Below are 288,358 nucleotides of genomic sequence, written 5' to 3' on the forward strand. Positions count from 1 at the left end.
CTCTTTTGGGCTGGTTGATAGTATCTTTTGCATAGTCTATAAAGGTAATGGTAAAGGTTCCCCTCACATATGCGTGCTAGTCGTTCCTGACTCTAGGGGGCAGTGCTCATCTCAGTCTCAAAGCCGAAGAGCCAGCGCTGTCTGAAGACGTCTCCGTGGTCATTTGGCTGGCATGACTAAACACTGAAGGCGCAAGGAACGTTGTTACCTTCCCACCAAAAGTGGTTCCTATTTTTCTACTTGCATTTTTTAATATGCTTTCGAACTGCTAAGTTGGCAGAAGCTGGGACAAGCAACGGGAGCTCACTTCGTTATGTGGCGCTAGGGATTCGAACCCCCAAACTGCCGACCTTTCTGATCGACTTAGCCGCTGAGCCACTGAGTCCCTTCCTGCATGGTCTATAGATGTTCTTAATGTCTATGTGTCTATTGATGGCTGAATTGAATTGTACATAGTATACCATATTCACCCCAGGCCTCTGCTAAGGCATTGGTCAACTCCAGTGCTTACCCTTAAATCAGGAGAAAAGTTTTCGGTAGAAGTGGAGATAGAATCGGAGGAAATGACCGAAGCTGATTTGGTATGTGCTGAATGATCCGAATGAGACGTAGAAGCACTAGAGGAAAAAGGATGAGAAAAAGAAGAAAAATATAGAAACAACCTTTTGATTTTGTAGACCAAAAAAACCCACCCTTTATCAGCTTATCTTACAGACTCAGCTTTCACCTTCAAGCTTTCAGCTTTCAGAACAGGGAGAAATTATCCTTGAAATGACATCCATTGGATAGCAATAGCAGTAACATTTAGGCTTATATTCTGCACATCAGAGGTAGTATTCAGCCGGTTCGGACAGGTTCAGGTGAACTGGTAGCTCCCACGATCAGCTGGCCCCACCCATTTGCCCCTATTCTATCCTGTCCTTTATTTCCTGCTTTCTAACTCATCTCAATCACCCAGCACAGCCGATTCCCCTCCAGCTGTTTTACTTGAGGAGTTGCTGACTTGAAACGTAAGCAGCTGAGCTTCTAAATGCTCCATTTTCAGCGCTGCATGCGCATGCAATACACACGTACAAGTTAAATGCATGCTTCACCGAACCGGTTGTTAAAACTGGCAGCAGCCCACCACAGCTGCACCTAGAGATTTACAGCACTTTCTGGACAGTTTACAATGTAGAAGCATTATTTGCATATCTCAAAGGTGCTTTTTCAAGAGGCAACTGGATTTTCCATTCTTTTCCTTTGAAGATGTTTCGCTTCTCATCCAAGAAGAGAAACATCTTCAAAGAACCCCCAGAAAGTCCAGTTGCATCTTAAAAAAGCACCCATGACCTGGATAATGGAGTCTCCATAGACCAGGGGTGTCCAAACATGGGAACTTTAAGACTTGTGGACTTCAACTCCCAGAATTCCCCAGCCAGCTATGCTGGCTGGGGAATTCTGGGAGTTGAAGTCCACAAGTCTTAAAGTTCCCAAGTTTGAACACCCCTGCCATAGACATTTAGCTATGCACTTTGGGATGAACACCTTTCAAATGGTGTAGGGGTAGGAATGGATTTCCAGAAAAATTGCAGAGTTACAGGAAACATTTGCAGCTCAGTTTGAGATGCGGACAACACAGACTCACCCCCGTCAGCCTGCATCTGTGCTCAACAGTGAAAGGATACAGGGTGGAAAACACCCTGCAGAAAGCAGAGCTCCAACTTCTCAATGAAAAATCAGAGCTGAAGAAGCTTCTTGGATGAGAAGCAAAACGTCTTCAAAGAAAAACCAAGAAAATCCAGTTGCCTCTTGAAAAAAGCACCTTTGGGGAAACCACGAGCTGGAGGACTGAGAATCTCCATAGACATTATTTGCATGTTTCCCCCAATAATCTGCAACAATGGATGCAATTATGATACTCACTGGACAAAAAACCTCAACTGAACTATCCTATTCAAGCACATTAAATTAATTAGTCTCTCATAAGGACAGCCCAACCTGTAGTGAACGTCTTGTAGCAGTATCAGAATGAATTAGTTGATGGTCTTTGAGGTCCTGTCTAGATCTATCTAGATCAGGGGTGTCAAACTCAATTTCATTGAGGGCCACATCAGGGTTGACCTTGGGATGCTGGGGGGTGGGTGGAGCCAGGGTGGGCATGGCCAGCTCGATGTCACTCATGTAGGGGGGCACGTGTGATGGCCAAGTGCTAAGACAGGACTTCCATCAGACCCTCCCTCCCTCTCATTACAATCTTCTTCCTTCTTCCCTCCCTCCTTCTCTTCATTTTCCTTCCCTCTTCATTCTCTTTCCTTATTTTTCCTTCCTTGCTCTCTTCCCATCTGTCCTTCGTTTTCTTTCTTCTTTCCCTTCCTCCTTTCCCGTCCTTTCTTGCATGCTCAAATTTCTCCTTTGTTTTGTTTTTAGTTTGTTTTGCTAGCCCTCTGCCAGTGAAAACAGAGCCCGGGAGGGCCACGCACTCCCCCCCCCCCTGCCCCGTTTTCGGCTGCAACAGCCTCTTGCAGCCCTTTGACAGGGAAAATGGAGGTCACCCTGAGCTCCGTTTTTGCTGGCAGAGGGCTGCAGGAGGCTGTTGTGGACGGAAACGGGGCCCAGGGGCAGTGCGTGGCGCTCCCAACCTCCGTTTTCGCTAGCAGAGGCACCACGGGATGGTCCTTTGCTGTTTCCGGGGTAGCCCTACAGGCCATATCTAAGCACTCTCTGGGCTGGATCTGGCCCACGGGCCTTGAGTTTGACACCCATGATCTAAATCAGTGGTTCTCAAACTTCCCAATGCCCCGACCCTTTAATATAGTTCCTCATGTTGTGGTGACCCCCAACCATAAAATTGGTGTCTCGGTTCCTAAGACCATCGAAAATATGTGTTTTCCAATGGTGTTAGGCAATCCCTGTGAAAGGGCCTTTCAACCCCCCCAAAGGGGTCCCGACCCACAGGTTGAGAATCGCTGATATAGATCATATCTTTCCTTATGAGACGAGAAAGTGAATCTTCAGATATTGCTAAACTACAGTTAGTAATTTCCCTCCTTATTCCTACCATGGGAGTGCTGCCAAAGTCATATACTAAGTGTGAAAAACAATCATAAGTCATTTTTTTTAGTGCCATTAAATGGTCAGTAAATGAATAGTTGTACCATACGAGAACTACCTGTATTTGCCATCGAGTGAGCTTTTTCTAAAAACAGCCATATTTTTTTAAAAAAAGAAAAGTGGAAACCTTTTATGGCCTTTTTGCTGAAGTAAGAGAAAAAATGAATTGGTTTTCTTTTTCTTTCTTTTGACTAGTCTTTTATTATACAAAAATTCAAATGAAAAATTTCATTTTATGCTGGCCATTGTCGTATAATAAGGTAAAGGTTCCCCTCAACTCTAGGGGGCAGTGCTCATCTCTGTTTCAAAGCTGAAGAGCCAGCGCTGTCTGAAGACGTCTCCGTGGTCATGTGGCCGGCACAACTAAACACCAAAGGTACACGGAATGCTGTTACCTTCCCACCAAAGGTGGTTCCTATTTTTCTACTTGCATTTTTACATGCTTTCAAACTGCTAAGGTTGGCAGAAGCTGGAGACAAGTAAAGGGAGCTCACTTCATTACGTGGCGCTAGGGATTCGAACTGTCGAACTGCCGACCTTTCTGATCAACAAGCTCAGTGTCTTAGCCACTGAGCCACTGCATCCCTTTAGATATTGGACAAATCCAATCCATTTCAGAGCAGATTTCTCTTTTTACCAGTTTTACTTCTAGATTTTTAATTAGCAACGGGAGGGGGGGGGATCACCTTCTGCTATAAAGACAGCAGATTGCTTTGTAAATATACAAGGTGGCTTTTAAAAAAAATGTTGATCCACAAAAATGTTTCGCATCCTCTGCAGTGCTAGTCATTCTCCAGAATTTCCTGGATAACCATGTGATATGCTGTGATTTACATTAATCTAGCCCAGACACACTTACATGGGGATTGTTTTTATTTGATTACCCCACTAGAACAATCTTTTCCAAACTAACTTCCAAAGTAATGGGAGCTCACTCCGTTACGCGGCGCTAGGGATTCGAACCAGCGAACTGCCAACCTTTCTGATCGACAAGCTCAGCCTCTTAGCCACTGAGCCACCGCGTCCCTTCTGTCGTACAATAGTCTACAGTATTCCAAGCATTGCTCATACAGGATTGGCTGCTCTTGTTGTTTTTAATATTCGTGGCTGGGAAGAAGCGCCCAAGTTAAGAGTCAGTCTGCTTAGTAAACAAAGCTCTGATTGTTGCCCTCCCATTACAGAAAACTAACCAGTCATTGAAATTCAACACATGTTTCCTATGGAATAACCTTTGGTTGCTGTTGAATCATGCTATTCATGAGTCAAAACGGCTTAAACCCAGCTCCTTGGTACTAGCTGTAGAATTATCTTCCCCTTAAAAAGCCTCCTTTGCTTACAACACTGGGGGCGGGGGGGGAGACACTTTACTAACAAAATCTGGTTAGAACTTTAACTTGAAGAAGTATACACACATAATGGAAGTTTAATTAGATTTAAGCAAGAAATGCTTTCCCTGCATATTATAACCCATGCAGCAAAAGAAAGGGTAAGGTTTCTAAACTTTGTGTACATAAACACTATAAATCAGTTGCATTACAATGAAGGGGGGAAGTCAGAAACCAGATACTTATCTATTCTATTTTTAGTAGTTATTTCCCCCCCCCCCCTCTATTTTAACTTGTTTTTCCTCTTTTCTTCTTCTTTTCTTTAGCATTTATAAATAGTAACGCAAGAGGTATTTTGGCTTTGCGTTCCAAGTTTTATATGCCTTTTAGGCCGTAACAATGCACTTATCTAGTGTGATCGATCTTTGATTAATATTATATTGAGCATTAATTTTTGTCTTTTCAAAAAGACAAAGGAAGCACGTTTCTTCTAGACTGTATGGAATTGACAATATGCTTGAATTTATAGGTGGGAGCATAAGACTAAACTCCTTAAGTGGATCTGGTACTTTCCTCCCCTCCTTTTAAAACGAAAACAGGGATGCTCAGGGGCTAAGATGCTGAGCTTGTCGATCAGAAAGGTCGGCAGTTCGGCAGTTCGAATCCCTAGCGCCACATAACGAAGTGAGCTTCTGTTACTTGTCCCAGATTCTGCCAACCTAGCAGCTCGAAAGCATGTAAAAATGGAAGTAGAAAAATAGGAACCGCCTTTGGTGGGAAGGTAACAGCATTCCGTGTACCTTTGGCATTGAGTCATGCCAGCCACATGACCACGGAGATGTCTTCGGACAGTGCTGACTCTTCGGCTTTGAAACGGAGATGAGCACCGCCCCCTAGAGCCAGGAATGACTAGCACATATGCGCAAGGGGAACCTTTACCTTTAAAGTGAGAAGGCAGAGATTTTGGCAGGGCAAAGAAGAGAAAAGATATTTAATCTTTTTTGTTGCTAACTGAATGTGTAAAATTGCCTACTTACTTGACCTGAATTTTTAGGATATCTCCTCCCCACTGTCTCTTCATTGTGGTTATTATTATTTTTTTACTTTTGGCTGGTTTTATATCATGAAAAATCACTTAGTGGTTTTTTTTCCCAATTTTTCTGAAGACATTTCCAATTATTAGTTCTTAGTTCTACCACCTGGGGAGCAGCGATCATACAGATTTTTAAAGTGGTGGTCTAAGCTTTTAAAGGTAAATGACTTAATTTCTGGTGACCTGAATGCCTGCCTCTCTTTGGGGAAGGAATAAGAAGAGATTGAAGGAGACAGCTTTTCAGTTGGCATTCTCTTAAGGGTAGCATTGGTCCCTCACTTTCTTTGTTAAAACCTCAACTTTTTAACCAGATGCTCAGAGTTGGTTTTTCAATGGTGCAAAGTTGCGTTTCTATATTGCAATGATTAGTTTCGCCTAATCTGCCTATGGGTTTCTTTGGATTATTAGCTGCCTTGATCAGCCTGTTTGAATTGAAAAAGCAGGCGCTCAAACAGATATATAATAAAGACGTCTTCCATTGTTTCTTCCTTAATGTATTTTCTATGCTAAGCAAGATGACAGACAAGACAGTCAGACAAGACAGACAGACAAATAATATACATATATAGATAATAAATACATAGAAATAGATAGATATATAGATAATATAACATACATAGATAATAGATAAATAATAGAGATAGATAGATAGATAGATAGATAGATAGATAGATAGATTAATGGATAGACAGACAGTCAGACAGACAGACAAGACCGGATAAATAATAGATACAGAATAGACAGAGGATAGATAGAAAGATAGATAGATAATATACATACATAGATAATAGATAAATAATAGAAATAATAGATAAATACATACATACATACGTAGGTAGGTAGGTAGGTAGGTAAATAGATAATATACATACATAGAAAATAGATAAATAATAGAAATAATAAATAAATAGATAATATACATACATAGAAAATAGATAAATAATAGAAATAATAAATAGATAAAATACATACATAGATAATAGATAAATAATAGAAATAATAAATAGATAAATAGATAAAATACATACATAGAAAATAGATAAATAATAGAAATAATAGATAGATAGATAGATAGATAGATAGATAGATAGATAGATAGATAGATAGGTAGGTAGGTAGGTAGGTAGGTAGGTAGGTAGGTAGGTAGGTAGGTAGGTAGGTAGGTAGGTAAATAGATAATATACATACATAGATAATGGATAAATAATATAAATAATAGATAGATAGATAGATAGATAGATAGATAGGTAGGTAGGTAGGTAGGTAGGTAGGTAGGTAGGTAGGTAGATAATATGCATACATAGATAATAGATAAATAATAGAAATAATAGATAGACAGGCAGGCAGACAGACATATGCAGATATAGGATGTAGGTCTAGCCATAGATACAGAGAGTCCTTGATTTAGACTTACAGTTCCATCCCCTGGAAGCTCCCTTTCAGTCTGCAAAAGAGCCTCGGAGTGTCGGATCCGGCCTCTAGAGGGTCCAGTTTGGCCTGCAATGGACCAGGAGAGGCCCGTGGAGGGCTGAATGGCGCGTACAAGCCTGGAGAGGAGCCTGCTTTAGTGACCTGGCACGGCAGGTTGGGAGGGGAAAGCAATTCGGGCCAGCATGAGGCAATTCAGCCGACTTAGCTACCATCTTGCTTAACAACAGAAATTCTGGTCCCAGATTGTGGGCATTCATTTGAGAATTACCTGTAAAGCAGATGCATTCACACATCCTATTGCTTTTGGTTCAACCCCAACCGTTTGATGATAAGAATGTTTGGTGAATCGTGAGAAAACAGAAAATAAATTTAGCAACCAAAGTCAAGGACCTTTTACCAACATACTCCCCTGTAGATGTGTTGGGGAAAAGCTCCCACAATACCCAGCAACGCATCTGGAGGACACAGGTTTTGGAAAGCATGCTAATCTTTCAACCTCTTTTATAACGGTGAAGCTACAGTCTATGGCAGGGGTGTCCAAACTTGGGAACTTTAAGACTTGTGGACTTCAACTCCCAGAATTCCCCAGCCAGCATGGCTGGCTGGGGAATTCTGGGAGTTGAAGTCTACAAGTCTTAAAGTTCCCAAGTTTGGACACCCCTGGTCTATGGAGATGCTCGACCACCCAGGTCACAGTTGTCCCAAAGGTGCTTTTTCCAAAAAGGCAACGGGACTTTGTGTTTTTTGTTTTTCCCTTGAAGAGGTTTCGCTTCTCATCCAAGAAGCGAAACTGAAGAACTGAAGAAGCTTCTTGGAGGAGAAGCGAAAAGTCTTCAAGGAAAAAACCAAAGTCCAGTTGCCTTTCGGAAAAAGCACCTTTGGGACAGTGAAGCTGCAGGTTAAGTTCAATCAAAGCCAAATCCCTTTCATTGGATTTTATACCTTCCTTGGCCAATGGGTTACAGTTAACATTAATGGCAAGTTGGTGCAAGTTGTTCAGAAATAAATAACCTTGCAGATCAACAGAGTTGGGACCTTATAGGTCATCTAGTCCAACCCCCTGCTCAAGCAGGAGACCCTACACCATTTCTGACAAATGGCAGTCCAAGCAGTGATGAAGCTCCCACAAATTCCGAAAGCAACTTCTGTTCCATTGGTTGATTGTTCTCATTGTCAGAAAATGTATCCGTATTTCCAGGTTAAATCTCTCCTTTTTTTTTTTTTTTTGAAAAAAGTTTTATTGGTTTTTTTAAAACATTTATAGGGAAAAGGGTAAATGGAATGGTTACAGATTTTGGCAGTAGCAAGTGTGACAGAGGCCCCCTCCCTCCAATCTCATAGGTTACATCCATATATCAAGCATTAGTCCATAGTCATAAAAGATCAGCATATTAATTCTAGAAAAAAAAAATTTTTTTTCAGTCAGCTTATATTGTTATAATATATAATCTAGATATAATTTCATTATTACTTTTGGTTTGTTTATAACATTGTGGCTTTCTTATTCATTTTTGTGGTCTGAGCTTTCTTGGTATTGCCCCTTCTCCCCCTGCTGGCAGAGCTCCGGCCCCTCCCGTGTCCTGTGTGACCATTGTGGTATCTTCTGTTTTTTCTAGGTTCGCTTTGTTTTTTTCCATAAAGGCCTGTGCCTCTATGGGTGTGTTAATTCTAATTCTTTTCTCCTCCCAGAATATCAGCATACCTTCAGGTATCAACCATCTAAACCACACCCCCTTCTGGTATAATTTATTCGCCAATTGCGAATAATTTTTCCTTTTCTCCCTAATTTTTTTGGGAATCTGTTTTAGAATGGTTATCTCCTTATCATGGTATGTGAGTGTTTGCCCCCTTTGCACACCCAGAATTTCATCTCTTGTGCTTTTCCTAAGGAATCTAATATGAACCTCCCTGGGCACATTGTGTGTTCTGGCATATACTGAGTTCACTCTATAAGCCAGATCTATCTCCCATTCCATCTGTTGTTTATCTTTGTGTATGTATTCAGCTAAAATATTAGTCATTATGTCCCTTATATTTTCCCCATCTGTTTCTATTACATTTTGGAATCTAAGATAGAAGGACATTCTCTCAAAATCTGTTTTCATTTGTTGGGTATCAAGTTCTTTGTTTCCCCTCTGCAAGGCCTCAACCCCCCCTCTCGCCTCCGCCACCCCACCCTCCACAACGTCCAGTCTCTGTGAGTTCTTATAGATTTGCACTTGATTTTCTTTGATTTCATCTTTCATTTCCCTTAGCTGTTTCTTAATTTCCTCTTGGCCCTGTAAAATTTGTTGGAGCATTTGTTGAAAGTCTATCTCTGTAGTCTTGGGTTGCATCAGTTCTGTTATCTTTGACTGTGTGGCTGGGCTAGATGTTGCAGATGTTGGAGCAGAAGTAGCAAAACCAGGTTTTCCCGGAGGTGGTCTTTTTGGAGACATGGTTTGGAAAGCAAAGGAATCAATCACTGTAGAGACTGGGCAGCTGGAGAAGAAGAGTAGGCAGACGAGTCCAGGAGACAGAGAATCCAGACAGATGGGAATTTCTTTAGTAAATCTAGCAATAGGTGAAAGTTTTTTTTCTCCAAAGGGTTCAAGGAATCACAATCCACAAGAGATTCCTCTGGGTGGCTCGGAGACAAAGACCGGAAGCCTGAATTTTGAAGGTGGAGTCAAATTTCACAGTTCACAAAGACAACGGAAGTGTGCCATCTTGCCCTGCCAGTTTTGGGCTCAGAGGCATAGCAAACTTTTGAAAGTTCAGAAAATTCTCAGTTCACCCATAAGTTCTGGATCTAAGTCCAAGGAAAGTCACTTTTATAGGGGTGAGGCATCATTAGTTGGCTCTCCCCCTCCCTCCTTCCCCTGGGGGCGAGAGCAAAATCTTTTCAAGCCGCTTGTCCAAGGGGGGGGGAAAATCCCCCTCCCTCTAGCCGCACCTCCAGCAAAAGTCCGAAAGAAACTTTGTTTAAAAAAGGGCTGAAAAGTCCATTAATTCAAAAGAGAGGGAATGGAGAAGGGAAGCCTCTCACCACACCGCCGCTGCTTCATTCAGAAGTATATTCTCCGATCGGCATGGGGCGAGACGCGCGCACACGGGCGCCCTCCGATACTGCTCCCCGGTGCCTAGAACGAAGCGGAGAAGCCCCCGCCAGCCGCCGCCGACGCCAGGACCCTCCGCGAGCCGTTCCCTCGGCAGGACGCCTCTCCGGGGCGTCCTGTGCCCCCCCAGAAGCGGGGGAAGCCCACCGGGAGAGCGGGAGCAGGCAAAGGCTTGCCTGTCGCCGTAGCCGCCGGAACCGGAAGCCAGGTTAAATCTCTCCTTGATCAGTTTCCATCCATTATTCCTTGTCTGGCCTTCAGGTGCTTTGGAAAATAGCTTGACCCCCCTCCTCTCTGTGGCAGTCCCTCAGATATTGTAACACAGTTATCATGTCTCCCCTGGTCCTTCTCTTCACTAGACTAGCCATGTCCAGTTCCTGTAACTGTTCTTCATATGTTTTAGCCTCCAGTCTCCTAATCATCCTGGTTGCTCTTCTCTGCCCTTTTTCTAGAGTCTCAGCATCTTTTTTGGAGTGTGGTGACCAAAACCGGATGCAGTACTCTAGGTGTGGTCTTACTAGGGCTTTATATTTGGTTGCTCCCATGTAAGTGTGCAAAGCATGCCTCCCCCCCAATCCTTCCGGAATAATGCTGCTTAAACTCACTAGGACAGCGATGGTGAACCTTTTTTGGCTCGCGTGCCACAAGTGGGGGGAGCGCAGGGGGGTCGTGTGCGGGCATCCATAATGCAATGTGCGACCCCCCCCAGTGCGCATGCACGCACTACAGGTGCGACACCCCCCCCCCCCCAATTTTTACCTGCTTTTTTCACCCTCCCCAGGCTCCAGAGGCTTCCGGTTTGGGTTGTTTTAAGCATTCCGAAGGCTTCAGGGAAGCCTCCGGACGGTCCCTGAAGCCTTCGGAGCGCTCAAAACGACCCTCCGAGCAAACCGGAAGTCAGTTCCGGTTTGCTCGGAGGGTCGTTTTGAGCGCTCCGAAGGCTTTAGGGAAGCCTCCAGACGATCCCTGAAGCCTCCGGAGGGGCCTCCGGGGGGGAGTGGGGGAGGCTCTTTTCACCCTCCCTAGGCTCCTATAAAGCCTCTGGAGCCTGGGGAGGGCGAAAAATGGCTTTTAAAAAGGGTGAACTCAGCATGCGCGCTGGCCAGCTGACAGGGCAGCGCCTCGCGTGTCCTGACAAATGGCTCCGCGTGCCACATAGGTTCGCCATCACTGCACTAGGATGAAAACATCCAGAAGATCCGGCTGCAGGAAATCCTAATCCTGAGATTGGCCCTGGTTCTCAAACTGGAATACAGGTAGTCCGTTCAGCAGTTCACTTAATGACCAATCGAAGTTACAATGGCACTGAAAAAAAAGGACATACGCCCAGTTTTAGAGCCGAGAGGCTGCATTGGTTAGAGTACAGCACTGCTGGCTACTTCAGCTAACTGCTGGCTGCAATTCAGCAGTTCAAATCTCACCAGGCTCAAGGTTGACTCAGCCTTCTATCCTTCCGAGGTGGATAAAACGAGGACCCAGATTGTTGGGGGCAATAGGCTGACTCTGTAAACCGCTTAGAGAGGGCTGTAAAAGCACAAGGAAGCGGTATATAAGTCTAAGTGCTATTGCTATTTTTCACACTTATGATCACTGCAGCATCTCCATTGTCAGGGATACAATACAGTACAATAGCAGAGTTGGAAGGGACCTTGGAGGTCTTCTAGTCCAACCCCCTCCTAGGCAGGAAACCCTATACTATTTCAGACAAATGGGTATCCAACCTCTTCTTAGAAACTTCCAGTGTTGGAGCATTCACGACTTCTGGAGGCAAGTTGTTCCACTGATTAATTGTTCTCACTGTCAGGAAATGTCTCCTTAGTTCTAGGTTGCTTCTCTCCTGGATTAGTTTCCATCCATTGCTTCTTGTTCTGCCCTCAGGTGCCTTGGAGAATAGTTTGACTCCCTCTTCTTTGTGGCAACCCCTGAGATATTGGAACACTGCTATCATGTCTCCCTTAGTCCTTCTTTCTATTAAACTTGACATACCCAGTTCCTGCAACCGTTCTTTATATGTTTTAGCCTCCAGTCCCCTAATCATCTTTGTTGCTCTTCTCTGTACTCTTTCTAGAGTCTCCACATCTTTTCTACATCGTGGCGACCAAAACTGAATGCGGTATTTCAAGTGTGGCCTTACCAAGGCCTTATAAAGTGGTATTAACCCTTCACGTGATCTTGATTCTATCCCTCTGTTTATGCAGCCTACAACTGTGTTGGCTTTTTTGGCAGCTGCTGCACACGGCTGGAGTATTGACAACTGGTTTATATTTATGAATGCCCCGTGTGTGGTGGTGGTGGTGGTGGTGTTGTCATGTTGATCCCCTTTTGTGACCTTTGGACAAGCAAAGTCGACGGGGAAGCCAGATTCCCTTAACCAACCCGTGTTACTCATTTTAACCACTGAAGCCGTTCACTTAACCCAGGGGTGTCCAAACTTGAGAACTTTAAGACCTGTGGACTTCAACTCCCAGAATTCCCCAGCTAGCCGGCTGGGGAATTCTGGGAGTTGAAGTCCACAGGTCTTAAAGTTCTCAAGTTTGGACACCCCTGACTTAACCCACAGGGCAGGAAAAGTGGGAAAACGCACTTAACCCATTTCTCACACAGCCACCTAAATGCTGGGCTCCGTTCTTCTATTTATTTATTTTATTTACTTGCTTTGTCAAGCGCGTGGAAGATAATAGATATAAGTATATACTGTACAAGATTATGAATACATGAAATGGATACGAATAAATGGGGTTGTTAGGACAGGGGAAGTAGGCACGCTTATGCGCTTATGCACGCCCCTCACAGATCTTTTAGGAATGGGATGAGGTCCACAGTATTAGGCTAAAGTTGTGGGGGTTTGGGGAAGAAACGACTGAGTCATAAATCGAGGACTACCTGTACAAGCAAGATTGCAGCCCGGAACAAGGCAGTTGCAAAAAAAAAGGCAATCAAACCAGGGGTGAAATTCAGCAGGTTCTGACCGGTTCTGGAAAACCGATAGCGGAAATTTTGAGTAGTTTGGAGAACTGGCAAATACCACCGCAGGCTGGCCCAGAGTGGGGAGGGAATGGAGATTATCCTTCCCCCAGGAGTGGGGCAGAGGTGGGTTGCTCCCGGTTTGGCCCAGATCGGGCGAACTGGTAGTAGTGGCGGCGGGAGGCTCTGCCCACCGACCCAGACACTTCTGCGCATGCGCAAAAGCATCACACCCGCACGAGTGAGCCAGTAGTAAAAAATTGGAAACCCACCACTGGAGTGAGGAGGGAAAGGGGATTTTGCAGTATCCTTCCCCTGCCACACCTACCAAGCCACACCCACAGAACCGGTAATACAAATTTTTGAATTTCACCACTGGTTCATAGGGTGTGTGTGTGTGTGTGTGTGTGTGTGTGTGTTTCATGTTGATCCCGTTTTGTGACCTTCGGACAAGCAAAGTCAAAGGGGGAGGGTGGGGGAAGCCAGATTCCCTAAACAAACCCGTCTTACTCATTTTAACCCCTGCAGCCATTCGCTTAACCACTACGGTAGGAAACGTGGCAAAACGCATTTCACCCATTTCTCGCTCAGCGACCTAAATGCTGGGCTCCGCTGTGGTCCTAAGTTGAGGACCAGCAAGATTGCAGCCCAGAAGAAGAGAGGCCAGTTGCAAACAGAACGGGAATGAAAGCATCGCCCAACCTTTCCAGTTTCCCCATCAGTTGCTGGGAGAACATCCAGCCTTCCAGGGCCTCCAATAAAACACGGATTAGACCCCAGCCCTCAGCCTTTTCTCTCCTTCCCCAACATCAAACCACGAATCTTGGTCTAGCACAGTCCCTGCTTCTCTCCATCCGCGACGCCCATCCCGCCTCCTCCGCTCTTTGCCCCGGCAGAGATGCGGTACCTGGAGAGGGAATCCGAGCTGGGCTGGCGGGTAGCCGGCGGCGCCGGCTTGGAGGAGGCGAGGCTCTCGCAGCTGGAGCACTTCTCCATCTCGGGCGGCTTCGGAGCAGCGGGGCCGGCGCAGGGCTCCCACCGGGCGGCCAGAGGAAGCAAGCAAGGGCGCCCGGCTGTCACAGCGTCGGGGAGCCGACAGGGGCCGAGGAAGCTGCCATCTTTCGCCCACAGTGCAGCGCGCAGGGACGGGAGGCAGCGACGCGCCCGGCGGTCCCTCCTCCTCCTCCTCCTCCTCCAAGCCTTCGGGAGGCGGCTGCCCGCCGACGCACCTCCACCACCAGAGCGCCGGGAGAAGGCCAAGCGCCGGAGGCTGCGGCGGGATGCTCGTCGGGAGCGCGCCGCCTGGAGGGCTTGGGAACGCGAGCCCGCGCCCGCCCGCCTCTCCGCTTCTTCTCGCTCTTAAGGAGCTGCCGGGCTGCGCGCGACACGCGGCGGACGGCGGGGGACGGGGACGGGCGAGGGGCTGGGAATGGGTCGGTCGTGTTGGATTTCCTTCGCCCTGTCCTAGCATCAACCGATCAATATTGATAGAGATAGAGATTGAGAGCGATGATAGGTAGGAGTAGGTAGAATATACACTAACTATCATCTATCAATCACTATCTCTACCTTGCCTGCCTGCCTGCCTGCCCGCCCGCCCGCCCATCTATCTATCTATCTATCTATCTATCTATCTATCTATCTATCTATCTATCTATCTATCTATCTATCTATCTATCTATCTATCATCTATCTGTTATCTATCTATCTATCATCTATCTATCTATCTATCATCTATCTATCTACCTACCTACCTACCTACCTACCTACCTACCTACCTACCTACCTATCTTCTATCTCTATCTCTCTGTGTCATCTGTATCTATATCTACCATCTCTCTCTCTTTCTCGTCTGTATCTCTGTGTCTGTGTGTCTGTCTATCTCTGTCTATCTATCTCTACATCTATCTGAAAAAGAAAATGATAAATTTTAATTACTGTATTTTTTGGAGTATAAGACGCACCTTTTTCCCTCAAAAAAAGAGGCTGAAAATCTGGGTGCGTCTTATACACTGAATACAGCAATTTTTTGCCTCCAGAAACCCCGCCCCCTTCACCTAAATTGCTGTGCATAGCCTTTAGGAGGCTTTCACAGTGCTCTTGGCGGCTGGGGAGGGCAGAAATGAGCGAAAATAGGCAGTCTTTTGCTCAGTTTTGCCCCCCCCCAGCCCCCAGGAGCACTCTATAAGCCTCCTAAAGGCTATGCATGCCATTCTTTTGAAAAAACAGGCCCGTTTTTGCAAAAACGGGCTGTTTTTTGCTCATTTTTGGGCCCTCCCACCTCCCAGGAGCACTCTCTAAGCTTCCTAAAGGCTATTCATGCCCTTTTGGGGGGTGGGGAGAGGGCCCGTTTTCACGAAAAACAGGTTGTTTTGGGGAGGTCTGCATAGTGCAAAAGCTTTTTTAAAAAATTTGTTTCTTCAAAATCTTGGTGCGTCTTATACTCCGAAAAATACAGTATATATAAAATTGGCAAAATCTTATATGAATGCACAGAATCTTCTCCAGATTTGTTTTTTTAAAGCAGACAAGGCTTAGACTAGATTATAAAATGTTTGCACCTGCTGAGAATATTTGGGGAAAAGGATAACTCTCTCCCAGCCCTGCCCCCCCCCCCCCCATTGCCAAAACTGCTATGGAATGATATTACTAAGGAATTTCAAAAAGTGTAGTGTACAACACTGGTCCTTTTTGGGTCTGTGGACAGTGGTGGTCGCAGCAGTGGGGGGAAGACGCTGGTTGCACCTAATAGTAAAACCTAATTTTACTCATGCACAAATAAACCTTCATGTGCTTGCCAGCCACTTGTGTGGCCCGGTTTTCAGCAGGCCAAGGACCGGTAGCAGGCTGTGAGTTGGGGACCCCTGCCAAACAAAACTGATAGGAATCAAGCTTGTAAGCAAAATGGTGGAAATAGGAAAAAGAGCTGTGAAAGAAAGAAGCAATAATCTGTAGGATATTAAATCTCTCCCTTTTCCTAGAAAAATGAAATGTCCTGGGAAATATTGAAAAGGCAGAATATTATATTTCCCTGGATCAGAAATGGAGAAACATGTTTTTATGCAGGAAGCAGACTCACTCTTAATAGCCCCCACCTTTGTCAATGGGACATTAAAAAAGCCTGGGCCAGTCTACTCTACATAACAAAGATCTCCCCCCTTCAGCTCCAGGGTGATGTGATTAAGGCATGATAGTATTAGCCCTTTACCCATCTCATGAACGTGCGCAACGCATGCGTCCTTACCTCTTGCGACGCCTCCGTGAGCCTCCGCGACCCACCAGCTGCTCGGCGGAGTGTCGCATATGCACCGTGTGTTCTGCGCATGTGCGCATAAGCGCGGAAGAGTTCAAATACAGGTAAGGAGCTCGGGCCCTCCGGAGCAACGTACCGGAATAGCACCCGGTGCTCCGGGCAGGCACTGGTACGTCCGTACCGGGGCATACCACCTGCAACTCACCACTGATGTGATTCCCCCTTTTCTGTTCAGGAACTCAAGCCATGTGATCCTGTTCACAATTAAACCCTTTTTCCAAGCAGCCATCATTTTTTCCAATGTCTTTTTCCCCACTTGGAGCTGAACCCAGATGGACATTTTTTCCAACAAATCTTTACATAAATTACAGTAGCACAATTGTATTGCTTTTCGCTTTCTCCTTGCTAAGTTTGGAAAATGTCTGTATAAGAATGGGAACCCGCAGAGTTGTAACCACACTCTTGCAGCCGAAACAATTTCAATTGTTAAATTATGAATTGCAGAGCCATTTTTCCGAGATGGGTTTCGTTAGAGATCAAATCAATAAATCAATAAATTATTCACACATTGCCACAATATTCTAATAATGAAGGTTGATAGCTCCTTAAGGACAAAACACTTGTTCTGGGATATTTTTCTTCTTCATGCAACTGATAAAGTGCATTTTACTAATCAAGTAGAAGATGGTTAAATTGTGATGCAAAAAAAAGAAAAAGAAAATAATTGATGCTGTTTAGCCAGAACTGATTAACATGGCTATGCCTTGGAAAGCTGTTATCTAACTCAAGATAATTTTGAGAATGCTGTTTATGTGACCAATCAGAGAGAGTTGCCTGTTTCCTGGTATTAATCCTCTGCAGTGGTGGGTCCCTATTGGTTCGGACTGGTTTGGCTGAACCAGTAGTGGCTTGGCGGCCTGGGTCACTGGAACCGACAGTGACCCAGGCCTGCCACGGCCCCGAACTGGTACTCCGGGCGGCGCCACAGACACCGCCATCTTGTTTTTTGCTTCTGCGCATGTGCAGAGCAATTTTTATTGCACTGTGCATGCACGTAAGCAGCGGCTGTCACTGCGTTAATTGTTTGCTAGCCGAACTGAAAGACTTATTGCGCAGGTCATAGGCCCTTATCAGCAATGATGTACTGCGCCTGCTCATCACACATTCCAGAGACTTCTTCCCTTTTGATCTTTGTTCGTCTGCCAAGAAGGTGGACGATAATTTGCTCTTACCAAAATGTAACAATTAGATAGATTTGTTTTCATTTTATTTTCATATTAAAAGTTTGTTTTAATTAGAACTTGTTATTGGATCTTACTTTCGTTTTTTGAAGATATGTTGTTTGGAAAGCCGTCGGTCTAAGACCTCATTATCTCAGGGTGAAATTTCCCCTGATAGCGGCTATGAGTGTGGAACAGGAAAAAGAGGATCTTAGAGGACAAGAAATTCTAAATTGATCCTAGCTTGAAAATGCTGGGGGTTGTTTTTGAATCCCCCCCCCAAGTTTATTTTTTTGAAAAGCAATACCCTCCCCCCCAAAAAAACCCATTAAAACATGTACCATTATGAACAAAACTAGAAAAGTAATATTTCATTTATTTACAGAACCTGTTAGGCCTAGTGGTTAAGGCACTAGGCTAGAAAGTGGGAGGCCATGAGTTCAAGACCCAATTTACTCATGAAACCAGCTAGGACCAGTCACTCCCCCTGAAACTGTTGGAAGAAATGCCCTTCTGGGTTCAGTTCCAAGTGGGGAAAAAGACACTGGAACCATGGAGGCTGCTTGGAAAGATGGTTTTTAATGGTGGACATGGTTTGAGGTCCTGAGGAAAAAGGGGATCACATGCTTCCAGATGTTGGGTGAGGAAAAAAGGGCTGAGATGCTGAAAGTTCCTGGTTTTATGCCCTGTCTGGCCTTTGATCTTGATCTTGTATTCTGATTGGTTGTCAGATTCCCACGGGGCCATGCAGGAGCAGCTCTGTAGGATGTGCTTTGACTCCAAGTTTGGTTGAGCATTGCTTCTTCCCAGGAGCCCTGTGGTCAGATGGGTGGAAGGCGAATCCTACTTTTGTTATGTAGAATAGACTGGCACAAGCCCCCAATGGCCCATTGACAAAGGTGGGGGCAGCTGAGTTTCTGCCTCTCTTGAGTTTCTACTTCTCTTTTTATGGGAAATATTCTGCCTTTTTAATATTTCATTCTTCTAGGAGAGGGGTGGATGCTAACTTCGTACAAAACCAACCCACCTCACACGATTGTTGTTGTGGGGGAGGGGGGAGAAGGAGGAGGAAGGTGCGTCGTATATATTTGTTGACTTGAGTATTTATAAAACTAATAAAAACAGGATACAAATGAATAAATAAATAAAATCTGCTCTGGGATAATTCCCTAACGTGGGCTATTTGGAATTGGAGAACATAAAAGGAAGAGGGAGCATACTGGAAGAAATTGTGGAATCCAGGCCTCCTTCACAGCCTACAACAGGGGTGTCCAAACTTGGGAACTTTAAGACTTGTGGACTTCAACTCCCAGAATTCCCCAGCCAGCATGGCTGGCTGGGGAATTCTGGGAATTGAAGTCCACAAGTCTTAAAGTTCCCAAGTTTGGACAGCCCTGGCCTACAATTAGGGGCAAACAATGTGACTTTTGGAGACAACATAGATCATCCCACCGTCTCTGGAATCATTGGGAAGGAACCAAACATTATATAGATATAATACAAACCTTCCTGCTGTGTATTCAGAGGCAACACAATATCCATTTCCTCATGAGTGAGTTGCTGCCGGCATTAAAGCCATTTCGGCACGCAAAACATGTGCGTGCACGCATGCTTCACTCATTTAGATGCACATTTGCATCTAAAAAGATTTGTGCATGTGCAAAACGCTAGAAAAGGGGAAAAAACAACATTTCTGCAGTGAAAATTGTTCTGCGCGTACGCAGAACTGAAAATCAAGATGGCGCCACTGGTGGAGAACTGGTTTGAGGGCATGGCAGGCCTGGGTCGCTGCCAGTTCTAGCGATCCAGGCCGCCAAGTTACAACCGGTTCAGCCGAATCAGTCTGAATCCCGTAGCAACCCACCTCTGGATTTCCTCCTGTAGCTGCTCATCTTTCTTCATCAGAAATATTTTATGGAGTATTTTAATGAAAGGTCAGAATCAAGGTGCCCTGACTGTTGGCCCTCAATCTGTTTCTGTTTTCTGGTTCTGTTAGATTGGGTAATGGATAGGCAAACACAGGCTTAACGGTAACAACAGCTCTTTATTAAGTGCAACAAGTGAGAACAATCCAGCGAAGGTTGAGTCTGACAGCAGCCCTTTTATAGGGAGCTGTCAGACCCTTTGACCAATAGGATTAAACCTCTGTTCCCGCTGGAACAGAGGACCTTGGTGGAAACCACTGTAGTTAGAGCAAGTATCTAACAGGTTCCTTCCATTTCTCCTTTCCCAAATATTTTTTGGGAAAGAAATCTTTCATGTCAGAATAATGGACCTTGATCAAAGGTGGTATTCAGCCGGTTTTGGACCGGTTCGCCCCAACTGGTAGTGGACATTACGGGTGAGCCAGCCAACCCATCCCGACTCTATGCCATCCCATTTACGCATGTTTTCAAGCAGCGCGCATGCATGCAAGCTGTATGTGCGATCAAAGCGCAGGCACGGAAGGACCGAGAGCATGTATGGATGTGCGCACTCACATTTGCAAAACGGTAGGGAAAGTAAGTGAATACCACCCCTGGCCTTGATCCACTGTGCAATAGCTATGATTGTTCTCTTTCTTATCCTCACAAGGAAAAAAAAATACTATGTAAGTGGATCTATTCTAGGGATGTGGAAATAGCCAGATTTAGAGGGATATAGATTTCACATCAAAGTCAAAGAGAATATGCTAAAGCCAGAATTTATGCAGTGCTGAAGTAAGGCATCAAGCCAGAAACTGAGAGAACATGAGTTTTAGTCTGGTCTTGGGTACAAAGCCAGCTGAGTGACCTTGGACCAGGGGTGAAATCCAGCAGGTTCTGACAGGTTCTGGAGAACCAGTAGCAGAAATTTTGAGTAGTTCGGAGAACTGGCAAATGCCACCTCTGGCTGGCCCCAGAGTGGGGTGGGAGTGGAGATTTTGCAGAATCCTTCTTCTGGAGTGGGGTGGGAATGGAGATTTTGCAGTATCCTTCCCCTGTCACACCCACCACACCACGCCCACAGAACTGGTAGTAAAAATTTTTGAATTTCACCACTGCCTTGTCTATTCACTGTCTCTCAACTGTAGGAAAGAGGCAATGGCAAACCACTTCTAAAAATATTGCCAAGAAAAATGCAGGGACTTGTCTAGGCTATCTCCAAGAATCGAACACAATTGTACAGAAGAAAAAAAATGTATCCATGCATCCAAATTAGAATACAAATGTTTTCTAAAATTTTTAGACTCCCAACAAAAGGGTTGGCCTATATCGATTATAAATCAAATCAGCAATCTTCTCCTTATTGGCCAGATTAATCAATAGGAAGCTGTCTTAGATTTCAGATTGCGTGTTCATCTCAACAAGAATTGTGCACTCCAGCCTTCTCCCTGTTTGGTATCAAGACATTTTGCTGCCAGGGATAGAAAATTCAGTCGTGTCAAAGTCAGGGTGGACAAATTATTCTAAACAAAGTAGTACCTCCTTTTAGACAAGCTTAGCTAACTCCCTCGTAAAGATGTGGGCTTCTTGGCAAAAATATAGAAACGATTTTCCCTTGCTTTTTTCTGGGATAATTTTTCAGTTTCTTGATATTATTTACAGTCCTGTGGTTGCTTAGCAGTTTTCTATCCAAGTGCTGACCAACTTTAGCTGCCAAGTCTATATAAGTGCTATTCCTGCTATGTAGACTAAAGTTTGGAGTACTGTAAATACAAATTCTATCTTTTCTGATTCCTGGCAGTAAAATATAGTAACGTAGATCATTATCGTCACCACGGTGGCTCAGTGGTGAGAGTGCAGTACTGCAGGCTATTTCTGCTGACTGACTGCAATTTGGCAGTTCGAATCTCACCAGGCTCAAGGTTGACTCAGCCTTCCATCCTTCCGAGATGGGTAAAGTGAGGACCCAGATTGTTGGGGCCAATATGAGGACTCTGTAAACTGCTTAGAGAGGGCTGTAAAAGCACTGTGAAGCGGCATGTAAGTCTAAGTACTATTGCTATTGCGGTTGACGTCATCATCTGTAATGAATAACTGGCTGTTCTGACCAGTTCTAGAGAACCGGTAGTGGAAATTTTGAGTAGTTCGGAGAACCAGTAAACACCACCTCTGGCTGGCCCCGCCCCCATCTATTCTCTGCCTCCCAAGTCCCAGCTGATCGAGAGGAAATGGGGATTTTGCAGTAACCTTCCCCTGGAGTGGGGAGGGAATGGAAATTTGACAGTATCCTTCCCCTGGTGTAGGGAGGGAATGGAGATTTTACAGTATCCTTCCCCTGCCATGCCCACCAAGTGACACCCACAAAAGTGGTAGTAAAAATTTTTGAATCCCACCACTGGTGCAAAGCATGTTTGGAACGATGACTTTTTTAGATTTAAGAGAGCTGATGTTTCTTCTAAAAAGCTGTCTTCAACCTGGAGATGGAATTCAGCAGCCAACATCCTTAGTTAACATGACGTAATGAATTATATGAAATCAGATTTGAGATTTTAGGACAAAGCCATGCATTTAGGGTCCTCAATTCTTTTATTTAAACTTCTCTTCCTGTCTCCTCTTATTTAAACTTCTGCATATACTGTATCTCAGGATGGAAAAATTTAATCGTATCATACAATTCCCCTCGCCCCATACATTGTATATTCAAATACGAAAGGAATTTTTTAAAAAATCTCCTTTGCAGTATAAAATACAAAGTTTGGACAATACATTTTTATTCCACATGTGTATAAATATAACCCAAAGAATATGATTTTAGTATTCCTACCAAAATATTACATTTTTTGTACAAAAGTTTACAAAAACTTTTCTCCATATTTACAGCCCAATATTGAAAAGAACTCCTGATCCAATAATTGAAAAGATAAGCATAGTACGTTTAACTGTAATGGTAAAAAGAAGATACATGGTGATAACAAGATGCAGGGTTGTTGTTTTTTTCTTGTTTTAAAATCAAAATATTCCCAGCTTTTTTTTCAGCGTTGGGTCACAAAGGTGCAACCTAGAGTTAACTGTTCAAAGGCATGGGATTTTAAAATAAACAGAGGTTGTACCACGATAGGTCTCTTTTACAAATTTGGTTTATGGAACTGCAGATTGGGAATTGTAAGATTTTATAAATCCAATAATGGGTGGAAACTAATCAACGAGAGAAGCAATTTAGAACTAAGGAGAAATTTCCTGACAGAACAATTAATCAGTGGAACAGCTTGCCTCCAGAAGTTATAAATGCTTCAATACTGGAAGTTTTTAAGAAGAGACTGGATAACCATTTGTCTGAAATGGTATAGGGTGTCCTGCCTAAGCAGGGGGTTGGACTAGAAGACCTCCAAGGTCCCTTCCAACTCTGTTATTCCATAGTCGACTTCTATATTCTAATGACCAGAAACAGCATCTGAAATCCTTAGATGACCAAACTCATCAGAACTGCAAGCTGCTCATTATTTCAGTTTTCCCACAGGGGTATCCTTCAGATGTATTAGGACTGAAATTTGCAAAATTGTCATTGTAAATATGTTGGCTAGAAAGTGTTGTAGACTCAAATCCACCTGGAGAGTATAAGATCAGGATGCTTGTAGATTCCCAACAGTATCCGGAGTGAATTATCAATGTAGAGAATCCAAGATTACAAGTAAAGCATTCCAGAATGTATCATCCCTGCTTGCCTTTGTCAGGGGAAGAGCTTAGATCTCACTTAATATTGAGCTGTTTATAAATGAAAAGTAATAGCTATTTTAAAACAAAAACAAACCTTGAATTTGAACAACGAACTGCTTAAATAGCTACCTTAAAAGCGGTGATTGGCTGATTGTAGTGTCTGCTCAAATAATTAACCACGTTTGATGGATCTACCATTAGATATCCTTTGAGCCTATGTAGGTAATTTTTGCAGGGGTCCCTGCCTCACGGATCCTCATCCTTATTCATAATATGTTACTGATGCGTAAAATAAAACTGGATTGTTTTTACCTTGTTTTGAATGCTATAATAAGCACAGGGCTTATTTCTGGGGGAGGGCTTATTTTAGCGCATGCGCTCAAAAGCCTGATTGGGCTTCTTATCCAGGGAGGTCTTATTTTCAGAGAAACAGGGTAGCAGATGTGAAAGCTATCGAGAGGAGAAGGAAGCTTATGAAATTGTAACAGGCTGGACAAGCTGGTTATTTCTATTCAAAACAGATCCTGAATCGAAAGTTTCTACTTCTCTTGAGTTTGGTAGTTCCATATTGCGTAGATTCTCCCATAAGGACGGATATTAGGGAGAAAGTGGGTAGGAAGCCACTTATGGGGCGAACTATCTGTATACTGCCTTGTTTATTCCACCGAATTCTGTAGGTTTATTTCCAGGAAAATGGGCAGAAAGCTGCTGTTTTAAGAAATATTAGGAACTCTAGAGATTTAGGAAGCTGCCATGTGCGCCAAGGACTTTCAGATTGTGGGATCACTCCTTTTCATCCCACACTAAATGCCGTGTTTCCCTGAAAATAAGACAGGGTCTTATTTTCTTTAGACCCCAGAAATAAGCACTTGGCCTTATTTTTGGGGAGGTCTTATTATTTTTGAGGTGCAGGAGGCGGCGAGCGTGGTCACCTCATGCCTGCTGCTGTGTTGCAATATTTTGGGGGAGGGCTTGTTTTAAGCACATGCACTCAAAAGCCCGATAAGACTTATTATCCACGGAGGGCTTATTTTCAGGGAAACAGGGTAGAACCTGGGATGCTTGATAGGCGTAGATGGGTTCTATCAATAAACTTATATTTCTTGGCACACGGATTCCCTCTACAAAGTGTTAACCTGCATCCATAATTTTGATGTACACCGGATGTCCTGACTGACAGTTCTCACAATGCAGTGTTTCATTGCCACTGAATGAAAGCGATAGGGATTCTAATCAAGACTACTAGAATCTTCAAGGATAGAGAAGACTTTTGATAAGATGAGTTGGGTGTTGTTGTTGTTCACTGTTTATTTTTCCCAGCCAGGTTTCTATTTGTACACACATAACACACGGATACACATGAGAAATCATTAGTGGATGTCAGCGGTATATTTTCGATGCAGTGCATATTCCTGGGTCGCTCCTTTGTGTAATAGATGCAAATATTAGCTTACATATTTAGGATTTTGTTTAGATGATGAGCAGCCATTTCTCCGACTTCCCTTCTCAATCAGAACCACTGTATTTGTAAGCTACAGATCCAGACTTACCATTTTTAGCATACTTGATAATGGGACAAGCTATGTGTAAGCATGGTTGCATTAATATATTTTTTAAGGTTGGACCCAGCAACCCACTGTTTTGCTTCCCCTCCCCTCCCTCCCCTAAATTTTGTCTTCTACAAACTGAAGACTGATATCCTGACTTTTCGGTCTTAAAACTAACACTGGGAGTTCAGCACTGTTAGCTGCCTCAGGAATGGCCTCCTAATATCTCATCAAGGTTGATGTCTTTCATCCAATCATCATTATTAGGCTCTGTTTTCAACAAAGAATCAATGAAGTCCGGGTCGCTGTTGAGCGCGGGCCCAATGTTATCCGCTTGCTGGTTCAGGAAATCAAACGCCAGGTCACTGGAATGACTTGTCCCTTGAAAAGCCCTGGTGGACATTTGGGTAGCACTCGATGAGAACTGGTTGGATGACAAAGGGTGGGGTTGTGTCATCCCCACTCTGGGTGGATTTAAGTGGGCCACGACCTCCGCCTGCAACTGAGTAGGCATTGCACTCTGGGGTTTGGGTGGCCCACCCACTTGTCCATTTAGACTTGGGTTCATTTGGCTCGTGGGGGTTCTCATCTGGAGGGCACCCAGCTGGTTAGGTGGCACCATGGCCCGTGGGGGGAACTGCTGAAGGGCAGTCGTGCGCTGTAGCGGCTGGTTGCTATAGGAGCTTCCAGAGGAGAATGGGGACCCCGAAGCCCTCTGTGCTTCCTGTTGCTTCGATCCTGCTTCTGAAGAAACCCAGTTCTGAGCTGCAGCGTTTGAACTGACCATCACATTTGAAGGTCTTTGTGCCGAAGTCCCCTGGTTCAAGCTGAGCTTCCCTTGCTGGGAGTTAACTCCCAAGCCATTGTCAAAGGGTGTCATGTTGTTGCCTTGCCCAGGTGGTGCTGGCCGAGATGCTGCGGGATTGTTTGGACCGGTAACAATTGGGTTTAGATTTCTATGCTGTGCAACATGGTTTACTCCTGACGGGGCCACATTATAAGTGTTTGCTTGACTGCATGGAATGCTCCCGTAGCAGCTGACATGGTGGCCTGCTGGGAGAGAAGGCATTCTGGTGCCATGAGTCGTGGACAAGAGATTGGATTGCTGCGGCAAAATGTTAGGAGTGGAAATGGGACTGGAGAAACATAGGTTGGAGTTGATGCTCACAGCTGGTGATCCACCTAGGAGAAGAACAAAGATATCAAAATCCATCATCCATCAGCAGGCCTAAACAAGACTCTGAAACCAAAGTACCCAATAGGATCAGTTACAGGGGTGGGATTCTACCGGTTCAGCCCGGTTCGGGGGAACGGTAGCTCTGAAGATCAGCTGAGAGCAAACCCATTCGTTCTGATCTTCAGGTGGGCCCGCCCACCCCTGGGCTATACCAGTGGTGGGTTCCGGATCCCGGTGCAACCAGTACCATGCAACGGGGCCGGGTGTCCACCACATGAACATGTGCAGCAAGTGCGCACATGCGTACTTACTGCCCGCGATGCTTCCATGATGCTCCAGCTGCTCGGCAGAGCGTCGCACAGGCGCCGTACGCTCCGTGCGCAGAAGCCCTGAACAGCTCAAATATAGGTAAGGAACGCGAGCGAGTGGGCGGGCCCTCTGGAGCACCGTACTGGAACGGTACCTGATGATCCCATTCTACCTACTGGATTTTACAGTAAGCCAATCTGCATAAAGCTGGCTTCTGGCTTGATTGTCATAGAGCAACTTATTTATGATATGACTGTGACTTTTAGTCATTAACAAGTTCTCATTTATGGGATTAGGTATCTGGTGTTCTGACTGAGGCTTCCCAAGAGCATGAAATAAACTCCTTGTCCCGGAAAGGTAAAAACACGGTAAAAACCTTTTACCGTGTTTCCCCCAAAATACGACAGGGTCTTATTTTCTTTTTACTTACAAAATATGTCCTTGGGCTTATTATAGGGGAGGACTTATTGTTTTGGGGTTGCCGGGCAGCTGCTCCCGTGCGAACGGGCTCCCAAAGAGCTGGGCACAGCCTCAGGGGCGAAGCAGCCATGAGATGACCAAGCTCACGAACAACCGCCCGGCAACCCCCCTTTCCAGCCGGGCACAGCGCCATTCACTAATCTAGGGGGTATCACTAAGGCGCCAAGCCTGCGCAACCCCCTTCTCCCGCCGGGCAGAGCTCCATGCACTGACCTAGCGGGTATCCCTAATGTGCCAAGCCGTGGGAGCTGGGGAGCGGGTAGAGCACCATGTGGCTTGGCGCCTTAGTGATACCCCCTAGGTCAGTGAATGGTGCTCTGCCCGGGTGGAGAGGGGGTTTGCCGGGCAGTTGCTTGTGAGCTTGGTCACCTCATGGCTGCTTCACCCTTGAGGCTGTGCCCGGCTCTTCGGGAGCCAGTTCGCAAGGGAGCAGCCGCCCAGCAACTCCCCCATCCAGCCAGGCAGAACGCCACTCCCCAACCTAGTGGTACCCCGAAGGCGGCAAGCAATGTGAGCGCCTTTCTCCCCCCAGCTCCTGCGGCTTGGCGCCTTCAGGATACCGCTATATCGGTGAGTGGTGCTTTGCCTGGCCGGAGGGGGGGGCGTCCAGGGGGTTTATTTTCGGGGGTGGGCTTATATTTTTGCCCACGCAAAAAATGTGGCAAGGCTTTAATTTCAGGACAGATCGTATTTTCGGGGAAACACGGTATTAATTTCCTGTGAATTCTGCTCATTCACAGCCAGCAAAATCTTTCAAGGGAGGATTTTCAGTCACAGACCTTATCTGGCTTGGAGAGCTGAGAGGTTCATATCTGCAAAAGTTGGCAAGGAGTCTCAGAGAGTCAGGAACCAATTAAGCAGACCAATTGTCTCCTGCAAATTCTACTCCCCTTTCGCACCTTTTATTTCCTCTGGAAGGGGCCATTCATTATCCACCTTACTCCCAAGTCGACCCCTGTTCTTAAAACTGTTCCCTTTGTGTGGCAACTCTGTGCATGCACACATTGGGAACAGGCTCCCAGCAGATCGTCTGCCTCACTGATGTCTGACTCTGAAGGCAGCTGATAACTGGCAGACGGCTCTGGCCCCTCTCTGCCTCCGACACAGAGCCCTCATCAGAGCCTTCCCCAGACTCCAGGACTGGCCCATGTTCCTCCCTCATCTCCTCACTATCCGAATCTGCTGCCAGGGCCACAACATCTGAAGAGTTGGGATTTATGGCTGTCCTTGACTTATGCCCACCACTGAGCTCCGAATTTCTGTTGCTAAGTGAGACAGTTGTTAAGTGAGTTGTATGTTTATGACTTTTGCAGAAAAGTGACACAGCCTCCCTCTTTTGAACTGCTAAGTCCTCCTCCTTTCCTGCTAGAGCCAGTTTGGTCCAGTGGTTAAAGGCACAATGCTATTAAACGGTACTCCAGATGTTTTGGGATTGCACCCAAGGCGCCCTTCGTTATTGGTACTATCTGTCCTTTCTTTGGCCAGTCATTCTACAGGTAGTCTTTGGCTGATGACCACATTTGAGCCCAACCTTTCTGTGGCTAAGCGAGACAGTTGTTAAATGGATTTGGCCCCATTTTACAAGCTTTCTTTCCAGAGTCGTTAGGTGAGTCACTGCAGTTGTTAAGTTAACAGCACAGTTGTTAAGTGAATCTGGCTTCCCCGTTGACTTTGCTTGTCAGAAGGTCACAAAAGGAGGGTCACATGACCCCAGGACGCTGCAACCAACATAACTGCATGTGAATTGCCAAGTGCCTGAATTTTGATAAAGTGACCTACAATGGATGATGACTGAGGATGACTGAGAATCTCTACAGACTTTTAGCTATACAGTTTGGGATGAACTCCCTTTGAATGCTATGGGAGTAGGAATGGATTTCCAGAGAAAAAATGGCCAATTACAGGAACCAGAAGCATCACTCAGGTGACTCTGAGGACAGAGAAAAAACCTCCAAGGGCTTCAAGGACCCTCTAAAAGGATGCAAATGACCAGCTGTTTGCAAAGAATATAAATCCTTCCATTCCCCACCATCCTGTCAGAGCTGAAGAAGCTTCTTGGATAAGAAGAGAACAAGAAAGTCCAGTTGATATCCAATATATAATGCTTCACATAATTACTGCTGCCAGAATTCTCATTTGCCCAAAGCTGGAGAAAAAAGAAAACCATTCCCTCAAATGCAGAAATCATAAAAAAAGGTGCTAGAATACTAGGAAATGGGCAAATGATGAATCTAAGAGATAGAGAGGAAACAGAATACTATAAGATATGGAACAGTTGGTATAACTAGCTCGAAAAGAGATGTAAAAGCAATGCATAAGGAACACATAATAAACACAATGAAAAGAGATGGCATATACTTAGAAAGCAATAGAGATAGAAATGTTGTATATAGATGTATATATTGTAAAAATGGGAAAGTATGAAACAAAGAAGAATATGTGTAAGATAATAGAATGGAAAATGGAAAACCCAAAATGAGAAAAAAATACCAACAATAGAAAGCTGTAAAAGTGTAATTGTGATTTTAATGTTTGGAAAATGTCAAATAAAAAAACACTTAAAAAAAGAAAGAAAGTCCAGGTGCCTCCTGAAAAAGCACCTTTGGGACAATGTGAAAGAAACTATGGGGTTACTTATCGCCTGGATTACACATGTCATTAGCAATTAAGTCGTGGAACCGGTGCTGAATTTGTACACCAAAGATCATTGAAATGAAGCAGATGTTCAGGACACATAACATTTATCTGTTGCAACAAAAAGACTCAGACTCAGGCAACTGAGGCATTTTCTACATTAGCCAAGATGAAACATGTTGATTCAGACACAGATGGCCAACATACTATATTCTTTTGTAACAGCCGAAATTGCTTCAGAGGGTGCAGTGGTTGGGGACAATGGTTCTCTCTCTTAGTCCCAAGACAAAGTTTCCTTTTTTCTCTGAATTGCTCACTATTTTTAGCTTCTTCATTCTCTCTCCCGCTCCCCACTTTCTTTTTGTGCTGGTCTAATTTATACCAGATGGACAGAAATTTCATTCCAATTAGTGTTCAATGGAGAATATAACCAGACTTCAGATACCAAAAAAACCTGAGTGGTACTGCCAATTTCTGAATAATGGCCAGGGTTGTGTCAATTTCTGATTGATGGCCAGGGTTGTGCCAGTTTCTGATTAATGGCCAGGGTTATGTCAATTTATGATTAATGGCCAGGGTTGTGTCAATTTCTGATTAATGGCTAGGGTTGTGTCAATTTCTGATTGATGGCCAGGTTGTGTCAATTTCTGATTAATGGCCAGGGTTATGTCAATTTCTGATTAACGGCCAGGATTGTGTCAGCTTCTGATTAATGGCCATTTATGTCACTTTCTGATTAATGGCCAGTTATGTCAATTTCTGATTACTGGCCAAGGTTGTGTCAATTTCTGATTAACAGCTAGGGTTGTGTCAATTTCTGATTAACGGCCAGGATTGTGTCAATTTCTGATTAATGGCCAGGGTTATGTCAATTTCTGATTAATGGCTAGGGTTGTGTCAGTTTCTGATTAATGGCCAGGGTTGTGTCAATTTCTGATTAACAGCTAGGGTTGTGTCAATTTCTGATTAACGGCCAGGATTGTGTCAATTTCTGATTAATGGCCAGGGTTATGTCAATTTCTGATTAACGGCCAGGATTGTGTCAGTTTCTGATTAATGGCCATTTATGTCACTTTCTGATTAATGGTCAGAGTTATGTCAATTTCTGATTAATGGCCAGGGTTGTGTCAATTTCTGATTAACAGCTAGGGTTGTGTCAATTTCTGATTAACGGCCAGGATTATGTCAATTTCTGATTAATGGCCAGGGTTATGTCAATTTCTGATTAATGGCTAGGGTTGTGTCAGTTTCTGATTAATGGCCAGGGTTGTGTCAATTTCTGATTAACAGCTAGGGTTGTGTCAATTTCTGATTAACGGCCAGGATTGTGTCAATTTCTGATTAATGGCCAGAGTTATGTCAATTTCTGATTAACGGCCAGGATTGTGTCAGTTTCTGATTAATGGCCATTTATGTCACTTTCTGATTAATGGTCAGAGTTATGTCAATTTCTGATTAATGGCCAGGGTTGTGTCAATTTCTGATTAACAGCTAGGGTTGTGTCAATTTCTGATTAACGGCCAGGATTATGTCAATTTCTGATTAATGGCCAGTGTTATGTTAATTTCTGATTAATGGCTAGGGTTGTGTCAGTTTCTGATTAACGGCCAGGGTTGTGTCAATTTCTGATTAACGGCCAGGGTTGTGTCAATTTCTGATTAACGGCCAGGGTTGTGTCAATTTTTGATTAATGGCCAGAACTGACAGTCCATCATGAAGAGAGAGGTGTCTGCTCTCTGAAAGTCAATTTTGACCAGTTAGGTAATTCTCTTTCATGAAGAGAATGCAGCCATCCTTTCTTTTGGATCTTTGGCCTGCCACACTTTCTGTTATTCTACTATGCTTTTTCTATTGTGGGAAAATGGGAGGGGGGATAGTAGGTGTGAGATGCGATGTAGCCATAACAAAATTCTTTCTAGAAAGCTATGGTCATCCTTTGTCTTTGCACCTCTGCACCTGACCGGAATTTGATGGGTGGAACTGTCAGCGTGGCAGTGGAAGATTGGACCATGTGATGGACTGGTGGATATGGGGGCAAGATCTTGAACTTTCAACTAGGTGGGGGAAACCAGGAAGCTTTCAGATTCGGGTTTTCCCAGATGGGCCAACATGGCTCTCTTAATAAATTGGAACTTTGAACAGTACTTTGCTTGGACTCTGATTTAATTTTGGATGCTATTTGGAACCCTGACACAAAGTCTATCTATCTGTTTCAGGTGTCCTTTCTTCTAGGTGGGTAGACACAAATGAATTTGAGTTTATCAAGATGCTTCTGATTCATTTATGCTTGCATCAAGGCTTATGCCTAAAATGCAGTGCCTGAAAATAGAACATGAGACAGTCAGGCTCTGTTAGCCAAATCAGCCTTCTTTAACCTATACAGAGACTTAAGAAACATGAGACTCACTTTAGATCTTCCCCAAGTAAAATTTGAATGTTTGAAAGTTGAGGATCCATGAAGAATGTTTGAATCATCAGACAACTCATCACATGTTAGAACTGCTCTTCATTTTTTTTGGAAGCCCTTGATTTATCCAGCCACCAGGCAAATTCCAACAGAGTTAGATAGGCATCTTTAGATATCCTCTGATTAAACAGATAGTAGATGTGGTGGGCTCAAAATCGTGAATTGACTTTTAAGCTGTTGGCGCAACTGCACCAATGCCGTACAACGATCACGGATACCGCAACAGTGGAGGGGAAAGGTCAGTGGAGGGCTCCCGAAAATCAATGTCGCTTCTGTGAAGGAAACTGAATGCTGGTTTGTTTGGGGTAGGGAAAAGGCCTCGGGGAAAGGAGTAAGGGACAAGGAGACTTTTGTGTGTCGAATGGATGAAAGCAAAGGAAAATTTAGGAGGAAGGAAGTTTGAGAGACCAGGGGGACGAGAAAATAGAAAGAAAACAGGAGAAACTCTCACATCAAACTTGAAGAGAAAGAAGAGCTAAAGCGCTGCTCAGGAGGAGAATGTCCCACACGCAAATGAGTCAAATCTTTGTCTGAAGGTGGCTTGTTTGCTTTTATGTGGCATGCTTACCGGAATATTGGTGCGTTTGCTGCACGTTGACCTGTCCCCTTCTTTGGTCTTTATAATCTGGTGGTGGTCTTGTAAGGTGTCTATTCAGCTGATCTTGAGGGGTTGCTTTCTCCTGCAGGAGGAAGAAAAAAGAAAAGCATTGTCTATTTATTTATTATTCTGAAGATTTGAACGGAATCACCTGACATCAAATGCATAGATTCAAAGATGCGTTCTCAAAGGATAATCCTACTCGATTGATGCCACAGAGGAGAAGCAGGTGGGGAGCTGTGGGATATTTGTCAGAACAAACCTCTCCAGCTTGATGTTCCTCAGAGAGGTGGGAATTAATTTTGGAAATTAAATTCCCAACAGTGGAGGACAACAGGCTAGGGAAGCTGGTAGAAATAACTGTAATTTCAGATTTTGAAATATAGGGACATCATAGATCCAATGAAATGTCTGTCTATTGTTTGAGATGAGAACCAATATTAGAGAGAGAAGAGCAACAAAGATGATTAGGGGACTGGAGAATAAAACATATGAAGAACGGTTGCAGGAACTGGGTATGTTTAGCTTAAGAGAAAGAAGGACTAGGGGAGACATGATAGCGTGTTCCAATATCTCACGGATTGCCACAAAGAAGAGGGAGTCAAACTATTCTCCAAAGCACCTGAGGGTAAAACAAGAAGCAATGGGTGGAAACTAATCAAGGAGAGAAGCAACTTAGAACTGAGGAGAAATTTCCTGACAGAACAATTAATCAGTGGAACAGCTTGCCTCCAGAAGTTGTGAATGCCCCAACATTGGAAGTCTTTAAGAAGATGTTGGATAGCCATTTGTCTGAAACGGTATGGGGTTTCCTGCCTAGGCAGGGGGTTGGACTAGAAGACCTCCAAGGTCCCTTCCAACTCTACTATTGTATTGCATTAAGAGGAACTGTTGCTGGGACATATCTGGTATCTAGGGAGATTCTCAGTCATCCAGGTCATGGTTGCCTCAAAGGTGCTTTTTCAAGAGGCAACTGGTTTTACTTTGAAGCTGTTTCACTTCTCATCCAAGGAGCTTCTTCAGCTCTGACTCGATGTGAGGAATGGAAGGATTTATAGTCCTTGCAGGCAGCTGGTCAGAATGCAAATAGGTCTTATTTCCTGGAGGAAATAACACATATCCTGAAAATAAGCCCTAGCTTGATTTTCTCCCATGCGCCTAATATAAGCCCCATCCCCGATATAAGCCCCAGTTGAGAACCTTCCCATTCATCCCAGTGTCTGGTTGTACGAGGTGGGGTGAGGCACATGCATAAAAATCAAGCTAGGGAGAGTGAACTCCCCCATGTGCCCTACACCCGCTTACCATAGGACCCCCACAGCCAGGCCTCCCGCTCCCCGACATCTGTCGCGACATCTTTTTGCGGCAGGACACCATATTATGCCACACCACGCCGGTGCCGCCACTCGTGGTGCATCACACTGGCGCTGCTACTTGCACGGTGCACGATGCTTGTGCGGGCAGGCGGTTGAGCCAAACGAGCTACTGTACTGGTATGCTCTTAGCTGCTCCCGGCCCGTTCCAGGCCGTACCCGCAGCAACGCACTGACTGGTATATAGAATTAAAATAGAAAACTGGGATATTTACTGCTTCTGTTCGTATTTGGTGCTGCTGCTGCTGCTGAAGGAGGAACTGTTGTTTCAGCTGCTGGTTCAGCAATGCTTGTGGTGATGAGTTGATGTAGTTAGTTCCAGTGTTTGCATTTGGGCACGAGGAAGATCCTGGGTTGGTGCCTTCACTTTGATTCAAGACGGTATGTTGATTCTGGTGGGGGGGGAGGGGGGGAAGGAAAGATGGGATGAGTCAAAAGAGATACAAAGGTGCAGACAAGCAAGAATGGAAAAGGGAGAATCACCTTCCCTATCTTCTTGGAAGGTGATGAAAACAAAAATCCTTCTGTTATAAGCTGTGGTGACTACGGGGAGAACTTGACCAAAGCATAGTTTGAAAAATAAAATTGTGGCTATCCTTGCATGTGAAATGAAAATCTTGAAGCTCAAAGAAATAGCAATAGCACTTAAACTTATATACTGCTTTAGAGCCCTCTCTAAGTGGTTTGCAGAGTCACCATATTGCCCCTGACAAAGGGGGTCCTCATGTTACCGACCTCGGAGGGATGAAAAGGTTGAGTCAACTTGAGATGGTCAGGATCGAACTGCTGGCAGTCGACTGAATTGTCCTGGGAACTATGAGGAACTATACTATCATAGTAGCTAGTAGTATGATCACGGAATACCAACTACATCTGCAGATATAATTATGCAGTTATATTTTATTCCTTTATCCTACTGTTTTGGGATGGGAGGGACATACTATTTTTCTATCGGTTAACCTCATTTTCACTTGATAGAACTGAGGTGGCGCAGTGGTTAGAGTGCAGTATTTCAGGCTTCTTCAGCTAACAGCTAGCTGCAGTTCAGCAGTTCAAATCTCACCAGGCTCAAGGTTGACTCAGCCTTCTATCCTTCCGAGGTCGGTAAAATGAGGACCCAGATTGTTGGGGGGAATTAGGCTGACTCTAAACCACTTAGACTAGAGAGAGCGTAAAAGCACTATGAAGCGGTATATAAGTCTAAGTGTTATTGCGATAGCTCTCATTATAGGTCAACATATTTTGTCTCTCCACAAACATTTACCACATTTTTATATGGTGGTGGAACAAGCAAAACAGTAGATATGATCTTGGATATGAAGGCAACTCAGTCTAACGGCCAATGCCATCAGAGGGTAGATATCTTATTTGATCTCAGGACATATTTTCTCCCACATGCAGGTTTGTTGATCACACATTTTGTTATAGTAAATACTGCTTTGAAAAGCTCAAGTTGAAGAAAAAAACGCTAATCAGTCAGTCGGTCGGCCGGCTTGTCAATAAATCATTTAATCTAATTCATCCCTGAAATAAATTATGCACATGAAAATTTGGGTAACCCGCCACAGTAAGGAATGGGAAAAAAACCTTTGCACAAATTGCAATGGGTGGCCCATCTCTTATTTACAGAGGTAAAAAAAGAAGGTTAAGGGAGCCAATGCATCTCTGATATACAATGTCTTCTTCAAATTTTGTTTTATATCGAGTACTAGCGTCGTCCGGGTATTTATTTATATGGGTAAAATGTCCAGATCAAATGTAATTTCTAATGTTGGATTTTCCCCCTTACCGGAGGGAGTCCCCATGTGGAGTACTGTGAAGCCGTTACCATGGCAACCCCACTGCGCTGTACGGTAGAAGCCCTTTTAACGGCAGTACAGTAGAAGCCATTTTAAGGCACAACAGGCTGTATTGTAACAGAACACACACCCTATCGTGTTAGGCGTGTCTTACCCCCACAATATTTGTTTCCAGAGAGTAAGTCATCTGTGTATCAAGTCTGGTTGAAATTGCTCGAGGAGTTTGGTTCTATTTCTTTGCATAATAAAAGTTGGAACAAAGGATCAGAAATTGTAAGCACATATGGCTCTCTCTGTGTGAAATCAGAATGGTTGGCTTTTTTCTTTTTTACACACCATTGTGGCCAAGAAACAAAACCAGGGACTGAATGATGTATTTAACCTGATGTAATCTGGTTAAGGACTAGGAATGTCCATGTTCCCATCACATTCTAGGCAACTGCCAAAACCAGAGCTTCAGATTAAACTAGCTGCTCACCCAGGAAGTTATAATTTAGTTCCTGCTCATTGCTCTTTCTGAATTCCAGTCACTCATGATTTATTTTATGTGTGGGTAAGCATTATTGCTCAGTTCTTCTGTCAAAAGGCTCATTAGGGCAGCTTATGAGAATGTAAAACAAAGCAATATAATCTGGGAGCAAATCACCAATAAAACGGTGCAGCGGAGGGCTTAAAACCTTTTCACAAAGAGCAATTGAAGAAGGTAAGGTAAAGTCTCCTCTGAATCTCAAAAGTGCTCGTTTTCCCCCCAAAAGGCAACAAGACTTTCGTGGTGTTTTTCTTTGAAGACTTTCACTTTCAAAGAAAACACTAAGAAAGTCTAGTTGCCTTTTGAAAAAAAGCACCTTTAAGACAACTGTGACGAGTCAGAATCTCCCCAAACCAGAGGTCGTATTCAGCAGCTTTTGATCAGTTCTGGAGAACTGGTAGCGGAAATTTTGAGTAGTTTAGAGAAGTGGCGAATACCACCTCTGGCTGGCCCCGCCCCCATCTATTCTCTGCCTCCCGTGTCCCAGCTGATTGCGAGGGAATAGGGATGTTACAGTATCCTTCTCCTGGAGAGGGAAGGGAATGGGGATTTTATAGTATCCTTCTCCTGGAGAGAGGAGGGAATGGGGACTTTGCAGTATCCTTCCCCTGGAGTGGGGTGGGAATGGAGATTTTACAGTATCCTTCCCCTGGAGAGAGGAGGGAATGGGGATTTTACAGTATGCTTCCCCTGGAGAGGGGAGGGAATGGAGATTTTACAGTATCCTTCTCCTGCCACGCCCACAAAGCAATGCCATGCCCACCAAGCCACACCCACAGAACCAGTAGTAAAAATTTTTGAATCCCACCACTGTCATAGACATCTCCTCTGAGTCAAACCTGACCTTTGACAACTACATGGACATAACCATAGGTGGTATTCAGCCAGCTCAGACCAGTTCGGGTGAACCAGTAGCTCTGATGATTAGCTGGCCCCGTCCACCCGCCCCTGCCCTATCCTGTCCTTTATTTCTTGCTTTCTAGCTCATCTCAATTGTGTGGCACATCTGATTTCCCGCCCCCACCCCTTGCTGTTCTACTTATCATTGCTGACTTCGAAGGTAAGCAGCTGAGTTTCTAAATGATCCATTTTCAGCGCTGCCTGTAAGCGCTTTAGGTGCGTGTAACCGGTTGTTAAACCAGCAGCATCGCACCACGGGACTTAACCATAGTTTTCTTGGCAACAATACACAAATGGCTTGACACTGCCACCTTCTGGGATTCCCCCCCCCCCAATTTTCAGTCTAGTGTACTGTGCTGGGACTTCCTAGTTGGATTTCTAATCAAATACTAACTACTTATAATCCTGTTTAGCTTTTTTAACAGCCAAACTCAAAACAATCTTCATTGTTTGCTTAAACCAGGGGTGTCAAACTGGCGGCCTACAGGCCGGATGTGTCACATGTAGGCTTCGCCCACCCCATCTCCGTGAAGGGAGAAAACGTTGTGATACGTCATGTGATGGCAATATGGCGGGTTTGACACCCATGGCTTAAACAATGTCAAAATATGGACTAGGTGGACATTCACACCACTACAGTTAAGAAAGTCTGTATTTATTATTTATCTCATCTGAAGACAGAGCACGTAAAGTGAAAGGAAGATACCATAAAGTGAAAGGAAGATACCATAAAGTGAAAGGAAGATACCATCCTAACCCTAACCCAGGGGTGTCCAAACTTGGGAACTTTAAGACTTGTGGACTTCAACTCCCAGAATTCCCCAGCCAGCCATGCTGGGAGTTGAAGTCCACAAGTCTTAAAGTTCCCAAGTTTGGACATCCCTGCCCTAACCCATCAATCCATCTTCCCAAGTGACATTAATGCCACTTTTGGTCTATAGCAGATCGACAAGACAACCTAATTCTAACCCTAACCCTCATTGTGAAGTGATCCTTAGAAGGCAGCATTATGTCATGTTCACAATCCTGTCTGTTCAGGCAGATATCATGGCCGACTAATAGTTAAAGCAGTGATGGCTAACCTTTTCCCCACTGCATGCCAAAAGCAGGGGGAATGCAGGAGGGGGGCTCATGCGTGGGCATGCCCACACCCATAATACTATGCGTGCGCCCCCTCAACATGCAAGCGCATGTGATACACTCCCCGCACATGTGCATACGTGCCCTCCGTCTGCTTTTGGCACACGATGGACCTGTTTTTTGCCTAGAAAGCCTCTGGAGCTTTCAGGGAAGCTCTGGAAGGCTTAGGAGGGCAAAAAACAACTCTACAGGCAAACCGGAAGTCACTTTCCTGAAATTCTGGTCTGTTTTCCTGAACTTCCAGTTTGCGCATTGGGTTGTTTTTCGCCCTCCAGAGTCTTCAGGGAAGTCTCCGGAGGGCGAAAAACGGCTGAAAATGAAGGCCGACGTCAGCTGGCCAGCGCACGCATGCGCGTTGGAGCTGACAGGGCAACGGCTCGCATGCCCTAACAAAGGGCTCCATGTGCCACCTGTGGCACGCATGCCATAGGTTCGCCATCACGGAACTACAGTATAGTAGTCAGCTCTCAGATTGGTAAAATTTTGGAACGTGATTAAACAACCAGATGATTAATATTATTTGTAAACACGGCCAGCTTATTGCTTTTCCTTAAGTCACGAAAGTCAATTATGAACAAGTTAAAAAGCATTAGAACCAACGCAGATTCTTGAAAAAAAATTATATTTCTTATATTGTTCCATTAAGAAAATTGCTCATTTATTCCTATTTGGCAATCCATAAAACCACAAGTCTTCTCATCCCGTGGCTGCTGAGTTTGCTCAGTCAGAAACATCTGATGAGGAATGTGATGAAATACTTTTGAAAATCTACACATCCAGTGTGAATAGGAGCACCTCCATCTGCACATTTTTGACATTCCTCAAAACTCTACAAGGCTGGGGAGGCAGGATTTGCCTTTGTGGAATTCATGCTGATTTTCCTTCAGTGAAACCTGTTATTCTTGTTAGTTGCGAAGTCGTGTCCGACCCATCGCAACCCCATGGACAACGTTCCTCCAGGCCTTCCAGTCCTCTACCATCCCCCAGAGTCCATTTATGCTCAGGCCAACTTTTTTAGTGATTCCATCCAGCCACCTCATTCTCTGTCATCCCTTTCTTCTTTTGTCCTCCATCTTTCACAGCATTAGGCTCTTCTCCAGTAAGTCCTTCCTTCTCATTAGGTGGCCAAACTATTTGAGTTTCCTCTTCAGGATCAGGCCTTCTAAAGAGCAGTCAGGGTTGATCTCCTCTAGGACTGACCAGTTTGATTGCCTTGCAGTCCAAGGGACTCGCAGGAGTCTTCTCCAGCACCGTAGTTGAAAGGTCTCAATTCTTTGGCGCTCAGCCTTTCTTATTGTCCAAATTTCACAGCCATCCATTGCAACTGGGAAAACCAGAGCCTGGACTATACATACTTTTGTTGACAAGGTGATGCCTCTGCTTTTTAGAATGCTGTCTAGTTTTGCCCTAGCTTTCCTCCCCAGGAGCAAACATCTTTTAATTTCTTGGCTCTAGCCCCTATCTGCGGTGATCTTGGAGCCCAGGAAAATAAAATTTGTCACTATCTCCATTTCTTCCTCATCTATTTGCCAGGAATTGAGAGCACTGGGTTTTAGTTTTCTTAATGTTGAGTTTTAAGCCAACTTTTGCACTCTCCTTCTTTATCCACATCAAGATGCTCTTTATACTACAAAGATTATATTGTAATATTGTAATATTTATATAATTATATTATTTATAATATAAAGGTTCTGTTCCTTTTTATGCCTTTAAAATAAACGTTCCCCACATTTCTGCCAATTTCCCTGGAACAGACATTATGCTTAGTGGCCTATAATTTCCCTGATTTCTCTTTTTAAAATATTGGCTGTCTTTGAGGGGGGTGGGGACAGGTTAAAAAGCTTGACCAGAAGGCCACATTTCACATTTCTGTGTTTTAACAACCCTCGGTGGATGTCTTTGGGACTCAGTAGTGATTTGTTACCATCTAGTCTTTCAAGATGTCCTACATCTTCTCTTGTTACCCCAATTTGCTTTAGTTCAGATTTCTTCCCTCAGCTCAGCTGTCTTGTATCTTCTGTAATAAAGACAGATGGCCAGAATTCATGCCACTTTTTCCAGGTCTCCTTATCTTCATTCAAGATTCCTTTCCTACATTATCAAACAAACCAGCACTTTCCCAGGTTAGCTTTCTGTTTCAAATATCTTTAAAGAAGTTGTAAGCTGTTGTGGCCTGCCAGTGGTTAGGAAGGAACATGGGCCAGTCCTGGGCGCCGAGGAAAGCTGAGATGAGGGCTCTGCATCGGAGGCAGAGAGGGAGCTAGACAGCAGTGAGGCCGAGGAACAACTGGAGCCTGTTCCCAGTGTGCCCATGTGCAGAGCTGCCAGAAGACAAGAACAACTAAGAAAGCAGGGTCAACTTGGGAGTAAAGTCACACCTTGGAGGTGATTGGTCCTTCCCATAGGAAACAAAAGAGGAGTGAATGGGGAGTGGGCTTTTGCAGGAAACAATTTGTTCCTTCGGTTGTTTTAAGAGTGGAAAGTTCTGTTTGTGACTATAAGAGACTCTGTGCCACGTTTTGCCTTGCCCTGTGTTTGGAAACTAATTATTTGGCAGCTCTCCAAGCGAGATAAGGTTCGTGTTGATCAATATTCCTCTGAGAGACGGTTTGCTAAGCCTTGCTGACTGTGAACGAAAGGAATTCACAGTCGTGTAAATAAAAGGGCTTTTGCCAGGACCCAGACTCTGCTTCTTGCTTTTTAAGGAAGCCTGGGTCAGAACATAAGCGTTCCAGTTTTGGGATTACATAGATGGGAAAAGATTACATGGATAGCCCCATGATGGCCCTTAGCTACGTATCAACAAAGGAGGTGTCTAACTCCTTAACCCAAAGATTTTCAATAGTTCTATGGGTCAGTAAGAAGCCCTTTTTCTCCTATGTTTCCTTGTAACCACATTGCAGAGAGAAACAGATTCTGTCTTGGGCCACCAATTAGCTCCTGTGGTCTGGTAGCAACTTCAACTTACCAACAATCAAGGTTTTTTTTTTCCCTAACACGAACAAAGGCCAACAGTGATTTGTGTCTAATTTGTTTCTTCATGTGCTCGATGTTGTCTCCTGCTGAGGCAGTCTGGAGTATTTCCTGTCTGGGCTATGAGTGATCATGGGTGATGGAGACAGGGCAGTCTTCTTAAATATGTCCCTATGATGTCTCCAAGCACAGATGTTGGAATCCTTATAGGCCAGTGTTTCTCAGCCTCAAGTGAATTTTAGATCGCTGGCTGGGGAATTCTGGGAATTGAAGTTCACACATCTTGAAGTTGCCAAGGTGGAGAAACACTGCTCTTCTGTTGGATGGCGACGGGTGTGAAATATTTTATAGGGATCGATGGCAAGAGGAGAATACGAGAGCCGTGGCTTTTGAGAGTGTGTAGGTGTGAAGGCCCATGCGTCTGCGTGCAACTGACAAACCTCTTTGTCATTCTTGCTGTGCATACATTCTTCCAGGGAGCCCCCCCCCCAAATGTACTTTATTATTATTTTTCATTCTTTCTTGAGCTGTCAGAAAATTATCTCCTTCCACCTTGCAGCAAATAAATAATGAAAAAAAAGACTGATTTCATACAGGTTGCTGATTGTGCTCCCTGGAAAGATTTGGAAATATTATCCCCCTTTCTGCCTCCCCCTTTCACTCACTCAAACCACAGCTATGCATGTTAGAGCTGCTTCATTCTTTTCATACTTAGGGTCTGACAGTAAGATCCTATCCTCATATTGCCTTGGAGGAGTCAACCTCAATTTATTCCCCTTTCCCAGCTGGGGAACCATTTGTATGGGGAGAAGGTTGTTCAAAACAACAACGCTTGGAACATTTGAACTGTTTCTTTAGCCTTTGCGTCAAGCGCCTCCTTCCCCCTCTTTGTGTTAAAAAATGTATTGTTTATCTTGGTTTCTTGCAAAGATTTCACCAGGCTTGACATTTTAGAATAGAATAGAATAACAGAGTTGGAAGGGACCTGGGAGGTCTTCTAGTCCAACCCTCTCCTTAGGCAGGAAACCCTATGTTAGATCCGGGCAACGAGAGACAGACTCCAGACGATAGTGACAACAACAGCTCTTTATTTAGTAGTAGTGATCCAGCTTGCTATGGGGTTGAGTAGCTCCCCTTTTATAGGGATCTGGTAAACCTCCCGTCCAATCAGAACAACCCCTTGTTCCCGCCCTAGTGGCGGACCTGAGTGGAGACTTACAGCCGTTTATGCTAATATCTAACACCCTACACCACTTCAGTCAAATGGTTGTCCAATCTCTTCTTAAAGACTTCCAGTGTTGGAGCATTCACAAGTTCTGGAGGCAAGTTGTTCCACTGATTAATTGTTTTAACTGTCAGGAAATTTCTCCTCAGTTCTCTCCTTGATTAGTTTCTACCCATTGCTTCTTCTCCAGCCCTCAGGTGCCTTGGAGAATAGCTTGACTCCCTCTTCTTTGTGGCAACCCCTGAGATATTGGAACAATGCTATCATGTCTCCCCTTGACCTTCTTTCCCTTAAGCTAAACATACCCAGTTCCTGCAATCGTTCTTCCTATATTTTAGTCTCCAGTCCCCTATCTTTGTTGCTCTTCTCTGCACTCTTTCTAGAGTCTCCACATCTTTTCTACATCGTGGCAACGGTTGCAGGAACTAGGTATATCCACTGGCTAAGATGCTGAGGTTTTCGATCAGAAAGGTCGGCAGTTCGGCAATTCGAATCCCTAGTGCCGCGTAATGGAGTGAGCTCCCATTACTTGTCCCAGCTTCTGCCAACCTAGCAGTTCAAAAGCCCGTAAAAATGCAAGTAAAAAAATAGGGACCACTTTTGTTGGGAAGGTAACAGCGTTCCGTGCACCTTTGGCATTTACATGACCACGGAGATGTCTTCGGACAGCGCTGGCTCTTCAGCTTTGAAACGGAGATGAGCACCGCTCCCTACAGTCAGGAATGACTAGCATATATGTGCGAGGGGAACCTTAGTAGTATATAACAGGTGTTGGTATTTTGTAGGTGGCCTATGTACTCCCTTCTTTGCATCCTAATTTCAGGTGGACTAAGGCTGAAGTCCACAGTGTGAAAAACAGAAATAATGATGACGTTGCCTACAGAAGTTGGGTAATGAAGCATCTACAAGAAGACAATCAAGCTCAGAGAACACCAAGGACTACACAACCTTCCTATTTTCTGCTGGAATGATCCACACAAAATCCAGCAATCAAGGATGGGAAGGCCAAGAAGGAGAGAGATGACCATCAGGTCTTCCTCTGTGGTCATCCTCTGAACTGAACACTGACTTGGCCTGCTACCAGCCCAACTGGAATGGGACCAGCATGGAAGATAAACAGTAGAACTGCCCTTTTGCGGAAACAGAAGCAAACAAACCATCTAGTGTTTTTTTGTGTATGTGCAATGAACAAATAGAATCTCTGGAGTGACTAGCACACTGTCCTGCTTCTCCCTTCTCTTTGGAAAAAGTGGCCTCTCAAAATATACGAGGCATAAAAGAACCAAATATGAAAGCATATTTAGAAACAAACATTACATTTATACATCAATGAGCCAAAAAAAAAGATAGGCAATTAAGAATGTACATGCAATTAAGAATGTAAATGGCCTAGGTTTGACATAGGATCATTTTCATGGAGATGCTACAAAGGTCAATAAGACCAATCCAGCTATCTGCAACTAGAAAAAAGTGAACGTAAAATCACTCCCTTGTACATAAGATTTGCATGACACTCCTACAACTGATCTGAGCCAGCAGTGTGCAGCAGCTGCCAAAAAAGCCAACACAGTTCTAGGCTGCATCAACAGAGGGATAGAATCAAGATCACCTGAAGTGTTAATCCCACTTTATAATGCCTTGGTAAGGCCACACTTGGAGTACGGCATTCAGTTTTGGTCACCACGATGTAGAAAAGATGTGGAGACTCTAGAAAAGTGCAGAGAAGAGCAACAAAGATGATGAGGGGACTGGAGGCTAAAACATATCAAGAACGGTTGCAGGAACTGGGTATGTCTAGTTTAATGGAAAGGAAGGACTGGGGGTGACTTGATGGCAGTGTTCTGATATCTCAGGGGTTGCCACAAAGAGAGGGGATCAACCTATTCTCCAAAACACCTGAGGGTAGGACAAGAAGCAATGAATGGAAACAAATCAAGGAGAGAAACAACCTAGAACTGAGGAGAAATTTCCTGACAGTTAGAACAATTAATCAGTGGAACAACTTCCCTCCAGAAGTTGTGAATTCTCAAACACTGGAAGTTTCTAAGAAGAGGTTGGATACCCATTTGTCTGAAGTGGTGTAGGGTTTCCTGCCTAAGGAGAGGGTTGGACTAGAAGACCTCCAAGGTCCCTTCCAACTCTGTTCTTCTATTCTATTTTTCTTGGATCTCTGGCCCTGGGATTCCATCCTACCATTTCTGACGAGCAACTAAACACATTTTCTTCTGACCCAACTGTCCCAAAACTTACATTTAAAACGTCTTCAGTTTGGTGATTTGATTTAGTTGAGTTGAGTTGAGTTTAGTTCATGTGGCTGACGTGCTTTCCCATTGGTAGGAATTCTAGATCATCCTTGTGTCTGGCTCCATAACACTCCCTTTCTCTTTTCAGCTACAATGATGTCATAGCATCATGGAGTCCTTGCCTGGCCTTTGGGAATTTCCCCAATTACTCCAGCAGTTTTGGAGACTATCCCTTTGTTGTGAGTCAGTGTGGTGTGGGAAGGAAGGGAGGAGACAGGAAACTGTCAGAAGGCTGATAGCTATTCTATCCCTAGTCTGATGGAGGGAGCACAGGTTCGTTCTAGCCACTTCTGTGACAGTTGCAGTTAGCACAATTGCAAACCATTGCTCAAAGAGCTCTGAGAGAAGATGTTGGCCACATTGGAAGTCCCTTGTCTTAAAAATCTAGATCTTGTCCAAAGCTGCCAAGCATCTGAATTTAGATCATTGACACCAGGGATGCTGCAATGGTTATGTGTAAAAAAACAGTCATAAGCAGAGAAGGTATTCAGCCGGTTTAGATCGGTTCAGGCGAACCGGTAGTGGTGACCTGCGGGTGGCTGAGGAATTCTGGGAGTTGAAGTCCACAAGTCTTAAAGTTCCCAAGGTTGGAGACCCCTGGTCTAGCAGACGCTGGGTGGATAAGCTGGGCAGGCCCACCTGCAATTTCCGCTACCGGTTAACTGGCTGAATACCACCTCTGGTTTATTAAACAAATCCAGAATAAGGTTTTTTTAAGAACCTGAAACTGGCAAAAAAATGTCACACCTGACTGGGATGCTGCAACCGGTTGTAAATGTGAGCCAGTTGCTAAGCACCCAAAATGAGATCCGTGACTCTGGGTGGGCTGGACCAACATTTTACCACAGGTGGAAATGTTTTACAGGACTTTTCTGAAGCTGCCCTAATTTCTAGTCCTAATTGAGGACTACAAGTACTCTAATGGATCTTGAACAAAGCAGGGATTTCTGCTCGATCAGTGTTTCTCATCCTTTGCAACTTTAAGAAATCCGGATTTCAACTTCTAGAATTCCAGAATTCTGGGAGTTGAAGTCCGGATTTCATAAAGTTGCCAATATTGAGAAACTGTGCATTAGACTAGATGATCTGTCTGGCTCCTTCCAACTTCCCTGATTCTATGACATCAGAACAAGAGAAAGGACCTTGGAGGTCCTTTAGTCCAACCCCCTGCTCAAGCAGGAGACCCATCTTGGAAGATTCCAACCCAGTTAATACGACTTTACTCCGTAAATTGCTTGGAGATAAGCTGGTGATTATCAGAAGTCATTATGCATTTGTCATGAAAAAAAAACTTGCCTGAGTAATCTTATCCCACTTTCTGATGAAACTCCTGAAAAGATTGTGGGAATGTTGTAGGTATTAGACAAAGCATCTGAGAAAAACGTCATGACACGCTGATTAGCAACCCAGCTAGGCAGCCGATGAAGAGTACGACAGTGAAGCGGATACAGAGCTGGCTTGCAAACCTTACTCAAAGAGCGCTCCTAAGTGGCTTCTCCTCAAACAGGGAAAATATATATATCCAGAAGTAAGTTATTACACCAAGACGATGTTAGTGTGAATCAGTGTTTCTCAACCTTGGCAGATTTCAGAGGTGTGGACTTCAACTCCCAGAATTCCCAAGCCATGCCAATGGATAGCAATGGACAGCATGCTGGCTGGAGAATTCTGGGAGTTGAAGTCCACATCTCTTCAAAGTCACCAAGATTGAAAAATAGTGGCGTAAGTTATTAGAGCCATGGTGGCGTGGTGGTTAGAATGAAGTATTGCAGGCTAATTCTGCCGACCGCCAGGAGTTCGATCCTGACCGGCTCAAGGTTGCCTCAGCCTTCCATCCTTCCAAGGTGGGTAAAATGAGGACCCAGATTGTTGGGGGCAATATGTAAACCACTTGTTGTAAAACGCTATTAGGTGGTATGTAAGTGCTATTGCTAAGGAAACCAGTCTAGTCCTTTAGCTTTCTTCCAGACTAGGGACTGAGTTGACTGGGAACATACACTATATTGCCAAATGTATTCGCTCACCCATCCAAATAATCAGAATCAGGTGTTCCAATCACTTCCACGGCCACAGGTGTATAAAACCAAGTACCTAGGCATGCAGACTGTGTTTACAAACATTTGGGAAAGAATGGGTCGCTCTCAGGAGATCAGTGAATTCCAGCGTGGAGTGTGATAGAATGCTACCTGTGCAACAAATCCAGTCGTGACATTTCCTCGCTCCTAAATATTCCACAGTCAACTGTCAGCTGTATTATAAGAACGTGGAAGTGTTTGGGAACAACAGCAATTCAGCCACGAAATGGTAGGCCACGTAAACTCATCCAACATCAGTGTGTGACCTCACACATGCGCTTCTGGAAGAATGGCCAAAGATTCCCATCAACACACTCCTGAACCTTGTGGACACCCTTCCCAGAAGAGTTGAAGCTGTTATAGCTGCAAAGGGTGGACTGATGTCATATTGAACTCTATGGATTAGGAATGGGATGTCACTTACAGTAAGTTCATATGTGAGTAAAGGCAGGTGAGCGAATACTTTTGGCAATATAGTGTATATGAGAAGAGCCAGACTCATCTTCCCTCAGAATTAGGGTTTGTGGTTATCAATCCACTTTCCTGTCATCCTTGAGTGGAAAGGATTTTGCTAAAAATTGTGCTATCCCCATAATCTACCGTAGCTTCTGGTATCATTGCAATGAAGTTGGGCAGCGTTGCCTTCCCATGAATTGCTCTTCTTAACCCAAGGCAGTGCAGAATTGGGGTTCATGACTTCATTGTTATTACAGCTAATCCTCAAATTACAACTGCAATTGAGCCCAAAATTCCTGCTGCTAAGCGAGACAGTTGTTAAGCGAGTTTTGCCTCCTTTTACGACCTTTCTTGCTGCAATTCGCGATTCGCTGCAGTTGTTAAGTTAGTAGCACGGTTGTTACGTGAATCTTGACTTTGAGTGTCAGGTCACAAAAGGGGATCGCATGACCCCGGGACACTGCAACCGTCATAAATATGAGTCAGTTGCTAAGTGTCTGAATTATAGTCATGTGACCATGGGGATGCTGCAATAGCCGTAAGTGTGGAAAATGATCATACGTAACTTTTTCAATGGTGGTGTAACTTCGTATAGTTATTAAGCAAAGCGTTGTAAGTTGAGGACTACCTGTATTTACCAAATGCTTCTATCTGAGACACTTCTCAAACTCTTAAGGTTCACTTGATGAATGTATTTTTATGATGATTATGATCAGGATTCATCACTTATATCTTTTATGTACCCTGAGAGCATATGCACCAAAGACAAACTCCTTGTGTGTCCAATCACACTTGGCCAATAAAGAATTCAATTCTATTCTATTCTATTCTATTCTATTCTATTCTATTCTATTCTATTCCATACTTCTTATTCTATTCTATTTCATTCCATTCTACTCCAGTCCTCTCTTACAGTTAACTGAACAAAATAGTTTCTTAGGAAGGACTGCGAAAAGAATAATATTCCTGCCAGAGAAATCAACAATCAATATCCCTATTTTAAATACCCTCCATATCCCCCAAATCTTCCTCATTTATTGGAAGAGCTGGACCGAGATAGCCTTAGGACTCTTGCATTCTCAGATCAATCTTTCTTTTCTTTCTCCTGAAACCAATTTCCTGTGTGAATTATTTATGGGCAGGTAAAGATCTCTTCCCTTTCATGCACCCATTTCAACTAGGTTGTGCATGTGTGCAATGTGCTTGTCTTATCTTACAGTTTATCCAGACCACACCCAGACCATTTACGCATAACCCCAAATAGCATGATTCCTGGCTGACTGATCTATTGATTTCCTAGCAATTTGACGTTCTGGAGTACCGTAAATATATCCGAAGTGTTTTAACGGCTTGTTGGCTGCTCTCCTGGCCAGCAGAAGTAGTAGTAGTAGTAGTAGTAGTAGTAGTAGTAGTAGTAGTAGTAGTAGTAATAATAATAATAATAATAATAATAATAATAATAATAATAATAATAATAATAATAATAATAATAATAATGAAAAAAGAAGAAGGTAGGACTCTTCAAAGAAGAAAGTAGGACTCCGAAGTGTTTTAAACGCTTGTTGGCCACTCTCCTGGCCGGCAGAAGTAGTAGTAGTAGTAGTAGTAGTAGTAGTAGTAGTAGTAGTAGTGATGATGATGATGATGATGATGATGATGAAAAACAAGAAGGTAGGACTCCGAAGTGTTTTAACGGCTTGTTGGCTACTCTCCCAGCCAGCAGAAGTAGTAGTAGTAGTAGTAGTAGTAGTAGTAGTAGTAGTAGTAGTAGTAGTAATAATAATAATAATAATAATAATAATAATAATAATAATAATAATGAAAAAACAAGAAGGTAGGACTCTTCAAAGAAGAAAGTAGGACTCCGAAGTGTTTTAACGGCTTGTTGGCTACTCTCCCGGCCGGCAGAAGTAGTAGTAGTAGTAGTAAAATAATAATAATAATAATAATAATAATAATAATAATAATAATAATAATAATAATAATAATAATAATAATAAAAAAACAAGAAGGTAGGACTCTTCAAATAAGAAGGTAGGTAGGACTCTTTCCTGCTATCTGGTGCAGTTCCTACAGTTATATTATTGTCCTTGAACCAGTAGTGGCTTAGCACTGAGAACCAACCCAGGCACCTATCATCACTAATGATGAGGAGAAACCAACAAAATTCCACTTTGGATCGGTCATCGCCCGGGTCAACAAGGACCACGTCAGATTCTATGGCTCCTGGACATCTGCCGAAAAAGGGGCTACATGGCGTAGTTGTTACTGCCAGGGATCCAGGGTGTGCAACTGCAAAGCGACTGGAACCAAAGCGCAAAACTTGGACAACCGAAGAAAATCGACAAATCCTCAAATATTACTATTACCATCTGGCCTGGATGAACTGCATGGATACTGGCTAAAACACCTGACAAGCCTCCACCATCACATGGCCACTCAATTTGATCAAATGCTTCAAAATGCAACACACGAAGAATGGTTAACAGCTGGCCGAACATACTTGATAATGAAAGATCCAGAAAAAGGCACAGAACCAAGCAACTGTCGCCCAATTACTTGTCTTCCAACAACGTTCAAACTTTTTACAAGAATACTGGCACATTCAAAATGTGATGACAACTTGACATGGACATGGCTTAAGATGGGAACTATCAAGAAAGAAATGGAAGGTTTAGTACTGGCTGCTCAAGAACAAGCACTACAAACTAAGGCCATGAAAGCGAAGATACAAACATCCACTGACAACCCAAATTGCCGACTTTGCAATAACAAAGTCGAAACTGTTTCACATTTAATATGTGAATGCAGCAAAATTGCACAAACTGATTACAAAGCTAGACAGGACCGAGTTGCTAAATTGATCCATTGATCATTATGTAAAAATATGATTTACCTGTATCCAGAAAGTCATGGGAACATAAAGTGGAAAAAGTTATCGAAAATGAGAAGGTGAAGATCTTGTGGGACTTTCGAATACAAACAGATCGTCATTTGGAGCACAACACACCAGATATCATGGTTGTAGAAGGCCGAAGTGTACAGTTTATTGATATCGCTGTTCCTGGAGATGCCAGAGTTGAAGAAAAAGAACTAGAAAAAATAATGAAATATTGCGACCTGGCCATCGAAACTACATGGCTATGGATAAAGCATGTAACAGTGATACCCAGCTCAAAACATCCATAGCAGTTGGTTTTCCAGCCTCTGCTTGAAGATGTCCTATGAAGAGGAGTCATTCACTCTTTCGGTAAGTGATTCAACCTGGGGACACTACAGCCGTCATAACTATAATGACTTTTAACATCCAGCAGGTGGCGCCTGCCACAAACCTCTGGTGATATGCTGCTTTTTTTGTGATCTAAAAGCAATTAAGACATTTCTTGGTATAATTGTTCCATGTTAATTTTTTCCTGCCTCACTTAATCTTTAAGGGGAAAAAAAGAAACAATTTTCATCTTTTGTCTCTCACATTCTCCCCCCTCCCTTCTCTTTGTAGTTGCATGCAAATAAATAATGCACCGGTTGCCACTTGCTTCTGTACGAAACATTTGGTTTTCCCTTCAAATGTTTATCAAAGGCATGAGGTATGGAAGACCAATCAGAGCTTATAAATAACTCAGAAACTGGCTACAACATTCAGATCCCAGCCCTCTGCATTTCCTTTTTTTTAAAAAAAATAGTTTATGATATAAAATGCAAAAATAAAGAAAAATATTAGGAAAATATGGGAGAAGGGACATGAAAAGAGAAAAAAGAAAAGACGTAGAATTCTGACTCCCTTTGGTGCAGTAGAATAAAAGAATAGCATCAAACCTCAACTTTTTACTTTTACATAGTAGTATAAACTAGCCATTTCTATAAGACCAAACCTATCTAATCGGTAAACCCCCGAATCAATGTTTCATTTCCCCCCCACCTCAAGTACAAAGTCCAGAAGTGGTTTCCAAGTAGAAACAAAAGTAATTGCGTGGTTTTTCCTTTGATCAAAGCAGTCAATTTAACCGTCTCTGCTAACTCCAACAACTTTCGCAGCCCTTCATCCATTGTGGGAAAAAATCCCTTGCATTTCCCATTTGAAGGTGCAGCTAGTGGCTGAGGGAAAACAGGTTTATAGTTCTTTCTAACTTGTCCTTCCAGGAATCCCAAAGCAGCAGGAGGGCCTCTTCCAACCACATAGGAGGAAATGTAGGTTCCTTCTAAGTGTTCCTAGAAGAGAACTAAAACAACTCATCTGAAAATCAGGACTTTAGATCTCTCTGTAGATTCTCCTTGAAAATGGCAGAACTTGGTGGAGAAAGCTTTAAAGTAAAGGTAAAGGTTCCCCTCACACATATGTGCTAGTCGTTCCCGACTCTAGGGTGCGGTGCTCATCTCCGTTTCAAAGCCGAAGAGCCAGCGCTGTCCGAAGACGTCTCCGTGGCCATGTGGCTGGCATGACTCAATGGCGAAGGTGTATGGAACGCTGCTACCTTCCCACCAAAGGTGGTCCCTATTTTTCTACTTGCATTTTTTACGTCCTTTCGAACTGCTGGTTGGCAGAAGCTGGGACAAGTAACGGGAGCTCACTCCATTACGCGGCACTCGGGATTTGAACCACCGAACTTTCTGATCAACAAGCTCAGCGTCTTAACCCCTGAACCACCGCGTCCCTGGAGAAAATAGAAAGATCTATTTTCTTTCTTTCTTTCTTTCTTTCTTTCTTTCTTTCTTTCTTTCTTTCTTTCTTTCTTTCTTTCTTTCTTCCTTCCTTCCTTCCTTCCTTCCTTCTTTCTTTCTCTCCCTTTCCTTTCCTTTCAGTGATATTAGGAGATCCAGTCTATTTTCTTCCTCTCTAAAGGAGGTTTGATGGAATGGCTTGTAATATCGAATGAAACATTTGTTCCAGTTTTGTTAAGCTTTCCAGCCAATCCTGAAGGCCAAATTCTTTCATGTGGACACAAAGGAAAAGAGTAGAAGGGTGTTTTGGGTGGGGGGGCGGGGCAGAGGGAGAGGCAAAGACACATAAAAACCACTCAATCAAACCCTGCAGAGAATTTCCATAAAAGTCCTTTCCTTTTTGAGATCCAGATACTAAGAACCTTCTTCTAAGCCTGCATTGCTTTTGGGAAGGCAGCTTCAAATGACCTCAACTTGGAAGTCACTCCAGACTGAATTTACTACCTACTTGAAAAACATTTATTTTTCCTTCAAGACGTTCATCACAACTCTTTCTTTTAACATTTTTACAGTAAAAAAACAACCTAGGTTAGGTTAGAGTTATCCAATATCACGGGTGTGTGAGGATTTGAACCCAATTCTCCACCCAATTCTCAGCTATTCTTTCTCTATTTTCCTTTCATCAAAGAATTGTCCTGTAACCAAGGTCACAGGTATCCAATAAATAAAGCTCTGTATACCACAAACTGGCCTCTTTGGATTGTTGTACTAATCTGCTTAGGTTGGGTCCAAGACAGTGAGGAAATGTGTACAACTGTAGTAGGGAAGTCAGGGAAGTGAGATCCGTTTTAGTGTGTCATCCATACACAAATAATTTATATCAGCACAGGATAAGAGAAAGAGGTTATATCTCGGTGTAAGCAGCATGTGTGTAAAATCTGAATTAGGAAAAAAAAATATTCGCAAAGATTTCAATGCCAATAGTTGGTTCAGAAGTCGGATCAACTTATTATTCAACCCACATCCTTGTAGGTGGTCTATGATAATATTGAAGGACCACAAGAGAACAGCTGTTAGTCTTTAATGGGAGGGCCAACACTTTACTCCCCCCCCTTTTTTTAAATGGTGTAAATCTCAGGAAGTTACCAAAACTGGAATGATTGAACAAATTTTAGGACATCTTGGCTCTCCTCAGTCAAATTTTAAAAACATTTAAAAATGACGTACCCTTGATTTTGGAGTTTTGCAAAGAGTAATTGGCCAGTTGCATAAAAGTTTTCAATGACAAGACAGTGATCCACATAAAATGAAAGCCAAGAACTGCTGTTTAGTTGGCTGTTTAGTGTGATATTAGATGATACGATTATTTTAGGGTCGGTAAAGAGATAAAGTAGGGCAACTTAACTATTTCCCAATGCATGTTCAATTGTGTATACATTTGGAACATCTGCAGATCTCCCTGTTGCAAAATGCTCCTTGCAGAAGCACAAAATATATTGGTTTTTCCAGCCTGTGGCAAATCTGTTATGCTAGTATCCATCTTGCTTCAGTCACTCAGAACACAAAAGCTACTACTTAATCCCTTTTCTTTATGTGAGATAAGTGTGGCTGTGATAAATGGAATCCTTTTTTTTTTGTCCCTGGAGGATTAAATCCTCCCTTTTAAAGGTATTTGTGTTTTGTGTATTTCTAATAATCTTTTTTTTTTTAAATCAGGACAGCTTGGGAATCAAAACAGCCTCTTAAAAGCCTCCTACCCATATCCCTTTAAGACGATTTGAAATAAATGTCGTCTCACAAACAATGAAGAAAAATCCCCTAGAATTGTTTAAAAAAAAAACAGCAAGCCAACCCAATTTTATACCGTAGATAAGATGAGTATTTCATTAGCTTTTGTAAAAAATTTTTTTTAAAGAAACTATTATTACACACACAGAAAAATCCTTGGTGATTTGTTTCTGGTGGAGGAAGGAAATGGACAGAGTTAAAAGGAAATGGTTCACTTCTGTTGAACAGAAGAGATGATTCACACAACCTGTTTTTGGTTGTTGTTTTTTTGACAAATAGTGGTTGAAAGTAGATTCCCCTTCTAAAAAAATCTGAGAGGAAAGTGTTCTTCTAGAACAGTGGTTCTCAACCTGTGGGTCGGGACCCCTTTGGGGGCCGAACAACTCTTTCACAGGGGTCACCTAAGACCATCGGAAAACACATATTTTCGATGGTCTTAGGAACCGAGACACCAATTTTATGGTTGGGGGTCACCCCAACATGAGGAACTGTATTGAAGGGTCGCGGCATTGGGAAGGTTGAGAACCACTGGTCTAGAAGGACTGTCACATGGTAAGATTGTAAGTTTTGGTCTTCTCATCATAGAAATACAGCGTTTGAGTGGATGGTTGAAACCACTATATCCAATCCCTTGTTCAATGCGGGTATTCAGATGAAAGTGATCATGACATGAGGCTTAAATGCATCCATTTTGGGCTGGCAAATCACCGCGTCTTTAGGGAAGAGGTTCCACTGCTTAACAGAATGATTGTGGTAAAAGAAAGCAAAAGTAGTACCAATAGTAATAAGTGCAAAGCAATCAGGGCACTACTTCACCACCAATGGCATTGATAAATTCATCATCAGTCAATTGCATTAAATTTAATTTAAAAATTAAATTAAATTAAATTAAGGGGATGTGGTGGCTCAGTGGTTGAGACGCTGAGCTTGACTATCAGAAAGGTCAGCAGTTTGGCGGTACGAATCTAACAGAGTGAGTTCTCGTGACTTGTCCCAGCTTCTGCCAACCGAGGAGTTCGAAAGCATGTAAAAAAATGCAAGTAGAAAAATAGGAACCACCTCGGGTGGGAAGGGAACAGCGTTCCGTGCACCTTTGGCATTTCGTCATGTCAGCCACATGACCACGGAGACGTCTTCGGACAGCGCTGGCTCTTCGACTTTGAAATGGAGATGAGCATCGCCCCCTAGGGTTGGGAATGACTAGCACATATATGCAAGGGGAACCTTTACCTTTATAATTGTAAAAGGCAGCTTTATTCAGAATGGCTTACATTCCATGATGATACTTCTAACACCAACAAACAATGACACTTCTGGTCTATCCCAGGTCTTTGGGAAGGACTCGATGGGTGGATAAAAATGCCAAATCAAGTCTAAACATTTGGCTGACTGTTGCAACAAACCATTATAATAGGCATGGCAGTGCAAAGCTGGAACGTTAGACCGCTTCTCCAAAAATCCAAGCAAAGTCAAGCTTTACATGGGAAGATTCCACTTCCAGTTTCCAAGTTTCAGCTTTTAGTATAAAAGATGTGAGTTTCTTAGCCATCTGTCCCAAAGGGGCTTTTTCAAACTGCAACTGGACTTCCTTTGTTTTTCCTTGAAGATGTTTCGCTTCTCATCCAAAGAAGCTTCTTCGGTTCAGTCGGAACAACCATGGGATAAACTACGACCTGGACGACTGAGAATCTCCAGAGACATTCTCAGCCATCTGCTCTCAAGATGTGTTCAGACTGCAATATCCAGATTTCCTTTTCTAGGTCTGGCAGGCTTCATGCTATAGAAATCAAGGACAATTCCGAGGAAGGTTCTCTTCCGATTGTAATTTCTAAAATCTGAGAGCTTTGGCAAATCATGCAGATTTTCTGCACGTTTGAACAAGCAGCCTTGCTCTGAAAAGCATTTTCAGAAAGTGCAACTGATTCTCTCGACGTCTTGATTCTTTCAGTCTCTTCCCCCCCCCCCCGGGGGGGGGGGGGAAATCCATCTTTCAATGACGTTTCAGCACTGCTACCCACGACTCTCCTGTCTTGGGACAGCTGTCTGGTGCCAGTTACTCCAACCTTCACCAAGGTGATTTAGGGGGGGAAAGGGGGGAGGGGGAGAGAGAGACAGAATACCTGGCCAGAAATTGGAGGCAGGATCAGGGGTGAAATTCAGCAGGTTCTGAGAGGTTCTGGAGAACCGGTAGCAGAGATTTGAGTAGTTTGCAGAACCGGCAAATACTACCTCTGGCTGGCCCCAGAGTGGGATGGGAATGGAGATTTTGCAATATCCTTCGCCCATGAGTGAGGAGGGAATGGGGCTTTTGCAGTATCCTTCCCTGCCACACCCACCAAGCCACGCCCACAGAACCAGTAATTAAAAAAAAAACTGAATTTCACCACTGGGCACGATGTCTGCAAGGAAAGAATGAGAGACAATGGCTCTCTAACCCTTCTCAAACATTTTGAGAAGTGACTAAATGTGGTGACACTTGAAATGCTTTCTGCCATCGGGAGGGTAGGGTTTTGAGACTATGTGGTAAAGATTGCGAAATAGCTTGCTATTGATTTATTAGTTTGATAAACATGTAAAGATAGCAGCTTCAAGTATGAACATGGACATGACAAAGGAAAATAAATACAAGTAAATGGGGACAGTAGGACAGGGACGGTAGGCACGCTGATGCGCTTATGCAGGCCCCGTTTACGGACCCCTTAGGAATGGGGTGAGGTCTACGGTAGGCAGTTTAAGGTTAAAGCTGTGGGGGTTTGAAGATATAACAATAGAGTCGTGTAGAGCATTCCAGGCATTGACCACTCTGTTGCTGAAGTCGTATTTTCTGCAATTGAGTTTGGAGCGGTTTATCTTTTGTATCAATTGTTTGCCCGTGTATTATTGAGATTGAAGCTGAAGTAGTCGTTGACAGGTAGGACGTTGTAGCAGACAGTTTTGTGTACTATGCTTAGGTTGGACCGCTGGCGGAGCAGATCCAGATTATCCAAGCCCAAAATTTCGAGCCTGGTGGCATAAGGGATTCTATTGGGAGGAGTGGAGTACCCTTCTCGTGAAATACCTCTGGACATATATAGATATATAGATATAGTTCTATGGATAATCTTTTGCCAGAGTGGAAGGGCAAGGGCTAATGTTATCGTAATTCCATGGGATTTGCAAAAGAATATTAATAAAAAGCACATTTCTTTTGATAGATTTGCAAAAGAATGCACATCCTGGAAGGGGCTTATCATTCATCCATTGCATCGCCAAGAAAACAGGAGCCTGAAAAATTGCAGAACTCTATATTGTGTATTGGGGACGCAGTGGCTCACTGGCTAAGACACTGAGCTTGTCGATCAGAAAGGTCAGCAGTTTGGCGGGGCGAATCCCTAATGCCGTGTAACGGAGTGAGCTCCCATTACTTGTCCCAGCTTCTGCCAACCTAGCAGTTCGAAAGCATGTAAAAATGCAAGTAGAAAAAAGGGACCACCTTTGGTGGGAAGGTAACAGCGTTCCATGTGCCTTCGGCATTTAGTCATGCTGGCCACATGAACACCGAGACGTCTTCGGACAGCGCTGGCTCTTCAGCTTTGAAACGGAGATGAGCACCGCCCCCCTAGAGTCGGGAACGACTAGCACATATGTACGAGAGGAACCTTTACCTTTTATATTGTGTAATCATGCCTATCTGTTTTACCACGGTGGGAATATTTACCACATTCTCCTATCCATAATGTACTTCGGCTGTTTGTTTTCTTTTGCTCTGTTTTCTACCTAAAAGGAAAAAGAATTGCAATATCCTTACAGCAAAAAAAAAAAGAAAAAAGGAAAAAGAGCCTTGAATTGCAATCGCCCTAGCAGTTTGTAAGAAGCAAAAAGGATATTTTACGGAAAGCGGGCCAGAAAAATCAATAATGCTCCCGATGCTTTCAAAAGGGAATAAACCTTTGTATATGCATGTATGTGGGAGCAAGAGGATGAATAAATAGGAGCGAAATTTTGAAACGGCAATCTTGTTCGACAAGTTACCTCCCCGATCTAATTCTCATTTGGGATGTGGTCCTGCCACTATTTATCTACATTGGTGGATGGAGTGGGGTGGGGAGGAGAGATAGCGGAGGGGGGAGGGGGGGGGAACCATTCTTGGATTTAGTTGCAAGCCTGGACTTCCACTGACTTGGCCCTCAGCCAAGAAGGAGGAGGGAAAAATAAAAGTTGCTTCATAAACTTTCCTTTGTCCCAGAAAGAAAATGTTTTCTGGCAACTTTTGAGGCCAAGAATGTTCTTTCAGAGTCGAGAAAATGAAATGGTGGAGGGGGGGGGGAAATAAAGGGAGGTGGGAGACAGACATGAACTAGTGATTCAGGTTTACTAGAAACAGTATTGGTCACAAATGAGTAAAAAACATGTTTTTCTCCACAGCATTTTAAAGGTAACACATTCACTATGCTGCAGTTTACAGATTGCCAGAGATTCATATATGGGGAATCTCCTAGGCCTTTTGAGACCAGACACAAATTTTATCCCATGCCATTGCCATGTGTAGTTTAGGGAAATCTGATAAACCATGGGAGGCGTGATCACGCCTGTTTTGTACTCTCACTGCTTTTGAGACGGTCAGAAATTATGAATCAGCTCTGGCTCTCATTTTAACAAAGCAAAGCCCGCTCTAGAAACACAGATAACCTTCAAATGGGTGAAGGACTACAATCCCAAAGTCCTCCTAGACTGCTTGGCCATTGCTAAGGATTCTGGGAATCGCGGTCCACACATCTCAAGGGCCTCCTTCTTGGAGGGAAAATTGCTTGAACCTGGTTGAAAGACATGCTTTGGTGTGCATTAGAGCAGGGGTGTCAAACTCGATTTCATTGAGGGCTGCATCAGGGTTGTGCTTGACTTCGGGGGTGGAGGGCAGGATGGGCATGGCCAGCTCGATGTCACTCGTGTCAGGGACACCTGTGCTGGCCTGAGCGCTCTGCCAGTGAAAATGGAGCTCGGGATTGCCGTACCCGGCCCTCCTGAGCTCCATTTTTGCTGGCAGAGGATTGTAGGGGGCTGTTGCAGCTGAAAACGGAACTCGGGAGGGCCGGGTACGGCAATCCCGAGCTCCATTTTCGCTGGCAGAGCGCTCAGGCCAGCACAGGTGTCCCTGACACGAGTGACGTCGAGCTGGCCATGCCCATCCTGCCCTCCACCCCCGAGGTCAAGCACATCTCTGATGCAGCTCTCAATGAAATCGAGTTTGACACCCCTGCTCTAATGCACACCGAAGCATGTCTTCCAACCACGTTTTAGCTGACGCTGGCACTACGGGCTGGTCACTTGCTGTTTCCAGAGCTGTCCTGCAGGCCAGATCTAAGTACCTGCAGGCCCGCAGGACTTGAGTTTGACACCCTTGCATTAGAGCATTCATTTCCGGATAAGAATTAGTAAATGCATTCAGGGCCTGTAGCATTTAAGGTTTCCTTTATTATCAGATGTCACTCACACTCACAATCTCATTCCTACCGTAAGCCATGTATATTCAAGTAGTCCTCAACTTATTACCACAATTGGGAGTCAATGGAATTCAAAGGGGGCTGCACTCGGATCATTTGCGACGACGTAAGACTCTAGGCCAGGGATCGGCAACCTTAAGAGCCATTTGGACCCATTTCCCACAGAAAAGAAAACACCGGGAACCAAAAAAGTCTTCCCATGCCTGCCTGTCTATTTCCTGAGCAGCCACGGAACTAGCATATGTAGTTGAATGAAACATTCTGCTTTCTTCTGAAACTTTTCTTTTCTTGGATTTATCCATGGTTGACCTACCAGGGGTCAAAAAGCTCAATCAGTGGCATACCGGCCGGTGTCGCACATTGGTGGTTGTGACGCATACTTTGAGCAACAGGGAGCCGCAGGAGAGGGATGAAAGAGCCACATGCGGCTCCCGAGTTGCAGTTTGCTGACCCAGCTTCTAGGCTGATGACAAGTTTAACTCCACCCACCAGCTCTGCCTGCTCTTGTCCTACAGATGCTTAGGAACAGAGTTGCTGGTCCCAAATGTGGTTGTTAAGCGAGGACTAGCTGTGCTGATTAATATTCAGTGTGATTTTTGTTTGTTTGTTTGGCTATCTATCAGAAGCTACTGGATCTTGAATTAGGAACGCCTGAATGACTGCTCCATCCACTAAACCACAAGAACCACAATGAAGCTCCTTCCAGTAAGGCAGTAAGGAATTCTCAGATTCAGCATTAACTCTTCCCATTCAGACGGGTGGCTTGATCCTTCCAAGCTCGGAGCATTTTCCACTGTCACGGTTTCCTTGGGCAACAGAGCAGGAATCCATATCAATTGTTTCCTCAAAGGTCGTAACACAGAGTGTGCAGTTCTTTTGTGGTGCCCCTTAAGAAACATTTTGCGGCATCTTGGGAAGGGTTTTGCCGGTTTCATTGGGTGGCCTCAACAGCCATTTATCCTCTTCTGAAAGAAAGAGCTACTTATTTTCTACATAGCTTAATTGGATCTCTAAACTAGGTTGTACTTTGAGATGAAGTAGAGGATGCTCCCTGTCTGCCTGACAGCATTGAATTGCCACCTGGTTCACCCACCATAATGGGTATATGTGACATTCTGATTCTACCGGTAGCAGCAAAGCATCTTGGGTAATTTGGCGCCAGCTAATTTTTTTTTCCTCAGGAGTAATTCATTCTCTTGACTTCCTCAATCAGTGTTTCTCCAGCTTGGCTGCTGGAAGATGCGTGGACTTCAACTCCCAGAATTCCTCAGCCGGCTGTGGAATTCTGGGAGTCGAAGTCCACACATCTTCAAGTGGCCAGGTTGAAAAGCACTGGTCCCCTAAACTGAGCTTTACTCACTAGCTCCATTGATTTCTCTTTTTTAAATAAAAGTGTTTTTTTTAATTATTTTTTTAAAAAAGTATGTCAAATCAATGCGTGAACATCTGTTCTACTTCTAAATTAGTGACTTTGGAAATGAATTTCAACATATAACGCCCTCTTCTATACATGCATCAAACCTTTCCATGTGAAGAAAAAAGGGATAGGTTGTTTGGCCACCTTGTGACACCCAGAAACTCCTGTTCATACTTAGGTACCACCTGCCAATCTTCTTCACTAGATTGGCAGGTGATATCTAACCTTAGGGTAGAACCTGAGGGCAGAATAAGAAGCAATGGATGGAAACTAATCAAGGAGAGAAGCAACTTAGAACTAAGGAGAAATTTCCTGACAGTGGAAGAATTAATCCGTGGAACAGCTTGCCTCCAGAAGTTGTGAATGCCCCAACACTGGAAGTTTTTAAGAAGATGTTGGCTAACCATTTGTCTGAAGTGGTGCAGTGTTTCCTGCCTAAGAAGGGGTTGGACTAGAAGACCTCCAAGGCGCCCCTTTCAACTCTGTTATTCTATACTATTCTGGATGCCGATTTTAAAAAACGATACCAAAAACTGTTGAAACCAAAAACCAATCAAAAAGGGAGCAGATTGATTTGGATCCACTAATCCATAATAGCAATTGCCAAGATGATTGAAAACCCAGAGCTTGGGGAGGGGCGGTGGGGAATGAATGGAAGCATGAGACATCTGCCCCAGACGTGTCTCTCTGAACACTTCCTCTCTGATACCTGCTACGTCCTTCTGGTTGTGACATTTTGATGATTGGTTTATTTGTTTTCAATTCTGCTTTGAAATCTATGATAAGACACTTCTAAAGGAAGGAAAGAAACAAAGCACACGATCCCTTGTCTAGCCTCCGAGAGGCCAGCCTGGCTGCTAACCTTTACAGATGTGGTTTAAGTGCAATAATTAAAAGGGATTGTGGGACCAGCTTAGACATTTGCCTTTCTTCTGCAAACACTGCCTCTTACATTCAGGGCTAGGGGGCCTTTGAATAGCCCCTCTTCACGTGAAAAGCTGATGCTTATCTTTGCGAGATTCTGTAGTGAAAGGTTTCTGCCCTTCGGGTTTTAGCAGACAGAGACAGATTCACATCTTTTGCGGCTGCCCGCCCCAACTTCTCACAGTGGCCTCTGCCAATTGGAGATGGCCTGCTGTCCCCAAGGGAACTTCAGGCATCTCACTTTGGCAAAAGTTCCCATTCCCATGGAAGGAAGCACAGTTCAGCTTACGATGGCTGCATTCTCATGCAGTTTGCTCATTGCCTCCTAGCTTTTTCCTCCTTCAGTAAACCGAGCAACACGTTTCACAGAGCAGAAGGATAATAATTAATAATCCAGCCCACCACCCCTGAAAAACACCCCCTCTCTCTTTCTCTCTCTCTCACACACACCACCCACCCACGTACCCACCCACCCCAAAGACAAGAGGAATCATTGAAAAGTGAATTGCAAGCAGGGCAAAGAAGCTCCTGCATCAGGGGTGAAATGCTACTGGTTCGGGCCAGTTCAAACAGGTAGTTAAAAAAAAATGCTTAACAAAGTAAAAAAAAAAAGTTCCAAGGATCAGCTGCGCTGCGCAATGGTGGGAACTTTTTTAAAACCTTTTTTAAAAAAAGCATTTGGGGTCCGTTTTTGTTCCCAGGAGGCTTCCTTGAGGCCTGCTAAGCCAAAAATGAGGGTGGGGGCTGCGGAAAAAAGAAAGGAAGGAAGGAAGGGAGGGAGGGAAAAAGGAGAGGGAGGAAGGACCACAAACCTGGCACTAGATGCAGTTTCAGAGGAGTCCTTGAAAAAGCACACCAATCCAGGGCTGGAAGGGACCTGGAGGTCATCTAGTCCAACCCCCTGCTCCAGCAGGACATTGTTAAAGTGAGTTTCTGTCTTTTGACCCTCCAGTCACATGACTACATAGCCGATAGGAAAAAAAAATTAGATTTCACTATTGCCCTGCATGTTCCTTTATTGTTAAAACTTGGGTGGAGGAGCCCTTTAGTTCAGGAAACATGGGTTCTGAATGATGACATTCATGGCCATTTGTCAGTGTATTTTACTGGGTCCCAGCTCAAACTGGATCTTCAGATAACCTGGCTTTGGGATTGAAAAATAATACAGGATTATCTGTGTGCAGGTCTGGGAATTTTGAGAAGAGGGAAGAATTTTATTCCTCACTGCTGTTGAGAAGCAGTATGCTTTTCTTGAAGTTTTTTTTTTAAAGAAAATTTTCATCAATGACTTGGACAAGGGGATAGATGGGGAACTCATCAAATTTGCAGGTGACACCAAGCTGGCAGGAATAGCCAAGGCTCTAGAACCCCTGCTCTAGAAGATAGGCTTAAGATACTGAAGGATCTTGACAGACTTGAACATTGGGCGCTATCTAACAAAATGAAATTCAGTCTTTAACAGTCTTCTCTGAAGTTAACCACTCAGAAAGACTTTATTGCCATTTTACAACTGGCTCCTTTATTTAAGTGAACTAAACGTCTAAGTGATTTATTTGTTGTGCCTAACATGGTACCTCCTGATTCACATTGATGGCACCTCCTATCAGCCGCAGCCAGAATGGACAAGGATAAAAGCTGATGTGATTTATAATACAGACCAAAGAGAAACATCCAGTTGAAATGGGCTGGTATAAAATCTAAACACCACAACGCCGATGATAAAATAAATAAATAAAGGAACTGAACAGAAATAAAACAAGGGGGGAAGAGGAAAGAGAAAGTTTCTGAAGAATAATACTTCATACATTCTTTTTAGAAACACTTGAAACAACCAACATCTGAGGAGCTACATATTCCTGAGGTGTAAAATAAAGCATTACCAAAATGAACACAGAAGGAGAGAGATCAATAATACTTTGGACAAATCAATCAATCTACTCAAAAGACTAAATAGACTTTTTTTTTAAAAAATGGAAATGCCCAAGGGGGGGAGAGCGCATTTGATCTGAGCACATTGTGTGTCCAATCTCAAGGTTGGAGACAAAGAAAAGGAATTAGCAAACGGGTTTTTATCTCAACTGGGAATCCTTACGCAATTCAATCCCATTTTTATCACGTAAATTGGTTAGCTAGCTTTCCAATGCAAGAATGTCTAGGTCATGTCTACCTATTACTTTGTGTTTGATCAATATCTAAAGCAACTGTGTCTCTCTTACCTCTCTACTCAACATCTGTCCTCTCCTCTACAACTTCACTTCCTCCAAAGAGTGTACATATGGTATTTTGTGAGCTACCAACTCTAATTTAATCACCCCCATCTCTTTTCCTACTGGCCTGTGTTTTAGGAAACACCTTGATTTGTCACCACAAAATACCATGGGCCAACTATCACAGAACCCTGCTGAGTAAATTTCACTACATCCCTCTCCTTTGGAGGAAGATAAATGCACAGGCAGGACCAATTTGGCATAGTGGTTAAGCCATCAAGTTAAAAACCAGAAGACCATGGGTTCTAGTTCCACCTGAGGCATAAAGCCAGCTGGATGATCTTGGACCTGTCCCTCCAGGTCCTAGGCCAACCCTAGGAAGAAGAAGGCAATGACAAACCACTTCCAAAATACTGCCAAAAAAACCTGTATAGATAGTTAATTGCCAGCAGTGACTCAATGGTGCATGTATAGCAGTGTTCCAATATCTCAGGGGTTGCCACAAAGAAGAGGGAGTCAAGCTATTCTCCAAGGCACCTGAGGGCAGAACAAGAAGCAATGGGTGGAAACTAATCAAGGAGAGAAGCAACTTAGAACTGAGGAGAAACTTCCTGATAGTTAGAACAATTAATCAGTGGAACAGAAGTTGCCTCCAGAAGTTGTGAATGCCCCAACACTGGAAGTCTTTAAGAAGATGTTGGATAGCCATTTGTTTGAAACGGTATAGGGTTTCCTGCCTAGGCAGGGGGTTGGACTAGAAGACCTCCAAGGTCCCTTCCAACTCTACTATTGTATTGCATTGTATTGTATTGTATATGACTCAAAAGTATTTATTTATTTATTTATATGCACACACACACACACACACACACACAATACCACACTAGCTTTGACTATTATTCATAGATTTCCACCATGGTGGAATGAAGCCTTGGTACAGACCTCTTAGCCAGCATGGTAGAAAATGCATGCTATTGATCGACATCTCCAAATATTCATCTTCCTTCATCAATTAAATGTAGAGGTATTTAATTAGCTTGCCAGGATAGTACATAGTATCATTGTGATACGTTAGCAAGGATTAGGTTGGTAGATAAGTGCTCTCTTCACCGCATGTGTTATACGGCTACACCACTGGGGATGTATAGAGGAGCACCTTCTTTAAGAGTTGATCGAACGAGATTCTATTAAAGGAACCTGCATAACATGGTCAATCTTTGCGTACACCCTTTGAACCACTACCTGCAGGCTCCATTAGTAGTTCTTACAGCTTCCGCCACTAACAGCTCTTGGAAAAATGGATAAGATGAACACATATATAATTCATGGACCTATGATGGTGTAATGGAATTCTTCTGCTCGGAGAACTCATTTGTCATTCACTCATGAATGTCATGGTCTCCACCAAGACTGTGACTGATAGTTGCACGTGAGGGGTTTTGCAACACTTAGGAAGCAATTCAGAAAAAGTGTCCTGTGGAGCAGCAGTCACCAACAGGTGGTCCGTGGACCACTGAGGCTCCGCAAGAACATTTTGGTGGCCCGTAGAAAAATTATTTGCATTTTTCATATTGCACTAAATCAGGGGTCTTCAAATTAAGGCCCCTGGGCCGGATACGTGCAATGAACGTTTGTGTTGCTGCAGAGAGACTCCCCCTTCGGGGTCTTTTGGTGTGGGTCGGAGGGGGGAGGAAATTCTGACTTGGGTTCTGCTTCAGCCTCCTGGTGCGGGGCTTTGGGAGAAGGCTGGAGGGAAGGAGGGGGTGGGAGGGGAGGGGCAAGTAGAGGGTCGCAAGGCGCCCCTCGGCGTAAGTGACATCAAGTTGGCCACTCCCCCTTGCACCCCATATTTTGTTTAAGGAGGCTTCAGGGAGGCCTGCTAGGCCCAAAATGGGGGTGGTGCAGTATCCCCCTCTCGCACCCCATTTTTGATCCCAGGAGGCTTCAGGGAGGCCTTCTAGGCCCAAAATTAGGAATGGGTGTGTGTGTCTCCCCCCGTGGCCCATTTTTGGTCCCAGGATGCTTCAGGAATGCCTGTTAGGCCCAAAATGGGGTGTCTGTGGGGTCGTGCACAGGCACAGGGGGTTGCAAGCATGTGCGGGGAGGGTTGAGCACGGGAGGTCATGTGCGCATGCGCAGGGGGTGGGGTGCATTGCATTGTGACCATGCACATGCATGCTGTCACGGGCATGATTTTGGCACGCAAGGACCAAAAGATTAGCCATCTCTGTGCAAAATAACTAGACACAGGGACAGTGTCCCCCCCCCCCCCGTGCCATCATTCTATTGAACATCCTATTCTATCCTATCTTATCCTATGATAAGATGGATCATTAAGTGTAGTCTGATGCATCAAGATTTGATTTCATGAGTCTTTTCCTTCCTCCCTCCCAAAATTATATTCCATCTTTTCAATGCACATTCGTATGTGAACGTACCAAAAATTAAAGGGGATAAATTTGAGAGCCTTTTCATGAAGGATATTCAACAGCAGACTATTAGCCGAATTTCCACTTCTGGAAAATAGAAAATGGAAAGAACAAAATAAAATGTAAAAAAACCTATGAATTTTCCATATGAGTCACCACAGTAATTTGATGATGGGCAAGCCCATGGTTTCGCTTTTGTTTTTCTCCCAATTCCTTTGCTCCAAACACAGCAGGTGGAAGCGAATATTGTAATTCATTAGCTCTGCACGCTTTTGATCACAGCATTGTAACCACAAGAACGTGGCCTTATTACAACCAAATTCACAGATGCTTAGAGCAAATATGTCAACCTCTTTATTTCCTCCCCCCTCCTTTGAGCATGACTTTAAAGTAGTATTAATGTGCAAAGCCAACAGTTAATGGATCTCTAATAGCTTCTGATTTGCTTGGGATTTCATTTGGGGAGGGAAATCCTCTAGAAATACCGATAATAAGAGAGCAACAGAGAGAATGTTTCCAGGTATCAAAGTACCTCTTCTGTTCTGAAAATGTGGAAAGTTATGATTTTTTTTTAAAAGAAGGGATATGGTAGTATTAGAAGACAGCATTGTGCTGTCCAGCTGAATACCAACTCTGGCTTACACCAAACTGGTTCATCAGTTAAAGTAGTATTTATGAAATTATTTTCATATAATAAATGTTTGGGGGGTTGATGAACTATCTGAAACTTTATGAAGGGATTGTGAACTGAAGATTTTGGAACCCCTCGTATTAGAAAGCTGAGATAGATAAGAAAGAGGTCTATGTGGTTTTAGATGTTATATTAGCTACTGATTAGTAGAAGGTACTAAACCAATTCCCTGCTTTTGGCACTCTTTGAGCCCTAGTATTCTCCGTATGAGGCATTTCATGTTCAATCTAAAAGGAATTTAACCAATAATCTTTGCACTTGATAATTATCTTGGCCTGACTGTTAACAGTTTCCTTTTTATAAGAAATCTATGTGCTTTATTGAATCGATCATCTTTCAAACCACCTTCTGCTGTCTTCCCCCAGATTATACAACATTACACCAGGGAAAACATTAAGGAAACGGACATTTGACTTTAGGAGAAAGAAAGTCCTGTTTCTTTTCTTCTCCTAACTCCTTTGTTTAGAGCAGGGGTGATAAACTCAAGGCCTGGGGGCCAGATCTGGCCCATGGGGTGCTTAGACTTGGCCCACGGGGCTGCCCTGGAAACAGGATCGGCCTGAGGTGCCTCTGCCAGCGAAAACGGAGCTCGGGAGAGCTGCGCACAAAATGGAAAACAGAGCGGAGGACTGCAAGAGGCTGTCAAAGCCAAAAACAGGGCTGGGATGGGGGAGCAACATGCAGCTCTGTCTTTGCTTGCAGAGGCACCGCAGGCCGATCCTTCGCTGTTTACGGGGCGGCCCCATGGGGCTTTCCGGGAGATCGGGGAGCCCATTTTCACTGGCACAGCGCTCGGCCCCTCACAGGTATCTCCCGACATGAGTGATGTCAAGCTGGCCATGTCACCCTGGCTAGCCCCCCCCCCCCCCCCCCGAGATCAAACACAACACTGATGCGGCCCTCAATGAAATCGAGTCAGACACTCCTGGTTTAGAGTGATGGCTAACCTTTTTGTCCTCGTGTGCCAAAATCTCGTGTGTGACAGGTTGTGCGCCCGGCCCACACCCACAATGCAATATGCCCTGCCCCCTGTGCATGCGTGTATGACCCCCATGGTCCCCTGCCCTTCTGAAATCAAGTAGTTACTGCATTTTTCGGACTATAAGACGCACCATGATTTTGAAGAGGTAAATTTAAAAATTTTTGCACTCCCAAATCCTCTGCATGCCTTGTTTTTTGCAAAAAAAAAAAAAAAAAGGCCATGCAGAGCTTTGGGAGGCTTGTTGAGTGCTCCTGGAGGCTGGGGGGAGGAAACGGCCTGTTTTTGCTCATTTTTGCCCTCCCTAGCCCCCCAGGAGCACTCTATAAGCCTGCTAAAGGCAATACAAGACCATTTTTGCAAAGGGGGCGGGGTTTTGGTAGGCCAAAAAGTGCTGTATTCAGTGTATAAGACGCACCCAGATTTTCACCATCCTTTTTGAGGGAAAAAGGTGCGTCTTATACTCCGAAAAATATAGTAATATTGTTTTTTTTAAAAAACCACCTGTAGTGTGACCAATAAGGTCTTCCATTTGGAGGATTTCACTTTCAGAACATTGCTAGATCATCTTTGGAACAGAGGGACACACGTAAAACCTGCAGGAACATTCTGGAGTTCTTAGAAAACCCAGATTTGCAGTTCAGTTGGTTGCCTCTCACAAATTGGCTCCTTTAGGGAGTTCAGCCACCAGGTGGGCTTGCTTCCAACCCAAGTCCCGGAATGCATCCGCCCACCATATTTATTTCTTAAGGATGCCTCAGGAGGCTTTATGAAGGACCGAGATGGAAATAAGCCCCATGCGAAGATTCTTGCTTTCCTCAGCAGCCGACCAAGCTTCCTATCTATTAGAATTTGTAATTAAAATAGCCTAAAATAAATTCAAGCTAGGTATAGCTGGCAACTGTCTGTATTCTGGGTAGGTGTGCTAGTGGCATGTTTTATTCAAAGTGCAGTGGCGCAAGCATTAGTTTCTAATTAAAGGTAAAGGCAAAGGTTCCCCTCACACATATGTGCTAGTCGTTCCTGACTCTAAGAGGCGATGCTCATCTCTGGTTCAAAGTCGAAGAGCCAGCGCTGTCTGAAGATGTCTCCGTGGTCCTGTGGCCGGCATGACTCAACGCCGAAGGCGCACAGAACGCTGTTACCTTCCCACCAAAGGTGGTTCCTATTTTTCTACTTGCATTTTTTTACGTGCTTTCGAACTGCTGGGTTGGCAGAAGCTGGGACAAGTAACGGGAGCTCACTCTCTTACGTGGCGCTAGGGATTAGAACCGCCCAACTGCCAACCTTTCTGATCGACAACCCCAGCATCCTAGCCACTGAGCCACCATGTCCCTTTTAGTTTCTAATTACAATTGTCCAAAATTGACCCCACAAAAGGTGAATTGGGATGTCTCACTAAATCCATTGTTTCTACTTGCATCACAATGTCCCATACAAATATATAAAGGGCACATTTTGTATACTCTGGTGTCACTATACATGTTTTTGGCACATGTTCCTGTACTTGTGTCTGGGCACCAGGTTCTTTATGCCCAAGAAATATGTTCCGGAAATGCCATCAATCTTACAGATTTCAGACAACACCACCACCGAATGGTTCTCTTGCTGACAAGCAATCCTAGTTTACTCAAAAGGAACCATAGATAAATAATCACAAAAAAGATAGTCCTTGACTTATGACTACGATTGAGGCCAAAATTTATGTTGCCAAGCCAGACAGTTGTCAAGTGAACTTTGTCCCATTTTACCACCTTTCTTGCTACGGCTATGAAGTAAATCATTGCAGTTGTTACATAAATCTGGCTTCAACCATTGACCTTGCTTGTCAGAAAGTCATCACATGACTCCAGGGAGCCCTGCAACCATCATAAGTACATGCCAGGTGCCAAGTGTCTGAATTTTGATCACAGGACCATGGAGATTCTACAACGATCATAAGTGTGAAAAAATGGTCATGAGTTACCTTTTTTTCTGTGCCATTGTAACTCTGAACAGTCACTAAATAAGCTGTTGTAAGTCGAAGTATTTATTTTGGTTTTCCCAGTTGCAATGGATGGCTGTGAAAGTTGGACCATAAGAAAGGCTGAGCGCCAAAGAATTGAGGCCTTTGAACTCTGGTGCTGAGGAAGACTCCTGCGAGTCCCTTGGACTGCAAGGCGATCAAACTGGTCAGTCCTAGAGGAGATCAACCCTGACTGCTCTTTAGAAGGCCAGATCCTGAAGAGGAAACTCAAATACTTTGGACACCTAATGGGAAGGAAGGACTCACGGGAGAAGAGCCTAATGCTGGGAAAGATTTTAGGGCAAAATAAGAAGGGGACGACAGAGGTGGCTGGATGGAGTCACCGAAGCAATAGGTGTGAGCTTAAATGGACTCCAGAGGATGGTAGAGGATAGGAAGGCCTGGAGGAACGTTGCCCATGGGGCCGCAGTGGGTCGAACACAACTTCACAACTAACAACAAAATAGTTTTGGAATTGTAAGTCAACCACACAGTCATTGATGGACCTGAGTGACTATAGAAACGGAACAAATAAATAAACATGTTGCAGGACTTTACTCATGCAACTCTGAGACGGTTCTAAAATGTTTATTGTCCTGTTTTCCTGATCAGACTTAAAGTAGTCCTCTCTTTGTAATTTCCTGGTAGCGGGCTGAAGGAAAACCGAGAGGACTCAGACTAGAAAGGAATGTTATGGTCATCAAATTGCTATACTTGCTGTAGCATCGTAAGCAAGCAAAATAAGCTTACACTTTGCACGGCTGTTCTCATCATTAAGAAAAAATTTGGGGAGCTGTGGCCTTTGAGTCATTGTTCATTCCTGGAGTCTGCCTGGACTTTTTCTTTTTGCAGTTTTCCTGCCAAGATTTGGGAAAAGGTTTGTCACTGTCTCTTTCCTAGAACATAGAGTGAATCACCCACCGCCACCTTGCTGGTTTCATGATTAAAGCAGGACTAGAACTCATGGCCTCCAGCCTGACACCTTAATAACCTCACCAAACTGGTTGGCAGCCTAAAAACCAGGTGATTCTGAATGCTAGTACCATCTTTGCCATGAAAGGCGTCTGGGTGACTTTGGACCAATCACCAGGAGATTTTGAGTTCTAGTCCCGCCTTAGGCATGAAAGCCAGGTGAGTGGACCAATCGCCGGGTGACGGTGAGTTCTCATCCTGCTTTAGGCATGCCAAATCACCTCACGGGGTGGTTTTTGTGGGGGACAATCAATGCAGGATAACTATGTTATTATTACCAACATCAATAATATTGCTAATATTAAGAGAGGAACGGGTCTAGAGTACAGTTATCTTGCATTAAGTTGTCCCACAGAAAATTGTCCCACAGTGAGTTGACGGCAACAGGTTGACCGTGGTGAGTTGTCGTAGACCCGTGATGGCGAACCTATGGCACAAGTGCCAGAAGTGGCACACAGAGCCCTCTTTGCTGGCATACATGCCATCGCCCCAGGTCAGATCGCCATGGTGTTTCTTTCGTGAGCTTCTGTTTCCCTGCAAATGGCGAAACAGAAGCTCTCAGAAGAAAAAGATCCTGCCATGTTGCCGGTGTTGGGATGCCCTGTCTCCCGCTGGTCTTCGGGTCTCTGCTGCACACACATTTGCGCATGCGCATGTCCGTGCATGCCCACGTTAGCACACATGCACAGGGGTGGGCTCTGGGGGTTTGTAGGGCTTGGTAGTGATGGGGGCATGTGACTGAGTGGGCGTGGCCATGAGTGACATCAAGTTGGCCATGCCCATTCTGTCACAGGATGCCGCCACCAAGCCACACCCACAGAACCGGTAGCAAAAAAAATTGAATCTCACCCCTGCTTTCAACCATTCTTGTTGCCCAGAACCTAAAAGGAAGCAGGGCAGACAACGGGGCCTCCCAAACTGAGTAACGCATTGTGTGAGTTTTCCACATTTGAAAAGATGTCCATACTGACCCCCGACACGACAGGCAAGAAAAGAAAAGCATAGAGGGAAAATCTTACCATCTGATTCTGTGGGCCCAGGAACTGCAGCGCTGCACCGGGTTGGTTCTGCAGCATTTTCTGCAGCAAGATCTTCTGCTGTAAAGCCAAGGGTACGTTGGGGGGCCTTTGGAGATGCTGAGGTTGGGCAGAATGCGGCTGCTGCTGTGACGTCTGTGGTTGAACCGCCGAGTTAGACAACTGTTGGGGAGGCTGCTGTGCATAGTGGAGAAGAGAAGGTTTATTTGGAGCTCCCAAGCCAGAAGAGATCTGCTTGTTGGCTTGCTCCGAGGTGAAATGAAACAAAGGCTTGATGCTGTTCTGAGATTCCTCCAGTGACACCTGATTGTTGCCGACGTAATTTCTGGGGATGTCTTGAGGCTTTCGGGGCATTGCCATGTTGACGGAACTTCCCTGGGGCATGGGGTTTGGCCGGTAGGAGTAACTGTTCATACCTTTGGATGGAGTCCCATTGACTGGCATGCTGGACATTGCAGAATTTTGTGGGCTGAACTGTTGTTGCTGCTGGTGGAAGGACGGACTAGACATCTTCTCCTGCACAAAGGATCCAGAAGATGGTTCCGTAGATGACAGACCAGGCCAGGATGTGGCGGATTGACTTTGTTGGCACTGCTGAATCAGAGCATGCTGTTGCCTGTTGGCTGCTATTTGTTTTAACTGTTGAGCATGAGAAACTTCCTGCCAGTTGGCCAGCGGCCGAGTGGGGACCGACGTCCCTTGAGAAGGAGGCGTCTGAGTCTGAGGTACTGACGGAATGGGAGACGAGGTGGACATAGCAGCACCAGGCATGGTGTAAGCCGAGTCTGTGGAAGGAGGCCTCATCTGCGGGGATCCCACTGAAGCTTGGCTCAACCCCGGTGAATACTCTTGCTTGATCACCATTTTGTCCACCTGCAGGGAAGATGATGGGGCAGGAGGCCCTCTCTGGATCTGCTGACCGATGTCAATGTTGAACGGCTCGTCTTGCTTGATAGTGGCATTTATCATGTTCTCTAACTCAAGGTCGCTCATGGGGGGCACAGAAATATTACTCAGTTCGTTGAATAGCTCCTGAAGTTCTGGGTCCATCAACTGTTCCCCTGTGTCCTCTCCATATTGGTTGGGATAAACACTGTTCTGGGACGTTGGACCATCCATATGTTTGCTACAAGAGATGGTCTCCCCAGGTTCCTTTTTGACCTCTTTTAGAGTCATGTTGAACATTCCGTTTGCACCAGCATGACTGTTGCTGGTTGAGTTGTCCATTTTCCTCGGAGCACCTTGGCCAACTGAGAATGATCCCAACACTGACGGGTTTGGGCAACTGTTGCCACACTGACCACGTCCCATGGAAAGGTTGTTATCCCCGCCTCGGATTCTCTTAATATCCAGGAAAGTGTTGTCAGCAATGCCATTCGATCTCTTATTATTGCCTGGTGTCAGATTGACCACCAATTTTCTCTTCAAGGAACCCTGGAGCTGAAAGAAGAAGAAGAAAAAAAGGATTCTTTAGCTGGAGTGTTTTAAAAAAAAATGCAATTTCCCAAAAATTAGTCAGGACTACCCACTGCCACAAAAATGACTAAAAACAATGGCATCTGAAAGACTAACATAGTTATTACAACATGTCCATTTCAGATACATAGAATATTATCCTAAAACAGAAATGTTATATAAATATTTGCAGTTGGAGGGAGGATTACTTAAACATCTTTATTGCCTATAGATAAATAACGGTAAAGGCCATTAATAAAATATTTATTGGGTATTTAACAATGTGGAGCTTGTAATTTGATTCTAGTATTTTCCCAAAGTGGATAATGTAGCCATATTTTTAAATCGGAAGGATACAACAATGAAACCGTGTTCTTATTGATAGTAAGAACAAGGCAAGATGCTAATGTGACCGGATGGGCATGGCCAACTTAATGTCACTCCAGAGGTGAGTTGCTGCCGGTTCGGTCAAACCAGTAGTAGTGGCAGCAGGAGACTCCGCCCACCCGCCAGGACGCTACTCACATGCGCAGAAGCATGCGTGGGAGCGCAGCGGAACCGATAGTAAAGAAATTGGCAATCCACCTCTATATCATTCCCGTTGTGGAGAGCCTCGCCGGCCTCTACTCACCCCTCCCCTCCCAGCCCACCTGAGCTCCTTAGGGCTCCAAGAGGAAGCAGTTGTTGGAGCTAAGGAGCTACCACGAGAAAAAGTTGGCAGAACAGGTGGCTCAGTTCAAATTGGATCTGACCGTGAAGGAGGCTCAGCAGAAGCACCTCACCGAGGACTACGATCATAGGTTTTCCAAGCAGAGGAAAGACCTGTGGGAGTTCAAGGCCAGGTACTGGCGCCTGGAAGCTCAATGGGCTGAGATGGTCAGCCAGTTCCAGGCCATGATGCAGTCCCACTGGAACGAGGCCCTCCGGCTCTTCACCACCAACGGCACTTCCCTCCAGCCTTCGTCCAAAGCCCCGCACCCAGGAAGCCAAAGCAGACCCCAAGACAGAATATCTGCTCCCGCACAAATATACCCCAAAGGGGGAGACTCTCTGCAGCAACACAAACGTTCATTGCACGTATCTGTCCCAGGGGGCGTAGTTTGAGGACTCCTGATTTAGTGCAATATAAACGATGCAAATAATTTTTCTGCGGACCACCAAAATTTTCTCGCGGACCACTAGTGGTCCACGGACCACTAATTGGTTACCACTGTTCTAAGGCAAGGATTCTTTCTGTCCAATGAGAATGCTTCTGAGCCACAGAAATCTTACCATGGCATCCCATTTGTAATCTTCTCAGAGTTCATTGTTAAAAACCAAACAGTATCTCTTCCAAATCTCAGGACTGAGATTTGAAAAATAACAATAAGGACTGATATCAATCACAATTCATCCAACCGTGGTTTTAGATCTTCTGCTTTCACTGCTGTCTTTCAGGCCCCCAAATTGTTTTTAAATCTCCCCAGGGTATGGTTTCGCACGCATGGAGACAATGATAATGGAGATTAAAAGAACAGCAACTCAAGATCCTGCTTGGAGTTGATGCAAAGACTTGGGAATTGTTGAGACCCACTAACCTGTTTTCTTGTCATCATTCTGGTTATATGTCTGCCTATTAACATCCCTCTTTCAATTCAGTCCTCTTCACCCACTGAAAAGCTTTCCATGAAAGAATGAATGAGGGATACATCCAGGGGTGAAACCCAGCAGGTTCTGACCGGTTCTGGAGAACCAGTAGTGGAAATTTTGAGTAGTTCGGAGAACCGGCAAATGCCACCTCTGGCTGGACCCAGAATGGGGTGGGAATGGAGATTTTACAGTAACCTTCCCCTGCTATGCCCACTAAGCCACGCCCACAGAAACAGTAGTAAAAAAAATTGAATTTCACCACTGGATACATCATTTTGAGTTCCCTGCCAAAAGTTAGGGTGTTTTCCAGAGGTTCCGCTGAAATGGTGATTTTTCACGTGATTGAAGGAAAAATAAATGAAGGACCATCTATCGCAATGTTGGCGAACCTTTTTGGCACCAAATGAGCAGCCGCCCAGTACGCATCCATGCGCCGGGAAGATGATCTTCTGGTTTCTTTGCACAGTGGTCTTTGCACGCGCACGCGTGGCAGAAGCGGGAAGACCAGCACACATGTGCACGCTGGGAACTGGAAGATCATCTTCACGGCCTGCACATGTGCACCAGGCAGCTACTCTTCCAGTTTTCGGCACTCCTGTGCACGTGACGGTGAACTGGCTTGCGTGCCCGGAGAGATGGCTCTGCGTGCTATTTCCGGGGCATGTGCCATAAGCTCACCATCACGGATCTATCACATTAATTTATTAAATTTAAATTACCATATTTTTCAGACTATAAAATGCACCGAAGTATAAGATGCACCATGATTTTGAGGAGGTAAATTTAAAAAAAGGTTTTTGCACTCTGCAGGCCTTGTTTTTTGTGAAAAACGGGGCATGCAGAGAGTTTGAGAGGCCTCAAAGTGTTCCTGGTGTCGGGGGGCAAAAATGGCCTATTTTTTGCTTGTTTTTGCCCTCCCCAGCCCCCAGGAGCACTTTGCAGGCCTCCTGAAGCCTATGCACATCCATTTTTGCAAGGGGGCGGGGTTTTGGGAGGCCAAAAATGCTGTATTCAGTGTATAAGACACACCCAGATTTTCACCCCCTTTTGTGGGGGGAAAAGGTACGTCTTATACTCCGAAAAATACGATAGTCAACGGTAGGATTTGGCCAACTTTGGTCACCTTCTTGAGTTCTCCTCCACTCAAAAATCAAGATGAAGGTTTTGCTTGAGAAAGATTGCAACTGCCTTAGAGTAATTCCCTTGGCTCTGAATGCAATGTATTGGACGAAGTATTTTGCCCACTCCTCTCCTGTAAAAAATTACAAAGTACATTCTCCCCACAACTTTGGCAGAAGGATAATTTTGTTTCAAATTAAACAAACAAAATTAAATGGCTTAGCTTGGGAATTAACGTTTGGCAGCCTCTCCAAGAAACTGGGCGGGTGAGAGGGGAGGGCGACTATAATGAATCCATTTTAGCTCCAGAAAACTGGACCTTTTGCCAGCGAGATGATTAAGATATATAATACGCGATTTTATCACTTGCTTCCAAAGCTCTTCCTCCCCACCCTGATGCTGGTTCGATAAAAGGAAGGAAAGAAAGAAAGAAAGAAAGAAAGAAAGAAAGAAAGAAAGAAAGAAAGAAAGAAAGAAAGACTTTGCAAACATTGACTTAATTTTGATCGGTTAATGACCTTCCCTGGAGGAATAATTGGAATGACAGTTCCCTTGATACACTGTAGTAAATTAAGGAGGGGGAGGGGGCCTCTCCCCCCACTCTCCCCCCAAATTGAATTGCAGACACAAAAGATCAGTTTCCATAATCTCTGCAAAGTGCTGCTTTCAAAATCTCACCCTGGTTTTGATTTCAGTGGCTGGCAAGCGGCGGATGATGTCTGCTAGAGAAATAACACCGGTAGTTGGGTTTGAAAATATTATGTGCAGTGCAGAATATCTAAGAGGCACAATGGTCGACCCAGAACAGTTCAGCTATAAATAGGTCAAAGCTGTTAATCAGGACAAAGCATTCATGACTTTGGGCGAAACAAATAAGGAGTACTCCGTGTTTGTATTGTAGAAGTGTTTTCCTTCTGGCTCATTCAACCCGGAGAACTACCCCCTTCTTGGTCTCAGAGCCTCTCAAACCAGGAATAAATTAACAAGCCTTTGTTGCTAAATCGACAGAAATTAATGTCAACGTAGATTAAGGGGGGGGGGGGTTATGAAGCCAGAGTGGTGTAAGCAAAACCAGAGAGGGAGGCAGGGGTGAAATCCAGCAGGTTCTGACAGGTTCTGGAGAACCGGTAGCGGAAATTTTGAATATTTCAGAGAACCGGCAAATGCCTCCTTTGGCTGGCCCCAGAGTGGGGTGGGAATGGAGATTTTGCAGTATCCTTCCCCTGGAATGGGGAGGGAATGGAAATTTTACAGTATCCTTCCCCTGGAGTGGGGAGGGAACGGAAATTTTGCAGTATCCTTCCCCTGGAGTGGGGAGGGAATGGAAATTTTGCAGTATCCTTCCCCTGGAGTGGGGAGGGAATGGAAATTTTGCAGTATCCTTCCCCTGGAGTGGGGAGGGAATGGAAATTTTGCAGTATCCTTCCCCTGGAATGGGGAGGGAATGGAAATTTTACAGTATCCTTCCCCTGGAGTGGGGAGGGAATGGAAATTTTGAAGTATCTTTCCCCTGGAGTGGGGAAGGAATGGGGATTTTGCAGTATCCTTCCCCTGGAGTGGGGAGGGAATGGAGATTTTACAGTATCCTTCCCCTGGAGTGGGGAGGGAATGGAGATTTTACAGTATCCTTCCCCTGGAGTGGGGAGGGAATGGAGATTTTACAGTATCCTTTCCCTGGAGTGGGGAGGGAATGGAGATTTTACAGTATCAGTGACGTGCGGTGAGGTTTATGACTGGTGAGGCACTGACACAGTGCTGGGTTTCAAATATTTTTAGACTTGTGGACTTCAACTCCCAGAATTCCACAGCCAGGCATGCTCAGTTCCAATTTAAAGCGACAGCATTTGTTTTTCTCCTTTGCTCCTTCTTTCTTTTTCTTTTTCTTCTCCTTCCCCTCCTTCCTCCCTCTCTCCCTTCCTCCCCCTCTCTCAAACACACACACACACACACACACACACACACATACACACACAAGTTGGATTGGACTATCTCTCCTACCCCTTCCCTCTCTCACTCACTCTCAAACAAACACACACAAAAGTTGGATTGGATATCTTTTCCAGTGGCTTGAAAGCAGCTCCTCTGCCATCCCCCCCCCCATTCCCCTGCTGCCTTTCCCAAACACCTCCACCATTGCAAATGCAGCCTGCTATCTGGGTGGGAAATGCCTGGAACACAATAAAGCCCACCCACCACCTCCTGCTGGCAGGCTGGGGTGAGATGAGAGGCAGAGAAGCCAGAGGGGAGCTGAGCCGAGCCTTCCAAAAGAAAGAGGCTGGGGGGAAGTGTGTGTATTACAGCATGGCTCTTTGCCTGGCTTCCTGCCTCCTCCTGTGGTCTCCTCAGTGCTCACTTGTGCTCTCCCTCCCCAAGTGTAGTTTGATTGCAGGTGGAGCCACGTTGCCTTTTCAAACTTGTAATCAGTGAAGCTGGGCTAGATTTTTATATAGTTTTATCCAGCTGTGTGTGAGAGAGAGAGAAATGAATGGGGGCCTGGGGAGGAAGTCACTACACTTGGGGAGGGAGACCACCAGTGAGGTTAAGCAGAGTCATCCACGGTGAGGCAGCAACTAGCTCAGCTTTTTCCTTTTACTTTTTTTTTTCATGATGAGAGTGGTGAGGCTGTGCCTCACCTGCCTCACCTGACTGCACGTCACTGTACAGTATCCTTTCCCTGGAGGTTTTGCAGTATCCTTCCCCTGCCACGCCACCAAGCAACACCACACCCACAGAACTGGTATTTCACCACTGGAGGAAGGGAAGGAAGGAAGGGACGAACTTGCTTACATTTTATTTGTCATCTTGTGTATGAGATGTAAACTCAAACAGTGTCCCCAGCCTAGCCTGAGAATTGTGGGCAATCTGGAGTTTCCTTTCCGGTTGTTGAAATGGGAGCATGCATGTACGCGCAGGCAGGAGCACTGGAAACTGGAAGCATGCACTGTGCGGCTGCTCTTCCGGTTTCCAGCATGCACATCAGCCAGTGCGTGAAGACCAGCTGGTCGGTGTTCATGCACGTGCCAGAAACCGGAAGATCATCTTCCCGGTGCGTGCATGCGCACCAGGCGGCTGGTCTTCCAGTTCCTGGCATGTGCATGCACACCGGCCCACTGGTCTTTGCATAAGCATGCACACCAGACACTAGAAGACCAGGTGGCCGGTGCACACGCACATGCCAGAAACATAAAAAAAAAAGGCCAGTTTCTGGCAAAAAAAATACACGCTGTGTCATCTTATCGTAGAATGCTGCAACCAGCTGCAAAGGTGAACTGGTTGCCGGGTGCCCAAAATTTGGTCATGTGACCATAGGTGGGCCTGCCATTGGAACTGCTGAATTGGGAATTCCTGTATATATTCTATGCATATCAAAGCACCCAGGTTCAATTCCCACATTTTTAATTAGTTATTTGAAGTCATCCATCCATTATTTAGGTAAAGATAAAGGTTCTCTTCGCACATGCATGCTAGTTGTTCCTGACTCTGGGGGGCAGTGCTCAGCTCCATTTAAAGCCGAAGAGCCAGCGCTGTCTGAAAATGTCTCCGTGGTCATGTGGCCGGCATGACTCAACGCCGAAGGCGCACGGAACGCTATTACCTTCCCACCAATGGTGGTTCTTTTTTTTCTACTTGCATTGTACATGCTTTCGAACTGCTAGGTTGGCAGAAGCTGGGACAAGTAACAGGAGCTCGTTCCGTTACGCGGCGCTAGGGATTCTAACCGCCGACCTTTCTGATTGACAAGCTCAGTGTCTTAGCCACTGAGCCACCGCATCCCTCCATTATTTAACTCTGCCACAATTTTGTGCCAACATTATGTACCTCTTAGCTGCAATCTAATGGTCATCAGATTTTTGTAGTCTGGATGGAATAACTCCAGTTAACATTCCGGGCAGATTCTCATATAGATTCACTGAAAGCTTTCCTGTTGCCTGCGAGGCTATCTGTCCTGCCTGACACATCTTTAGAAAATCATTTATATCAAAATAAAAAATATGTATATGGGAACTGGCATCCTGCACAGTAAAGGGTCAGCCTTGAGCCTCATCATCATCTCTCTCTCACACAAGAATGACTCTGAAGCCCCATAAGCACTTCTGGAAATCAAAATAATGGATCTGCTGCTTGTGAAAACCTGCTTGGAAACCAGAAAAATAAGATGGTAGAAAATATCTGGAGGGATAAAGGAGTTTGCAGAGAGTAGCAAACTTATTCATTTGGGGGCCGACCGCATCATTTCAGAATCCATTTTGTGATTAGGCAAGTATCCTGCACATTTGGCTTCTACTGTGAAGCTACACCAGCCTCACACGGCTTCCTTAGACAACACAATTGCACTATGGTGCAACCGCACTGTTTGGAACCGCACTTCCAGAGGAAGGCGCCACATATGTTCACAACCGATTTGCTGGAAATGTGAGCGCATGCACACCAAGGGTGGGGTGCTGCCGGTTTTACTACTGGTTCCCTTTGCGTGCCTTTTGCATGGGCGCCCTCGCTTCGCGTGCGTGCACAGTTCAATGTAAATTGTTCTTTCCACATGCACAGAACAATTTACAGTGAACTGCGCATGCGCGGTCACTGCAAAACAACATGGCAGCGACATCAGCGGTGGCGAGGGAACCGGCTCAGGGGCGTGGCAACCCTGGGACGCTGCCGGTTCTGCGACCCAGGCAAAAATGCCACTACTGGTTCAGCTGAACCGGGCCGAACTGGGAGCAATCAACCTCTGGTGTGCACGCATCTTCCTCGCTTTTGCACGGCTTCAAACGCACAGCAAATCTTCTCTGGCAGCCGCGGTGAGTAGAGCAGGTGAGGAACAAAGCAGAGAGTGAGATAAGTAGGACAGGCTAGCGCCTGGGCGGGCGTACTACCGGTTCACCCGAATTGGGCCGAACCGGCTGCAGCCCACCTCTGAGTGTGTCCATCTCCCCAGATAAACAAGAAGAGTAATTGGAGAAGAGTTATCTAGATGGAGGGGATGATGGAAAAGAAGTGTATCCTACAAGCCCTCCACGGAGTTTGTTGTACACCTAGTCCTTGAATTACAACAGTTCATTTAGTGACCGTTCGAAGTTACAACAGCACTGAAAAACTGACTTATGACCACAATTGTTGCATCCCCACCATCATGTGATCAAAATGCAGACACTTGGCAGCCGATTCATATTTATGACGGTTGCACTGTCCCGAGGTCATGTTCTCCCCCTTTGCCTCCTTCTGGCAAGCAAGGTCAATAGAGAAGCCAGATTCAGTTAATAACCAACAACTGCAGTGATTCACTTAACAACTGTGGCAAGAAATGGGGTAAAACTCATTTAACAAATGTCTCACGTAGCAACAGAAAGTTTGGACTCAGTTGCAGTTGTAAGTCGAGGACTAACTGTAAATAGGATTGTTTCAACCTCTGGAAATGGATTTTTTTGTTTTGTTTTTTTGGCGACAAACTATTGTGGCATCCAATTTCTGAATAGTAAACTCTCCTGGAGTAGCCGTTTTGTGAGTGAACTCAATATTCCAATTATGTCTACCCATGGTTGAGGCAATTGTTTGCTTTGGGGGTTACGCATGAGCAGTTCCTCTGTGTAGTAATTCTGAAGAAAATCCATCAATGTTTTCTTATTAGATGAACTGGATGTCCTTCTCCAGCAGTGAGTAACTACAACTCCTCGCCACTCACCTGGGGGATGCTTGCCATGTTCCCACATGCACACTTACCAACTGCACATCCAAATGTTATCTGTACATATGCGGTTCAACGCCCGTGGGTGGTGGAAAAATGCATGGTTGATTTCTTATTTTGAGGTAGTAATCTAAACATATAATTTTTACTATGCCCGCTGAATTGCTCACATATGGATAAAATTCAGATGAAGCAGCTCTGTGTTTATGTTGCTTAGAATTTTTTTTCACACAACCTCCCACCCCTTGAAATCTGTTTTGTGTGGGCTTTCTCTGTGTTATGATCATTTTGGAAAATTCTTCTGAAGAATCTTCGGTACTGCACTGTTTTGCATTCAAAATACCTGGATAAATGGATACGTTAGTTCTTCGTCATTTGATGAAAGAAAGAAGACGGGGGCAGTAGAAGGCAATTGACACAATATTTTAAGGCTTTACAGAGGAGGATCTGGGTAACTCGTATATGATACCTGTTGCATTGGGTAGTGGATAGGCACACACAGGCTTAATGGTAACAACAGCTCTTTATTATGTACAACAAGTGAGAACAATCCAGAGAAGGTTGAGTCTGACAGCAGCCCTTTTATAGGGAGCTGTCAGACCCTTCGACCAATAGGATTAAACCTCTGTTCCCGCCCGAACAGAGGACCTTGGTGGAAACCACTGTAGTTAGAGCAAGTATCTAACAATACCTCTTGCCATTTTTCAATTAAATGGCAGAATAAAACAAGGATGGTAAAAAGCAGTGTATGCACAACAGTGGGATAATGTAAGGATCTGCATATACGAGTTTAAAAATATAAATATTGGGATATTCCCTCAAGCCAAATGATAGAAGTTTTTTCCCCTAAGGGGAAATTGAAAACATACAGTTTCAGACTACTGTATAATCTGAATTTAGGCTATATTGCATTACATTACATTATATATAATAATATAATATAATATAATATAATATTATATTATATTATAATATAATATAATAAATATAATATAATATAATATAGTAATGTAATGTAATATAATGCAATAAATATAATATAATGTAATGTAATGTAATGTAATGTAGTGTAGTGTAGTGTAGTGTAGTGTAGTGTAGTGTAGTATAGTATAGTATAGTATAGTATAGTATAGTATAGTATAGTATAGTATATACTGATAAGGAGGACAGCCTGTGGCTTAGTGGCTAAGACTCCTGCCTAAGATATAATACAGCCCAGGTTCGAATCCCAGTAAGGGGATGGCTAGCTGATGAGAGCTAATTAGCTCTCATTAGCTACCAGTCTCCCTTTATTTATTTATCAGTACAAATACAACATATATATATATGTTTTTATGATTTTAATAAATAAGTCAAGGCAGCACATATACTTAATACTCTTTCCTTCTCCTATTTTCCTCACAATCATTCCCTTGTGAGGTGGATTGGACTTAGAATTTAGAAGCATTTAGAGCAGTAGTGGGTTTCGGCTCCTGTTGCACCCGATATGCTGCAATGGAAGCCAGGCGTGCACCATGGGCACGCGCGCTGCGCTTGCATGCGCACCCACCGCCTGCGATGCTCCAGCTGCTCGGCGGAGCATTGCACAGGCCCTGTACACTGCGCATGCATGCGCAGATGGCCCGTTTCCTTCAAGTACAGGTAAGGAACCACTTCCTCCAAAGCACCGTTCTGGTACAGTGGCTGCTGCTTCCGGCAGGCACCGGTACGCACGTACCGGGGCATACTGCCTACAACCCACCACTGATTTAGAGTAACAGAGCTGGAAGAGATCTTGGAGGTCTTCTAGTCCAACCCCCTGCTCAGGCAGGAAACCCTATACCCGTGATGGCGAACCTATGGCATGGGTGCCACAGGTGGCACGCAGAGCCATTTGTCAGGGCACGCGAAGCATTGCCTTGTCAGCTGGTCAGCATGCATGCACCCGCTGGCCAGCTGACTTCAGCCTTCTTTTGAGTCCATTTTTCGCCCCCCGGAGCGCAAAAAACCAGCCCTACGGGCAAACCGGAGGTTCAGGAACATACTTTAGTCCTCTGGAGCATTCAGGAGCCTTCAAGAGGGTTCCCTGAAGGCTCTGGAGGGCTAAAACCAGCCCTAAAACCGGGCAAGAAAAGCATGCCAAAAATAGGGGGGGGCTGGTTGTGTGCGCATGCACACTGGGGTCGTGCACATAGCATTATGGGTGTGGCACGCTCGTGCACCCCCCCCTGCACTCCCCTCATTTTTGGCACGCAAGCCAAAAAAGGTTCGCCATCACTGCCCTATACCGTTTCAGACAAATGGCTATCCAACATCTTCTTCAAGACTTCCAGTGTTGGGGCGTTCACAACTTCTGTTCCACTGATTAATTGTTCTAACTGTCAGGAAATTTCTCCTCGGTTCTAAGTTGCTTCTCTCCTTGATTAGTTTCCACCCATTGCTTCTTATCCTGCCCTCAGGTGCTTTGGAAAGTAGATTGACTCCACTCTTTCTAGAATCTCTTTCTAGATGTCTAAAATTTGCAAGCTGACTATTAGGACTCAAGAGCATCCATTCTTTTTTCTAATCTTTATCTATTTCAGACAGCCTTCCCTCTCTTATTGTTGCTGTTAGTCACGAAGTCACGTCTGACCCATCGCAACCCCATGGACAACATTCCTCCAGGCCTTCCTGTCCTCTACCATCCCTTGGAGTCCATTTAAGCTCACGCCGACTGCTTTGGTGACTCCATCCAGCCACCTCATTCTCTGTCGTCCCGTTCTTCTCTTGCCCTCCATCGTTCCCAGCATTAGGCTCTTCTCCAGGGAGTCCTTCCTTCTCATTAGATGGCCAAAGTACTTGAGTTTCCTCTTCAGGATCTGACCTTCTAAAGAGCAGTCAGGGTTGATCTCCTCTAGGACTGACCAGTTGGATCGCCTTGCAGTCCAAGGGACTCGCAGGTGTCTTCTCCAGCACCAGAGTTCAAAGGCCTCAATTCTTTGGCGCTCACCCTTTCTTATGGTCTAACCTTCACAGCCATACATTGAAGCTGGGAAAACCATAGCCCTGGCTATATACACTTTTGTTGGTAGGGTGATATCTCTGCTTTTTAGTATTGTGCTGTTGTTGTTGTTGTTGTTGCTGCTGCTGCTGCTGCTGCTGCTGTTGTTGTTGTTGTTGTTGTTGTTATTATTATTATTATTATTATTATTATTATTATTATTATTATTATTATATTCTACTAATCCTGACTGTTGCCTGTTTAAAAGGTTATTAGTGCTTCCAAGTTCAGAATCTTTTTTTTGGGTGGCTTGGACTATGAAACATCAATAATTGGTAGCTGGACGTTGTTTTCACTTTGGCACAAATTGTTCTGAGCATGGGAATATGGAGAGTTGCTATAGTTACTGATGTAAAACTTGTCGCCAAGGAACAAGTGCTCTCCACAGGTAGGATCCTATTCCTCTCAATGTAGTTGTTATATTTCCCCAGTAAAACAACATCCTTGGGTTGCAATGGAACTGGTTTTTTTCCAAAGAGGATTTTTCCTACCCAAAAAATCATTATAAAACCCCTTTAATTAAAAAAAAAATCAGTTTGTGATGTACGCTGAGCAGAATTGCTGTTTGGGGAACTATTTTGATTGTCTGTTTATATGTAAACACTTCTCTATCTTTCACTCCTTTACTTGCAGACACCCACACAACATTTAAAATGAAACTCACTTTCTTTAAATTTGCATGTTTTTTTCCTGAAAAAAGAAGAAGAAGAGCGAACCAGAAAGAAAAAGCCAACACAGTTAGGCTGCATCAACAGAGGGATAGAATCAAGATTACGTGAAGTGTTAATACCACTTTATAATGCCTTGGTAAGGCCACACTTGGAATACTGCATTCAGTTTTGGTCGCCAAAAGGATGTGGAGACTCTAGAAAGAGTGCGGAGAAGAGCAACAAAGATGATTAGGGGACTGGAGACTAAAACACATGAAGCAGGAACTGGGTATTAATCAGTGGATTAATCAGTGGAACAGCTTGCCTCCAAAAGTTGTGAATGCTCCAACACTGGAAGTTTTTAAGAAGATGTTGGATAACCATTTGTCTGAAGTGGTGTAGGGTTTTCTGCCTAGGCAGGGGGTTGGACTAGAAGACTTCCAAGGTCCCTTCCAACTGTTATTCTACACTAGAATGGTACAGTAAAAGAATTTGTTTATTTATAATGTCGGTCTCTTCTTCTTTGACTCATCTTTCTTGTGAATTGTGAGCCCCCTTTAAATGTCTTTCCATTCTCCCAAAGGAAGCCCAAATGGGGTCAGTTGCATGTGACTAAATGAACAAAGGGACAGAAAATTGGGACAAAAACAGGGATGGAGGAAATAGATCTTTTTAAATTTGTTCTCAGCCCAGATAAGATGAAATACGAGTCTTTCTAAACGCTTGTCATCTGTCCACCAATTAAGAAAGAAAATCCAAGTAAACCCAAATTATCTAGATTTGTTTTTGTTTTTTTCATATAGGTCACTTTTTCTTTGATGCAAAACTTTCAGAAATCAATAGTCTAGATCCGTTTGTTTTTCATTTTGGGGCGCCTAACCTTTGCAAAGCAGACAGATTTTACCAGTTTCTTTGGAAAGGGTGCTTAATTCTTTTTTAAAAAAGAGTTTTATTATTTTTAGTTACAAAAATAAACACTCCATCTTTCCTTAAGCAGTGTGTCGTCTGGGTACAAACATCTCTGTGCAACATCGTTCCTCTTTTGCCATATCTTTCACATTCATATTAACATTATCTCCCTAAGTTTAGTATTATAATATATTGAGCATTTAAACATTATGGAACTCTCAATTTTTCTTCTTAAAATCTTCTAGTAATAATATCATATCAACATTAAACATCATTATTCTCATCATACACATACTAACAGTTTCCATCTTATTTATATCTCTATCTAAGCTTATTATCTACTTATTTTTTTTAGCTTTCTTCATTTCCAAACTCCTTTTTCTCTCTCCAGCCATTGGAGAGAAAATACTTCCCAAATCATATAAATCATATGATGTTCAGTTTACTCTTTCTCCTTAATTGCTAATGTTAATCTGTTTATTTCTGCACATTCTAATATTTTCCTTATCACCTTCTCATTAATAGGAATTTCTACACTTTTCTAAAGTTGTGCAAATACAATTATAGTTGCGCTTAATACATGGATGATTAAATATAATTCTCTTTATTATAAAAGTCAGGTAGGTGTTTATACGCCTAGCTGAAGGGCCCAATGAAAAATCAAAAAGGAGATTAACATTTAATGAACATTTTGAAAACTACAACCCAAGAATAACAGAGTTGGAAGGGACCTGGGAGGTCTTCTAGCCTATCCCTTTGTACAAGCAGGATACCCTATATCCATGATGATGAGCTATGGCACGCGCGCCACTGCCCCAGGTCAGATCTCCGTGGTGTTTCTTTCGTGAGCTTCTGTTTTCCTGCAAACGACGAAACAGAAGCTCACGAAAGAAAAAGATCTTGCTGGTTGTCGCGTTGTCAGTGTTGGGATGCTCCACCTCCCACCGGCCAACTGGTTTTTGGATCTCTGCTGCACATGCGCGCATGTCTGCACTTGCGTGTACATGTTTGCAAATGCACAAATTCCTGCATGTCTGCATGCATGTCCACGCACATGCCTGTGCAAGCTCGCATTCATGAGTGCACACACATCTTTCAGTTTGGTTCGATCCTAACTAGAGGCAGATATTTCTCTCTCTGGGCACAGTGAGAATATATCTGCTGAACGAAACTCTGCATTGGCAACAGGAAGAGCATCTGGCCAGTAAACATTCTGCTAGCTTCATTTAGTTGCCAAGACATCACCCCACAAGGGATTATGGGGTTGTTAAATGATGATGATCGATTGAATTAACATAAATTTGGGTAAATTCTGGGACAGTGGAGGACATGGGAACCCGGTGTGCCATGACTCATGGGGGTCGCAAAGAATCGGACATGACTTAGTGACTGAACAACAACTGCCATCTTGATTTTTACTGACCTCTCCCCACAGATGTCACCAAATAAAGTGCGTCCCAGCTAATTGGGAGAAAAGGAGTGTTAGATACTAGCTTCAATTATAGTGGTTTCCACCAAGGTCCTCTGTTCCAGCTGGAACAGAGGTTTAATCTCATTGGTTTAAGGGTCTGACAGCTCCCTATAAAAGGGCTGCTGTCAGACTCAACCTTCGCTGGATTGCACATAGTTGCTACTGAGTTAATAAAGAGTTGTTGTTACCGTTAGCCTGTGTGTGCCTTTCCATTACCCAATCTAACACTGGTGAAGAAGGTGGGATTGGAAGGCAACGAGGCGAACCAAAAAGAGCGTAGCAATCCAGCAAGTAAATCCAGCCCAGAACTCAGCGCAGCTTCGAGCAACCATTTTTGAGCAGCAAACTCAAAACGCCCTCAGAACACAAAATGGCCATGCACGCCCCACTGACTCTGTATGACCCAATCACTGAGCACTGGGACTCGATATGCTGAGATTCGACTGCTTCCTCGAAGCCAATGACCTCATGGGCTTTCTGAAGGCCGCAAGAAGAACTTGTTCCTCGGTTACTGTGGACGGGAAGTGTTCGAAACTGCCAAAGACCTATCAGAGCCAACACCGCTACAATCGGTCGCTTGGTCCGTGCTCCAGCAGACGCTGAAGACTCACTACACTCCCAAGCCATCTAAGCCCGTCCGCCAGCACGAATTTAATATTTGCAACCAGAAGGAAAGCGAATCAATCAACAAGTTGCGGCGCTACAAAAGCGTACTGCGAGTTCCGAGACCTAGACCAACTTATTTTTGACGTCCTGGTCTCTTGACAACGGGCCCTAATTCACGGGCATGCAATTTGAGACCTTCTTAGCAGCACAGGGAATCAGGCATGCCCTGGTCGCGCCATTCCATCCAGCCTCCAATGGTCAGGTGGAGAGAATGGTGAGATCTGCAAAAGAGGCCCTCTCTAGGATGGGCCCGGGAGATTGGCAAAGACGGGTTGACCACTGTTTGCTAATTCAGCACATCACCCCCGGTGCCACTACAGGGAGAAGCCCCTCCGAGCTTCTCATGGGTCGCCGGCCAAGGTCCCACTTAGACCGGCTATACTCAAACTATTCTTCTCGCATCACCCCCTGATTCCACAAGCAAAATTTGGATTTTTAGTGTAGGGGATTCAGTTTACGCCCACAACTACACCGGGGGAACTCTGTGGATTCCTGCCACAGTAATAGGCATTTCCGGGCCTCGCTCTTACCTCCTAGAGCTCGAGGACGGTCGGAATTAGAGAAGGCACATTGACCAACTCCGTGGCTGCCTCTCCAACTCCACTCTTAGGCAGCCAGAAGTAACTCCCGCATGAGTTAGCCAAAGCCCTACCCAAAAGGAGCACGAAGTCACTCCTTCCACAGCCAACGCAAACCCGAAGTCACCAGGATACTTAGCTTCTTGTGTTGCAGGCCCGCAGTGAGCTCCGAGCAAACCGGCTCTAGAAGCTCCAGCTGCAGCATGTGAAAGGTTCCAGGAGCTTCCACCAAGCGGAGCTGCGGAGAGAAGAGGTCTGTCCGACCTGTCTGAAGAACACCCTCCAACTAAACTGCGCAGGTCAGGCACAGCTACCAAAAGGCCCACCTACCTGCGTGACTACGTGACCAGTAGGATTATTCCATCTAAGAGGGGAGGGGTGTTAGATACTAGCTTCAGTTATAGTGGTTTCCACCAAGGTCCTCTGTTCCGGCGGGAACAGAGGTTTAATCTCATTGGTGTACGGGTCTGACAGCGCCCTATAAAAGGGCTGCTGTCAGACTCAACCTTCGCTGGATTGTACATAGTTGCTACTGAGTTAATAAAGAGCTGTTGTTACCGTTAGCCTGTGTGTGCCTTTCCATTACCCAATCTAACAAGGAGACAATGATTTTTGTCCCCGTTTTTCATTTCCCAATTCCCTTGATCCTCCACACCACATGCAAATAAAAATACTTTCCAAATTCCAAAATTTTGCGGGCCAATTGTGGAATGCAGAATCAGCATGACTAGCTGAACAAATGAAACCATTTTCTGTGGAAATGGTTCCTTCTTCCGATGCCAGTCACACAAATAAAATGCAACAGAGCTGAGATTTCTTCAAGCCAGCCTTAAGAAAACGGGATTCATTGGCTACAAATTAAATTAGCACGGAGAAATTTCAAAAGGGTATACACAGCAACGCGAAACCCAACTAAATGAAGTCTGTCGTTTTTGACCAAAAGAAAGCTTGTATAACTGATTTCAGGCATAAGATGGTTTTCTTGAATACACGATTCAACAGTTATAGGCCAGAGTGCCCTCACAGAAATCCAGCAATTACTCTGAAAAGTTTCCTCCCTCCCAATTTTGCCCATATTCTGGTAAACATCAGGCCTATGAAGATAACGTTTGAGGGGGATGAATAGGAAGAAGGGATTAATGTAAATGCACTTTCTCTTTGTTAACATTAAGAAGTGCTGTTATCAGAGCAGTCTGGTCAAAACGAAGCTATTTCTGTAGCAGAATATATATTGTTTTCTCAGCTGTAAGACTTTTGCTAGTAGATGAATATATTATGAAATACGTTGCCATTTAAAATAGAACTGCGTCTCTGTATCGAAAGCTGGCGTAGCTGAGAATAGAGTTGTAACAAGCACTTTTTTTAAAAAAAGACACTAGTTTCCTACATCCATGAATACTACAGTATTGTATTTTATTTTTATAACGAAGAAGATCTTATGCACGGGATCGTGTGATCGGCTTTTGCGTCCTCCGGACAAGAAAGAGTCGTAAGGAATTTATCTCCATGTGTTTGTCTGTATATACGTATATATCAGTGATGTTGAACCTTTTTTCCCTCGGGTGCCAAAAGAGTGTGGGTGCATGCTATCGTACGTGCCCACACCCATAATTAAATGCCCCCCATTGTGCCCACATGTGCATGTGTGCACAACCCCTCTGCTGCCCCTCCCCCCCCGTGCATGCCTGCATGGCATTCTTGGAGCCTGGGGAGGGTGAAAACAGCCTCCCCCCCAGGCCCTCCGGAGGCTGGAAACAGTTCCAGTGTGCCCGGTAGATCTGTTTTTCACCCTCCCCAGGCTCCAGGAAAGCCTCCTGAAGTCTAGGAAGACAGAAAATGGCCCAATGGGCCTACCGGAAGTTCATTTCTGAACTTCCGTTGGGCCCGTTTTTTACCATCCACAGGTTCCGGAGGCTTTCCTGGACAAAAACAGGCCTCCCCCACCCTCCGGAAACCTGAAAATCAGCTGGCCAGCATGCACATGCGCGCTTGAGCTGACGTAGGGCAACGCCTCACATGCCCTCAGATATGACTCTGAGTGCCACCTGTGGCACGCGTGCCATAGGTTCTCTATCATGAGTATATATAAACCACTATTAATTGTCTAAAGACACTGTGTGCTGCGTATTGCTCCTGCGTTTATCTCATAATAATAGCCACACTGCCAAAACTCTGACAAAAGTCAATGGGGAAGCCCAGATTCACTTAACAACCGTGTTACTGACTTAACAACTGCAGGGATTCACTTAACAACTGTGGCAAGGAAGGACGCATAGGGTAATCACATAACCTTGTGATACAGCAACGGTCATAAATATGAACTAGTTGCCAAGCGTCTGAATTTCGATCAAGTGACTATCCGGAATGCTTGCAAAGGTCACAAAACTGCAAAATACGGTCGAGTCACTTTTTTTCAGTGCCATTGTAACTTTGAACGGCCACCAAATAAACTCCTGTAAACCCTCATTCTCCGTCGCTTGCATGCTTCTCTTAACACTGGCAAAGTATAAACACCAGTCAAGCCATTTGATTTTTTTCTGAAATCTGTCACTACAATCTGTAAGGCAAAACAGGGCAAAAAGCTAGCAGAGAATTAAAGATTTCTCCTCCATTAGCAGCAGAGTAAGCATTTTCCAAATCTACGGATCTGCATTTTTTGCCCACTATATTCCTTTTTTTCTGACACATGGCAACATGTGTCAACTTCCCACAGTTTCTCTCTCTCTCAAAGAAGAGTAAATAATAAGGTGCTAATCTTTCTTGGTGGGTCTGGCCATTTGCAAACTACATCTGTGAAAACACAAGCAGCCAGAATATCGCACACAGCTTTTGGAGTCAACTCGGGAGGTCTACCTAATCCTTTCAAGGGTGGGTGTTTTTTTTTTTTTTTTTTTGCTTCCTTGCTTACAAAAATGGAAGCCACTGAGATTAATGAGAGTGGCGGGGCAAGACCGGAGGCCACAGAAGTTTTTTTTTAAAAAAACCAAACCTCCCTTTATCACATTACAGTTAATGTTCCTTCTACTTTACCCTTCTAACGAGCCTCGCTTGCAAATGAGATGGTGAGACACAAGCTGCGTTCAGGCATCTCATCTGGTAAAGATGAGATCTGGGTCCATAAATGCTCCAAGCCCACCCCTACCTTTAGTGGGACAATGGCCTCAGCTGCCAAGCTCGGGTGGGTGGGTGGGTGGGAAGTCTGTTGTAGCTGGAAGACAAACATTCAGCATCCCTGGAGGATTTCAAATTGGACAGGGAATCGGAGAAGTGGAATTTATTCATTGCTCTTGATTCTGGAAAATTACACTTTCCCCTCTAATTATTTAATTTTCAATTGCTTTTTTAAAAAAAAATCAATACATGAATAGTGGGGCATCTGGGTATCATTCATTTGAATACAAGTAGTAACGATAATATTATTTATTTAAATCATATACTATATTTTTCGGACTATAAAATGCTCCGGACTACAAGACGCAGCTAGCTTTTGGGGAGGAAAACAGGAAAAAAAAATCTGCCTCTGCCTCCCAGCATCCATCTGGACTGTTTGCCATGGTCCATTTGCCGCTACATGTTCGCCACGGCCTGTTCGCTGTGGCGCTTTTGCCGGGGACTCTTCGCCACCACCGCAGCCCATTTGCTGCTGCGGCGGCCCATTTGCCATACCCCATTTGCTGTGGCCCGTTCACCACCGCCACGGCCCATTCTAGAACAGCTGATTGGTGCCGCACCAACCCCCCTTCCCCCTCCCCACAATTTTTACTGTATAAGACGCAAAGACTTTCCCACCACTTTGGGGGGGGGGGAGTGAGTCTTATACTCTGAAAAATATGGCAATTATAATAATATTCTTATACATATTTGCATTAATATATGACCCTTCATTATTTAATTGTACAATATTTTAGTCCCCCATTCTAACAATCACAGTATCATTGGAACATACATTACATCGCCCACTTTCAACCTCTAATCTTTATAAGTAGCTACTACTTTTAATATATTATTATAAAAAGATGCATAATAATATTCCCCCAATTTCTTGTGTCTGCCTCTATTCGAGCTCCTAGTAAAGCTAATCTTCTGTTGCACAATATTTCCTCTATCTGTCATGTGCCCATGTCTCCCACATGCGCCCCGCCCTCCCGCACGGCGGAGACCCAAAAATTAGCTGGCGAGTGGGAGGCACGCGTTCATGGCCGGTGGAGCTGAACTGAGGCGACGGCTCGCCCGCCCGCAGAGAGGGCTTTGCGTGCCACATGTGGCACGCATGCCATAGGTTCGCCATCACGGGTATAGATCATTCTGCTTTTGAAAAATGTGCTTATCTGCTTTAATAATAAGAAAAAGGCTTTCAGGAATACATACACAAATCAGATTAAAAAGAGCAGTTAAATCGAACAACACAAACATAGTTGTAACTATCAGGAGGGTGTGGGCATAAAGTAAATTAAAATGGCTGCTGGGTTGCACCTAGAAAAAGGGCAAGAATTTGTTTGCTCACAGCCTCCATCTATTTTTCTTTTTTCGCTGCCTTCTCCTCCTTCTCTCTCCCTCTACCCCCCACCCCCCACAGCAGACCCTAGTAATTATATTGTAATTGATTGTTGGACACATATTCAAGCTTACACATTTGTTTAATCAGTAAAACAGTTTGGTTATGCAGGCAGATTCAGAGACAACAAAGTCATTAAAATATAGGACCGTATCTATATAAGAACAGGAGAAAGGAATTAGCAATACTCTTTTCAAATATTAATTTGGGCCTTTCAGTGCCTTACAAAGGACCTTTACGTATCTGAAAGCAGCCATTGTCTGGTACTTTTGATTCTGGCTGAACTAAAGTTTCAATACGACCCAGCAGGGTGTGTTAGGTCATTCTTTTTTTTTTTTTTTTAAAGTTGGGTCATTATCCAACAGTCCAATGGAGTTTGCCAATAAGTCTTTATTTAACCATGCTGAAAAACTGCTGACAAATGAGGCTCTTCCTACTGCAGTAAAAAAGAAGCTAAACTAAAAATACTTGATTGCAAAAAAACATATAGAGAGGTGATAGGGAAGAGTCTTTTCTTGGAAGATTTAAGGAAGAAAGTTTCTCTCTCTTTGTTAATGATTTTTTTAAAACTGAAGACGTTTTAAAATGTCTTCAATTAAAAAAAAAACATTAACAAAGAGAGAGAAACTTTCTTCTTTAAATCTTCCAAGAAAAGACTCTTCCCTATCACCTCTCTCTCTCTATTTTTTGTAATCAAGTATTTTTAGTGAAGAGGAAATAAGGCTGATAAAGACAAATGGGTAATAGTGGAAAAAGAAAAAGAAAAAGCAAGAAGAAAAAGGAAGTTAAGGCCGAAATTTGCTCTCTTCTAAACCATGCAAAGGCAAGGTTGTGAAAACACAAAGGGTCCAGTGTGATTCAGATGACAACGGTGATTTTTTTTATTTTTTAAATTTATACACCACCTTTATTATTTTTATAAACCATTCAAGGTAGCAAACATATATAATACCCCTTCCTCCTTATATTTTTTCCCCACAACAACAACCCTATGAAGTGGATTGGGCTAAGAGAGAGAGAGAGAGTGACTGGTCCAAAGTCACCCAGCTGCCTTTCATGGCTACAACGGGACTAGAACTCATAGGCTCCCAGTTTCTAGCCTGGTGCCTTAAATGCTAGACCTGTGATGGCGAACCTATGGCACACATGGCAGAGTTGGCACGCAAAGGCTTCTCTGTGGGCATACACGCTGTTGCCAGCTGCTCTTCTGGTTTAGCTGGTCTTCATGGGCGCTGGAGTACTGAAAAACTGCCTGAAAATGGCCAAAAAGGGCCAAAAAACCCAGTCCATTTAAAAGCCATTTTCAGGCCATTTTGGGCTGTTTTTCGGGCCAAAAGTGGTCCAAAGAAAGGCTTGAAAATGGCCTGAAAAAACAGTCTGAAAACAGTCCAAAATTGCCTGAAACAGCCCCCCAAAAGTCCTGAAAACAGCCCCAAAAACGGCCTGAAAATGGCCCAAAAACCAGACTGAAAACAGCCTGAAAATGCCCAAAAACCAGGCATGCGCGTGCCAACCAGCTGGTTTGGGCACGTGGTGTAGAAAAGGTGTGCTAGACCAAACTGGCTCCTTGTTTTGCAATCTGATACAAGATCCGGTAGTGCCAAGCATGGCAGTTAACAAGTTTAGATCATAGTTTGAAAGATAATCCTGATGAACAAAGAGCTATAGAAAACTCTGCTGCTGTTTAGTGGCCATCTGTATTTTTGCAGCCTAGATCTGCTTGTCTATTCATCTGCCAGAGGGGCACCAATCCCAGTTTTGTTACTCTTCCTACTTGCTACTTCCTACTTGCAACTGCTTCGTGTTTACCTGTGTACTGTATGCAAATGAAGGTTGGTGCATCCAATGACAAACAATAGCACAATCTTGCCCATTACCTGAAGGAGGGATAGAGTGGACTCCAGAGAAAAGACAGCAAAATAAAGAATGAGCAACAAGAATGGTTAGGGGGCTGGATGCTAAAAGATATGAAGAACGGTTACAGGAATCGGGTATGTCTAGTCTAATGGAAAGAAGGACTGGAGTGACATAATAGCACTGTCCTAATATTTGAGAGGCTCCTACAGAGATGAGGTCAAACTATTTTCCAAAACATCAAAAGGTAAGATGAAAAACTAACCAGAGAGAGAAGCAACCGAGAACTAAAGGAGAAATTTCCTAACCGCGAGTGCAATTAACCAATGGAATAGCTTGCCTTCAGAGGTTGTGGGTACTCCATCACTGTAGGCTTTCAGAAAGAGATTGGACAACCATTGGTCTGAAACTGTATAAGTTTTCTGGTTGAGCAAGGGGTTGGACTAGATTAGAAGACCCTTGACTCCAATACAATCCTAAATTGCATTAACAAAGGGATACAATCAAGATCAAGTGAGGTACTAATACCACTCTATAAAGCCCTAGTAAGACCACACCTAGAGTACTGCATCCAATTTTAGTCACCACACTATAAAAAAGATGTTGAGACTGTAGAAAGAGTGCGGAGAAGAGCAACCAGGATGATTAGAGGACTGGAGACTAAAACATACCATGAATGGTTGCAGGAACTGGGCATGGCTAGTCTAGTGAAGAGAAGGACCAGGGGAGACATGATAACAGTCTTACAATATTTGAGGGACTGCTATAGAGAGGAAGGGGTTAAGCTATTTGCCAAAGCACTTAAGGCTGGACAAGGAATAATGGATGGAAACTGACCAAGAAGAGATTCAACCTAGAAATAAGGAAACATTTTCTGACGGTGAGAACAATCAACTAATGGAACAGAAGTTGCCTTCGGAAGTTGTGGGAGCTTCATCACTTGAGACTTTCAAGAAGAGATTGGACTGCCATTTGTCAGAAATGTAGGGTCTCCTGCTTGAGCGGAGGGTTTGGATAGATGCCCTTTAAGGTCCCTTCCAACTCTGTTAAAATCAAACTCTATTATTCTATGTTCTATGACATAGTAAGATAGAGATGGATCAACTATGAGAAGACTTCTACCAAGTTATCTTGCTCAAAAGACCCAAATTAACTTAACTCAATTTACTCAAATTGAATAAACAGTGCCTACTCAATATTATTACAGACTAAACCTAGATTAATAAAATATGATTGCTGAATGTGCATAAAATGCCATGCCAAACAAGCTACATTATGCTTAATGTGATGGCTGGTCAGATTATCACAACAAGTGGAGCCACAAATTCCCCACCTCCATGTTTAGCCTAGTCTGTGAGTAACCTTGGGAAATTTGCCACTGCCTCATCCTGGAATATTTCACTAAACCTGAAAATTTATGTGTTGCCCTAGACATAAATATTTCTCCCAGCCATCAATTCCTAACAAAATGCAGGCTCTGTGCATTCAGAATCTCAGTCAAATTAGTTGTGTGCATTTGTGGTTTCTGCATCCAATATTTGCTGGTCTATTTCTGTCCAGAGCATGAGTCTGCCTGTGGTCATGAATAATTCTGGGAGATGGAGATTCAACTTATCTGGAAGGGAGTTGGTGGGTGAAGGCTTATCTTGAACGATGCTTCGTACCCCCAGAGGAAGCTCAGAAGATGTAAACAGCCATTGCTTTGTTGCCTACATGTCTGGAAATCAGAAGAATGCTGCCCAGAAAGAGTGAAGTTTCAGCAATTAAAATACCGTAGAATAACAGAGTTGGATATGACCTTGGAGAGGGGTGGGCTGCGGGTTTGCACGGGTTCAGGTGATCCTCTAGCTAAGGATCTGCCCAGTTCAGCGAACCCACAAATCCCACTCTTGGCTGGCCCCGCCCATCCCTCTCCTCCTAGGAGTCTCTACACGGCCCATTTGGGATGCCAGGTAAATAGAGGATCCGCGCGGAGGCTCAGGGAGGGCGAAAAACAGGCCTCCCGGAAGCCGAAAACGGACCCATTTCTGCCCTCCGGAGGGGCCTCTGGAGCCCGGCGGAGGCCATTTTCGCCTTCCCAGAGGCTCAAGGAAAGCTTCCAGAACCCAGGGAGGGCAAAAACACCTCCCCATGGTTCAGGAGGCCAATTAGGCCACGCACACCATGGCCACACCCACCCAGCAACCAGGCAGAGAACCCGTTGCTAAAATTTTTGAAGCCCACTCCTGCCTTGGAGGTCATCTAGTCCAACCCCCTGCTCGAGCAGGAGAGTCTATGCATACATAAATCAAAATTTATGACTTTCTAGCTGGCTTCTGCAAGCAAAGTCAAACGGGAAAGCCCAATTTGGTTAATAACCACCTGATTCATGTAACAATTGGGCAACAAATATGGAAAAAAGGCCATAAAATTGTGTGTGCGTGTTTCACTTAACAACTTTCTTAGCAACAGAAATTCTGGCCCCAATTGTCATTGTACAGTGTGGATTATCTGTATGTTGATTATCCTATTCTACATTTGTATATCTGACCCAAACTGCAGCATTAGTCTCTGTTGATGTTTTATGGTAAAGTACCAAGACACTTGCTTCTCTACAGTACAAAGGCATCCAATGTGGTTTAAAATCTTCCAAACCGGAGAACTAAGCATGGCTGGAAAGTTGGCCAAGAAGAGAGACAGCTGGCTGAATTTTCCTAGCTGGAAATGTTGAACATATGTCTTCCTCTCTTTGTGAAGCTTCATGCCACTCCACCCTCCCATGCTGCACAACAGGATTGTTAAGATACTATTTAGTCTTTAAAAAAGCCCCAAAGTGTGCATGTTAGCACATCTCTTCAACATACAATCCTGCTTTCTTAGGTAGCTGAAAAACTGGATGTCCTCTTATAATATACAGTATATGGAGATAATTATTTTGTACTAGCCGGACACTCGTGCTTCGCTACAAAACTATGTGTCGGGCATGGTTAATATAAGGCAACTGGCAGTTGGAACAGAGTTCTTTTCAGGTGGGGAGGGAAAGTAGAATGTCTAAACTCCTTAGAATCAGAGCGTGTTAATATAATGCTGTATAAGAAATACTAATGATCAGTTGGTCATTTTGAAAAATCCTTTCTTAGCGAGCACCTAAAAGCCAAGAGGAACCTATGTGCCAAATTTCAAGTTTGTAGGCTTTACAATTCTGGAGATTTTGTGATGAGTGAGTGGTATTTGGCTTTTATTATTTTGTATTAGCTCAGTAGAGTGATCTCCATTCAGAGAGTGTGGTTCAGAAACACCTTAGATTAAAAGTACATCTTCCTGATAAACTGAAATGTGGGATGTTTGGCTTTGGTTAAGCACCATCTTTTCCATCCCTGGCATCCTCCAGATGTGTGAACTTCAATTCCCAGAATTCTCAGTAACGGCCATGCCTGCTTGAAAGTTCTAGGAGTTCTAGTCAACAGATGTGGAATATATCAAGGTTAGGAAACAGTGGTTTAGCACTGTTGTGTGACTTCAGCATTGTCACATGGATATTAGTGCAGATGGCTAAGTGTATGGATTGTGGCTACTCAATATTAATAATAATTTAGTCTTAGACTGCATGAGTAGAGGGATAGAATCTAGATCATGTGAAGTGTTAGTACCACTTTATAATGCCTTTGTTAGGCTGCACTTCGAATATTGCCTCCAGTTTTGGTTGCCGCGGTATTAAAAAGATGTTGAGACGCTAGAAAGAGGGCAGAGAAGAGCAAAAAAGACGATTAGGGGACTGGAGGCTAAAACATATAAAGAACGTTTGCATGAATTTGGTATGTCTAATTTAATGAAAAGCAACCTAGAACTAAGAAGATATTTCCTGACAGTTAGAACAATTAATCAGTGGAACAGTTTGCTTCCAGAAATTGTGAATGCTCCAACACTGGAAGTTTTTAAAAAGAGATTGAACAACTATTTGCCTGAAATGGTATAGGATTTCCTGCTTGAGCTGGGGGTTGAGCTAGAAGACCTCCAAGGTCCCTTCCAATATAGTTATTCTGTTAATAAATCATATTTCAGGAAAGCATGGATTAGAACGATCTGTGAACATTGTTTATATATTTTAAAAGCTGCTAGTGCACAGTGGAACTATTTTTTTACTTATAAAGGGAGCAATTGAAAGCACTTGTTAAATTCAGTTAATTTCAACAAGGGGATTATTTTGACCCTGTCTTAACTCTACTGTCCAAAGGGCAGTCATAATAAAGATAACTTTTAATACTATAAGTGAATAATAAGGCAGCAGTTGGGATATTTTATGAGCTGGATCCAGCCCCAGGAAGATCATAATTAAACTAGAGAAAAGGTCTATTTCACCCAAAGACCCATGAGCATTCACGGACTGTGAAACTATGATGAAATAATACTTTTCCCTAAACTGAATGTAACCTTGGCAGTTCAGAATCATTTCAGCTAAATTCACTCTAGCAATATGAAAAGCGGAACCCTCACGATTTGGCACCAGTTTTTCTTTAAAGGCATAGGTAAAGGTAAAGGTTCCCCTCGCACATCTGTGCTAGTCGTTCCCGACTCTAGGGGGCGGTGCTCATCTCTGTTTCAAAGTTGAAGAGACAGTGCTGTCCGAAGACGTCTTTGTGATCATGTGGGCGGCATGAATAAACGCCGAAGGCGCACGGAATGCTGTTACCTTCCCACCAAAGGTGGCCCTTATTTTTCTACTTGCATTTTTACATGCTTTCGAACTGCTAGGCTGGCAGAATCTAGGACAAGTAACGGGAGCTCACTCCATTACGCGTCACTGGGGATTCAAACCGCCCAACTGCCAACTTTTCTGATCGAGAAGCTCAGCGTCTTAGCCATTGAGCCACCGCATCCCACTTGGCATAGCCAAGTCAATTAAATAGTAACTTTAAAAAACATATCATCAGATCTTGCTATCTTCTTCCTCCCTCCATTAAATGATTAAGAAGACAAATGTGGTTAGACGTATTACTTGTAATGGGAAAAAGTAACCCCCAATGACTTAATGGCTGAAATATGCAAATTTATTTTCTGTGTAAAGTGTCTCCAATGTCTGGCATAAACTCTGTAGGAAGAAGAGATGGAGTTGGCAAAGAAAAACTATAGACAACGTCGGTTTTACTCAGGGCTAGGTTACACGGGGTCTGCCAGACATTTCTCTCCCAGCTGACTTTTAAAGACTTCTAATTAATAGAAGAAAAAAAATACATAAATACTTGGGAAAGCTGGCATGCTGTAGACAAATCTGCCGCCAGCCTAATCATTATTAACAAGAATGCCTCAGGGCCTCACGAAGGCCTCAGAGGCCTCCTTAGAAGATAAAAGTGGCGGATAGCAGTGCTTCAGGGCTCTGAAGGGTTTGCCTGTGGACTTACTTGCCCAGAAAAACCCACAAGGATAAACTGAAGTGATAGAAAGCAGCATGAAAATTTAGGGTGCCGCATGGCAGAGGGGGGACGGGGAGAGATATAAGGTTCTTCAACTAAGTCAGGGGTGTCCAAACTTGAGAACTTTAAGACTTGTGGACTTCAATTCCCAGAATTCCCCAGCCAGCATGGCTGGCTGGGGAATTCTGGGAATTGAAGTCCACAAGTCTTAAAGTTCTCAAGTTTGGACACCCCTGTACTAAGTGACTGTTTGTTATTGGCCATACAGGTTGCCCTCAATTTAGACCTCCCAATTGAGCCTCCAATTCTGTTGCTAAGCAGGACGGTTGTTAAGTGAGGCATTTTATGGCCTATTTTTTTCCTTTTTGCTAGGGTTGTTAAGAAAAGCGCTGCAGTGAAGTGAGTCATGCAGTCATGAAGCAAATCTGTCTCCTCCAATTGACTTGGCTTGTCGGAAGCCGGCTGGGAAGGTTGCAAATGGGGAATCACGTGACCAACTGTCATAAGTACATGCCAGTTTGCCAAGTGCCCCAAATTTTCATCACATGACCATGGAGATGCTGCAATGGTCATAAGAGTGAAAACTGGCCATCTGTCACTTTTTAAAATGCCGTTGTAACTTTGAATGGTCACTAAACAAGCAGTCCTAAGTCGAGGACTACATATAGCTTCTATGATCATGACGTGCTTCCAATGTGGCAAATGTTCTCCCTGGTCCAAACGCTTGTCTTATCCCTCCTTTTAATTATCCCTTCACAGTGTTCTAATACGGGTTTTGAAGTTAACTGCTTAGCCAAGATCAACTTTAGATTGCTTCAGTAGAGTAGCTGCAACACATCCCAGTTTTTAGACCTCATGCTCTCTCCTTGCTGAAAACAAATAGGCATAGTATTTTACTCTTGAGTAAACCTGAGATTAGAAGTGGAAAAGTGAACCGTTGATGGTTTGTGTAAATACCATGAAATCACTTCTTTTGACAGTGGATCCCAGTTCCATTTTATAAAATGCTAGCTGGATACCCTTGCTTCGTGACAGAACTATGTGATCGGGCAATGCAGGAGAAATCCGGTTCACTCCGGTTCAATCCATTGGCTCAGTGGTGGTCGGTGATTGAAACACATAAGGGAATATTGCTCCCGCCGCCTTGAGTTTAGAAGCAGTTCCATAGGTGGAAGGCGTTGACATTTTGGTGAGGTACCAACGTTTGGTACTGTATGGAGTCCCAGACTGCTCCTGAGTGAAGGAGTGGAATGTCTGCCAGTTTGAACTGAGGTAACGGAATGTGAGGCAACTGGCAGTTGGAATAGAGTTCTTTTCAGGTGGGGAGGGGGAGTAGAACTCCTTAGCATCAGACTGTGTTAATTACTGTATAAGAAATACTAATGATCTGATGGTCATTTCAAAAAAATCCTTTTTTAGTGAGCACCTAGAAGCCAAGAGGAACATACGTGCCAAATTTCAAGTTTGTAGGCTTTACGGTTCTGGAGATTTTGTGATGAGTGAGTGGTATTTGGCTTTTATATAGAGAGATCAGTCCACTATAGGGTTTAGTCTTTTAAGAAGTCTTTGTCCTGTGATGGGAACATTGAGAAAGGTGAGCTGGAAGACGGTTTGCATTTTCTCATATTTAATTTGCTTCAAACCTTCTCTTCAAACACAAAATTGTTACCGAGGCCCAGATCAGGATTTAAACTCCCATTTCTTTCAAAAGTAAAAGTCAGAGTAGAAATATCCACCAAAGAGAATGCAATAGATCATGGGACTTTTAGATAGCTGCAATCACAGCAAAATTATGAATGTCTTAGTATGAAGTAAAAGTTGCCACACATGGATACACAAAAATGGGTTTGGCACCCTTTCAGAAGGAGATCACCCAGGAAGGTCCAAACATGTCCAAACATATATATAATACAAAAGTGAAGGAGGGGTGGGGGTAGAAAAACAGGTATTTTGGCAAGGTATTATCTATAACATTCCAGATGTCTCTTAAAAAGTCACAAAATCCTATTTTCTGGCGATCCTTCAACTTTTGAAAATTGATCCATTACTCCAATATCTACCTGGAGTTATTTTCAGTTCCTCAGTCTCATTATTTTCACAAGAAACCCCCCCCCCCCTCTCTCCCTCTCTCTGCCCCTCTCTCTCCCCCTCTCTCCCTCTCATCAAACTGCATTAAATGTAAGGGGTCCTTCATATATACATAAAACTCCTGAGATTTCAATTGGAACAACAAGTTCAATTCAAATCAAACCAAACTTGGAGAAGATCCTTCCTGACAGACATGAACATGTAAATATTGTTTGGATGGATAATCTTCGCAATATTTTAAACATAATATCCTTCAAGGCCACATTGGTCCATGCTGAGCTCTAGTGTACATGTCAAATTTCACGTTCTGCCATTGTCTATCGTTCACACACTGATAGCCCTAAGAATAGCTGTTTATGAGATCTTGGCTATGTCTTGTGAGGGCCTTTTCAAGGGGTGTAAGTCAGGGGTGGGGTTCTGGCTGCTGCTACTGCCGGTCCGCTTAGAGACACGCTGCGCGTGCGCTTGATGCACACTACGCGCGCATCAAGGGTGGGTTCCTGCCAGTTCTAACCTCTTCTTTAGAAGAGGTTCCACAAATCTACAGTGCCGTTTAGAACCGGTTCCAGCTCCCTCCCCCCGCCCATCCGCACATCATCAAGATGAAGAGCAAGAGGAGGAATTCTGGGAGTTGAAGTCCATAAGTCTTAAAGCTGTCAACTTTGAACACCCCGGGGGGGGTTTCTAAAGGATAGGGGCGCAAGGGTCTTGTAACTTGGCAGCTTTAAGACTTGCGTGCTTCAAATGCCAGAGTTTCTGAGCCAACATTTTGGTTGCTAAGCAAGAACATTTTTAAATGAGTTTCCCACATTTTACAATTTGGCCACACCCACCCAGTCACATGGCCAGCAAGCCACTCCCACTCGGTCACATGGCTGGCAAGTCACTCCCACCCGGTCACATAGCTGGCAAGCCACTCCCACTCAGTAACATGGCTGGCAAGCCACTCCCACAAAGCAGGCCACACCTACAGAAGAGGTTCTCAAAAAATTTGAAACCCACCACTGGTGCGCATGCACGGTACTAAAAAACGCTTCTGTGTATGTTCAGAAGCAAAAAAACAAGATTAGAACTGGTTCGGGGGCGTGGCAGGCCAAGTTATTGCCTACTCATCCGAACTGGTCCAAACCGGTAGGAAGTCACCTCTGGTGTAAATAGAACTCTCTGGAACCCAAGGAAAAGCTGTCAGATGGGGCCACTCCATGGAGGAAGAGTTTAGATGTGGAGTCTCCTTGGCTGCCAAGTGCAAGTGTTAGGAAGACAGTAGAAGGGTTATACAGGACCTATTTCATCAGTACTATAGCAATAGCTTGCTCCAGGAATGACTTAAGAGAAGAGATTGACCAGCAGCATACAGGGAAAGCCACCAGGGTTCTCTGAGGGCTTCACTTCCAATAGAATACTTGGCCTCTCTTTGTCCCATTTCCCAGTGATCCCACAGAAGAAGAACCGATGGTAGCAATGGTGGTATTGCTTCTGTACTATTGGTTTATTTGTTGAATGGAAGTGAAGAAAGAAGTGATGTAATATCCATGGTAAAAGAACTGCTCCTTTCTTTCTTTCTTTCTTTCTTTCTTTCTTTCTTTCTTTCTTTCTTTCTTTCTTTCTTTCTTTCTTTCTCTCTCCTTCCTCCCTCCCTCCCTTCTCACTCACTTGCTCTTTCTTTTTCTTTCTCTCTTGCTCTTCCTTCCTTCCTTTCTCACTCACTTGCTTTCTTTCTCTTTCTTTCTTTCTTTCTCTCTCTCTCTCTCTCTCCTTTCTTCCCTTCCTCCTTCTACCATTTCTTGTCTCCTGTTGGGCTTCTACAAGATGTAGGGCAAGAAGAGAAGAAAGGGAAAGGCAACCCCTCCCCCCCCCATGCCCAAGATCCCCAGACAGCTATTCCCTACCTATATCTAACTATCGTGTGGTTGTACCTCTTCCCTTCTCTCCATGTCTCCAAGATGCTGCCTTAATCTCACTCTTTGGCCATGAATAAGACAGGCTTAAGTCATTCATAAATCATAGTTCAAATAGCTTTTCCTCTGTTATTTTAACATCGGCTGCAAACATCTGCAAGCAACGGTATATCAAGTTAGTTTAGGCTTGGCCAGCCATTATTTTGGAGGTGAGTCAATGACTGCAACAGAGACAATAGAAACAGAATATAAGGACTGGCAACGAGGAAATGTCATGTCAGTAGACATTTCTGCCAGCTCTGTCTTCTCAAACCACCATCGCTTTAACTGTTTCCATTTATCAGTTCCTGATTAAATCAGGTGAATGATAGTTTGCATACTTTAGCCTTTATACCCTGACTTCCTTTTCCTGGTCCCAGACAAGGCATCAGAAGCGTTATCCCACCTCCTTCTACATTTTTATGTTTTGCTTTTTTTCCAGATTATTTATTATATCAATGTACTGTATGTTATATTGATTTATTTATTGATCACTCCAATCTAGCTAATGACAGAGTTCTTTGGGAAGATTAAACCTAGACAGAGGGACTTCCGTAATGAATGGCTGGAGATACATAGAAAGGTAAGCACAATAATCCAAGGTTTTAATCAACTAAATTGATTTATAAAGCACTGGCGGTCTCTTGCTACTGTAAAAAGCAGAAGAGGTCGCTCTTCCACTATCAAGGATTTGCTGAAGATTTCTTGGGAAATCATTAAATAATTTAACTGCAGCACTGCTGGAAGGGATTTATATATATATATATATATATATATATATATATATATATATATATATATATATATATATATATATATATATATATATATATATATATATATATATATATATATTTAATCGATGTATACGACAACAAGTCAACCAACGACTTTGCTTCCAAATTGCTTTTTAGAGAGGCTGGACAGGGCTAAACAAGGACAATCCGGCAGAGAAAAAAGATTTAAAAACAAAAAAGGGATTATATGATTTGGAATGAAATTGAAGCAAGGGAACACAGGGGTACCTGCAAGAGCAAAAATGGCATTTCTTTTACATGTGCATCACACACAATGCACACCCTGTTGTGGCCCGCCAGCAGAGCCAGCAGCAGATTCGGACAGTGAGGAGGTGGGGAGGAACATGGGCCAGTCCTGGAGTCTGAGGAAGGCTCTGATGAGGGCTCTATGTCGGAGGCAGAGAGGGGGCCAGAGCCATATGCCAGTTATCAGCTGCCTTCAGAGTCAGACATCAGTGAGGTAGACGAACAGCTGGAGCCTGTTCCCAGTGTGCGCATGCACAGAGTTGCCAGACAAAGGGAACAACTAAAGAACAGGGTTTGACTTGGGAGTAAGGCCACAGGTGGACAGTGAAAGGCCCCTCTCAGAGGAAATAAAAGAGGAGCAAAAGGGGAGTGGAGTTTACAGGAGAAAATTAGTTTGCTAATTGATTCATGACTCTCCGAGACTCCTTGCCAAGTTCTGAAGATATCAGCCTGGCAGCTCTCCAAGCCAGTTAAGATCTGTGACCATAAATCCTCCTTTGAAAGACTTTGCCGGCTGTGAATGAGCAGAATTCACTATAAATTAATAAAAGGGATTTTTTTCCCCAGGACAAAGAGTTTGTTTCATGCTCTTGGGAAGCCTTGGTCAGAACACATCCAACAAAGGAAGAAGATTTTAAATCCCTTGGTCAATTTACGATTGTTGACAGCTTACTGAAGCTGCCCCTGTCGCTCCAGATACCATTTTTAAAAGATCTATATAGTAATTAGATATATTAGACAGCGGCACTGAAATGAATGCTACAAACCTTAGCGTTGAAGGAAGAAACCAATGAAAAGAAAGTCAATAAATGCCCGGAGAATGTAGAAAATTATTATTTTTCTTTCAAATAAAAATTTCCCTCAAATAATGACAATCTTCTGATATTTGAGCGGCTGCCACAAAGAAGAAGGGGTCAAGCTATTTTCCAAAGTATCTGAAGGCAGGACAAGAAACAATGGATGGAAACTCATCAAGGAGAGAAGCAATAAGGAAATAGAAATAATGGAACGGCTTGCCTTCAGAAGTTATGGTTGCTCCATCACTGGAAACTTTTTAAGAAGAGACTGGATTGCCACTTGTCTGAAATGGTATAAGGTCTCCTGCTCCTCCTGAGCAGGGGGTTGGACTAGAGGACCTCCAAGGCTCCTTCCAGCTCTATTATTCTGTATTCTATTTTTGCATTCTGTTTTACCGACGGAGCCACCCAAGCAAAATACTTAGGTATTTCAGCATTTGCTCTGGAGAGCGAATGAAAAGGAGTTTGGTACAGATCACAGACTATCCTTCTTCTTACAGCATGTAATTACCAATGAATTCATCATTCTAAGATGTAATGGTGATTAGAGATGTAAAATAAATCCTCTGTGTCTTCTCCTGCAAGTTTTTATGAGTCTGTGTGAACACACTTTGTCAAATGCCTCCATCAAAATGGCACCACTAATCACTAGTCACTGACAAACATTTCAACCCCAACCTCTTCAGGAAACTTTCTGATTCACACAAGCTCCCTTTTTGTGCTTTGTTAATTTCTCCAATGCAAGATTTTTTCTTTAAAAAAATGTTGCAAATGGGAAAAAAATTAACCTCTGAAGGAAAGCAGAGGGCAGGCAAGAAGATATGAAGCAGTTTCTGATGGGTGATGTCCTTTGGGGTGCCCCATCAAAAGAGAGAAAAGTGGGATATATAACAGACATATTTGAGTTTAGGGTTGACCAGTCAAGTACATTTAGAGGCAACATTGTTCTTAAGCCTTATCTGGAAGCTTCTGGAAGCATGTTAGGTGGCCATGATACATGTTAAAGAGGGATAGGGGTTGGACCACATAGCTGCCATTTGTTGTGGCCCACCAACAGATCTGGTGGCTGATTCGGACAGTGAGGAGGTTGGGGAGGAACACGGGCCAGTCCTGGAGTCTGGGGAAGGCTCTGATGAGGATTCTGTGTTGGAGGCAGATAGGGGGCCAGGGCCATCTGACAGTTATCAGCTGCTTTCAGAATCAGACATCAGTGGGGCAGAAGAACAGCTGGAGCTTGTTCCCAGTGTGCGCATGCGCAGAGCTGCCAGGAGAAAGGAACAGCTAAGGCACAAGGGTCAACTCAGGAGTAAAGCCACAGGTGGACAGTGAATGGCCCCTCCCATAGGGAATAAAGAGGAGTGAAAGGGGAGGGGAGTTTGCAGGAGACAATTAGTTCAATTCCTTAGGGTGAAGATCTGTTCCTGACTTCTTGCCAACTATTGTCTGCTACCGCACGGTGTTTGGAAGATATCGGCCTGGCAGCTCTCCAAGCCTGATAAAGATCTGTAGTTGTGAAATCGCTTGAAAGACCATTGGCCGGGACTTTGCTGGAGAGGAATTCACTTTAAACTAAATAAAAGGGGTTTTATCGGGACGAGGAGTAGGCTTCGTGCTCTTGGGAAGCCTAGGTCAGAACACCATCTTGAATATTCTTACTTAAGGACACTACTGACCTAAACCCCATATGTGGAACAGCAAAAGCCGAGAAGCCTTTAAAAGAACTTCTGATGACATTGACACTGTCAGTTCACAAGTAGCCATAGCAAGTTCTTTTTTTTTAAAATTCTCTCCCTGGATATTCAGGGGATTGTCTCAGAACATACCTAATTCAAACCTGTCAACACAAACAGAAGAATTGCTTCTGATTTTTCTTTGATTTACTTTAATCTAGTTGTCATAACCCAAGCAGCTTTATGGGTCATGATGCATCTTAGGTATGCCAGGTGATTTCTTCCTTTATTCTTTATCAAAGTAGCCAGTTGAGAAAGGTGGACATTGTAGTCTGAAATGTTTGGAGGATGCTTGGCTGAAGATACAGAACAGAACAGAGTTTAACAGAATAACAGAGTTGGAAGGGACCTTGGAGGTCTTCTAGTCCAATCCCATGCACAAGCAGATTTCTATGCCATTCCACATAAGTGGCTATCCAGTCTCTTCTTAAAAACCTCCAGTGTTGAAGCACCCAGAACTTCTGAAGGCAACATCTGTTCCACTGGTTAATTGTCCTCACGGTTAGGAAGTTTCTCCTTAGTTCCAGGTTGCTTCCCTCCTTGATGGGTTTCCATCCATTGCTTCTTGTCCAGCCTTCAGGTGCTCTGGAAAATAGATTGACCCCCCTCTTCTGTGTGGCAGCCCCTCAAATATTGGAACACAGTTCTCATGACCATAGTTAGATTTGAAAATAAATAGGCAGTAAGGAAAAGCAGAACTGAGTCAAGATATTTGTCTTCTTCAAGAGGATCAAAGAACAAGGGTACTCTGCATTCCTGTGTCAAATTGCAAAGAACATGCATGGAATTGACATTACTGGGAACATTAAACTGGGGATCAGTTGATACAACAGATATATAGATAGTCCTCGGCTTACAACTATTTATTTAGTGACCACGTTACAACAGCACCTTTAAATGGTTACTAAATGGTGTTGTAAGTCAAGGACAGGCTGTTGTGCTACTTGAACGAGACCCAGTTTAAAATAGGCATTCCCAATTAGATTTAAGAAACAAATTGGTGAAAAGTAATAACCAGTTGCTTTGGTACGAAAACAACCTCTGCTCATTGGCTCCTTTGTTTGAATGCCCAGCTTTAAAAATTATTTTGAGTAGTTCAGAGAACCGGCAAATACTACCTCAGGCTGGCCCCAGAGTGGGGAGGGAATAGGGATTTTGCAGTATCCTTCCCCTGGAGTGGGGAGGGAATGGAGATTTTACAGTATCCTTCCCCTGCCATTCCCACCAAGCCACGCCAACCAAGTTACACCACGCCCACAGAACCGGTAGTAAAAAAAATTGAATTTCACCACTGATTTGCATGTCTTTAGGAACAAAGCTTTGTTACGTATTTCAGTTGCCCTATTACAGCTTCCTACGGACTTGTTCCGCTGGTTTTTTTTTTTTTTAAGTCATTTTTGGGGGGGACGTCTCTGTGCACATAGTTTCAAGCTTCTAATTCTCTAAAAGCCAAACATAGGACATAGGTGGAAGAAAAGGACTAAAATGATGGGTTTTTTTTGTAGGCATTAGTAAATGCATTAAATCCAGCAGGATCCTACTAAAATTACTTCGTTGTGTTTGAAGATTTTCTTCATGAGCCGAAATGGAATTTGAGCACATAATAAGGAACTAACATCTCAAGTTTGCACATGAATTAAAATTCAACCTGAAAATTCGAGATATTCTTTTAGCTTGTTTCAAGAAGCATGCATTTTTCTGATGAAAGGACTTAGCAATATTAACAGCGAAGATTTGCAGTTACAAAAGAAAGCCACACGTGTCTGAATCAAAGACGATCAAATAAGGAGACAGTTGCATTTCACTTCTATTAATAAAATATAGAAGTCCAACAGAATTTGCAGTTGCATATTAGTAGCCAAGTGTAGACTATGCTGGTATGGCCATTGTCAAAGATTTAATCCTGTTGCATGTTCTCCTGAGTATTGAAACCAGACCTACCCATTCTACTCTTCACATACTTTCTTATTCTCAACCCTCATAGATTAAATGAAGACAACAGAAAATAAAAGCGTAATGGGTTGGAAGTCTTGTACTTGGTGGGGTTTCTATTTGGATCCCCTTCTTTGCACATGCTCAGGGATAAAAGGATGGAGTTTTTGTCTTGGTCGTGCCCATATATGTGATTGCAGAGCACTAGAAGCTGTTCAAGATAATAATGTAACTATTAAGAGCAACAAATGTAGAATGGCAATTTTATGTGTATGTTGTAGTGTATGTGTATGGGACATGGAGACTTAGAAGTTAAGGCTTGCTGGCAGTTCGAGACTCAAGCATTGTGTGACATGTGAAATCCTGTTCTTTCCCCAGCTCCTGCCAACCTAACAATTTTTGCAGGGACATGGGAGTAGATAAATAGGTACCACTTTGGTGGGAAGGTAACAGCATTCGGTGCTACTTGGTGTATACTCATACCGGCCATCTGACAACAGAAGTGTCTTTGGACAATGCTGGCTGGCAGTTCGACACCCAAGCACTATGTGTCAGGTAAGATGCCTTTCTTGCCCCATCTCCTGCCAACCTAGCAATTTTTCCGTGCAAATGCAAGTAGATAAATAGGTACCACTTTGGTGGGAAGATAACAGCGTAATGTGCACCTTGTTGTATTGCCAGCCATGAGACCACAGAAATGTCTTTGGACAATGCCGGCTCTCTCGGCTAGTCAAACGGAGATGAGCACCATCCCCTGGAGTCAGATACGACTGGACAGGGAAAATCTTTACCTTAATGTACGCACACATATAAATAAGGTTAGGTTTCCACTTATGACACAATTGGAACCAGAAATTCCATTGTTAAGTAAGATGGCTGTTAAGTACATTACGCTTGAGGATTACCTGCATGTGTGTATGTACCTGCACACACACACACACGCACGCACGCACACACACACACACACACAGAGCTCATGGCCATAGGAAACTGCCCATCCCTGCTTTACATCTTGATGTGTTGTGGCTAATGAGATATATTTATTAAATTTTAGTAATTGATAAATTGGTAATTTAGTGGGTATATACATTATCTATCTATCTATCTATCTATCTATCTATCTATCTATCTATCTATCTATCATCTATCTATCTATCTATCTATCTATCTATCTATCTATCTATCTAACTATCTATCATCTATCTATCTATCTATCTAACTATCTATCATCTATCTATCTATCTATCTATCTATCTATCTATCTATCTAACTATCTATCATCTATCTATCTATCTATCTATCTATCTATCTATCTATCTATCTATCTATCTATCTATCTATCTATCTATCTATCTATCCATCCATCCATCCATCCATCCATCTATCTACCTATACATTCATTTATTCATTTATCTATCTTGTCAGGTTTTTGTAGTGTAAAATTGGAGGTGGTGACCCTTTAAGAGCTGTATGCAATGAAACGTCATTTTTAATGTATGCCAATTAGTCTACATTCAAAGTGACAATAAAGTTATTCTATTCTGTTCTTGTTCTGCTCTACTTCTATTCTATTCTATTAAATTCTGGGGGGGGGGGAACCATGACTGTGTAGCTCTGTCACTGAAACAAAGCAAGAACCTCCATCAGCTCCAAATTTCCTTGCCTGAGCCTTGCTCCACTTATCATCCTTCCCTGCTCTGGAGGTAAAGCTACCAGATGTCGTTGCAACGCTCTGGATGACATCTGGCAACTAAGCCTTAGCATTTTCTGGACCTTGTTGTTGCCAACTAGAATTGGCTGGATTCCCCCCCCCACAGCCCAGATGTGGTCACCCGCCTAAAAGCCTTTTTCCCTTGGTCTATCATTGATGCCGCTGATAAAAACAGTCACCTAATAGCTGCCTGTGATTGTTTTTAAAGGATCACAGACAAGCTAAGGCTAAGACCGTTTCCTGCTGCTTCCTTCTTGGGAAACAGTGATTGCAAACAGAAAGGAAGCAGATTTCCTGTTTTTTCCCCCCACAACAGCAGCCACTTGGAGAGGGGTGCAGAAATTTTCACAGCTCCCGGCCCTCCTCCGCATGGAAAAAATCTGAAACATCTGGCTGGCTTTTACAACTGTGTTAAAACACATCTATTTTCTACTTGACTCAGGAATTGCTACTTACTTGATGAATGAATTTTACAAATTGGAGGGAAAGAGGTATCTAGGAAGATTGTGCCTATACATTCTGTTTTGGTGCTGTGACTAAGATTCTGTTATTATTATTATTATTATTTTAATAATATCTGAATTTTTTTTAAAAAAATCTTTGTGTGTGTGTAATTTTTTCTTTTATATTTATATAAACAATCCATTTTCCATTAACCGGTGTGTCCCCTGGGTATACATATTTTGTGCCAACATTAAAACATACAATCTTATTCATCATTTAATCTCATCTTAAATTCCAATACCTTAAATATCTAATATTATAACAATCCCATTGTAATTTATTTAAATCTATTAGTTATACTAACTATTAATACATTTTCTATACTTTAGATAACTTCTTTTACTATTAATTCTTATGTCTATTCTCTAACCACCAGTAAAAAGATTCCCAAATTGTATAATAATCGGTCTGTTCTTTCTCTTTGATAGCCAGCATCAATCTGTTCATTTCTGCGCATTCTAATATTTTCCTAATCACATTCTCCTCTGTAGGGATCTCTTCACTTTTCCAATTTTGTACAAATACAATCCTAGGTGCTGTTATAACAAAAAAAGGCAGTGATTACCTGTGCTAAATAATCTGATTAGATCAGATGCCCAGGCAGATACTATGGGAGACAGATAACAAGGCCCTTGTTACCAATCACAGCTACTACAATTGTTGGCCAAGCAGGGACAAAAACAGCCAGAGAAATGATTGAAGTCTGGGAAAGTGCTGATTCAGGAACTTAGGAGCTGAGGGCACGGTGGCACAAAGAAACAACAACCAGCGACTTAATAGCTAGTTAACACCCTAATTAACAACTAAAAGCTACAGACAACCAGGAACCATATAAATATAAGGTGTAGAACAGCCCAGTGGCACAAAGTTCCCTAATGATGAGCTCTAGCACAAGCCCAAACGCTTGGAAGAATAACCTTTTGGTCCTGGTGACCGACTTAGATTGGATTTTGCAACCAGGCCATATGCAACGTAGGGCTTTATTTGTAGGGGTCAGTACCCTGAATTGCCCCCAGAAACAAAACTGGCAACCAGTGCAGCTTGGGAAGCAGAGATGTTACAGAGGGATATTAAAGCAAACCCTGCTCTGACCTAGGCTTCACAAAATCACAAGGTAGACTCCTTGTCCCGACAAAACCCCTTTGTATTAAGCTAATGTAAATTCCTCTCATTCGCATCCAGCAAAGTCCTGGCAAACAGTCTTTCAAGGGTGAATTTACAACCACATACCTTATCAGGCTTGGAGAGCTGCCGGGCCGATATCTTCCCACTGATCTCTGACTCCAAAGGCAGCTGGCGGGGGCGAAGATGGGACTGATGCCTCCTGCAATACCCTGCTGAATAAAATGGGACTGTGTCCCCCATTTTGGCTGGCAGAGTGCTGCAGGAAGCTGTCCAGGCAGAAAATGGGTCATAGAGGGCTGCATGTGGCCTCCTGCGCCCCATTTTGTCCGGCAGAGTGCTGCAGGAGGCCGTCCATGTCACTGCGTTAATTGGTTTGCTAGCTGCGCTGAAAATTTACTGCGCAGGTCATAGTTCTTATCTGCAAGTGATTTAGTGCACCTGCTCCTTCACATTCCTTTACTTTCTCTTCTGATCTTCCGTCCGCCTGCCAAGAAGGTGGGCAACATAGCTCTTGCCAAAATGTAGTTAATTGAGTTAGCAACTTTTGTATTTTTATTTTCTTTTATATTAAAATGTTTTTATTAGATCTTGCTTCGGGTTTATTTTCGCTTATTCAAAAGTATGCTACAAGGAATGCTAAGATCCTCACCTCCTTAATTCAGGGCGAAATTCACATCCTAACAGTCCAGACCGAAAATGGGGCATAGGGGGCTGCACATAGCCCCCGCACCCCATTTTTGCTACCAGAGGCTCCATTGGCAGGTCATTTGCTATTTCTAGGCTGGCCCCATGGGCCAGATTTAAGCCTTGAGTTTGATACTCCCTGATGTAGGAGCTTTGTTTAGTGACTGCAATGACTTACAATTATAATTCCAGCTCAATTGTGATATTGAGAACTACCTATACTCCACAGGTGCCTTTTGACACCTGATCCTAAGTATAGAAACCGACAGGCTAATGAGATTTCAATTCAGATAGGGGGAAAAAGACTCACTGACTGTAAATCTTGTCAAACAGCTGCCAATGTTAGACTTAAGGAACACTAAACTGAGAATCTAATAATGTGCGCCCTACTTTTCTGCACTGTGTATCAGCTCCTTAGCCATTTCTGTTCCCTATAACTTATTTCTAAGTTAACCTAAAGCTGGACAGAATCTCTCATTTGAATCAAATGCAAAGCTTAGTCTTTATGATAGAGACTGCTAATAACCATGGATATTAATTTCAATATTAGCAAACTGACAACTTTGAAAGTGTTAGACGATTGTCCCCCTTCCCCAAACTGATTAGGGGTAAAGATAAAGGTTCCCCCGCACATGTGTGCTAGTTGTTCCTGACTCTAGGGAGCAGTGCTCATCTCCATTTTAAAGGCAAAGAATCTGCACTGTCCGAAGATGTCTCTGTGGTCATGTGGCTGGCATGACTAAACGCTGTTACCTTCCCACCAAAGGTGGTTCCTATTTTTCTACTTGCATTTTTTACGTGCTTCCGAACTGCTAGGTTGGCAGAAGCTGAGACAAGTAACGGGAGCTCACTTCATTACGTGGCACATGGGGTTCAAACCGCTGAACTGCCAGCCTTCTGATTGACAAGCTCAGTGTCTCAGCCACTGAGCCACTGCGTCCCTATTACTCTGATAAAGTAGTCACTGATTACTGGCTATTTTTTGTAAAGGGCTGGAACATTTAAATGTTTGCAAAACTAATTCACAATGACAGCATTAACACAAACATGTTAAAAGGAGGGAGCCTGCGTATCAGCTGTTCCTTTCGAATAAAAAATTGGCAACGAACACAATCACTCGTGCATCAAGCTGGATGTCACAAATATTAGGAAGTTCTTTCTTAAGATTCTCTTTCTGCTTCCAAACACACCCAATGAAGTACTGGTTAATTTTTCACCATTGTAACTTCCTATCTTATTTTTTTACTCATCTCTGTAAGGAACTTTTACCCATCTGAACTTAGGCAAAAGGCCAGGAAATGATACCAACTCTGTCAGGGGAATTTTTTTTCCACAGAAACCCCGCTATTCTCATAGAAATGCAATGCCTATTCTTTGGGTTATAGAGAGGTCTTAGGTTAGAGCTGAATGCAACCTTAAATCATTCTTATAGTGGGGAAAATATTACTTATGATGGGAGAGGCAGGCACATTTAAAATTAGAGTCTGTGTACATTAGAAAGCATTCTGAAAAACATTTGCTTCCTCTTCCTCCTTTTAATTGCTTCATCTTACAAGGGAAAGGGCTGGTGTTTTTCTCCCCTTTCTCTCTCCCTCTCTTTCTTTAGGATTAAGTTTTGCAGAAGTTGCTGCGTAACTTGTATCCTGTAATGAAGAGAGTGTTAAAACTGCTTCTACCCATGGAGGCTTATAAGTAACGTTAGACTAAGTACTCACTCTTTTAGCACAGACTACTGTATCTTACAAGGGTTGTTGTAAGGGGATTATATATATATGCATATTTGGGCATACCAGGGGTTGTAACACAAATACATACCTATTTCCCTGGCTCAGCTGATAAGGAGGAGAGCCTGTGGCTTAGTGGCTAACATATCTGCCTAATATGTAATACAGCCCAGGTTCAAATCCCAGTAAGGGTATGGCTAGCTGATGAGAGCTAAATAGCTTGAAATAGATCTATACTAGTCTCCCTTTATTTATTTATCAGCACAAATATAACACACACACACACACACACACACATATATATATATATATTAGAGGACAAAGTGAAGTCCTTGGTGCTCTCTGACCTTGGTTGTTTGCTTGCAGTTGTTTCATTATTCATTATTCAACTAGTTGAATAACACTCGGTGTTGGCAAGACAAGTTACTGCATATAAACAGAGGGCAAACCTCACACTTTCTAGCGCTGATGATGTTACGTCTGGAAGAAAACGATCAAGCTCAGAGAGCAACAAGGACTCCATAGTTCGACGCTGAGCTACAGATATGACCTTCTGGTGCAGGACAGTGTTGGGCCCACCGCCTTGTTCTCCCGAAGGGAAAGCATGATAAAATTGTTTCAGAACACTATATGGCAGGATGAGACCTCACTCGCACCCAGCACATTAAACAACTGGAGAGAAGTTGCCTTCGTGAACAATTCATGGAGAATGGGTACCCACAAGCATTTATTACAAGACGCCTGCGCAACACGTAAGGAAGAGAAAGGAAGAAACGAAGGTATAAGACCAACTACTGTATTTTTCGGAGTATAAGTTGCACCGGAGTATAAGATGCAGCAAGGTTTTTGAAGAGGAAATTTAAAAAAAAAAAAAGTTTTGGCACTCTGCAAACCTCCCAAAAACGGCCCTGTTTTTTCATGAAAATGGGCCTTCCCCCCAAAAAAAGGGGGCATTAATAGCCCTTAGGAGGCTTGTAGAGTGCTCCTGGGGGTGGGGTGGGGCCAAAAATGAGCAAAAACGGGGCCGTTTTTCACGAAAACGGGCCTCAGGTTTTTTGTCAAAAAAAAGAGGGTATGGATAGCCTTTAGGAAGCTTATAGAGTGCTGTTGGGGGCTGGGGAGGGGGGGCAAAATGGTCAGTTTTTCACTCATTTCTGCCTTCCCCAGCCCCCAGGAGCTCTCTGAAAGCCTCCTAAAAGCTATGCACGGCCATTTTGGTGAAGGGGGCGGAGTTTCAGGAGGAAAAAAAATCTGTATTCAGTGTATAAGACTCACCCAGATTTTCAGCCTCTTTTTTGAGGGAAAAAGGTGCATCCTATACTCCGAAAAATATGATACTTGGAACACCTTGTCGTACATCAAAAACATTTCGGAAGCAGTAGAACGCAGCTTCCGAGATCTGCAAGGGAGCATCGCATATCGCCCAGAGCCACTATAGGAGGACAAATCATGATCTTGATTCTATCCCTCTGTTTATGCAGCCTAGAACTGTGTTGGCTTCTTTTGGGCAGCTGCTGCTGCACACTTCTGGCTCCTATATAAATGGTTGCCCAGTAGGACTCCAAGATCCCTCTCACAGTTACTACTACTGAGCCACCTATACTGTACCTGTGCGTTTTGTTTTTCTTGCCTAAATGTAGAACCTTACTTTTTTTCACCATGGATTACTTGTAACAGTGGAGAAATTTTGAGTGTGAGGGGAAATGCCTCCAGAAGCAATTTGATCATCTTCAGGGGGAGGGGAGAGAATATTTTATTCAGTTGTTATTTTCCTCTGCTTTCTAGGCTATCAGGATAGGATGCAAGAGGATTAACATCAATGTTTTGAATTCAGCAATATTACAGAGTGAGTTGCCCCCCACCCCCTCCTGAGGATTAATAGAAAATCATTGCACAAAAGCTGGTTTTAGTTTGCATCATCTCTTTAATATATAGAGATTTTCTGCACATCAAAATCACTCTGAAAGGGTACAGATTAGGGCTGATTTGAAATTCCCTACCATCGTTACTGTTTCCAATTGGTTTATTTCCTTCTGAAATGTGGCATCCAGAGCAGAAATGGAAATCCATATGGATTCCAATTAGCGAGAAATAAAGCGGCCTGCATTCCTTTCTCGGTGTCAGAAAAGGCAGTTCTGATAAAGCAAAATAAAATCATATTCGGCTGTCTACGGTGGATTCTATTCAGCTATTCAGCTCATGGTTGTTCCAAAAGTGCTTTTTCTACAGGTGACCGGACTTGCTTTGTTTTTGCTTAAAGAGGTTTCGCTTCTCAATCAAAAAGCTTCTTCAGTTCCTCAAGTACTTCCTCAGAACTGAAGAAGCTTCTGGGTTGAGAAGTGAAACCTCTTCAAGAAAAACAAAGAAAATCCGGTTGTCTCTTGAAAAAGCACCTTTGAGACATTAGACTAGAGATGGGTTGCTCCTGGTTTGGTCCGGTTCAGTCAAACCGGTAGTGGAATTCAGACCTGGGTCACAGAACCGGTGGCAGCCCAGGTGTGCCATGCCCCCAAAGCGGTTCCCTCGTCGCCAGTGAGCCACCGCCATTTTGGTTTTTAGTGATTGTGCGTTGTAAATTCTTCTGCACATGGGCGAATAACAATTTACATTGAACAGCGCATGCAGTGCGAATCTGGCATGCGCATGGGTTGCAAACCGGTAGTAAAACCGGCAGCCACCTACCCCTGCATTAGACTCGTCTACACTTACAACCGCCCATCTTCACCCTGTAATTATCCACAATGCCACAATCTTTTTCCCCCCTGCATTACCGACCAACTGGCTACCTTACGCTCTATTTTGTTTCCGCAGCCGAAATGCAGATTTTATTTACTTAATGGAGAAGATGAAAGGGCCAGAAATAATCATTAGGAAGCCGCTATCATGCTCTGTGAGGCAGGGGGAATAATCCAATGCTATTTTAAATGCTTCCCACAAAATGGGCACAGGGAGATAAATGAACATTTTAAGAGTCTCTGCTTGTTGCTTTACGACTCTCAGAAAAAGAAAGAGAGCGAGTAAGAGAGAGCAAAAGAGAAAGAGAGAGCAAGCAAGAAAGAGAGAGAGATATATAGAAAGAGCAAGAAAGAGAGCAAGCGAGTGAGAAAAAAAGAGCAAAAGAGAAAGAGAAAGAAAGCGCAAGTGAGAAAGAAAGAAAGCAAGTGAGAAAAAGAGAAGGAGGAAGAAAGAAGCAGGGCAGAACTTGGAGAAGTGGATTTTTAAAAAAAAAAAATCAACTTTTTGGCAAAATCTGAATTCACGCTATCTGTTGATTACTTGCATCTGGGAAGCTCAGACCCTCGATAATGAGAAAGATTGTTCCAGTCTTCTCAAGAAAGTTGCCCCTTCCCTGAAAAGGAAGTATTAAATGACCCTGGCTGTGAGAGTGGGGGGCAGGGAGTTTTAACTGGTAAGGAAGTTCCGTAAGTGCATAGATTGATGGTTTTCTTTCTCTCTTGACTTTTCTTTCTCACTCACTTGCTCTTTCTTTCTTTCTCACTTTCTTTCTCACTTTCTTTCTTTCTTTCTTTCTTGCTCTTTCTTTCTTTCTTTCTTGCTCTTTCTTTCTCACTCACTTGTTCTTTGTTTCTTTCTCTTTCTCTCTTGCTCTTTCTTTCTCTTTCTTTCTCTCTCACTTTCTCTCTTTCCTTTCTTCTCCTTTCTTTCTTTCCGTGATGGTTTACTTGTGAATGGAAGTAGAGAAGTAGGTGATGTTCCATGGTGTTAGAACTGCTCCTTCCTCCCCCCCCCACCTTCTTCTTTCCCTTCCTCCCTCCACTCCCCTCCCTCTATTTGCAGTTATGGCACGGGAAAATGATAATGATTATGTTGGAAAATTAAGTCACATACTGTTTTTGTTCCCCTGATGATGTGATGAGTTTCTCCCCCACTCCTCTCCTCCCTCCCCCATTTCTGCATGGGATTATCCACAGTAGTTCCACCGTCCACCCAGATAAAGGAAGCCTATTCAGAATCTGTTTGCAACAGTGTCAATGATGGAAGGCAGCTGGGAAAAAAGTCTGTTTATTCTGCTCGGAGGCCAGTGGAGAACTCCCACTCGTAAGGGAATGTTAAATCACACCACAAATCAACCCGGAGCTCCACCACTCTTTATTTCCACCATCTGTTTTGTGGGCTCATTTTCCTGAACACTAAATCCAACTCGGAACCCGAGGCCAGGTTTTCCAAATAGGGAGGACCAGCTGACCCCTCCAGAGTGACTGGATGTTGCAGAAGGAAAATCAGCTAGAAACGGAGAAGGAAGAACGAGTTTGTACCCATTTTTAAAATATCGCTAATCCTGGTTTTCTCTGTTTAAGGGAAAGATTACAGCTGCTACGTCTGTCTAATTCCAGAATGTAGGACCTGCCATAACGATCTGAAATTACAGGAAGGCAGACCCGGGTTACAAATATTAAGGACAATTTCGCCCAGGGTTGGGTTTAAAACATTTCAGCAACGGGTTCTCTGCCTGATTGCTGGATGGGCATGGTCATGGTGGGCATGGCCTAGTCAGTCTCCTACACCATGGTGGCGGGGGAGATTTTCACTTTCCCCAGGCTCCGGCGACTTTCCTCAAGCCTCTGGGAGGGCAAAAATTGCCTCCCACGGGCCCGTTTTTGGCCTTCCGGAACTTCCAGGAGCCTTGTTTTTACCCCCTCCCCGAGCCTCCACGTGGGCCCTGTAATTACCTCGCATTCAAAACGGGCTGATAGGTAGAATTCCTCTGATTTGAAATATAGCACACCAATGCATCATTTCCATCGTATTCAAATTATTACAAGTTATTTCTAAATCGTATCCTAGAATTATTTTTATATTTAATAAATCAGTTTGTCATGCAGTTTTGAGGGCCGAATGGACCAACGAATTAGAGATCCTTAAATGTCCAGATAGTGAGAAACTATCTCAACATCGGTCTCAAAAATCTCAATAAATTTTAAGACTACGGTTTATACAGCAAAAAGCAGTATTTCGAACATTTTGAAATCCACTGCATTTTGTACAGTAAGCTGTTTTGCTATTAAAGTGAGAGCAAGAATAATGTTTTATTTAAACATATGATTTTTCAATAACATGCAATTCTAGAAAGAAGTAATTTGATGTATTAGTTTGACTTTGAGAAAGGGTTTAATATTCTTGGACATTCACATTCTTTTGAGCTACATGCCTATTACATGGAAATTGATGGCTGGACAGTGAAAATGTATTCTTTGTGTCCTTCATATTGCAAAGAGACTCATCCTTCAACATAGGAAAGGTAAATTTATGGCCTCTATTACACAGTGAACTGAAGACCTGAGATCACTTGCAACTTATGAATGAATTGCTTACATAAAGTAGGTATGGACAACTACCATGAAATTCAGTTGTCATTTTACTGCCTCTTCCACCATCTGCAAATCATGGAGAATTTGGAGTAGCTCAATTTACAGCACATTGCAGGGGTGGAGATGGGACATAGTGTGTGGATAATTGCTGCCAAATGCAGTTGCTCAGAAGGGAACATTGTTTGCTGATGGCAGCAAAATTAATTTATGCCCAAAAATGGAAGGACCCTTTGATTTCTGACAATGGACGAATAGCTGCACAAGTTGATGGAGGTAGCAAAGATGGCTAAATTTTGATTAATGAAAAAAAAAACCACCCACAATTTTGTTTCTACTTGGAAACCACTTCTGGACTTTGTGCTTGGGGTGGAAAAAAGTGAAACTTTGATTTTGTGGTTTACAGATTATATAGGTTTGTTGTTATAGAAATAGTCATACTACTATGTAAAAGTAAAAAGTTGAGATCTGATGCTATTATTTTATTCTACTGCACCAAAGGGAGACGGAAGTCAACGCATTTTATTTCTTTTTTCTCTTTTCCCTTCCCTTCGCCCTCCCTTATTTTCCTTCCTTTTTCTTTTATATTTTTGTATTGTACATTATAAACTAATAATAAATAGAAAGGGACATAATTAGTACACTAGTTGTAATAGTGCAAATATGTTTCTCAACCATCTTCCACCTGTGGATCAAAGGACACATGAGGATCAAGGAACATCCAAGACTGCAGGCTTACTTGCCTATTCAAACTACAGTTTCATTTCAGTTTGTTTGTCCTAATTGTCTTGGAGATGGATGATAACTTGGGTGATATTTCTACACTCATAGCATCCCACTCCAAAGCTCCAGATGACCGAGCCCACTGGTTTCACGTAGATGCTAGTGTGCTTAAAAGCACTGGCTTCAGTAATTGCATTGCCCCACTAGGCATTTTCACAAGAATGAGGCATTAGTCATAAGCATCTGCAACTTGCTGTGATGCTGAACCAGTGTGCTACGTGTGGGAGAACAAGATGACACAAACGTTCCTCTTTCGTATCTTTGCTCCAAGATCACATGCAAAAATGCAATGTCATGCCATGATGCTTTGGTGCACATTTCACAGCCTGCCTATAGCATCAATGCTCCCATTGGTTGACCATTACTTGGCAAGAGTACAGAGAAGAGCAACAAAGATGACTAGGGGACTTGAGGCTAAAACATATGAAGACCGGCTTCAGGAATGAGAATAGAGTTGGATGGGACCTTTGGGATCTTCTAGTCCACCACTCTGCTCAAACTGGAGAACCTATACCATTTCAGATGATCCAGTCTCTTCTTAAAATTCTCCAGTGATGGTGCACGCACGATTTCTGGAGGCAAGCTGTTCCGCTGGTTAATTGTCCTCAATGTTAGGAAGTTTCTCCTTAATTCCATGTTGCTTTTCTCTTTGATTGGCTTTCAACCATTGTTTCCTGTCTTACTCTCTGGTGCTTTGGAGAATAATTTGACCCCCTCTTCTTTGTGACAGGCCCTCAAGTACTGGAAAACTGCTATCATGTCACCCCTAATTCTTCTTTTTGAATTGGATAAATCTAGTTTAATGAAAAGAAGGACTAGGGGTGACACAATAGCAGTGTTCTAATATCTAAGGGGCTGCTACAAGAAGAGGGGATCAACCTATTCTCCAAAGCACCTAAGAGCAGGACAAGAAGCAATGGATGGAAGCTAATCAAGGAGAGAAGCAACCGAGAACTGAGGAGGAATTTCCTGACAGTTAGAACAATTAACCAGTGGAACAGCTTGCCTCCAGAAGTTGTGAATGCCCCAACACTGGAAGTCTTTAAGAAGATGTTGGATAGCCATCTATCTGAAGTGGTGTAGGGTTTCCTGCCTAAGCAGAGGGTTGGACTAGAAGACCTCCAAGGTCTCTTCCAACTCTTCTGTTATTCTGTTTGTCTGGTTAACCTGAAAGCTTGAGATATAGGAATGAAAAAAAGGGCCTACTTTGCATTGGTCTGAATGTTGTGACTTTTAACAGGTTCCAGAAGGAACAGCCTCCTGCTGCCTCTGGAAAAAACAATTTCTATATCAATCATTTGGAAAACCCAATCTTATTTTTATGGGACTTATTTTTAAGACCCCTGTTGAACCAGAATGGGGATGCAAATAATCCAGAAGTTCATAAGGAGGATAGGAGACCCGAGCACATTCTTGCTTGTGTTCTACAGCACAGGTTGAAGGTGGCCCTGCATTCAGCTGCTATAACCAGTAGGCCTGACATCCCTACCTTACCAATGCTGACCACTGCCAAGAAAGTTGCATGGATGTGTTTATATAATTACCAGGGGAAAAGCTTCCCTCACCCTGATCTTTCTTTGACTTACAACACTTTATTCAGTTTACCCTATGGTCACATAATCAAAATTCAAATTGTTGGCAATGATTCATATTTATGATATGTCAATGGGGAAGCCAGTTGCCCTTACTAATTTAACAACTGCAGGGATTCACTTAACAACTGTGGCAAGGAAGGTCATAAAATGGGGCAAAGCTCACTTAGCAAACATCTCACTTAGCAACAGGATTTTTGGGCTCCATTGTGGTCGTTATTTGAGGAGACTACCTGTATTTGATCCAGGAAAATAAATGAAAGTTGCCTTTCACAATGGAAACAAAATAGTCCATGAATATTATTGTTTGCTTTACCCAAGCTGGTGGAGTTGAAGTAGGTTGAACCTTCAGCTGACAAAAGTGTCTCAAAAACCTACATTGGCAGTGGGAAAATCTGAGAGTTGTAATCACTTCTCTTCTGTGCCACATTGTCTCTAATCATTGTACAGGTAGTCCTTGACTTAGAACTATTTGTTTAGTGACTGCTTGAAGTTGCAAAGATAATGAGAAAAGTGACTTATGAATCTTCGTCCCAATGACCATCGCACTAAGCTCCATGGTCACATGATCAAAATTTGAAATTTAACCACAACCACAACAAGAATGGCGTATGCGCAGCAATGGAAGAGTGAAAACACCCCTTCAGAGGAGGGAATAATTAGGAAGATACTAATCTGTGCAAAAATGGATAGGCTAACATTAAAAATAAAAGACAAAGGAGAGACAGAATATCACGACACATGGAACAGATTCTATCAATGGTTAGAAGCGCAAGGGGGAAGTCAGAACATGAAAAAATTAGGGTAGGGGGACCTGGAATGAGATACTATATATCAGGGGTGTCCAAACTTGGCAACTTTAAGACTTGTGGACTTCAACTCCCAGAATTCCCCAGCCAGTCCACAAGTCTTAAAGTTGCCAAGTTTGGACACCCCTGCTATATATGTATCGTGGTATTAGAATAAATATGATGGTGATAAATAATTGTACAACACTAGCACGATATATATATATATCCTGGGGTCATGTGATCACCATTGGTGACTTTCCCAGGCACCTTCCAACAAACGAAGTCTGCAGGTGTGAAGCCAGATTCGCTGAATGACTGTACGATTCACTTAACAACTGTGGTGATTTGTTTAATAGCATAATAGGTTGTAAAATGGGGCAAAACTTATTTAACAACTGCATTGCTTAACAGTGGAAATTTGGGGCAGTCGTAAGTCCAGGACTACTTATACATCTTTCTATATACTACCGCATCCTTTGGTTTTTATTCCAAGGCTGTTGTGTTCCCATGTTCTGAACCACATTTAGCTTTCCATCTTTCATCTTGTCACTAAGTGACTTGGGATGTTGAAACAGCTCAATTTCTCATGGCAAACGTGGTCTCCTTATTCAATCCAGATCATTTCTCCCAGGGGCGACCACTCCGAGGTAAATCTTTGCTCAGGCAATGATAACCTTTGGCTCTTGTACATATTATTCAGCACTCGAGCTGTCAGATCCAAATTACACCCTTTCCCAAAACAATTTTAGCCGGCCTAAGATGATTGATAGTAGACAGCATGCAGGCCAGGGGTGAAATGCTCTGAAGTGTGCTACCAGTTCGCTTTGCTACCGATTCGCTTTGCTACTGGTTCGTTTCTTGCGCGCATGCACACCAAATGTGCGCTCTGCACGCATGCACACCAAATGTGCGCTCTGCACGCATGCACACCAAATGTACGCTTCCCATGCATGGACACCAAATGTGCGCTTCCCGCGCATGTGCACCAAATGTGCACATCAGAACAACTAGACACAAGGACAGGTTTTTCCCGAAGCGCCTTCACTCTGATAAACAAATAATTCCCTTACCACTGTCAAACCATGAGGCTGGATTAATATTACTATTAGTCTTCTCATCGTTTCTATCACCCATCTCCTCCCACTTATGACTGCAGGACTGTAACTTCGTTGCTTATATTCTTACAATTTATATTGATTGTTTCCTAGTATGATTTGATTGCTTATTTGTACCCTATGACTATCATTAAGTATGACTCTTGACGAATATATCTTTTCTTTTATGTACACTGAGAGCTTATGCACCAAAGACAAATTCCTTGTGTGTCCAATCACACTTGGCCAATAAAGAACTCTATTCTATTCTATTCTATTCTATTCTATTCTATTCTATTCTATTCTATTCTATTCTATTCTATTCTATTCTATTCTATTCTATTCTATTATTTTGGGGGGTTCATGTTTCCCAATAAATCACCACTGAAAACTAATGTAACAAGGTAGGAAGGGCATAATTTTTAATAGCAAGGAAATATTTGCGTGGCTTTTCCACCCTGTTCTATTTTATTTGCAAAAGCATTAATTCCTTATGAATCCCTGCTGTTCTCAAGCAAAGGCGCCTGCTGGAGACCTCTCGCTTATATTTGTATTTAATTTGATTCCAAAACAGCCCTTGACTTACAAGAGTTCATTTACTTTTAGTTTGTGGTTACGACGGCACTGGGGGAAAAATGACTTACGACCGTTTTTCACACTTAACAACCGTTAGAACATCCCCATGATCATGTGATCAAAATTCAGATCCCAACAGATTCCTATTTATGGCGGTTGCAGTGTCCCAGGGTCATGCGATCCCCTTTTGTGACCTTCTGGCAAGCAAAGTCAATAGATTCGCTTAACAACCGTGTTGCTGACTTAGCAACTGCAACGATTCACTTAACGGCTGTGTCAAGAAAGGTCGTAAAAAAAGGGAGCAACGTTCACTTAACGGCTGCCTCACCCAGCAACAGAAATCAATCAGAATCGAGCTGGAAGGGACCTTGGAGGTGGTCTAGTCCAACCCTCTGCTCCAGCAAGAGACCCTATACCGCTTCAGACAAGTGGCTGTCTCTTCTTAAAAACCTCCAGTGATGGAGCACCTACAACGTCTGGAGGCAAGGTGTTCCACTGGTGAATCATCCTGTTAGGAAGTTTCTCCTTAATTCCAGGTTGCTTCTCTCCTTGATTAGTTTCCATCCATTGCTTCTTGCCTTGCCTTCTGATGCTTTGGAAGAGAAGTTGGCCCCCTCTTCTTTGTGGCAGTCCCTCAAATACTGGAATAATTGTGGTTGCGAGTCAAGGACTACCTGTAAATATATGTGTTTGTATGTGTGTATGTGTGTGTATGTATTTTTCAAAGAAAAGAGCTGCCGATGAATTTATGGGAAAGAAAAACATGCATGCATGTCAGGGGAAATATGATAGCACCCTCGACTCCCTCAAAAACTATTTTCACCAGTTACAGAGATCCCACTTCAAAGTCTCAGCTGCTGCTTCCAATTTGGCACGGAGGTGTGGGGGTGACAACGGCATTTCCACTTTAAAGTTCTGCTCTCTTTATTTCCCACATATTTGTCTCGGGTTTAGATGAGGGTCAACCGCACACAACCCATTTCAGTTCAGGAAAGACACAAAGTTTAAACCTCTCATTGATAAGTTTCGGTTTCATCAAGAGTTCTTAAAGTATTAGAGTGTATGATTTCTAATCTGACAAAATATGCAACTTCTCTTTAATGTTACTGTCTTTTTTAAAGACTGGGAAAAAAGCCAATGGGAGTTTTTATGGGTTAGGGAGGTGGGGAAGAAAAATTACAGCACAGTTAGTTGAGATAATCCAATGCATTAGTGTAAATTGGGGGGGGGGGAAGAGAAAGCTAGAGAGAATACAATACAGATAGTCCTTGAAAAATACCTCCTGCTAAACGAGACATTTGTTAAGTGAGTTTTTCCCCATTTTACGTTTTTTCTTGTCACGGTTGTTAAGTGAATTGCTACAGTTGTTAAGTTAGTAACACAGTTGTTAAGTGAATCTGGCTTCCCCATTGACTTTGCTTACTGCAACCGCCTTACCAAAACTGACTTAACAAATTTCTCACTCAGCAACATAAATTTTGGGCTCAATTGTAGCCTTAAGTTGAGGACTACCTGCACTTTTTATTTTATTTGTAAAATTTGTTTTTAGTTATGGGTGAGAATCCCAAAGGTGCTTTTTCAGGAGGCAAGTGGACTTTCTTCTTTTTTCTTTGGAAGACGTTTCACTTCTCACCCAAGAAGCTTCTTCATCTCTGACAGAAGAAGCTTCTTGGATGAGAAGCGAAACATCTTCAAGTGAAAAAAGAAGAAAGTCCACTTGCCTCCTGAAAAAGCAGGAGGACAACCGTGGATGATTGAGAATCTCTACAGACTTTTAGGAGTGAGAAGAACTAATTCTTCATACAAATGCATTGTTTACGAGATAGTCGCCGATTTGGTTGGTTCAAAAAGGAGAATGTACGGTATAATGAAGGATCATCATAATATCATAGGCTATTACCCTGGATGGCTGTTTACGCTCTCTGGAAACACAAGCAGTATATTTGATATGCCAGATTTAATAAAGGAGAGTGCTCAGTCTGCCTTTATGGCTTCCTACGTGGATCTGCTTAGCTACTCTGTGTTCTAAAATTCCGCACTAGATGGACTCTTGGTCTAATCCAGCCGAGTTTACAATACAATACAATAGTAGAGTTGGAAGGGACCTTGGAGGTCTTCTAGTCCAACCCCCTGCCTAGGCAGGAAACCCTATACCGTTTCAGACAAATAGCTATCCAACATCTTCTTAAAGACTTCCAGTGTTGGGTCATTCACAACAGTTTTTCTTAACGTTCTGATATAAAACTGAGCGATGAGAATAAAAGTTATGAAAACATAACACACTGCTGCTTTTCAGAGCCATGAAAATGAGTGCTCCTTGGAAGTCCTACTTTGGTTGGGCAATACAAGGAAGAAAGGCATAAATTTCCTGCATGACGGTCAAAAGCAGCCTTACTCTACAATCCGAGATTGAATCGCTGCGTTTTGATTAACATCGAAACAGTCTTGTTTCATACAACATGGTCCTGGCCAACATCCTTCCAAAGACACACACATTTAATAAACAAATAAACATCCGCCAGAGCCAGTGGTTAGAATGCTGTATTGCAGGCTAATTCTGCCAGCAGTTCGATCCTGGCCACCTCGAAGTTGACTCAGCCTTCCATCCTTCCGAGGTCGGTAAAATGAGAACAATATGCTGACTCTGTAAATGGCTTAAAGAGGCCTTTAAATGACTGCAGCAATCACTGTAAAGCACTATGAAGCGGTATATAAGTCTACGTCCATGATGGCGAACCTATGAGACACGTGCCCAAAGTAGCACACGGAGCCATGTCACCTGGCACATGTGGTGTCGCCTGTTCCACTTCCAGTTTCTGGCACACGTGCGCACGTGATGATCAGCTGGCCTTCGTGTGTGCGGCAATACCGGAAATTGGAAGAGCTGGTCTTCCATTTTCCGGCGTCAGCATACGTGCCGGCCAGCTGTAGCACGTGCATCAGTAACCGGAAGACTAGCTGGCTGGCTCGCTTGTGTGTGTTGGAAACTGGAAGTTCATTTTCCAGTCAGCGTTTGCACCCTGGGCAGCTCCTCTTCCGGGTTGCGGCCCAGACGAGCGCTCTCTCTCTCCCTTTTAGGCACTCGGTGCCAAAAAGATTCGCCATCTCTGGTCTAAGTGCTCCTGCTAGCACCACTGCTCTTGTTTAGCTCATAAGGAAAGAAGAGGGAGTGGGTGTGTTGATGGACTTTCTGCAAGGATCTTTCACAGGGAAGAGTCCAGTCCCTATGACGTCAAAGAGCAGGGATTCATTTACAGGTACTCCTCGACTTAGGACCATAAATACCCATTACAGTTGTAAGTTGTGATAGTCGTAAAGTAGGTCACCCACGCGATCAGTTCAATTTCATGATCATTTTCGGCAGCAGTTGGTTTCAGTGAATGCCAGAGTTGTAAAAGCAACGATGCCACGATCGAAAAATGACTGCAGCAATCACTAAACAAATCGGTAGTTTGCTATGGGTTGTTTTGGCTGAAAACCAAAAATAAATGCAGGTTTTAATGTTATACAATGTGGCCAGGTGATTGTGGAATGCTACAAACATCCATAAATACCGAGCGGCCAATATGTGGCCAAGTGACCATGCAGGAGGGCAACTGTTAGAACTCTGCAACCGAGTTGTAAGGACCCTGAGGAGATCCATAGTAACTTATGCGGTAGTTAAGCGACCAGTCATAAGTCGAGGACCACCTGCACTAGTGGAAAATTACTGAATGTACCCAACTAGAATATTGATCAGTGTGTCAGGGTTTCAAGTAATGCACCCATAGTGTAATACTCCCTGTCAACTCTAAAGCTAGTCTGACCCAGTGCTTCCCACCCTGTTTCCCCAAAAATGAGACCCAACCAGAAAATAAACCCTAGCATGATTTTTGAGGATGCTCATAATATAAGACCTACCCCCAAAATAAGCCCCCGTTAAGATAATCAGCCAGACGGATGCAATTTGTGCCGTATCTTCCTCAAAATAAGACCTAACCAGAAAATAAGTCCTGATGCATCTTTTAGAGCAAACAAATAATCTTATTTTCAGTCTTATTTTCCGGGAAACACGGTAGTGATGAAACTCAAATAATGATTTTATCCACCTCAGATGTCTTTCCTTCCTGTATTATATTCATTTTAGTCAAATTTGCCATTCGGTTATTGCCTCGGGTATATTTTACTCCTGAGGGAAAATGGCAGATGCTGCTGTGAATGAAGGAAGGCAAGTCTCAATCCGGAAAATAAAATGACAAAATAAAACAGGAAACAACACATTAAACTAGGTTTCTGATTAATTCATTCTAAACGGTTGATTTGTAACAGTATACTATTTGTTTGTTTGTTGAATCCTGCTTTATTTTTACAAATACACACCCAACACACTTTCCTCTTCCTATTTTCCCAACGACAACAACAACAATCCTGTGAGGTGAGGTGAGCAAGAATGACTGGCCCAAAGTCACCTACTGGCTTTCATGGCAGGACTTGAACTCATGGTCCCCTACATCATGTATAATGTGTACATTAAGTATAAAGTAATACTGATCGCCAGTCTTTTAAGGCATTCAAATCACAGCAAGCGGGGCATAATATTCTCTGTGGCAAATAGGATGTTGAAAAGGAACTTTATCTAAACTTGTGTTTCTCCATCTTGGTAAAGATATGTGGACTTCGACTCCCAGAATTTCCCAGCTAGCACACTGGAAACATTTCAGAACCATTTCAAAATTAAAAGGTAAAGGAAAAGGTTTCCCTCGCACATATGTGCTAGTCGTTCCCGACTCTAGGGGGTGGTGCTCATCTCCATTTCAAAGCCGAAGAGCCAGCACTGTCTGAAGACGTCTCCATGGTCATGTGGCTGGCATGACTAAACACCGAAGGTGCACGGAACGTTGTTACCTTTCCACCAAAGGTGGTCCCTATTTTTCTACTTGCATTTTTACATGCTTTCGAACTGGTAGGTTGGTAGAAGCTGGGACAAGTAACGGGAGCTCACTCCATTACGTGGCGCTGGGGATTCGAACCGCCGAACTGCCAACCTTTCTGATCAACAAGCTCAGTGTCTTAGCCACTGAGCCACCGCATCCCTTTCTAATGTCGAAATTAGACCACCTCTAATTTTCCAAAAATTGAATGGAAAGGAGGGGAGGAATACTTTCAGACTTGCCCAATTGTGTTAATGTAATCTTACAATAAAGATAGTGTAAACATTCATAGTTATGCTTCTTGTCTGGATTACCTTCTGGAAGTTGAAATCCAGATGCCTTAAAGTTGCAGAGCTTGAAAACACTGGGGTAAATCATATGGGCTCTGCATAAAACCCCACATTATGTCCCTTTTCAAATGGTCAATGATTTGAGGTGGCTAATTGCTAACTCTCATTACAGAGAAGCCCTCAATGTTTCCTTTGCTTCTGTTCCTGAACACTTAAGGACCAATTTGGAGGTGTCTGAATGCAGGTAAAGAAAGGCAACAGGTACAAAGTTCACGATGAATTTCATGCCAGGCCTCTAAGACAATTTAATTTTTGTTTATGGAGGGGCTTTGGAGTCTATTTGGAACATCTCCTTCCCGATATAGTGCTTCATCAAGCAATGATGGGCATCATGGATCCCCTTCAGGAATAACTTGTGCGCCAGAGAGGCTGCAACCAATTTGCAACTTTTGCATTGCATCACGCAAGGAACATCTTCTGCATTAACTTTTCCATTAGCATGATGGATGGGGTGCTACACTCAGCAGATACATGCTATAATATTCCCATTTGGATAACATAACTGCAAACTTTAGGGGAATAATAATAATATTTTTTTAAAAAGGCTCAGTTTGTGTACATGGAGAAAAATCTAGAAATGGCATATTGGAATATGGTGCTCTAGTGCAGTGTTTTCAACAGGGATGGGCTGCTCCGGGTTCGCGTGATACGCTGGCAAACATTCTGCCCTGTTCGGTGAACCTCCAAACAGGACTGCCCTCCCCCCCCAGGAGTCTCCCAGGCGACCCGTTTTGGATGTCAGGTTAAGTGCAGGTCCTGCACGGAGGCTTGGGGAGAGCAAAAAACAGGCCTCCTGGAGTCTCCGGAAGGCCAGAAATGGGCCCGTTTCCAGGCTCCCGGAGCCAGGGGAAGGTGAAAAACAGATCTCTTGGAAGTTCCAGAAGGCCAGAAATGGTACCTTTTCCAGAGTGCCTCTGGAGTCCGGGGAGAGCGAAAAGGCTCCCCCCCCCCCGCTGTGGTGCATGAGGCAGACTAGGTCACGCCTGCCAAACAACTGGGCAGAGAACCCGTTGCTAAAAAATTTGAAGCCCACCCCTGGTTTTCAATTTTGACAACTTGAAGATGGGTAGACTTCAAATCCCAGAATTCCGCGGGCAGCATGACGGCAGGGGAATTCTGGGATTGAAGACCCCATATTTTGAAGTTACTAACATAGATAAACATTGCTCTAGTGCAGAGGTATCAAACAGAATTTCATTGAGGGCTGCCTCAGGGTTGTGTTTGTCCTGGGGGAACGTGGCCAGGATGGGCATGGCCAGCTCGACGTCACTCGTGCTGGGGGTGACTGTGGCGGACCGAGCACTCTGCCAGGGAAAATGGGCTCCCAAGCTCCATTTTCACTGAGAGAGTCACCGCGGGCCGGTCCTTTGCTGTTTCTAGGGTGGCCCCGTGGGCAGATCTAAGCACCCCGTGGACCAGACCTGGCCCCTGTGCCCTGAGTTTGACACCCCTGTTCTAGTGGAATGGGAAAGCACCTAGAACATGCACAGAAGTTCTTCAGAATAAAGGAATTAGATTTCCATGCAACGAGAAAACTAACAAACTCAAACAGAATGTAGAATTTTTCTCCTTGCATGCAAGAACTGAACCTTCTCTGTTAAAGAATATTAAAAATTGGAGCCTATGCCTGCAATATACAATGACGCACTCCATTCTAATCATTATTTATATTTCACTCTTTGGTTGCAAACACCAGAGGCATATATTCTCTTGGGATTTAAGTTCATTCGGTGCATGAATGGATAAGAACACTCATGGAGGCTCGTAGTTGGTTTATCTCTAAAAGCGAGAATGACAGAATAACAGAGTTGGAATGGACCATGGAGGTCTTCTAGTAACCCCCCCCCCCCGCTCAGGCAGGAAACCCTATGCCATTTCCTCCCCATTCTTGGGATTTTCAGCTATTCCTCTCTTTAGGTTAGCTGCAATTACATCTGTGCCATCCATGGCAAAGTATATGTTGCATTTTATTTTGTTTGAACTTTTCCCTCTTTGGTTTCTTTAATTTTTGCTATCTGGTCCATACAACCTCAGTTTTTCTGAAATGAAATGGTCTTGTTTGCAATTGTTGTTGTTTTTTTGCATCTTTTCTTTTAAAAAAAAGATTTAGAAACGAAATAATAAGAGATAGCATTTTCCTGCAAACAAGATGTAGCGGGACCACAAAATAGAGAAAGTAATATAAAATAAAGAAGCTAAAATGACCTGGGACGTTAGAATTCAAGCAGACAAGCATCTGCCATACAACATCCCAGCTTAACAACTGTTGAAAAGAAAAGACAATTGCAGTACCCGGAGACAGCAGAATAGAAGAGGAAATACTGGAGAAAAAAAATGCAAAATACAAAATACCTGCAAATAGAAGTAGAGGGGTTGTTGCAAAAGAAACCCAAAGATAATACCAGTAGTAATAGCAGCTTAGGTGCAATCCAAAAATAACCTGGACAACTGCTTGGACATCATTGACATTGACACAATCACCATCAGTCAATTGCAAAAGGCAGCTTTATTTGGAACAGCTTACTTCTTGCGACGATACCTTTAACATCACCAAACAACATCCCAGGTCTTTGAGAAGGACTTGACAGGTGGATAAAAATGCCAAATCCAGACTAAACATCTGGCTGAGTTTGCAACAGAGTATAATAATTTAAAGCACAATCTCAGGGCCATGGGCTAATGAGATCTGAGAAGAAACAGTTCCTTAATACGGAGAGGGTAATCTTCCCATTACATGTATGGTTGCCTACTTAGAAACACTGTTGCGGGAACAGCAAAGTTACTTTATTCCAATTGGCTGACTTCAGAGTTAGGTATGGTTTCAGGGCCATTTATCCAATGGTGGGATCCTCCTGGTTTAACAACTGGTTTGGTGATCGCTGCGCGCGCATGTGCATTTTGAAGAAACCTTCACTTCTGGGTTTGTTTGGCAGAGTAACACAGCTGATTCGAGCAGCAATTTGCTCTGCCGCGTGAATCAGCTGAGAAGATAAAGGTAGGAAAATAGGCGGGCAGGTTGGCCCATTTGATCGTCAGGGCGAACCGGTTCGCTCCCAGCTGATCGTCGGAGCTACCGGTTCGCTCGAAGGGGTTCGAACCGGTAGAATCCCACCCTGCATTTATCCAGAGATGGGCATCACATAATGTAACAACCAGTTTACCCAGAACCGAAAATGTGAGCGTGTGCGCCTTCCGCACAGGTACGCGGCATCAAACACATGGCAATTATTGTATTTTTTGGAGTATAAGACGCAACTTTTTCCCTCAAAAGAGGCTGAAAATCTGGCTGCGTCTTATACACTGAATACAGCATTTTTTGCCTCCCAAAACCTTCACCAAAATGGCCCTGCATAGCCTTTAGGAGGCTTTCAGAGTGCTCCTGGGGGCTGGGGAGGGCAGAAATGAGCGAAAACCAGACTGATTTTTGCTCAATTTTGCCCCCCCCCCAGTCCCCAGGAGCACTCTACAAGCCTCCTAACAGCTATTCATGCCCTTTTTGGGGGGGGAAAAAAGGGGGGGCTGCTTTTGCGAAAAATGGGCCGTTTTTGGGAGATCTGCAGAGCGCAAAAACTTTGTTTTTTAATTTGCCTCTTCAAAATCTTGGTGCGTCTTATATTCTGGTGTGTCTCATACTCCAAAAATTACGGTCTATAGGATGGGATAGTGCTGGGGTGGGTGGGCAGGGCCAGCCACTGGTCAGAAATACTGGTTCACCCAAACCGGTCCGAACCTGCAGTACCCCTCCTCTGCATTTATCCCAAACCCTTGCTAAGTTCAGGAATATCACAACGACAACATCTGGGGCAGATGGTTGGCTTGCCTGTCCAGTGAAAAGGAGAAGTGCTACTGTTGAAGACAGTTTGTTCTATCATCTGAACAACTCTTACCATGGAGAAATTTCTCCCAGTGTCCTGCCAAAACTGGGTTATTTGTAATTTTCATCCAGAAGATCTAGTCTTGCTGTTTGAAGGAATAGGAAACAAATGTGTTCCTTATTCTGCCCTGCAATCCATGAGATATTTTTACCTAATGATTATAATCTCCTTTTAATCTTTTCCAGGCTAAGCACAGAGAACTTTTTCAAACCATTCCATCATCTGGGTCGTATTTCTTGCAAAGTTATTCTAATTCATTGATGCTCTTATGTTTTTTTTTTTTTCATGTAGGATGCATTGTCTACTGCTGCTGCTATTTTCTACACATTCTTTCAGGATAAAATATTCCCAAAATAGCTGAAACCAAGTGACAAAACCAAGACAACGCTGTATGAATTAGTAAACAAAACAGCAAATAATAGCCTCGAAATTAAAAACTTGGAGATTTTTTTTTTAAAAAAAGTCTTGAGCTAACTCAGATGAGCTTTCCCACAGTTGTTATGTAAATTATGAAATGTTTCATGGGCTCCAAAGATGCAGCTATGCTGTTGCAAACACACACACACAAAAAAGGAATAATCCCTTGAGTGGTATCCATGGAAGCTCTGAAACAGAAGACGAGTCCCACCACAATAATACTGGCTGGGAATTCGGGTAGTTGTAGTCTTAACGCTTTGAAGGGGGAAACCACTTTGAGGAAGACTTGTCCAGCCGTTTCTCACTTTCAAATATCCATGGATACTTAACTCTTAGTGATGCTTTTCTGGAAATCGTACGAAATGCAAAAGGCTACTGGTTTTCAAAACATAATTTTCAAGTCAAAACTGAACCTTTTTCATTGATTTGCTATGCACGGCAAATCCATGACTTAAATAATTAAATGATTAATTAATTAGGAAATAATGTATTATGGATGAATCAATCTGGTCAGTTGCGATAGCCTCGTTGGGAATAGGCGGGAGTGGTAGCCTCAGTGATAGTCTTGGAAGGGCTCGGTACCGAGGGCTCCTTACAGATGAAGCACAAGAGTAGCAGTGCAGCGTAGATGCGGTGGTCTCCCGTTAGGTCTCCTTGGATCTCCCTCCACACCTTCGTTAACCTCCTGGTCTTTGCCGAGGATTTGGGTTGCAGAGGGCTGCGATGCGCTTGAAATTACTCAAGATGGCGGTAGCAGATCTCCTCAGGTTTCACTCCTCGCCTTCTTCGACCTTTTAGGCCAGTGTTGGGGAAGTGCTGAAACGGGAAGGCATGTGTGCGTGCGTGTGCTGGAAACTGGAAGAGCAGTCCCCCGGTGTGCATGCACATGCCATGAAGATGATCTTCCTGTTTGGGGCATGCACATGCGCACTGGTCAGCTGGTCTTCGCACACACATGCATGCCAGAAACCAGAAGGTCAGGTGGCAGGGGCGCATGCGGGTGCTGAAAACTGGAAGATCATCTTCCCGGCGCACGCCGTTTCCAGCACTCCCGCATACGTGAAGACCAGCTGGCTGGCATGCCAGAACCTGGAAGAGCAATGGGCAATGGCTCGTGTGTCCGGAGATATGGCTCTGTGTGCCACTTCCAGCAAACGTGTCATAGGTTCGCCATCACGGTTCTAGGCAGAGGGCGGCTGTTTAATTCAGTTTAGGGCAATGCCCTTGAAATTTCTCTTGGGAATTTGACCACTCGAGTCTTCTCGGATCTCCCGAAGAGTCTGAGTTACAGAGGATGGTTGTTTCAAGATGGCGGTAGTGGTGACAGGGGAGGCGGTTGTGAGTGGCTGTGGAGAGCGATGCGCTGAAATTTTCAAGAAAATTTACAGCATCATTTAGTCTGGTTTCTTACTTTGAGAGACACCACAGGGGTGGGATTTGACCGGTTGGTATCGGTTCAGGCAAACCGGTAGCTCCGACGATCAGCTGGGAGTGAACCGGTTCACTCTGATGATCAGGTGGGCTTTCCCTCCCGCTAGTCTGTCCTATATTTCCTTTGTCTGAAGCCCAGCTGATAGGCGCGGCAGAGCGAATTGCCACGCCTCAGCTGTTTTACTCACTGGGGCTGCAGCAGAAGGTGATTTTTAGAGCTGTTTTGAAACGAACTAGATGTGCACCAGGTGAATCGATTGTTGTTACACCGGTTGAATTCCACCACTGGAGACACGGTAGAGATAATTCCCCCTTTATACCATGACACTGTTGCTAGAGCACACAGAATTAAGTCTGATGGACACCTCAAGAAGCTTCGGCAGCAAGTTTGTTTTTTGCACAAAATTGGAAAAATAAAGAGACTCCCTCGGAACAAGAAATAATAAATAAGATACTGACGTGCGCAGAGATGGATAGACTGACTCTAGAGCGCAAAGACAAGGATGAGACGGAATATCGTGAAATCTGGGAGAAATGGTACCGATGGTTAGAAATGAAGGGAAAAGACCGGGAGAGAAAAACACAGACAAGTTGGAATATAGGTTATTAAGAAGGTGTGATAGGTAGGAATTGGATATGTATTTGTATGGTTAGTAACGATACAAAAGAAAGGATCAATGGACAGGTAATCTGACTCACTACACCTACCTATGTGATGAATATAAAATGTAATCGTTGTAAGATCCAATCACTATATGGAAACATTTATGCCAAAAATGTCACACTGTGTCCAATGTTTTTAATGTTTATCTAATAAACTTTTTAAAGAAAAAAAAAGAAGCTTCTGAAGAAAAACAACTGAAGAGGAGAAACGGAAGAAGTTTCTTGGAAGAGAAGTAAAACGTCTTCAGGCAAAAACAAAGGACGCCCAGTTGCCTTTTGAAAAAGCACCTTTGGGATGGCAAATCAGTTCTATATTGTTGGGAAGGAAGCTATATTGGGTCTCTGTCCTTAAAACCTTGAGAGATCAAGTTTGAGTCAAAGAAGACCTCCCTTTTATCTGTTGAGAGGTACTTGGGATATTTTAAGTGAAACACCGAAGGATTCTCAGCCACAATTGCAGGTTTTTATGCTTTTGTTGATGCTGTAGATTTTGCTTTGTTTTTAAATGAGATGCAAGCTGCCCAGAGTCGCATTGGTGAGATAGATGGCACATAAACGATTTAATAATAAATAGCATACATAAATATTTAAAATAAATAAATAAAATGCCTGTAGAACAGAGCAATGGTACGTGTGTGCCAGACTGCAAATGAGTTTTGCCTCTATAGCTTCCGAATGTCCAACCCTTCTATTTGTCCAGATGGCTTAGAATATCTGACCGCAGACTTTCCCACGATCTCACTCCCTAAGAAGCTGCCCACCCAGCTTTGTGCAATTTCACCAGCCTAAATTTTTAAACTCGGGAATGGCCTGAAATCTTCAGAGGCAGGTTCGTCCAATACAAACTCTTCCACGGTTTGGCATGGAGTCAACAACCTATTCCCTGGTAAAAAGGCTGCACATGCTTTTATGCTTTCTACACAAAGGTCATTCCGAGCTTGAGATTTCTCAAATGCTGAGCTAAAAACTGACTGGAACAAAAAGATGAGATTCAACCAAAAATTCTTCAGCAATTATGGAAAAGGGGCTCACGGACCCTTTGGGAACGTTCTGAATAAATAAATATAGGTATATGTATAGGTACATGCAGGGGTGGACTTCAAAAATTTCAGCAATGGGTTCTCTGCCCAGTTCCTGGGTGGGCGGGGCCATGGTGGGCATGGCCTAGCCAGCCTCCTGCACCATGGCGGGGGGGGAGGTGTTTTCACCTTCCTCAGACTCTGGAGGCTTTCCTTGAGCCTCTCAGAGGGCAAAAACTGCCTCCCCTGAGCTCCAGAGGCCCTCCGGAGGCAGGAATCCCATTTCTGGCCTCCCAGAACTTCCAAGAGGCCCGTTTCCCCCCCCTCCCTGAGCTTCCACACGGGCCCTGCACTTACCTCGCATCTAAACTGGGCCGCGTGAGACTCCTGGGAGGGGAGGGGCAGGAGGGGTGGGCAGGGCCAGCCGGGGTGGGATTTGGAGGTTCTCTGAACCAGCCCTAATGTTAGCTATGGGTTTTCCCGAACCTGGTCGAACACATTGCAGCCCAGTACTAATGTACTAAGTTACTACTAATTAAGTTACTACTAATATAATTTCAGGCCAAAATGGAAAAATCATCAAATAGGGATAGCACGTAGACTTATATACCGCTTCATAGTGCTTTACAGGCAACTCAAAGCAGTATACAGACAGCCATTTTACTATCCTCATTTTTACTGACCTCAGAAAGTTGGAAAGGCTGAGTCAACCTTGAGCCAGTCAGGATCGAACTGCTGCCTTGCAGCCAGCAGAAATAGCTTGCAATGCTGCATTCAAACCACTGCACCATGGCTCACTGAATGATTTAAACCAGGGGTGTCAAACTCACAGCATCGTGTTGTTGTCACATGACGTATCACAACTTTTTTCCCCTTCGCTAAACAGGGTGGGCGTGGCCAACACGTAACACTTCTGCCTGTGTGTATGACACCCCTGATTTAAAGTGCAGGTTGTGCTAAGAAGCAGAAGAAGCAATTGATCATAGGTTAAAATATTTATATATTATTTATTTATTATGCGATTTATTTGCTGCCCATTTTGTCTACGACGACTCTGGGCAGCTTACAACATGTTGTGGAGTTTCTGAATATAAATTAATTAAGCCTTGGTTCACAACACACCAAATTTAACTGACGTTGAAAAGAAAGAAAGTGTGGATAATTAACGTGACAATACCAAGGGATAGTGAAGACCAAGAATCCGAGAAGAATCTGAGAAGATCACAAAGTATTAAGATCTGAAAATTGAAATTGAGAAATCATGGCATGAACTGATCATAGTTGTTGTTGGCCCACTAGATGTCATACTTAAAAATCTTGGATGGCCGTTAGACTAACTGTGCATTGACAAAATTACCATATGTCAATTGTAAAAGTCTATACTGCATGGATCCTCACATACATATTATGCTGGTACGTTACGACATTCTAGGTTTTGGGGTCACGAAATGGCAACTGTGACTTCACGTTATTGCAATAGAAATAATAAGGCAACAAGGAAAACCTTAACTGAACAGACCATTCAGGGTTGGGCCTGCCTATTAAATCTGAATTTATATTGTTTACGAACAGCTATGTCATTTATGTGATTACATCACTGAGATATATGACAAAATTTCCAATAAAGCACTGATTTAATAGGTAGTTTTTTAATCGGGGTTGGAGCCTGTATAGAAAATAGGATCTACTGTATCCAAATTCTGCTACACCATTGTGTCAAACTGTACCATGACTAATACTGTTATTATTATCAAATTGTATAACTCTTGCAATTCATTTCAATTTTTATTGGTTACTGGCTGAGCCCTTGCAGGTCACTTCATTTAGCAATTAAAATGGCTGCTAACCTTGCCGTAGGATCTTTTGGGTGATCTTTTTTTCCAACTGAGAAAATAAATAGAATAGAATAGAATAACAGAGTTGGAAGTGACCTTGGAGGTCTTCTAGTCTAACCCCCTACCTAGGCAGGAAACCCTATACCATTTCAGACAAATGGCTATCCAACATCTTCTTCAAGACTTCCAGTGTTGGGGCATTCACAACTTCTGGAGGCAAGCTGTTCCACTGTTTAATTGTTCTCACTGTCAGGAAATTTCTCCTCACTTCTAAGTTGCTTCTCTCCTTGATTAGTTTCCACCCATTGCTTCTTGTCCTGCACTCAGGTGCTTTGGAGAATAGTTTGACTCCACTCTTTCTAGAATCTCTTTCTAGATGTCTAAAATTTGCAAGCTGACTATTAGGACTCAAGAGTATCCATTCTTTTTCTCAAAGGGATATTTCAGATAGCTTGACTCCCCTCTTCTTTGTGGCAACCACTGAGATATTGGAACCTGCTATCATGTCCCCTTTAGTCCTTCTTTTCATCATACTAAACATACCAGTTCCTGCAACTCTTCATTGTGTGTTTTAGCCTCCAGTCCCCTAATCATCTTTGTTGCTCTTCTCTGCACTCTTTCTAGAGTCTCCACATCTTTTCTACATCATGGTAACGATGCATAACCCAATAAATAAATTTTAAAAAGAGATCCTCGCCATACCTACCATAATAGATGAACAAGGAAACAGGGGTTGTGTGAACAGAGCAAAATCTCCTATAGGGACCATGTTTGAGTCCATAACATGCTCTCTAAGTATCAAATAAACCCAATGGCTCCCAAAGATGGTTGTGTTCTTTATGCGTACGTAATACTTGCTTTGGCCTCAGTTAATGAGAACCGCAGAATCATAAAATTCTGAGAGCCACTTAGCGATCAAGTCCTATCCCTTGCTCTGCGGAAGAGTCTAAAATTAAAACCTACCTGACAGATGGCCGAGTCCATCTTTGCACAAAGAACAGTGAAATGACCGCCTCAAGACAAGTTGATTTGCAGAGCTGTTAAGGTGGGTAGCATGGGAAACATTTCGCTGCTTTCTGATATTGTTTTGCTTTGCTTTCTTTCCCCTTTTTGCCAAAGGAGAAAATCTCCTGAGACCTCAAAAGCTCGTGCAGCATTTGAGGGGCTTAACTTGGTACAGGGGCCTTGAGTTCTATTTATAAATTGCACTTTTTTATAAAAAAAATATCAAGTCTGAGGAAACAAAAGAAGCAGCTACGGAGTCGGTTTCTGGATGCTGGGATTTCTGACCCTGGTGTCATCTACTTGGCTTTGATTTAAATTGCACCAATTAGTTCTAAATTTATATTTAAAAATTCAAGTAGCCAATTGCATGTACAGTCCACCCCTCTCTCCCCTCCTCTCTCCTACGATGTGTCAGTGATATCTTGAGGTTTTATGGCAATCTTGAAAACGCAGTGCTAGGCTAAAAACCACCAGTGGTTTAGGCATATTTGAAACATACAAACTGAAACTACAAGACAGCTGCCATCTGTGTTATACAGCTAAATATACAAATCAGATCAGAGACATGAGTTCATGCTGATAGGAAAACACACCTATCATCCCTTAGGCCTGTTTTGGAATATCTGCACTAAATGATAAAGCACAAATTGGGATGTCAAGGTAGAAGTTCTATCCTTTCGCACTTGTGTGAAATGTTGCAACACAACCACAGAAACAATGGCGTTTGTCCAGAGGTGGGTTGCTCCCGGTTTGGCCCAGATCAGCCAAACTGGTAGTAGCGGCGGTGGGAGGCTCCGCCCACCCGCCCAGGTGCTTCTGCGTATGTACAGAAGCATCGCACGCTCACACAAAAGCATCGCGTGCTTGCTTGGTAGTAAAAAAATTGGCAACCCACCAATGAGTTTGCCCAAACCTTGCAATGCATATTTCATCTTTTGTCCCTTCCCTTCCTTCCAACCTGCCCCCCACCACCAAGTCTCATGACCTTGATGTTTAAGGATCTACTATGGACTTTTGCTATATGGATTTAACAACAGGGAGCAAAATAATTCCTCTTGCATATCATTGTCCACCCTGTTAATACTGAAAAATTATTCCACAGGGATAGAATTTAGGATGAATGTGGCATGGTGAAATCCATGTTTAAGAAAAAATATAGCTTATACTGGTTTTATATAAACCCACCTCATGTAATAGCAGTGCACAAATGTAATATGTTTATTGGACATCTCAGCAGATCTTTAAGAAAGGGGGGAAAAATCACCCTTTTTATGCTGGAGTTGTAATTATTTGACAGAACTTCATGACTTGGCATTGATGTTATTCTTAATACGATTCAGGGAAAAGGAAATAAGATTTAAAATGATTAACATGGCATTGAATTACCTACCCAAATCCTTGAATGTACCAATTTATGAAAAAAATAAATAAATTCAGGATCTTCCTGAATCTGGAATGCAGTTGAAAAATAATTTTGTTTTGTTGGAAAGAAGTTACCACTTTAGACTGAGCTAAAAAACTTTAGCTCAAGAAATATATCCACTCCCAGCCTTTAAACCGGCTCTTTGTCGACTTAAGGAAAAAATGGTCAGCTGATGCGGAGGTAAAGTTTAATTCATTATTTTTTGAAAATAGATTACTTTTAGAGATCTACTGTAAAGTGTAGATTTGCTCTATTTGCTGGATTTCCTCCCCCCCCTGCTGTATTTTGCACAGATAGCTTTTTTTTTTAGGACTGTGTGTATCTGTGTTTGTTCACGCATGCGCATACAGTTTGATTCTTTTTCTCATGTTATGTATATTATAGCAATAAAAATATTTTAAAAAGCATGACTATTAAAAAATAAGAGCAATGGGCATTAATCCCTTACATATTCAGTATTTCTCTAGATACGTTTTCATCCCTCTCCCCTGTTATGTGATGTTGGGGCGTTGGACCAACCTATTTTGTTTCTTTGTTGGGAGTGGGCTCATTAATATGCCCTTAATATTACATGGCAGCTGCCTTTCCTGAAACATCGTTCTGATAATGTGCCCCTTGCTACAACAAGAGTTTTTGCCTACAGGGAAGCTGACTGCTGAATTTTAATGACAATGTCTGGTTATAATTACCAACTCTGAATATTTATAGAAACTTGCTTTTACTTGGTAGATATTAAGGGCGGGGGGGGGGGGGAGGAATCCACTCAGTGCAGTTGTTAAGTTAGTAACACAGTTATTAAGGGAACCTTCACCATTTACTTTTGTTGTCAGAAGGTTGATTGCATTATCCAAGGACATTGTATCTGTTATAACTACATGCCAGTTGCCAAGTGCCTGAATTTTAATCATGGGGATGCTGCAACAATTGCGTAAAAAATGGTCGCAAGTCACTTTTTTCAATGACGTTGTAATTTCGAGTGGTTGCTGAAGAAATAAGTCAGGTACAGGTACAAATCCAAGACCAACCAAATTAAAAAAAGAAGCAGGATTTGAGGAATCAAATTATGTCCAGCATCAAAATGTTCCTATTCTTTTCTTAGAGTGAATGAATGAAACAGCAAGTCAGAAATGTAAGTGGGACAGGAAGGAAGTGGGCTTCTTACAGATACGCTCACATATAAATCCAAGGTTTTGTGGAAACTATGCTGAAAATGTGAGGAGGTGAACTGAAAAATTGCTGTCCACCTGCACATTCATCCTGCATGGAAGCAACAGCTGGGTATTATTACAGCATTGGATTCAAAGTCAAATGTGTAACTTAATTCCACCAAAAAGAACTGGGTTTCAGGAGATGTCAGAAAACATGAATGGTTTCCTTAGAATAGAATAGAATAGAATAGAATAGAATAGAATAGAATAGAATAGAATAACAGAGTTGGAAGGGACCTTGGAGGTCTTCTAGTCCAACCCCCTGCCTAGACAGGAAACCCTATACCATTTCAGACAAATGGTTCTCCAACATCTTCTTAAAAACTTTCAGCGTTGGAGCATTCACAACTTCTGGAGGCAAGTTGTTCCCCTGATTAATTCCTTCCATTTATGTCTACAATTCTCCAATGCACACCGTTTTTTAAGAGACTGGTTGGGATGCTTGGGTTGGCTTTCTAGAATATGCGTTTGACTCAACACACGTAGAGAAGCTGTTGTTTTCCAGAAACCAAAATTTAAAAACCAAACAAACCTCCAAAGCTACTGTTCTTTAAACATTCAGAAATCTATACTGAGCTCTTTCGCATTTTTCCTTTGCTTGCAATCACTTGTTTACAACTTCAAAATATCTATTGTCCCTAATGCTCATTGGGAAAAATATCATATTCCTTCTTGGACACATTTTGGTAACTATTTAGCTGCACTTCTGGACCATGGTGAAAAAAACCCTCTTAAGTTCTCCTGATTTGTTTTGTATCTTTCTGTAACAATCACTCACTCTTGCAACCAGCTTGATTATCCCTGGTGCAATGTTGTGAAATCATTATGCATTAAATGATAAACGATTTATATTGATATTGTTTCCTGATTTGAATTTGTCTTTGGTGCAGATGCTCTCAGTGTACGTAAAAGAAAAGATACATTCGCCAAGAATCATAAGGTACAACACTGATAGTCACAGGGTACAAATAAGCAATCAAATCATACTAGGAAACAATCAATATAAATCATAAGGATACAAGCAACAAAGTTACAGTCATAGTCATAAGTGGGAGGAGATGGGCGATAGGAACGATGAGAAGATTAATAGTAATAGTAATGCAGACTTAGTAAATAATTTGACAGTGCTGAGATATTTATCTGTTTTGTAGGGTGATGACGTTCAGGGAACAACTGTCCTTGTGTTATTCTAGTGTGCAGTGCCCGATAGCATTGTTTTGAGGGTAGAAGTTGAAACAATTTATGTCCAGGATGCGAGGGGTCTGTGAATATTTTCACAGCCCTCTTTTTGACTCATGCAGTATAAAAGGTCTTCAATGGAAGGCAGGTTGGTTAGTAATTGTTTTTTCTCCAGTTGTAATTATCCTCTGAAGTCTGTGTCTGGGTGAGTCTGTCTCACTTTAAATGAAGTCATTTGTATCGTGTGTTTGCATATACTTTATTAAACGTATTAATGGTCAGCAAATGTACTGAATTAAAGCACTTGCATCAATATCCTGAGCCAGGTTTTAGGCTACAGTTGAGCAGTTTGGAGGAAAATTGTTTAAAACAATTCACATATAACACCCATCAGGGGTGGGTTCCGGATCCCGTTGCAATCAGTACGGTTGCAACGGGGCCCGGCGTCCACTACATGAACGTGTGCAGCATCCTTACCTCTTGCGACGCCTCCGCGATGCTCCAGCTGCTCGGCGGAGCATCGCGCAGGTGCCGTGCGCGGAAGCGCTGAAGAGCTCCAATACCGGAGCACCGTACTCGGTGCTCCGGGCAGGCACCGGTACACCCGTACCAGGGCATACCGACCGCAACCCACCACTGACACGTACATACCTACATAGTGACATATAGAAAAATGATGATAGGTAGCCTAGAGTTAAAGTAATTACTAGCAGGAATACAATCAAAACAACGTTCATTTGTTATAACCACTTCCTTTCTGGGTTTTTTTTTAAAGAAAATATTGGCTTGTCTTCCTCATGACAAAAAAGTTCTTTGTTGAAATACTAAGCATTCATCATACATCCTTAAAATAGCACTTTTTCAATGAAGTGAGCTTCTCCGTCTTCCCTACCAAAATGTATATCTTTCAGTGTTTATTTTATGTGTCTCTAATAGCTTCCTTGAAGTCTTATCTTTCCTTTCCGTTCCTAAATTCTGGAAACGTTCAAACTGACAAAAGGAAGACATGTTAAAAATGCTAGCGCGTTTGCCAGCTCAAATACTGGCTGCTGTTCTTTTGACCAAGCATTCAATATTTTTTGCTGAGTTTTGCCAAGGCTATCTACCCCCCACCCTCCTTTAAATTCAGAAACACCTTCCTGTTTGGAAGAGGCCTAGGTTGGCATCTATCCAGCATCTGAAAGGGGTAGCAGGAAATGAGAAAAATATTATCAGGAATCTCTCTCTCCCCCCCCCCCCCCACTCTCTCTCCCTCCCTCCCAATCCTTGGCCCATACAGTTGTGACAGGCACCCTCAAACTTGGCTTTTCACAATTTGTATACCATACTGTTTAGATACTCCTAGCCAAAGAGGGTAATTCAGCTGTCAAAAATCTATAAAAAGCCCAGAGCATCCTGATTATATATTCCATTAAGTTTTGTTTGGGTTTGAAATGTGCTGGAAAAAGTCAGAAGTGCTAGGGGGTGACTTGAAAAAAGGAATCATTTGTCTTAATGCATACTTCCAGCTTTCTTCTACTTGATACCCTGCAGATATTCTGGACACAATTCCAGTAATTACCTAACTGTGGAAAATATTTTTGAATTATATGAACAGCACCAGGTTAAAGACAATATCCAACTCCACATTTGTTTATAGCAAACAGGTAGCAGGGGAGCTGGAAGGAAGACAGGAACAAGCCACTCATAGGTCTGCCTCAGAACAATTGTTGAAAGACAGAGCTGAGAGAACAATAAAAACGGGACCAATAACTTTTGATGCCTGCTCAAACTCCTGTGAAGGAAGATTGAGGGAATTGAGTAGATTTAGCTTTGAAAACTGGAAACTATGAGGAAATATAAGGTGGTTTTTTTTTTTCAAATTCCTGAAGGGAATGCTATGTTAAAAGAAGAAAAAGACTATTTGAAAATACAAGAGATGGAATAATAGATTCACTGTAAATTATAGAAAAAATGAAATTGAATTTTAGAAGAAAACTTCTTTGTGTTAAAATACTTTGACAATGAAGCTACAGATAGCATTAGTATACATCTTTTATAAGTGATTTTTCCATAATGCAATCCATGAAATTGTGTACTTTGCCTTAACACACACACACACACACACACACACACACACACACAAAGGCACGCACTGGAAAGTGCAAATATATCCTGATTCCTATATAATTGTGGAAGGTGTGACATAGATAAATTCTGTGGGTTGCTCTGAGCTTAATTGTTTACTTGTAGCATTTTCTTATTCGATTACATAACATGATCAGTGCAAGTGAGTGTGAGGTTTGCTCCCTGTTTATATACCGCAACTTGCCCTACCAGTTTTGTTGGTGATGTGGTTTTCTCCTTGCTACTTCCTTTTCTTCCTCCTTTTCTTCCTTGCTACTTGATAAGGCTATGGTTTTCTGCTTGATTGTTTGCTTGGTATTAATCCCTGCTTATCTGGAGGCTGGCTGCTAGAGATGATACGTTCTGGTCTTTGTGTCTCCTTCTTAGCTTTTTTTACAGTCTCGTTTGAATAATGTGCAAGTATGTTTCTGTTAGATACTTGCTCTAACTACAGTGGTTTCCACCAAGGTCCTCTGTTCCGGCAGGAACAGAAGTTTAATCTCATTGGTCGAAGCGTCTGACAGCTCCCTATAAAAGGGCTGCTGTCAGACTCAACCTTCTCTGGATTGTTCTCACTTGTTGTACATAATAAAGAGCTGTTGTTACAGTTAAGCCTGTGTGTGCCTATGCATTACCCAATCTAACAGTTTCATTTCTATATGTGTATTGATGACTGATGGGTAAGTTCATATACACATTTTGATTGAACACGTTTCCTTGTTATCCCTATCTATTTTCACCTTCACACTCTGCACTTTATTCAATTCATTTCTAATCAAGGCCTTTACTGCTCAGGTTCCATGACCCTCAGCTTTCCAAATGTTTGGTTGTCCCATCAATCTTCTCTTTCTCCCCCTACTAAACCATCTGCTCAGAAGTGCTTCCTCAGCAACTCTTATCACGGGACAAGTCTTCTTTCAGTTTTTCATTGAAACTGTCAGAGTTTGTTGCAAGAATCATATCCAGAAAGCACACACAGATAACTGATTCAGCAGGATTCATTAACTTCTTCATGTACGTAATAACACATGAGTAAATGTAAATACCAATAGTGGATTCTCCAACATGGTAGTAGTTACAGGCAAGAGGAGAGATTCGTTTCAGTACAGAGTTCAGAACTTAATACAGACAACGAGAACCTCCTCTATACAAGGCAGTTAAACTAAGCCTAAGCCATGCCCAGGCGCCTAGCTGTCTCCAGTAAATACTGTTTCAGTTTCTAACAGCCCTCATTGGCTGACTTAGTTGCTATGCCTATTCATTGGCTGACCTTGTTGCCATGCCCTATTCCAGTCAGTCCCCAGTGTCTGACCTGTCGCCATGTCCTACTCCAGTTCATGAATATTCTGACAGAAACATTCGGCATGTTCCCTGAATTGCAGAACGCTTGTATCCAAAGAAGTGTAACTATAATACATTCAAATCGGCGTTCTCGTTATCTCGGATTTTTTAATCTATAACTTTCATTGACAAAACCAATGTATTTATTTCCCTCTTGTATTAAAATTGAGAATGGAAGCAGACTTTGGAGCAGGTTTCTAGCCTTTTGTGCTTGAATAGGTCAAGATATCAATAAGCATCCAGCTTGGAATGGAACGAGTTAATCATTCTCAACCAGAATACCCTGGAATTATTGTATTATTATTATTTGCAATATTTCCCAAAGAAGAAATGCCTGAAATTCAGCAATTATTAAGTAAGAGTTGTAAAGTTTCATCCCCACCCCATTTTTCACAAGACCAAACTGATGCCTGTTTCAGTTAGGGAGGCCTTTACTATTTCTTATTTCACTCAGTTGGTATGCAGACCTAGCTGTACTAATTTCACAAGCTAAACAGACCGATTTGATATAAATCAAGTACACAGGGTTGGTGGCTCTTTCTCTTCACCCTCTGTGTCGGGTCCTTGCTTGACTAGGAAGACGGGACATAAACTGAACAAATGTGTAAACTGCAAGGGACCATAAGAGAACTGTATCTTATAAAACCAGATGAATGGTACCTTTTGTTTTCCCTAGAATTGCTAGTGGCAAATTGAAGTCCCATTCTGAAAACAATGGATTAGATTTATATGCAGAGCATCTCGCAGTCACAGGACGCCAGTTGCTATCGTGATAACTGAGTCATGAATGAGCAACAGGTCTTTCAACCACTAGATCAGCTCTTTGGTAGCTGCCTTACAGAGTCATCTTTAGCTGATTGAGATGAAGGGGATATAAGTGACAAGAATTTCAGCAACTGAACCATTTCCCATTTAGAACCGATTAATCCCTCAATAAAGTGGGAGGAGAGGGTGAATAGCCATTTTTTAGTTTCTGGCTTTAGCTTCACAGTTTTTCTGTGATAGAACTTCTCCCTGAGGGAGATGGGTGGTTAACAAATATGAAAGAGAGAGAGAGAGAGAGACAAAACAGGGGATTGGTCTAGAAGACCTCCAAGGTCCCTCTCAACACTGTTATTCTCAAAGATTGATAGATTGATGGATGGATGGATGATAGATAGATACTGTAGATAGATGATAGATAGATAGGGATAGATAGGTAGGTAGGTAGGTAGATAGAGATACTGTAGATAGATAGATGATAGAGATAGATAGCTAGATAACTGGATGGATGGATGGAGAAATAGGAATAGATAGATAGATAGATAGATAGATAGATAGATAGATAGATAGATGATAGATGGATGATAGATACTGTAGATAGATGATAGATACTGTAGAGAGATGATAGATACATAGATAGATAAGATGACAGAGATAGATAGATAGATAGATAGATAGATAGATAGATATGGATGGATTGATAGATAGATAAATAGAAAGAAAAATAGGTATAGATAGGTAGATAGGTGGGTAGGTAGAGATACTGTAGATAGATGATAGATAAAGATAGATAGCTAGATGGATAGATAGATAGCGGTAGAAAGAGAGATAGATGATAGATAGATAGATAGATAGATGATAGATAGATATCTTTTCACTGATAGTGAAAAAAGTTGCAGTTAGCCATTTAGATAACCATCTCCTAAATCAGTCTGTTCTAACTCAATGTTACTGGTGGCTTAGATAGAAAGAAAGTTTCATAAGCACATGACAACCAAATAAAATGGATCAAGCAACTGTACTCGACTGTTCACAGCACAAAGGACTGTATAGTCGCAGAGGTGGACAATATGTAACATTTGGAGGACTGAGAGACACAAAACTGGTATGGCAATGACATTGGAAAAAGTTTTAGTGTGGTGATTAATGTTCTGGATTAGAAATGTAGAAAATGTCAGTTCTGGTTTTCTGTTCCACATGAAGGCCAGCTGGGTATCTTTGGGTCACCAGATTCTTTAAATTAATGGAACAACATTTACATTATATCCTATTAATTTGCCGCAAAGGTTCTTCAGTGGAATTTCCACAGCCAGACTTCAGCTTGGTCTTTCTCTGAACCACTGTAGTCTTTATTGTGGCAAAAACACAAACCTTTTCAGTTCATTTCAGGACACTGTTAATTATTATTAAGGACATAAAATAGGAAGATACATCTCCCTTGAGTTGTGCTCAACTCCTGGCGATTTCATAGACACATCCATGGAGTTGCCTTGACAATAATATGGATTTTTAAAAATTCTCCTTCTAGCCTTCAGCCCTAGCAATTCCCGCCAGTTTCCAATCCAAGTTCTAATCAGATCCGACTCTGCTCAGTTTTTGTTTTTGTTTTTGCAATTTCTTTTAACATTCAAAAATTTTGAAGGCATGGGGAGAAAGTGCAGTTCATGATGGAAGAGGCTGTGTATATAGAGATGGCTGAGGTATATGGATGAGAGAAGAGACGACAACTGCTGAAACTTTGGGGGTAAAGGCAGGGTGGGATTCTACCAGTTTGGGCGAACCAGTAGCTCCGACTATCAGCTGGGAGCGAACTGGTTCGCTCCAACTTTCAGCTCGCCCCGCTCGCCCGCCCCTGCAGTATATTCACCTATATTCCCTTTTCTGAAGCCCAGAAGAGTGGATTGCTGCGTTTCAGCTGTTTTCCTCCCCAGCAGTAATGTGGAAGGTGATTTCTACGTAAACTGTGCAGTTGTGCAAAGCGCACACTCAGCGAACCGGTTGTTAAACCAGTTGGATCCCACTTCTGCGTAAAGATAAAGGCCACCTGGAAATTTCTCCAGGATTCAAGCTTTTTCAATACAAATTTCTTCAATGTAGACTTAAAAAAAAAGAAGTCAGTATCTTCTTTGTACTGCAAGGCTTAGAAATATAGGCCCCTTTTCAAATAGGTCTCTTACCACCAATGGGGATTTGGGATGAATTGTTAATCAGAGAAAGACAGCGACTTTATTTCTGTCCATCAAACCTTGGAATAAATCTCAAGAGATGAATTTTCAGGTACGCACCCGCTGAAGTTTTATTTTACATTACTGGCTATTATAGTTGTTATCGTTACTGAGTGAGAAAAAAGTTTATAGCTATGATGGTGTACTTGAAGACTCACATTCGACGGGCCCAAAGAATAGCAATAGCATTTAGACTTATACACCGCTTCATAGTGCTTTACAGTAGTCTCTAAGTCAGGGGTATCAAACTCGATGTCATTGAGGGCCACATCAGGGTTGTGTTTGATCTCCGGGGGCTGGGGGGGGGTAGGTGTGGCCAGGGTGAGTGTGGGCAGCTGGGCATGGCCAGCTCAATGTCACTAATAGAGGCTCCATTTTCTGCCACAATGGCCTCCTGCAGCGCTCTTCCAGTGAAAATGGAGCTCGGGGGATCTGTGTGCGGCCTCCACAACCTCCATTTTCTCTGGCAGAAGGCTGCAGGAGGCCGTTGCAGCTGAAAATGGGGCCTGAGATCCATTTTCGCTGGCAGAGGCACAGTGGGCCAGTCCTTTGCTGTTTCCAGGGTGGCCCCGAGGGCCAGATCTAAGCACCTTGTGGGCCAGATCTGGCCCACGGGCCTTGAGTTTGACACCCCTAATCTAAGTGGTTCACAGAGTCAGCATATAATAATAATAATAATAAATTTGGATTTATTAGCCGCTCCCTTTCCAAGTGGGACTCGGGGCGGCGTACAATGGAGCATAAAACATAAAAAATATATAACAGCACCAAACGTACATACATACACAACACACCTACATACACGGAGGAGGAAACAAATTACATCAATGGACAGTTAAAAATCAGCTTTAAAATACCCCAATTGTAAAAACCCAATAAAAATTAATATTTAAGGCCAGTTTAAAAACAGTTTGGAGGAATGGGAAAATTACGATTGCGATTGAGCCAGGCCGGATAATTGAAAGAGGTGGGTCTTCAGCTGTACACGGAAGGAGCGGAGATCGGAAGTAATCCTGATGTCACGGGGGAGGTCATTCCACAGGGCTGGGCCCATCACAGAGAAGGCTCTGCTCCTGGGTGTCGCCCCCCGGCACTGTTTGGCGGACGGCACCCGGAGAAGTCCCTCTCTGTGTGCGCGAATTGGTCGTAGGGATGTGTGGGGCAGGATGCGATCCTGCATATAACTAGGCCCTGTGCCATGGAGCGCTTTAAAGATCATAATCAAAACCTTGAAACGCACTCGGTAGACCACAGGCAGCCAGTGCAGCTCGCGCAGGAGAGGTGTTACAGGGGAGTATCTAGTCCTCCCCATAATCACCCGCGCGGCCGCGTTCTGGACCAACTGTAGTCTCCGAGTGCATCTCAAGGGAAGCCCCATGTAGAGAGCATTGCAGTAATCCAGGCGAGACGTCACTAGCGCATGGGTGACTGTGCGTAGGGCATCCCGGTCCAATAAGGGGCGCAATTGGCGCATCAGGCGAACCTGATGGAACGCCCCCCTTGCCACGGCTGTTACATGGCTATCCATGGACAGCCGGGCATCCAGGAGGACGCCCAAATTGCGCACCTGTTCCATGGGGGCTAGTTGGACGCCCCCGATGGCCAGAGATGGAAGCACCTGGTTGAACCGGGAGGCCGGAAGCCACAGCCACTCTGTCTTGGAAGGGTTGAGTTTTAGTCGGTTGCCATCCATCCAGACCCGTACGGCCTCCAGACACCGGGACATCATTTCGACGGCCTCATTGGGGTGGTTCGGAGTGGAAATGTATAGCTGAGTATCATCAGCATACAGATGATAACCCACTCCAAAACCACGGATGATCTCGCCCAGCGGTTTCATATATGTGTTGAACAGGAGAGGCGAGAGCACCGATCCCTGTGGCACTCCACATGTGAGTGGCCTCCGGGTCGAACTCTGCTCCCCTGTCAACACACGTTGCGTCCGACCAGAGAGGTAGGAGCCAAACCACCGTAAAACGGTGCCCCTGACTCCCAGCCCCTCCAGCCGGTGCAACAGGATACCATGGTCGATGGTATCGAACGCCGCCGAGAGATCTAATAGGACCAGGATAGAGGAACAACCCCTATCTCTGGCCCTCCAGAGATCATCAACCAATGCGACCAAGGCCGTCTCCGTGCTGTGCCCGGGTCGGAAGCCGGACTGGCGCGGGTCTAGATAATCATTTTCCTCCAGGTGACGTGGGAACTGCTGTGCTACCACACTCTCTACAACCTTCGCTAAAAAAGGAAGGTTGGAGACTGGACGATAATTGACTAGGTCCGTTGGGTCCAGGGAAGGCTTCTTGAGCAGGGGCCTCACCACCGCCTCTTTCAAGGCGGCCGGTAGAGACCCCTCACCCAACGAGGTGTTCACCAGGCCCAGGAGCCAGTCGCGCGTAACCTCCCAGGATGCCACTACAAGCCAGGAGGGACACGGGTCCAATAAACATGTGGTGGGTCGCAGACGTCCACGCAACCTGTCCAAATCCTCGATGGCAACCGAGTCAAACTCCTCCCAAAGCGGTCCCTCAAGACTCGCAACGGGCGTCTCTACTGAACCACTGAAAGGGGTCCATCCCATCCGGATTTGAGCGACTTTGTCCTGTAGATAATTCCCAAACTCCTCTGCTCTGCCCTGTAGTGGGGCTTCCCGTGGTCTCTCAAACAAGAGGGAACGGGTCACCCGAAACAGGGCGGCAGGGCGGTTATCTGCAGACGCAATAAGAGCGGCGCAATGTTGACGTTTGGCCGCTCTTAATGCCACAAGGTACGTCCTCAAATAGGCTCGTGCCTGTGCTCGGTCAAATTCGGAACGGGAGGATCTCCAACGACTCTCTAGGCGTCTCTTGTGGCGTTTCATCACCCTTAGCTCCTCGGTAAACCAAGGTGCCAGGGTGGTTCGTCGCCGCAGGAGAGGCCGCAAAGGCGCCACCCGGTCTAGGGCCCCGGCAGTCGCACTATTCCATGCGACTACCAGGTCCTCCACTCGGGGGCGGGTCAGGTCCACAGGAGGTGGCCCAAGTTCCGTCTGGAACCTATCCGGTTCCATCAGGCGCTTGGGGCGGAACCATCTAATACCTTCCAGTTCCGCCTCCTCGCGGCGGGGGGTAGCACCAGGGAAGTCCAGCCGGAGAAGTGAGTGATCCGACCATGACAGGGGAATAGTGTCTAGGTCCCCTATTCCCAGATCACTCGTCCACTGGCCAGAGACAAAAACAAGGTCCAGGGTGTGGCCTCCCTCGTGAGTAGGGCCCTGAATTAACTGGGTCAGGTCCATGGCTGTCATGGAAGCCATGAACTCCCGAACCCCCTCAGACGCTTCTCCCATCGACGGCAGATTAAAATCCCCCATCACTAAAAGTTTGGGGGTCTCAACCGCCACCGATGAGATCAGCTCAAGGAGTTCGGGCAGGGCCGCTGAAGTATAGCGAGGAGCCAGGTATACTATCAGCAGGCCCAACTGCCTCCCTGGGCCCCATCTCACGACGAGGGACTCACACCCGGATGTCTGCGGCACAGTGAACTCTCTCGGCTCTAAGTCTTCCCGGATAATCACTGCTACCCCACCGCCCCTTCCCTGGGCCCGAGGCTGGTGAAATGCTCGATAACCTGGAGGGCACATTTCCACAAGGGGTAGACCTCCCTCGTGGCCCAACCAGGTCTCGGTTATTCCGGCGAGGTCCGGGTCCCCCTCCAAAATTAGATCGTGGATGAGGGGGGCCTTATTGACAACGGACCTCGCATTGCATAACAGCAGTCTCAGGCCTTGGGTCTGTAGATCCTGACCACCTAGTATGCAGGGGTTGGTACAAACGACCGGGAATGACCAAAAACCCCGGTCTCCCAACTGACTACGTGCTCTTAAACTGTCCTCGCACCTGCCCCTCCCCACGACCGTTGGTATTAAGGTGCCCTGCACAGGAATGCTATCTTCCCTCTCCTCCCCCACTCCGCTCCCTCCTCTTTCGACCACACCTAAGTGCCTGGCTCTTCCATCCCTCCTAACCAGTTCCCCCCCCCATCCCTACAACCCCTCCCCCCCCCATCCTCATAACCCCTTACAACTTTTAAAAAACACTTAATTAAAAAACCCCTTAATGTGCGCTTCCTCCACCTCTCTGGGTTAATGAACCCGTCCTCAAGGTGGGCCCTTGAAAGGGCAGGAGGCCATAGCTGCGAGAGGGGGGAATCTCGTAGCTGTAGAAGGTCTAGCCTCGTATATAACATAATTAGACAGGGCCAAGTTCGTCAAGAGGGAGCTGTAGATGTATCAGTGGCCACAGTTCCCACTAAGGGGATGGTCTTGGCAAGAAGATAGTCTAGGCAGGGGGATAGGCTGATGGAAATAGTCCATATCCGAATGAAAATGCTGGGTGATGGAAGTATGATAAAGTAGCCAGCTGGTGGATAAGAATTGCAGCTAAGAGGTGGTATGCAATAGATGGTAAATCATAGTAGATGGTAGGGCGGATAGCCCGTAGAAATAGATGGTAAATACGTGAGTGGGGGGGGGGTAGTAGCGAGCACAGCAAAACACCGGGTCTGGCCTTCTGCGTGGGCCTCTGATGTTCCAGGCCTCCGAGTCTATGGCCTGCCCTAGATGAAAAGAATCCTCTGTCCATTTGGCAACCCAGATGTTGTTGTTGGGCCCGGGAGGGCTGCATCGGCCTCCCTGCGGCCTTCCTGCAGCCCTTCCCTCGATCTTTCAACTCTGATTCCTCCGGCGCCTCAGGCCTCACCCTCCTTCCTTCATCCCTTAGGCGCCTTAGGTCTCTCGGGCCTCCCACGGGCCTACATTCTACACACATCACCGGCCAAATTCGAGCTCAGCGATCCATAGTTAGTTCATAGTTTGGGCCGCTCGGCTCTCCTGGGTTGCCACCCTCACTCTCATATCACAGGCCAAAAACCACCCAGTCGCACAATCACGCAGTCGCGCAGATCGCCCAGACCACCGCCGCTGTCCTCCACCGCTGTCAACCACCTCCTCCAGCCGTTTCACCCCCCTCCAGTCCAATTTTTACCCCTCCGCTGCTCCGCTGGCTCCGCTGGCTCCGCTGGCTCCGCTGGCTCCGCTGGCTCTGGCGCACCGTTGTTCTGCCGCCGCTCTGCCGCTCTACCGCCCTGACTCCAATTCTGAGAGCGCCGGCCGCCATGCTGGTTTAAAACGCCAGCTGCCACGCCGCGCCGCTATCTTCCTCCTGTCTGGCTGCCCGGCCGACCCGACAGGCCAGCTTGGGGCCAGGCAGGTGCCAGGATGTTTAATGCCAAATATCCCCGACCCTCAGAGTGGAAATGAGGGTCGGCAGCATCCCGCCCGTCAGAAAGCTCTCCGCGTTTGGCGGAGCTCAGAGGCAGTCCTCCATTCCCTCCGGAAGCTCCTCCTCCTGGGTCCACATTTATCGAACCTCGGAAGGATGGAAGGATGAGTCAACCTAACCTAGAGCTGGTCAGGATCGAACTCCTGGCAGTGGGCAGAGTCAGCAATATCCATTCTAACCACTGGGTCGCTACAGCATCAAGAACGACAGGTGGAGATACTTCTGAGTATTATTATCTGTCTATTCACCAAATCTTGCCAGGCCAAAGCAATTATCTGCAATCACTACAGCTATACTCAAGTGTATTGCTAGGGAGGGCCTGATCCTGATCTCTTCCTGACCACTCAACATTCCAAACTCCTCTGTCTCTTTGCCCTCTGGGAAACAGCTCCAATTTCCTGTGGATCCAAACTAGAGGTGGGATTCTACTGGTTCTGCCCGGTTCAGGTGTACTGGTAGCTCCAGAGATCAGCTGAGAGCATCGAACCGATTGCTAAACCAGTAGGCTCACGCCCCTGATCCAGATTACATTCCATTTTAGGTGACATTTGGGTTATGGTTCCTTTTGTAAATGCGTTTCTCAAAATACTTTAGGAACTCTTTTATGAAAAAAATATGTGGTTTTTTGTTTTTGTTTTACGACGTTACAATTCTACAAGGTCTTCAGTGCGATTGACTGAACTATAGGAAAGCAAAACTCTGCAAGGGACTAAGGGGGAAATATGAATATCATGCTCAGCTATTCAATGCTCTTCTTTCAGACCAAGATTCTGGGACGGGAGTGAACTGCTAATCTGATTGGCAATGCTCTTAGCACTGATGAACAGAAGTACAATCACGGAGGTTTAATATTCATTTGGATTTAATGGGTACAATTCCGCCCCCTGCCCAGCCCCCAAATGGTTGGTTAAATCAACATGTAACTAGGCTGGGTTGGAACCAATGTCCACTATTTTTATTTTAAAAACAAGGCATTTTGGACCTGTTTGGCACTGCTGGACAGTAGGACTTTTATTATTAAACTTCCTGGCATTTGTCTCCCCCCCTTTTTTTCCCCCCAATTAGAAGAATGTTAAAATAAGTAAGAAGTTAGAACAGGAAATGGAATGAGTGTCAAGGAAGAGTTTTATAGGCACAGAAGTACTCTGCACGCTATGTTGGAGACTCAGGATTATGGCCTGACAAAATGATGGCAACAATCTATACTGGTTCATTTTAAAAAATAGACTGCAATGGAGAGTTAGCTGTATATGGAAAATGCATACAACAGGGGTATCAAACTCAAGGCCCATGGGCTGGATCTGGACCGTGGGGTGCTTACATCTGGCCCACAGGGCTGCCCTGGAAATGGCAAAGGAATGGCCCGCGGTGCCTTTGCCAATGAAAATGGAGCTCAGGAGGGCAACATGTGGCTTTTTCAGGCTCCATTTTCAGCTGCAACGGCCTCCTGCAGCCCTCTGCCAGCAAAAACGGAGCTTGAGGAGACTACCTGAGCTCCGTTTTCGCTGGCAGAGTGCTGTAGGAGGCCATTGCGGCTGAAAATGGAGCCTTGATTAGTGACATTGAGCTGGCCACGCCCACCTGTCAGGTTTCCCCCCCCCCAAAAAAAAACCCCGAAATGCACAGGTACAGTATAGGTGGTACCTTGCTCAATGATAGTAGCTGTGGGAGGGATCTTGGAGTCCTAGTGGACAACCATTTAAATATGAGCCAGCAGTGTGCAGCAGCTGCCAAAAAAGCCAACACAGTTCTAAGCTGCATCAACAGAGGGATAGAATCAAGACCACGTGAAGTGTTAATACCACTTTATAATGCCTTGGTAAGGCCACACTTGGAATGTTGCATTCAGTTTTGGTCGCCACGATGTAGAAAAGATGTGGAGACTCTGGAGAGAGTGCAGAGAAGAGCAACAAAGATGATTAGGGAACTGGAGACTAAAACATATGAAGAACAGTTGCAGGAACTTGGTATGTCTAGTTTAATAGAAAGAAGGACTAGGGGAGACATGATAGCAGTGTTCCAATATCTCAGGGGTTGCCACAAAGAAGAGGGAGTCAAACTATTCTCCAAGGCACCTGAGGGTAGAACAAGAAGCAATGGGTGGAAACTAATCAAGGAGAGAAACAACTTAGAACTGAGGAGAAATTTCCTGACAGTTAGAACAATTAATCAGTGGAACAGAAGTTGCCTCCAGAAGTTGTGAATGCCCCAACACTGGAAGTCTTTAAGAAGATGTTGGATAGCCATTTGTCTGAAACGGTATAGGGTTTCCTGCCTAGGCAGGGGGTTGGACTAGAAGACCTCCAAGGTCCCTTCCAACTCTGCTATTGTATTGTAAAATGTCCTAATTGATTCTTGGGCCAAACTTCAAAAGAAAATTAGTCATTTATTAGGAGCATTTATTTTGACAAGATCTTTTCGCTGTCAGATCTTAGCCTCAAGAAAATGGGGCTAGCAAAAGAAATTAAAAGCAACACTAAACACAAGGAGAAACGTTTCCCCTTTTGCATTTGAGTATCCAAGAAGGGACAGGAAAGGAGAAAGAGGAAAGACAAAGAAAAAGAAGGAAAGGTGGGAAGAGAGCAAAGAAGGAAAAAGATGGAAAGAGGGGAAGGAAGAAGAAAGGAGAATGAAGAGGGAAGGAAGGAAGGAAGGAGGGAGGGAGGGAGATTATGAGAGGAAGGGAGTGTCTGAGGGAAGTCCTGCCTTAGCACTTGGCCGCCACAGTGCCCCCGACATGAGTGACGTTGAGCTGGCCATGCCCACCCTGGCCAAGCCCCCCCCCCAGCCCCCTCAAGTCAAAAACAACCCTGATGTGGTTGAAATCGAGTTTGACACCCTTGGCATATAATATTTAGTGGTAAAGCACTGTTCAGGGGAAGGGGACAAAAAAAAGATATTGGCAATCACTTTTATGACCTGACAAAGCTTCCACACCCATCTATTAGCAAGATCTGCTCTGCACATGTGATGGACAATTATTCTCATCTTTTCCTAAATGAAAGGAAGAACACTGAAGATAGAGCCATCTGATCTTAATAGAATCAATTCTAATACTGTATTTTTTCTTTCCCTTTCTACTCTGGGGCTAAATGCGATTTCGCCATATCGTTTTCTTCAGCACTACAGCTGTGATGATAACCAAAGTTCTTCTGCAGCTGTTTTAAGACAAACATATAAACCAGGAGAACCAAAGGCAGATCTTCCAGCTACATGTGGTTCCCTTCTCACCCTAAATTTGGCACTGGAATTGTGGAAAGAGGGAGTTGCTTCCTGGTCCATCTGACCTACAGAGGCTTCCCGAGGTATTGGCAACCACCTGCCACCTGAACTATTGGTAGTCAAGAGAGATTGCATTGAAACAGAGGTGCTATTCAGCAGGTTCTGACCAGTTCTGGAGAACCGGTAGCGGAAATTTTGAGTAGTTTGGGGAACCGGTAAATACCACCTCTGACTGGCCCTGCCCCCATCTATTCTTTGCCTCCAGAGTCCCAGCAGATCTGGAGGGAATGGAGATTTTGCAGAAACCTTCCCCTGGAGTGGAGAGGAAATGGGGATTTTGCAGAAACCTTCCCCTGGAGAGTGGTGGGAATGGAGATTTTACAGTATCCTTCCCCTGCCACCCCCACAGAACCAGTAGTAAAAAATTTGAATCCCACCACTGCATTGGAACATTTTTTGGGGGAGACACAAAGATCTAAGAAGAACAAAGCTTCATTTAGTAGGTCAAAGGCGGATAATTTAAGGCCCAAATATGGGTATAATTTTGGAATCCTCTCCTTCAATTGCTGAGTATCAGAAGCATGGGGGGGGGGGAACACATGAAAGCACGTATGAATTGGTAAAATAAGCAAAAGCATTTTGCTGAAAAGAAAAACAAAACTATTCAAATTCTCTGAAAAGACAGGGAAATGAAAGTAGCTGCCTCACCTACAGATACAAAATGACATTGTGCATTACAAGTTTCTCCAGTATAGCCTCCGCAGTCCTAATATAGAATTTTCAGTAAGTCGAATAAGGTAAAAGGTAAAGGTTCCCCTCGTACATATGGGCTAGTCGTTCCCAACTCTAGGGGGCGGTGCTCATCTCAATTTCTAAGCCGAAGAGCCAGCGCTGTCCAAAGGTGTCTCCGTGGTCATGTGATCGGCATGACTAAATGCCGAAGACTCACGGAACGTGGTTACCGTCCCACCAAAGATGGTTCCTATTTTTCTATTTGTATTTTTATATGCTTTCGAAATGCTAGGCTGGCAGAAGCTGGCACTAGTAATGGGAGCTCACTCCATTATGCGGCACTAGGGATTCGAACCGCCGAACTGCCAACTTTTCTGATCTGCACGGAATGCTGTTACCTTCTCACCAAAGGTGGTACCTATTTTTGTACTTACATTTTTACATGCTTTCGAACTGCTAGGTTGGCCGAAGCTGGGACAAGTAACGGGAGCTCACTCTGTTACATGGCGCTAGGGATTCGAACCGCCGAACTCCCGACCTTTCTGATCTCCCCCCCCCTTTTGCATATTTAGCACAAAGGAATAATTAGGAAGGGTGGAATTCCTGCAAAGACATCTACATGTGCATTAACAATTCAGTCATAAAGAAAATTTTGCATCTTTATAAATTCTCCCCGGAGCTGGGCAAATAAGGACCCTCAAGTTACACAGACAGAAGCTGAGTTCTAAGTTTTTGTGTCTTAGATGGACTGGTGGTCGCAGAGTTTCTCAGCTGAATTCATTCCATCTTGTCTAAGACGTGAGTCTGGTTTCAGGCAGAGATAAAAGAGATAAAAGTGAGGCTGAGCGGTTCTGCCAGCTTAATTTGTAAGGAGTGGAGAGGAAATGAGACAATGCCTTTTTTCTCCCTTTCTTTTTAGGGCTAAGAAGGGTAAGAAAAAGTACAAGGCATGTTTTTGAATTATGTCGGTTTCCCCGACTAGCCCCGGAGTAGAGCAAAGGAAGCACGACTGTTTTATTTAGGCCTTGCAGAATTAAAAATGTCAGATAAGAGTCTTGGGGGGGGGGATAATCTGAATTTTGTGCAAGCTTAAAGATTGCTTAACTTTATAGAATGGATGATAAGATTGGGGTGAAGATACTTTTTTAAAAAAAAATATCTTCCTATTGTGTAACTAAAGGTAAAGGCACATATGTGCTAGTCGTTCCCAACTCTAGGGGGTGGTGCTCATCTCCGTTTCAAAGCCAAACAGCCAGCGCTGTCCGAAGATGTCTCCGTGGTCATGTGGCCGGCATGACTAAATGCCGAAGGCACACAGAACACTGTTACCTTCCCACCAAAGGTGGTTCCTATTTTTCTACTTGCATTTTTACATGCTTTTGAACTGCTCGGTTGGCAGAAGCTGGGACAAATAACGGGAGCTCACTCCGTTATGCTAGGGATTCGAACCACCGACCTTTCTGATCGACAAGCTCAGCGTCTTAGCCACTGAGCCACCCTTTGTTGTGTAACTACTTCATGCTAAAACATATAGGAAGTCCTTGATTTAAGAGGGCAAATTGGCACCAGGATTTCTATTTCCAAGCAAGGCAGTTGTTAAAAAGAGTCACATTCTATTCGATAACATTTTTGCCACTGTGGTTACGTGGTCATTAAGCGAATTGGATTCCACCATTGACTTTGTTTGTTGGAAGCCAGCTGGGATGGTTGCAAATGGTGATCATGTCAACTGGCTTCGACAGCACAGTTGCAGTCAACATCTTGACTTTTTTTGACACTCATGTCTGTTTCAAAAAGCCATGTTTTGCTGGCAATCTTTGGAAGAAGAAACTCTGCTTGATTTCAGAAATTGGGACTTTCTTCCCCAGCTGTATTTCCTCTTCATGTGGGAGCCATTACTTTCATTTTGTGCCTTCATTAAAGTTGGCCACTGAGTTGGAGCTGCATCTCCACTGTTCTCTTCACAGAATCAGTATGGAGGCTGTTATCACCTATGGCTAATTTCTCATATTCTTCTCTGCATGCCATTTTTGATGAAGGAAGTGGCTTCTATTAATAAAACGCAGGTGGGGGTGGACATGATTAAGTTTCAGCTCGGAGCTCAGACGTCTTATAGCTTTTAAATAATAAAAAAAATGGCACCATGTCAATAAAATTAGTTGAAAAGAGTAGAACAATTTAGGGGCTGTGGGCCCTGAAGGCTGATGTTGGAATAGAAGAATGCGACAAAAATAAGAGTTTGGATTAGTTACAGTATTTTTTGGACTATAAGATGCGCCGGAGTACCAAGATTTTGAAGAGGCAAATAAAAAAGTTTTTGCACTCTGCAGATCTCCCAAAAGAGGCCCATTTTTTGGTCAAAAAAAATGGCATGCATAGCCTTTAGGAGGCTTATAGAGTGCTCCTAGGGGTTGGGGGGCATTGAGCAAATTGAGCAAAAACGGCCCGTTTCTCAGTCATTTCTGCCCTCCGCAGCCCCCAGGAGCACTCTGGAAGCCTCCTAAAGGCTATGCACAGCCATTTTGGTGAAGGGGGCGGAGTTTCGGGAGTCCAAAAATGCTGTATTCAGTGTATAAGATGCACCCAGATTTTCACCCTCTTTTTTGAGGGAAAAAGATGCATCTTAGACTCTGAAAAATACTCCTCCCTAAATCTCTGGTGTATAGGACAGGGGAGAAGGCACAGCACAACCAGACTTAAAAAGTTTACCGTATTTTTCTGAGTATAAGATGCACCTTTTCCCCACCCCCAAATGAGGGTGAAAATCTGAGTGCGTCTTATACCTCGAATACAGCATTTTTGGCCTCCTGAAACCCCGCCCCTTCACCAAAATGGCCGTGCAGAGCCTTTAGGAGGCTTGTTTCCAGCAAAAAAAACCACCACCACCAATTCAAATTAAGGTTTGCTTAATGATCACCATGTTCACTTAACAACCACTATGAAAAAGGCCAAAAATTACTTTTGGTCATGCGGGTACCTTGACTTATGACCACGACTACTGCAGTTTCAGGTTTAATAATGATTATAAGTTGTGGACTACCTGCATATTACTGCAGCAAAACTACTCCGTACACAAAGACTGAACAATTTGGCACTTCTCACCATGGAACAATGATTGATGAAATTGACCGAACTTGCTACGGTGCCCAAAATGACTTGTTTTATTAAAGAAATGTCATCATTGACATTCATCGATGACTGGAAACCCCTTATGAACTTTTTGCATAAAAAAGAAAACGATTTTGTGTTTTAAGCATTTAATGACTGCTATAGAAAGAACAGAATTAAAATGCAATCTTAGAAAGGGAGGTTTGTTTAAAATTTTGCAGTGTGTAAAACTATCAAGAGGAAGATCGGTAGTCAATTTTTGTATTTCTTTTCATGTTTTCAGTTCCTTTATTTTCTCTTTCTTTTTATGATCTCCTTTTTCCTTGGACTTTTTTTTGCTTTCTTTTTCACATTCATCTTATCTTTTTCTTTGAATGTACTTCTTATTACATGTGCAACTACAGTGTTTTAGTAAAAACTTTTAAAGAAAAAAAAATCAGATTTGTGAATGCAAATCAAGTGGGCCAAGAAAGGAGAGAGAGAGAGAGAGAGAGAGAGAGGGAGGGAGGGAGGGAGGGAGGGAGGGAGGGAGGGAGGGAGGAAGGAAGGAAGGAAGAAAGGGTAGGAATTCAGATTTATGAATGAAAATCAAGTGGCAGAAGGAAGGAAGGAAGGAAGGAAGGAAGGAAGGAAGGAAGGAAGAAAGAAAGGAATTCAGATTTATGAATAAAAATCAAGTGGCTCAAGAAAGAAAGAAGGAAAGAAAGAGAAAGAAAGAAAGAAAGAAAGAAAGAAAGAAAGAAAGAAAGAAAGAAAGAAAGAAAGAAAGAAAGGGCAGGAATTCAGATTTATGAATGAAAATCAAGTGACTCACGCTGTATTTGAAATTCAAGTTCTCTTATAACTAAACCAAACACTTCCCTCAGTTTGATCTCTTTAAGGTGAGACATAATTCTGTTTCTCTTATGCTAAAGAGAACAACGGTTATAACCGCGATACTTGTGGGATAGGGGTTTTCTTTAAAAAAACAACCAACTCTCAGAATTTCACATACACTCACACACACCCATCTACAATCACAGCAGAAAACATCCTTTTATTGCCGGATGTGAGAGAAACACATGATTCTATAAAAAGCCACAGGAAGGAAGTGTACGAACCTCAGCGTGAGTGGGAGTGCGAAAAGAATGTTGCTGTGTTTCTGAAAACACATTTCCATTTTGCATTTTAGCCTGAAAGTTCATAGCACGTTGATTTTAACGACGACAATAACAACAATTATATACCCAGGGGAAAAATTCTCTTGGCTCTCCAAACATTGAAGAAATATATATATCCTGAACCTCTGTTACATTCTGTGAAAGATTAGATTTTGATTGTGGTATAGATACCCAGGAGAAGGAAGTAGGAACATCATGAGACTTTAGGATGGATGGTAAGATTGGGGTTAAGATACTTTTAAAAAAAATATATCTTCCTGTTGTGTAACTACTTCATGCTAAAACAGAAGTTACTTGGTTACATTTTCTGCCCTTTATATTAGTTTTCTAGTTTAGGAAGAATAGAATATGATCGATAAGAAACTACAGCAGTCGAAATAGGTCTTAAATAGCAAAATATCCCATATGATTTATTAGTTTGCTCATTTCCGGCCTCCCTACTTTTCATTAAAATTCCTACGAAGAGTTTTATGGAAGGGGCTGTTTTCCCAGGTTTTAACCTCGGCAGAACAAAAGAAAGAAAAATGAAAAGCATATTAAAATTTTGCATACCTAATTGATAATCCTCTCTGCTATCACTGAACTTGATCTTAAGGTAAAAGGAGTCCTTGTGGATTTTACTCTGCTAGTTGTTGCCAGCTATAGGAGGTGGTGCTCATCTCAGTTTCCAAGACAGCGCCTGCCAAAGCTATTTCCACGGTCTTGTGACCAGCATGATGTCACGGAGCATTGATACTTTCCCACTGAAGTGGTACCTATTTATCTAATCACTGTTGCATGCTTTCGAACTGCTAGGTGGGAAGGAGCTGGAGCAAGGATGGGAGCTCACCCCGTCATGTGGTGCTCGGGTCTCGAACCTGGGCTGCTGGTTTTCCAGCTGACAAACCCGGCATCTTTACCATTGAGCCACTGTGTTGCCCCTCTTAAGCCAGCTTACAATTTCTTTCTTTTGCCTTCCAAATCATGTTAAGTTTAGGAAACATGCATGAAAATCTGACTCAGGGCACAATCTAGTTCAAATGTAAATCCAAACCACACCGTGTTTACAGTATGAAGGGTTTAAACAGCTCAAGCCAATTACAGATAGTGCTCAGCCTAGGACAGCGATGGCGAACCTTTTTTGGCTCGCGTGCCACAAGTGGGGGGAGCGCGGGGGGGGTCGTGTGCAGGCGTGCCGCACCCATAATGCAACGCGCCCCCAGTGCGCATGCGCGCACAACGCGCCCATTTTTGCATGATTTTTTCGCCTTCCCCAGGCTCCAGAGGCTTTATAGGAGCCTGGGGAGGGTGAAAAGAGCCTCCCCCGCCCCCCCCGGAGGCTTCAGGGAACGTCCGGAGGCTTCCCTGAAGCCTTCGGAACACTTAAAACCTCCCCGCCACCCCCGGAGGTTTCAGGGAACGTCCGGAGGCTTCCCTGAAGCCTTCGGAACACTTAAAACCTCCCCGCCACCCCCGGAGGTTTCAGGGAACGTCCGGAGGCTTCCCTGAAGCCTTCGGAACACTTAAAACCTCCCCGCCACCCCTGGAGGTTTCAGGGACCGTCCGGAGGCTTCCCTGAAGCCTTCGGAACACTTAAAACCAACCTCCGAGCAACCCGGACTTCCGGGTTGCTCGGATGGTCGTTTTAAGCGCTCTGAAGGCTTCAGGGAAGCCTCGGGACGGTCCCTGAACAGGCACGAGACGTGCGTCTCCATCGCCCGGGCCCGGATCGCCTCCACCGCGCGGCGCCTCAGGCTCGGCGTCCTTGCGCCCGGCCTTCACATCGCTGCCGCCACCGCCGCTAGGACGGGGTCGGCCGAAGGGAAGTCCGTCAGGCTTCAGCTGCGCCACCCTCGCCTCCTCCTCCTCCTCTAGCCGCGCCATCGCAAGGATTAAGGCGAAAGGGGGCGGGGGCGGGGAAAGCGAAGGGGGCTTTGCATGATTTTTTCGCCTTCCCCAGGCTCCAGAGGCTTTATAGGAGCCTGGGGAGGGCGAAAAGAGCCTCCCCCGCCCCCCCGGAGGCTTCACGGAACGCTCGAACGCGGCGCCGGGGCCCGGCAGGCAGCGAACGAGTCGGAGCCTGCCGACTGGAGGAAGAGGGTGAGAGGGGGGTCCTGTGAACGGCGGCGACAATAGTCGCAACTCGGCTGCCTGCCGCCTTTCCCCTCCTTTGTCTCCCAGCCGGGGCGGCCAGCCGGCAAGTTACGACTATTGTCGCCGCTGCTGCCCCCGTTCACAAGACCCGCCTCTCACCCTCTTCCTCCAGTCGGCAGGCTCCGACTCGTTCGCTGCCTGCCGGGCCCCGGCGCCGCATTCGAGCCGGTGGGGGAAAGGAGGAGGAGAAGGAGGACAACAAAGCCCCCTTCGCTTTCCCCGCCCCCGCCCCCTTTCGCCTTAATCCTTGCGATGGCGTGGCTAGAGGAGGAGGAGGAGGAGGCGAGGGCGGCGTCCTAGCGGCGGCGGCAGCGATGTGAAGGCCGGGCGCAAGGACGCCGAGCCTGAGGTGCCGCGCAGTGGAGGCGATCCGGGCCCGGGCGATGGAAACGCACGTCTCGTGCCTGTTCAGGGACCGTCCCGAGGCTTCCCTGAAGCCTTCAGAGCGCTTAAAACGACCATCCGAGCAACCCGGAAGTCACTTCCGGGTTGCTCGGAGGTTGGTTTTAAGCGCTCCGAAGGCATCAGGGAAGCCTCGGGACGTTCCCTGAAGCCTCCGGGGGGGCGGGGGAGGCTCTTTTCGCCCTCCCCAGGCTCCTGTAAAGCCTCTGGAGCCTGGGGAAGGCGAAAAATAGCTTTTAAAAAGGTGAACTCAGCTGGCCAGCGCGCGCACGCGCGCTGGCCAGCTGACAGGGCAGCGCCTCACGTGCCCTGACAAATGGCTCCACGTGCCACTTGTGGTACGCGTGCCATAGGTTCGCCATCACGGCACTATCGGTCTGACAACCCATAACCATTATATGAGTAAGGAACGTCTCAAACCATATCAGATCACCATGTAGAAAGTTAGCAATCATTCCTCTCCTAGAAGAATGAAATATTTTAGAAAATACTTAAAAAGGCAGAAAATTATATTTCCTCTAAAAGAGAAATAGAAATCTTAAGGGGGACAGAAACTCAGAGCTTCAGCTTTCTGCCACCAGCAGATATTTGGTGCCCACTGAGAAGGACTGGGCCAGCCTATCTCCAAAACAAAAGACCTCCAGATCCAGGGTGATCGGATTAAGACACGGCCCCTCCAGGACATAGTAGGATTATCTCGCAGCAGGGCTCACTGCATTGCATAATCACCTGGGGACATTGCATCACCCAGCAAGCTTCAACCAAGCTTGACTCAGTAAACCTACGGGGTTAGCTATGACCCCTACAGCAACCAATAGTTTGCACAGGAAGAGGAAGCTCAAGTTCAAATCCCAAGAGAGGGAATAAATAACCCTCACTCTCCACTCCATGTGGTCAGCTGCACCAGGACCATGTGCTTGATGATTCTGCTTCATTAAACCATCTTTCCAATTAGCCTCCATGTTTCCAGTGTCTTTCTCCCCACTTGGAACTGAACCCAGGTGGACATTTCTTCCAACAACCCCTAGGGTGGCCTTGCCGTCCTCTGTAGATCTGTCTACTTAGCAACTATTGTTTTGACCGGTGAAGCAGCATGCCCTCTTGAGCCATTCTTCTTTTCCGGTTGGACGTTGCATTTTTGCTTTTATCCTTTCCTTGTTTGGAAAGAACCACAGGCGAATCTCTTCCTCATTAAGAACATTACCATTTGGGAAGTGTTTTATTTACGGCACACACACACACAAAAAATAGTAAAAGCAGACAGCGGCTTTTGCCAGTCCAACAAGACTGTCCGCCCCTTTATTTTTCTCTGAGAAATACCAGGAGACAACAAGCTGTTGTGAAATCACATCCTGAGCAAGGTCCCGTCAACTTTGTATACCGTTCTAGATTTCAGGGAACAGGGTGGCGAGGATGGGCTTGGACCGCCTCCATAAACAGAGGTCAGACTAGTGCATTGAGCCTGTGCACAGAAGTGGTGTTTATTCCCTCTGCAGCCTCTGTGTTGAGCTACAGCCAAGCAGACCAAAATAATTAACCAACAACTGAGGCCTGATTATCCCTGGAAGTACAATAAGGCTTCCTAAAGGCACTCATTTGCAGCTAAGTACCGTTACAGAAACCGCTTTAGCATAAATGAGAGATTGGGAGGGGGGGAGGGAGAAATTAAGCCAGGATGCAAAGTTTCCTCTTCTAAAGGGGGCTCAGGAGAAGACATACTCATTATCAGTTTCTCATAGTTGCAACGCAACCAGTATTAAGTAAGCTCCTTTAAAAAACAACAACTTTAAACACTGTTGGAAAAAGGAAAACCGGAAAACACCAAAAGAGGGAATAAAGATAAAGGCAAAGGTTTCCCTCGCACACACATGCTAGTCGTTCCCGACTCTAGGGGGCGGTGTTCATCTCAGTTTCAAAGCCGAAGAGCCAGCGCTGTCCGAAGAAGTCTCCGTGGTCATGTGGCCGGCATGACTAAACACCGAAGGCGCACGGAACACTGTTACCTTCCCACCAAAGGTGGTTCCTATTTTTCTACTTGCATTTTTACATTGTTTTGAACTGCTAGGTTGGCAGGAGCTGAGATAAGTAACGGGAGCTCACTCCGTTACGCAGTGCTAGGGATTCGAAGTGCTGAACTGCCCACCTTTCTGATCGACAAGATCAGCATCTTAGTCACTGAGCCACCGCGTCCCTATAAAAAAGAGGGAATGTAGAGTTTAAAAGTGAGTCCGTTTAGATTTCTTCTATCAGAGATTTATTTATTTAATTTCTTTGCAAGGCTTCCAGGCAGCTGCAAACTACCGAGTCTATTAATCCCCAGCAAGTCGTTGGGATTCAAAACATACAACCCAAGAAGCAACTGGAAACATTTCTAGGGAACGAGGACTGATAACTAAAACATTAGCAATAACAATCAAGAGGCCCATTCTCCCTATCAAAACGTCATTACAGCAACCCTGCTCTCTGGCATGAGATTTATGTGTAATATGAATAATCTGGTTTTTATCCTTCTAATTTCCCATTTAGAAAGATTGAGGCTGCTATGGGGGGCGGGGTAGGTGCATCTGTGGTTATACCTTCCGATTGTGAAGAAGATTTCTGAGGTTTCAAAAATCCATTAAGCAAGCACCTGTCAAACTTTTCTGCAAATGGTTTGGCCTAGAAGTGAGCAATCATCAGTGGGTAGGATCTGGAGTGGAGATGGGGCTTTTAAAAATGTGATCCCCACGTCTGCAGGAATACAGCTTACTTTTTTTTAAAAAAAAAAAGGCCCAGCAGGCCAGAAAGGGCTCGGGGTCACCAAATGCAGAGTATCAGATGGAAGTAAAAGATTGTACAACCGTCCTTCTCAAGCTGAAGTTACTCAACTGTGTAGGACTTCAAAGCCCAGAATGGCCAGGGAATTGAAATCAATGCCATTTGAAAGCACCAGGAAGAAATAAATGAAAGAAGAGTGTTTCGTTGCTCATAACTTTACTTCCAGCTGGCCTTTTACAGTATTGGAGAGAAATCATTTAGAAACAGGGGAGTTTTCCTGCGGAGAAGCGCTATTTTGGAACCGGAGAACTAAATATCCATCGAAAGATAATATAAGAAGATTTTGCTCACAACTCTTGGTACACTTTTTCTTTATTGTTAGTTGCAAAGTCATGTCCAACCCATTGCGACACCATGGACAATGTTCCTCCACGCCTTCCTGTCCTCTATCATCCCCCGGAGTCCATTCAAGCTCACGCCGACTGCTTCAGTGACTCCATCCAGCCACCTCATTCTCTGTCATCCCCTTCTTCTTCTTTTGCCCTCAATTGTTCCCAGCATTAGGTTCTTCTCCAGTGAGTCCTTCCTTCTCATTAGATGGCCAAAGTATTTGAGTTTTATCTTCAGGATCTGGCCTTCTAAAGAGCAGTCAGGGTTGATCTCCTCTAGGACTGACAGGTTGGATCGCTTTGCAGTCCAAGGGACTTGCAGGAGTCTTCTCCAGCACCAGAGTTCAAAGGCCTCCATTCTTTGGCGCTCAGCCTTTCTTATGGTCCAACCTCCACATCCATAATTGCAACTGGGAAAACCATAGCCTTGACTATACGCACTTTTGTTGCCAGGGTGATCTTTCCATTTCACTAGAAGGGTCTTGTAATCCTATTTTGTAAGAAGAAAGCACAGGCAGTAGTATCCAGTGCCATCCCCATGGACAGCACTCAAAAACACCATGCCAAAAGACATTTAGAAGGGAGATTTAAGCCAGAAATAAGATAGAAAAGTAATCTCTTTATTTTATAGAATAATAGGGGATAATTCAGCACACCATGGAAAAGTGGCAAGTCCAGGAACAGGAAAAAAAATAGCAGAATGGAGGGTGAACTCTTATGATGCAAGATCTCTTTTGAACACAAGACACGTGACGCTATGTATACCTACAAAAGGGAGGGGCGTTGCCTGACTCTACGTTGCTGATTTCAACTTCCCCCAGTAGATACAGTTGTGCACAAAGATTATGATGCTCTTCCATTGAGTTCAAAGAGGTCCTTGACATCTAACAGGTTGTGGGCTGTCCATGATGTGTCCGCAAGCGGTTGATAAGGAATATACGGGCACGAAATGTTCTGCCACATGTCAGGCAGACACGTGTGGGCACCCATGTTGCAGCATTTGCAGCTCTGGCTTTGCAGAGTGCTCACTTCTCTTGTGCTACAGCTGTTCTTCTGTCCTCAGATGTCTGGTAGCCTTGGTGGATCTGCGAAGGCCATGTTGATCGATCTTGCACCAGGGTTTCCCAGGAGGTGATGTCAATTTCCAGGGATTTGAAGGAGGCTTTCAACGTGTCTTTGTATTGCTTCCTTTGTCCCCCGTGCGGTCGCTTTCCTTGGGACAGCTCACCATAGAGGAGGAGTTTGGGGATGCGATGGTCTGGCATCCTTGCAACATGGTCTGCCCAGCGTGTCTGGGCTCTCATCAGCAGGGTATGAACCAGGGATGAAATCCAGCAGGTTCTGACAGGTTCTGGAGACAGGTCCTAGCGGAAATTTTGAGCAGTTCGAAGAACCAGCAAATACCACCTCTGGCTGGCCCCAGAGTGGGGAGGGAATGGGGATTTTGCAGTATCCTTCCCCTGCCACGCCCACAGAACCGGTAGTAAAAAATATTGAATTTCACCACTGGTGTGAACTGATGGCAGGCCTGGTCTGGAGAGGACTTCTGTATCTGGCACCTTCTCCTGCCACCGAATCCTCAGTATTCCACGGAGGCAGGTCATGTGGAAGTGGTCCAAAGACAAGGTTCCATTGGAGACATTTGAGCCCTGATGCTTGTCTGTGTAGTCCTCACAAGCTCTTCAAATTGATGCTGCCAAAATATTACCTAACATGGCCACCTCCTCCTCCTCCTCTCTCCCTTTAACTAAAAAGAGTATTAAACCCTGCTTTAACTGCTAGTAGATCTAGTCTTCTGCAGCAACGGGAAACCTGCAACTCACATCTGCAACAAGCCACAAGGACACCACAATGAAACCCTCCCATTGCCACGTCATCATGTAAACACCGCAATTATGTACATTGTGGCATTGGTACTATGATATTATGACACATGTTTTGTCATTCCGTTCCCTTGACATTCCCCCCATTCACTTCAGCAAACACCCACAGGACTAAATTTGATTAGTCCAACATTGGAGCTTCGAGGATTGAGATGACGACATTTGAAAAGTAACGGAATTTGGAGCCTACCGAAGTGAGGGATCAGAACTGTAGAAACTAGAGTCTGTTTTTCACTCCCTGTCCTCTTTCAGGATACTTTGATTTTTATTTCCAAGGTATGTATGCCAAGTTCCAACTGGGGTTCGCAGTAGCATTTCAAGCAACAGCAATAAAACAACACTTACAGTTGTTGGACTCAGCTTGTGCCTGTCCAACCCCTTACGGCAGTTCAGAGTCTAGAAAACAAGATTCTCACAAATTCAGAACGAGCACATATATTGTGAAGAGCAGAGCACCGGGAGTTTAGCCTATAGAATCTTGGAAGTGGGCTTTGTGTATCTTGGCCTTAATTTATGAGTAACTGACTACTTTAATCTTTTCTCTGAAAGTCTCGGTTTAATAGGGAAGATGTGAATCACTTATTTACTACCACAAAAATGTCCATCTGTTCACATTCTGAAATACTCTGGAAATATCTGTTTTCTTTCTCGGGGTCAGAGAATGCCATTGCACGTCTTGACTACTACCATAGGCTATATGTGGGGCTGGCTTTGATATATACTATAACTGGTCCACAATGCAGCATCCTGAGCACAGTTCAGAGGTATCTTGCCCTTTTTTGCAAGATAATACCTGTTTTGCAGCAGCTTCATTGATTGCCAATAGATTGGCTGGGAATTCTGGGAGTTGAAGTATACAAGTTAAGAGTTGTCAAGGTGAGAAACACTGATCTAGGAAATGTCTTCTTAAAATTCTATCTCCACTTGAGAGATATGGGGAGTCAGTCAGAAGGCAGACCTTTGGAGTAGTATCCCCAATATGATGGAATAGGAAAAGGTAAAGGTTCCCTGTGCTAATTGTTCCCGACTCTAAGGGGCGGTGCTCATCTCAATTTCAAAGCCGAAGAACCAGCGTTGTCTGAAGATGTCTCCATGGTTATGTGGCCGGCATGACTAAATGCCGAAGGCGCACGGAACGCTGTTACCTTCCCACCAAAGGTGGTTCCCATTTTTCTATTGCATTTTACATGCTTTTGAACTGCTAGGTTGGCAGAAGCTGGGACAAGTAATGGGAGCTCACTCCGTTACGCGGCACTAGGGATTCGAACCGCCGAACTGCTGACTTTTCTGATCTACAAGCTCAGTGTCTTAGCCACCGAGCCATCTTGTCCCTATTATGGAATAGGCTACCCCCAAAAAGGCACTTAATCTCTTTGCCTCTGGCCTTCGGAAAGGTTCTGAAAACACTTCTTTTTCAGTGGGCATTTAGTAATTAATCTAAGGAGCTGGCCATTGAGTAGACAACATAAAAATTATTTATAAGCAAAATAGATAGGAAACATAGCTTTGGCTAGCTGCCTATTCAAACAAGCCACATTGTGGCTTAATAGATCCTTCCATACTTGTGTGCCTTCCAGAGTTATGGGCTTCCCAAAATCTACTGCCCTACAGGTGATTTTAGGAACTGTAATCCCAGGGTCTACAACAGTGTTTCTCATTTTCAACAACTGTAAGACACATGGACTTCAATTCCCAGATGTTTGAAGTCCACCCCTCTTAAAGGTGCTTTGGTTGAGGGACACTGGTCTACAGCTGATGTCCAGTTTTGGGGATTCTAATGGGTAATGGGTAAATCAGATAATCTCTCAAATATTTATATGGAAGAAGTGAGTACTTTGCTTAGGGATATCAGGGAAAGAACTAAAAGGTACTGCAGGTATGTTCTTCTTGATCATGGGAATGTGATGGGACTGGAACCAAGTGAGCAGCACGAGCTGTCTTTGGGCCCTGTAGAATGATCCATGTTGCACCACGGTTTTGTGACTTGCATTGGCTGCCAATTTGCGGGTGGGTGCAATTCAAGATGTTGATTATGACCTTTAAACCTTCCATGGTATAGGCAAAGGAAAGGAACCTGTTGCAGATTCTACTGGTCAAGGAACTCCGGCTAGCAGGATAAAAGGAGAAGACCCTTCATCGCTTTAGCATCGGCCCTCTGGAACATCCTGTCCCTCAGGGTGAAGTTTGCCCTTATCCTCCTATCCTTCTACATTAGCCTGGGGTCCCAATAGGGGAGTACCACTCTGGAGATGGCTCCTGAACTAATTCGCTGACCTCATCTCCGCCTCCTGCCCCCCTTCTGCCCATCTTTTATTATATTATTATATTATATGATTTATAATATAATTGTACTTATATTATTGTACTTTCCTTGTTTATTTTTAGTGTTTAGGTTTTTTAACATGTTTATATTAAACATTTTTTCCCCATTTTTTAAACACAAATATCATCTTTGCAACAGTTCAACATCGGTAAGCCTCCATTATACTCTTTTTATCCGTACATGTATACCTTTATACATCTACATCTACATCTACATCTATCTATCATAATCTATCTATCTATCTATCTATCTATCTATCTATCTATCTATCATCTATCTATCTATCTATCTATCTATCTATCTATCATCTATCTATCTATCTATCTATCTATCTATCTATCTATCTATCATCTATTTATCTATCTATCCATCATCTATCTATTATCTATCTATCTATCTATCTATCTATCTATCTATCTATCTATCTATCTATCTATCTATCATCTATCTATCCACACACACACATTTTTCATCTACTAATATCGTAATTTATACTTATATTTCTTCTATACATTACGCTTTCAATGTACTTATTTCTATACAATACCTCTTATATCTATCTATGTACATATATATATCCTCTTATAACTATTATTCTGTACTACTTTATATACAATATATCTTACATTTCCCCCCTTTTATTAATTATGCGGTTTTATGATTGCTTTCTAATTTCTTAATCTTTTTTTCCTTTAATGCTTTCTTAGTCTTTGCATTTTCTCTCTAGCCATTTGTATCATGAATTTATGGTATTTTTATCATTTCATTACTTTGCTATTGTTATATTGTTGTTAACCCCAACCCCCACTCCTCCCATTTCACTATTGCAATCCATCCAGGCTGGCCCCAGGGTGAGATGAGTGGCAAATAAATTTAACAAGCAAATAAACAAAATAAGCAGTTTGTCAGAAAGACGCCAAGCATACGGAACCATCATATCTCTGGGCCTGCATCTCTGTACGTGGAAGTGAGGCTTCATAGCAGCTTATAACAGCAAGTATGTCTCTAACCCATTTAGCTGAGTTCCGTGCCCAACGCCTGCCCTGGAGTATTGCTATCCTCCTAACATAAGAAAGAAAGAAAGAAAGAAAGAAAGAGAGAGAGAGTGAGAGAGAGAGAGAGAGAGAGAGAGAGAGAGAGAGAGAAAGAAAGAAAGAAAGAAAGAAAGAAAGAAAGAAAGAAAGAAAGAAAGAAAGAAAGAAAGAAAGAAAGAATTTGCAGTAAGTCAAGCTGAACTACCCTAATATCTTAATGATGCTGATTTCCCATGAAAATTATCTGCTAATAATTTTCGGCTCGTGATCTATGCTTCCTTCCTCCATTCCAAATGAGTCTGTGGGAACTGCATCTCTCGCACTTCATACTAAGTTAAAATCCCTGCAGAGGTTCAGAACATAAACAGGGCCTCTTTTTAGAAGCAAGAGGGGATAAAAAGTTCACCAGAAAATACTGCCATCTGGAAATATTTATAGGCCTAAGTCACTGTGGCCTTTGTAGGAATCCTTCCCTTTTTTCATTTTGTTCTGTATTCATGAAGTCACACTCAACAACAGGCAAATAATCAGGGGCCGTATTCACTTACTTTCCCTACCGGTTTGCAAATGTGAGCGTGTGCAAGCGAAGGAAGTACACCAGCGGTGGGTTGCTCCCCGGCATTACTGCCAGTTTGGTGCGCGCACAAATTTTGCGCACGCGGAAAAGCGAAGCAAGCGCGCGCACCTGACAAAATGCACACAAAAATAGGTCTGCGCAAAATGTTAAAAAAGAAAAAAAATTAAATTTGCGCAATTACAATTGTTCGGCGCATGCGCAGAACCGAAAATCAAGATGGGGCCCCGTAGGACAGGGGTGTCCAAACTTGGGAACTTTAAGGCTTGTGGACTTCAACTCCCAGAATTCCCCAGCCAGCATGGCTGGCTGGGGAATTCTGGGAGTTGAAGTCCACAAGCCTTAAAGTTCCCAAGTTTGGACACCCCTGCCGTAGGAGAACTGATTCGGGGGCGTGGCAGGCCTGGGTTGCTGCCAGTTCCAGTGGCCCAGGCTACCAAATCACTACCAGTTTGGCCGAACTGATAGGAACCCACCTCTGAAGTGCACATGGGCGCCCCGTCCATGCATGCGCCCGGCTTTCCGCACAGGCACTTTGTGTGTGTGTCTTACACACATGCCTGTGGCTAAATAGGACAGCATGGAGCCGGGGCAGGTGAGCAGGCTCACCCGCGATTTCCACTAACGCTTCAGGTGAACTGGTCCAAATTGCAAATAATCCTTGTTTGAGCTAAGTCATCAGGGGAATGATGGGAAAACAAGGAGACTTGGAACACCAGCTTAGAGACCAAATCAAACTTAAACTTAAACACTCAAAGAGCCATTTGGACCCGTTTCCCACAGAAAAGAAAACACCGGGAGCCACAAAGGTCCTAACCGGAAGCCCCCTGTTCCATTCTGGAGCTGACCGGAAGTTCAGTTCCCCCACCATAAGAGTCTCCTCCTAGTGCGGCGTACTTTTCCCTCTACCTGTCATAACCGAAAACCCTATCAATTGTGGAGACAACTGGAAAACACTCCCCTTGCCATAGAGTCTTCTCCTGGCGCACTGGGCTTCTCTCCCCTTCCCCCCCACCGGAAGCTCCTCTCAAAATTGTGGCGCCACCCGGTGACGGAGCCACAGCAGAGGGAGAAAAGAGCCACATGAGGCTCCAGAGCCGCAGTTTGCTGACCCCTGGCATAGGGGACTCCAACACAGCTTTCAGATTTTAAAAAACAAGACAGGTTATAATCCGTTTCAGGGCCAGTAGAGACTCCTAAGTATTTGCAAAGGGGATGAAGCAGGAAGTGGGAGAAACAGTATAAAAAAGATGTTGGGACTCTAGAAAAAGTGCAGAGGAGAGCAACCAGGTTGATTAGGAGACTGGAGACTAAAACATATGAAGAACGGTTGCAGGGAATGGTTAGTCTAGTGAAGAGAAGGACCAGGGGAGACATGATAGCAGTCTTCCAATATTTGAAGGGCTGCCATAGATACAATACAATACAATAGCAGAGTTGGAAGGGACCTGGGAGGTCTTCTAGTCCAACCCCCTGCCTAGGCAGGAAACCCTATACCATTTCAGACAAATGGCTATCCAACATCTTCTTAAAGACTTCCAGTGTTGGGGCATTCACAACCTCTGGAGGCAAGCTGTTCCACTGATTAATTATTCTAACTGTAGGAAATTTCTCCTCAGTTCTAAGTTGCTTCTCTCCTTGATTAGTTTCCACCCATTGCTTCTTGTTCTACCCTCGGGTGCTTTGAAGAATAGTTTGACTCTCGCTCCTTTGTGGCAGCCCCTGAGATTTTGGATCACTGCTATCATGTCTCCCTTAGTCCTTCTTTCTATTAAACTAGACATACCCAGTTCCTGCAACCGTTCTTCATATGTTTTAGTCTCCAGTCCCCTAATCATCTTTGTTGCTCTTCTCTGCACCCTTTCTAGAGTCTCAGCATCTTTTCTACATCGTGACGACCAAAACTGAATGCGGTATTCCAAGTGTGGCTTTACCAAGGCATTATAAAGTGGTTTTAACCCTTCACGTGATCTTGATTCTAGAGAGAATAGAGAGGAGGCTCTCTGAACTACTCAAAATTTCCGCTACCGATTCTCCAGAACTGGTCAGAACCTGCTGAATACCACCTCTGAATCGAACCCAGGAACATTTGGAGCTTCTCTGACAAGGCACCTGCCCAAGGGGACAGTATCTCTACAAAGACTGACATGGCTCCCAGGTTGAAAATATTCAAGAAGGCACTGAAATCTTGGCCGAACTTTCAGACCGTGGATTATGGTGATGATTGAAGATCCTGTAAGATTTTACAGGGTCTCAACAAGTGTTACGTTTCCCCGCTTTAGAGGCATATAATCTGTTTCTTCATTTCATTGCTTCTTTGGAACTACATGGCCTCTGCATTTAATTAAATGCATATATACATACAGTATATACAAAGTAGATTATAAAGCCATCTAATGTATATATAAAAAAAGAAAAAATAATAAGGGATAAGATTAGGCTACCATATCTGAGATGGGGGAAAAAAAAACCTCCACAATCTACAAGGTTGGGCAAAAGACATATGGAGTTAATTCCAACTCTTTCCTGTGATCTGATTTTGAAGCCCAGATAAGGTAGCTACAGATAGGATAGCTCAGGTCATATATCTGCCTCACTCCGGAATAAGCCGAGGAAGAAATGCAATCTGGCTCTACACAATACACAAATCACTACTGTATACCCAGATTAAGAACACTGTTTTTCTGTTCACGTTACATGCTGTGTCCAAACAAATTCAATCATCTTAGGGTACAGTGGGGAGGGGGTGGAATGACCGGGTTTAGAGAAGAAACAGAGATAATAGATTTCCTTTTTAAACCACAAGTTTCCTAACAACCTTTTTGACTTAGCAAACCAAGCCGGGAGATTCTAAAAAAGAGAATGGGTGCAAAACAGAACCATCAAAATGACATGGAAGAACGAGGCTGCTAGAGGTCTTTAAAATCCCTTTGACAGCAGTGGCCACAGGAAGCGTCTCCCTTTTCTTTGGTATGGAGAAGTAACAGCTCACATCAGAGAGAATGTCTGTTTCTATTTTCCACTTGGATTGAAATTTGCCTTAATCTATTTGTATCCCTGGAAGCACAAGCTGGGCTGTATACAGGTAGTCCTTGATTTATGACCATAATTGAGCCTGGGATTTCAGCTGCAAATTGTGGAGGTCGTAAGTCAAATAATCCCACAACCAGGCGCAATTTTTGACGTTAAGTGAATGCCACTGATATTAAGCAAACAGGATGGTCGTTAGGTGAATAGCATAGCTGTAAAGCAAATCAATTTTCTGCAAAGGATTTTTTTTTTGCCAGAAACCCAGGGGTGGGTTCCTGCCAGTTCTAACCTATTCTATAGAGGAGGTTCTACAAATCTACAGTGCTGTTTAGAACCAGTTCCAGCTCCCACCCCACCGCCCGTCCGCACATGAAGAGCGAGAGGAGGAATTATGGGAGTTGAAGTCCACAAGTCTTAAAGCTGTCAAGTTTGAACACCCCTGGGTTTTTTTTTCTAAAGGGTTAGGGGTGCAAGGGTCTTGTAACCTGACAGCTTTAAGACTTACATGCTTCAAATGCCAGAGTTTCTGAGCCAACATTTTGGTTGCTAAACAAGAGCGTTGTTAAGTGAGTTTCACCACATTTTACAAGTTGGCCATGCCCACCCAGTCACATGACTGCCAAGCCACTCCCACTTGGTCACATGGCTGGCAAGCCACTCCCACCCAGTCACATGGCTGGCAAGCCATTCCCACAAAGCAGCCCACACCTACAGAAGAGGTTCTAAAAATTTTTGAAACCCACCACTGCAGAAACCAGATGTAAATGCTGGAAATTGGCAAAAATGAAAAGAAAAGAAAAACCATTGTAAATCTCAAGTCATGTGACAGAGGGATGCTGCAAATGGCTGTAAGGGTGAGTCGTTTGCCAAATAAGGTCATGTGATTGTGCAGAGTATCTGTTTATGCTTCCGGGTATGCTGACTTTGAAAATGGATTGTAAGTATGCAATGAAAAGAAGGACAAGTGATCATGTGAACGGATCACTTTATAAAGCCTTCCACAGTTAGTACGCAGCATCCAGTTTTGGTTACCATATTATAAAAAAAGATGTGGAGACTCTAGAAAGAGTGCAGAGAAGAGCAACAAAGATGATTAGGGGACTGGAGACTAAAACATATGAAGAACGGTTGCAGGAACTGGGTATGTCTAGTTTAATGAAAAGAAGGACCAGGGGAGACATGATAGCAGTGTTGAAATATCTCGGGAGTTGCCACAAAGAAGAAGGAGTCAAGCTATTCTCCAAGGCACCTGAGTGTAGAACAAGAAGCAATGGGTGGAAACTAATCAAGGAGAGAAGCAACTTAGAACTGAGGAGAAATTTCCTGACAGTTAGAACAATTAATCAGTGGAACAGCTTACCACCAGAAGTTGTAAATGCTCCAACGCTGGAAGTCTTTAAGAAGATGTTGGATAGCCATTTGTCTGAAACGGCATAGGGTTTCCTGCCTAGGCAGGGGGTTGGATTAGAAGATCTCCAAGGTCCCTTCCAACTCTGTTATTTTGTTCTGCTCTAGGTTCGGGGAAGGGCATTGTAACTTCAAATGGTCATTAATTGACCAGACCTAAGTTAAAGGCTACTTGTAGTATGTTTTTCACTGGGTCACCTGCTGGGAGGAGAGTTGGCAACATTTTGAGCCTCTGTTCAGTATCTCTTCCATAAGGATGTATTTAGAAGAATTTTTTTTCCCTAGATGATAATGATGATGATTTTGCTGCAATCCCCAGGAGAATCTGACCCACTTTTAGATTCCCTTTTTCTTTTGTTGGCTTTTCTCCGCATACAGCTTTGGTCCTCATGAATGAAGGGAAAGATCAGACAGAAAGAAGAAGAAGAAGAATTGAAGGAGCTTCTTGGATGAGAAGCGAAACGACTTCAAGAAAAAAACCAAGTTTTTTTTTTTTTGAAAAAAAAAAAAAGCACCTGTGGGGACAACCGTGACCTGGATAACTGAGACTCTCCATAGACCAGGGGTGTCCAAACTTGGGAACTTTAAGACTTGTGGACTTCAACTCCCAGAATTCCCCAGCCAGCCATGCTGGCTGGGGAATTCTGGGAGTTGAAGTCCACAAGTCTTAAAGTTCCCAAGTTTGGACACCCCTGCCATAGACCCTTCATATTTCACATACAGGGTATGAGACTGCAGGTTAGAACATTTTTCTGTTGGAATTATGACCCTTTTGTGTCTCGGAGGTGCCACTCATCTGGGGAAGCTATTCCACAATTGAGCCAAATAACTTTTGAGTTCATTTTTATGCATTCTAAAAGCAGCAGGAAGGAACTGGAATGAAGCTGACCAGCTCCTTAACAGTAATGATAGCACAGTAGGTAGTGGTGGCGACAAAATGCTGACCATGTGGAAAGGCCTTAGTAAAACGATGACTGTAGGATATTGTGATGGCCCCCAGCACAGGTAAGATAAATTCATGGACAATAATTCTGTCAGCATCTATAAATTAGGATTCCTGTCAACACAGCTCACTAGAGGACAGTCAGAAGACACCAATGTTTGGCTTCAGGTCCTGTTACTAGGTATCTCAGGAACATCAAGCAGAGTTCTACTCTTAATGTTACCATTGTTCTGACCTAGGCTTCCTCAAAAAGCACAAGGCAGATTCCTGGTCCCGACAAAACCCCTTTTTATTAAACGAGTGTGAATTCCTCTCATTCCCATTCAGCAAAGGCCTGGTAAACAGTGTTTCAAAGGCGAATGTATGACCACAGACCTTATCTAGCTTGGAAAGCTGCCATGTAAATATTTTCCAAACGAGGTCCTGTGCAAGGATTTGGCACAGAGTCTCTGAGATTCAAGGACAGATCTTCACGCTCCTGAAATGAATCTAAAAACCGAACAAACAAATTGTTTCCTGCAAAAGCCCCCTTCCCTTTCGTTCCTCTTTTATTTCCTATGGGAGGGGGCATTCACCATCCACCTGTGGCTTTATTCCCAAATCAACCCTGATTTCTTAGCTGTTTTATTCTTCTGGCAGCTCTGTGCATGCGCACACTGGGAACAGGCTCCAGCTGTTCCTCTGCCTCACTGCTGTCAAGCTCCGTAGGCAGCTGATCACTGCTAGACGGCCTCAGCTCTGGCTCTGCCTCCGACACAGAGCCCTGGTCCGAGCCTTCCCCAGCCTGTAGGACTGGCCCATGCTCCTCTCCAACCTCCTCACTGTCCGACTCTGGTGCCAGCTCTGCTGACCGCTGGGGGGGGGCACAACAATCATTACAATTATTCTCCTAGACAACCTGACAAATCTAAGCAAGGGAGATTTGCAACAATGGAGATTTGCAACAATGGAAGACACTTCCCCAAAATACATTTCTTTAAGAAAGTTAATTTGCACTGGGGCTCCTAGTCTTTGCAAATCTGTTTTATTTTATTTATTTATTTTTACTCGCAAGGCTCTATCTGTATCTTCAGCAATTTTGTGGTGGCAAGCCTCAATGAATTATTTTTCAGCAATGAAACTGGGGCTTTTTATGTACATTTATATCCAGGATGCCAAGAAGTGTTTTGAAACACTGCTTGCTGATTTCCTGGATTATTAATGAAGATCAGATGTGGCAAATGTCAACTCCAGTGCACCTCTCTAAATGAGAACAGGGCCACATTTTTTTGGAACTGATTTGTTCCCTACATTGGCTTCACCTAATTCTAATTGGGTCACACATGGCGTCCTTTGCATTTCCTTATCCTATTTTAATCCCGTCGTGCAAAATGGTTTTGCTTTTTCAAAAGGCAACTGGACTTCCTTCGTTTTCCCTTGAAGACGTTTCACTTCTCATCCAAAAAGCTTCTTTTTCAGTTCTGACTGAATGGGGGAGAATGGTTAATACAGCTAGTCCTCGAGTTGCGACCACAACTGAGGTCTGTTGTTAAGCGGGACCTTTCATAAGTGCGCTTTGCCCATTTTATAACCTTTATTATGACCACAATGAAGGGGCTGGCTGGAGCCACTGAAGCAGTAGGCATGAGCTTAAATGGACTCCATAGCAGGGATCACCAACCTTTCGGACTTCAAGGATCACTAAATTCATCATTTTAAATCCCGCGGACCACTAATATGATTTTTTAAAAAAAGATAAATAGTATTTGGTGCAATATAAAAAATGCAAATAATTTTTCTGCGGGCCAGCAAAATTTTCTCACAGACCAGCAGTTGGTGACCGCTGCTCCAGAGGATGGTAGAGGACAGGAAGGCCTGGAGGAACATTGTCCATGGGGTTGCGATGGGTCGGACACGACTTCACAACTGACAACATGACCTTTCTTGCCACAGTTGTTAAATGAATCACTGCAGCTGGTAAATTAGTAACATTTGTTAAGTGAATCTGGCTTCCCCATTGACTTGTCAGGAGGTTACAAAATGGGATCACGTGACCTTGGGACATGGCAACGGTCATAAATATGAACCAGTTTGCCAAGCATCTGGATTCTGAACACATGATCGCAGGGATGCTAAGAAGGTTGTAACTGTAAAAAATGGTTGTTAAGTCACGTTTATCATTTCTTGCTGTAACTCTGAATGGTCACTGAATGAATTGTTGTAAAGTTGAGGACTAACTGTTTTCCTTGCAGTCATCTAGTCGTTAGTAGCCTCTCTGAGAATTGCTGAGGTCGCTTGGAGGTTTATCTATGCCCTCAGGGTCACCTGAATAATGCAAATGGGTGTGGAAACCTTTTTGGAACTGCTGAAAGGACTGTGTTGTAAACAGGAGATAGATGATGTATCTATTCCTCCCCTTCTTTTGAGAGAGGGCTGTTCTATCTTAATGTAGGGTGGCTTCTTTGGCTCCTCTTTCAAACCAGAGATTCTCTCTGTCCAGAATGTAGACATTGCTTGTCTTCAAAACATTGCTTTGCTTTTACTGTATGGCCATACCTGGCGTTCTAGGAAGCAAGTCTCTTTAAAACTACTGTAGTCCTCTTGCACTAGCACCGTGAGGACGAACCTATGACATGAGTGCCACAGGTGGCACATGGAGTCCCCTCTGCAGGCACACAAGCCATCGCCCCAGCTCAGCTCTACCATGCATGCGTGCATGTCTTTCGCCGACCAGCTGATTTTGAGGTCTCTGCTACATATGCACGCGGGGGGAGGGGGATCACCGGCATGCATGGTGGTGGGAAAGCAGCCCCCCACACACCCCATTTTTCTTTCCAGGAGGCTTCCTGGAGGTCAAGCCCAAAATGGGACCTGGGGGGAGTGCAGCGCGCTCCGTGCTGCCCATTTTGGATCCCAGGAGGCTTCAGGGAGGCTTGCTAGGCCCAAAACGGGACGCGGGAATGTGTGGTGCCCCCTTTGCCGCCTGTTTTTGGTCCCAGGAGGCTTCAGGGAGGCTTGCAAGGACCAAAACAGGGCACAGGGGGGTGCAGTGCCTCCTCCCTCCCCGCCACCCGTTTTTGGTCCCAGGAGGCTGCAGGGAGTCCTTCTAGGCTCATTCATTCATTTCATTCATTTATTGGATTTGTCAACCGCTCCCTCTCCCCAAGGGGACTCGGGGCGGTGTACAGACAGAATAAAAACATTATATACAACAATTACAAAACCCCATAAAAACAAATTAAACACAAGTCTGTACAATAGTGCAAGAATTAATTAGTGATTAAAACCAGATTAAAATACCCCAATTTAAAATAACCGGCCAGGAAAGTCAAGGGATTAGATCATGATTGTGATAGGGCCAGGCCAGCTAATTGGAACAGGTGGGTCTTGAGTTTCTTACGGAAGGAGCGGAGATCAGTAATGATTCTAATGTCAGGGGGAAGGTCGTTCCAGAGGGTCGGGCCCATCACAGAGAAGGCCCTACTCCTGGGGGTCAAATGGGGCACGAGGGCATTGTCATGCACACATGCATGAAAGGATGGCGGGAGCACGTGGGGAGTCGTACTCACATGCGCAGGGGTGCGGGGCACATGGGTGGTGTTGTGCACGCATTGCATTATGGGTGTGGGCACACACATGCGTACAAAAAGGTTAGCCATCGCTGCACTTGCAGGTTTATGACACAACCCTTAGTACACTTACTCTGATTTAACTTAGCACCATTGCACAGGCGCTGCTCCCACTTAAATGTTCAAACAAACGTTAATGATTACAGCATTTTCTTTACAGGTACAGGGAGTCTTTGTTTTACCACTGGTTGCTTATCAACTGTTCAAAGATATGAAGGATCCCCCAAAATGTACTTCTGACCTGGATTTGAAGTTCTGATGGCCGCGTTTCCCCTCCTCCCCATCATGTGATCACATTTGGGGCAATTGGCCCACCTTTAAAATTATTTGCGCTGCCCCAAGGTCTCATACTTTAGCCTGATTTACAGCGTTTTTTGTCGGAGATCGGTTTTATTTCTAATTTTTGGCAAAAACAAAACAAAAACCCACCCGTTGTAGATAACGGTGGCTTTATGTTTGCTTAATGACCATCACGACAGTCGTAAAATTGGGCACTGTCACATGATGACCTCCTTAACATCTAGCATGGCTTACAAACAGGCTAAATTACGGTTGTAAGTTGAGGACTACCTGTATAGTGCATTTGCTGGAAAGAAAACTAACCAGATAGATCTACAGTCACGAGGAGCTGGGCTCAACGTGAAGTTGATTTTTATCTTTTTATTCTTTCCAACTTAGCAGAAAGTTGGAAAGGGATTTCTTAAGAGGCCCCTCAAGTCTTTATCTGTCTGTCCATGACTAATTCTCCGAAAACTGAACAGGACCAAATTTGGTGTGGTGAGTAAACCCAACAAAAGAAAGTTGAAATGCAAAAATTGCCTGCATCCAGCTGGGTTCTGCAAAGAAAGCACTCCTCTGGTGCATCCTTATGGAATGGGTAGGTAGGAAGGAAGCTGGCATGCTGTGGCTTGCTCCCTTCTTAAGCCCTATCTCTTCTCCTCAGTTGATTGGGCTGAGATGGAATTCCACACTTGTCAGGATTATCATGTTTTACAATGAGATCCCAGTTATTGTAAATCAGTTAGATGTGAAATTGCATAACGCTGGAAGCTTAGACACATCACTTCTAGGGTAACTCAATAACTTTGTTTTGCAATAGCCTAATTATGGCATAATCAAAGCATAGGTTGATGTTTCCACCAAATAGTTTAGCGATGGCTGGTGCTTTAGATCAATGTTTCTTAACTTTAGCCATTTTAAGATGTCTGGAATTCTGGGAGTTGAAGTCCACACAGCTGAAAGTTGGCAAGGAAACATTATTTTAGATGACGTGGTTGTAGAAGAGCAGACAGACCTGGGGGGGGGGGGAGCAGTTAAATGTGTCATCATTTACAGTCCTTGAGTTGGCAAAAGGGATACAGATCCAGCTCCCTTTGGATTCTGTTGACCCATATCTAGTGCCAATTTAGAGCTGATCATCAGTTGACTAGATAAGAATCTATGTACTTAACCTGTAGTCCTGACAGTGGCCTAATCATAGTCCTGGGTCTACCACTGCCTAGAGACTGAGAGGCATCTCAGATCAAAATGCACTGAAGGACTCAAAAGATTATTTGGGGAGTAGGTTGTGAGCAGTGGTGGCCATGGTGGCACAGTGGTTAGAGTGCAGTACTGCAGGCTACTTCTGCTGACTGCCTGCAATTTGGCAATTCAAATCTCACCAGCTTAAGGCTGACTCAGCCTTCCATCCTTCCGAGGTGGGTAGAACGAGGAGCCAGATTGTTGGGGGCAATAGGCTGACTCTGTAAACCGCTTAGAGAGGGCTGTGAAGCACTGTGAAGCGGTATATAAGTCTAAGTGCTGTTGCTACTGTGACAGATCCTTAAAGAAGAAAACAGAAAACCATGTTTAGTTTATTAACTCAGATGTTTAGTGTATTAACTCAGTATTATTCTTTATGAAGCCCCTGCTTGCTTTCAGGAAAGGACTTACACTTGTTCTGACCTAGGCTTCCCAAGAGCATGAAGCAAACTCCTGGTCCTGACAAAAACTCCTTTTATTAATTTACTGTGAATTCTGCTCATTCACAGCCGGCAAAGTCTCTCAAAGGAGGATTTACAGTCACAGACCTTATCTGGCTTGGAGAGCTGAGAGACCAATATCTGCAGAACTTGGCAAGGAGTCTTGGAGAGTCACTAACCAATTAATTCCCGCATGCGTGAAGACCAGCTGGCCGGAAGAGCAACGGGCGATGGCCGTTGCGTGCCCGGAGAGATGGCTTGCTTGCACTTCCGACAGATGTGTCATAGGTTCGCCATCGCGGGTGTAGGGTCTCCTACTTGGATGGGGGGGGGGGAATTGGACTGATCTCCAAGGTCCCTTCCAACTCTGTTAATCTGTTAAGGGATGTGTATGTATATCTTCATTACCTATTTGGATCTGATCAACATTTGTGGTAATATTGTTTGTATTGCTATACTGTCATCAAAAAGAGCCTCCCTGCTTGGTTGCTACTTGAGTAGTGAGCTTTACATTTGCTGCCAGTTGGGTTCCCCCCCACCCTTCATAGCTTTTCACGCTCACTTATTCTTTGAATTTCAGGAAGAGACAGGCTTCTGCCAGCCTTTGGTGCATTTTTCACATGCCACAGTGTGGAATCTGATTTGACCATATTTTCTAGAGCTAGCCTGGCAGAAGTTGAAATGGATTTAGTTCAAGTAACTCTACATACGATTATATTAGCTTTCCTCTTTTAAAATTTCAGATCAATGTTTATTTCAGATCTCATCTATATGAAAATTCATACAGCTATATTTGCAAGAGCTATGATAAAAAAGTAACTTGTGTTTTCCTTCCTTCCTTCTTTCCTTCCTTCCCTCCTTCCTCCCTTCCATCCATCCATCCATCTTTCTATCTGTCGATGAACAAGAATAGTACTTTCTGAAAAAAAGAGGTGGCTAAACTCATACTATTGGGAAACATTTGACAACATGGATTAGTAATTGGTAGGACTATTGAATTTTAAATTCTTAAAGGCTTACCTATTGGGGCCAATAATTTCAAATAATTTGAACTGCAGTCCAAAACTTTAGTTTAATTACTGCGCTTCTCATAATGTATTACATTGACCCTTTTTTCTTTCTTTCTTTCTTTCTTTCTTTCTTTCTTTCTTTCTTTCTTTCTTTCTTTCTTCTTTCTTTCTTTCTTTCTTCTTTCTTTCTTTCTCTCTCTTTCTCCCTCCCTCCCTTCCCCTTTTTCTTTCAAGTTTCTAGCCCTTATGAAGTTACTGATAGGCTTGCAAGATAGTTAGCAATGCTGGCTGAACCTGAAAGAGTAGCCTGAACAGGATTTCTAACAAAGAGAATCCTTAGCGCCAGGTATTGCTTTTCCCCAAATGCTCTCGTTATTTTTACACTTTTAGAATTTACTTTCCATCTCTATCTCTCATTTGAGCACAATGCAATTTCAAGGAGAAAGAAAATGTTCTTCCCAGGCTGCCCACTTCTCCCTTTCCCTCACTGTGTCTTCTCTCAACTTCCGTCCTCAGTCAACATATTTGTCAGTTTTAAGTAAGCATAGTTTAGCTCATTCCTGTCTTCTAGCTTCGCTAATGCTTTAGGGTAATTTCTTACATATGTGCGTAAAATGTTTGCTTCCTTCTCAAACGTGAATGCTACCACCGCCGGCCAGACTCAGCAGGTTGTATTTATAACTTTCCCATTATAGGGATGCCAGAACAAAGCCCCCAAAATTAATTATATCCTTTCTGAAAAGGTGTTTCCTATATCTAAAAGCACATGTTCATTCAGTGGGTATGGCTTTCCTAGAGAATTCTGTTTTCTCCCGTGCAATATTTCCCCTGAAAATTTCAGAATAGAGCTTTCTGAGATTTCCCAGTTACTGACCATACTGCCTTCTATCGAGGATCCTGGATACTGCACATTCCATTACCCAAAAGTACTAGCCCTGATGACGTTACCTAGTTTGGTAATGAGAGGTCTGCAAGAAAGCACCAAGTTCAGAGAGCACCTCATTTCAACCCCACAAATATTCTCCTTTATTAGTGCCTGAAGCATGTAATTGTCATCACAGCTATATCCCATTGTACAATTACTATCAACTTGCCTTCCACCGAGGACCTGTATACTGCACGAGTCAAAAAGAGGGCTGTGAAAATATCTACAGACGCCTTGCATCCTGGACATAAATTGTTTCAACTTCTACCCTTAAAACGACACTATAGAGAACTGCACACCAGAACAATTAGACACAAGAACAGTTTTTTCCCCAAATGCCATCACTCTGCTAAACAACTAATCCCCACAACACTGTCAAATTATCTGCTAAGACTGTATTACTATTAATCTTCTCATCCTTCCTATTACCTATCTTTTTCCTAGTACCTATCTCTTTCCACTTACGATTATAACCATGTTGCTTGTATCTTTAAAATTGATATTGTTCTGTTGGTTTCCTAGTATGATTTGCTTGCTTATTAGTTACCCATGACCATCACTAAGTGTTGCACCTTATGATTCTTGATGAATGTATTCCATTTTATTTTTCTTTATGTACACTGAGAGCATTTGCACCAAATACAAATTCCTTGTGTGTCCAATCACACTTGGCCAAGAAAGAATTCTATTCCATTCTATTTTACGGGATATTACATGCTTTCTGAAATCTTAAACTTGACAACCAAGTTCCTGGCACAGAGCATCATCTTTTGATATGCAAAATAGTTCTCTCCTCAAGTTTCTTTTACCATTTGCTGGTGTGAGACTCTTGCTTAAAAGCTTTTGATGACTGGTGGCTACCTGCCCTGCAAAGAGTTGAAAGAAACCTTGGGGAAACTTTCTGAATACAGCAAAAGAAATCTAAGTGGGGAGAGGGAAATGACAGGGTCTAAAGACATGATGTTCTTTTTTTTGGGGGGGGGGAGGTGGCTATCTTAATAAACCATCACTTAGTTATGAAGCTATTTGTATATAAATTGAATTCCAAAAACAATAGGAAAACAACATCAAACAGGATTCAGCGAAACATTCCCATGCTTAGAAAGGCCTGCGAAATGAATCTTGTCTACAGCAAAATTTGGCTGAATCCTCTCACCTTTCAGATTATTAGAAAAATGGGCAGCTTCCTAGGGCCCTTCTAGGAAGCTACTTCCCCAAAGCCTATTTGTGTTATTCTTACAGAATAACAGAGTTGGAAGGGACCTTGGAGGTCTTCTAGTCCAACCCCCTACTCATGCAGGAGAACCTATACCTTTTTGTCATTGCGTGCCGAAAGCAATGGTGCAATGCACGTAGGACCACCACCCCGCGTGCCCTGCCCCCCCCACGCATGCATACACAACCCCCGCCCCCATTTTGCTCCTAGCAGACCTCCCTGCAGCCTCCTGGAAGCAAATGTGGGCCGCTGGGGGTGCCCCCTGCCCCTCCTTCATGCATGCACGAGTCCCGCACATGCGCCCGCCCATCCTGCATGCATGGCAGAAAACCAGCTGTCTGGCGAGAGGTATGCGCGCATGCACGTTGGAGCTGAGCTGGGGAATTGGCTTGCGTGCCCACAGAGAGGGCTCCGTGTGCCATAGGTTCATTATCACGGCCCTATACCATTCCAGACAAATCTTAAAAGAATCCAGTGATGGAGTACACACAATTTCTGAAGGCAAGGAAGCTGTTCAACTGGTTGACTGTTGTTGCTGTTAGGAAATGTCTCCTTAGTTCTAGTTTGCTTCTCTCCTTGATTAGTTTCCATCCATTCTTTCTTGTCTGGCCTTGTGTTTTGGAGAATAGATTGACCCCCCCCCCTTCTCTTTTTGTGGCAGCCCTTTCAATATTGGAAGACTGCTAATCATGTCACCCCTAGTCCTTTTTTTTCTTTTCTTCATTAAAGTCGACATACCCAATTCCTTCAACTGTTCTTCATATGTTTTAGCCTCCAGCCCCCTAATCATCTTTGTGGCTCTTCTCTGAACTCTTTCCAGAATCTCAACATCTTTGTTATAATAGGGTCACCAAAACTGGATGCAGTATGTACTAAGTGTGGTCTTATTAAGGCTTTGTAAAGTGGTACTAATTGTTCAGATTATCTTGAGTCTGTCCCTCTGTTAATGCAGCCTAGGACTTTGTTGGCTCTTTTAGTTGCTACCGCACATTGCTGTCTCATATTTAAATGATTGTCCATTAGGACTAGGGATGCAGTGGCTCAGTGGCTAAGACACTGAGCTTGTTTTTTTATTAAAAAAATTTATTTTATTTTTTTATATTTTCAAAACAAACACAACACATAAAATCATCTCTTTTTTCATACTGTAGAAAATGTATCAGTTGGTTACAAAAGGCTTGCGCGCATCTCTTCCACAGTCATCAAGCATAATTCATATTAACTCAAGTGTTTTAACTCGACACAGCTTGTTGATCAGAAAGGTCAGCAGTTCAGCAGTTTGAATCCCTAGCGCCGCGTAACGGAGTGAGCTCCCATTACTTGTCCCAGCTTCTGCCAATTTAGCAGTTCGAAAGCATGTAAAAAAAAATGCAAGTAGAAAAATAGGAACCACTTTGGTGGGAAGGTAAGAGCATTCCGTGCGCCTTCGGCATTTAATCATGCTGGCCACATGACCACGGAGACGTCTTTGGACAGCGCTGGCTCTTCGGCTTTGAAATGGAGATGAGCACCGGCCTCTAGAGTCAGGAATGACTGGCACATATGTGCAAGGGGAACCTTTTCCTTTAGGATTCCAGGATCCCTATCACAGTTACTACTATTGAGCTAGGTTTCACCTAATCTTTACCTGCACATTTGATTTTTCTTGCCTAAATGTGAAAAGTTACTTTTTTCTACATTGAATCGCTTGGAGTTTTCTCTACATTGAATCCCTTGCGGACTGCAAGATTTTACCTTCATCTTGGCTGCTAAGAGGTTCCAAATTTCCAATTATAACATTTTGACAACATTGTTCTTGGTCACATTTCTTTTCAAAGGCAAAGTGGTTTTGTTTTGTTCCGGTCTTTGCCGATCATCCTTCTCTGGGAAATACACACAATGAATGTCACGGAGACTAAATTATGGCAATGTTTACTCTTTTATAAGACGGTGCCAAAGGATTTCAGTATCCGGGGATCTCTAGGCTTACTTAAAACGCTTTTATTTCTGTAAATACTGCCATTTATAAGAGGTGCGAAAAAATGTATGAGTGCTTGTCAGACGCGCGCTGCCCCCCCCCCTTCTCTGTTTTGAATGACACGAACACAATGACAGATTGACAAAAGGCAGAAAATATTCACATTCAGCAGCTCCGCTCCGCCAAATCAAACATATGCTTTTGTAGCACGCAGCTGAAAGAGATCAAATGCATGTTACTCTTCTCACCAACCTAGATAAACTTGAGACCGGGGAAAAACACAGGCAGTCCTCAACTTACGACCACAATTGAGCCCAAAGCTTTTGCTGCTAAGGGAGACAGTTGCTAAGTGACTTTTGCCCCCATTTTATGACCTTTCTTGCCACAGTTGCTTAGTGACCCACTGCAGTTGTTAAGTGAATCTGGCTTCCCCATTGACTTTGCTTGTCGGAAGATGACAAAAGGGCACTGCAACTGTCATAAATATGAGTCAGTTGCCAAGCGTCCAAATTCTGATCACCTGACCATGGGGATGCTGCAACGGTTGTAAGTTTGAAAAACCGGCGTAGGTCCATTTTTTCGGTGCTGCTGTAACTTTGAATGGCCACTAAACAAATGGTTGTATGCCGAGGACTACTTGTATCTTGCTCACAACTTACACAAGCATCCACCAACACAACTGTTCTCCTACAGTTCACATCTGTTACCGATTTACAGTCATTCATTTTGAAACCCTTCTAAGTTGCAGCACTGGGAGGGCGGGGGGAAGTGACTTTACAACAAGTCCTTGCACTTATGACCACCTCTACATTCATTGGATCAACATTCAGGCTCCTGGAAATCAGCACATCTTTACGATGGGTACGGAATGCCAGCATGATGTGATTTGCAACCTTCCCAGCTGGCTTGCAACCAGCTAAGTCAATGCGGGAAGCTTACTTTGTTTAACGACCCCTGGATTCGTTTAACAACTGCAGTGTTTCACCTAACAACGGTGGGAAAAAAGATCACGGAATTCGGGTGGACCTTGCTTAGCGATCGCTTTGCTCAGCAATGGAAATTCTGGTCCCAATTGCGGATAAGTGGAAGACTTCCTGTACAACTTCCTGGATGGTTTTTTTTGGGGGGGGGGGAACAGGCTAAAGGTGGCTGTATGTATAGGTAGTCCTCAATTTACAACAGTTCATTTAGTGACCGTTCAGAGATAGTGACATTGAAAAAAGTGACATGGCCATTTTTCACACTTACGACCGTTGCTGCATCCCCATGGTCACACGATCAAAATTCAGATGCTTCCCAACTGACTCATATTTATGACGGTTGCAGCGTCCTGGGGGGGTCAGGTCAGTGGTGGGTTCCTACCGATTCAGACCAGTTGGGACAAACCGGTAGTGGTTTGGCAGCCTGGGCCGCTGGAACTGGCAGCGACCCAGGCCTGCCACGCCCCCGAACCGATTCGCTGGGCAGCACCATAGGTGCCGCCATTTTGTTTTTCACTTCTGCGCAGAACAATTTTTATTGCACTGTGTATGTGCGTGCAAGTGCACCCACGAGTGAACTGGCAGTAGTGCCTGCCAGAACTGGGTCAGGGGATCCCATTTTGTAACCTTCTGACAAGCAAAGTTGATGGGGAAGCCAGATTCATTTAAAAATCCTTGTTGCTAATTTAACAACCGCAGCGATTCGCTGAACAACTGTGGCAAGGTAGGTCGTAAAATGGGGCAAAACTCACTTAACAAATTTCTCACTTGGCAACAGACATTCTGGGCTCAATTGTGGTCGTACGTTGAGGATCATCTCTACACGTGCTGATCTAATTTCCTTAAATGGAGCTGCTTCTCCCCATTTCAGCCAATTCCACTTAGAAACTCTTCTTTTTCTCTGTTTCTTAAAACGCTGTATTTTTTCGTTTGTTTAAATACCTGTCTGTCTTGCTCTTCCATAAGTCCCAATGCAGATCTCTTTTTAAAAGACAGGGAGTTTCCACAACTTTGGGGAGATAATTTCTCCCATATTTGTTTCCAGTGACGAAACCCCAAGCCAACCATTCTGGGCTGAATGTCTAACAAAGGATCAGTCAACCAGCAAGGTAACACCAGGTAAAGTAGAGGCACAAGTTATTCTGGGAAACAGCCCAGAGAAAGAAATGTACTCTAAGGTATGAACTGTGTGAAATACTCAATTCTAACGAAAGAAAGCAAATAGCTGGCTTGACGTGAAACTCCCAGCTTTCTCACCCTGCCTGAAAATTATTTCCAAATCTCTCCTCGCTTTGCTTCATTTGGGCAGTCTTTGGCAAAAGAGCAATGGATTTTGAGTCAAGAGATCCCAAGCCAGTGTTGGATCAATGTTGTCTGATCCCATCTCACTAAGGATCTGGACCATCAAAAAGCCTTTTCCTAACAAATGGAAAGATACAATACAATACAATACAATACAATACAATACAATACAATACAATACAATACAATACAATACAATAGCAGAGTTGGAAGGGACCTTGGATGTCTTCTAGTCCAACCCCCTGCCTAGGCAGGAAACCCTATACCGTTTCAGACAAATGGCTATCCAACATCTTCTTAAAGACTTCCAGTGTTGGGGCATTCACAACTTCTGGAGGCAACTTCTGTTCCACTGATTAATTGTTCTAACTGTCAGGAAGTTGATGGAAGTCAACCTATTCTCTCAAGCCCTTGAGGGCAGGACAAGAAGCAAAAGATGGAAACTAATCAAGGAGAGAAGCAACCTAGAAATAAAGAGAAATTTCCTGACAGGTAGAACAATTTATAAGTGGAATGATTTAACTTAAGAAGTTGTGAATGCTCCAACATTGAAAGTTTTTAAGGACAATCATTTGTCTGAAATGATATAGTGTCTCCTGACTGAGCAGGGGGTTGGAATAGAAGACCTCCAAGGTCCCTTCCAAATATTATTCTGTCATTCTGGAAATAATACAGATGAACTAAGTCAACCTTTTTCTAGTCTAATGCTTGCCTGATATTTTGCACCATATCTCCCATCAGCCCAATCACTGCCTGTTCCAGCTAGGGATGATGATGGGAGTTGTACTATAAAAACATCTGATACCAATAAAGGAGAATATTGTAGCTGAAGTTTGAAATGAAAGGTCCTTCGTGCTGTGGGAGCTTGGCTGTTTTCTTGCAGACGTTTCATTACCCAAACCAGATAACATCATCAGTGCTAGCAAGGATTGGGGTTTGCTCCCACTCCCGACTAGCACTGATGAGGTTACCTAGTTTGGTTAATGAAACGTCTGCAAGATATCAATCAAGTTTAGAGAGCACCAACGATGCCTGAAAAAAACCTGAAGAAGCATGAGATTGGACTAGGTCTATAAAAACATGAATAATTCTGAGATAGCAATAGAGTCTGTAAGGGGACAGAATACAGAAGAAAGATTTCTAGTTTGGTTTTTTCCTTCAGTTAAAAAAAAAGGCCCACCAAAATATTTTCTTAAGCTTAAAGAGCAGGTGCAAGTGGGTCCTAATTTATAGAAATCCCAAGCAATCTCTTTCTAATGCCTGCTACACATAATTGATCCTGGGCCACCTGTTTCAGAAATACATTCCAAATGGAAATTAACTTGTGGCTTCCCTGGTGATCCTCATCAGCGGTTGAAGGAACGGATCCCAGTTTTAACAAAGCGCTGCATTGAAAGAGAACGCTAGAAAATAAACAAAAATAAAGTACATTTGGCCAAACTTGCCCCTGAAGTATGAGATCATGGCTAATACATTTTATTCAGTTTACTTTGGGCCCTTTTTCTTCCCTCACACACCCATTCAAAATGTAGAGGTTGCTGTGACCTGAACTTCCTGCAGAGTCCGTCATCACACATGGGCTATTCATGGGCTATTCACTTTGGAGCTTCTAGACTTGGGCACACACAAAATATGGATCAGAGGACAATAAATAATTTTTTTTCTCTCTCCCTCTTATGATCTCATGACCACTCTGAATTTTGGAGTCCATATATGGTTGAACTTGTTTGGAGTATAAGACGCACCTTATTCTCTCAAAAGAGAGGCTGAAAATCTGGGTGCGTCTCATACACTGAATACAGCATTTTTTGCCTCCTGAGACCCAGCCACCTTCACCAAAATGGCCATGCATAGCCTGTAGGAAACTTTTAGACAGCTCCTGGGGGCTGGGGAGGGCAGAAATGAGCAAAAAAGGGCAATTTTTTGCTCAATTTTACCACCCCTGCCCCCCGGCCCAGGCGCACTCTATAAGCTTCCGAAAGGTTATCCATGCCCTTTTTTCTTTACAAAAAATGGGCCCATTTTTGCAAAAAGCGGGCCATTTTTTTGCTTTTTTTGCCCCCGCCAGGAGCACTCTGCAAGCCCCCTAAAGGTTATTCATGCCTTTTTGGGGGGAGGGAGAAAACAGGCCCATTTTCACGAAAAACGGGCCATTTTGGGGATGTTTGCAGAGTGCAAAAACTTTTTTTTTTATTTGCCTCTTCAAAACTTTGGTGCGTTTTATACTCTGAAAAATACGGTAATTAGTTCTAAATGGATTGAGAGCCGTCAGGTGTGATCCCATCCAATCAGGTGCCTTCAGATGTGTTAGATCTCCAAAGCCAATGATCCTGCTGATTGGGAATTACAGGAGATCAAGTACAACCCATGGTGCTAGGTTAGGGGGCGGAAATCAGTTTTGATCAGTTAATCTTGATCTGTATTTCTAGATTAGTTTAATAGCAGCTACTAGTTCCAAGAGCTAAACGTGATTATTTCTTTAGAGGAAGTATGTTTGTGTAATGCTAGATTTTGTGGTTTCTTTGCTTTTGATGAAACCTTGCTAGAAACAAGATGGTGGATTACAAGTGATCCTCAACATACATCAGTTCATTTAGTGGCCACTTGAAGCTAAAATGGCACTGAAAAAAGTGAGTTATGACCATTTATAGCTTCCCCATGGCCACGTGATCAAAATTCGGACGCTTGGCAACTGACTCATATTTATGACGGTTATAGTGTCCCGGGGTCATGTGATCCCATTTTGTAACCTTCTGATGAGCAAAGTCGATGGGGAAGCCAGATTCACTTAAGAACGGTGTTACCAACTTAATAACTGCAGTGAATCGCTTAACAACTGTGGCTAGAAAGGTGGTAAAATGTGGCAAAAACCCACTTAAAAATATCTCACTTACTTAACTTTTTACAGAAATTTTTGGCTCAATTGTGGTCGCAAGTTGGGAAATACCTGAAATTATGGGGAGTACAATAAGTATGAATTATGGGAATTATCCCAGGAGATAATTTTCTGCTCCTGGATCTACAGTCTTCCAATTTCAAATGGCCTATCTTATGATCAGGAAAAGGAGAATTTATCTCAGTATTCAGTTCATTTATTTTGTATTTATTTATATTTCCCATTTCTTAACCGCCCAGTTCCCTCCCTTATCTGCTGAGCCACAAATAAGGCCGGTCTTAAAGGGTGTCCTGACATGATCTGGGAGGAGTTTTCATGGTCTTAATTTGTTTTGTAAACTCATCAAAGGTACAACTTTGCAACTTGACAAAAATGATTCAGAGAGAGAGAGAGAGAGAGAGAGGGAGGGAGGGAGGGAGGGAGGGAGGGAGGGAATGGGGGAAAAAGTGTAGTTGTTTCACGAGCTTTGTTTACTGGTAAAACTGCAGTGGAATCTTCCAGAAAGCCTTTTCATTTGGCAGTGTGGATTTCATGGAATGCAAATACAACTTTAACTTGCTTTAGCTGCTCTCTGGGATGCAGTGTAAAAATAACAGATGTGCCAAGCTTTCTGGGAAAGAAGGAAAAAGACACACAAACATCTGAACCTTACATCTGCCAGCTGTTGATGCTGCGAGTACTGTAAGAGTTCAACAGCGTAGAACGAAGAAAGTGTAAAAAAGAAACAAAAATTCTACGCTGACTTGGAGTCTTTAAACAGCTTTAATTTCTTCTCCTACGACCCTCCTGTCTAATCAGCCCTGACTGGCCTGTTCAACCCACCAAAGATGCAATGACCCCTTCGCCCACGGCCGTGCACAGGGAAACTAAAATCCATCAGGCTTTATTAACACCCGCGATTGCAAATTCACTTACAGGAAGCTGTGAGCAAGTAACAATCTCTGCAGACTAACAGCAGGCATGATATCATCCTGCACCCTCTAAAGCAGGGGTGTCCAAACTTGGGAACTTTAAGACTTGTGGACTTCAACTCCCAGAATTCCCCAGCCAGGAAGGAAGAGAATCCGTGGCTTAGTGGTTAAGACTCCTGCCTAAGATATATACAGCCCGGGTTCTAATCCCAGTAAGGGTATGGCTAGCTGATGAGAGCTAATTAGCTCGAAATAGATCTATCCTAGTCTCCCTTTATTTATTTATCAGTACAATTACAACACACACACACACACACACACACACACACACACACACACACACACACATGTCTTTGGAGATTCTCAGTCATCCAGACCATGGTTGTTCCGAAGGTGCTTTTTTTCAAGAAGCAACTGGTGGACTTTCTTTATTTTTCCTGGAAGACATTTTGCTTCTCATCCAAGAAGCTTCTTCAGTTCTGGAGGGTATGCTCTCTGCAGTGTATAGTGAGATGGGGACTGAGAAGGTGAAGTTGCTTGATGAAGACAGGAGACATAAGGACTCAAGAACTAGATGGCCAAGTTCCAGATGTTGAATGGCAATAGTAAATTCAAGGATAGGAAGTGTTGTGGCCCAGCAGGAGCCGTTGCCGAACAAGGAAGTATCTATTCTAAATAGCTCAACAGAAAAGCCAATTAACCACAGATCGGATAGACCAGGGGTGTCCAAACTTGGGAACTTTAAGACTTGTGGACTTCAACTCCCAGAATTCCCCAGCCAGCCATGCTGGCTGGGGAATTCTGGGAATTGAAGTCCACAAGTCTTAAAGTTCTCAAGTTTGGACACCCCTGGGATAGACAACCCTTCACTTATCATGGGCTCAAATAGAGGCTAAACAGCCAAGGGGTTCGGATCAGGGGTGAAATCCAGCAGGTTCTGGAGAACCGGCAGCAGAAATTTTGAGTACATTGTAGAGCTGGCAAATGCCACCTCTGGCTGGCCCCTGAGTAGGGTGGGAGTTGAGATTTTGCAGTATCCTTCCCCTGCCATGCCCACCAAGCCACACCAGGCCCACCAAACCACGCCCAAAAAACCTGTAGTAATTTTTTTTAATTTCACCACTGTTTCGCATCCTTTAATACAGATTCCTTTTAATTATTAGTATCATTCTTACTATGTATGTGTCATTGCACAACATACGTACAATGAGATTGGTTTACCTCCCTCAGTGCACCCTCCCAACACAATACAACTCAGTACTGAAGACAGAAAATCCCCAAGCCCAGTCAACAAACACCCCAGTCCTATTGCACCAGTGTGGACATGTTACATGTTGCCCCAGCTCTGCAAGTCCATCGTAATATGATTCCTGCACTAAGCATGGAGCAGAGGATTGGATAATGACATAAAGATACCTAGACTTATCGGATTAAATTGGGTGGTCATGTAAATTTGCAGAATGAATGAATATGGGTGTATCATTTCTAGGTTTTCTTGACTGAAGGATTTATGGATAAAAGAACTGACTTTCAAACAAAGGCTTGCAAATGAATTACATTAATTGAACTATTGATTTATTTATTTGAAAGGGTTACTTCACACCATTCCTCCAGGAGATACGTGACAGAGAATGGAGTACTGTCTTCCAATGAAGGGGGGTCTTGTATGGATTAGGTTTTGCCGGCAATGTGATCTCAAACCATCTAGTCAACCTTCATACATGAGGTAAAGCAATGTGCGAATCAGACTGCGAAACCTATAGGCCAGTGGTGGTGAAACTTTTTAGCACCGAGTGCACAAAGTGGAACGTGTGTGCATGTGTGCGTAAAACCCGAATAAAAGATGGCTGGCAGGTGTCTTCCTGCTTTTTGGGCATTTCAGGCCGTTTTCTGGGCCAAAACCAGCCCGGAAAACAGCCTGAAAATGGCCGGAAAAACAGCCTGGTTTTTTGGCTGTTTTGGCTGTTTTTCGGGCTGTTTTCAGGCTGTTTTCTGATGGTCCGGTGCCCACGAAGACCAGCTGGTGACAGTGCGGGTGCCATAGGTTGCCCATCACAGCTATAGGCCTTCTGGTTCCTCATGAAACACATTTCCACACACACACACACACACACATTTGCATTGAACTCCCAACTCTGAAATAAACTTAAGAAAAGCGGGACCATCGACTTGTTCAGGGACATCTCAATGATGATACCTTACATAAGATTTATCATTTTCATACACGTAAAAAATGCCCGGAAGAAAAAGTTGGGACAGTCGGATCACATCATTGATGGCGTAAAGAAGAGCATTGGCTGGTCTTTCTCCCACCACTAGAGTGAAGACCTTTCAATACAGCCACAAACAAGCACAGATGTATAGGAAACTGGAGGGGGAACAAACAATTTCAGCCCAGTGAAGTGGTTCTCAACCTTCCCCATGCCGCGACCCTTTAATACAGTGCCTCATGTTGTGGTGATCCCCAACCATAAAATTATTTACGTTGCTACTTCATAACTGTAATTATGAATCGTAATGTAAATACCTGATAGGCAGGATGTATTTTTATTATTACAATTCAACATAATTAAAGCATAGTGATTAATCTGCCAATCTTGGTTTGGGAGAAGATCAGCCAGGCTGGGATTTTCCAGGATAAAACGACCTCCCTGCCTGCCTCCAGCAGCAGTTCATGGTTTACATGAGTTTCACTTTATTAATTTTACTTTTTTTTACATTCCGTTCCCCCCACACCCAGTTTTCTTTTCTCTTTCTCTCTCTCTCTTTTTCTCTTTCTTTCCTTCCTTCCTTCCATCCCTCCCTTTTCTTTTTCTTTCTTTTAATTCCTCCATTTTCTTCTTTCTTACTTTCTTTCCATTCCTCCCTCCCTCCCTTTTCTTCTTTCTTTTTCTTTCCTTCCATTCCTCCCTCCCTCCCTTTTCTCTTTCTTTTCATTCCTCCCTTTTCTTCTTTCTTACTCTCTTTCCATTCCTCCCTCCCTCCCTTTTCTTCTTTCTTTCTTTCTTTTTCTTTCTTTCTTTTTTCCTTCCATTCCTCCCTCCCTCCCTTTTATTTCTTTCTTTCTTTTCATTCCTCCATTTTCTTCTTTCTTTCTTTCTTTCTTTCTTTCTTTCTTTCTTTCTTTCTTTCTTTCTTTCTTTCCTTCCATTCCTCCCTCCCTTTTTTCTTTCTTTTCATTCCTCCCTTTTCTTCTTTCTTACTTTCTTTCCATTCCTCCCTCCCTTTTCTTCTTTCTTTCTTCCTCTTTCTTTCTTCTTTCTTTCTTTCTTTCTTTCTTTCTTTCCTTCCTTCCATTCCTCCCTCCCTCTCTCTCTTTCTCTCTCTCTCTTTCTCTCTTCTTCTTTCTTTCTTTCTTTCTTTCTTTCTTTCTTTCTTTCTTTCTTTCTTTCTTTCTTTTTCTTTTCTAAGAATCGTTACAACCAGGCGTGACCCGCAGGTTGAGAACCGCTGGTCTAGTCGTTCTAGAAACCCCTCAGTCTCAAGAACACAATTATAGAATCACAGAGCACAGCCAGACATAAGCATGAACATATTATTTTCCAGCCTCTGAGTTGACAGAAAAGAAGTCCAATATAAATTGCACTGCCATAACTATTGATCCCAATTTCTGCCTTAGGAACCAGGTCAGTGATTGGTCTGTTGTTAGAGGTTAAATATGGAACAAGTTACGGGAATCTCCTGGCTCGCTTTCATTTCCCATCAACCGCTACCTGCTTACTGGGGAAAACAACCACAGAATTGTTCTGATTAATATTTAGTGGGGCAGAGTTGGGAGAGGTAGGTGGGAGTCTACGGAAGGGAATTTAACTGAGGAACAAGTAGTTTTGCACCCGAGACCTGTCAATCAAGCTTTTCCTGAACAGCCATGTCCAAACATAGCTCGACTGACGGCTTGCAGGTTCAGGGAAAGAACATGGGATGGTGCACCAAATACTAAAAACTGGTCCAGCAGTTGTTGAAAAGAACAGTCAATTTATGCGCATTCAGGGGCATGTGCAAGACTTGACAAATATTTTGACAGGTGTGAATCAACTATTGCATAAGTAAATCAGAGGTGGTTATTCTGCTGGTTTGCCCTGGTTTGTAGCGGTGGGAGGCTCCGCCTACCCACCCAGACATCATCATGGACGCTCTACGCATGCGCAGAAGTGCTGCGCACAAGCGAAGCAAGCACTTGCAAGTTCCCAGTTCCAAACCAGTAGAGAAGGTAAGAGGATTTCATGCCTGAAGTAAATGCCTCAGTGAAGGTCTGTACGAGCCAGTGCCCGGAGAGTTGTGTGCTCACAGCACCCTAAAGTAGCCAATAGGGACTAGGTAGAGACCATTTTCCAGCTGTATCATGAACCACATCATTCTTGAATGATATTGAAAGCTGACAAAAATGCTCTCAAGAGAAGAGGGAAAACACTAAAAGTAGAACAACGAAAGGTGATTTCCAGCTGTCTTCACTGTGGACTGGGGTTGAGGTGACGGCCACATCTTGAGGCTATGCTTCTAAAATGGATAATGGGGTACGCTTGTATTTCGTTCAAGAAATATGCAGAGAGTTGGAAAGAATCAGCAAGGCTACCGAGCACCTTTCAGAGAAATACAGTGTCTCAGTGACTCAAAGACACTGTAGATGGTCTCTGCTCCAGCGGTTCGAGTCCTAGCGCCACGTGGCGCAGTGAGCTCCTATCACTTGCCTCAGCTTCTGTCCACCCTAGCAGTTTGAAAGCATGCTACATGCAAGTAGATACATAAGTACCACTAGTGGGAAAAAAGGTAGCATTTCATGTGGATGGTTGGACCCCTGCCTGTGCTGGACCTGCTCAGGTGCAGTGCCCAACTGCGAGGCAACATCAGTGGTCCCTGGATGATGCCATTGAATGTCCCTTATCTTTCTAGTGCAGAGCTAGTTCACCCCTTATGGTGCACCCTGGATAAGCGCATGAGCACAAACTAAATGGACTAGCGCTACTAACATTGTAATCTCCAGGCTAATTGTACCATCGCCATAGGCTAAATAAATAAATAATCTTTCAACACATCCAATATTGGAACTGACCCCATTGTTAAAGAGGACATGGGCAGCATTTCTTGACATTCAATCAAACTTCGTTCTGTTCGACTTATCCTGTCATTCTTCCATAGGGACGCGGTGGCTCAGTGGCTAAGACGCTGAGCTTGTCGATCAGAAAGGTCAGCAGTTCGAATCCCTAGCACCACATAACAGAGTGAGCTCCCATTACTTGTCCCACCTTCTGCCAACCTAGCAGTTCGAAAGCATGAAAAAAAATGCAAGTAGAAAAATAGGAACCACCTTTGGTAGGAAGGTAACAGCGTTCCGTGCGCCTTCAGCGTTTAGTCATGCCAGCCACATGACCATAGAGACGTCTTAGGACAGCACTGGCTATTTGGCTTTGAAACGGAGATGAGCACTGCCCCCTTGAGTTGGGAACGACTAGTACATATGTGCGAGGGGAACCTTTAGCTTTATCGTTCTTCCAGGATCTCATAGCAATTTACCTCAGGATCTCCCTTCATTTTATTTCCACCAAATCTGTTCTATGAGGTAGGTTGCGCTGAGAGAGCATTCTGTGATTCAGAATGGACTTGAACATGAGTTTCTCCCATCCTAGACTGCTTTTTGTACCACACTGACTTTCAGCCACTGGCCTTCCTCCAACTTAAAATTCCATTATTGTTTGTTCTGTTTTGGGGATGACTGTGAAATAATTTTGACCTTCCTCTGAGGGATGCCCTTTTAGGATTCTTAAGGTAAAGCTCAGAATGCTACCATCTCTCTCCTTGACTTTTCATCGCAGAATTAAATATTACTCATTCCCTGAGCTTAGTTGGTTTATTACCTAAACTGGGTAACATCATCAGTGCTAGCAACCTCAAGCCCCCCCCCCCTCATTTCAACCCTGAGCTACAAATGTTCTCCTTTATTGATTATTCGTTCCTTCGATATCACTTCTTGGAATTTAGTTTTCTGGGCTTTTGATTGTATTTGAACTCATTCTGAATTTCCTAAATCCTTCACAATGCTTAATGAGGCACCTGGCCAATGCAGAATAAAACATTGTTTGCATCACTTTCCCTAGGGTGATAAGGTCACATGTAATTTAAATAGCCATTCCAGAAAAAAGGTTTACACTGATAGGCATCCATTTAAAAACATTTTTTTTTAAAAAAATTATTTATTGTATTTGTAGCTCTTGCATTTTTCAAAGAAAGATTTTTTTTTTTGGCAAGTGAAAAATAAAGGACATTTTGTTTACAATGGTATTTTATGTTAAGTTTTGCTAAAGTAATCATTATTTATTTAAAGACAGACCTTCTTGCTTTTAAAAGCTAACAAAGGGAATAAGGGTTGGGTTTTTTTTTTGCATTTCTATCCTGTTGGATCTCTGTTCGGTCAACTGCAGATTTGCTCTTCTCCAAAGCAAAATGATTCACTTGGTGACCAAGGTTGCAAAGAGTCATCGGAGTTGTAAATCTGAATTTTGCTCTTCCGTGTAAACTCTGCACTGACACCAACAGCCCTTGAAAATAATGGATTTATTGGCTGTGACATTTGGGGACTTTTGAAAGGAGGATTCAAAACCTCCAAAGGAAAAAGCCTCACTTATAAACTCTGCAGAAGGCCGATTCCACCCTAATCGAGCCCATGAAAACCAATCTGAATATTTGCTTTAGGGATTTGCTGTTGTAGCTCTTCGTAGTTGCATTCCTTTCCTCAACAGATTCTCTATTCAGTTAGGTACAAGGGCCTCTTCCGTATTTTTCTACTGAAATTATTTACTGGATACTATTTACTGAATCGGTATTTTTTTTATGACCGAGAACATTAACCGGGGTGGGCTGCTGGGGGTTCGCAGGGGTTTGGGAGAAACTCTAGCTATGATTCTGTGCAGTTTGGAGAACCTCCAAATCCCATTCCTGGCTGGCCCTGCCCACTCCTCCCCTCCCAGGAGTCCTCATGAGGCCCGTTCTGGATGCAGGTAAGTGGAGGGCGCGTGCAGAACTTGGGGAGGGCGAAAAATGCACCTATCGGAAGTTCGGGAAGGCCAGAAATGGGCCTGTTTTCAGCCTCCAGAGGGTCTCTGGAGCCTGAGGAGGCTATTTTCGCCTTCCTGGAGGCTCGAGTAAGCCTCCAGAGCTCGGGAGGGCAAAAATGTGCGCACGTGCACACACACACACAGTGCAGGAGGCCAACTAGGTCATGCCCGCCATCAGCATCACTTCCTTTTTTTTTTCAAGATCTTCAAGGCATGTGATCCTGTCCACCATTAAAACCATCTTTCCAAACAGTCTCCATGTTTCCAGTGTCCTTTTCCCCACTTGGAACTGAATCCAGATGGACATTTGTTTCAACAGTGAGAACTCACTCAGGCAGGGCTGCTGTAGCCCATTTTTCCTTTTCGGATCCGGAGATTTGGATTTGAACAGTATCATCCCAGGCATATGAAGAGAGGAATGATCATAGCCTTCATCTATTGCAAGCATGCAGGTGCTTCTAGCGTACTTCAACCCAGAGAAGAGGGGGGCGAAGACTTAAAAGAATTCACAAGTAAATTACCTACTTCTTGGTAAGGTAGAAAAAAGTGGGATAGATAGCATCTCCATCAGGGGATGGAGGAGAAGCAGCCCCCGTATTTTTCCGAGTAAAAGACGCACCTTTTTCCCTCAAAAAAGAGGCTGAAAATCTGGGTGCGTCTTATACACTGAATACAGCATTTTTTGCCTCCCGAATCCCCGTCCCTTCACCAAAATGGCCATGCAGAGCCTTTAGGAGACTTCCTAAGTGCTCCTGGGGGCTGGAGAGGGCAGAAATGAGCGAAAAATGGGCCATTTTTGCTCAATTTTGCCCCCCCCAGCCCCCAGGAGCACTCTATAAGCCTCCTAAAGGCTATGCATGCCCTTTTTTTGTCAAAAAACGGGCCCGTTTTCACAAAAAAAGGGCCGTTTTTTTGCTCGTTTTTGGTGGCCCCACCCCCAGGAACATTCTACAAGTCTCCTAAAGGCTATTCATGCCCTTTTTTGCCAGGTCTTCAGAGTGCAAAAACTTTTTTTAAAAAAATTTCCTCTTCAAAATCTTGGTGTGTCTTATACTCCGGTACATCTTATACTCCGAAAAATACGGTACCTCTGAACTCCAGCAATAGATTGACAGGAAAATTGCCTCAAAGAGTGACAAGGAGTAAAAGAGATTAAAGTCACTTCAGAGCAACCGAGTTTGCTATCTGAGGAAGCAAAGAAACTGAGAATATTTCTAGAGCAAGTGTTTTTACTTGAAGAAATAAAGAATTATTTTGCCCAGGCCTGATTTACAGATTAGTAAAAACACAAGTGAGACCGCGCTGGAAGGGGGTTTCCCCTCCCACCCACCCACCCACACTGCCCAAGCTTTCCAAGAATCACAACCGAACAAAGTTTATAAACCAGAGTGACTTCTTTCTGTGGCCACAATCCTATTCTACTATGAGTTCCGGATAACCTTCCTTGGGTTGTCTTATTGTTGTATTTCTAATTTATTTGTTTTCCAAACTATTTGTAAATCATGATCTGGCAGCTGATTCTTTGTTTAAGGGAATTAGCTCATACATTTTAGCCGCAGTGCTGAGAAAAGTGTGGGAAATACTATCGTTGCTTATTCTCTTGTTTCTTCTGTACAATACTACCAAGGTGGCCTTGAAATCATTTATGGCAATTCCTCAGGGTGTGTTGAGAACAGTTTGAATGGTTTGCTAAGGATTTAGCATAAGTCGTAGACAGCAAGGCAGGGTAAATTCTCGGCCAACAAGGGTAGATTTCCATGTCCGTTCTGAGCTACCAATATCTAGAAGGCCACAAGATAACAGCAAATAGATAGCATTTTCTGAACCCTTTTTATTGCCATCTAAAGCAGGGGGGTCCCCAAGCCCTCATCTGTGGCACTGGGCTGTGGCGTGCCAGAAACCGGGCCACACAAACAAGCAAAGTCCCATCCGTGGTATGCAGTCATCACTGAAAAGCACTTTTCCTCCGGTCCGCGGAAAAACCTTTCTGCACGGAACTGGTCTCTGATGCCCAAAAGGTTGAGAGCTGCTGACCTAAAGGACATCTGGTATCTCTTGTGACCATCTAGTAATTCTTTGGATTTTAATAAACCACCACAATTAAATTTCGCTATGACTAACTATGGTGCTGGAGAAGACGCCTGCGAGTCCCTTGGGCTGCAAAGTGATCAAGCTGGTCAGTCCTAGAGGAGATCAACCCTGACTGCTCTTTAGAAGGCCAGATCCAGAAGATGAAACTCAAATAGTTTGGCCACCTAATCAGAAGGAAGGACTCATTGGAGAAGAGCCTAATGCTGGGAACGATTGACAGTAAAAGAAGAAGGGGACGGCAGAGAATGAGGTGGCTGGATGGAGTCACCGAAGCAGTCGAGCTTAAATGGACTCCAGAGGATGGTAGAGGACAGAAAAGCCTGGAGGAGCGTTGTCCATGGGGTCATGATGGGTCAGACATGACTTCGCAACTAACAACCACCACCACAATGACTAAAATTCTGCGAGGCTAAGTTATGCTGCAGAACTTTGATTGTTCTAAGGCAGGGCTGTCAAACGCGCGGCCTGCGGGCCGGATGAATCACATGCTGCCCACGCCCACACCCAAATAATGAATGAAGTCATAATATGTCACGTGACGCCGCCATGACACCATGAGTTTGACACCCCTGTTGCAAGGTCACTCAATGGATTTTGCAATTAAGCCAGGAAGAAGATTCTGACATGTCCAGTTTTTACACTAAGGAGAGGAAAGTCACATAGGAACTTATTTCCAAAATTCTCAACAGATGTTGCTAATTAGAACAGGCAATATTAGACAATAAATCCATTGACTTGCCTGATTCAAGCAATCAACTTGTAGTCTGCAATCAGACAACAGAGTAAATGTGTTATTTCTGTGTTTGCATAACATACTGAATCCTAGATTAACCAAACATGTTGGACTAACCCTAACCCTAACCCTACACATACCCATCTGTACAGAAAAACCTACTCAAAATGTACAAAAGCAAGTTTGCTTTTTGTTGTCACGTGCCCACACCTATAATACAATGTGCGCATGACATGCCCGTGTGTGCCCCTCCTCCTATGCATTTGTGCGCAACCCCCTGCGCCCTGATTTGGGCCTAGTAGCCCAAATCCTGAAGCCTCCTGGGACCAAAAACGGGCCATGATGCACTCACCCCCCCCAGTGACCTGTTTTGGGCCTAGCAGGCCACCCTGAAGCCTCCTAGGACCAAAAACGGGGTGTGGGATGCACCCGCACTCTCCCTCACGCCACTTCCCCTCATGCCCCCCTGTGCATGCACACTTCCCCCCGTGCATGCGCAGCAGAGACCCGAAAATCAGCTGGCCGAGGGGAGCTGCACACGCAGTGGAGCTGGCCGGGGTGACACTCACATGCCTATAGAGAGGGCTCCGTGTGCCACCTGTGACATGCGTGCCATAGGTTTATCATCATGGCCCCTAGTCTGATGCCATTTAAAAGGGCTGGGACAGGAATATCCAGAATTTTGAGCGAGTGCAACTATTCTTTTCCTGTCTTCTTTTCTGTAATTCTCAGAAAATAAACGCAGGGAAGTTAAGTGGTGTTTAAATCCAAACCACAACATTTTCCCTTGACTAAATAAGAATCCTTTATCTTATTACAACACTTGAGGGATAAATTGCATTTAAAAACATACAATTCTGTTCAAGAGTTGACATAATAAACATCCCACAATTAAACGGTTATAATATGATTTGCCCTCCCTTGGGGTGGGAAAGTTAATCTATATAAAGCTGCCCTAAATACATTTTAGCAAAGGAGAGGGAGAAGTGCACTTAGGGGAAACAGATTTCCATTAGGAAAAAGAACAAAAGTGAGAGAGAATAAAGGGGAGAGGGGGGGAAGGGACCTTCCAAAACCTCCTTCAAAACTTGAATGTTCAAAGAGATCAACATGGAGCAACATTGTAGAGGGTTTAAATACTTGGGATGAGATGGAGAACATATTGAAAGCGTGTGTAGCCTCATGTTCGTTCCGAAAGACAATATTTAGCGAGCCAAATGAAAAAAGAAGGCCAGGGACCAATTTACTTGGAAAGGGAAAGGAAAGAGAAAATCCAGAATAATAGAATAACAGAGTTGGAAGGGACCTTGGAGGTCTTCTAGTCCAACACCCTGCTCATGCAGCTACCCTGTACCATTATAGACAAATGGTTTATAGAGTGGAGGCCAGTAACTCCCAAATGCTCTTTTGGCCCTTGGAGGACTTTTGGAAAGAAATGGCTAAAAGGCTTTGAGGGCATAGGATCTAGGTTGCCTATGCCTGTTGTATGGCCTCAATTAGCCCCATGTGAAGTGAGTGTGTAGACAATGTTCAGTAATAATTTAAGTAATAATTCAGTAATTTCACAAGAAGAGTCCTCCACTCCTCTGCTCACAACAGAATCCCTTATGCCACCAGGCTCGAAAGTTTGGACTTGGACAATCTCGAACTGCGCCGCCTGCGGTCGGACCTCAGCATAGTGCACAAAATTGTCTGCTACAACGTCCTACCTGTCAACGACTACTTCAGCTTCAACGGCAATGATTTATGGGCAAACAATCAATACAAACGCACAGTAAACAGCTCCAAACACGATTGCAGAAAATACGACTTCAGCAACAGAGTGGTCAACGCCTGGAATGCTCTAGCTGACTCTGTTGTTACAATACAATACAATACAATACAATAGTAGAGTTGGAAGGGACCTTGGAGGTCTTCTAGTCCAACCCCCTGTCCAGGCAGGAAACCCTATACCGTTTCAGACAAATAGCTATCCAACATCTTCTTAAAGACTTCCAGTGTTGGGGCATTCACAACTTCTGGAGGCAAGCTGTTCCACTGATTAATTGTTCTCACTGTCAGGAAATTTCTCCTCAGTTCTAAGTTGCTTCTCTCCTTGATTAGTTTCCACCCATTGCTTCTTGTTCTACCCTCAGGTGCTTTGGAGAATAGTTTGACTCCCTCTTCTTTGTGGCAACCTCTGAGATATTGGAATAATGCTATCATGTCTCCCCTAGTCCTTCTTTCTCTTAAGCGTTACATCCTCAAACCCCCACAGCTTCAACTTTCAACTGTCTACCGTAGACGTCACCCCATTCCTAAGAGGTCTGTAAGGGGGCGTGCATAGGTGCACCAGCATGCCTACCGTCCAGTGGTGGGTTTCAAAATTTTTTAGAACCTCTTCTGTAGGTGTGGCCTGCTTTGTGGGAGTGGCTTGCTGGTCATGTGATCGGGTGGGCGTGGCGAACTTGTAAAATGCGGTGAAACTCACTTAACAATGCTCTTGCTTAGCAATCAAAATGTTGGCTCAGAAACTTTGACATTTGAAGCATGCAAGTCTTAAAGCTGTCAAGTTACAAGACCCTTGCACCCCTAACCTTTTAGAAAAAACCCCCCCGGGGTGTTCAAACTTGACAGCTTTAAGACTTGTGGACTTCAACTCCCAGAATTCCTCCTCCAGTCATGTTGACTCAGGAACTCTGGCATTGAAGTGTGCAAGTCTTAAAGCTGTCAAGTTACAAGACCCTTGCACCCCTAACCTTTTAGAAAAAAAACCCCGGGGTGTTCCTTGACAGCTTTAAGACTTGTGGACTTCAACTCCCAGAATTCCTCCTCTTGCTCTTCATCTTGATGATGTGCGGACGGGCGGCGGCGGGGAGCTGGAACCGGTTCTAAACGGCACTGTAGATTTGTGGAACCTCTTCTATAGAAGAGGTTAGAACTGGCAGGAACCCACCCCTGCTACCGTCCCTGTCCTACTGTCCCCGTTTACCTGTATTCAATTCCTTGGTTCATGTTCATGTTCATATTAATACCTGCTATCCTGTACACGTTTGAGAAACTAAATAAACAAAATAAATAATATGCAACTTGTATTTCAAGAAAACTTCTATACTCTGATATCTCCCTTCCAGGTAAGTTACCCAGAAGTTTCCTAGTTGGTCTTGGACTTTTTTCAGCGTGTTGATCTAAATCTCAGAATCCCCTATGGAGAACCCGAAGCCTTCACCAACCTTCTAAAGATATTATAATCTTCTACTACATAGCAGGAATGTCAAAAGACCAGCTCTCAATGACATGATATCCACTTCAAAAAGTGAATGTAAAGTAAAGTTGATTTCTATCATTGTATGCTGGGAATTTTATATTTTTATTTTGACTAGGTAACGCTTATAGATCTGTTCACCACTGGCTGACAAAGGGGATTAAAAAAAGAAACAATTATTATGGTATTTAGAAAGCATTAATAAACCTATCCATGCATGGGACCAGCAGCCCAGAGTCACTGACTGAGATAGGAGGCCATAGAAGTTGAATGAATGAGTGAATGAATGAATGAGTGAGTGAATTACAGCATTATCTGCTTAAAATGCTTGCTTTGTTGTTATTGGCCTTTTAAGCTTGCCTTCCCCAGCCAGATGTTCTCCAGCATGATGGCCCTACTGGTTACAGAATATGGACATTATAGTTCATATCATATAGAGCAGTGTTGGCTAACCTTTTTTTGTTGCATGCCGAAAGTGCATTTGCACATGCGTGGCAGGGGGTGCCCGCACCCATAATGCAATTCATGCTTGCCACCACCCCCCGCACTTCACTCCCGTGCATTCATGCAGAACCCTCCCTGTGCTCCGTTTTGGGCCTAGTAGGCCTTCCTGCAGCCTCCTGGGACCCAAAACGGGCAACGGGGGGTTGCCGCCCCGGCACTCCCCCGCCCCCCACGTATGCATGCGTGAACCCCACCCGTCGCGCATGCATGCACCCTACATGCAAGGCAGAGACCCAAAAATCAGCTGGGCAGCGGGCATGCACGGTGGAGCTGAGCTGTGGCGATGGCTCATGTGTCTGTGCCCTGCGTGCCAAGGTTCGCGATCACGGATATAGGGAGACTTGAGTTTGGGCAAGTTTTCTAGTTTACACTAGCTAGTAGCTTTTGTGTGTTTGCATAACATGTGTCCCCATTTTTAGAAGCTTTTGACAGAGCCTATTTACCCAGTAAACCAATTTAATTTGCTCTGAGATATTTTGGTCTAGCCTGCAAATATGAGTATTAAATGTCCTTATTTAAGTAGCCACTGTGTGGTGTGTACAAGAGACATTTCAAAACTCAAATACCACCGCTCTCAAGTTAGAGAGAATACATTAATTCTATCTTAACATGTAAATTAAGGATTGGAACTGTAGGATTCAGGGACTGGTCTTACGAAGGCAGATAGAGAGAACAATATGTTCAAATGAACCCATTTCCTCATTTGTTTACAGAAGACTCAACTATATTCTAAAAGTTCCTGCTATCAAGAATGCAGTCTGCGCAAAGGGGGAGATCCCCTCAAAAAGGAACCACAAAATAGTAAGGAAGGGAGGGGAACAGGGAAAACCCTGGGGAAAGGTACCAGAGAAATAAAAAAAAATACTCTGAAGAAAAGGTACTACAACCATAAAAATAGGAAAAAGAAGAAGAAGAAGAAGAAGTTAGGAGAAAGGGGAAGAAGAAAATTGATTAAAAGTGGAATTGTGAGAGCCCAAGAGAAAATGGATAAAAGAGGAAGACGGGGGGAAAAGAGTTGTACTGGTAGGTTAAAGGGAATAGTAGTGTGATTGGTAATGCTATGCAACTAATTAAGAAATAAAGAAAGTATATTGTTAATTGTAGAAAAAATTGAAAGAAATGCTCCCTATGTCAAAACATCACTAGAGAATATATATTGTTTACAGTAAAATAGACCATTAGAGAAGTATGAAACAATAATTTGGTGCAATTTTTGAAGGGGCCATTGAAGATATTGCTTACGTACTAAGAAAAAAAAAGAGTATTAAACATGGGAAATAATGGAAGAAAATCATTTGGCTGAAAGTTATGAAACCAAGCTATGATGTAAAACTGATTATCTAAATGAGAGGATGTAAAAGGGAGGACTCCGTAAACCCTTCGTTTCTATAATATGTGTAAAGTTGCATTAAAAATAAAAATAAAAACTTTGAAAAGGATGCAGTCTGCCGAACTGTGAAGAGTACACATACGGTCTGCAGAAAGAGCTTTCCCTTACAAATAGGTATTCAGGATTCCTATCTATTGTGTGGATGATTGGTTGATGTTTCTTGAGCAACAACAAATAAAGCCATGTTTTCATGTGAAATCGGAGGAACAACAAGTAGAAAACAAATGATCTAATGTAAAATCCAATTCACATCTGGCCAAAACACTTTACTTTTTACTTTACTTTTATTTAGACTTTTATACCGCCCCCTCTCCCCAAAGGGACTCGGGGACTTCTCGTGTGTATAAATCATCTCCGTCTGTTTCCTTAAGTTGTCCTAAAGTACATTGGAGATATTATAGAAGACGTTCCTTCTTAAAAGGCCAGATAATTTTCTGTGAAAAATTGTTGCCCGGGGGGGGGGGGGGGGGCAGACATAAGGGCTCTAAAAACACAACTTTGCCTGGAGAAACTTCGCTCATCATTTGGGATACCATTGGTGACTTTTTCAAGTAAATTGCTTTGTGGCTGTTTATAAAGTTCGAACTCTTGACAAGGAATCCTCGTCCCCTCGACCCTTTTCCACCTTCAACCCTGCAAGCTAATTCAATAAACCCAAGGGTAGCTCAGAAAGAAATGGATTTCAAACCAGTCGGTTTTTTTGTATATATATACGTAGATACTGCTGCACCAAAACACAAGAGCAAACAAAAAGGAAACTTATTGCCTGGGAGATGGAGCCAATAGATGGCAGAAGGAAAGGGGAAATCTACTCAACTCAAATATATTACTGCAATGCTATTAATGCATGGATAAAGAGGAGAGATGAATAAATACTTATACCTTAAAGCAGGGGTGTCCAAACTTGGGAACTTTAAGACTTATGGACTTCAACTCCCAAAATTCCCCAGCCAGCGTGGCTGGCTGGGGAATTCTGGGAGTTGAAGTCCGCAAGTCTTAAAGTTCCCAAGTTTGGACACCCCTGCCTTAAAGAATGAAAAGGGCTTGCAGAATCTCTAAAGCAGCAACAGATCATCTGAAAAACGTCTTGTGATCAGTGGTGGGTTCTTACCAGTTCGGACCAGTTTGGCCGAACCGGTAGTGGTTTGGCGGCCTGGGTCACCGGCAGCGACGCAGACTTGCCACACCCCTGAACTGGTAGAGCTCCTGGTTCCTATAGTCTGCCATTTTCCCACTGGAAATCCATTCCCACTCCCATACCATTCACACACTGGATTTCCAGAGGGAAAATGGCAGACTGCAAGAACCAGGAGCATCACTCAGGGGACTCTCGAGGACAAAGAAAAAACCTCCAAGTCCTTCAACCGACCTTCTAAAAAGGATGCAAATGACCAGCTGTCTGCAAGGAATATAAATCCTTCCATTCCCCACCATCCAGTCAGAGCTGAAGAAGCTTCTTGAAGGGAAACGTCTTCAAAAGAAAAAAACAAAAACAAAGAAACTCCAGTTGCCTCCTAGCTTTTTGGGACAACTATGACCTGGATGACTGAGAATCTGTACAGAGTTTTTTCATTAGCCGTATCTCCAAATAGATGTATTCTAGTTTAGCTTTCTCACTTTAAAAAAAATGTATTTTATGTGTGTTTTCTTTTTGTATGAGGGAGAGGATCGCCTCTGAACAACCCTTGAATTGCAACTGACAAACTCAGTCTGAAGTCGAAAGCCCCAAGAGCTACGGGAGTCCATCTCACTGTCGAATTTATTTTTCTATGAGCGACAGACTTCTCATCTATCTTCAGGCTGTCAACATTTCTTTGAAGGGAAAATCCTTCCTGTTACACCTCGTAAACAGCGTGAAATGTAGACAGTGGTTTACATTTGGGGAATGTACTGTATAGCAGGTAGCGGATACACACCATACACTAACTAAGAGTTGTCAGAGAAATGTAGTTTGGAAAAGATCATTACTTCCTAAAGCTTTACAGTATTTGAAACAAGCAATTGCTCTTCTTTTCCATATGATGACAGAGGTTTTCTAACTTTGTAATATCGTACCTGTCTAAAATGATAAATGAATTACAAGACCCTCCCAAATAAAACCAAATAGGTAAAGGTAAAGGTTCCCCTCACACATATATGCTAGTCATTCCCAGCTCTAGGGGGCCGTGCTCATCTCCGTTTCAAAGCAGAAGAGCCAGCGCTGTCCAAAGATGTCTCCGAAGGCGCATGGAATGCTGTTACCTTCCCACTAAAGCTGGTTCCTATTTTTCTACTTGCATTTTGACATGCTTTCGAACTGCTAGGTTGGCAGAACTTGGAACAAGTAACGGGAACTCACTCCATTATGCGGCGCTAGGGATTCGAGCTGCTGAACTGCTGACCTTTCTGATCGAGATGCTCAGGGTCTTAGCCACTGAGGCACCATGCCCCTCTAAAACCAAATAACCAGTGAATAAAGGGAAAAAAACTGCTGGGATTGGTGGAACATTTTGACAAATGGTTAGATTCATGGATTGAGCCATTTCTTAAAACCTGCTATGGTGTTTTTTTAAAAAACCATTTTAATCCTTCCAAGTTGCTTGCTTTGGCATCCCTCCTACATTGGCTGAGCAAATTTGATCAATTAACCCCCTCCCCATTTACTAACTGCACCCTAGAGGGGGATTAGGAGCCATAGTTTGACAACTCCAGTCACAAAGTATTTTGGGGAAACTAGCGTTTCATATGTAGCTGTATTTGAAATTTTTATAGGCACCTTCTGTTGCTTACGTGTCCCAAAGGTGCTTTTTCAAAAGGCAAGTGAACTTTCTTTGTTGTTTTTTTCTTGAAGACATTTCGCTTCTCATCCTAGAAGCATCTTTAGTTCTGATTTAATGGTGGAGTTCAGAACGGAAGATGCCTCTTAGATGAGAAGCGAAACATCTTCGAGAAAAAAAAAAACAAGGCAGTCCAGCTGACTTTTTTAGGCAACTGAACTTTCTTTGTTTGTTTGTTTTTCTTGAAGACGTTTCACTTCTCATCCAAGAAGTATCTTTAGTTCTGATTGAAAAACCAAGAAAGTCCAGCTGCCTTTTGGAAAAAAAAACCTTTGGGACAACCTGGATGGCTGAGAACCTCCACGGACATCTATTGCTTATATATTTGATCACTGTTCGTTCAGCATCTTATTACATTCCACAGAGAACATTCAATGGTGCGTAGCATTTCATGCTTGAACAATTGGTTCCTTCCCCAGTTTAGAACATTGTACTGGCTTCACTTGGCAGTGATATGTGGAATCTCAGCGAGCCATTTTCCTCAAAATTAATACTAGTATGACATCAATCCTTACTTATCAAGGACAACCTTGAGGGATGCCAGAATCATCCAGAGATGCCAGCTAAGTCAAAATGTCTACAAAATACTGGAGCACTTTGGCAGGTTTTTAATTCTAGCTTCCTCTGGTGATGCAGAATCTACAGTTAAAGTTGACATCTCTCTTAGATGCATACAGCATAAACCCCCCACCCCCACTCACACACACACATATATAAATATGTGAACATAAGATAATTGTAGGGATCAGGCCACAATAATTACTGTATTTTTCGGAGTATAAGACACACCTCTTTCCCCCCCAAAAAGAGGGTGAAAATCTAGGTGCGTCTTATACACGGAATACAGCATTCCCCGCCCCCTTTGCCCAAAATGGGTGTGCAGAGGGTTTGGGAGGCTTGCAAAGTGCTCCTGGTGGCTGGGGAGGGCAAAAACGAGCAAAAACGCGGCCGTTTTTGCCCCCTCAAACCCTACAAGCCTCCCAAAGTCTCTGCATGCCCCCACTTTTTTTGCAAAAAAAGGCCCATTCTTTTGCTTGTTTTTGCCCCCCCAACCCCCAGGAGCACTCTAAAAGCCTCCCAAAGCTCTGCATCCCCCCCCCCTTTTGTGCAAAAAACGAGGCGTTCAGAGGGTTTGGGAGGCCTGCAGAGTGCAAAAACTTTTTTTAAAAAAATTTACCTCTTCAAAATCATGGTGCATCTTATACTCTGGTGCGTCTTATAGTCGGAAAAATACGGTAAGTGGCAAAACATGAACACATGATATAGGAATGATCTCGCATTAACCCAGGAAGGGGAAACTACAGGTAGTCCTTGACTTATGACCACAATTGACCCCAAAGTTTCTGTTGTTCAGTGAGGCATTTGCTAACATTTTACGACTTTTCTTGCCGCAGTTGTTAAGTGAATCACTGCAGCTGGTAAGTTAGTAACCTGGCTGTTAAGTGAATCTGGCTTCCCCATCGACTTTGCTTGTCAGAAGGTCACAAAAAATGATCCCATGACTCCGGCACACTGCAAAAGTCACAAGTCAAAGTCACAAGACTTGCCAGTTCGTTTAGTGACCGTTCCAAGTCACAACAGCCCTGAAAACAATGATTTATGACCGGTTTCACAGTTACGACCATTGCAGCATCCACATGGTCACGTGATCCAAATTCAGACGCTTGGCAACTGACTCATATTTATGATGGCTGCAGCGCCCTGTGGGTCATGTGACTCCCTTTTGCGACCTTCTGACAAGCAAATTTAATGGGGGAAGCCGGATTCACTTAACAACCCGGATGCTAATTTAACAACTGTCTTGATTCACTTAACTTACTCTGGCAAGAAATTTCGTAAAAATGGAGCAAAATTCAATGAAATGTCGGGCTCAATGACAGTTGTAAGTTGAGCACCACCTATACTTCAGATAATAGATTAACAGAGTTGGAAGGGACCTTATAGGTCATCTAGTCCAACCCCCCCTCCCCCGTTCAAGCAGGAGACCCTACACCAGGGATGTCCAAACTTGGGAACTTTAAGCCTTGTGGACTTTGTTATATTCCTTTCCTCCCCGACATACGACCGGGGATTCCCTCTGTTGACAGCTAGCAACAGCCATGCCGCGCCTTAGCCAATCAGGCGCGGCATGGCTGAAGGCGGGCTGTTCTGCTTCCCTGATTGGTTCCTCGGCCTGACAGCTCTTCGTATAAATAGCTGTCAGGCAAAGGAACGGCGATTCTCTCCTGTATTAATTCTTGCTGTGTTATTCAATAAAATAGTGTTGATCGTTCCTCAGAGTCTCTAGCCTCATCTTTCCCCACTCTTCTTCAGACTTCAACTCCCAGAATTCCCCAGCCAGCATGGCTGGCTGGGGAATTCTGGAAATTGAAGTCCACAAGTCTTAATGTTCCCAAGTTTGGACACCCCTGCCCTACACCATTTCTGACAGTCAGTCCAATCTCTTCTTGAAAGTCTCAAGTGATGAAGCTCCCACAACTTCCGAAGGCAACGTCTGTTCCTTTGGTTGATTGTTCTCACTGTCAGCAAATCCCTCCTTATTTCTAGAGATTTCTAGAAATCTAGAGAGATTTCTTCTCTCTCCTTGATCAGTTCCCATCCATTATTCCTTGTCTGGCCTTCAAGTGCTTTGTAAAATAGCTTGACCTCTTCCTTTCTGTGGCAGCCCCTCAAATATTGGAAGACTGCTATCCTGTCTCCCCTGGTCCTTCTCTTCACTAGATTAATCATGCCTAGTTCCTGCAACCGTTCTTCATATGTTTTAGTCTCCAGTCTCTGGTTGCCCTCATCTGCACTTTCTCTACAGTCTCAACATCTTTTTTATAAGATGTTACTTATAAGGTATTTTTTTACTTGTTTTATGTTCTTTACGTCCGACGCGCTCTTCAAAAGTTTGTATCCTGGCTACTTTCTGCACCTGAAGCTTATTGAAATTCAGCAAGCAGAGCTTCACTTCCATTACTGCAATTGAAACCTTCTAGTGGAATGATGTCTTTCTTAGACCTTGTCCACAACGGAGGATTTTTGGCACCCCAACGAACCTCTTTGGATGTGTGCTGGCACTGTTACAAAGCCCCAAGGGCAGGAGTGCTGCACCTGTGTAAACTGGTGTTGAAGGATACCAGAGGGTTCATATTAGGGAAATTGTGATGGGTGAGAAGCTATTTATTCCTGCCTTTGATCCTGTCCTCCAGGGTCCTCCTCCTTTCGTTGCCAACACTCACTCAGCCTCTTGTTTAACTATCTTAACCCGGGAAGAAGCAAACGAAAAGCTCTAATTCTGCCAAACAGCGTAGCTAGCGCTGGTCTCTTATGTAAGGAGAGCACCGAAAACAATCTGAGCCAGATTTCCCCGGTAATTTGCAAGCTGACATTATTTATTCTGGGGAGGCTTCTTTTTTTCCTGATGTAATTTTAATTATGAAAGTTTTTTTTTTTTAATGGCTACTTTTTAAAGATAATATCGTTTGTGATTTCTCAAGGCTGGAGCAGCAATAAGTGTCTTCCAGATGTTTTGGGATGTGGCTCTTTTGATTTATAAATGTAATAAAATGGTCGGACACTCCGGGCCCCCCTAATCTTAAGAGAGAGGAAATAGTTTACTTTCTCTAAGCGTTATTTATGCACTTCCATTTCCAAGGTTAATCGCTTCCCCCCCCCCAAAGAACCTCGACCTGAAGGCCACAAACAAAGTGAGTCACAGGGTGCACATTTGAATAAATACTGCATATGACAACATCGGGAATTTTGTTCTAGTTTCCTTCCCGACAACATCGTACGGTCAAGGGAATAGAATGTGTTTTTTTGTATTCCTAGAGGATATGTCACATAAACCTGTCCTACTTTTAAGAGCTTTACAAATAATAAGAGTTATAAAGAAATGGCAGGTACGAAGAGCTCTTTTCCTCCCTCCCTTCTCTCTGTCTTCTTTATTTCTTAGAAAAATAAAAGTGCAATGCAGGTAGTCCTCGACTTATAACTATTCACTTAACAACTGTTCAGAGTTATAATGCTGCTGGAAAAAAGTGACTTACAATGCTTGCACTGATGACATTTTAGCATCTCACGGTCAAGTGTTCGAAATCAGATGCTTGGCTATTGGCATGTACTTACACAGTTGCAGTATTTTGGGGGGTCACGGGATCACCTTCTTTGACCTTCCCAGCTGCCTCTGAACAAGTAAAATCAGTGGGGGAATCCGCCTTTGCTTAACTACCACATGATTCACATAACAACTGCAGTGACTTGTTTAACAACCGGGGCAAAAAAAAAGATCATAAAATCAGGCATGACTCACTTAACAAATGCCTTGCTTACCAATGGAAACTTGTGGTCATAAGTTGAGGACTATCTGCAAATATTTATCATTAAAGTATGCGCTGTATATTTGTGGTTATATATATGTGTGTGTGTGTATGTCAGTGGTGGGTCCAGATCCTGTCGCAACCGGTACGCTGCGACGGGGGCGGTTGTCCACCATGTGCACATGTGCTGCGCATGCATGTGCATCACCGCCCTGCGATGCTACAGCTGCTTGGCGGACCGTCGTTTAGGCACCATATGCTGCATGCTCAAATGGCCCGGTTGGGTCAAATACAGGGAAGGAATGCGGGTGGGCCCTCCAAAGCACTGTACCAGAACGGTGAAATTCAATGGTGAAAAAAGTAAGCTTCTACATTTAGGCAAGAAAAACAAAATGCACAGGTACAGTATAGGTGGTACCTTTCTCAATAGTAGTAACTGTGAGAGGGATCTTGGAGTCCTAGTGGATAACCATTTAAATAGGAGCCAGCAGTGTGCAGCAGCTGCCAAAAAGCCAACACAGTTCTAGGCTACATAAACAGAGGGATAGAATCAAGATCAAGTGGAGTGTTAATACCACTTTACAATGCCTTGGTAAGGCCACACTTGGAATACTGCATTCAGTTTTGGTTGCCACAATGTAGAAAAGATGTGGAGACTCTAGAAAGAGTGCAGAGAAGAGCAACAAGATGATTAGGGGACTGGAGACTAAAACATATGAAGAATGATTGCAGGAACTGGGCATGTTTAGTTTAATAGAAAGAAGGACTAGGGGAGACATGACAGCAGTCTTCCAATATCTCAGAAGCCACAAAGAAGAGGGAGTCAAACTATTCTCCAAGGCACCTGAGGGCAGAACAAGAAGCAATGGGTGGAAACTAATCAAGGAGAGAAGCAACTTAGAACTGAGGAGAAATTTCCTGACAGTTAGAACAATTAATCAGTGGAACAGCTTGCCTCCAGAAGTTGTGAATGCCCCAACACTGGAAGTCTTTAAGAAGATGTTGGATAGCCATTTGTCTGGAACTGTATAGGGTTTCCTGCCTAGGCAGGGGGTTGAACTAGAAGACCTCCAAGGTCCCTTCCAACTCTACTATTGTATTGTATTTGTGCCTCCTGCTCCCAGCAAGCACTGGCTGTAACCCATCACTGATGTATGTATACATACATATATACCTATACATACGCATGCACACCAGAGGTCATATTCTACCGGTTCGGACTGGATCGGCCGAACTGGTGGCGGAAACCGCCCACGCGTGCCCAGCTCTATGGCATCCCATTTAGGCCCTTTTTTCGCCAAAAGCACATGCGACGGAAGGATCTGCGTGCACGCTCACCTTTGCGAACCAGTAGGGAAGGTAAGTGTATACCACTCCTGATACACTCTTACACATATATACTCACATATATTCACTCACTCACATTCACTCACAAACACACATACGTGTGTATGTATGTATGTATGTATGTATAATATGTAATTATTTTGCTCTAATTTTTTTCTAATTGCAGATGTTTATTTTTATGTCTTCTTTATAAACCATTTAAAAACTAGTAATAGACTAAGTTGTCTTCTCAGCTGCTGCCACCAACAACAACTATCTGTCTTGAAAGTTGACGCAATATGTCCTACAATGCTATCAAAGTTCATTTAGTGTTTTGTTTTCAAAGCTGAAAACCTCAAGAAATTTCCCTCTTCCCTTTCTTCTGAAAAGCATCAGTTGTAAGAAGAAACATTAGTCATGTGCTTTACTTGTTTAGAGAATGGAAAAACCTATTTCTTAGATGATTACGGAGAAATGGGTATTCTTCCTTGGTACTAAATGCAACTGAAATCTATGGGACATTTGCTTAGGTAAGGTAGAATTATCTGATGGATGTGGCTAAAATGTTATCTCGAGGATGAATTTAGAAGTTAGCTTTAAGTAAATCACCATTTGTGTCCTATTCCATACCTGCTGTAACGAGCAATATCCCTTTTCAGCTTTTTTAGGCTTCCTTGAATTAATATACACTGAATATTTATGAAATCTACTAAATAAGTATGAGATAACTTTATTAAACTCTCCAAGAACTACACGTTTTCCTCTTTGATTATGCATCGTGTTGAATCAAAGGAGGGGAAAAAAAATAACAAACTAACCCAAACTTAGCTTTGGCACAACCTTATAAATAAAAGCAGACATGTTCCTAAACATCAGACATTATTAATTGCTTTTCTGTGGTCTGAAAAGCATGGAAAGAGAAGAAGGAAACTTTTAAGACTGATTAACAAAAAGTGACTTAGCCTCTCTCTGTCACTCATCAAGGTATTGAAAAGTTTCCCCCCCTATATTGTAGATATTTCATATTATTGTTTATTTTGACTATGGAAATGGGAATGTCTTAAAGGGAATGCCCAATATAGATTTATCCAAGAATATTGGAATAGTCAATTTTATGCCTCAAGGACAAGTTTAATTTTAGACTCTTTCTTTGAGTTCTTTTGATTATGCTGGAGAACTAATCTTTTTTTATAATGCAACTAAGTGTGATAGAGCAAGCTGATTTGGGTTTTAAGAGGTAGGAGCCAACTTGGAATTTATCCTCAACTCATTATCCCCCATGCAATTTATCTCTTTAGAAAACTGTTGCAAGGAAAAAAAATATGGAGTAACTGCTGTGTATTGTATGTTGGCTTGAACCAACAGTGTAGCGCAAAGAAAGCAAATGTAATCCACTGTTAAGTCTTGTGCCTAGATCAAGAGAAACCACAGTTCCTTTTTGTTCTACATTGGTCAGACCACAAGAAAAATACTGTATCCAGTTCCATGTATTGCATATTAAGGACAGTGACAAATTGGAGCAACTCTTAGACGATAAGAGGTTTAGAAGAAAAATAGCCCATGAGGAACATAAGATATCTTCAAGTACCGAAAACATGTTAGATGTCCCATCCATCATGCAACTGCTTCCCTCTATGTTATGCCCAGTCGTTATTAGAAAGTTATACCTGTCCCTGAGCATGCATATTTCACGTGCATAGACTTATTCTTCACAAACATGTATATTTCTGCATTAAATGTTGTCAATGTAAGTGGATGTAGTTATCATAACCAAATTATTCTTCCGATCCCTGCGTTAGTGACAGTAGAGGTAGTCCTGAACTTATGACTGTTTGTTTAACAACTTTCAAAGCTAGGATGGCCTAAGAAAAAAGTGCTTCCTGACCTATATTCATATTTAAGTCCATTATATCATCCCAGAGGTCATCCCAAAGGTGCTTTTTTCAAGCGGAAACTGGACTTTCTGGTTTTTCTTTGAAGATGTTTCGCTTCTCATCCAAGAAGCTTCTTCAGCTCTCACTGATCCATCCAGTCAGAGCTGAAGAAGCTTCTTGGATGAGAAGCGAAAGGTCTTCAAAGAAAACCAAAAAGTCCAGTTGCCTCTTGAAAAAGCACCTTTGGGGCAACCATGAACTGGATGCCTGAGAATCTCCATAGACATCCCAGGAGTGCTTGGCAAGCAATTTGCATTTATGAACAATTGCAGCGTCCTGCAGTTTGCTATTTTGTTTGTCTGTTTTAGGCAAAAAAAAAAAGTCTATTGGTGTAGCTAGATTTGCTTAACTGCCACCAGATTTGTTTAATAACCATAGTGATTTGCTTCAGAACCACTATAAAAATGGTAATAAAATCAGATCTGGTCACGTCATAATTTGACTTATGACCACACTGACTTACAACCAAAATTCCAGTCCCAAATGTGATTGTAAGTTAAGGACTACCTGTATGTTTGCGGGAGAAAAAAAGGTGGGAAGCCGTGCAAACGTTTTACAATTATTTTAACACAAACCTAAATCTAGCTCGAATGACCTTTGTCGTTTTCTAAACTAGCCCTTCATGTAGTCTTTAATTGCAGCCCGGAATGAAATTAGATGATGACATTCTTGCAAAACATGTGTATATGTAAACATGGGTACAGCAAAAATAAAACCAAGCTCTTGGAGCCACTCAGTATTTTATTTTCTAAGAAGGTTTCTGGAAGGCTATAGAGCCGGGATGGTGAACTAATGGCACGCAGGCCACAGGTGGACCGCAGAGCCCTCTCTGTGGCCACGTAAGATATCACCCTAGCTCAGCTCCACTGCACATGTGCGCGCCTCCCGCTGGTCAGCTGATTTTTGTGTCTCTGCCGTGCATGGGCGGGGGGGGCACATGTGAGAGATGCGTGTGCATACTCAAGGGGCTGTGTACGCATGTGTGGAGGGTGGTTCAGTGTGGCACCCTTATTTGTTCCCAGGATGCTGCAGGGAGGCCTACTAGGCCCAAAATGGGGCACAGGTGGGGGGCGCACAGGCATGTGCAAGGTAGGAGAGCATGGGGGGGGTCGCATGTCACATGGCTTGTCACACACACATGCGCAGAGGGGTGGGGCGCATAGGGAGGTCGTGAGCACACTGCTTTTGGCATGTGACAACAAAAAGGTTAGCCATCACTGCTATATAGGATACCAGAATAAGAGAGTTGGAAGGGACCTTGGAGGTCTTCTAGTCCAACCCCCTGCTGAGGCTGGAATCCCTATACCATTTCAGACAAATGGTTGTCCAATTTCTTCTCAAAAGCCTCCAACGATGGAGCTCCCACAACTTCTGAAAGAAGCCTTTCCACCGGTTAATTGCTCTAGCAAGAAATTTCTTTTCTTAGTTCTAAGGTTGCTTCTGTCCTTGGTTAGTTTCCATCCATTGCTTCTTGTCCTGCCTTCAAGTGCTTTGGAGAATAGGTTGACCCCCTCTTCTTTGTGGCAACCCCTGAGATATTGGAACACTGTGTTCCAATAAAATATATAGGGGCCAATAATTGTTATTGACAACATAGGTGTCTCATAGGAGGTTTACTTTGTAGAATGTTAGCCTTCTGCTCACTTTTCAAATTAAAATAATATAAAATTGCATGGGGCAGAAATATTGGGTGCCTAATTCCCTAATTGGGGCCTACCAGGGCCGGATTTTCCTATAGGCTAACTAGGCTTCAGCCTAGGGCCTCAAGATCAAGAGGGGCCTTTTATTTTTGTTTATTATCCGTGCCACATTTTTTATAAAGGTTAGTACCAATTACAACATGTTTCATTTAATATATTGATATATATCACAGTAATGTAATCTCTCATGTAATTTACAAACTTAAAAATGGGAGGTGAAAGGGCCCCATAAGTGGAATAGCCTAGGCCAGGGGTGTCCAAACTTGGGAACTTTAAGACTTGTGGACTTCAACTCCCAGAATTCCCCAGCCAGCATGGCTGGCTGGGGAATTCTGGGAGTTGAAGTCCACAAGTCTTAAAGTTCCCAAGTTTGGACACCCCTGGCCTAGGGCCTCTTTTCATCTAAATCCGGCCCTGGGGCCTACGTATATTTTCTTGGCACCCATCAAAATCCCTGCCCCATGTAATTTTATAACGCCTACCCAAAGCACAGATGCTTATAGTGTATGGTTGAAAAAAAATCAAGATGGCGGCCATAATGGTGTGATCCAAACTCTGCTTTGTTACATGAGTGGTGTGCAATGCACCACTCATATAAAACATATAAAATTTCAACTGCACTTAGCTTGACTTTTTTGACCTGCCCTATCACAACATCCCTGGTTTAAAAGACCTTCCATTGCCTCAATTTAAAGGGAGGCGGTCTACAGCGGTAATTTCCCACCCTCAGCAACTTTTAAGATATGTGGCCAGCTGGGGAATTCTGGGAGTTGAAGTCCTTCCATCTTAAAGTTGCCAAGGTTGGAAAGCCTCAATCTAGGGATTTTTTGTAATAATGGAGATGGAAAAATTTGCTACCCCAAAATTCTCCATGGCCACTTCTACCATTAGAGCTCTGAATGGGGGACAAAGCAGGCCCCAAATGGCAATTTTGGACCACAGGAGGTGCTTTGGTGGGCTGAAGGGCAGACCCGAGGGCTGTTTGAAGAAGAACAGTCGTGATTTTGCTGATGATGTTTTGCAGAATCCGCTAGCAATTTCTTAGGCCTGTCAGCTGCTGGTTTATCTTACGCTCCCGATCGTTCACCCTGATCAACGATTCGTCATCCGCAACATAAAAGCAGCAGATCCCCGAGGCAACATAAAAACATAACTAAAAAAAAACAAAAACACCACCACCACCAGATGGGCTTAAGAAGCATCTTAAGGTCCATTCGGTTACCCAAAGTCCTATTCGAAACAGAGTTTTTCCTTTTCCAAGCACGTTGAAGGTCTGGAAGCTTAAGGACAACCAGTGCAGTTCCTGAAATATCTGCTTTATAGTGTACAAACTGGACAGGGTCATTTAGCTAACAGAGCTCCCCCTAAGATGTGTGTGTGTGTGTCACTCTGTGCGTGTGTCTGTGTTTCATGATATTCCTGTTATGGCAGTGGCCTCAGACAGTGAGGAGGTTGGGGAGGAACATGGGCTAGTCCTGGAGTCTGGGGAAGGCTCTGATGAGGGCTCTGTGTCGGAGGCAGAGAGGGGGCCAGAGCCATATGCCAGTTATCAGCTGCCTTCAGAGTCAGACATCAGTGAGGCAGACGGACAGCTGGAGCCTGATCCTAGTGTGCACATGGGCAGAGTTACCAAACAAAGGGAACAGTTAAAGAACAAGGGTCAACTTCGGAGTAAGGTGGACAATGAATGGCCTCTCCCAGAGGAAATAAAAGAGGAGCAAAAGGGGAGTAGAGGTTGCAGGAGACAATTAGTTCGCTTAATTGGTTTGTGACTCTCCGAAATTCCTTGCCAAAGTTTTGCAGATATCGGCCTGGCAGCTCTCCAAGCCAGATAAGGTCTGTGACTGTAAATCCTCCCTTGAAAGACTTTGCTGGATGTGAATGAGCAGAATTCACAGGAAATTAATAAAAGGGTTTTCTTGTCAGGACAAGGAATTTGCTTCATGCTCTTGGGAAGCCTCGCTCAGAACAGTTCCAGAGAGATTTGAAGAACTGGTCTATGGGTAATAAGGTGGATGTGATTCTCTGATTGGATTGCTGCTTGCAGGGGGGAGATTTAGAGTGGACTCCCCACCCCCTGTGCCCTGTTTTGGTTGGCAAGGTGCTACAGGTGGCATCCATCCCATCTCTTCCCCTCGGCCCCAGTCGACCCACAAAGGAGAACGCTAATCCAGCCCTCGAAGAAATCCAGTTTGACACGTCTGGTCCAGACGGATGCTGGGGTTTTTTTTTTCTCTGTTTCACATTCTATATTATACTTTGAATATTGTTCAGTGAGATGCTGCCCAAATCAGATTTAGAGTTAAATGCTGTCCAAATCAGGGTGACATTCAGACAATTCGACCTGAGCTGTTCAAGGTCATCCTGATTTGGGCAGCATCTAAATCTAAGGAAACAAATCAACACTTTGATTAGCTTTTATTTTTTTAAAATGAAATTCAGTTTTGCAAAAACCCTAGGGATCTGGGTGGGGGAAGGGAGGCTCTCCTGATTCCATCTTCCACCTGATGCTCTGGAGATCAAGAGAGGCTCCCCAAACAGGCTCCCCCACTACTCTGTGTGTGTGCCCGTGTCTGTGTGTTTGACACAAGCCCCTCTTGTGGCTGCAGTTCACCCTGCTCCAGATGATAACTGGCTAACAGTCATTGCTGGGCCTCTTCTGCCCCATCCATTCTGTCCCATCCCAGCCTCCAAGGTAGGTCAAGTACTCAAGTGTTATGTGGTTGCAAGTTGTGTATAGGTTGGGGTGAGGGGAGCAGACAGGAAGAGATCTTCAACAGAAAAGACGTGGAGGGGAGAATTTTCCTTAGGCAGGAGTTTAGGCCTAGTACCGCCTCCCCCCCAAGTCCCCCAACTTTGTTCCAGATTCCGACAATCCCAGTGGAAGTGGAGGATGGGGACTATTCAGGTCAGAAAGCCGGCTGAGGCTACCGAAGCACCCGGTTTGGCTCAACAAACCTTGGTTTGGAAACCTGTGATTGATTAGCTGCGTTATTTGCAGCTCATCTGGGTTGTTGTTATGGGGAAAATAGGAGGAGGCAGATGTGTTGGATATAACAGAATAATAGAAGGAACCTTAGAGGTCTTATAGTCCATCCCCCTGCTCAGGTAAGAAACCCAATTGAATCTCTTCTTAAAGACTTCCAGTGTTGGAACATTCACAACTTCTGGAGGCAAGCTGTTCCACTGATTCATTGTTCTAACTGTCAGGAAATTTCTCCTTAGTTCTAAGTTGCTTCTCTCCTTGATTAGTTTCCACCCATTGCTTCTTGTCCTGCCCTCGGGTGCTTTGTGGAAGCCCCTTAGATATTGGGACACTGCTATCATGCCATCCCTAGTCCTTCTTTTCATTAAACTGACATATGCAATTCCTTTATATCTTTTAACCTCCAGTCCTCTAATCATCTTTGTTGCTCTTCTCTGCACTCTTTCTAGAGTCTCGACATCTTTTTTATGTTGTGGCAACCAAAACTGGATGCCATATTCTAAGTGTGGTCTTACCAAGGCGTTATTATAAAGTGGTATTAACACTTCACGTGATCTTGATTCTATCCCTCTGTTGATGCAGCCTAGAACTGTGTTGGCTTTTTTGGCAGCTGCTGCACACAGCTGGCTCCTATTTAAATGGTTGTCCACTAGGACTCCAAGATCCCTCTCACAGTTACATTAAAGGCAGGGTGCACATAAATACAATTAGTCCTCATCGTACAACCACAACTGAGCCCAAAATGTACGTTACTAAGTGAGAAATGTGTTAAGTGAGTTTTGCCCTGTTTTATGACTTTTCCCGCCACATCTGTTCAGTGAATCACCAAAGTTGTTACATAAGTAACCTGGTTGTTAAGTGAATCCTTACTTCCCCGTTGACTTTGGCTCGTCAGACGATTGCAAAAGGGGGATCCCCATGATCCAGGGACCCTGCAACCGTCATAAATACGAGCCGGTTGCCGAGCGTTCGGATGTAAATCACGTGACTGTGGGGAAGCTGCCATAGTCATTACGTCTGAAAAACGGTCACCGCTGTCTTTTTTTCAGCGCAGTTGTAACTTCGGTCAGTAAATGAATCTTTGTAAGTCGAGGACTATCTGTGAAATAAATTTGGAGATGGGCTGCCAGACTCGATTATCAATGTATCACTCAAATAGCCATTTGGACCCCTTTCCCACAGAAAAGAGAACATGGGGAGCTTGAAGAGGTCAATAAATTGTGGGCCTGCAGGAATCACACATTGGTAATTAGGACGTCTATTTTGAGCAACAGGGAGCCGCAGCAAAGAGCCACATGTGGCTCCAGAGCCACGGGTTGCTGACCCCCTGACATATACCAAATCTTTCCCTTAGGCTGCATAGAAGGAGCATTAAACAGTAAGGAAACGACCGGAGAACTACGCGCCACTCACCGCAATCAGGGCCGGATTCCTCCCCTCGCCTCCAGCCGCGGCGCCGGGCTGCTCCCCGTTGATCCCACTCCTGCCACCAGCGCTCCCGTTGCTGATCAGCTGCGGGGGATAGTAGTCGGTCGCAGGGGGCGCTGCGGCGTTAGCAGAAGGCGCGGCCGAGCCGCTGCCTCCGGCCGTCCCTGCCGCCACAGCCGCTTTGCCGTGCTTGCTTCCCTTCCGGGCCGCCTGCCCGTGTTGCACCAGGTTGAGTAGCTGCAAGGTGCTCTCCCGTTCGCGATCCGAGCTCTCGGCCCTGCCCCGCTCGTAGCGGCCCTCGCAGGTCAAGTGGTGCTGGCGGCAAACGGCGATGCGCGCCCGCAGCCTCTCCACGATCGCGCTGTGAACACGCGGGGCCGCCGCCGCCATCGATCCTCCTCCTCCGAGGAGACCCAGGGCTTGAGGGGGCGCCGTATCCCCCATCCCGACGGGCCGGACGCCTCCCGGCGCTCCGCTGCTCTTTCCCAACCGGAGATCGCGCTCCCTTTCTCACGCTGCTCACATGAACGGAGAGGGGGCGGGTGGGGAATCCACTCGCTTAGCTCCAGATCGGACTCGGTTTCTTTTTTTCTTTTCTTTTTCTTTCTTTCTTTCCTTTCCTCCGTAGGACAACCCGAAGTCAGCCCCCTCCCCTTTTAGGAGCGGCGATCCTTCCTGACAGTTTGACAGATTTATTTTGTTTTGGGGGTCGCGCAAAAAAAAAAACACCCCCCAAAACTACAGAAAAGCCACCGGAATCCTTTTCGGGAGATCTGTTAGCCCGGGAGCGCAACTCCTCTCGGGTGCCCCAAAAATTAGGAAGGAAAGAAATTGATCACGATCCATTCCAGCGGTGCAGAACTGTCCGAGACATTGAAAATCCGAGGAAGGCAATTGACCACAGAATATTTTGGGGAGAGTCGATTCCTTTCTCCCCCCCTACCCAAAACGCCCCGAGCTGTAGGAATCCCTTTTAAAAAAAGGAATCCATTAAAAAAATGAATAAATTCTCTCTGCTCCTCCTTGATTATCAATAACACGGGACGTCTCGGAAGCAAGACTTTCCAAGAAGCAGCGAATCTTGGGGGGCGTTTTCTTTCAATCAACCCCCCCCCCCAAAGAAGTTGAGAAGATGCTTTTCCGAAAAGGAGAGAAAGTTATTGGGGATCGTAGCAAACCAGGATCGGGTGCAGAAGCCTGGCGACAGGCGGCGGCGTCCCCCCGAAGAAGGGAACGCGGAAAAATGAAAAGAGAGAGAGAGGAAAAAAAAGTCAGGACACGAGGTGGAAGAAAGTTGATCGCGGGATCCGTAAGTCAGAAGGATCGAGCGGGAAGGAGTTGGGGGGGGGATATCCTTGGTGGAGTGGTTGCAACTACTCCGCTCGCTTTCTCCACCCCGCCTGTCGCCCCGATCTCCCTCGATCCCCGAATCCAGTTTGGGGGGGGGGGGGTAATCAAAACACCATAAAGGGGGTAAAAAAAAGCGCCCCCAAAACAGAAATCCGAAGTTTTCAAAAAAAATAATAATAGAAAAAATAAAAATAAAAGCAGTTTTTGCTTCTCGGTGGGGGGGAAAAAAAAGTGAAAGGGAGAGAGGAAAATCAAATTAAATGAAAAATCTTTGGGGCTTCTACAGCCCGACGCTTACCGCGGCCCTCCTGGGCCGAAGCTGAGGGGCGAATAGAGACATCCCTCCTCGCTCCGTCTCTGGGGAAAGCGATTTTCTTCTCCCCCCCCCCAAAGCGATCCTGAAACTTACAAACTGTCCCCGGCTTTTTGCCTCCAAAACGGAGCGACCCAGGGAGGTTTCATCCCCCCCCTTACTCGGATGGAGGATCGCGGGGGGTGATCTTCCCTCTCTTTCTTTCCGGATTTTTTTGGCACTAGTTTCCAGGCGGTGGGGGCTCGACGTCGCCCCCCCTCCTCCTCCTCTCTGCAATCCCGCCGCGGCTCCTGCTCTTTTCCCCTTGGCTGGCGCCCGTCTCCGGTTTTAAGCCGCCGCCACCGCCGCCGCCGGGCTGCGAGGATTGCGCGGCGCTGGGCTTACAGCGGCACAAGATTTCATTGTGCTCGCGTAGAAAAGAAGCGCAGCGGCAGCAAACGTGAGACTCACCGGGGAGGGAACTTGGGGGGGGGGAGAGAAAGAGAGAGAGAGAGAGAGAGAGAGGGATTGAAGAGGAAGGGAGCCCTAGTGGGGAGCTGGCGGTATTGCACCAGAAAAATCCCCCATTCTGGAAACCAGGGGTAGGGAGACCCCTAGCGCCGAAGCAGCATCGTTGCAAGAGAGCTTGCCCGTTTCCTCCGCCGGCCGCTCCTGATGCCGTTCGCAGCGCCCAGCATGAGTGACGCTTCAGCGACCTCTGGACGGGCAGTGGGGCCATGCCAAAAAGTCAGGGAGCACCAGGTCAAAAATGAACGGGCCGTGCAGCTGACGGAAGGCTATAAGTAAGGGAGAAAGACTGAGAAATCCTAAGAACAGATCCTAATCTCTTATGACAATTTAGGATACAAATCCTAAACTCACCAGGGACAAGGTGGCTCAGTGGCTAAAACTCTGAGCTTGTCGATCAGAAAGGCCGGCAGTTCGGCGGTTCCAATCCCTAGCTGCGTAACTGAGTGAGCTCCTGTTGTTTGTCCCAGCTTCTGCCCAGACCTAGCAGTTCGAAAGCACGTAAAGAATGCAAGTAGAAAATAGGGATCACCTTTGGTGGGAAGGTAACAGCGTTCAGTGGGCCTTTGGCATTTAGTCATGCCGGCCACATGACCACGGAGACGTCTTCGGACAGCGCTGGCTCTTCGGCTTTGAAATGGAGATGAGCACTGCCCCCTAGAGTCGGGAACGACTAGCACATATGTAGGAGTAGAACTTTTACCTTTACAATGCTCGTTTCCCACTCTTGAGCTCCCTGGTGCCATGTTCCTGCGGCTTTCTAAAAAGATGCCCTAAAGCAGGGGTGTCCAAACTTGGGAACTTTAAGACTTGTGGACTTCAACTCCCAGAATTCCCCAGCTGGCTGGCTGGGGAATTCTGGGAGTTGAAGTCCACAAGTCTTAAAGTTCCCAAGTTTGGACACCCCTGCCCTAAAGCGAGGAGGGGGTCCTTGGAGCTCTCTGAGTTTGCTTGTTTTTCTTTGCAAATGTTTCATTACCCAAACCTACTAGCCCTGATGACGTTACCTAGTTTGGTAATGAGAGGTCTGCAAGAAAGCAACCAAGTTCAGAGCGCAACTCATTTCAACTCCACAAATATTCTCCTTTATTAGTGCCTGAAGCACGTAATTGTTGCCACAAAAGGTGGAAAAAACAAAAACAGCTACATCCCATTGTACAATTACCAGCAACGTGCCTTCCATTGAGGACCTGTATACTGCACGAGTCAAAAAGAGGACTGTGAAAATATCTAGAGACGCCTCACATCCTGGACATAAATTGTTTCAACTCCTACCCTCAAAAAGACACTATAGAGCACAGCACACCAGAACAACTAGACACAAGGAGTTTTTCCAGAATGCCATCACTCTGCTAAACAAATAATTCCCTCACCACTGTCAAACTATTCACTAAGGCTGCATTGCTATTACTATTAGTCTTCTCATCGTTCCTATCACCCATCTCCTCCCACTTATGACTGCAGGACTGTAACTTTGTTGCTTGTGTCCTTATGATTTATATTGATATTGTTTCCTAGTATGATTTGCTTGCTTATATGTACCCTATGACCTGAGGTGGCATTCAGCAGGTTCTGACCAGTTCTGGAGAACCGGTAGCAGAAATTTTGAATAGTTCGGAGAACCAGTAAATACCACCTCTGACTGGGCCTACCCCCATCTATTCTCTGCCTCCCAAGTCCCAGCTGATCGGGAGGAAATGGGGATTGTGCAGTGACCTTCCCCTGGAGTGGGGAGGGGAGGGAGATTTTACACTACCCTTCCCCTGCCACGCCCACCAAAACGCCCACAGAACCGGTACACCACCCTTCCCCTGCCACGCCCACCAAAACACGTTACACCCACCAAGACACGCCCACAGAACTGGTACTGAAATAATTTGAATCCCACCACTGTCCTATGACTATCATTAAGTGTTGTAACTTATGATTCGTGATGAATGTATCTTTTTTTTTTACGTACACTGAGAGCATATGCACCAAAGACAAATTCCTTGTGTGTCCAATCACACTTGTCCAATAAAGAATTCTATTCTATTCTATTCTATTCTATTCTATTCTATTCTATTCTATTCTATTCTATTCTATTCTATTCTATTCTATTCTATTCTATTCTATTCTATTCTATTCTATTCTATTCTATTCTATTCTATTATTTCTTTAGGAAAGTAGTTTAAACATTTAAAAAAATGGACCCTTGAAATGGTACATATTGGTCTGCAATTTTTTAATGTGTGAGACTCCCACCCCTTCGATATCAACGAGATTTGTCGGTGAATGTAACATCTAACTTTTTTTTTAAAGTCACATGCACAACGGAGGGTCATTCCCGGTGGTTGAATTAAAAGCTCTCCACCCTGCCTTGAATCAGCAGGAAACTATGCCAGTGTGAAATTTTATGTCCTTGCAGCTAATCCCTGTCCTGCCTCTATTGCCTCTGATCCAAGCCACTGCGGAGGGGAGCTGTCTGATCTTGCATGCACGGGGCATGACAGGCAAAGCATTTGTCAATTGCTCTGGCTTCGCTTCCTTCTGTTTTCCAGCGGGAGAAACATCTGCCAACACTGTCCTCCAGTACGAATGCGATGGCTCTGGCTGATGACCGCTTTGTCATCTCTACGCTCCTTCTTGGGCTCGGTATCCTACCCACCATTTGAATGAAATGATGTTCAGAAACAATAATTTGGAGTCAGATAGTGAATTACCATATTTTTGGGAGTATAAGACGTACCGGAGTATAAGGTGCAGCAAGGTTTTGAAGAGGCAAATTAAAAAAAAAGTTTTTGCACTCTGCAGACCTCCCAAAAATGACCCGTTTTTCACCAAAACGGGCCCATTTTTGTCAAAAAACGGCATGAATAGCCTTTAGGAGGCTTGTGGGGTGCTCCTGGGGGGTGGGCACCCCCCAAAACGAACAAAAAGTGGCCTGTTTTTCGCAAAAGGGGACCCATTTTTGGTCAAAAAAAAGGGCATGCATAGGCTTTAGGAGGCTTATAGAGTGCTCCTGGGCGCAAGGGGGGCAAAACGGCCCATTTTCACTCATTTCTGCCCTCCCCAGCCCCAGGAGCATTCTATAAGCCTCCTAAAGGCTCTGCATGGCCATTTTGGTGAAGGGGGTTGGGGTTTTGGGAGGCAAAAAATGCTGTATTTTGTGTATAAGACGAACCCAGATTTTCACCCTCTTTTTTGAGGGAAAAAGGTGCATCTTATACTCCAAAAAATATGGTAATTTGGAGACACGGTGAATTAGGTCACACATCTTTAATTGGGTGCCATCCAACTGGGTTTGACTGTTAGTGACTCTCCAGGTAGCTTTTCTCCAGGATGGTATGTCCCCAACCCGGACCTTCAGATATCTTAATGATGTACTCACTCCCGGTTCACTCCGGGATGCACTTTGGGTTGTAAAATCTCCATTCTATCCCCACTCTAGGGGAAGGATATTGCAAAATCTCCATTCCCTCCCCATTCCTGGGGGAAGGATATTGCAAATCCCCATTCCCTCCCCACTCCAGGGGGGGGGAACTGCAAAATCTCCATTCCCTCCCCACTCCAGGGGAGGAAACTGCAAAATCTCCATTCCCTCCCCACTCCAGGGGAAGGATTCTGCAAAATCCCCATTCCCTCCCCACTCCACGGGAAGGAAATTGCAAAATCTCCATTCCCTCCCCATTCCAGGGGAAGGATATTTCAAAATCTCCATTCCCTCCCAATTCCTGGGGGAAGGATATTGCAAATCCCCATTCCCTCCCCATTCCAGGAGAAGGATTCTGCAAAATCCCCATTCCCTCCCCACTCCACGGGAAGGAAATTGCAAAATCTTCATTCCCTCTCCATTCCAGGGGAAGGATATTTCAAAATCCCCATTCCCTCCCCACTCCAGGGGAAGGATACTGTAAAATCCCCATTCCTGCCCTACTCTAGGGGAAGGAAACTGCAAAATCCCTGGAGTGGGGAGGGAATGAAAAATCCCCATTCCTTCCACACTCCAGGGAAAGGATACTGCAAAATCCCCATTCCCTCCCCACTCCAGGGGAAGGATACTGTAAAATCCCCATTCCCGCCCTACTCTAGGGGAAGGAAACTGCAAAATCCCTATTCCCTCCCCATTCCAGGGGTAGGATTCTGTAAAATCCTCTTTCCCTCCCCACTCCAAGGGAAGGATTCTGCTAAATTCCCATTCACTCCCCACTCCAGGGGAAGGAAACTGCAAAATCCCTGTAGTGGGGAGGGAATGCAAAATCCCCATTCCTTCCACACTCCAGGAGATGGATACTGCAAAATCCCCATTCCCTTCCCACTCTAGGGGAAGGAAACTGCAAAATCCCTATTCCCTCACCACTCCAGGGGAAGGATACTGTAAAATCTCCATTCCCTCCCCACTCCAGGGGAAGGAAACTGCAAAATCCCCATTCCCGCCCCACTCTAAGGGAATGATATTGCAAAATCTCCATTCCCTCCCCACTCTGGGGCCAGTCAGAGATGGTATTTGCGGATCCTCTGAACTACTCAAAATTTCCGCTACCGGTTCTCCCGAACCTGTCAGAACCTGCTAGATTTCACCCCTGATCCCATGTCACCAGAAGGACTTTCATTTAAATGTTTTCACCTTTTCTTTTCTGCAGAGAGGCAATAGAAATCAACTTTCAGATTCCTGCGTGGTCTGTTCAGGAGGTGGTAGGAAGATAGTTATTTCACGGTCACATTTCAAGCCCAGGCTATTACGTTTTCAAGGTCACTGTGTCCAACGTCTTGTGCAGACAACAGCAGATGGCAACAAATGAAGCTGACCCTCAAACCAGAAGAACGCCCACCCACATCAGTGTCTTGTCGTCAGGGCGCAAATCCTATTTACAGATCACCTAACTTTGTCTCTGTTACAACCAGTGGCAAAATGTATAACATTTTAGACGTCGTAAGTCCATGCTATAAGCGGAAAAGGGAAAATATTGCTTGAATGCCAGCATGAGTTAAGAATGATTTAGGGCTACCTCAGGCATAGGCTTACACACACAGACACACATGCACACACCATGAGGGTAACACAGTGAGGACATAACACAAATGAGAAGTAGTCAAAGCATGTTTGTGACATGGTTTGATACAAGGAAAGGTCCCGTGTTGCAATTTCCATCTTAAGAGTTGTACACACATTATTTAAAAGGGCTTTTATTTGAAAAGCACAATGACATCTGAGCATAATAGATCAGTGATGGCGAACCCATGGTACACATGCCAGAGGTGGGAGGCAGCACCCTTTCTGTGGCACACAAGCCATTGTCCCAGCTCAGCTCCGCCACATATGCGCACGGACCTCCTACCGGCCAGGTAGTCTTCGGGTCTCGGCTGTGTATGAGCCAGGGGGGGGGGCAGGGATGCACACATGCAGGGGGCATGCTCATTCACAGGGCAGGGCGCATGGCAGTGGTGGGTTTCTACCGGATCGCACCGGATCGTGCGAACCGGTTGAAGAATGAACCCGGAAGTAATTTCCGGCCCCGCCCCCTTGGCGTTTTTTTTTGCATCGGGGCTGACTCCCCGCCGCCACTGCTGTTCCTTGTCTTCTGGCCCGTTTCCCAACTGGCCTTTCCTCGCTTGGAGGGCTTTGGAGGGAAGCTTCTGCAGAAGCCTGGGTGAGTGACAACAAGTTCCCGCCTTTACGAAGTCTCGGAGGCTGTAATTTTCTGAGCTGTGCGCGCGTGCCTGTTTTCCACGGCGTGGAGCAGCAGCGAGGCTCTGCGAGGCCGGCAATGACTCAGGATGCCATCCGGGAAGACGAGGAACGCGAGGGGGGACCGTTGACGGCCTCCGCAATCATCGCTCGCCTCGCAGAGCCTCGCTGCTGCTCCACGCCGTGGAAAACAGGCGCGCGCGCACAGCTCAGAAAATTACAGCCTCCGAGGCTCAGAACGCTTCGGAGGGAAGCTTCTGCATAAGCCCGGCCGAGTGACAACAAGTTCCCACCGTTACGAAGTCTCGGAGGCTGTAATTTTCTGAGCTGTGCGTGCGCGCCTGTTTTCCACGGCGTGGAGCAGCAGCGAGGTTCTGCGAGGCCGGCAATGACTCAGGATGCCATCCGGGGAGACGAGGAACGCGAGGGGGGACCGTTGACGGCCTCCGCAATCATCGCTCGCCTCGCAGAGCCTCGCTGCTGCTCCACGCCGTGGAAAACAGGCGCGCGCGCACAGCTCAGAAAATTACAGCCTCCGAGGCTCAGAACGCTTCGGAGGGAAGCTTCTGCAGAAGCCCGGGTGAGTGACAACAAGTTCCCGCCGTTACGAAGTCTCGGAGGCTGTAATTTTCTGAGCTGTGCGCGCGCGCCTGTTTTCCACGGCGTGGAGCAGCAACGAGGCTCTGCGAGGCGAGCGATGATTGCGGAGGCCGTCAACGGTCCCCCCCTCACGTTCCTCGTCTTCCCGGATGGCATTTGGAGTGATTGCCGGCCACACAAACCTCGCTGCTGCTCCACGCCGTGGAAAACAGGCGCGCGCGCACAGCTCAGAAAATTACAGCCTCCGAGGCTCAGAACGCTTCGGAGGGAAGCTTCTGCAGAAGCCCGGGTGAGTGACAACAAGTTCCCGCCGTTACGAAGTCTCGGAGGCTGTAATTTTCTGAGCTGTGCGCGCGCGCCTGTTTTCCACGGCGTGGAGCAGCAACGAGGCTCTGCGAGGCGAGCGATGATTGCGGAGGCCGTCAACGGTCCCCCCCTCACGTTCCTCGTCTTCCCGGATGGCATTTGGAGTGATTGCCGGCCACACAAACCTCGCTGCTGCTCCACGCCGTGGAAAACAGGCGCGCGCGCACAGCTCAGAAAATTACAGCCTCCGAGGCTCAGAACGCTTCGGAGGGAAGCTTCTGCAGAAGCCCGGGTGAGTGACAACAAGTTCCCGCCGTTACGAAGTCTCGGAGGCTGTAATTTTCTGAGCTGTGCGCGCGCGCCTGTTTTCCACGGCGTGGAGCAGCAACGAGGCTCTGCGAGGCGAGCGATGATTGCGGAGGCCGTCAACGGTCCCCCCCTCACGTTCCTCGTCTTCCCGGATGGCATTTGGAGTGATTGCCGGCCACACAAACCTCGCTGCTGCTCCACGCCGTGGAAAACAGGCGCGCGCGCACAGCTCAGAAAATTACAGCCTCCGAGGCTCAGAACGCTTCGGAGGGAAGCTTCTGCAGAAGCCCGGGTGAGTGACAACAAGTTCCCGCCGTTACGAAGTCTCGGAGGCTGTAATTTTCTGAGCTGTGCGCGCGCGCCTGTTTTCCACGGCGTGGAGCAGCAACGAGGCTCTGCGAGGCGAGCGATGATTGCGGAGGCCGTCAACGGTCCCCCCCTCACGTTCCTCGTCTTCCCGGATGGCATTTGGAGTGATTGCCGGCCACACAAACCTCGCTGCTGCTCCACGCCGTGGAAAAAAAGCGGGCGCGCACAGCTCAGAAAATTACAGCCTCCGAGGCTTCGTAACGGTGGGAACTTGTTGTCACTCGGCCGGGCTTATGCAGAAGCTTCCCTCCAAAGCCCTCCAAGCGAGGAAAGGCCAGTTGGAAAAGGGGCTTTGCTCCTGCTCCGGGCTGGAGGCTTCCCTCCGAAGTCTTAGGATGTTCTGAAGAGCCCCCCAAGGAAAAACGCCGCTGCCAGGTAGTTAAAAGTACCTCTCTGATTCTGTCAGACTCTGTCAGTCTCTCTCTGCTTCCCTCTCTCACTCCCTCTCTGTTCCTCTCTCTCTCTGTCTGTCTGTCTCACTCACACACACACACTGTGGTCACCTTGTTGAGTGTTCCAATCACATTTGAAACACTCAACAACTGGCTTGCATTTATGGTATTTTGCAGCATTCTGCAGTCATAGGACCAAAATATATGGTTAAAAGCATATATTTTGGTCCTATGACTGCAGAATGCTGCAAAATACCATAAATGCAAGCCAGTTGTTGAGTGTTTCAAATGTGATTGGAACACTCAACAAGGTGACCACAGTGTGTGTGTGTGAGTGAGACAGACAGACAGACAGAGAGAGGGAGTGAGGGAGGGAATCAGAGAGACTGACAGACACACACACACACACACACACACACAGAGACAGAGAGGGGGAGGGAGGGAGAGAAAGATAGAGAGAGACACACAGAGTGAGTGATTAAGTGAATGAGTGAGAGACAGACACACCCACATACACAGAGTGACAGAGAGAGAGGAAGGGAGGGGAGAGAGACAGAGGGAGAGACAGAGACAGACACACACACACACACAGAGTGAGTGAGAGACAGACAGACACACACACACAGAGTGACAGAGATGGGGGAAGGAGGAGAGAGAGACAGAGATACAGAGAGAGAGACAGACAGATAGACACCCAGAGAAAATGACAGAGGGAGACAGAGAGGGAGAGAGGGAGAGAGAGAGAAAGAGCCAGAGAGAGAGAGAAAAAGAAAAAGAAAAAAAGAAAGTGGGAGAGAGAGATGAAAGAAAGAAAGAAAAAGAACTTATGACCACAATTGAGCCCAAAATTTTGGTTGCTAAGCAAGAGCATCGTTAAGTGAGTTTCACCACATTTTCCAAGTTAGCCATGCCCACCTGGTCACATGACTGCCAAGCCACTCCCACCAGGTCACATGGCCGGCAAGCCACTCCCACAAAGGAGGCCACACCCACAGAGTAGGTTCCAAAAAAATTTGAAACCCACCACTGCACAGGGGGGTCGTGTGTGGGCGTGCCACACCCATAATGCAATGTGCAATCCCCCCCAGTGCGCATGCGCGCACAACAGGTGCGACCCCCCATTTTTACATGCTTTTTTCGCCCTCCCCAGGCTCCAGAGGCTTTATAGGAGCCTGGGGAGGGCAAAAAGAGCCTCCCCCGCCCCCCAGGAGGCCCTCTGGAGGCTTCAGGGACCGTCCGGAAGCTTCCCTGATGCCTTCGGAGGCTCAAAACGACCCTCCGAGCAAACCGGAAGTAACGTCCGGTTTGCTCGGAGGTTTGTTTTGAGCGCTCCGAAGGCTTCAGAGACCATCCGGAGGCTTCCCTGAAGCCTTCGGAACGCTTAAAACGATCCTCCGAGCAAACTGGAAGTCACTTCCTCGCGTGCCCTGACAAATGGCTCCGTGTGACACCTATGGCACGCGTGCCATAGGTTCGCCATCACTGCATTATCTTCTACCCTGGCCCTCCATATCCGTCACTAACACCACTTTATTGTAAAGTAGCAACAAGCGAGCCTAAACCTGGTTGCTGAGTACATTCTGAAATAATACATCCAATGCTTAATCGGACTGTAGCTGCATCATGGTCACTGACCTGCTTTCCAAGAAGATAGTTCCAGTAAGTCCACAAGACAAATATGTAACTATTTGCCCATCCTTCCATTGTTGCTCCTGGAGTTTCATTGGATCGACTCCCTTCCCATCCAAACCCAGTCACAGAAATGTAACAAGGATTTATATTCAAATAAAGACAGTGTTTCTCAATCTCAGCAACTTTAAGGTGAGTGGACCTCCGACTCCCAGAATTCCACAGCCAGCAAACATGGCTGGGGATTTCTGGGAGTTGAAGTCCACTTCATCAAAAGCGTGGTTGAGAACTGCTGTCACGCAAGTTTCTTTTTATAAGTTACACCCAGGGGTGAAATGCTACCACTTTAGACCAGTTCACCCGAACCGGTAGTAAAAAATGCTACCAGTTTGGGTGAACCGGTATTTCCGATGATCAGCTGTGATGCACAATGTATATTAGCTAGAAAGCATTTCCTGCTTTCTAGCTAACCTAAATCACGTGGCACAGTAGATTTGCCCCCTCCTCGCTGTTCTACTTACCTTTGCAGATTCAGAAGGCTTCAAAATGTTCCTTTTTTAGTGCCGCGTGGGCGCGCTTCAGGCATGCAATGCATGCAAAGCGCATGCTTGGTAGCAGACTCACCGAACCAGTAGACTTCAGAGGATCAGACCACTGGTTACACCTGATTCATATTGTTCAGTATTGCGAATGTTAACTGGTACCCAGTTTTCTATCCTTTCCTTGCATGGAGATAGTTTTGGGGATGACAATTCAATGCACAGATGTCCAAAAGGAGCTTTCATAAGGATCTTTTATTGCCCTAGTGAGATGCCAGGGATACATGCTCTTCCAATCAGCTATGCTTTTCACACGGTCACAATGGAAGTATGAAGAGAGGGAAACAATGACAGATCACTTCCCTGGTTAATTATGTAATTAATCTATAATTTATAAGGGACAAGTGTTAGTTAATATTTGAGACTAGAAAATGTGGATAGGCGTCTGCCCTCAGCAGTAAAACCAGACAAGAAACATGATTAGTTCAGCTAAATCTACTTTATTGTAAGGCTACATTAACAGATATTTTGCAAGTCTGAAGGTACAAATTTCCCGCCCTCACTTTTAACTGCCTGAAAAATTAGGGCACCTCCTTCCTAAATTTCTTCCTCTGACAGTTATGCCACTGGTAATAAAATCCTTGAATCCTATATCTGCAGGGAGGATAAAAGTGCAGGTTTTAGGAAGATTGTTTGAAAAAAATTAAACTAAATATTGATAGAGTTTGTAGAAAATATGGTAACAAAAGCATCAAAAAGCAACACAGAAAAATGTCTTTGAAAAAAGTGCTTGTGTAACACAGCGCAGAAAAATTCATTTCTTGAATAAAGGTGCAGTCTGATTTGAGGATAGTTTGATGAGCGATCCAGTCCTCAAGGGTTTTCCTTCATAAAGATTTCTATTTGGAAGATTATTTTGATAATTAAAATAAAGTAGAAAAAAAAAAGAAATGTAGCACATATATTTGCATGCTACAGTGAACCGTAAATAAAAAAGAATAATATCAAAAATGTGGTATAGAGGTAAAAACCTATCAGTCATATCACTAAAATGAACATATATTTTTAAAGTTTTTCAAAAACTTAAGGAACTTTTCTACTTTGTCGGGACAGCTTTCAAGCTCAGAATATTGCTGCAAAAAAAAAAAAAAGGGGGAAGAAAAACACTGTTGTGAATCATCTCAAATTCGAAGTGTAAGTATATAAAATTTTAAGTACAGGTCATCCTCCCACTTATGACCACAAGTGAACCCAACATTTATATTGTTAAATGAGACAGTTAAATGAACTCACTTAGCAACATACCGTACTTTTCGGAGTATAAGACACACTTTTTCCCCACCTAAGAGGATGCAAATGTTGGTGTGTCTTATACACCAAGTACAGCCCATTTTGTCCTCCAGAAACCCTGCCCCACAGATCCCGTTTTTGCCAAAAACAGGCTTGTTTTTTTTGCCAAAATGGGGCATGCAGAGGATTTGGGAGGCCTGTAGACTGCTCCTAGGGGCTGGGGAGGGCAAAAACGCGATGCGTGGGGGGTGGGGGGTGAAAAATGGAGCATTTTTGCCCTCCCCAGCCCTTAGGAGCATTCTGCAGGCCTCCCAAACCTGCAAGCCCCGTTTTTGGCCTCCGAAACCCTCCACGCATCGCATTTTTGCCCTCCCCAGCCCCAAGATCACTCTGCAGGCTTCCCAAACCAACTGCATGCCCCATTTTGATGAAAAAAGGGACATTAAGAGGGTTTAGGAGGCCTGCAGAGTGCTCCTGGCGGCTGGGGAGGGCAGAAACGTTTTTTTTCTTGTTTACCTCTTCGAAATCTTGGTGAGTTTTATAATCTGAAAAATACGGTAATTTTTTGGCTCAATTGTGGTTGTAAATCAAGGACTTCCTATAATCCAAATTAGATATTACCATATTTTTCAAAGTATAACATGCACTGGAGTATAAAATATAAGTATAAGGTTTTGAAGAGACAAATAAAAAAAAAAGTTTTTGCACTCTGCAAACCTCCCAAAAACGGCCCATTTTTTTGCAAAAGCAAGCCCATTCCCCCCCCCCCAAAAGGGCATGAATAGCCTTTAGGAGGCTTGTAGAGTGCTCCTGGGGGGTGGGGGTGGGGGCAAAACTTAACAAAAACCACCCATTTTTTGCTCATTTCTGCCCTCCCCAGCCTCCAGGAGCTCTCTGAAAGCCTCCTAAAAGCTATGCACGGCCATTTTGGTGAAGGGGCGGGGTTTTGGGAGGCATAAAATGCTGCATTCAGTGTATAAGACTCACCCAGATTTTCATCCTCTTTTTTGAGGGAAAAAGGTGCTTCTTATACTCCCAAAAATATGGTATATGAAGCCTTTTGGTCCTCCAATTAATCCATAAGCAATGCATTTCTAACAAAGTGAGTTACCTTATGTATCCAGCCCTTTTCCTCCAGTTTTCTGAAAACTCGTTTCACTAAATCTTTGACTGGCTCATCTTGAAGATTTTCATCTCCATTTTCATTCTGAAGATATTGTTTTTGTATAGCTCTACAGCATTTCTGATACAACTTATATTTATAATGCTTCAGATAATGGTAAACCTTGGTACGCTTTTGACATACAATGCCAACCATCAACCTCTGCAGAAACATAAGTTTTTTTAGCGGGTATATTGTGAAACACTGCAATTCCTTAAACAAGAATGGATTTCCTATGAAATAAGATAATTCAACAGACAGGACTTTTATTACTATCCAATCATGAAATCCTAGTTAGAAAGCCACTCCTGCACCCATTTTAATGAAGGCAATGGTGATGTCGATGGAATCCAACTTTTTCATTTTGTTCAAGAAAAGTAACAGGCAATTACCATATTTTTCAGAGTATAAGACACACCGGAGTATAAGATGCAGCAAGGTTTTGAAGAGGCAAATTTAAAAAAAAACAGTTTTTCCACTCTGCAAACCTCCCAAAAATGACCTGTTTTTTGTGAAAATGGGCCCACTTTTTGTCAAAAAAAAGGGCATAAATAGCATTTAGGAGGCTTGCAGAATGCTCCAGGGGTGCGGGCAAAATTGAGCAAAAATGATCCATTTTTAGCTCATTTCTGCCCTCCCCAGCCCCCAGGAGCTCTCTGAAAGCCTCCTAAAAGCTATGCACAGTCATTTTGGTGAAGGGGGCGGGGTTTCAAGAGGCAAAAAAAATGGTGTATTCAGTGCATAAGACGCACCCAGATTTTCAGCCTCTTTTTTGAGGCAAAAAGGTTCATTTTATACTCCAAAAAATATGGCACCAATGTAGTTAGCTGACATTTGAAAGTATAAATAAAAAAAGAATTGTTGCATACATTTATTACCATTAAGCCACAAGGAATATCTCGTTCAACTGTTACATGAATTGCAAAGGATTTTTTTTTTATGACTTACTGAATGTAAACACAGAAAACCCTCAGATTACATAGTAGAGCAGTCACCCTAGCAAAAATCTAAGCAGTCGCTTCATATTAGAAAGTTTGGGAACAGAGAATTAGGAGCCCAGCAAATACTTAGTAACTTAAAGCTGTACATATGTGCAACAGATGCTGTTAGCAACATGAAAGGAATTGGACAACATGTTGTTTCAAAGGGCATATTTCTCACATAATAAAATCATCACAGCTTCTAAATGAACCAATTCACTTCTGTTTACTTAATTACCCAGCTATCTAAAGTTACTTTATTTGCATGTAAATATGGGGGGGGGGGGGGAAGAATGATAAGTTATTCTGAATTAAGCCAGTCTCCAGCATTTTCATTTTAGGCAGTCTTTGGATTTTGCATTCAGAAAACCAAAATACCCATGGGAAAAAAAGATTTCAAAATTGAATCAGATTTTAAACCTGACTATCTATATATATTTATGTACGTTTTATATAAGACTTAGTAAGAACTTACCGTACTTCTTTGTTGTACACATTTATTACCATTAAGTCACAAGGAATATCTTTTTCAACTGTTACATGAATTGCAAAGGAATTTTTTTAACAAGTTACTGAATATAAATACAGAAAACACACCTGTGTATCAAGGGGCAGGAAATCATCCACTTTCAGTGTTTTATGACAGTACTCTTTTCCAGAAAAAATCACTACAAACCGACAGTCTCTCTTTAGCTTACAGGCTTGACAAATACGCCTCTGAATGTGATGCGGAATTATGGAGACATCAGAGTAACTGTCTAATAGGTTCTAGAAAAAATACAATTGATTAGAGTTCTGTTGTTAATGGCTCCGGGGACTTAATTACCACATTTTGGAGATTTTACACATTCATATAGAAACAAAATTTAGATACTCTTCAAAAAACCTGTCAGAGCTTGTTGCCGAAATAATCAAATCCAGAAAGCACACAGGTGACAGATTCAGCAGGATTCATTAACTTCTTTATATACATAAAAACATATGAATAAATGTACAATACCAACAACAGATTCTTCCAACGTGATAGAGGAGATATTGTTTTCAGTTCAGTTCAGCAGACAAGTCCAGGCTAGTTTCGTTTCATTTCAGAGCTTAATATAGATAAAGAGAACTTCCTCTATACAGGGCAGTTAAACTAAGCCATGCCCAGGCGCCTAGCTGTCTCCAGCAAATACTGTTTCAGTTTCTAAATAGCCCCCATTGGCTGACTTATCATATTTTTCAGAATATACGACGCACCGGAGTATAAGACACACCAAGGTTTTGAAGAGGAAAATTAAAAAAAAACCTTTTTGCACTCTGCAAACCTCCCAAAAGCGGCCCGTTTTTCGCAAAAAATGGGCCAGTTTCCCCCACAAAAAGGCATGACTAGCCTTTAGGAGGCTGGCAGAATGCTCCTGGGGGGAGGGTGGAGCCCCCCCACAAATGAGCAAAAAAACAGGCCCAATTTTTGTCAAACAAATTGCATGCATAGCCTTTAGAGTACTTATAGAGTACTTCTGAGGGCTGGGGGGGGGGGCCAAAATTGAGCAAAAAATGGCCCGTTTTACAACTCATTTCTGCCTTCCCCAACGCCCAGGAGCTCTCTGAAAGCCTTCTACAAGCTCTGCACAGCCATTTTGGTGAAGGGGCGGGGTTTCGGGAGGTAAAAAAATGCTATATTCAGTGTATAAGATGCACCCAGATTTTCACCCTCTTTTTTGAAGGAAACAGGTGCATTTTATACTCTGAAAAATATGGTAGTTGCTATGCCTATTCATTGGCTGACCTTGTTACCATGTCTCTGCCAGTCGTGAATATTCTGACACATGGAGTTCAAGTTTCTTGAAGGCAAATGAGAAAAGTACTAATTCAGAATGCATTGAAGTATTACAAATAAACAGGTATTGTCCTTGAAAGTTGCAAAAGGAGATCACATGACCCTGGGAACCCTGCAACCCTCATAAATATGAACAAGTTGCCAATCATCTGAATTCTGACCAGGTGACCTTGAGGATGCTTCAAAGTCATAAGTGTGAAAAATGGTCCTAAGTCACTTTTTCCTGTGCTGTTGTAACTTTGAAAGGTTACTATCCTTTTCCCCTGAAAATAAGACCTCCCCAGAGAATAAGCACAATCGGGCTTTTGAGTGCATGCACTAAAATAAACTCTCCCCCGAAAATAAACCCTCCCTAAAAATATTGCAACATAGCAACAGCCATGAGGTGACCATGCTTGCCACCTCCTGCACCTCAAAAGTAATAAGACCTCCCCGAAAATAAGGCCACGTGCTTATTTCAGGGGTGAAAAGAAAATAAGACCCTGTCTTATTTTCGGGGAAACACGGTACATAAATTGTTTTTTAAGGGCTGCCTGTATGTGTTACTCTTTTCCGTTGTTGCACACTGTACTAAGAAAAACAACACACTGCATGGATCTGTATGCCAAATCAACTAAGCAATTTGCCTTATTTTTCTGAGTATAAGACTCACCTTCCCCCTCTAAAAGAGCATGGAAATGTTGGTGCGTCTTATACACCAAATACATCCATTAGAGCAGTGATGGCGAACCTTGTTTTGCTCCCGTGCCATAAGTGGGGGGAGCGCAGGGGGGTCGAGTGCGGGTGTGCCGCACCCATAATGCAACGCGTGACCCCCCCAGTGCGCATGCGCGCACAACGCGCAACCCCCCCATTTTTACATTTTTTTGCCCTCCGCAGGCTCCAGGGGCTTTATAGGAGCCTGGGGAGGGAGAAAAGAGCCTCCCCCGACCCCCCAGAGGCCCTCCGGAGGCTTCAGGGACTGTCCGAGGCTTCTCTGAAGCCTTCTGAGCACTTAAAACCACCCTCCGAGCAAACCGGAAGTGACTTCCGGTTTGCTCGGAGGGTCGTTTTAAGCGCTCCGAAGGCATCAGAGAAGCCTCGGACGGTCCCTGAAGCCTTCGGAACGCTTAAAACGGGCCATCTTTCACAAAAACGGAGGCTTTTTGCCTTGCCCCAGCCCTGCTGAACACTGCAGAGGGATGCTGGGGGCTGAGGGAAGGCAAAAACTTTTTTCTTACTTACCTCTTCGAAATCTGGGTGCATCTTATACCCCGGTGCGTCTTATAGTCTGAAAAATATGGTAGTTAAAAGATTAAGAAGAAAATTCAGTACCTTATATGGTTCTTTCCAGGCACATCGCGGAACTACACTTTGAAGATAAGGTTGAATAAAGCGTTCATCAAAATGATCGAGGGAATTTAGCATATCCTGCGCGTATTTCTTTTGTCTTTTTCCCTCTTTGGAAAGAAAGAAAAAATAGTCCTTGTTATTAACATCGCCATTTTATAAACAGTACAAGGAGTTAAGTGAGTTGATACCCAGTGGTGGTATTCTGTTGGTTCTTACTGGGTTCGAACCGGTAGCAGTAGCTGCTGGTGGCTCCGCCCACCCACCCCGATGTAATGCGCGACCTTCTGCGCATGAGCAGAATGTGGTGTGTGCAAGCGTAGCGAGCGTGTGAGTATGTGACCACATTCACATTTGCGAACCAGTTGTGAAGGTAAGTGAATCCCACCACTAGTCCCGCCCCATTAATACGCCCCTTTTTGCCACGGTTGTTAAATGAATCACACAGTCTCTGAGAGCATTCAGCTTTCCCCATTGACTTAGCTTGTTGGAGGCCGACTGGGAGTAACAACCATGTAGTCCCAAGGCAAGTCAGTCATGGCAAATACACGCTACTTACCTGAATTTGGATTACCTGACTGTGGGAATGCTGTTTTAAGTACGACAAACCATTGTAAGTCACTTTTTTCAATGCCACAGTTGCTAAATTAATGGTTGTTAAGGACAATCTCTAATACATTTCTTTATTGCTCTGAGGGGGAGGATGGAAAGAGGATAACAAACAGCCTCTTAGGAAGGGATGCTTGCTTACCAAATAAGGAGCTCAGAAACGTATCATCGATTGCATTGATGAGAAAGGCTTTTACAACTCTTTGAAAGTGTGCATAACGATTGAACTTAGACACTGTTTAAAAAACAACAACACAAATATGTGTCAGTTCAGCCCATATGAATAAACGACTAGCTGCTAATAAATACTATAAAAAGGATGTATAAGCTACAATACTTCTTATTTGTTGTGACCTTACCAAATGGAACGTGTTTCTTCAATAAGTTACTGATCACATGATCTCTCTCCTCCTCTTCTTCTTCCTCTTCCTCCTCCTCCTCTTCTTCTTCTTCCTCCTCCTCTTCATCTTCCTCCTCCTCCTCCTCGTCTTCTCCTCCTCCTCCTCCTCCTCCTCCTCCTCCTCCTCCTCCTCCTCCTCCTCCTCCTCCTCCTCCTCCTCCTCCTTCTTCTTCTCCTTCTTCACCATCTTTGCATTTTTCCATGCTGTCTTCATTAGATATAACACCCATTTCCTCTTGTGGGAGGGGTGAGTGACCATCATGTTGAATCAAGGCATCATCTGCACTTCCCTGGTGGTGTTAAAAAAAGCACAGTATTAATAGAATATTTTTGTTGAATACTTTGGAGTTTCATGAATGGGATTAGCATTCATTCATGTTAAAGTAGTGTCACTGTGTACATGGAGAATACAGTACCAATATGTTTTATGTTTGGCCACTGGGTATTACAAACTTTGAGTTGAGTGGCCATATAAGACAATAATGGTCTTATAATGTATCATATCTATAAAGATCAGAGCTGTGCAAACAATGGTATTCCATGTGATGCTCCATCAAAGTGAAACTTGGGCTTTAAAGAAGCAGGACAGGAAGAACATTGATGCTTTTGAAAACTCCTGAGAATACTGTGGAGAGCCAAAAACAAACAAACAGGTCATTGAAAAGATCAACCCAGAATTTCCAATGGAGGCACAAATGATCAGATTCATATTATCCAACTTTGGACACATTATGTGAAGGCCCAGCTCCCCAGAGAGGGCTCTAATACTAAGAAAGGTGGAAAAAAAGAGGATAAGATGACTGACAGCGAAGTGGAGGAAGTCAGTTACAATAGCAATGTACACACATTGTTGGAAGAGGTGAAAGACCAGGTTATGGACAGATTGTCATGGGAAAAAAATCTACCCATGTGGTCACTAAGAGTTGATTAACAGTCAAAGAAGAATAGAACAGAATGGAATGGAATGGAGTGGAACGGAACAGAACAGAACAGAAGAATAGAATGGGATGGGATGGGATGGGATGGGACGGGATGGAACGGAATGGAAGAATAGAATAGACTAGAGTGGAATGGAATAAATTCTACATACGGCCGAACCGGTCCAAACCAGTAAGAAACGACCTCTGTTGGGATCACAAGGTAAATGTAAAAAGGTGCTTCTAAAATTCACGTAGCGTAGCAATAGCAATTAGACTTATGCACCCAGTGCTTTACAGCCCTCTCTAAGCGGTTTGCAGAGTCAGCCTATTGACCCCAACAATTAGGGTCCTCACTTTATCCATTTTAGAAGGACGGAAGGCTGAGTCAACCTTGAGCCTGGTGAGATTCGAACCGCCAAATTGTAGGCAGGCGGCTGCCAGCAGAAATAGCCTGCAGTACTGCATTCTAACCACTGCAGCACCGAGACTCATAGTATGGTGAAATCCATCTGTAGTCTAGCGGCAAGTGTGAAAAAGCAAGTGTGAAAATAAACTTTTGAAATGAATTGGAAATGTACCTCATTGGGATTTTTCTCTGAGGATGAGGATGATGAAGAGGAAGAGGAGGATGTAATCAAGTCATCCTGATTTCAGAAAATAGATACCTTTTAGTCCAATTCCAGTCAACGCGAGATTTGGCCACTGATTCTACTGAAGCAGAAGAAGCAGAAGGAAAAAATGCAAAGGCAGAAGAAACCGAAGCAAAAGAAGCAGAAAAAGTAAAAAAAGCAGAAGCAGAAGAAATAAAAGAAGCAGAAGCAAAAGAAGCAGAAGAAGAAGCAAAAAAAGCAGACGCAGCAGAAGAAGAATAGAATGGAATGGAATGGAATGGAATAGAATAGAATAGAATAGAATTCTTTATTGGCCAAGTGTGATTTGACACACAAGGAATTTGTCTTCTGTGCATAAGCTCTCAGTGTACATAAAAGATATAAGCATAAATCAGGATCATAGTCATCATCAATACATTCATCATGAATCATATGATACAATACTTAGTGGTAGTCGTAGGTTACTAAACAAGCAATGAAAAAAAACATACTAGGAAACTAAATGAAACAATTATGTACTTGATGGCACATAATCAAATGAAGCCACTCACAAGCTAATTATTTATTGCTATTTTCACAGTGTTGGGATCTGGGGGTGGTTTCTAGCCAGCATTACTGCCAGTTCGTTCACATGCACAGAACTCCAAAAAAAGATGGCTGTGGCGGCAACCAAGGAACCAGTTTGGGGGTGTGGCCAGCCTGGGTCACTGCCACTTCTGCGATCCTGGCTGGCATACCACTACCGGTTCAGCCGAACCGGTCCCTGTAGGAACCCACCTCTGTTGGGATCACAAGGTAAATGTAAAAAGGTGCTTCTAAAATTCACGTGGAGTAGCAGTAGCAATAGCACTTAGACTTATGTACCGATTCACAGTGTTCTACAGCCCCCTCTAAGCGGTTTACAGAGTCAGCATATTGCCCCCCAACAATCTGGGTCCTCGTTTTACCCATCTCAGAAGGATGAAAGGCTGAGTCAACCTTGAGCCTGGTGAGATTCAAACTGCTAAATTGCAGGCAGCCGGCAGGCAGCAGAAGTAGCCTGCAATACTATACTCTAACCACTGCAGCACCGAGGCTCATAGCATGGGGAAATCCATCTGTGGTCTAGCGGCAAGTGTGAAAAAGCAAATGTGAAAATAAACTTTTGAAATGAATTGGAAATGTACCTCATCATGTTGATTGACTTTGCCAGCTTTTCCAGATAGCCAGTAAGAGAGTTCTTGCAGCTTTCGTTGTCTTTCTCGTTTTCTATTGGCTGCTTTCTCTTCTGGTGATGCGGGTGACTCCTCACCAACAGATAAGTCGTCTTCGCTAATTACGCTCCTGCCTTTAGCAATCACTTTCCTAGGAACGTTGCTGTCACTGTTTTCATCACTGTCATATATCACAGCCATCTGAGGTCTCTTCTTCTTTTTAAAGGAGATGTTTTCTTCTTCCAGATCCTCAGAGGAGGCATCCCTCGAACCTTTCTGTAAATCTGCATTGCTCCCACCTTCACCATGACTTTTGCTAAGTATGGAGTTCTCTTCTTCTTTTCCATCTTCTTTTGAACTGGACTTGGGATTTTTCTCTGAGGATGAGGATGACGAGGAGGAAGAGGAGGATGTAATTTTGTCATCGTCATCCTGATTTTCAGGAAATAGATATCTTTTAGTTCGACTCCAGTCAACACGAGATTTGGCCACTGATTTTGCTGTGGCGCTTCTGGTTTTGTATCTTCTACTTGCAGGATTAGGTTCCATAAGAATCTACTGAAGAAGAAGAAGAAGAAGAAGAAGAAGAAGAAGAAGAAGAAGAAGAAGAAGAAGAAGAAGAAGAAGAAGAAGAAGAAGAAGAAGAAGAAGAAGGATGAGGAAGAGGAGGAGGAGGAGAAGAAGAAATAGAAGAAGAAGAAGAAGAAGAAGAAGAAGAAGAAGAAGAAGAGGAGGAGGAGGAGGAGAAGGAGGAGGAGGAGGAGGAGAAGAAGAAGAAGAAGAAGGAGAAATAGAAGAAGTAGAAGAAGTAGAAGAAGAAGTAGAAGAAGAAGTAGTAGTAGAAGAAGAAGACATAGAAGAAGAAGAAGAAGAGGAGGAGGAGGAGGAGGAGAAGGATGGAGGAGAAGAAGAAGAAAAAAAATTCTGTTCTAAGTTCACTATATTTTTGCATAAAAAATATAACAAAAGGAGATGGTATATACTTAGAAACCAAGAGAGATATAAATGTTGTATATCTATGTTATATATATTACAAAAATAATAATCATGAAACAAGGAGGTATATGAAACAATAGACCAGTGATGGCGAACCTATGGCACGCGTGCCACAGGTGGCACGCGGAGCCATTTGTCAGGGCACACAAGGCGCTGCCCTGTCAGCTGGCCAGCGCACATGCGTGCACTGGCCAGCTGAGTTCACTGCTTTTAAAAGCCATTTTTCGCCCTCCCCAGGCTCCAGAGGCTTTATAGAAGCCTGGGGAGGGCGAAAAGAGCCTCCCCCTCCCCCCAGGAGGCTTTAGGGACCGTCCGGAGGCATCCCTGAAGCCTTCGGAACGCTTAAAACGACCCTCCGAGCAAACCGGAAGCACTGGTGGGTCTCACATTGCATTAATAGTGCGGCACGCCCGCACATGACCCCCCTGAGCTCCCCCCGCTTGTGGCACGTGAGCCAAAAAAGGTTCGCCATCACTGCAATAGACTGTAGAATAGAAAATTAGAAATAAGAATACCGATAGTGGAAAGCTGTAAAAGTGTAATTGTGATTTTAATGGTTAAAAATACTGAATGAAAATGATTTTTTTAAAAAAAGAAAAACGATTGCTTCTGTTTATTTTTACCCCACCTTTATTATTTTTAGAAACATACTTAATAGTTGTTCCTCCTCTTTATCCCCCCAAACACAACCTTTGGGTTTCATGATTAAGACGTGATTTGAATTAACCTTTTCTTGGTTTCTAGCTGATGCCTTAACCCAGTGGTTCTCAACCTGTGGGTCGGGATCCCTTTGGGGGTCGAATGACCCTTTCACAGGAGACCATCGGAAAACACATATTTTCAAAAAAATATGGAAAACATAAAATAATTTTATGGTTGGGGGTCACCACAACATGAGGAACTGTATTAAAGGGTCGCGGCATTAGGAAGGTTGAGAGCCACTGCCTTAACCCCTAGCTCAAACTGATTCTTGGTTTACATCGCACTTCAAACTCCTCTTGAAGTCTGTAAATGTAAAAGTAGAAGTTCAACAAAAGAGAATAGGGACTTTTCAGAAACTGATATTGATTAAAAGCACTTAAAAAAATATTATTCAATATTATTTTCTAAAGAACACAAAATACATCAAGTAACAACAGCAAACAAGTAGTAACAAATGACAACATAGTTGTTTGATGCTTTTGTCTTGTGTCTTGGAGAAAAACATCCAAGACACACTACAACAGCGTCAAGTAACAATGGTTGAGGCTGCCAGAAGTGTGACAACCAAAATTTTAGATCTTTCTGGACACCCCAAATGATAAAAGAGGAAGAGAAGAGTAAGAAACAACAGATGTTGATTCTAAAAAGATTGCAGAGAAGAGCAACGAAGATGATTAGAGGACTGGAGACTAAAACATAAAGAATGCTGGAATTGGGTATGTCTAGTTTGATAAAAACAAGAACAAGGGGAGACATGATAGCAGTCTTCCAATATCTCAGGGGTTGCCACAAAGAAGAGGGAATCAAGCTATCCCCCAAAGCATCTGAGGGTAGGACAAGAAGCAATGGGTGGAAACTAATGAAGGAGAGAAGCAACTTAGAACTAAGGAGAAATTTCCTGACAAGTAGAATAATTAATCAGTGGAACGACTTGCCTCCAGAAATTACGGATGCTCCATCATTGGAAGATTTAAAGAATTAATTGGACAACCATTTGTCTAAAATGGTGCAGGGTTTCCTGCCTAAGAACGGGGTTAGACTAGAAGACCTCCAAGGTCCCTTCTAACTCTGCTATTCTGTTAACAGCAGGCAAACTATCACTTTTCGCTTGATCTATGCCAGGGGTGTCCAAACATGGGAACTTTAAGACTTGTGGACTTCAATGCTGGCTGGGGAATTCTGGGAGTTGAAGTCCACAAGTCTTAAAGTTCCCAAGTTTGGACACCCCTGATCTATGCGAAGATCTCCTTTGAAGGGCGCTTCTCGGCTGCAATGAGCGATGGAATCCCAGTAGGTAGCCGAAGGTGACAGCCGGGGGCTATGGGATCTGGAGTCCTAGGCCCCGGGGAAGAACAAGCGGGGGGAAGGCTGCCCGACAAGCATAAATTATACCTCGCCTTTCTGTCACTCCAATCTACAAAAACAAAACTTAGAAGAAAACCTGACCGCTTCCGAAAAATCGGGAACTGAAAGCGAAACTATTGCGATCAGAAACTGGCAGGGGCTTGGGCTACAAACCCATCGGCTGCGGGGTGGGCATGATGGGATTAACCGGGGGTGAGTGGGGGGCGGCGGAATCCTTTCCAGATCCAGGCAACCCTCCCTTGAAATGCGAGATTAAGACGGACGCAGGCGGCGAGGCTCACCTCACTCTCCGAAAAGCGCTTCCAAGAAACGACTGTCAAGCGAGCGAAAGACGCAGTGAAAGAAACTTTCATAACATTTTTTTTGTTTGTCGCGCCCGCTTTTCTTTCTCCTGGCTGTCATTGGCTGAGCCTTTCCACTACTCACCCCCGTCCTGGCATTTTATTTAGGCGGCCGGCCCAGCTGACCGAGAGAGAGGCGGGGCGTTTCGTGGTATGTCCGCTGTCATCCTGGATACGGTTGTCAAAAAGGACTTATAATTGACACCAATCTGTGGTGAATTAATTTACCGGGATGATGAGGGTGGTATTTGTTTAAAGGTTGCGAACAGTATTCTAATAAATAAATACAAGAAATAAAGAAGCATGTAGTTTTGGCCACTTTGAGATAGCTGGACTTCACCCGGGTCAACTTTATTTACCAAAACACCTGAAGGCAAGACAAGAAACGATGCATGGAAACTAATGGAGTAGAGAACCAGAATAACAGAATTGGAAGGGACCTTGTAGGTCATCTAGTCCAACTCCCCCCACCAAGCAGGAGATCCTACACCATTTCTGACAGATCTCGTCCAGACTCTTCTTGAAAGCTATTTTTTACGTGTGTGTGTTTCTCTCTCTCTCTCTCTCTCTCTCTCTCCCTCTCTCTCTCTCTCTCTCTCTCTCTCATCTATCTATCTATCTATCTATCTATCTATCTATCTATCATCTACCTATCATCCATGCATCCATGCATCCATCCATCTATCTATCTATCTATCTATCTATCTATCTATCTATCTATCTATCTATCTATCTATCTATCTATCTATCTATCTATCTATCATCTATCTATCTATCTATCATTATCTATCTATCTATCTATCTATCTATCTATCTATCTATCTATCTATCTATCTATCTATCATCTATCATCTATCTATCTATCTATCTATCTATCATCTATCATCTATCTATCTATCTATCTATCTATCTATCTATCTATCTATCTATCTATCTATCTATCTATCTATCTATCATCTACCTATCATCTATCATCTATCTATCTATCATAATTCTTAAAGTAGGCAAACACTATTGAAAATGTATTTGAGAGTACCTGTATTATGAGAAAGTTAATGATGTACCAGCTTAAAGAAAAATTCTATGTTAAAAAAGATGTTAATGAAAGGAAAAAAATATTCTAAAAAGGGTAGTTTGGTGAGAGGGATGTAAATGTAATACTGAAATTTGAAGCTTGCATGTTAAGTAGTCAAAGAAAAAGATGTATTTGATTTTTAAGTGTTTTTTAAAGTTTAGTATTTTGAAGGAGAAAAAGGGTGAAAAAAGTTATATAGTTATATATTAATGTGTAAAAGCAAGCTTGGAGGGTATTTATCTTGTATTGTGCTATGAAGAGTTGGAAGTCAATGCCCCCTTTTCTTTCTTTTTCTCTTTCCCCTCATATCTCACCTCCCTTTCCTTGCTCCTTTCCCCTCTCTCAATTTCCTATTTTTCTTCTTCTTTGTATTTTATATAATAAAATAAAAATGATAAATTTAAAGAAAGCTCCCAGTGATGAAGCTCCCACAACTTCTGAAGGCAACTTCTGTTCCATTGGTTGATTGTTCTACTGTCAGAAAATTTCTCATAATTTCTAGGTTGAACCTCTCCTTGGTCAGTTTCCATCCATTATTCCTTCTCTGGCCTTCAGGTGCTTTGGAAAATAGCTTGACCCCCCTCTTCTCTGTGGCAGCTCCTAAAATATTGAAAGACTGCTATCATGCCTCCCCTGGTCCTTCTCTTCACTAGACTAGCCATACCCAGTTCCTGTAACTGTTCTTCATATGTTTTATTCTCCAGTCCCCTAATCATCTTTGTTATTTTTCTCTGCACTCTTTCTAGAGTCTCAACATCTTTTTTTTTATAATGTAGTGACCAAAACTGGATGCAGTATTCTGGGTGTGATTTTAGTAGGGCTTACTAAGAACAATCAACCAGTGGGAACAGCTTGCCTTTGAAAGTTGTGGATGCTTCATCACTGGAGGGTATTAAGAAGAGACTGGACAGTCACTTGTCTGAAATAGTATAGGTCTCCTGCTTGAGAGGGACTAGATGACCTCCAAGGTCCTTTCCAACTCTGTTACTGTGTGCTACCAGTAGTCTGGTTGAGGAATTCTGGGAATTGAAGTCCCGATGTCTTAAAGTTGTTAAGGTTGAGAAACCCTCTTGAATTGGCAGTAGAACAGTCCTTAAAATCACACTGGAGAAAAATAAGACAAAGATGTCTCTTTTCCCCTGCTTATGAAGCCCCTTCAAAATGTCAAATCTAGCATCAGATAAATAAACAGAGTAATAAAAATGAAACTTAGGATGCTGGCTACCTTGTTTAAACATTTGTGCACCATCCATTAGAAATATGTCCAACTGATTGCACTCGTCAAATACTTAAGGGAGAGACCCATATAATATATAACTTCCTTTCTCTTTCAAATGGGCTTTCTAACTGGAGATGGTGGGATTGTATTCCAAGATATTTGGACACAAAGCAGTTAGGGAAGGTTGTTGGAGACAGTTTGAGTTTTGGAAACCTACTCTAGGACTGGTTCAGCTAGTTATAGCCAGATAAGCTCCATTTTGTTGGGAAACACCCCACCCCCTAATTTTATTTTCAGATGTTTTGTTTTTGCGTCATTCATTCTTGGCATCACATCCTTGCCCTAAAATTCCTGGACATTCCTGATAGTCTTATCAAGCAAGGGACTCAAAGCAGACCTCCAGTTGATTCAGGCCTAACTTCCCTTTTCTGTTGCAGACAAATTAGCTAGAAAGTTTTGCAGACTTAATTATTAACCACATCAGTTGGGGACAGAGGGGTAAGGGCTGTGATGGATCCGCTTTCTGGGAAGATTATCTTCTCCCGGAATTTAAGTATTTTATTGCTTGTTTCCTATGGTCTGCTTTGTGCCTATTGATCATATGCCTTGAGTGTATACACGTTATGCCAGTTTGTGTATGGGGTGTGTGTCTGAATTTGTGACGTAGGTCCCGAGGGCACACCTCTTTGCACTGTACAGAATAAACAAGTTGCAATTTCCCACCTTGTGAGAGACATGTTGCCCTCGACTTATGACCATTAATTTAGTCATCGTTCAAAATTACAGCGGTACTGAAAACAGTGACTGTTTTTCACACTTAGGACCGTTGCCGCATTGCCATGCTCACGTAGGCCAAAATTCGGATGCTTGGCAACTAACTCATATTTATGATGGCTTGCAGTGTTCCAGGGTGACGTCATCGCTTTTCTGATAAGCAAAGTCAATGGGGAAGTCAGTTTCACTTAACAACTGTGTTACTAACTTAACAATTGCAGGGAATCGCTTAACACATGTGGCAAGCAAAGTCATAAAAGGGGGCACAACTCACTTAGCAACAGAAATTGTGAGCTCAATTGGGGTCATAAGTCGAGGACCACCTATAGTTGGCTATTTCGCTCCAGGGGAAAACTATAACTCAGCATTCAGCTGGGCAAATTCAGGAGAAACAGTGGAGCAATATGTCCCTGTAGTTCAGTTCTTAGATAAAAGTCCACTGTAGATGCAAATGGGGATGCATTGTAGATAAAAATAATATCAAAATACAGGTAGTCCTCAACCTACGACCACAACTGAGCCCAACATTTCTGTTGTGAAGTGAGACATTTGTTAAGTGAGTTCTGTCCCGTTTTACGACCTTCCTTGCCACAATTGTTAAGTTAGTAACCCGGTTGTTAAGTGAATCCGGCTTCCCCATTGATTTAGTTTGGGAAAAGGTCGCAAAAGCTGATCGCATGACCTTGGGACACATCAACGGTCATAAGTATGAACTAGTTGCCAAGCATCTGAATTTTGATCACATAATCACGGGGCTGCTACCAAGGTTGTAAGTGTGAACAATGGTCAGAAGTCACTTTTTCGAATGCCATTGTAACTTCGAATTGCTAAATGAACAGTTGTAAGTCGAGGACTACCTGTAGATGGGGCTAGGAATCATCACAATTTTTATTTCATTAAAGGAGTTATATTATTACCATAGTTGGGGAATGGAAACAAGTCTTGGTTCAATCTTTAACCACTCTTTTACTTGAGTTTTCTGCATTTCAAGGCTATTACAAATTGTCATCAACCTTTCATTTTAACATTCCCTTTGACATAAAATTCAAATTGTTCATCCTCTAAATGGACAGAATAGAACAGAACAGAACAGAATAGAAAATAAAACTTTATTGGCCAAGTGTGATTGGACACACAAGGAATTTGTCTTTGGTGCAGATGCTCTCAGGGTACATAAAAAGACAAGATACATTTGCCAAGAATCATAAGGTACAACACTTAAGCAATCAGAAAACAATCAACATCAATATAAACCGTAAGGATACAAGCAACAAAGTCATGCAGTCATAAGTGGAAGGAGATGGGTGATAGGAACGATGAGAAGACTAATAGTAATAACAATGCAGCCTTACTGAATGGTTTGACATTGGTGTGTGAATTATTTGTTTAGCAGAGTTATGGTATTTGGGGTATTTGTCCAGGATACGAGGGGTTTGTAAATATTTTCACAGGCCTCTTTTTGACTCGCAGTGTACAGTTACTTATTGGAAGGCAGGTTGGCAGTGATTGTTCTTTCTGCAGTTCTGATTACCCTCTGAAGTCTGTGTCTGTCTTGTTGGGTTGCAGAGCTAAACCAGACAGTTATAGAGGTGCAGATGACAGAGTCAATAATTCCTCTGTAGAACAGAATCAGCAGCTCCTTGGGCAGTTTGAGCTTCCTGAGTTGGACAGAAATAGACAGAATATGATTTTGTCCTCATTTTGCTCGCTGGACCCACAGGAGGTGCATGCGACTGCAATTAATTCATTCCTCTATAATGTGCCTATCTCTACTGGTCTTTTACTTCACCGGAGTCTCCTTAACTGCTTTGCATAGCAAGGAATGTCGATTTTCTGTCCAAATTTCCCTGCAGTTTTTTCCCCCCACAAGATGGCGCTATTGTCCACCTGTTTCCCATGCTTCCCGACTTTCTGCCTTCATAAAAAATATTGTTTCATAAGCAATGGCCCACCTACTGTTCTGGAAACAATTTTCAATGTTCTGGAAAAAAAAAGACTTTATACTTTGATTATTAGTATGGGGGTGATATTTTATTAAAGGGGTGGGGATGAATTTAAAACAGCAAGTTCATGCAGCTGAGTGCACCAAGAGACAGGGGTAAACGCAGGAGAAAAGAGATGGTTTTGGTCAGGCCTTTAAGTCATCTTTTGCATTGGGCCTTTAGGCCTGCCATATTTATTGCTGTGGGAAACTGGGAGGGGGGATTATATGGAATGGGGTAGATATAGCCACTTGAGCTCGAATGGACTCCAGAGGATGGCAGAGAACAGGAAGGCCTGGAGGAAAGTTGTCCATGGGTTCGCGATGGGTCGGACACGACTTCGCAACTAACAACAACAAACAGATATAGTCAAAATAATATTCCTTCCTCAGAGAGTCAAGGACACTTTGCCCTGCACCTGGAGTGGTGTGACTGGGAGGCATCTCCAGTTGGGACGGTGCTTGATTGGACCATGTGACGGACATATGGGTGCTGGGCAGGGACTTGAACTTTCTTTTGGGTAGGGAAAACCTGGAAACTTTCAGATTTGGGTTTTCCCAGATGTGCCAATATGACATCTCTAATAAAATGGAGCTTTGAGGGAACTCAAGCCTGGGAGTCTTCTTTCCTTGGGGGGTGTTACTTGGAGCAATGCCAGTTTTCAGGGCAACGTTAAAACTTATAAAACTAAAGCCAACTGACTCTTGTTAGGATCTTTCTAAATCGAACATTGCACAATCTGAGCAACTTTTAAGACCTATGGATTTCCACTCCCAGAATTCACTAGCAGGATGCTGGCTGGGGAATTCTGGGAGTTCAAGTCCAGAAGTTGGACTGCTCTTAAGTGAAGAGAGAATGAGCTGGGGTGGGGGTGGGGGAGGGGGAGAAGGATATTAAAATGGCCAACATGGGTCCATCTTAATAACGGAATTCTTTCTGAAATGTTTTACTCCTCTTGTAGGCTGATGCTCTGAATTGGAAGCATGTGAATTCAGCTTACAAATAGCTTAAGAAGCTTGGGCAAAGTCCTTCTGGGTTGCAGGTTTTTAAAAATGGAATTGGAAAAGAGAGAAAGCCACCAATACTTTAACGCAGGGCCATCTAACTCGCGGCCTGTGGGCCGGATGCATCATGCGCTGGCCACGCCCACGCCTGGTTTAGCGAAGGGGGAAAAAGTTGTGATACATTACATGACGCTGCCATGATGATGAGAGCTTAACACCCCTGCCTTAAAGCAACCCATAGAAATCACTGGAGGTTTTAAAGAAGCGATTGGACAGCCATTTGTCCAGAATGGTATATAGGTATTTCTACTTGAGCAGGGGGTTGGACTAGAAGACCTCCAAGGTGCCTTCCAACTCTGTTATGCTGTATAAATATCCAATATTTTGGAATACAGGTAGTCCTCAGGTTAGGATCACAACTGAGCCCAAAATTTATTTCCAAGTGGAACATTTGTTAAATGAGTTTGTCCCATTTTATGACTTTTCTTGCCACGTTTGTTAAGTGCAGTTGTTAAATTAGTAATATTGTTGTTAAGTGAATCTGGTTTTGTAACTGCGAATCAGTTGTCAAGCACCTGAATTAAATCATGTCACCATGGAGATGCAACAGTGGTCCTAAGTGTGAAAAATGGCCACAAGTCCCTTTTTTCCAATGCTGTTATAACTTTGGATGGTCACCAAGCCAAGGACTGCTGTAAGCCAAGGACTGCCTGTATTGGAATTCTCATCCCAGAAAAAGGGATTTATAAAATTGGACATGGCAAAGCATCAAACATCCAAAACAGCTTCCATATAAGAAATCTCTAGAACGGTGGTTGTTTCTCAACCTTGGCCATTGTAAGTCGTAAAGAATTTGAATTCCTAGAATTCTCCAATCATCCTGCAGACACCCTACAGGCTGGGGAATTCTGGGAGTTGAAGTCCACGCTCTTCAAGGGGCTAAGGTTGAAAAACGCTGGTCTATAATATAGTTCAGTTTTAACCTCAACAACAACAACAATAAAAACCCTGGGATCGGAAACCAAGTGTCAGCCACAAGCATTTGCTGCTTTTAAGAGAATGACAGCATTGTGATGTTGCAGTGAAAGTTCTGTCTTTTTGGGGTGTGCGTGCAATGCAGATGGAAAAGGGGTGCTGCTTCTGATGCTATACTACTACTCATGGCATTCTGGCCACCTTCCTCTTGGGGGACTTAATTTGTGATCCAGGAGGAATTTCAAAGGAGTGTGACCTTGATTGATGGATTGTGTACCTACCATCAACTAAGTGTCTGTAGAGATTCTCAGTCATCCAGCTCTGAGACAACCTGGGACAACCATAACCTGGATGACTGAGAATCTCTACAGATTTTTAGCTATGGAATTTGGGATGAATACCTGTTGAATGGTGTGGGAGTAGGAATGGATTTCCAGAGGAAAAATGGCAGATTACAGGAACCAGGAGCACCACTCAGGTGATTCTGAGGACACAGAAAGTGTCCTCCAAGTGCTTCAACCACCCTCTAAAAGGATGCAAATGACCAGCTGTCTGCAAGGAATCCTTCCATTCCTCATTATCCTGTCAGAGCCTAAGAAGCTTCTTGGATGAGAAGCAAAACCTCTTGAAAAGAAAACAACAACAACGTCCAGTTGCCTCCTGAAAAAGCATCCTTGGGACATCAACTCAATGTCAACTCTTAGCAACCACATAGATACAATTTTTCAACGGCAACGTATATTCCCATCTTGGTCTTTCAAGTGTCCTACCAGTGCAATCATTGCTATTACAACAAAATCCATCCATCTTGCTGCTTGTCATACTCTTCTGCTCTTTCCTTCCCCAGCATTAAAGCCTTCTCCAGAGAGCTGGAAAATTTAGGAAAAATATCACAACTTTATTTTCACAGGCTCTAATGGGAAGCAAATGTGAACCTCTGTGCGTATGTGTGTATGTATGTGTATATGTACATACACATACATACATATATATACAGTACATTATATATATATATATATATATATATATATATATATATATATATATATATATATATATATATATATATATATATATATATATATATATATATACACGACGCAATACACACACACACACACACACACACACACACACACACACACACAGTCAGGATTAATAGTGTTAGGAACAATCCTCTGATTTCCCAGTAGGTGGCATTTGAGCCTTATATTTGAGGAATACAAAACTCAGAGAGAGTGAAAAATGGTTTATCTCATTCAACTTCCTCACTTTTTCATTGCTGTTCTTGTTACTAAGTAAAATATGCCATTTTGGTGCAGACAAGATTAGGTTAGGGTGAGTTTGATGGACATTATTCTCTAGGACAAGGGTTCCCAATCTTTGCAACTTTAAGATGATAGATTTAAACTTCCAGAATTCATCTTTTAAGTCTTCACTTTTAAGGTGTGTGTGGACTCCAACTCCCAGACAATTCTGCTCAATCTTTGACAACTTTAACATGTATGGACTTCTATTCTATTCTATTCTATTCTATTCTATTCTATTCTATTCTATTCTATTCTATTCTATTCTATTCTATTCTATTCTATTCTATTCTATTCTATTCTATTCTATTCTATTCTATTCTATTCTATTCTATTCTATTCTATTCTATTCTATTCTATTCTATTCTATTCTATTCTATTCTATTCTTCTGCTTCTTCTTCTGCTGCTGCTTTTTTATACTTCTGCTTCTTTTTAACTTATTCTGCTTCTTCTGCTTTTTTACTTCTCCTTTTTTTACTTCTACTTCTCCTGCTTCCGCTTTTTTTACTCCTACTTCTGCTTTTTTACTTATGCTCTTTTTTATTTCTTCTGCTCCTGCTTCTTTTTACTTCCGCTTCTGCTTTTTTTAACTTCTTCTGCTTCTGCTTTTTTTACTTCTGTTTCTTTTTACTTCCGCTTCTGCTTTTTTTTACTCCTTCTGCTTCTGCTTTTTTACTTCTGCTTCTTCTGCTTCTGTTTCTGCTTCGGCTTCTTCTGCTTCCCTTTCACTGCTTCAGGTGCCAAGGGAGATATAAAGTTCTGCCTTTTGTTCTTCTGGCAGTCTCAACCATTGTTAATTGATATTGTTGTGGTGTGACTTTGATGTTGTCTCTCCATCTTCTTCTGGGTCTGCCTTGTGTTCTTTGACTTTCTCCTCTTTTTGTATACGCCTTGTATGGTATGGAATCCCACAATGTTGTCTTGATTAACTTTATTTTCTGTTTTTGTAGGTTGTTGAAGACTGGTTCTATACCAATTCTTTCTCTTATGATCTCATGGGGGGGGAGAGAGAGAGAGAGAGAGGGAGGGAGGGAGGGAAGGGAAGGGAAGGGGAGGGGAGGGGAGGGAAGGGGAGGGAAGGGAGGAGGGATATCACTTACTGTTCTCAAGAAATCTCATGAAAAAGTTGATGAGATTACCAGGAGCAAAACCTGACTCACAGGAGACATTATGGGTTTTTTGGAGAGGGACCTTACATAGAACATAGAATAATAGGATTGGGAGGGGCCTTAGAGGACCTCTAGTCCAATCCAATGCCCAATAATAGCAATAGCACTTAGACTTATATACCGCTTCACAGTGCTTTACAGCCCTCTCTAAGTGGTTTACAGAGTAAACCCCCCCCCCCCAACAATCTGGATCCCCATTTTACTGACCTGGGAAGGATGGAAGGGTGAGTCAACCTTGAGCTTGGTGAGGCTCAAACTGCCAAATTGCAGACAGCCAGCAGTCAGCAGAAGTAGCTTGCAGTACTGCACTCTAACCACTGTGCCACCACGGCTCATAACAACAATAATATGTGGAACTGTCTACATTCCTAGATGCTACCTTTATAATTCGTAGGTCCTCGGTTAGGATTTGAACTACCACCAGTTTTAGACTGTGAATCTAACTGTATATTAACCATATATCATAATTCTATATATATAAAATGAAATGCCACTCACACAACGTCACAAAATCTCCAGAACCGTAAAGCCTACACACTTGAAATTTGGCACGTATGTTCCTTTTGGCTTCTAAGTGTTCGCTAAGAAAGGATTTCAAAATGAACATCAGATCATTAGTATATTATTATTAATACACTCCGATGCTACGGAGTTAGGCGTTCTACTCCACCTCCCAACCTGAAAATAACTCTGTTCCAACTGCCACTTGGACATGGACAGCATGTGACTCATCCGGCCTATGGGCTGGGAGTTTGGAGAGGAGCCTGAGGGAGAGAAGGGGATAACATAGGAGAGGCCTCTGTGGGGAAGTCATGAGGGAGAGAAGGGGATATGAGAGGATCAATGGGACCAGTCTGAGGGAAAGAAGGGGGATAGGAAAGGAGAGGCTTCTATGGGGCAAGCCTGAGGGAGAGAAGGGGAGAGGAGAGGCTTCTGTGGGACAAGCCTGTGGAGAGAAGGGGTAATTTTCAAGCTGTAAGTGTCGATTTATCAAGCCCAATCACATAGTTTCGTAATGGAGGATGGGTATTCAGCTAGTAATGATATAAAGCCAGGGAATTGACCCCATATATTAAAACTCCTGAAGATAGTACACTGAAGCCTTTTATATGATCACCACGAAAGAGGAGCAAAGACAGGAGGCCAACACTGCAAACAATTAAGAAGGATTTCAGCCATTGCCTGCAGCTGTTCTATAAATTCGCCCAGTTCTTTCTCTGTTCGGTGTTTCTTCCTTGCCCATTCTATTCTCAGGCTCTCCAGGTAATAAGTTTTCCATCAAATTCTCGAGGGCGAGGAGAGGCTCTTGCATAATTTAATAGCGCTCCCCGTTTCTCAAAAGCCTCTGCTCACCATCTTGGCAAGGCATTAGTTCCACGGCGGGCACTCTTAGCAGCAACGTCAGGAGGAAATGGCGGGAAGAGAGAGATAAAACAGACAGACTGAGGAGAGAAAACGGCTCCTTCAACTGGCTGCAGGCGCGCTCTCAAGATTCAGTAGCTCCTGCTATAAACAGGAGCAGAAGCAAAAGAAATCCATCTGATAGACCCGTGATTTTTCTAAGGTGCATTTGGCTGGTTGTGTCAGCTCCGAGGCCTGGAGCTGCCATTCAGTGGGGAGAAGACTGGGCCAGCTGCCAAGACTCACCGTCCCACCTACACAAACTGAAGAAATTCATTCTAACAATCCATGATTAATTCCGGGTGGTTTCGCTCTGGGTCACAAGGGGATGGGTATACGCACGCACGGAGTGCGGCTTATCTTAATTACCGATGTAGCTATAAAAGGTGGTGGGAAGCACAAGGTAGCAGCTCTGACAATGTATTCATTGCCTTAGTGCTTTGTTGGTCAGTTCGTGCCGGAGGAAGAATACAAACTGCATTTCAAACCGTTTCTGTGTTTGGCTGGTTTCATTATCCCTTCAGAACCTGACAGGTTGTCTGTGGGCTGCCGTGCTTTCCTCTCCTCCCCCCCCCCCCCGGTAGGATACAGCTGTAATGCTTGATGATGTACCAAATTATTTTTGCTCTGTTGCTCAAATAAATTGAGCAGACGTTTGAGGAAGTCTTAATTTTACATCCCAACCATCCAGAAATCAGAAACTTTCATGGAACCGATGAGCTGAGTTTTGTTTTGTTTTTCTCTCAAGGAAGCAAGTTAGAGGGCGAAAGAACAAGAATGGCACAAAATATATTGGATGCACAAAATGTGTCTTACCTCATTCACCTGCTTAGGATTCAGATATGAATAGCAATAGCACTTCGATTTATACATCGCTTCACAGGGTTTTTACAGCCCTCTCTAAGCAGTTTACAGAGCCAGCCTATTGCCCCCAACAATTTGGCTCCTCATTTTACCGACCTCAGAAGGATGTAAGGCTAAGTCAACCTTGAGCCGGTGAGGATTGAACTCCTGGCAGGTAGCAGAGTCAGCCTGCAATACTGCATTCTCACCACTGTGCCAATGACTGGCTGGGTAGGCATGGCCGGTGGTCATGTGACTGGGTGGGCATGGCCAACTCTACGTCATTAATCACACCCAGTCCCACCTCCCGGCCACTCGCCTCGAAGATCTCAACAAAGTTCAATTTCCCTCTCTATTTATTTACTACTACTGGACATCCAAAATGGCCATGAAATGCTCAGAAACTGGCCAAAGACACCCCCAAAATGGATGGGGGGCAGGGCCAGCCAGTGGTGGGATTAGCCAGTTTGTCAAACTGAGCAGAATTTTGAGAACCAGTTCATCCAAACCTGCTGAATCCCACCTCTGTAACATTAGGCTTCACATAGCTTGGATCGAGATCATGTGCAAGGATGCTGAAATTTGTATAGTCCACTTTTAGTTGGGCATCTTTTATATGTGCCCCCATGGATGCAGGCCACATTAACAGCTAATTTTGTCTTTTCGATAGTAAGATCTAGAATTTACAACAATTTGGAATTGGAACATGGAAAGGCTAATTCCAGGCTAATTGAGATAATTGTATTTACCAAAGGAGAACCAGTTTGGTATAGTGGTTAAGGCATCAGGCTAGAAACCAAGACACTATGAGTACTAGTCCCATCTTGGGCATGAAAGCCGGTTGGGTGATTTGAGCCAGTCACTTTCTCTCAGCCCTAGGAAGGAGGCAATGGGAAAACCATTTCTGAAAAACCTTGTCAAGAAAACCCCAAAGTGTTTTTTCAAGAGGCAACTGGACTTATTGGTTTTTCTTTGAAGGTGTTTCGCTTCTCATCCAAGAAGCTTCTTCAGCTGAACTTGAAGCTTCTTGAATGAGATGCGGAATGTCTTCAGAGAAAAAACAGAAAACCAGTTGCCTCTTGAAAAAGAGCCTTTGGGACAACCTTGACCTGGATGACTGAGAATCTCCATAGACACTTCCCAAGAAAGCTGGAGGGATTTCTCCAAGCAGTCTCTGAAAATTGGATATGATTGAACAGAAAATTAATTATCAAGCCTTTCCAAAATTGGTTTCCTAGACTTTTAATCTATGTTTTGATACCTTAAATATAAACATATGGAAGCCACCTAGAGTACCTTATGAGTGAGAAGCAGATACATTTTAAAATAAAAACAAACAAGTGAATGCATTTTACTTTAACCTGGCATATGTATTTTGCTTAAAAGCTTCTTAGATTTTCCTTCTCGTTTTTTTTTGAAAAGGAAAAAAAAAAAAACCACCTAGCAACTTAGAAATAAATAAAGATGTCTCAGGAATAATGCAAAGATTATAAATTTAATTCATGCTTTTTTCTTGATGGGAACACATTTATATTTCATCGTTTCAGAATTCAAGGAAGCATAAATAGCCAGATCCGGGTGACTTGCTTTCAGAACGAAATGATAAACTGCATTGTCCTTTGCAGTTAGAAACATTTCTGCAAAGCACTCCATACTGATTTATATTAAGTAGGAAAGTCATATTAATCTTGCCTAGATAGCACCAATGTCAGAAGTTTATTTGAAATAGAAGGTGAAGAAAAAACAAAAACAAATAGTAAGCTTGGAGGCAACGAGGATTATTACATTTTAGCCCGGGAAACCAATAATGGCAGAATGATATCAAAAAGGAAGTAAATTGTCTGTATGCAGGTGAATGGTTTAAGGGATTTTTCAGCTGTTGGATGGAAAACTACATCAACAGCTGTAAATGGAAATGAAAGGATGAAGGGTTAACTGGTTATTGCTTAAAAGGAGGGCTGCTTTATCACCTACAATTTAGGTGAAACTCAACTTGAAGGTATCTATGATGGGATACGGAAAGCTTGTTTTCACGACTCTAATCTCGGTGGACTTCCATCATCAGATGCTTTTGGAATGTTCTTTTCTGGGAATTGGTTGAGCATACAGTAGATAGTCCTCGACATACAACCACAACTGAGCTCAAAATTTCCATTGCCAAGCAAGTCAGTTGTTGTGAGTTTTGCCCCGTTTTTCAACCTTTTTTTGTTCAGCAAATCACTGCAGTGGTTATGGGAATCAAGTACTCATTAAACCAGGGGCAGTGGTGGGTTTCAAATTTTTTTAGAACCTTTTCTGTAGGTGTGGCCTGCTTCGTGGGAGTGGCTTGCCGGCCATGTAACCGGGTGGGAGTGGCTTCCAGTCATGTGATTGGGTGGGAGTGACTTGCTGGCCATGTGGCCAATTACAACTGTTCCTCCTGGTAAACGTATTATTAACTGGTTATTTTAGGGGTATTGTTTTTAATTTAATTTGTGTGTGTCTTAGGGGTTTTAAAATTATATTTATATACACTGGCTAACTGTACAGTTCTTTTTAATTCTATTTTAACCTCCTCCATAGTTAACTGTACATATTTAATTCTTCTATTTATTGTATTTTGATATATTCTTTGCATGGACTGTACACCGCCCCGAGTCCCTTTTGGGAGAGGGGGCGGTCTAGAAGCACAGTAAATAAATAAAATAAATAAATAAATGTGACTGGGTGGAAGTGGCTTGCCGGCCATGTGACCGGGTGGCCGTGGTCAACTTGTAAAATGTGGTGAAACTCACTTAACAACGCTCTTGCTTAGCAACCAAAATGTTGGCTCAGAAACTCTGGCATTTGAAGCAGGCAAGTCTTAAAGCTGTCAAGTTACAAGACCCTTGCACTCCTAACCCTTTAGAAAAAAAAATCCAGGGGTGTTCAAACTTGACAGCTTTAAGACTTGTGGACTTCAACTGCCAGAATTCCTCCTCTCGCTCTTCATCTTGATGATGTGCAGACGGGCGGGGGGAGGGAGCTGGAACCGGTTCTAAATGGCACTGTAGATTTGTTGAACCTCTTCTATAGAAGAGGTTAGAACTGGCAGGAACCCACCCCTGGCCAGGGGTGTCAAACTCAAGGCTCCTCGGTGTGTGTGTGTGTGTCTTCCCTACACCACCATTAATTTCATTGGTGTGAAGGCCAAGTATTTTAACCTTGGTCCAGTGAAGAGCTGGTCAGTGAAGGCCAGGTACTTTAATATTAAGGTAAAGGTAAAGGTTCCCCTCGCACATATGTGCTAGTCATTCCTGACACTAGGGGGCGGTGTTCATCTCCGTTTCAAAGCCAAAGAGCTGGTGCTGTCTGAAGATGTCTCCGTGGTCATGTGGCTGGCATGACTAAATGCCGAAGGCGCACTGAATGCTGTTATCTTCCCACCAAAGGTGGTTCCCATTTTTCTACTTGCATTTTCGCATGCTTTCGAACTGCTAGGTTGGCAGAAGCTGGGACATGTAATGGGAGCTCACTCTGTTACGTGGCGCTAGGGATTCAAACCGCCCAACTGCCAACCTTTCTGATCGACAAGTTCAGCGTCTTAGCTACTGAGCCTCCACGTTCCTACTTTTATATTACCAGTAGTTTAGAAAAGAGCGTCAAATAGAATTATGCTTTAAGTTGCTTCATAAAGACTTAAGTGCTGCTTAAACAGAAGCGTTTTGTAATGTTTCACTAAAGTGAATCATACCTAGATAAAATAAACGGAAGCTTGCCAGCTGGTGCTAAACCAAAGATGAAGTGTTACAAAAGACCTGTCACTAACATGTTAAGTGATATTTAGCTTACTGTACATCTATGGCAGTGGTGGGATTCAATTTTTTTTCACTACTGGTTCTGGGAACGGGGCTTTGTACCCCTGGCGTGGCTTTGTGGCCGTGGCAGGGGAAGGCCATTGCAAAATCCCCATTCCCTCCCCATTCCAGGGGGAAGGTTACTGCAAAACCCCATTTCCTCCCCACCCCACTAACCTGCTTTCCAGCTCTCTCCTCCTGTGCAGGGCAACCAAAGAAGATCAGCTGGGAGGCTGGGAGGCAGCAGGGGCGTGGCCAGCCTATTTGCCAGTTCTCCGAACTACTCAAATTTTCCACTAACGGTTCTCCAGAACCTGTCAGAACTGGCTCAATACCACCTCTGACCTATGGGCAACAATCCAGGCAAAGTGAATAGAAGTTCATCATCAGCATACTAAAAACTCAACCCCTAAGTATATAAACGAGCCTTTTAGAGATCATGCTAATCATGCTAAGAATGTTCTGGAGGGGATCATACTACATGAGATAGTGTGCGCAACCATCATGCCCAGAAAGTAGTAAATAGCCAGTGATTAAGATTGAGTAGTAAATAACCAGTGAGTAAGATTGCAACTTTGCTCTTCTTTGTAAAAAAAAAAAAAAGACAATGTAAAGCTGACATGATATGCCTCTTTTTTTTTTTTGCTGAAGTTTGCTGAAATTGTCAGCTGAGGTGCCCTTTGCTTCTCTGCACAGAAATAAAATATTTGAATTTCACTTTTCTCAGCTCTGTGTGAATTATTGGCTCATTGTGCCTGGTGAATGAAGAGTCCTAAGTTGAGGACTATCTGAATGCTCACATCATTGGGATATTAACATTATCATTTCTAATATTTTTGGTTGCCATCACCACAATGTATATAGAGTGGACATTTCTTTTTGGACACGAGCAATGCAGTAATTATAATAATGTAGTTCCTTTCTTTTGTGTCTATGCCTTGTGATATCTGGACTGTTGTTCTGCTGCTTTATTTATTTTTTGTAAACTGTCCTTCTCTAATCTTTTGGATGCCACCCCGAGAAAATTTAGATATTGCTATGAATTCTCCATATTATCCCGTGTAGCACTAAGCTGCTGACATATACTAAATGTTTAGGTGATAAAATGGTAATCTTTAACTGTCTCGTCTGTAGCACTGAATTCTGTATGGATTTTTGAGGATTGTTAAATAAGCTCTTGGGTTTATTTTTGGATTTTCCTTCTTTTGTGGATCTTTTGGCAATGGTCATTCAGCTCTTGTAATTCTCCTTCTTTAGGAGCCGGTCTATTTTCTCTCTAGGGTGTTTACAGCACAATGTTCCTTGTTGCAATTTTGCAAGGGCTTATTCTTACACAAGGTGATTTGACTCCATTTGCAGCAGACTCCATTCGTTGCTCCTGGTTTGGCCCGGATCGGGCGAACCGGTAGCAGCTAAGGCGGGAGGCTCTACCCACCCGCTCGGACGCTTCTGCACATGCTCAGAAGTGTTGTGTGTGAGCGCGACTGCGCCCAAACTGGTATTTAAAAAATTGGTAACCCACCATTGATTTGCGGCCTTAGAAAAAATAATTCTTTGAAAGATTGATATGCTGCAACTACCAACCAAACCCCTTAGGATGAATGGTTAAGGCAGGGGCGTCAAACTCAATTTCATTGAGGGCTGCATCTGGGCTGTGGTTGACCTTAGGGGGGGCAACTGGGTGGGTGTGGCCAGCTTGACGCCATTCTCCAAACTGCTGACATGTTTCCTGTTCACATTGGGTAGACTGGCCAAAGCTACACTGGCCTGATCTTTCCTCTTTGCATTGGGTAGAGCAGGACGGCCCCATGGGCTGAATCCAAGCACATCGCAGGCCAGATCTGGCTCACGAGTCTTGAGTTTGACACCCCTGGGTTAAAGGAACTAGATATGTCTAGCCTAACAAAGAGAAGGATCAGGAGTGACATGATAGCTGTCATCTAGTACTTGAGGGGCAGTTGCAGGGAGGAGGGGGCCAACTTATTCCCCGCTGTTATATACCGGCGAGCCTGGCCAGCAGAGGGCAGTCAAGAGGAGGCCCCCTCTGATTGGCCCAGGCACGCCGGCCAGCCGGCGGGAGAAATCCTTTGTTCCTATTGGTTCATCGTCTGACAGCTCCTGATATAAATAGCTGTCAGACGACTAGTTTGTGTTCCTGTCACTTCTTGTTAAATAAACACGTTGGCTTGTATTTCGTCTCCATCTCCTCATTCGAGGCCACAACACTGGCGACGAGGACGGGCGACGTGGAACCCTACACCGTGCCTCCAATGGCTTCTCACGCTGCCTTTTCGCCATTCCGGCCAGAGGCTGAGGCTTGGGAAGCTTTTCTCGAGAGATTCGAGTGCTTCCTCATAGCCCATGATCTCGTCAGCCTCTCCCAAGAACGGAAGCGCGGCATCTTCCTAAATTACTGCGGGGCAGAGATGTTCGCCACCGCAAGGGCTCTCGCTGCTCCTGATCCTGCCCATTCGCTGCCCTGGGACGAACTCCTGGCTCGCCTCAAGCACCATTACGAGCCCGCCCCGTCTCGTTTTGCCCGGCAGCAATATTTCCGCCGGTGCATTCAAAAGGAGGGCCAAACCATTGCCCAGTACGTTGCCGCTCTCCGCGCTGAGGCAAGTTTGTGTGAATTCAGTGACCTGGAAGACGCGCTGCTGGAGCAGTTTATCTACGGTCTACGGGACATTAAACTCCATCGCCGCATCCTAGCTAGACCTGAGTTAACCTTGAAAATTGCGGTCGATGATGCCAGGGCATACGAAATGGCTGATCAATCCACCCCGGATTTCAGCCACCTCAGCCAGCACCCGCATGCTGCCTACTTGCCGCCTTCTCCCTACGCGGCACCTTCCTCTTCCTACGCTCCATCTACGACTGCCTCCTTCCGCACTGAGGTCGACCAGACCGCCGACCGCCTCCAGACCCTCTCCACCCGAGATGGACGCCAGTGCCTCAGTTGTGGCGGCCGCCACCAACGCTCCCAATGCAGGTTCTGACAAGCCCTCTGCCACCAATGCGGCAGGAAGGGCCACCTCGCTGCAGTTTGCCGTTCCACGCCTCAGGACCGCCGCAGCCCGCTACCTCAGCCTCCTCCACCCCGTCAGCCGGCTTCCATGGCTTCCCGCCATCAGCACTCCCTCTCCGTGGGGGACCCTGCTGAAGCCTTCCCTGAGTGGCTTGTAGACTCGGCCTCCTCAACTTTGGAGGGCCGGGGTAAGCTGCACCTCCAAATCTCTATTGAGGGGGTGCCCTGCCCTATGGAGGTGGACACAGGGTCGGCCCGATCCGTAATGTCGTGGGCCACCCTTCGCTCCTTACTGCCCTGGGTCAGGCCCCACCATCTGAATCCCCCTGACTGCCGGTTGCGCGATTATCAGGGAAATGTCATCGACCTGATGGGCTGCCGACCCTTTCATATTTCTTTTGGCTCTCGCACGGCAAAACTTCCCTTACTGATTGTAAAAAACCCCCTCGCCTCCCTCCTTGGGCTGGATTGGTTTAAGGCCCTCGGCCTGTCTATTGCTGGGGTTCACTCTCTTTCCCCCCTCCCTCCTGCTTCCCCTCCTTCTATCTCCTCCCTCCTTTCCGAATTCTCCGATGTGTTCGCTCCCTCTTTAGGCTGCTACACGGGCTCTCCTATCTCTCTGAACCTCGACCCCTCCGTCCCGCCCATCCGCCTAAAGGCCCGCCGGCTTCCCTTTGCTTTAAAAGCAAAAGTCGACGCGGAGCTGGACAAACTAATTAGTCAGGGCGTATTAGAACCCGTTGATTTCTCCCCCTGGGAGACGCCCATAGTAGTGCCTTTGAAGTCCGACGGATCTATTAGGATCTGCGCGGACTTCAAATCCACTCTCAACAAGGCCCTCCAATCACACCCCTACCCTGTGCCCATTGTGCAGCACGTCCTGCACACTCTGGGCCAGGGTCGCATCTTCGCTAAGCTGGACCTCGCGCAGGCGTACCAGCAACTGCCTGTCGACGACTCCACTGCGCTTGTGCAGACGATCGTTACTCACCGCGGCGCATTCAAATGCCGCCGTCTCCAGTTTGGCGTGAGCGTGGCCCCGGGCATTTTTCAAGGGCTCATGGAGCGATTGCTCCATGGCATTCCCGGGGTCACACCCTATTTTGATGATGTTCTAATTGCTGCCCCCAACCAATTAGAACTCATCAAAATTCTACGCTTGGTCCTGCGACAGTTCCGTGCCGCCGGCCTGCACCTCAAACCCTCTAAGTGCCAACTCGGCGTGCCTTCTGTCACTTTCCTTGGCTTCCTGATCGATGCCGATGGCATCCACCCTGACCCCTCTAAAGTCGAAGCCATTCTCTCCGCCCCCACCCCTTCCAACAAAGTGGAGCTCCAAGCCTTCCTTGGCCTCCTAAATTTCTATTCCTCCTTTATTCCCCACAAAGCCTCCCTGGCCGAACCCCTGCACTGCCTCCTAGACTCTTCCTCTCCATGGGTCTGGACCAGCCGCGAGGCGCATGCGCTCGCGGCTGTCAAGCGCTCGCTCACTGCCCCCCCAGTCCTCGCCCAGTATGACGAGCGTTTCCCTCTCACCCTGGCTTGCGACGCTTCCCCCTTTGGCGTCGGGGCTGTTCTTAGCCATTCTTACCCTGATGGCTCTGAAGCCCCCATAGCCTTTTACTCCCGCACCTTATCCAGAACTGAGCGAAATTACAGCCAGCTGGATAAGGAGGCCCTTGCTGCCGTTGCGGGAGTAAAACGTTTTCATTATTACCTCTACGGCCGCCCCTTCTCCCTGATCACCGACCACAAACCCTTGCTGGGCATTATCGCGGGGGACCGTCCCACTCCCCCCATTCTTTCCCCACGTATGTCCCGTTGGGCAGAATTCCTGTCTTCCTACTCCTACACCCTGTCCTACAAGCCTGGCGGCCACATTGCTCACGCTGATGCGTTGAGCCGTTGCCCTCTGCCTCTTCCCGTCACTGATCCAGCCCCTGTCCATTCTATTTGCCTCCTGGCCGACCTCACCCTACCGATGTCCGTTTCGGACATCGCTCAGGCATCCCGCAATGACCCCATCCTTCACCGCGCCATGACCGCTGTCACTCAGGGCTGGTCCGCGGCCTCCACTGACCCCCAACTCTCCCCCTTCTTCCGCCGCCGCCTGGAGCTGTCTGTGATGCAGGATTGCCTCCTTTGGGGAAACCGCGTGGTTGTCCCATCTTCTTTGCGGCCAGCTGTCCTGTCTCGCCTCCATGACGGACACCCCGGCATAGTCCGCATGAAGAGCCTCGGCCGCGGCTATGTCTGGTGGCCGTCCATGGACGCAGATATCGCCGCCTTCGTCCAACGCTGCCCCCCTTGCCAGCAGGTGCGCTCTGCGCCACCTTCTTCCCCCCCCCAGGGAGTGGGACCTCCCTATGGGCCCATGGAGCCGGCTCCACGTCGATTTCATGGGGCCCATTGACGGCCGTGTTTTCTTCCTCCTGGTGGATGCCTGGTCGAAGTGGATTGAGCTGTTTCCCATGCCCAGCTCAACCTCTTCGGCCACTATCCACATCTTAGACTCCCTATTTAATACCCATGGCCTCCCGGACGTTATCGTTTCCGATAACGGGCCGCAATTTTCCTCCGACGAATTCCAGTCCTACCTTGCCTCCTTGGGCATCCGCCATGCCCCCGTTGCCCCCTACCACCCTGCGGGCAACGGCCTTGCCGAACGTGCGGTGCGTTCAGCTAAGGAAGCTCTGGCCCGTATGGCCGCCCTTCCCTGGCCTTCCCGCATTTCCACCTACCTCCGTTCCCAGCACTCCACCCCTTGCCCCGCCACGGGCAAAAGCCCTGCAGAGCTATTGTTAGGAAGACGTCTCCGTTCCCTCCTCGACCGTTTCCACCCCCTTTACCACCCTTCCTCCCCTGTCCTTCCCCCCCCCCAGGTCTTTTCTGGTGGGTGAGGGGGTATTTGCTCGCAATTACACCGGCGAGCCGAAGTGGCTACCTGGCAGAGTGACTGACATCACGGGGCCCTGTTCTTACAGGGTCCTCCTCGATGATGGGAGACATTGGCGGCGGCACATAAGCCAGTTACATTGGCGACCAGAGGGACCTGAGCCCAGCACAACTGCAGAAAATCAACCAGGCCCTAACGACGACGCCTGCCGGCTCGACCGTCCACACGCCGCTAGCTCCGACCACGCAACAGCCCCTCCCGGTGCGCTGGCTCACTTACCATCGCCCGTCGGTGCATTACCGGGAGGAAGACCCATCCAGGACGCTGCCAGGCCTGTTTGCCACAAGAACGGAGCCGACACTCCTTCCTCCTCTGTCGGGGCGCCATCTTCAGTGAGACGCTCCCAGCGCGTGCGCAGGCGTCCGTTGTACTTAGACGATTACGCCTGCGCAATCCAGGGGAAAGGGGTGTTGTATACCGGCGAGCCTGGCCAGCAGAGGGCAGTCAAGAGGAGGCCCCCTCTGATTGGCCCAGGTGCGCCGGCCAGCCGGCGGGAGAAATCCTTTGTTCCTATTGGTTCGTTGTCTGACAGCTCCTGATATAAATAGCTGTCAGACGACTAGTTTGTGTTCCTGTCACTTCTTGTTAAATAAACACGTTGGCTTGTATTTCGTCTCCATCTCCTCATTCGAGGCCACAACACCCGCAGCATCTGAGATCAGGACAAGAACGGGTGGAAGAGAGATCCAATCTGGAATTTAGGAGAAATTTCCTGATAGTGATAACAATGAATGAAACAGCTTGCCTCCCAGAATTGGAGGTCTTCAAGGAAAGATTGGTAGGTGGTTGGACTAGAAGACCTCCAAGGTCCCTTCCAGTGCTATGATTCTTCGATTTCAGGAGACTTCCTCAGCTCAGCCATGGTTCCCTTTCTAGATTTGATTTCATCCCTGGAAAAAAAGCAATGATTTTTGTTTCTTTGTTTTTTCAAGGGGGAAAAAATGGCATGTAAAACAATGCTAGGATGATTATCTTTTATACAGTAGACAGTTTCAAGCAGGGGTGGGCTCTACGGGTTTGCCCGGGTTTGGAAGAACCCGCAGCTAACATTATGGACGGTTCGTAGAACCTCCAAATCCCACCCCTGGCTGGCCCTGCCCACCCCCACCCTGCCCCTCCCACCCCTTCCCTCCCAGGAGTCTCCACATGGCCCGTTTTTGATGTGAGGTAAGGGCAGAGCCTGCATGAAGGGGAGAAAAACCAGCCTTCCAGAAGGCCAGAAATGCTTCTGGCCTCCGGAGCCCAGGAGGGGAAGCTTTCGCCCTCCCAGAGGTTTGAGGAAAGCCTCCGGAGCCTGGGGAAGGCAGGAGGATAACTTGGCCATGCCCAACATGGCCACGCCAACACAGCAACCGAGCAGAGAACCTATTGCTGAAATTTTTGAAGCCCACCCCTGGTTTCAAGCTTCTCTTGGGTCCCTTCATTTGACAAGGATTCATGCTTGCTTTGTTGCTGATTGAGATTCAATTTACAATGCAATAATACAATACAATAGCAGAGTTGGAAGGGACCTTGGAGGTCTTCTAGTCCAACCCCCTGCCTAGGCAGGAAACCCTATACTATTTCAGACAAATGGCTATCCAACATCTTCTTAAAGACTTCCAGTGTTGGGGCATTCACAACTTCTGGAGGCAAGCTGTTCCACTGGTTAATTGTTCTAACTGTCAGGAAGTTTCTCCTCAGTTCTAAGTTGCTTCTCTCCTTGATTAGTTTCCGCCCATTGCTTCTTGTTCTACCCTCAGGTGCCTTGGAGAATAGTTTCACTCCCTCTTCTTTGTGGCAACCCCTGAGATATTGTGGCAACCCCTGAGATAAATTTCTTTAAGCAGTGAATGAATTTCTTCAAGGCTTGATTGAAATGCTTTCTTTGATCATGCAGACGACCCAGTCTGTAACTCAACATCTTCCTGGCTGGTGGTGACTTATTATTAAGGTTGCTGTGATAACTGGTGCCTCTGAAGGAGACCTCAGGTAGGAGCGCAGTTGAGAGGGGCAGAACTGAGGTTGCCATAGGAACTCAAATCTAAACTCTTAGGCTCTACAACAATTCATCTTGCATTCTAAGAGACTTATTTTACTGCAGGAGCCTGTTTGAAGCGATTAATCCAACCGTAGTGCAAGATACAATCACGAGTACAAGACAAATGATAGGCGGGAAGGAAGGATTATGACTGAAACACTTTGATTAGGAAAACTGCACATGGCATTGCAGTTTGTTCGTTTGCTTTTAAAACAATACTAATCCAAACAAGGAATTGTAACAACATTACCCTCACGGAAGTATGAAATGTAGTGCTGAATTGAAATTTTGCTTCACAAAACAATATTTAGGGAATGAGATTAACTCTTGGGTGCTTGTGTAGAAATACCATATGTGCTAACAAAGAATAATAACTCTATATTTTGACACCTCCTGTGACATTTGTAATGCGCCTTGATTTACTCATCCTTTTATAAGATTATAAAGGTAAATGTTCCCCTCACACATATGTGCTAGTCGTTCCCGACTCTAAGGGGCAGTACTCATCTCCATTTCAAAGCCGAAGAGCCAACGCTATCCAAAGATGTCTCTGTGGTCATGTGGCTGGCATGACTAAACACCAAAGACGCACAGAATGCTTTTACCTTCCCACCAAAGGTGGTTCCTATTTTTCTACTTGCATTTTTATTTGCTTTCGAACTGCTAGGTTGGCAGAAGCTGGGACAAGTCACGGGAGCTAACTCTGTTACAGGGTGCTAGGGATTGAACCACCGAACTGCCGACCTTTCTGATCAACAAGCTCAGCGTCTTAGCAGCTGAGCCACCACGTCCCTTTGGTTAGAAAGAGCTGCATGTACTCTGTGCATAATACAAAAAGTAGCCCAGACTACCACATTAGGAATTCTATTTATAATACAATACAATACAATACTTCACACATTCCATGCTAGATCGACTGTGCTGTTGGTTTGATGGTTTGGTTTTAATACCTCCCATTTTACAAGAGCAAGAGGGAGAAAATGGCTTTCAGGGTGAATTGTGAGACTTTGAACCATGCAGTGCTTCAGGTTTTTAACACTAAAATGCCCCATGGAGCATGCCCAAATGCCCAGGCTGTATCTATCTGTAGCTCCTGCAGATCAAATGAAATGAAGCTCAAACTGCCCAAGGAGCTGCTGATACAGTTCTACAGAGGAATTATTGAGTCTGTCATCTGCACCACTATAACTGTCTGGTTTGGCTCTGCAACCCAACAAGACAGACACAGACTTCAGAGGATAATCAGAACTGCAGAAAAAACAATCACTGCCAACCTGCCTTCCAATAAGTAACTGTACACTGCACGAGTCAAAAAGAGGCCCGTGAAAATATCTACAGACCCCTCGCATCCTGGACATAAATTGTTTCAACTCCTACCCTCAAAACGATATTATACACCAAGACAACTAGGCACAAGAACAGTTTTTCCCCAAACACCATCACTCTGCTAAACAAATAATTCCCTCACCACTGTCAAACCATTCACTAAGGCTGCATTACTATTACTATTAGTCTTCTCATCCTTCTTATCACCCATCTCCTCCCACTTTTGACTGCATGACTTTGTTGCTTGTATCCTTACGATTTATATTGATGTTGTTTCCTGATTGCTTATTTGTACCCTATGACTATCATTAAGTGTTGTACCTTATGATTCTTGATGAATGTATCTTGTCTTTTTATGTACCCTGAGAGCAATTGCACCAAAGACAAATTCCTTGTGTGTCCAATCACACTTGGCCAATAAAGAATTCTATTCTATTCTATTCTATTCCATTCCATTCCATTCCATTCCATTCTATTCTATTCTATTCTATTCTAAAAAAATCTGTCTACAATTTAGGTTATTAAGACTCTCCTTGCCATCCAGATACACTGTTAGTTAAGGAGTGTTCGTAACTGCTTCTGATCTCCTGATGGTTTATGCAGATGCTGGCAACGTGCCATTTTATCGTTGCCAAGGGCTTGATGGATAATGGGAAACGGCTTTTTCTTACTGAGAAAACTGGCTCATTAGCATGAGGAAATGATCAAATTGCAGAGATGCGAAGAGTCGGTTTAGCAGTCATGGGCTTAGCAAAGATATCCGATGCGTCGGAGGAAGTGAGGTTAACGTCTCCCAGCGGTGAAGAGAGGAGTTAAAAATGGAAGCAAGAAACCGCTCCTGCCGTCTCCCACATGCCTGCGAGCCCTTTCCAGCCTCCTTGAAACAAGCCATGGAATGCTATTAAACTGCACGCTGAGGAGAGCTAATAATCTGTTGCTACATTAAACATTATTATTTCCTGTACCTCACCAGTGATTTTTATGAGTATGCCACTGAGCCCACCTACTAGTAAGCGGGCGGCTCACTGAAATATGAGCCATTTCAGCTGCAAAGGAAAGGTACCCGGACTACACAGACAATCCTATTGAGCTTCAACTCATGTGGCTGAAGCCGGCTGCATCCGGGCCCCATGGGTACTTCCACGCGGCCTTGGCTTTGAAGATGGTCACAACTTGTAGGCTGTTTGTGGCTCGCCCTCTGTGGCTAGCTCCTGGTGCCATTGGTGGCAACACTTATTTATAGAGTTTGAGTCCAAAATAATTCTTCTTTTTTTAAATATATATTTTTTATTATTTACATATAAGTGTATTGAACACAGTGTGATTGTCCTGGCATTTCACTTGCCATAAAAACCAGAGTGAAAACAAATAACATACCCCGTTTACCCGAAAATAAGACTGGGTCTTATTTTCTTTTGATCCCAAAAATAAGCACTTGGCCTTATTTTCAGGGAGGTTTTATTATTTTTGAGGTGCAGGGGGCGGCGAGCGTGGTCACCTCATGGCTGCTGCTGTGTTGCAATATTTTCAGGGATGGCTTATTTTCATGGAAGGGCTTATTTTAGCGCATGCGTTCAAAAGCCCGATTGGGCTTATCTAGGAAGTTCTTATTTTGGGGAAAACAGGTATATACTACTTAAACAGTGCTAGTGTTGTACAATTATATTTGACCATCAAATTCATTCTAATACCATGATGCATATATAGTATCTCATTCCAGGTCCCCCTCCCTAATTTTTTCATATTCCGATTTCCACCTCGTGCTTCTAACCATTGATAGAATCTGTTCCATGTGTCATAATATTCTGTCTCTCCTTTGTCTTTTATTTTTAATGTTAGTCTATCCATTTCTGCACAGAGTAGCATCTTCCTTATTATCTCATCCTCTGAAGGGGTGTTTTTCACTCTTCCATTGCTGTGTATACACCATTCTTGCTGCGGTCAGGTTGTGTAAATATTTGGTGGTTGTTGTTTTTTTTACAAAATAATTCTTCTTCTTGTGTCATCAAACGAACCAAATAAATCCCAAAAGTGCTTTTGCAAAAGGTAATCGTTTTTTTTCCCTTGAAAATATTTTGCTTCTCATCCAAGATGCTCTTCAGTTCTAAAGAAGCTTCTTGGATAAGAAGCTAAATGTTTTCAAGGAAAAAAAAATCCAGAAAGTTCAGTTGCTTTTTGGAAAAGAACCTTTGGGACAACCATTGTCTGGATGATTGAGAATCTCCATAGACACTAAACCAAGGAAATTCACAAAGAACCCCCCAAAACAATGAAAATACTTGCACAAACAGCCACATCATTGCTCCAAAGGAAGATAGTCCTAATGTTTTGCTTGAAGGTATGGCAATATGTTGGGTTGCCTCAGCCTTCTCTAACCTGCTACCATCCATGTAAGAGGGACTTCTCCTTTGCGTATCCTGATCAATTCTGGAGATGCATTCCAGTCAGGGAAGCAATTAAGAAAGATTGGATAATATTCAGAAACTGATGGAGGGAAGCCAAGTTTCACAGTGTATACTGTATTTTTCGATTATAAGATGCACCGGTGTATAAGATGCACCAAGATTTCTAAGAGGTAAGTAAGAAAAAAAGTACTTGTCCTCCCTGGCCCCCAGGAGCACTCTGCAGGCTTCAGCAGGGCTGGGGGAAGGCAAAAACGCCTCTGTTTTTGTGAAAAAAGGCCTGTTTTTTCACAAAACGGGGGCATTTTTGCCTTCTCCCAGCCCTGCTGAAGCCTGTAGAGTGCTTCTGGAGGCTGGGGGAAGGCAAAAATGCCTCTATTTTTGTGAAAAACAGCCCGTTTTTTGCAAAAATGGGATGCGGGGCGGAGCTTTGGGAGGCCAAAAATGGCTGTTTTCAGGGTTTAAGACTTACCAACATTTCCACGATCTTTGGGGGGGGGGGAGGTGCCTCTTATACTCCAAAAAATATGGTATGTTACCAGAAAAATGTGAAAAGCTGGCATTGCATAGAATGCCTAAGAAATCTATAGAATGCCTGACAATTTTATATAAAGTATGAGATATCTGAGTTATTTTAATACGTTATATACTTTCCCTAAGCACTGTGTACAGGTAATACTCAACTTACAATCACAATTGAGCCCAACATTTCTGTTGCTAACTGAGACAGATTTTAAGTGAATTTTGCCCCATTTTACAACCTTTCTTGTCCTAGTGGTTAAGTGAATCACTGTAGTTTTTAAGTTAGCAAACACGATTGTTAAATCAGTCTGGCTTCCCCATTGACTTTTGCTTGTCAGAAGATTGCAAAAGGTGAGCCCATCACCCCGGGACATTGCAAACCCCAACCGTCATAAATATGAGTCAGCTGGCAAGCATCAGAATTTGGATCATGTGACCATGGGGATGCTGCAGTGGTTGTAAGTCACCTTTTTCAGTGTCGTCGTAACTTTGAATGGTCCCTAAATGAACTGCTGTATGTAAAAGACTACCTAGACCAGGGGTGTCCAAACTTGAGAACTTTAAGACTTGTGGACTTCAATTCCCAGAATTCCCCAGCCAGCTGGCTGGGGAATTCTGGGAGTTGAAGTCCACAAGTCTTAAAGTTCTCAAGTTTGGACACCCCTGACCTAGACATTATGCAAAATGACAAGAACTATTTAGGCAAATTATGGGGGGGGGGGAAATCACGAAAAGGGTTACGCTTAGGGTTAGAGTTTATTGAAAAGATGTACATGAAAACGAAAGAAGAAATGCAAAATAAAATTCAGGGCTTTATTACTGTTAAAAACAAGAGAAAAAAAATCCAGCGCTGACCTACTTGTTGTAATAAGGGAGACTAGAATGGAATTTTAGTGCGAGTATTTTATAATTTGCCAGTTGGCCTTTTGGCGTTGAATAGAAAGCCTAGGAAATGTGTGACGTATTTAAGTGTTTCATACTTTGACGTCCCATTTTTGGCATTCTACCGATTTCCTAGGCATGAGGGTGGAGGTTCCTTCTCCGAAATTATGGGTTGGTTTCTGAGCATTTTATTACCAGGCTAGGTAACATCTTCAGTGGAATTTAGGGGATGTCAGTATTGGTGTTCTTCTCCTTATAAGGGCTTCATAAAATGCCTAATTTTACACGTTTATGTTAACATATCAGTGGTGGGATTCAAATTTTTTTACTACTGGTTCTGTGGACATGGCGTGGCTTGGTGGGCATGGCAGGGGAAGGATACTGTAAAATCCTCATTCCCTCCCCATCCCACTAACCTGCTTTCCAGCTCCGTTCTCCTGTGCAGGGCAATAGAAGAAGATCCAGCCGATCAGTGGGACTCGGGAGGCAGCGAATAGATGGGGGCGGAGCCAGCCAGAGGTGGTACTTGCCGGTTCTCCGAACTACTCAAAATCTCTGCTACTGGTTTGCCAGAACCGGCCAGAACTGGCTGAATATCACGTCTGTTACATATATATATTATATTTTTCAGCACTGAAAGTCATACTTCTGTTATTCCTCTTTAGGAATGACAGGTGACTTTCCTCAGACCTAGACTTCTACTCTATAATAAAGGTCAGAGGTGGGTTCCTACTAGTTCGGACCTGTTCGGACCGAGTAGGTAGTAACTCGGCCTGCCACGCCCCCAAACTGGTTCTCTCAGCAGCGCCAAAGGCGGCGCCATCTTGCTTTTTGCTTCTGTGCATGACCAGAAGCATGTTTTTTAGTGCGTAATGCACATCAATCACACGAGCAGCGCACCCCTGAGCAAACCAGCAGTAGCAGCAGCCGGAACCCACCCCTGCTACAGGTAGTCCTCACTTCATGACTGAAACATAGCCCAGAATTACAGTCATGAGTAGTGCCAAATTGTCAAAGCTGGTCATCAGGTAACCAGGCCTGATTTTACAACCTTTTTTTGTGGTGGTAATTAAGCAGATATAGTGGTTGTGCATTGTCTGCAATGGAAACATCGCAGAGTTGTGAATGAAAATGAATTGTGCATCACAAACGCACAATTGCAAATACCGTCCAGGTTGCTGAGCACTCAAAGTGCAATATTGTGACTGTGGCCGAGGAGGCACTCATTGCAACTTCGAATCTGGGTTGTAAATACCTTTGTTTTGGGCAGTCTGTAACTTCAAATGGTTGCTAAGCAACTGGTATATGTTGAGGACTACCTGGAGTTTAATCAACGGTAACCTCACTAAAAGCTCAGAAGAGAGAAATCGACAATTAGGGCGCATTCCTATTTGCTTGCTAGTTGGCTTGCAAATTTTGGTCAAGCTAAGCCCATTTGAATCATTTCTCCAGATGTATTACCACAGTGAGGGTGTCTTTGCCAGTGTCATGCTGCCCGAATATATTAGAGATTAAACTCTCAGCATTGGTACCTAAGCTGGCTGGGACTTCTGGAAGCTGAAGTCCCAAGATATCTGGAAAGGAATGTTGTTCAAAGGAAACAGGAATTCTCCTCTTTTAACTTTGCTTACAAAAATTTCAAACGTTCACATTTCAGGTCTGTAAAAAATAATAATTCAGAATATTCACTTTGACTCACTACCTATTCACCCTTTATGGACTCTCGACTCTTCCTCTGGGTCACAATTCCAGGTCTGTTGTAAGGAAATACACTCCTATGCATGCAGAATGTATTTATTTTTCCTTGACTTTAAAGCATCTAGTTTGCAGACCTAGGACTCTGTTTCAAGGATAGATTGCCCTACACTTCTATGAGAAGGGGCTTGAGGGTCTTTAACTGCTGAACTTGTCAATTGGAGAGCTAGCAGTCTGGGTTTGAGACCCAAGCTCCATGCAACAGGGTGCTCTCCCGTTATTTACCCCAGCTCCTGCCTACTTAGTAGTTTGAAAGTATGCAAATGCAAGTACCGTATTTTTCAGAGTATAAAACACACCTTTTTCCCTCAAAAAAGAGGCTACCACAAAGAAGGAGGAGGAGGAGGTATGCTTGCTGCCTTATTTTCCAAAGCACTGCAGGGCAGGACAAGAAACAATGGATGGAAACTTGTTGTGGGCCAGCAGGAACTGTTGGAGCTGCAACCAGACTCCGACAGTGAGGGGCCTTATGAGTCGGCTCTGGAAGATGTGGAGGACCCTGGACAGGGTTCCAACTCCGAGCAGGGATCAGAGAGGCTGGTTGGCCACCAGGAGGCGCCTGAAGCATGGAGCAATGGTGAAAGCCAAAGGGAGTGTGCTCCTGACGTCATGCCTTGGAGCAGTGGGGAGGAGACAAGGGAGTGGTTCCTGGATGCTCGGCAACAGAGAGCTGATAGACGCAGAGAACAGCTACGCAGTTACAGGAGCTCAGGTGATCGTAATTAGGCTCCTCTCAAGACTATTTAAGGAAGGACTTTCCGGAAGCTGTTTTGCAGGAATCAACTTATTTACCAGAGCTGGAGAAGCTACCAGGCCTTGTCTTATCTTGGCAGGCTGTATTGCTGCCAAGGTCTCGTCTGTGCTGGATTGCTGCCAAGGTCTAGTCTGTGTGTCAATAAATCATCATGCAGTATCTTTGTCTCGGTGTGTTTGGTGTATGAAAAGGGGGGGGGGATCAGAACAGAAACTAATCAAGGAGAAAAGCAATCTGAAACAAAGGAGAAGCTTCCTAACAGTGAAGACAAATAACCAGTGGAAGAGCTTGCTTTCAGAAGTTGTGGGTGTTCCATCACTGAGGGTTTTGAAGAATAGACTGGATGGCCACTTGTCTAAAATGGTATAAGGCAGCAATGGCAAACCTTTTCGGCACTGAGTGCTGAAAAGGTAGCTGCGTGCTTGGGCTCGCACGCATCCCAGAAGAGGAGCTGCCCAGGGGGCATGCGCATGCCGGAAGATGAACATGCATGTGCAACAATCAGCAGACCAGCATGCATGTTCACGCCAGAAAACGGAAGACCAGCTCTTCCAGTTTCTGGCACTGCTACATGCATGAAGGCTAGCTGATCATCGTGCACGCATTATTTATTTATTTATTTCTTAGATTTTTAAACCGCCCCCTCTCCCAAAAAGGGACTCGGGGAGGTGCCAGTAACCTGGAAGAGGAACGGGTGATGTCACATGTGCCAGGCGACATGGCTCCGCATGCCACTTTGGGCATGCATGCCATAGCTTTGCCATCACGGGTAAAGGGTCTCCTGCTTGAGCAAGGGGTTGGGCTAGAAGACCTCAAAGCTCTAGCCTGAATGAATGAACCTTTTCATAAAGTTCCCCCTTAACCGTTTGCTCCTTTCCCTCTTATGCTCAAGGCTAGCATTATCTTCCTTCCCAGCTCACCCCTTTTGCC

General features: G+C 44.1%; 3 protein-coding genes across 5 annotated transcripts in view; all 3 read right to left on the minus strand.

The window, feature by feature from the left end:
• Positions 1 to 14,313, minus strand: part of MTMR2 (myotubularin related protein 2) — a 47,848-nt gene extending 33,535 nt beyond the window's left edge. Inside the window, exons 1-2 of the mRNA XM_081950704.1 lie at positions 13,912 to 14,313; positions 512 to 617 (exon numbers count right to left, since the gene is read on the minus strand). Coding sequence (XP_081806830.1) covers positions 512 to 617; positions 13,912 to 14,000 — 195 coding nt within the window. The 5' untranslated portion in view covers positions 14,001 to 14,313. The remainder of the gene's footprint in view (positions 1 to 511; positions 618 to 13,911) is intronic.
• Positions 14,314 to 21,963: 7,650 nt separating this feature from the next.
• MAML2 (mastermind like transcriptional coactivator 2) lies at positions 21,964 to 232,573 on the minus strand. Of its 3 annotated transcripts, none has more exons than XM_081950688.1 (5): positions 230,505 to 232,573; positions 71,651 to 73,108; positions 33,896 to 34,072; positions 32,278 to 32,389; positions 21,964 to 25,824 (listed from the first exon to the last, which is right to left on the minus strand). In XM_081950688.1, the coding sequence occupies exons 1-5, from the start codon at positions 230,961 to 230,963 to the stop codon at positions 24,848 to 24,850; spliced, it is 3,183 nt and encodes a 1,060-aa protein (XP_081806814.1). In that variant the 5' UTR covers positions 230,964 to 232,573; the 3' UTR covers positions 21,964 to 24,847. The 3 variants fall into 3 exon arrangements, with proteins under 3 accessions (XP_081806814.1, XP_081806816.1, XP_081806815.1); XM_081950690.1 differs by lacking the exon at positions 230,505 to 232,573 and adding an exon at positions 91,875 to 91,951; XM_081950689.1 differs by lacking the exon at positions 33,896 to 34,072.
• Positions 232,574 to 242,592: 10,019 nt separating this feature from the next.
• CCDC82 (coiled-coil domain containing 82) lies at positions 242,593 to 256,272 on the minus strand. The gene is made up of 9 exons (XM_081952373.1): positions 256,159 to 256,272; positions 252,788 to 253,372; positions 250,252 to 250,380; positions 250,050 to 250,176; positions 249,833 to 249,925; positions 249,067 to 249,191; positions 246,531 to 246,701; positions 244,903 to 245,115; positions 242,593 to 243,634 (listed from the first exon to the last, which is right to left on the minus strand). Exons 2-9 carry the CDS (start codon positions 253,361 to 253,363, stop codon positions 243,548 to 243,550), a joined length of 1,521 nt encoding a protein of 506 aa, XP_081808499.1. The 5' UTR covers positions 253,364 to 253,372; positions 256,159 to 256,272; the 3' UTR covers positions 242,593 to 243,547.
• Between the last annotated feature and the right edge of the window lie 32,086 nt (positions 256,273 to 288,358).

Source organism: Natrix helvetica, assembly GCF_964273705.1.
Source record: "Natrix helvetica genome assembly, chromosome: 4".
NCBI lineage: Eukaryota > Metazoa > Chordata > Lepidosauria > Squamata > Natricidae > Natrix > Natrix helvetica.

What these genes read in the sequence shown, in the direction of transcription:
- MAML2 (XM_081950688.1), bottom strand. Translation starts at nt 230,963, where the DNA reads ATGGGGGATACGGCGCCCCCTCAAGCCCTGGGTCTCCTCGGAGGAGGA. An exon ending in GGAATCCGGCCCTGATTGCG is followed by an intron (nt 73,109 to 230,504) that starts GTGAGTGGCGCG and finishes TTCTTCTTTCAG; the next exon opens with CTCCAGGGTTCCTTGAAGAG. An exon ending in ACCAAATACGAACAGAAGCA is followed by an intron (nt 32,390 to 33,895) that starts GTAAATATCCCA and finishes TTCCTCCTGCAG; the next exon opens with GAGAAAGCAACCCCTCAAGA.
- CCDC82 (XM_081952373.1), bottom strand. Translation starts at nt 253,363, where the DNA reads ATGGAACCTAATCCTGCAAGTAGAAGATACAAAACCAGAAGCGCCACA. An exon ending in GTTTCTGAGCTCCTTATTTG is followed by an intron (nt 249,192 to 249,832) that starts GTAAGCAAGCAT and finishes TTCTTTCCAAAG; the next exon opens with AGGGAAAAAGACAAAAGAAA. An exon ending in CCTGGAAAGAACCATATAAG is followed by an intron (nt 246,702 to 249,066) that starts GTACTGAATTTT and finishes TATTTTTTCTAG; the next exon opens with AACCTATTAGACAGTTACTC.